Below are 288,358 nucleotides of genomic sequence, written 5' to 3' on the forward strand. Positions count from 1 at the left end.
TTTCTTTTCTTTTCTTTTCTTTCTTCAAAAGAAAACAAGTTTTTTTGTTTTTTTATATATAGAAACAAGTAGATAGAATAGAAAAAAAAGAAAGATAGTGTTAGTTTTTCAAGAAAACCTAGCCGTTAGAGAATAAATATGCAATTGATAGAGGGTCAAGTGTGTGTGTGTTTTTTTTTGTTTTTGTTTTTTAATAAAAAGAAGAGATAGATAAAATAGAATTAGAATAGAGAGTGCTAGAGTTAGAGGGTCAAATAAAGATGCATATAAGATAACATGCATATATTAAACATACTGTCTTTGTGTTAGTCATTAAATTCATAGTTTTGTTGTTCATGTGTGTTGTATTTGGTTATGTATATATGTAAAAATGAAAAGACATCGTTGTTTTAGTGTCATTGACATTTATATTAATATTTTATATTCCTTTTTATATTTTTTATTTTTTCAAGTTCTCGATTTAATTTTAGTTAACATTTTAGTATTTTTTTTTTTTCATTTTTCTTGGTATTTTTGTATGTCTATATATATATATATATATATATATATTATTATTATTCGTTTTTATTGCAGTTTTAGTTTTAATTTATTAATTTACTTATTATTTGATCAAGAAATAAGACGAGAAATCTCACCAAAATGCTGAAAACTTCTTATTTTTATATGTAGGCTATGTATTTGCTCTATATTTCAACCAAAAGCCAGTGCACAAAAGTAAATTTTATGTGCTGCGAATATATTTTTACACCGAAGTCGCTTTTAGCGATGGCGAAACGACTCGAATCTTTTAAGTGAATTCCGAACCGATTCAATTGAAATTTGAAGTCATTCGCGGAAATGAATCAAAGTTACCAACTCAAACGCTTTCGCTACTCAAATTAAGTTTAAATCAGAGATGCTGATACAACTCCTTGAAAGGGAAGAATTGCTCGGAAGAAACGTTCTACGAAGCGATGTTTTGGAAACTTTATTAAACAAAAACAGCAATGCACTTATACGATGTTGCTTTACGCATCATAAATATGCAGTGGATATTTCGACATATCGCCCAGCCCTAGTTGAGTGTGTAGAGTTCAGTCAGTGATGGGTTAAATGAGCTCGAGCTGAAGGGCTCATCATATCTGAGGCAGCAGAAGGAAACGCGCTCAACATTTGCGCTCCGATCCTCCTGCGCGACGCGTCTATTTCCAACTCGCAGGAATAGGCACATCACTCTGATCGCTTCAGCTCTGTGTGGATGTGTCTTTAACACCGAGCGCCTCCACACGGTCCCGCTGATTCAGATTCGCAGAGAGCCGCTGGTCTCCGGCGGGTCCATTTGGATGCTGGACCCCGGAGCCGCGTCCTTCCCAACAGGCTGAGCACGATGCCCGGCCATCACTGGATATAAATGACAGATCCAAGTGTGTGTGACTTCAGTGCACCGAAGCAGAGGCTGCATGGGAGATGAACGCAGCCGCCAAACATCAGCCTGATCTGCTAGAGAGACCCGCCAGCCTCCTGGTACCAACATGGGTAAGACAAGCAGATCCAACTCAACTTCATGTGCTGACGGATCACAACAGGCGCACAACACTTTTTGGCTATAGTGCATATGCAGGAGAAATATCATATAAATGGGATGTCACAGATGGGTTTAGATTACTAGAGGAACTTGCTTAACTAACTTTGCTATGGATGAGATCACTCGGGTGCTGTGAGATACACGTTTTGGAGGACTGATGACTAATCGGTATGAATTATATAGATAAGATTATACTCAGTATTTTTATTTTTAAGGCTCCTAGTTAAAAGACTGTTATTGCATTTATTGAATATTAGTTCTGTTTTATTGTCTTTTGAGTGCACTTTTTTGTATGATTTATGCATTTGAAAAGATGGTTATAGTTACAGATATTTTTATATTATTATACTCAGTTGCATTGCACATAAAATGTGATTAATTATTGACATGATTTGAAAGGATAACTAGCTTCTTGCAGCTTTAAGGGTTTATTTTAGGTTATTTTTAGGCAGCTAGGTTTTATTATCTTTTGAGTTCACCTTTTTTGACATATACTGTGTGCATTTTAAAAAGGTGCTCTGCAGATGTGAAGTCAGCCAGTTATTTTGTATGTGGATGACACGGTCAACATTTCTGAGCACTTGGGTTTACAGTATATTTGGGCTTTTAGACATTTTTTGGTTTATACATTACAGTTAATATATTGACATTTTTGCACTTAAAATAAGGTGCAAAGTCAGTCCATGCCAGAGTATGATGATTAGGTTTTTAATGTAAAAAAAAGAGAGTCATATAATGAGCTATTAATGTGAAATAAATGGGAAATAGTGCAAAAAAAAAAAAAAAAATATATATATATATATATATATATATATATATATATATATATATATATGTATATGTATATATATTATTTACTTATTTTGCAACAGCATTGGTGATTAAGAAAACAACAATAAAACCATGCAGGAAATGACAGAACAAATCCTAGTAGATTTGAGGTGGCAGTGTAATCTCAAGGCAAAATGAGTTTTTGTGCTATTGTTCCCATTTGCTGTATTCCTCTTTGTGGAGATAATGATGTGTGACAGCGTGGAGTAGCTTCATTCGCACTATTCTTGAGGTGTTCGGAGATGTCCTCTCAAAGGATTTCTCGGCGAATGCACTGAAACAGCTATTAGAGATTACTGCTTGCTTGCTTTATTTGTTTTAACACGTTCTGTCCTATTTCTGGTGCCCATTTGTGGTTTTTCTTAATTGGTAAATGGAGTCTTGCCAGTTGCACTGCGGTATGCCTTTATCAGATTGGAGGGGTTTGAAGGGTTTCCTGAGGTATCGATAAATGCTGGCTCATTGCTTTTGGATTCGAAAAGAACTTGCAGTTTTTGCCCAAAAACAGAACCTCTGGGAAACCTTCAAGAGATTGGATGTCTGTAAGAACAGAAATCAATAATAATTTTTCATTTTTCCCCATGAATTTGTTCCTGAGCTGCATCCAGTTACTGAAATCGTTCCATTGATACCTGCTCAGAGAAAATACAGTTATTAAGAGATCAGAGTATTGTCATTTCATTGAGAAACACAGCATATAGCAGTCATTCTCGTCTCGTTTTTGTATCCCAGAGGAGTGCAAATGTGATTTGTAGGCTTCACCTTTGATCTGATTTTCTGCTGATCTTTCAGATGAACTGAGGACGTGTGATCGTCATGAATGCAGTTGAGTGAATGATGAGGGTTGCCAGGTCTGCATGACAAAGACTCGCTCAAAACTCAAACTATACCACTTAGAGTCTGTTTTATGCATTTCAGCTTTCTTTCTTCTGCAGAGCTAGATAGCAATATTAAATATGTAAAGATCAAAAACCTTCAAGTTCATTGTGAGAAAACAAAACCCAACAGCATCATCATTGCTGGATGTCTTGTAATATTTAGGGACCTTTAGACGGTTGCTTAGTAAATGATGTAAATGCATACAGTACTGTGCTGTTTTCATTTTCCTGCAGATTCACTCCTATAGAATAGAAATGATGTAAGTGTAATTATTTCAAACAAACATTTTATACTGAATATTGAAAAATTCTCAGGTATGCATATTTTTCTGCAAAGTTTGTTTTACCTATAATATGTGGTATAGTCTAACCACCAAACCTTGCAAAATATATGCAATTGTTTATATTTACTTACATCATATACAATATAATGTTGAACCATCAAACCTTGCAATATGTATGCATATTAGGCTAATATACAAACTTATATTTGTTATTTGTTAAAATTGTCAGTGCAACAAACCTTGCAATTTCACTGTAAAAAGTGATAAGTTGACTTACCCGTTGCCTTAAAATTATTAAGTAAATAATAAATTTAAAACATAAGTTAAGTGAATTGCCAAGTTCACTTAACTTTAAAAAAAAAAAAAAATTATTTACTTAATAATTTTAAGGCAACGGGTTTCTTCAATTTTTTTTAAGTTAAGTCAACTTAGCACTTTTTACAGTGTGAGGAAACCCGTTGCCTTAAAATTATTAAGTATATAATAATTAAAAAAGAATAAGTTAAGTGAATTGTCAAGTTCACTTAACATTTTTTAAAATTATTATTTACTTAATAATTTTAAGGCAACGGGTTTCTTCAATTTTGTTAAGTTAAGTCAACTTATCACTTTTTGCAGTGAAATGCATATTACTTATATTTACTTAAGAAACATGCAATATAATGTCAAGTCATCAAACCTTGCAAAGTGCATGCATATTTTTACTTATATAATATGCAACATAATTAATACTATTCATTGTTAAACCATCAAACTTTGCAAAATGTACACACATTTCTACTAATATTACATATTATATAATATACTTTAAGTAATAGTATATGCTTTGTCAAACATTGCCATACAGAATGCAAATTATATTTACTTACATAATATGCAATATAAGTAGTAGCATTGTTTGTCAAAACATAATTATGTATGCATATGTTTAAGGTTATTTATGTATGTAATATGCAATTTAATAATAGTATGCTTTGTCAAAATCGTCAAATTGTGCTCTAAAAACAATTTAAAATGAGTGCAAATCCATGGAAAAGCTGCAGATCTGGCAGCTCTGCAAGCAATGTTGTTTATAAACTGTGTATTGATTTATTTATTTCATCTCTGTGTCAGAATGAATGAAGATCATTTACATTATGTTATTAGTCTTGCAGCAGATGTACATTTCAGATTAACTTGCATAACCGCCACCAGAACAAATGATGTGTCTTACATGTGTACTTTTGCAGATTGGCTTTGTAAATCTGCCATGGAATCTAACCAGCTCTTATTTATATTTGTGAGATTTGATTCAGATCCAGCTCACACGCGTGTGTCTCTGGAAACACTGCTGGAAAGTTATTGTGTGCATGTCTTTGGGATTTGGAGACTCTGCTAAATGCGCCCTACGGAGACTGTGATTGGCACATGAATGTTATAACCTTAAAAGTCACGAATCTTTTATTCATGTTCTGCAGGACAGGACTGAAGGTTTTTAGCTCTATTTGTTGGAGCTGTATTTCTAACAGGTTTAGTGGTGGGAAAGCAATGGTTTACAGTCAACCAGCAGGCCTTTATTCATAAACCTGGGAAGAAAAATTTTACTTTTTTTTTTTTTTAAAGAAAATAAGAGTGATGTTTGTCTGTGCGAAACTTGCTGCCATGCACTAATGTGTTGTGGGAGTATTGCAACAGTAAGGGTTGTTAGCAAGGGTAGTTAGTTGCTATGTGGTTGCTAGGGTGTTTTGTGTTGTTACTGACTGACTCTCCTGTGATCTTCTGGTTTCCAGATATGATTTGGGAGAAATCACTTAGTAAAGCAACAACACATGATTTGAGGAATCAGTAGGATGAATTAGGCATGAAAGTTTAACCCTATAAAGTCTACTGTATCATATTTGATATGCAAGGCCTCTAAATTATCAACATGATCTTAACTTTGCTGAAAAACCTGTTGCACACAGGTTTTTCAGCATGCCTTCTGTTGACTGATTGACTTATCCGGTAAAAGCTTTTTTAGTCTAATTGTACAAACATCCACCTTTAGCTGGTGCTTTGTGTGTCTTTTTGCTGTCACATCTTTACTGATTTTTATCAAGTAAACATCAGAATAACTGTAGTAATATTTCCAGATGAACACAGCAGCTCAGCTTTACTTGATTCTCCATCAATCATTTTTTAGAAAAATCAGTGCGTCTCAAATCTGATCCTCAGGATCTTTTGAGGAACGTTTGTTTCCAGAAGCTTTACTTTCACTGTTCCTCAGCGGAGGAATGATCTTCATCTCACATCTTCTGAGGAGCGTTTATTTCTTCATCTCTCAATCATCATTGGATTTCATTGCATTATATATTTTGCTTTTCAATATCATTTTATACTTTCAAAAAACAGATTTCTTACTATTTTTGTCTTGTTTACGTTGTCACGTTTACTTAAAACAAAATGACTTAAGATATGAAAATTGTCTGAAAAATGTATTACAAATTAGTTTGTTTTTGCTTAAAACAAAGCAAAAGAAGTCTGTCAATGAGGCAAGAAAAAATAAACTTAATTCAAAAGGAAAACAATATATTTTTCTGACGTCATTGGCAGATTATTAATATATTTTTTTTTTTAACGTTTTAAGCAAAAACTTAATTTCACTTAATTTTGATGCCTTTTTTTCTTTAGAAAACAAGACTTTTTAATGACATTTTGCTTAAGTATGTTCCTTGATTTAAGCATGTTTAGACATTTGTAATGGAAAACAACACAAAAATACTAAGAAACTTTTTTTTGCACTATAAGGCATATTATTATTACGAGATATTGGGAGTAATGACTGATATTTATATCATTTTATGCAAGTATCTGCTATACTGTCATAAAGATCTCATTGACTTACATTACAAACATCAGAATTTCATAATTGTATGTCCATATAAATATCAGCATCTGCACCAAATTGCATTTTTTGTTTGAGTCTCTGAATAAAATTGAGCTGTTTTTCATCCATATTTTCACTATATCATATTATATGAGCCATAAAACCGATGTATCAAATATGGTTCTCAACAAAAAACAATGTAAACTTCTGAATAGTTCAATAGAAAAATATATTTCTGACCATTATTTCATATGTCAGGCTTTACACGGTTAGAGGTTTCATCACATCAGTGCTTTCACAAGCACCACTAATAATTGCATTATGAACATAATGAATCTGATGCACAGCGTTTGGCCATTTTCAGCTCCGCTGCAGCACAAATCTATTGTGATTCGTCCCCAGGGCCGCGGTGATTTACTTCCAGTGTGACGTGACAGATTGTAATGGAGTCACAGCCGGGCAATTAGTCAACCTTAATATAAAACTGCTTGTGACCTGTTGGGTGTCGTCTTTATCTGTGAATCGCCACTGCAGCGTTTAATATCCCTCTCTCTCGTCGTAATACACGCTCAGCTCTTAAACGACCGTCTATTATTCTGCAAACACTCTATTAATACTGTCCCGATATGTTTACTCAGCCTGTAAAAAGACGGCTCTTTTCCTCCGCGTCTTTGTCACCGAGCCCGGCCTTGCCTTTTCATTTCCATTTTGATTCACGACAGGTATGAATTTTAATGAGCTCCATTTCGCATTTGGAAACTTACCTCGCCTAAATTTTACTTCCTAATGCAGAGTTTGATGATTGCAATGTTTTTAGAGAAAATGAGGGTGCCGGGAGCGCTGAGTGTGAGATAATCAAGGATGCGTGTTTTATTAATAGGATTTCATTAGTTGGTTATTGATGCAGAATTGGTCAAATGAAATATTGTAATGCAATATTGAGTTTGCATGCTGGAAGCGGCTTTGACCTTTCCTGATAAGACTTGGCGTGCTGAAGCATCGGGTGAACAGAGTGATGTTTTTCCTCACTGTGTGGGCAGTGACGATTTCCATATGAACACAAAGGGTTCGAGTTCAAAGACAAAGCCTTTATTCCCAGGGGTGGAAAAAGTACGGAGATTTTACGTTTGAGTTTAAGTGGATGCTGTCGATTTTGCTTCATTAAAAGTCAAACTGTGTGGCCACATACTTGAGTTCAAAAGTTTGGGTCAGTGAGATTTCCCATCTTATTTCTTTATTTTTAAATGAATTTGTTTTATTCAGCAATGATGCATTAAAGACTTTTACATTGTCCCCCCACCCCAAATGTATTTCAGATAATCGCTGTTCTTTTCTGAACAACATTATGAATTATGAAAAATAAAAATGAGCTTTCAATAATAATAATAAGAAATGCTGCAAATCATATTAGAATGATGTGGTTTGGTTTAGTAATATATTCTTATTTATATATATATATTATTTTTTTTTATTTGTATTATTATTATTTTTTTAATCACTACTGAAATAAAATAAACATTAACAGAAATAAAATAAAATATAATAACAAACTTTAAACATAAACTTTATTTTAGATAGTTTAAGTCAGCATTTCTCATTTTTCTACTAAAATAACTAAAACTAAATAAATTAGTAACTAAAAATGAATAATTACCTAATTAATAACTAAAACTAAAACTTTAAATAAAATAATATATAAATTATATATGTGTGTATATACAGTATATATATATATATATATATATATATATATTGCTTCTGTCTGTTCTTGTCTGTCGTGCTGCTGAGACGTTTGGGATCTTACTTTCACTCTCTGTTGTTTAAAGTGATAATATATAACTTAATTCCCACCATATTTCTGGTATTATTTATCAAACTAATTTGATCATTCGCTTTTTAAAACCACGCGTGCAGCTAGTATTCATTAGCCGGTTAGCTTGTCACTAGTGGTTCCATTCCCGTTTCTATTCGCGCCTCTATTCACTCCTATTATTGTTTTCTTTTTTCTCGCTCCGTTTTCATTTCTCTCTCGCTCCGTTTTTCACGAGTTCATCAGACAACAGTGGTAAGTGAATCATTCTTCAATCACGGTGAGTAATGGCTTCTTCTTCTGCTATTGTTGTTTGCACTGTTTGCCACATGTACAGTATATCTGTCTCTGTCGGCGACGAGGGATTCACATGTGATAAATGTAGGGAAATAGTTAGGCTGACAGAGAAGATTTCAGAATTAGAGACACACATTCAAACTTTAGTTGAGGGTAGTAAGAATGTGAGGGCTGTAGATACTGCTTTGGATGCTAGCTCAGGGAGTCCTGTACATTGGCAGGGCAACTGGATGACTGTGAGGTGGCCTAGTCGTGGGTCAAAACACTGCTCTTCCGTTCCGATCAGAACATCAAACAGGTTCCCCCACTCAGTGACGCACCCACTGAGAAACCTGTTGAAAGTGCTCTAGTAATTGACCTATCGGTAAGCCCCGCCCCCCTTATTTACTGTTGCTCCCTCGGACTAACAAACGGAGTTGCTCACTGTCTTTCAATGACAGCTGCAGTGTGAAAACCTTGTCCCACGATGTTTTTGCACAATTTTGGACACAGAAGGCCACAAAATGGGAATTAAATATTCCATGGAGGGATTTATAAAATATTTAAAAATAAATACGGTGGGTAATTCGAAGCGAGGGTTTACAGATCACAATGCAAGCGGGAGAATTCTCATATTACGGTCGGTCATCACAATCGCGGATGACAACATGCAGGATCAACACTGTTCATGTATCGCAGGGTAAGATTAAATTAATGTACATTTAACCAGTTTAATATGGATAGGCACTGAAATGTAGACCTACGTTTGTGTGTTTTTGACCTACACTGTACAAGACGCGAGAACAGTCCGCTATTTAAGTTTGTATGTTAGCATGGATTCACTAACTTTAATGTTAGCTAGTTTTAGCCAGAGATATCTTGCTAAAGCACAAGATAACATTAACGTTCTGCTTGAGCAGATGAAAACGGTAACTTAATGAGTGTATGACAACCAGAAAATGAAAGTTTTTGTCTTCATTTGTATTGGGGTGAATACTTAGGGACATTTTGCTCTGTTTTGTTTGAATTCAGCAAATGTAATAAAATAAATGATATTGCCCATCCTCTCAGGATACCTGGAGTCAGTGTTACAAGTACCCCAGGCACATCGTTTTTCCATTTTTGAAGCATAAACCCCATAAAATCGATGCGAGCTTTGGATCTTCCAATGTTTCTCTATGGCGCTGAAACCTAAAGATTTCTGCCCGTGCAACTGATACTCGACTGCCATTGGCTAGTCTGCGTTCGAGGGGAGGGGAGATTCTTACCGATAGGTCAATTGGCGATTCTATTGTACGGAACGTGAAAATAGAGACACCAGCCACCATACTCCAATGTTTACTGGGAGCCAGAACGCCTGACATCTTGGCAAATTTAAAAGTGCTGACTAATGCTAAACGTAAATTCAGTAAGATTGTTATCCACGTCGGCGCTAATGATGTTCGACTTCGCCAGTCGGAGATCACCAAAAATAATGTTAAAGAGGTGTGTGAACTTGCAAGTACGATGTCAGACACTGTAATATGCTCTGGTCCCCTCCCTGCTTAACAGGGCGATGAGATTCATAGCAGACTGTCGTCACTCAATGGCTGGATGTCTAAGTGGTGCCTGCAGAATAACAGGTTTTTATAGACAATTGGAATAATTTTTGGGGCAGACCTAACCTGTTGAAAAGAGATGGTCTTCATCCCTCCTGGGGTGGTGCCTCTCTTCTCTCTAGAAATATGGCACATAGTCTTAGAGTTCGTACTTGACTAACTGGGGCCCAGGTCAGAAAGCAGACAGACTGGCTAAACCAACCGTCTGCTAGCCGCCTCACGTCACAGAAGTCAGTTAATTCTCAGCACATTGAGACTCCTGATATCCCTAGATATCCAAACCAAAGTAAGAGTAACAGTTTAATTGATGTTCAACAAATAAAAAAACAGATATAATACAGATAAACAAATGATAAAGCTTGGCTTATTGAATATTAGATCCCTTTCTACAAAAGCACTTTTTGTAAGTGATATGAGAGAGAGAGAGAGAGAGAGAGAGAGAGAGAAGAGAGAATGAGCTTTATTGGCCTTGTATGTGTAAACATACCTGGCCAATAAAGCTCATTCTCTCCTCTCTCTCTCTCTCTCTCTCATATCACTTACAAAAAGTGCTTTTGTAGAAAGGGATCTAATATTCAGTAATGTATAACAGTGTTATACTGTGTGTTCCACGTTTAATGTCAAGAGTTCATGAGATGGATTGCTTGGGGGAAGAAACTGTTTCTGTGTCTGGTCATTCTGGTGCTCAGAGCTCTGTAGCGTCGACCAGACGGTAACAGTTCAAAGAGGGAGTGTGCTGGATATGAGGGGTCCAGAGTGATTTTGCCAGCCCAGTTCTTGTAGCGTGGGGAGGGTTGTACCAATGATTCGCTCAGCAGTCCGGACTACCCTCTGTAGTCTTCTGAGGTCAGATTTGGTAGCTGAGCTGAACCAGACAGTTATTGATGTGCAGAGGACGGATTCAATGATGGCGGAGGGTAGAACTGTTTCAGCAGCTCCTGTGGCAGGTTGAACATCCTCAGCTGGCGAAGGAAGTACAACCTCTGTTGGGCCTTTTTCACAATGGACTCAATGTGATTGTCCCACTTCATGTCCCTAGAAATTGTGGTGCCCAGGAATCGGAATGACTCCACTGCAGTCACAGTGCTGTTCATGATGGTGAGTGGGGGGAGAGCAGGGTCTGTTTCTCCTGAAGTCCACGATCATCTCCACTGTTTTGAGCGTGTTGAGCTCCAGGTTGTTAAGACTGCACCAGACAGCCAGCTCCTTAACCTCCTGTCTGTAAGCAGACACTGAGGAGCTCCAGTGCTGATCGTACAGGTGCTGGATGTGTATTTTCCCAGCCTCACTAGCTGCTGCCTGTCTGTCAGGAAGCTGGTGATCCACTGACAGACGGAGGTGGGCACAGAGAGCTGTGTCAGTTTATTCTGGAGGGTGTCCGGGATGATGGTGTTAAAAGCAGAGCTGAAGTCTACAAACAGGATCCTCACATAAGTCCCTGGTCTGTCCAGATGCTGCAGGATGAAGTGCAGTCCCATGTTGATTGCATCATCCACAGACCTGTTTGCTCTGTAGGCAAACTGCAGGGGGTCCAGTAAGGGTCCAGTGATGTCCTTCAGATAAGCCAAAACCAGTCTTTCCAATGAGTTCATGGCCACAGACTTTAGAGCCATGAGTCTGTAGTCATTAAGTCCAGTACATTTGGGTTTCTTTGGGACAGGGATGATGGTGGAGCATTTGAAGCATGAGGGGACTTCTCACAGCTCCAGTGATCTGTTGGAAATCTGTGTGAAGACGGGGGCCAGCTGGTCAGCACAGGATTTTAGGCAGGCTGGTGACACACCATCTGGGCCTGGTGCTTTCCTTTTTTTGTTCTTCCTGAAGACCTGGCACACGTCACCTTCGCTGATCTGAATTGCAGGTGTGGGGGAGAGGGGGGTTGCTGGAAGTGTTAATGGTTGTGTGAAGAGGTGTTCAGGGAGGGTGTGGGCTGTTTTTTCAAACCTGCAGTAGAACTCATTCAGATCGTCTGCCAGTTGTTGATTCTCCAGAGTGCTGGGGGATGGTGTCTTGTAACTGGTGATATCTTTCATACCTTTCCACACTGAAGCAGAATCACTGGAAGAGAATTTGTTCCTTAGCTTGCCAGAATAAATCCTCTTTGCCACTCTTATCTCCTTTTCCAGTGTGTATTTGGCCTGTTTATACAATACTTTATCCCCCTTTCTGTAATCATCTTCTTTGGACTGACGGAGCTGTCTGAGTTTTACAGTGAACCATGGTTTGTCGTTGTTGTAAGTTAAATGAGTCTTGGTAGGAATGCACACATCCTCACAGAAACTGATATAAGATGTTACAGTCTCTGTGAGCTCGTAGAGGTCATTTGCAGCAGCTTCGAAAACAGTCCAATCAGTGAGAGAGAAACAGGCTTGTAAAACACGCTCTGTTTCATTAGTCCATCTTTTAACAGTTCTTATTACAGGTTTAGCAGATTTAAGTTTCTGCTTGTAGGTCCAACCTAATCTCACAGAATTCCGTGTAATGTTCACGGACTTAATTAACCCCGAATCTGTGGTGGCATCACGGAATCGCCGAAAATTCCGTGATGGGCTCACAGAAGGCATCAGCCGTGGTCCATGCACGGATTCACTGGTTCAACACCAGCGCTGCATCGGACCACGTAAAAAGAGTGACTCCGATGCAGTTATACTTTCACTGGAGTACCTGACCCTAAACCTAAACCTACCCAGTTCTGAACAATAATGATGACGATAAATTTCCCAGTATCGCGTCGGCATATTGATGCTAAGGGTTTCCGTGCGTGGAGCACGGCTGATGCCTGTCACTGACTTACATTGGTATCACTTCTGTGAGCCCATCACAGAATTTTTTCTGTGAGCCCATCACAGAATTTTTTCTGTGAGCCCATCACGGAATTTTCGGCGATTCCGTGATGCCACCACAGATTCGGAGGTTAATTAAGTCCGTGAACATTACACGGAATTCTGTGAGATCATGTTGGTAGGTCTGTATGAGATGAACTAAACAGTGATCAGAGACTCCTAAAGCTGCCCGCGGGATAGAGTGATATGCATCCTTTATCGCTGTGTAACAGTGATCCAATATATTATTGTCTCTGGTGGGACATGTGATGTGCTGTCTGTATTTTGGCAGTTTGCGGGAGAGATTTGCTTTATTAAAGTCCCCGAGAATGATTAAAACAGAGTCCGGGTGTTGCTCAGTCTCTGTGATCTGATCAGCGAGTTTCTGTAAAGCTGAGCTCACGTGCGCTTGCGGTGGAATGTAGACACTCATGAGAATGAGCGAACAAATCTCCCACAGCGAATTGAACGGCTTGCAGTTAATGAAGAGTGTTTCTAGATCTGAACATCACATCTTCTTTAACATAGTCACATCTGTACACCACCTCTCATTGATGTAAAAGCACGTCCTGCCGCCCCCCACGATTTTCTCATTGATTCTGCGTCGCGATCTGCTCTGATCAGCTGGAAGTTAGGCAGATGTAGCACGCTTTCCGGTATGGCGTCATTCGGCCAGATTTCTGTGAAATACAGAGCAGCAGAGTTTGAAAAATCCTTGTTTGTCCAGGAGAGCAGAAGGAGTTTGTCCATTTTGTTTTGCTAGATGGATGCTAGGCAACGCCGTTCTAAATCTGCGCTGTCTGAGCTTCACGAGCGCGCCCGGCTCGCTTCACCCGTCTGCGCGTCCTGAAGCATTTGACCAGAGCTACAGCTCCGCCAACTACAATGTCCAGCAAAACGTCCCGAATAATCAAAATCCGGTAAAATATTTTGTGGTGTGTTCTGCCGAATGTTCAGCAGGTCATCCCTGGTAAAACTGATCGTATTTGACAAACAAAAAACAGGAAAAACAAACAAAAACAGTACAAACACTGAAGAGCAGAGCACTGTAGCTGCCATCTGCGGCACCATCTTAGTTCTAATCAATATGATCACTGACCATAAACTAGATGTGCTTTGTTTCACAGAAACCTGGCTAAAACCAGGGCCCGGTTTTTCAAAAGTAATCCACTAGGATTTTGGATAACGGATTGGATCAAATCTTGAAAATGTGTTTTTCAAAAGAAAAATCGGATTACATAATCGGATTAGATCACGTAATCCAATCTTGGTTTTGATCCAGATCAAACCTTTAGTTTGGGTTTTTTTTTTACTTTTTTGTAGGATTTGGATCACTTTGATCCCAAAAATCTGGATTAAACTGATCCCATCAGAAGGGTGGATTCAGCGTGGATTTCATGGCCAAAATGTAATGAAAACTTTAAAAATGTATCAAATAATACTATATTTGGATCATGCAGTATCTTACAAGATATCCTATTTATTCATAAGTTTTTAATTTTATTTGTTCATCCGTCAGGCTACAGTGATTAGGTAGGTGTGTGTTTTCATTTCAAATAAAAATAAACTTATATTGACCCCACACTGGCTATTCTACTTGTTGCTCTTTACATATCTATAGTTCTACATTGTGATTTCCTATCCTGTTTGAGCACTGGTTATCCAGATTTGGTGATCCTGAAAAGTTCCTATCCGGATCAGATTGATCCAATCCGATGTTACTTTAAAAAACTGGCTCCAAAAGTAAACTGGATTACGTGATCACGGATCGCAAAAAAAGGATTACTAAATCCGGATCAATTTTATCTGGATTAAACCTTTTGAAAAACCGGGCCCAGATGATTACATTACTTTAAACGAGTCTACCCCCCAAGATTACAGTTACAAACATGAACCGCGTCCAAAAGGTAAAGGGGGAGGTGTTGCTACAATTTATAGCAATATTTTCAATATTTCTCAGAGGTCGGGTTTCAAGTATAATTAGTTCAAAGTAATGGTGCTTCATATAACTTTATCCAAAGAAACAAGTGTTAATGATAATTTCCCTGTGTTTGTACTGGCTACTGTATACAGGCCACCAGGGCACCATACAGACTTTATTAAAGAATTTGCAGATTTTTTATCTGAGTTAGTGCTGGCTGCAGATAAAGTCCTAATTGCTGGTGATTTTAATATCCATGTTGATAATGAAAAAGATTTGTTGGTATCAGAAATTATAGACATTCTAAACTCTATTGGTGTTAAACAACATGTGTCAGGACCTACTCATTGTTGAAATCATACTCTAGATTTAATACTGTCATATGGAATTGATGTCAGTGGCATTGAAATTTTGCAGTAGAGCGATGATATCTCAGATCATTATCTAGTTTTGTGTATATTCCATATAGCTAAAGCTGTAAAGCCAACTCCTTGTTACAAATAAGGTAGAACCATCACTTCTACCACAAAAGACTGCTTTATAAATAATCTTCCTGACTTATCTCAGTTCCTCAGCATATCCAGTAACTCAGAACAACTTGATGATGTAACAGAAACTATGGACTCTCTCTTTTCTAGCACTTTAGATATGGTTTCTCCTTTACACTTAAGGAAGTTTAAGGAAAACAGTCCAACACCGTGGTATAATGAGCACACTCGTGCACTAAAGAGAGCAGTCCGGAAAATGGAGCGCAGCTGGAGAAAAACAAAATTAGAGGTATTTCGCATTGCTTGGCGGGAAAATACTCTCTCCTACAGGAAAGCCTTAAATACTGCTAGATCTGCTTACTTTACATCTATTTTAGAAGAAAACAAACACAACTCCAAGTATTTATTCAATACAGTGGCTAAATTAACGAAAAATATAACATCAGCAGGTGCAGACATTACCCAGCAGCACAGTAGTAATGACTTTATGAACTACTTTACTTCCAATATCAAAACTATTAGAGATAAAATTGTAACCATGCAGCTGTCAGTCACAGTATCACATTAGATGTGCACTATAGATCCCCCGAGGAACAATTCCACTCATTCTCTTCTATTGGAAATCAAGAATTGTATAAACTTGTTAAATCATCTAAAACAACAACCTGTATGTTAGACCCTATTCCATCTAAGCTCCTAAAAGAAGTGCTTCCAGAAATAATAGATCCTCTTCTGAATATTATTAACTCATCATTGTCATTAGGATATGTCCCAAAAACCTTCAAACTGGCTGTTATTAAGCCTCTCATTAAAAAAACACAACTTGACCAAAAATAATTAATTAATTACAGACCGATCTCGAATCTCCCTTTTCTGTCAAAGATATTAGAAAAGGTAGTAGTATCATCACATCTATGTTCATTCTTAGAGAAAAATTATATATGTGAGGATTTCCAGTCAGGTTTTAGACCATATCATAGTACTGAGACTGCTCTCATTAGAGTTACAAACAACCTGCTTTTATCATCTGATCGTGGTTGTATCTCTCTATTAGTGTTACTGGATCTTAGTGCCGCGTTTGACACTATCGACCACAACATTCTTTTAAATAGACTAGAAAATTGTTGGCATTAGAGGAAGTGCACTGGCATGGTTCAAATTGTACTTATCTGACCGCCATCAATTTGTGGCAGTAAATGAAGAGGTATCATACCAATCACAATTGCAGTATGGTGTACCTCAAGACTCAGTACTTCAACCCTTACTTTTCACGCTTTACATGTTACCCTTGGGAGATATCATTAGGAAACATGGTGTTATCTTTCACTGTTATGCTGATGATACCCAGCTCTATATTTCTTCACGTCTTGATGAAACTTACCGATTTGCAAAACTAACGGAATGTATAGTTGATATCAAAAACTGGATGACTAGCAATTTCTTACCGCTAAATTCTGAAAAAAACTCTGAGGTGTTAATTATTGGACCAACAACTTTTGCATGTAATAACCTAGATCACTGTCTAATACTTGATGGCTGCTCTGTAAATTCTTCATCATCAGCAAGGAACCTATGCATACTTTTTGATAGCAATCTTTCCTTCGAAAAACATGTTTCTAGCATTTGTAAAACTGCATTTTTCCATCTTAAAAATATATCTAAATTACAATCTATGCTCTCAATGTCAAATGCAGAAACATTAATTCATGCGTTCATGACCTCGAGGCTAGATTATTGTAATGCTTTATTGGGTGGTTGCTCTGCACGTTTAATAAACAAACTCCAGCCGGTTCAAAATGCAGCAGCTAGAGTTCTTACTAGAACCAGGAAGTATGACCACATTAGCCCGGTTCTGTCAACACTGCACTGGCTCCCTATTAAACATTGTATACATTTTAAGATCTTGCTAATTACCTATAAGGCCCTGAATGGTTTGGCACCTCAGTATTTGAGTGAGCTCTTATCACACTATAGTCCTTCACGTCTGCTGCAATCTCAAAACTCTGGCCATTTGATAATACCTAGAATATCAAAATCAACTGCGGGCGGGAGATTGTTTTCCTATTTAGCGCCCAAACTCTGGAACAATCTACCTAACACTGTTCGGGAGGCAGACACACTCTGTCAGTTTAAATCTAGATTAAAGACCCATCTCTTTAACCTGGCTTACACATAATACACTATCGCATTTCTATAATTCAAATCTGTTAAAGGATTGTTAGGCTGCATAAATTAGGTCAACCGGAACCGGGAACACTTCCCAAAACACTGATGTACTTGTTACATCGTTAGAAGAATGGCATCTACGCTAATATTAGTCTGTTTCTTTCTTATTCCGAGGTCATTGCAGCCACCCGGATCCTAGTCTCAGCCTCAGACGTCACGCCCATGGAATGTTGGCTAAATGTTTGATGCATATGGCACACAAAAGTGGAAACATTTCAGGAGTTTCGAAGTCGTTGTCGGATTGGTTGAATTATACAGGATTTCCGGGAGACGTGTGTGTCGCGTTCTTTAACGTTCGGCCTGGAAACAAAGATGCCGTGACGCCAAACCCCCTCACGAAAGAAGAAAGCTGTCGTGTTTACAACTGTGACCATGAGCGCTTATTAGGATCAAATAAACGCGGATCAAGCACCTAGAGATGACCTCCATAACCCTGAACGTCATTGAAGATGAGGACAACTAGATGAGCCCCAGAGACTGATCCCCAGTGAAGACCGTGTCTCCTAGACGGTCATCGGGACAAGACCACAGGAACCAGATGAATTCTTTGCACAATCTGACTCTGCTTTAGCCTAGATTTAAACTGCTGATTTTTGAGAATGACACTATTCTCAAAAACTATTCGACACTATTCGACAAACTATTTCCCCATCTAAATACTCAAGCTGATGTAAAGCTGCTTTGACACAATTTGCATTGTTAAAAGCGCTATACAAATAATAGTGACTTGACTTATATATATATATATATATATATATATATACATACACACACATACACATAATATATAATAAAATATTATATAAAAATAAAACTAATTATATAAGTAAATATAAAATTAAAAAATATATAAAATGATGCATATAATTATATAATTCTGTATTTCTACTTAATATTTAAATTCTATAATTATATTTAACTTGATAAAATTATAGACAAATAATAAATAATTACAATAACACAACAAAACATACTAAAACTTGATTAATAAATTAACAATTACAAAAACTACAGTCTATAGTTAAAAACAAATCTAAAATATAGAGTGCATTGTATATCAATGATACTAAAATAATAATTTTCAACATTGATAATAATAAGAATTATCAGCATATTAGAAAGATTTCTGAAGGATCATGTGACTCTGAAGACTTGAGTAATGATGCTGAAAATTCAGTTTCACATCACAGGGATAAATGACATTTTACAATATATTCACATAGAACACACAGCTACTTTAAATGGTGAAAATATTTTAAAATATTACATTTACATTTAGTCATTTAGCAGACACTTTTATCCAAAGCGACTTACAAATGAGGACAATGGAAGGAATCAAAATCAACAAAAGAGCAATGATATGCAAGAGCTATAAGAAGTCTCAGTTAGCTTAACACAGTATACGTAGGAAGTTTTTTTTTTTTTTTTTAATTATATAATAAATAAAAAGAAAACAGAATAGGAAAAAAATAATAATAGAGCAAGCTAGTGTTAGAAGCCTTTTTTGCTTTTGTTAATTGTATAATAAATAAAAAGAAAACAAATAGATAGTATACAAAAAGATTAGAACAGCTAGTATTACAGTATTTACTGAATTTAAATTCAATAAAAGCAGCCTTGGTGAGCATAAAACACTTCTAGCATATATTTTAAAGTAAATGTTTTGCATCTTTTTGAAATGGATAGACTAGACTCAAACATTAAACTCAAACATGTTACTTGAAATTGTTAAACTTGAGATTCACCCTCAGTTCATTTTATAGCTGTTGCACTCGAGTCCATCGTCATCCGCATCTTTTAATTAAAGCCTTTTGCTTTAGGTCAGTGACTGTGTTGTGCTGACTGATGAGACGTCTCTTCACAAGGACGAGTGACCATAGTTGTGTCTAAATGCGCTGAAATGGATGTCATTGGCTGTATGAGTTCAGTCGGGAGTGTAATTTGATGGGCTTTGTAAGCTCAGTTTAATGGACAAAAAGATGAAAGAAATCATGATGACCTGCAAAAACTGTGCTTTGTACTTTGGAGGCCTAAATGGATTTGTAGGGAATAAAAAGCATAATTTTTGACTTAGAAATGTAGCCAAGTAAAAGTACAGGGATTCAGTTTCAATAGTACTTGAGTAAAGTAAAATATCCTCTGAATAATTTATATAGTCTACATATGATTTTATATTAAGTGACTTTTTACACACAGTACATGTGTTTCCTGCAGGTTTGAGCCACGGCCTTGCCGTTGCTGCAACTAGAAATGTAGAAAAAGCAAGTCTGTCCAACTTTTCGACTAGTAAAGCATGCATGATTTTGATTGCATTTAGTTTAGTGATCATTATGCAAAAGTGTTAACCATTATGCAATAGTTAACCTTGTAAAGTCTGACATATGACATCTTTTTAAAACAGAACGGTTTATTGAACCTTTAGGTAAAATGTAAATGAATCTAAAAAAACAACAACTTTGCATATATGCCTTTGTTGAGTATCATATTTGATACATAAGGCTTTTATGGCTCATATAGACATAAAATGATCTAAATATCAGTGGTAACTCTATATCTCCAATAATAAATACGTATGTCTTAGTAAAATGAGATTGAAATGATCCAAACATATAACGTAATGCAATCCAATGCTGATTGAGAGATGAAGAAATAAACACTCCTTAGAAGATGTGAGATGAAGATCATTCCTCCGCTGAGGAACAGTAAAAGTAAAGCTTCTGGAAACAAACGTTCCTCAAAAGATCCTGATGATCAGATTTGAGACACACTGATTTTTCTAACAAAAAAAAAAAAGATTTATGGAGAATCAAGTAAAGCCGAGCTGCTTCAATCCAGTTAGTGTTCATCTGGAAATATTACTACAGTTTACTTGATAAAAGTCAGTCAAGATTTGACAGCAAAAAGCTTGAGCTGAAGGCGGACGTTTGTACAATTAGACTAAAAGGCATTTTACTTGATAACTATCAATCAGACAAAAGAAGGCATGGAGCAGATTGTGTGTGATGGGTTTAACAATAAAATTTTGATAATCTTGATGATTTAGAGGCCTTGCATATCAAATATGATACAGCAGGCTTATTGGGTTAAACCCAGTTAACAAAAATGTTTTTTCGGGAAACATTCAAAAGTAACGTTCACATAATGTTTGCAAAATAATAAAATGTAAGATTCCACTTAATGTTGTATGTAACAATCACATTTTTAAAACATTTAAAAAACGGAATGTTTTGAACAGTCAGAAACATTCAGAAATAATGTTCTCAGAACGTTAGAACATATTTTTGTTAGCGAATGTGTTTCAGATGCTGTATCAAACTGCATCGTCCCGCTGCTTTGCTGTAGTTCATGTTTAGAGGAGTAAATAATGAATATGGATCGCTCGGCTTTACTCTTCTGCTCAGATTCCACCTGCTTGAACGATTTCTGGCTGAGATGCGGTAACTACTGTCTACAGCGATGTGTGTGAGCTTCCCTGCCGAGAGCGTCCGGTGAGAATGCATTGAATTTATTACAGCCCGCGGCTTCACGGTGGCCATCAGGGTAATTTGATTGATCCGTGCATCGTCCTCTCTGCCACTTTCTACGCTGATTATCAGATTGGCTGCACACTTGAACTCTGTGATTGGCACGTCTTTGATATCTGAACACTCGGGACACACACGGCCCATTCAATTGTTCCAACGTTTTCCCTTTCAAATGCTTTTACGATTGCATAAGGTACAGACTTTAAATCCTCATGCAAAAGCATCTATATTGACTATTACTGCTGTCCTCAATTAGAAAGACTATCCGTGGTGTTGCAGCCCCGCAGCGGTGCGACATTATCGGCTGTGATCTGATCTCCAGACAGCAGTTGACCTTCATTCTTCTTCTAATTATTATCTTGATTGAAGCCGTCCAGTGGCGCTCTCTCGCCTGCCTTTGAAGTGAATTCAAATTAGAGGCAATATTTCACAATTACAATGGCAAACACTTAAAAGTAATCATCGTTTGAAGCAGATAATTGACCTTAAAGGCGTTTAAAATCACAGACCTAACAAATCTAAGTTTTTGTCACTTGATAAGGTCATTTTCAGACAGCAGTAGATAGGGGTGGGCGGCATGACTAAAGCCTTATGTCATTCTGTGAGTAATTCTGGATCCAAGTGATGGTGTGCATCACAATATAAGAGTTATTTTTGCTTGAAGTTCTATGAAAAGTGATTTATATAAAGAGGATGTGTGGAAATTGATCGTTTTCTCTTGCAAAAACCAAAGAAAGAAAAACTCATTTCAGTTTTTTTTTTAATTATTTTTTTGAAAGAAGTTTCTTATGGTCACCAAGGCTGCATTTATTTGAACAAAAATGCAGTAAAAACAATAAAATATTATTTCAATTTAAAATAACTGTTTTCTATGTGAATATATTTCAAAATATAATTTATTGCTGTGATTAAAGCTGAATTTTCAGCATCATTACTCCAGTCTTCAGCGTCACATGATCCTTCAGAAATCATTCTAAAATGCTGACATTTCTGATTATTATCAATGTTGAAAACAGTTATTTTAGTGTAAACTGTGATACATATTTTGTTTTGATGATTCTACGTTGAATAGAAAGTTGAAATATAATTTTTATGTAACAGTGAAAAAAGTCTTTACTGTCAATGCATCTTTGCTGAATAAAAACATTAATTTCTTTAAAAGAAATGATCTTACTGACCCCAAACGTTTGAATGACACTATAAATTTCTCATAAAGTGATACATATTGACTTTTAGTGTCTTTTTGGCAGCAGGTGAATAATGCTGTGACTAACTTGTGAACTAATTTGTTACATTGAAAAATCTTTAGTTATATTATTTACAGTAAGATTTGTTTCTGATAATTGTTTACAATGCATTTAAATGCAAAACATTTGTGTCTTTTGTTATGTTTTATGAAACCTTTTTTTAACACTGTAAAGTCTACTGTATCATATTTAATACGCAAGGCCTCTAAATGATCAACATGATAAACTTTGCCGTTACCTGTTGCACACAATCTACTCCACGTCTTCTGTCGTCTGATTGATAGTTTCGAGTTTTTTATCCAGTAAAAGCTCTTTTAGTCTAATTGTACAAACATCCACCTTTTAGCTGGTGCATTGTGTCTTTTTGCTCTAAAATCTGTACTGATTTTTCTCAAGTAAACGTCAGAATAACTGTAGTCATATTTCCAGATGAACATTTACTGGACTGAAGCAGCTCAGCTTTATTTGATTCTCCATCAATCATTTTTTAGAAAAATTAAAATTTTATCATCAGGATCTTTTGAGGAACGTTTGTTTCCCGAAGCTTTACTTTCACTGTTCCTCAGCGGAGGAATGATCTTCACAAGCCTCCAAAACATCTTCTGAGGAGCGTTTTTTCTTCATCTCTCAATCAGCATTAAGCATTGCATTACATGTTTGGATCATTTCAATCTCATTTTACTAAGACATATTATTGGAGATATAGAGTGACAACTCATATTTATATAATTTTATGTAAGTATACTGTTATAAAGATATCATTGATATGATTGATTCATCTTTTTGTCCATATAAATATCAGCATCTGCTTCAAATTGCATATTTTTGCTCAGTTTGAGTCTATGAATAAAACTGAGCTGTTTTTCCTCCATATTCTCACTATATCAGACTATATGAGCCATAAAATCTGGATGTATCAAATATGATACTCAACAAAAACACATGCAAACTTTCAAATGGTTCAATAAACTCCATTTAAAAAAAAAAAATGTTTTTTTTTTTTTCTGACTTGTTTCATATGTCAGGCTTTACCAGGTTAAGGTAGAATATCCACTGTAACAAGAGGCATCTCTTTCATGCTTTCATGCATTCATTGCTTTCTTCTTAAATGCTCCACTGGATGTGCAGAACATCTTCAGATGTCTGGATGCAGTTTGTGGAGTTTTTTACTCGGAGTTGTTTCTTTTAAAAATCTGACAGAATCTGCACTGCTTTAAAGTTCTTCCTCATCTTGTTTGGGATGCGTCCCATTCTGATTTTTTTTTTTTTTCACATTTCACACATGCTGCTTGAATATATATCCAGTATATTTTACCACATAATCTCATTTCTACTCTTGCATGCTACATACTCAGTCCCAAGAGTAGCTTTCTATGGCATTTATTCTAGAATGCACAAAAGCATGATTTGACACAGTGATGCATTTCTACTGGGTTATTCCTAGTTCCAGACGGCCTTCAGAAGAAGACATGAAAACCAATATGGACAATATATGCCATACGTCTGTTTCCCTAGAGGATCTGCTCTCATTGTGGTCAAACGCAGGCAAGATATTCGGATGCATCTTCAGTATAGACATCTTGTGGATGTCACATTTATTCATATATCATGCACGGTGTAAGTTTTTCATTGTCATAGTCTTTTCTGGAAACAAACTGCATTGTGAAAAGTATTACAGTGCCGTGAAATGTTTTTTGCCCCCTTCCTGTTTTTTTTTATTTTATTTTTTTATATATTTGTCACACTTAAAAGATTCAGACCATCAAACTAATTTTAATATTACACAAAGATAATGCAAGTAAATACAAAATGCAGTTTTTAAATGATGATTTCATTTATTAAGGGAAAAAAGCTGTCTAAACCTACCTGGCCCTACGTGAAAAATTAATTGCCCCCTCCTATTAAATCATGAAAGAACTGTGATTAACCACATTATTTTAGAAAGCTGAGTTAAATTTCACTAGCCAAACCCAGGCCTGATTACTGCCAGACCTGTTGAATCAAGAAATCACTTAAATAGAACCTGTCTGACAAAGTGAAGCATGCTTAAAGAGCAACACATCATGCCGTGATCTAAAGCAATTCAAGAACAGATGAGAAACAAAATAGTTGACATGTATCAGTCTGGAAAGGGTTATAAAGCCATTTCTAAGGCTTTGGGACTCCAGCAAACCACGGTCAGAGCCATTATCCACAAATGGAGAAAACTTGGAACAGTGGTGAACCTTCCCAGGCTGGCCTACCAAAATTACTCCAAGAGCGCAATGACGACTCATCCAGGAGGTCATAAAAGAACCCAGAACAACATCTAAAGAACTGCAGGCCTCACTTGCCTCGATGAAGGTCAGTGTTCATGATTCAACAATAAGAAGACTGGGCAAAAAACGGTATCCATGGGAGAGTTCCAAGGCAAAAGCCATTGCTGACCAAAACGAACACAAAGGCTCGTCTCACATTTGCCAAAAAAATATCTTGATTATCCCCAAGACTTTTGGGCAAATATTCTGTGGGCTGATGAGACAAAAGTTGAACTTTTTGGAAGGTGCGTGTCCCGTTATATCTGGCATAAAACCAACACAGCATTTCATAAAAAGAACATCATACCAGCAGTCAAACATGGTGGTGGTAGTGTGATGGTCTGAGGCTGCTTTGCAGCTTCAGAACCTGGATGACTTGCCATAATTGATAAAACCATGAATTCTGCACTCTGTCAGAAAATCCTGAAGGAGAATGTCCGGCCATCAGTTTGTGACCTCAAGCTCAAGCGCACTTGGGTTATGCAGCAGGACAATGATCCCAAGCACACCAGCAAGTCCACCTCTGAATGGCTCAAAAAAAAAAAATTAAGGTTTTGGAGTGGCCAAGTCACAGTCCGGACTTAAATCCGATTGAGATGCTGTGGCATGACCTTAAACAGTCCATTCATGCTCGAAAACCCTCCAATGTGGCTGAATTAAAACAATTCTGCAAAGAAGAGTGGGACAAAATTCCTCCACAGCGATGTTAGACTCATTGCCAGTTATCGCAAACGCTTGATTGCAGTTGTTGCTGCAAAGGGTGGCACAACCAGTTACTATTTTCACATAGTAGGTGTCAGGCAGGTTTGGGCAGCTTTTTTCCCTCAATAAATGAAATCATTATTTCAAAACTGCATTTTGGATTTACTTGAGTTATCTTTGTGTAATATTAAAATTTGTTTGATGATCTGACTCTTTTAAGTGTGACAAATATGCAAAAGATAAAAAAAAAAACAGGAAGGGGGCAAAAACCTTTTCACGGCACTGTATATAAACTAGCCGGTTTGCATTTGCTGGAGGAAATATGATGCTGCTTTCCTGTCTGTGGTGATACTGTTGGACATTTCATGAGATCTCACCTTAGAAATTGTCAATTTTTTACAGTTTTATTTATAACTTCTATTATTTATTTAGTATATGCATATTACTTTTTAAAATGAGTGTTACTATGCTGTACTAATATCAAGTGTTGTTTTTAGTATTTGTGATTTTTAATACTATAATATACACATATTTAATATGAGTTTTATTTTTGTTATACTATTATGGTTTTCATGATTTTGTAAAAATATTTTGTTTTTCATTTTAAAAAGTTTTGGTTATTTTGTTTTTTGTCATTTTAAATTGTCTATACAGTTTTTTTTCTTTTATGACAGTTTAGTTTAGTAGTTTTAGTACTTAAACTTTTCATACATTTTTATGTGTTATATTTTAATAAATATTTTTCTAAGTAATATATACAAGTAATAAATATATAAGTAACTTATATTTTATAAGTAATAAATGTTTTTATGGTTTTAGTTTTAGTTATAAATAATATTCATAAATGGGAGTTTTCACTGTCATAGTCTTCTTCTCTAGCCACTATTCCTTAACAAAATGCATAGTGATGAGTACTATAGAAACTAGCCATCTGCATTTGCTGAAGGAAATGTGAAGCTGCTTTCCTGTCTGAGGTGATACTCTTGGACATTTCATGAGGTCTGGCTGTAGAAACTGTATTTTTATTTTTTTATTTTTTGCTCAGAGTTGGCGCCCGAGGGCCGTCATGCAGAGGTGACCCTTAGCCAGATCCTTCGGCCAAATCTGGATTTCAGTCCCAACCAAACCATCAGGCCGTGACAGCCACAGTTGTGGCCTTGAGCGAAGCTTCTAAGCCCAGATTTCTCCAGAGACTCTGCCGTAGAATGAAGGCTTTCCTGGCTATCTTTGCAAACGCTGTATAAATATAGCAAGAGCTCACCTTTCCTGCATGTTGAGAGTGTGCGCGCTCTCTAACTCCGAACTTTGATTAATTATCTTCTCCCTAACGGGAGACTCACTTGACCTACATCCCGGTGTCTCCGGGGAGAATGGGTTTAGGTGCCAGAGAGAGAACTAGGCCAGAACAGAGAGACTGTGGGTCTGTCAGAACCAGGCTCATCATCAGCAGCAGCGGCAGCACAGGATGGACAAACACATGCACTGCGCAAAATACATGACGCTTCTGCAGCTCACACACTTATAGATACAAGATTAATAGCACAAAATCAAAAGGAAAAAATTATTATTATTAATAATAATACAACCCGAATTCCAGAAATGTTGGGACGTTTTTAAAATTTGAATAAAATGAAAACTAAAGGAATTTCAAATCACATGAGCCAATATTTTATTCACAATAGAACATAGATAACATAACAAATGTTTAAACTGAGAAATTGTACAATTTTATGCACAAAATGAGCTCATTTCAAATTTGACACCTGCTACAGGTCTCAAAATAGTTGGGACGGGTGTTGCATGTTTTTCATGGTGTAGCATCTCCTCTTCTTTTCAAAACAGTTTGAAGACGTCTGGGCATCGAGGTTATGAGTTTCTGAAGTTTTGGTGTTGGAATTTGGTCCCATTCTTGCCTGATATAGGTTTCCAGCTGCTGGAGAGTTTGTGGTCGTCTTTGACGTATTTTTCGTTTAATGATGCTCCAAATGTTCTCTATAGGTGAAAGATCTGGACTGCAGGGAGGCCTGTTCACCACCGGGACTCTTCTACTACAAAGCCATGCTGTTGTAACATCTGCAACAGGGCTGGACTGTTAATCGGGCATACCGGGCATTTTCCTGGTGGGCCAATGGGTTTTTATTATTTATTTTTTTGCCAAGGACCATCACGCAGGGACAACGAGCAGCCAGTGGTCCATTGGTTTGTCTCCTGTATTGACAGCGTAAACCACCTAATTCCAACAAGCTACAGACGGAGCAATGAAGTATTTTGCTCTGCCTAAAGAATGCTTCACCGCAACTTCTTCCTCGTCGGTTTTTCCCACGTTTTCACAGCAGCTTTATCAAGAACAGGCCTGCTCTGTGGTGAGTGATGCGGCGTAAAGAGCCAGGCAGGAGGAGGAGAGGAGAGCAGTTGAATCGGTAAAGTGCTTGATAGGGACTCGCAACGGAGGCAGGCATCTAAACTATCCTAATGTATGCGCGCGCCATGAGTGTATAGAATACGCAAACACGTTTCGAAAAGACACGATATTGATGGACCTGATGTTTTAGTCTTATCCAAAACAACTAGATGCAATGATACATATCTACACTGTCAAGAGTTTTTGAACAGTAAGATTTTGAATGTTTTTTAAAGAATTATCTTCTGCTCACCAAGCCTGCATTTATTTGATCACAAATACAGCAAAAGCAGTAATATTGTGAAATATTTTTACTATTTAAAATAACTGCTTTCTATTTGAATATATTTTAAAGTGTAATTTATTTCTGTGATGCGCAGCTGAATTTTCAGCATCATTACTCCAGTCTTCAGTGTCCCATGATGCTTCAGAAATAATTCTGATATGCTAATTTGCTGCTCGAGAAACATTTATTATTATTATTATTATTATTATCAATATTTAAAACAGTTGAGTACATTTTTTCTTTTTCTAGATTCTTTGATGAATAGAAAGATCCAAAGATCAGTGTTTATCTGAAATAAAAAAGCTTTTGTAACATTATACAATTCAAAAGCTTGGAGTCAGTATAATTTTTTTGTTTAGTTTTTTGGGAAAGAAATATAGAAATTAATACTTTTATTTAGCAAGGATGCTTTAAATTGATCAAAAATGATGATAAAGACATTTATAATGTTACAAAAGATTTCTATTTCAGATAAATGCTGTTCTTCTGAACTTTCTATTCATCAAAGAAACCTGAAAAATAAATATATATATTCAGCTGTTTTCAACATAATAATAACAATAAATGTTTTTTGAGCAGCAAATCAGAATATTTGAATGATTTCTGAACAATCATGTGACTGGAGTAATGATGCTGAAAATTGCTTTTAAATAACCGGAATAAATTAGGCTACATTTTAAAATATATTCAAATAGAAAGCGGTTATTTTAAATAGTACAAATATTTCACAATATTACTGCTTTTGCTGTATTTTGGATCAAATAAATGCAGGCTTGGTGAGCAAAAGAGACATCTTTAAAAAAATTAAAAAAATAAATAAAAAATCTTACTGTTCAAAAACTTTTGACTGGTAATGTATATCATATATATATACAGGTTAATCTCAATAAATTAGAATGTCATGGAAAAGTTCATTTATTTCAGTAATTCAACTCAAATTGTGAAACTCGTGTATTAAATAAATTCAGTGCACACAGACTGAAGTAGTTTAAGTCTTTGGTTATTTTAATTGTGATGATTTTGGCTCACATTTAACAAAAACCCACCAATTCGCTATCTCAACAAATTAGAATATGGTGACATGCCAATCAGCTAATCAGCTCAAAACACCTGCAAAGGTTTCCTGAGCCTTCAAAATGGTCTCTCAGTTTGGTTCACTAGGCTACACAATCATGGGGAAGACTGCTGATCTGACAGTTGTCCAGAAGACAATCATTGACACCCTTCACAAGGAGGGTAAGCCACAAACATTCATTGCCAAAGAAGCTGGCTGTTCACAGAGTGCTGTATCCAAGCATATTAACAGAAAGTTGAGTGGAAGGAAAAGTGTGGAAGAAAAAGATGCACAACCAATCGAGAGAACTGCAGCCTTATGAGGATTGTCAAGCAAAATCGATTCAAGAATTTGGGTGAACTTCACAAGGAATGGACTGAGGCTGGGGTCAAAGCATCAAGAGCCACCACACACAGACGTGTCGAGGAATTTGGCTACAGTTGTCGTATTCCTCTTGTTAAGCCACTCCTGAACCACAGACAACGTCAGAGGCGTCTTACCTGGGCTAAGGAGAAGAAGAACTGGACTGTTGCCCAGTGGTCCAAGAGCAAGTTTTGTATTTAATTTGGAAACCAAGGTCCTAGAGTCTGGAGGAAGGGTTGAGAAGCTCATAGCCCAAGTTGCTTGAAATCCAGTGTTAAGTTTCCACAGACTGTGATGATTTGGGGTGCAATGTCATCTGCTGGTGTTGGTCCATTGTGTTTTTTGAAAACCAAAGTCACTGCACCCGTTTACCATTTCCAACAAGAATGTCAAATTTGGACTCATCTGACCACTTTTCCACTTTGAAACAGTCCATTTTAAATGAGCCCTGGCCCCCAGGACACGACAGCGCTTCTGGACCATGTTCACACATGGCTTCCTTTTTGCATGATAGAGCTTTAGATGGCATCTGCAGATGGCACGGCGGATTGAGTTTTTGGAAATTTAGCACCATAAAACAGTATGTATGTATATATATATACGCACACAGTATTGCATTTTTGCTTTGCGACATTTCGATAATAATTCTATAATATATTTGATAATATATATATATATATATATATATATAGAGAGAGAGAGAGAGAGAGAGAGGCTCTGGTAATATCAGTATTAATTTATTATTATTTTCATCTTGAATTATTATGTTTCATTTCATTCAAAGTTTTAGTAATTATGTTGTGTTCTTTTTAAATTTTAATTATGTCTATTGTTACGGGTTCGTGGTTGTAGTTTGACTTGAATGAAGGGCAGGAGAACGAAGTAGCGTCAACACACATTTATTAACGTTTGCTCAGACCAAGAAAAAGGGGAAAACTGAGGACTTATAACATGACGGGAACAAAAGAGCAAACAAGATAATACAAATCAGGTGGGGACAATGAATGATGATTAACTAATAAGAACCAGAACTAAACCAAATAAGGGAAAACAGGAACTTAGAAGGGCAGACATGTGACATATCGTCTCACGCCGTAGAGTTCTACCGGGGAGGGGGGCGGGCGCCCTGGAGTCCAGTGTAGGACCAGGACAAGGGAGGCCTCCAGGGCGGGTCCGGGGACTCGGGAGGCCATGGCGGAGCAGGGAGCTTGGGCGCCCAAGGCGGAGCAGGATTCTCGGGGGTATAGCCCCCCCCCCAAGATTTCTTTGGTGAAGTTTAAAACTTGAATCCTCTGGAAAGACTCTTGGGGACGCTCTGGCAGCGCGGAGCTGGACGGAACCAGCGGAGACTCTTGAGGGCGCTCTGGAGGCGCGGACTCTTGGGGGCGCTTTGGAGGCGCGGACTCTTGGGGGCGCTCTGGAGGTGCGGAGCTGGACGGAACCAGCGGGGACGAAGGAGAGCTGGACGGGACCAGCGGGGACGAAGGAGGGCTGGACGGGACCAGCAGGGACGGAGGAGGGCTGGACGGGACCAGCAGGGACGGAGGAGGGCTGGACGGGACCAGCGGGGACGAAGGAGGGCTCTTGCGAGGAGCTGGCACTGGCGGGCACTTGCGAGGAGCAGGCACTGGCGGACACTTGAGATTCTCTGGCGGGCTTGCCATTCTCTCTGACGGTGGGCTTGCCATACTCTCTGACGGCGGGCTTGCCATACTCTCTGAAGGAAGGCTTGCGAGGGCTGTGAACGGCGGCGGGAACTTCTTCGCGGAAGGCGGGTTAGGGAGAGCTGCGGACGGCGGCTGGTTTTCGTGAGCCGAGGATGGCCCGGACACTTCCCGACACCGTTTGACACCGGTAAACAGCTTCTCTCCAACACAATCCCGTGGTGTCTGGGAGGTCCATTGGACGGTGGAGATTGGCTCCGAGCCGGAACAGTTCGGTAAGGGTGGCGTCATCCCAAGCCGTTGCCGAGGCGAGTTTACAGAATTCCAAGGCATAATCATAAAAGGGGAGTCCTTGAAGGGCTAGGGCTGCGAAACGGTCCGCAAACTCCATACTTCGTTTTGGGTCTGAGCTTCTGTTAGGGGTGCGTGGTTGAAGTTTGACTTGAATGAAGGGCAGGAGAACGAAGTAGCATCAACACACGTATACATTTATTAACGTTTGCTCAGACCAAGAAATAGGGGAAAACTGAGGATTTATAACATGACGGGAACAAAAGAGCAAACAAGATAATACAAATCAGGTGGGGACAATGAACGATGATTAAATAATAAGAACCGGAACTAAACCAAATAAGGGAAAATAGGAACTTAGAAGGGCAGACACGTGACATCTATATATAGTAGTTTCTTTCTTAAGTTTTAGTCATTTTTGTATTTTTTCAACTGTTTTCAATGTTATTTCAGTTTATGATTATTTTATTTCAGGCAATGAATATGTACAGTTTTATTTCACAATAATAACCCTGGGTAATATATGTTTAATTGCACTTCAGTATTTGATTTTAATTAAAAAATGTCTAGAACGTATGATTTATATTTCATTTTTTTACATTAATATTACATATTTCAGTGTAAAATAAATAGAAATGATGATTCTGTACAAAAAATTGAAGTAAATCTATAAATATATCAATATTTCTTCAAATATGCACACTATTGGACTGAAAGCTCTACTGGACGTTCTTCATTGCATCGTGAACACAAATAAACCACAGCAGATGTGACTGAATGCGTGTTGTTATTCTATAGAGAACTGATTTTATATGTTGATTTTGCACTCCGGACATAAGTTAAGAAATTACTGTCACTGCAGCTGGGTTTTATCAAAAACAGTGGTCAAATATCGAAGCTGGAGTCTGAAATCTTTCTTATGATGTTTATTTTGTCCAGAAGAGTGTGGTGTTTTAGCAGGCAGTGAATGTTAAACAACAGCATTCTGGGCCCACCAGCCCTAACACTCTTCATTTTATTGATGCAAAATATAATTTCTCTCTTCTTGCAATATCACCCAGTCATTTCATCAGTTTCATCTGCTGTATTTCTATGATAACTTGACTTGCAGTCAATTATTCTGAAGCAAATATGAGGATGTTCTTCTCGTCTCTGTCTCATGAGGGAGGTTTTGCTGTGCTGCTGTTCATCTGTGCGTGACCAAACATCACGCTGTTTGTTTTTTGTCTTTGGAGATTCCTGTCAGCGATCTTCGGCTGTTCTGAATGACACAGAAGCTGCTGTTTGATGTTTTCAGTGATGTTTGCACAGATAAATGCCGCTAGAGTGATGTTTCCTTATGAGAGTGTGTTGATCTAGCTGAAGCACATCCTGCAAAGTTTATGAAGTTGCATTGAAATATGAGAGTCAGTCCCTCAAAATGTATAATTCTGTGTACAAAATGCAAGAGTCACTCTTGAACCGGTGATTGTTCAAATTACTAATGCTTTAAACCAGTCTTACTTTAATATAATTGAGATATTGTTATAGTTTTATTAATATTTTGAATTACCGTATTGTCCCGAATATAAGACGACCCCCCTTTTTCCAGATGTACCTGTTGGAAAAAAGCTTTTTGAAAACCAAATCTTTTTTTTTTTTCTCTCTCTCTGTAAAACACATTTATTCTTAAATTATTTTCATATTGCATATTTTTCCAATTCTAATTTTTGTTTTGAAAGTATGGTAAATACTGGTAAAATGTACCAACAATGACATTGGAAAATTTTGATATACCATTGAAATAACAGGTAGCCCATCTGAATTATACAACAATTAGGCTATCCAACTCATAGTAGCCTACCAAAATGTTATTATCAGTAGACGTGAAATCTTATTGTAGTCTTCAAATCTGGGTACTGTCTTATGTTTTAAAATCACTTACAGAGGAAGTTTGGTCCCATCAGACTAACATGACAGTCACGATCATGCTGCTGTAAGCTTTTCTTTTTCATTTGTTTTAATTCGCGATCTTTACAACACACATTACATTACATATTTCATGGCACAATCGTTTTATGCGTTTTTGGCGCCACCTATTGCTGTGGGTGTATTATTGACATGTCAAAGTCTAGACCCCGAATATAAGACGACCGCGTTTTTTCAGATGTATTTCCAAGAAAAAAACATCGTCTTATATTCGGGACAATACGGTAGTTTGTATTTTGACATCCTGTTTTTATTTTGGTACATTGTTTTATTTTAGTCAGTGTAATTTTAGTATAATTGAAATGCTATTAGGGTATTTAATTAGTTTTTCATTTTGATATTTTCCATTATTATTATATTCAATTTATTTAAAGTTATATAATAACTTAATTTTATATGTTTTTAAAATATGGATATATAGTTTTAATTAATGCAATTTGTTTATTTCAGGTTCAGTTTTATAGTAGATCAAGTTAAACTAAATGTGAATGAGAAATTGTCAGGGTTTCTATGAGAGAGGACTCAAAAGCAGGATAAGAGTTGAGTTTATTAACAAAAGATATGGTGAGGAGGGGAGAGAACAGTCCAGACAATAGGCAGGGAACGAATGACGACAGGCGGCCTAGGTGAGTGGTCACAGAGTCCAGTCCAGGATGGCAGACCGCCAGAGAGCAGTGAAGGCAGCAAAGCTGGAGGTCAGAGTTTAGCAGCGGTGGCCAGACACTCCACCCTAGTGATGTCACCGGCTCGGCACAGGCCTAGCAGCGTGGCAGACCCAGGGAGGGGACCGGTAGCCCAATCTGCTGGACAGGACAAGACAAGGGACTGACGAGAGGCTAAACCTACAAACAACTAGGAAGGGAATAAGCAGCATCACCGGACTGATAAGACAGAGCAAGCAAACACTGACATAGCACAATGAACTAGCAAAACAAGAGGGAAAGGGAGAACAATATAAAAGGAACAGGTGACAACACTCAGACCAACAAAGAGAACGAGGGACAGGTGACAGAACTCAGACAAACGAGGACTAAACAAGGAGGCAGAACATGGCAGACAACAAAGACAGAGCCATGTGCTCAAAACAAAACATACAAACATGGAACAAAGACAGACAAGACTGTCAGGGGAGATCTGCTCCTTCTGGAGAGGGCTCTGGGACTGCTCTCTCTGGAGCAGATTTAGAAGCAGCCTCTTCTATAGCGGACTCTGGAGGTTCACTTTCAGGAATCTCATACAAGGTGGCCACAGCAAGGGTGGCGAGAAGCTCCCTATTGGACTTGATAAGGTTGGCAAGAGACTCAGAAGAGGCCTCAGCGGCTGTGACAACAGGCTGCTTGGGAACGGCCTCCATGGTTGTGAATGGGAGAGCGGGGTGCTCAGCGATGGCCTCTGTGGCCATAACAGGCTGAATGGGAGCCCCCGGGATGGCCTCCATGGCCAAAACGTTAAGAGCAGGCTGCTCAGGAACAGCCTCTGGGGGCACAACAGGAAATTCAGAGATGGCCTCCTTGACCATAATTGGCTGAATGAGAGCCCCTGGAATGGCCGGTGAGGCAGTGATCCTGGTCGTCTCAGCGGAGACAGGAATAGGCCCAGCAGATTGTGACAAGTCAGGAGCAGACCTGATAGACTGAGGGACAACACTTGACTGATTCTTGAGTAACAGGAGTGCACTCAGTTGACTCTGGGAAGACAGAGGTTGACTTGATAGACTCAGAGGTGTCTGGTGCAAACTTAATTGACTGAGTGATGACTGTGGTTGACAACTTGTTCCTGGATAACGGTAGTGAAGGTGACCGATTCAGGGAAGACAGAAGTAGACTCTGGCTTAGAATCGAGTGGAAGTGACTGGATAGCTGCCAACTCGGCCCTCTCGGAAATGACTGGGGCAAGGTTGATTGGTTCGGGAATGACGGGATCGGGAATGACTGGAACGGGTATGACGGGATCTGGAGTGACTGGAACAGGCTTGATGGGATCTGGAGTGACTGGAGAGGGTTTGACTGGCCCTCGAGCGATTGAAACAGGCTTGATGGGATCTGGAGTGACTGGAACAGGCTTGATGGGATCTGGAGTGACTGGAGAGGGTTTGACTGGATCTGAAATGACTGGAGCGGTTTTGACTGCATCTGGAGTGGGCTTGGCTGGTATGGAAATGTCAGCAGCAGTCTTGGCCATCTCTGGGAAAGCGGAGGTTGATTCAACATTCTGAGAAAAAAAAAAAGGGACTGACATATGGTCTGGGAGATGACATCAGTTGACTTGACAAGCTCAGGGGAGACTGGGGAGGTGTCAGAGTCATAAATGGATGCAGCCGACTGGAGAGCCCTCTTCCTTCTTGCCCTTCGCTTCCGAGTAGGAGTCAGAAGAGGATCTTGGTCTACACTTGACAAGGGAAGTGGGGCAGAGTGGTTGCTGCATGCTGGCTCGGGAGGTGGAGGAGACATTACCCACTGGATGCGATGACCCAGATACCTTGAAGTCCCAGAAATTCAAAATATTAAGGTTCTCCAACTCCCACTTAAGCACAGGATCATCCAAGCAGGCATTGAAAATGTCTTTGAGAGTGGTGTCATCATAATCAAGCCCCCTTGACATAGTCCAGAAAAACTGGGTAAAAGCACCTATATCCCAGCCCTGTTGGCGAAGGTTAGCCAGACCTCGTTGGCGAGCTAGTCTCTCCTGGGCATTAGCAGGTGGCAGGATCTTGATACTCATTCTGCTGAGTCCAGTGCTGGCCAGTTCGTTCTGTCAGGGTTTCTATGAGAGGACTCTCAAGCAGGATAAGAGTTGACAGTTTATTAACAAAACAGACAGGACAAGATATGGTGAGGAGGGGAGAGAACACGGTCCAGACAATAGTCAGGGAACGAATGACGACAGGTGGCCTAAGTGAGTGGCCACAGAGTCCAGTCCAGGATGGCAGACCGCCAGAGAGCAGTGAAGGCAGCAAAGCTGGAGGTCAGAGTTTAGCAGCGGTGGCCAGACACTCCACACTAGTGATGTAACAGGCCTAGCAGCGTGGCAGACCCAGGGAGGGGACCGGTAGCCCAATCTGCTGTACAGGACAAGACTAGACTGGGGACTGACAAGAGACTATACCTACAAACAACTAGGAAGGGAATAAGCAGTATCACAGGACTGGTAAGACACAGCAAGCAAGCAAACACTGATGTAGCACAGCGAACTGGCAACACAAGAGGGAAAGGGAGAACAATATAAAGGACAGAAGAACATGAGGAACAGGTGACAACACTCAGACCAACAAAGAAAAAACGAGAGGGACAGGTGACAGAACTCAGACAAACGAGATCAGAGACATGAGGGGCAGGTGACAATAATCAGACAAACGAGGACTAAACAAGGGGGCGTGGTAACAAGTAACAAGGAGGCAGGACAGGAGGAGCACATGGCAGACAACAACAACAAATGTGCTCAAACACACAATAAACATAGAAACATGGAAAAAAGACAAGACAGACAAGACTGTCAGGAGATTCCTGACAGAAATAGTCCTATTTCTTTTATATATATATATATTTTATTTATTTATTTATTTTTTTCAATTCACTTTTCTTTTTTTTCTTTTCCATCAGTGTTATTTTAGTAGGCTATCATTGAAATGCTTTCATGGTTTCTATTAATATTTTTTTAATTAGCTTTTATTTTGATATTTTAAGTTGTTATTTTTATTTTTAGTTATTTTTTTGTTTTGTTTTTCGAAAACTCTGAATCAGTTAAACCATTGCGTTGCAAAACAATTCACTGTTAAGCGCTACAAATGGATCACGTATTGCGAATAATTTTATTTAGATCAGGATTTCACGTATCATGAATCATTTGATTCAGATCGGAACTTCAGAGGTGGATAGCGAATCATTTGACGAATTGAATGATTCGCAGTCCGAATCCATCGAAGTCACGATATGAAATGATTGTTTGCGAATTATTATTCAGATCGGGATTTTGGAGCGTGGATTGTGAATCATTTGGTGTGGGTTCACGAATCATTTGATTCAGATCAGGTTTTCGGAGCGTGTGTATAAAATATATTAAACAGAACAAAACATCAAACCATTAAGGCAGTACAGTTATAAAAACAAAGAAAGGAAAGAAAGAATACACAAATACAGATCCCTTATAAGAAAATGAACCATGGTTTTATTATAGTAAAAGTGTAGTAACTAGGGGTGTCCCCGAATAGTCGACGATTCGATGATTCGATTCGAGGAGCCTGATTCGACTCCCAATCTCACAGTCGAATATTCACGGGGTGTTATGATCATGCCATTTTGGCTATACAGGGGTGCTCGGTGTCTGATTTCACATCGAACTACCGGTTTTCTCCCAATAAGTTAATATACAGCCTATTATGATAATGCTGTAAATAAGAATCTTAAAAGAAAGAAGCTTTAAATAAATATTAACGTGCGTGAATGAATCCAACCTCCCCTATAGATTAAAGTTTCGCTTTCTAATCTGTCACCGACAGAGGAGCATGGCGGCAGGGATTTAAATCTTTAACAAAGACTCAAATTGATACAGGCAGAGTGGAAGACTTCTCTTTTTTCGATCAGGTAGGGTACAACAAGTGATTTCAAACCGTTTCAGTCAGTTTATTTATATCGTGTATATTATTTATATCGTATAAGATGCATTAGGGTTGAGTTACGCTACAGTAAAGCGCTTCATTGTAGTACTATACTTATGTCTTCAGCGCGCGCAGCTCCAAACAGAATACGTTTCTCATATACATAACATTATAATAAGCACTATTGTAAAAAAAAAATAATAATAATAATATTGTGAATTCTTAAGGGTTTCGCTGACGTTTAATGTTAACTATCTTTTAATCAAAACATAAAACATTATTCACCCCATTTGTATCTACGAGGCGTCCGTTACACATTTTCCCTGTGTATTTATGACTGTCAAATGTTTGATTTGACTCTTGGTAATGTATTTTGCCCCGCCCCCAAATATATGAATCGACTATCAGTCGACTATTGGCATGATTCGAAAATTCCTATTCGACTATGAAAATCCTTAGTCGGGGACACCCCTAGTAGTAACCATGAATTTTTTTTTTTTTTTTTTTTGTATAACCACAGTACTATAAATAGCATGGTTAAACTATTAAAAACTCTTACTGGCATGACAAAAAGTAATGGAGTTGAAGCTCTTTCCGCTGTTATCGGGATCATTATCGAGTGCAGTAGTCCACTTGTTGCACTCTATACAAGTTGTTCAGCTTCAATTGTTTATAAAAGCAAATGAAAACATACCTGTGATGTTTTTCGTAAATATTTCATTGTTTTGCATTTATTTTAAGTAACCTTTTTTATGGCTTTAGTGACTTTAGTAGTCATGGTTTTAATTTCTGATGGCTTTGAGCCATAGTCCTGTTGATAGAAGCATCATGGGTTTTTATTTCATGAAGCTGCTGTTCTCTCTGCTCTGTAATGGATGTGTTAGTGTGGTATAGTAAATGGGAGAAAGTGTGTTGAGAAGAGACAGACTGCTGTCAGAATGACTGAAGATGTTGTTCCTCCATCGCTGTGATTTTTCGAGCTGCTCAGTTCAGTCCTGCTCAGGTTGTAGGTTTGAAAGCATCAGGAGCCCTTCAGGAAGAAAGCGATCCTCACCGCAGATGTGAAGCCACAGAAAGCCTGATAAATAAAGATTGTAATTGATTGCATTGTGAGGAGTATTCTTCAGCCACGGGAATCTCCTCCGGGACGCTTTTGTGGGTTAACTGAATTAACACTGCTCTCTCGACTCAGAGAAAGTAATTGAAAGATCCACAGGCAACTTTTCTGTTGCATTTATTCAGTTTATCTTCCAGAGGAGACAGAGACAACTTCACAAAGTGAAGCCAAATACTGCGAGAATAAGGAAAAGCCTGGTGCTTTTACATTAATCTCAGTCTTGTGTGCTTTTCAGGAATAGTTCATCTGAAAAGAGAAAGATTTTTCTGTGTTTCCTGAACAAAGCTCTCATATGACTTACATTTTTACAGTTACATTACCGCATTTTAGCAGATGCTTTTATCCAAAGCAACTTACACAAGAGAAATAAAGAAATTCAAGAGCCAACAATATTTATTTATATCTTGCTTGAGTCAAATCTAGTACTTTTATGATATATTTATTAATGTTTTATATGCCTTGTTGCAGGGATTCCCAATCTTTTTTGTCCATATGAGATTTTAAGTTAATATTTCAATAATTTAACAACGTTTGCATGTTCACTGGGTTTAGGTGACATGTAGGTAAACAAATAAAATATTTTCAATATATATTTTTTGTAAGTGTATTATTTTGACTTATTCATATTTGAAAATAATTTATTCTAAATTTAAATTTAAAACCGGTGTGCTTCACATGCAAGGATCAGCGCCCCTCGTTGGACGCTAGTGGCCTGGTTTCCTTCAGCACGTCTGAGGAGGAGATAGCCGTCAACGAGGCCGGCCCAACGTAGACTCGGAGCTGATCCGCGTTCTCACGCGTGCTGTGGAGGAACTAGGCCTGGAGTGGTCGGCCCCGGAAGAGGCCGCCCCTGGCCTACTCAACGAGTGGTTCCTCATGAGTCATCATAAGCCTTCCTCATGACAGCGACCTGCTCCGTTCATGCCAGAGGTCCACGAGGAGCTCACTAAAACCTGGCGAGCTCCTTACTCGGCACGTGTGAACCCCTCTACTGCAGCAGCTCTGTTGACGGCTTCCAGCTCAGGCTGGGGTGCTTAGGCTATCATCCTAGCCTATGCCTCAGCGGGTGTACAGTGTCCTATAGGTGTGAGGGCCCACTCCACAAGAGGAATTGTCTCCTCCTGGGCCTGGTCCAGCAGAATCTCTATTGGGGAGATCTGTGCGGCCGCCGGCTGGTCGTCGCCGTCTACCTTTATTAGATTCTACGGTTTAGAAGTCCCTGCCTGCCCTGCCTACTATCTACTTAATGCTAATATGTTATTTTGGTCATGAAAAATGAACATTAATAAAAGACATAAAGCCACAATGTCTGATTTTTTTTTTTTTTACATATAAAGATTTTTATTTAAAAATATGGATTTTCTAAACAGTGTCTCAACACTTTGTGATCTGAATTAGATTTCATACAATTCATACCTTGCTTAGATGGCCCAGCAGTGTCAATAGCAGGCCTAGGTACAGGGACAATGTTACCATCCTCTGCACCCCCCAAAAGGGCAGGATGAGTGCTCCTCAAATGGTGCATCATGGATTATGTATTTTTACAGTAGGCTAGCTGCCTATCACAATACATACATCTCACTTTATTTTGTGTTTCCAAATGGAAATGCTCCCACACCACAGATGTATGGCATCTCTTGCATGGAGCTTTTTTATGTAATCTATCAATATGAAATAATCTATGTATCAACTAGCCTATGATATCCTATCTCTAACTTATATGAATGTATGCCTATATGAATGTATCAGTATATTTATCCTAATTATCTGTCAATGTCTATAGCCTATCTATCAATATCTTAATAATAACTTTTAATCTAGCCTAAATATAACCAAATTACACTATAAATATCACTATATCGCAAAATCTTTCTCCTCTCACAAAAACCCACGAAGTGAAGATGCGTTAACTCCACTTTTATACTTTGTGGGAGTTAGGTTGAGACAGATGTGGATTGTGTGGATTGTGTGATTTGTTCCCGACCTTGTCAATCAAACGCAGATTTGGCAGGTATGTCACGTGACGTCTCGAAACACTTGTGACGTTTCGAAACATCTGCGCTTCGGAATCTTGACACCGTGTCAAAACGCCAGCCATCGCTATTCGTTTGTATGTTTGGATTTTATATATATATATATATATACATATATATATTAAAATATATATATATAAAAATAAATATATATATATATATATATATATATATATATATATATATATATATATTCTTTTTCTTTTCTTTTTATGTATGAATCAGGTCCGATTTCTGCATTTCAATAAATAAATAGTTTATTAATTATGTGCAAAAATGCATTTCTTCAAATTGCTTAGCATCAGCATAAGTCCATTAATTATGAAGCCAATTCATTTAATTCAGTTAAAAAGTATGAACAAAATATGACTAGCTGCAGAACACATTATTTTGAGTGCATGATGAAGTGTTTATTTTGGCGAAACTGTTCCTTTAAGACAAACAACATTGAATGTTGGGTTATGCATGAATTATGTTTTTGAGTTGTTTTTTAACAACAATTAACTGTCAATTTGAAATCCCTTCAGTTCTCTATTAGACAGAATTTCCTAAATATTATTATATATTTTTCCCTCTATTAATCAATCTAAATCTTATATATTATAATGTCTTCTAACATGTTTGTTTTTTGCTTTTTCAACAGACGAAAACCGGACTTGCCCTTTTGTATGACGAACACACAAGTAACACATACGACGTTCGTTTAAAGTTAATGAAAGAGCTGTTAATCATACAGAAGCAGGATGTGGTTTGTGTGAGCGGCGGTGACTCGCATCTAAATGTAAGTACTGAGTCTTTACCTTCGATTCGATCACCACTCAAACACGCTCATCACTGCAAATGTTTCACTCACACTGTGAGTGTTTTGTTGACAGATTACAGAACAAGATGCATTAGACAAGTTTTCATTACATTTGACATTGTTGTCATGAAGCACACTCCACTTCATTGTTTCATGAGATGCATCATCATCATCATCATCATCATCGTCCTTAAATGACGTCAGTGGCTTCACGCTCCGGCCCCTGATGCTGTCAAAACACAATGACAGTCATTAAATGTGTACAATGCACGCTGGAGAACACAATATAGTCATAATCAACATCATTAGTGAGGTTTAGAGCATCATTATAATCTGTTTTATAACTATAAGTGACCTGATCCATCATTTAGAGTCACTTTGACCCAGAAACACATTTTGAGTTTTGTGCAATTAAAGGAAAGTAAAAAGGAAAGTATCGGCTTTCTAATGGTGTAACTAATTATGTTTCCACTCTAAAGTGAGATCATTTACGTTTTGACCGTCATAAACCTTTGTTACTGAGAAATTGTTTGCAATCCTTTGGATGCTACTTGATAGAGTTTTATGAAGTCTTCCCATTTGAATTGATCAACTCATCCCCATAAATATTACTAAATCATTACCGTGATTTGTCACACTACTTAAGGTGAACATTGTTTGAATATCTTAAAAAAAAAAAAAAAGTATAAAATTGGAAAGTATGTATTTTTTTAATGTTATTAAAAAAATTAGACTCATAAACAGTAAACAGTTTTTGTTTATTTTTCCCCTAATATTATTTGAATGTTTTTTTAATGTCTTTGTTAAATAGCCACGTGAACAGTAAAATAAGTGTATAAATTTGTATGTATTTATTGTCTTCCTATTTACTTATTTATTTATTTGTTGCCTGATATTACCTGTTTTTGAAATTTGAGACTTTAATTAATATATAATTTTTTTTTTTTGATGCATGAACAATAATAAAAAAAAAAGTATTGATTTTATTTTATTTTATTGCTCAATATTACCTACAAGTTATAGCTTTTTGTCTTTTTAAAATATTATTTAAAAAAAACACTAGACATAGACAACATCAGAGAGTTCAGTTCAGAGAGTTAAAGTGAATAAAACATTGTCATCTGCTATTATAACAAATGTTGGAGTACCCCAGGGATGTGTCAGTTCTGCTATACTTTTTACTTTATATACAGACGATTGTTGAGCTGACATGACAAATCAATATATTTTAAAGTATTCTGACGACACTGTTTTAATATCCCTGTTGAATGCTTCAGATAGTCCTGTCAGGGTGTGACAAAATTGGTAGAATGGTGTGAGAATAATGATCATCAATACGAGTAAAACTGAAGAAATCATATTTGGGTCTAGACTTGATGGTTGTACATCACCTGTTGTTATTCATAATGAAAAAAATCAGACAGGTCAAAATGTGCAAGTATTTAGGAGTGATGGTGGATGATATGCTGTCTTGGAAGGATCATATTGATACTCTCTGTAAAAGAGTAAAGCAGAGAGTTTACTTCCTTTGTCGTCTTATGTCTTTTGGAGTGAGTAGGAAGATACTTTTGCTCTTCTTTATGTCTATGATTATGAGTATACTGCAATATTGTAACAACTTGTTAAGGCTAGCTAATAATATAGTAGCTGATTCTAATCATGTCCTGCACAATGAGTTTGTCTTATTGCCGTCAAATCGGAGGTACAGGGTCACAAGTTTCAACATAGTGAGGCTGAAGCATTCATTTGTGCATCAGGCTATCCTTGAGTTGAATAAGACACTCAATAATAAATCATGAGTATAAGAGGTGAATGTGATGTAAAGTGTAGGGTGTAGTGTAATGAAGGATGTCTTAGCTTCAAACAGTATATGTAATGTATAATATACTATGTAGATTAAATGTATTTGTTGGTGTTGAATGTTGTAAACATCGATACTGTTATGCGAGAAAACTTTCAATAAAGTATTATCATCATCATCATCATCAACATAATTCATTTATTTATTTATTTATTTATTTTTGCTTGATATTACCTGTATTTTAAATGTTGAGATCTTTTTTTAATGGAATTAAAAAATAAATAAATAAATAAAAATCCATTAAACATATCGATAGTAATATTATTTATTTATATATTTTTCTTTATTTAGCCTGATATTATCTGTATAAAGCATTTCTGTGTATAGGCTTTAACTCAAATGTTGCCTTATGACCACTTCTTTTTTTATTTATGTGTTATGTGGTTGATGCTACTGTATGAATATTTTACCAACTAAATTCCCATTTTTTAAAGCACAGAACTGTTGTACTTCGGAGACAGCTGACTGGAGGTCTCGGTCTGAGTATCAAAGTAGGTCTTTTGCTTCTTTTAATATCGTTCATTTACTTTAAAGAGCTTAATTAAACACGCTCAGGTAGTGCACGCATATCTCCACAGGCCAGATAATTATTGCACAATAGTAGTCTTTTAAAGATCAAAGAGGATCTTGATATAAGGATCAAGTCTCATTAGTTTTATTCACAATAATCTTTGAAGTGGCAATAGATTTGTATTTCTGAACAGTGCTGGATGTAAGATGTAGAAGTGAATTTCCTTGACGGCTCTTCATACATTTCAGGGGGGAGCAGAACATAAAGTGCCTGTGGTCATCTCAAAGATTTTCAAAGATCAAGTAGGTAAGATGACAAGCGTTCCTCCCATCCACTGTAAAGCAAAGCACATCGCTAGCAATAACTGTTAAAGGAGTAGTTCACCCAAAAATAAATTTGCTGAAAATGTGCTCACCATCAGATTTGGAGAAATGTATCATTGTCTCAGCAATGGATGCTCTGCAGTGAATGGGTGCCGTTAGAATGAGAGTCCAAACAGATGATAAAAACATCACAATAATCCACACCACTCCAGTCCATCAGTTAACATCTTGTGAAGCCAAAAGAAACAAATCCATCATTAAGACATTTTTAACATAAAACTGTTATCCATAATAACGCTTTCTCCAGTGAAAAAGTGAAAAAGTCTGGTCTGAATCAGGAAAGAAATCTGCACAGATCAAACACTGTTTACAAGCCAAAACAGCTCTAAACAAATATGTGGCTGGATTTTGATGTGAGAGATAACAGGAGATAGACTTTTTCACTGAACGAAGCATTATTATGGATTATGGACTCATATTTTAGCTGGAAGCAGCAGTTTGAAGTTAATGTCATTGCCCTTTTTTAGCTTTATTTTTATTTTACATGTTTCCTGAGGTACACTTATAATAATAATACAATGAAAACATTTCATCCAATAATACATTTCTACCCTGAATTATGCTCTGTTGAAAGGGGTGTGCCTTCTGCGAGACTTCAATGGAAACGCCCACTCCTGTGATTGGCTAATATATTTGCATATGAAATGAGCATCACATGTGGAACTCTCTCAAAACCTTTGACTGCATTTTTTTTTTTTTTTTTGATGATGATATTATCATGAAAAGTGTATAATTAGAGCGACTTCCATTGCGTCAAGTTTGCAGCCGAACACAGTCATGTTTACTAACACAATGTTTGTCACATATTTGTTTCTTACAAACACTCAGCTTTTGTCTTTGCAAGACATTAACTGATGGAGTGGTGTTCATTACATGTGGATTATTGTGATGTTTTTATCAGCTTTTTGGACTCTTAATCTGACGGCACCCATTCACTGCAGAGCATCCATTAGTGAGCAAGTGATGCAATGCTACATTTATCCAAATTTGATGAAGAAACAAACTCATCTACATCTTGGATGGCCTGTGGGTGAACTATTCCTGTAATATACGTTGTAAGATCTTGTAGAGTACAGTTCTTTCTACTTTTGTTTTTCATTTAAAATAAATGCACTGCACAGCCGAAATGTAGTCTGTTTGATATCCGTATAATTAGCACTTGCTCGCATTATAGTTTATTCATTGCAAGTGTCTGACAGCAGCTGCTAACGTGTGATTAGAATCAGTATTTGAGAACAGTTTATCTTTGTTGCATGCTATAGAGTTCAAATGTATTTTAATCACGGCTAATTCAAGACTCTGTGCATGCCGGCCTGCATTGCATTTGCAGTTTTATTGCTTTTTATTAGCTTGCCGCTGTCCTTTCTTACTTCTGAGACGCTTAGCGTAGAAATATATCCGCCCTTGATACCAGAAAGCTTATGAAGTTTCATCATATTTGTCAGAAGGCATTGAACTAAAACCCAGATTTGTGTGAAATTCGTCCCAAAGCGCTTCGCTAGATCGAAAGGCTCATCAAACTCAAATCCTGATTGCCATGTCATCGCATTAAAGCACTATTAAATGAGTAATTATGTCTCAATCTTTCCATTAACCTCTGGCCGGACCGTCCGGGGCCGCAGCCGATCAGACGGGGATGCTGTTTATCGGCGACGCCGTGTTGCAGGTCAGTGTTTCGGGTTTTTGCACACTCTCGCTCCTGACACGGCCCTCAGGGGCCAAGGGTGCATGTTAGAGCGCCATTCCCTCTGCATTTTAATGACGCTTCCCTCTGATTCATTTTCTCTGGCTTGACTGGAGGTTTAACCTTTATCTCCTTGTATGAATCAGAGGAACAGCAACAGAGAGAAGAGAGCAAGAAATAGAGTAATAGTTCCCGTGGTGCGACTGAAACAAATGGTTTTATTACATTTTGAATGTCATTGAAGACATCTTTATATATATATATATATATATATATATATATATAGGCCCTTTAAATACACATACAGTACAAGTGTGAGGCCACGAGGTGAAGTAAAAATCAAACTCTCTCATCTTGAGGATCAGCAAGTCTGATCCATTTCGGTTAATTTTAATTAATTTAATTTAATCAATCAAAAAACTTGCAGCGTTTTAGTTTCATAGCAGAGGATGCAGGTAAATGCTGCTGTGCTGTACTAGGTTTTCAACTCAGAGGTGTATTTACTATACATTTATTTCTAACTGAGTGTAATGGGTCTTATTAAATTATATAATTTATATAATTTCTTAAAAAATATATTTTTCTTACAAACCTCGAACTTTTAAACGGCTGTGTGTATATAATAACTAATATATTTGTATGCAGTTTTGACAACATTTTTTAAAATGATCAAAATTAAAATTAAAATTAAAACAAAATATAAAATTGTATATTTTATAATTAACTAAAATTATGGCTCTTATGAAATTATATAATGGAATAAACGTATCACACACACACACACACCTATATGTGTGTATATATACAGTATATATAAGAAATAACGCTTTTATTCATTCATATATATATTTATATATACATAATTAACTTGATAAAAAATATATTTATATATAATGAAATTAATAAGAAATTAATGCTTAATGGAGCAAGAATGGATTTAAGTTTTCACATTTTAAATTTAAAAGTGAAAGTGACAATAAAGACATTTAGATATAAAGATATAAAGACAGCTGTTTTTCAAAGAATCCTGAAAAATAAAAAGTATCACCGTTTACAAATATATTGTGCAGCATAACTGTTTTCAACATTGATAATAATCAGAAATGTTTCTTGAGCAGCAAATCAGCATATTAGAATGATTTCTGAAGATCATGTGACACTGAAGACTGGAGTAATGATGCTGAAAATACAGCTGCGCATCACAGAAATAAATTACATTTGAACAGATATTCACATAGAAAAAGCTATTTGAAAAGTAATACTATTTCACAATTTTACTGTTTTTACTGTAAAATTTTTCTGATCAAATTAATGCAATCTTGGTGAGCAGAAGACTTATGATACAAGTTTTAGGGTGATTTGTGATCTCAATATGTTCAGTTTAATATTTTCTTTTGTTTTCTCTACGCAGGTCAATGGCATTAACGTGGAGAAGTGTACACACGAGGAAGTCGTGAGTATCTGAGTCTCTTTCATCCGTGTTCTTGAGATGACATTGATGCAGAATCAATCAGATTCCACTGAAGTGCTCGATCCTTTTATATCAGCGATTCGCTTCTCCCTGTACGGCCTCAGCTGTTCCTGATCGATAGCGAGCAGATTCATCTCGAGAGAGAAAGGATGAAATGCTCGCTCACTCCGGCAGGTTCTTCACTGTGATCCTGACAGCTGTTCCTCACATCTTCATCCAGACGTTATTAGTGATTTCACCGAACAACCGCAGACTAACTAAGACCAGTGATACACGAGAGAAGATGACAGAAATCATCCTGTAGGACAGAAACATCACAAATCAGATCTGATGTTTCTGAGTTTATTCTGATCCCAATGTCTCTAATTAAAAGATCTCAATATGAGCTCAAACGTTTCAAGTTCCTCCAAGATCAATGCTCTGAGCTGCTATTCACATTCATTTTATAGCTCTATACTCGTTTTTGGTAACACTTTACAGTAAGGTCTCTTTTGTTAACATTAGAAAATGCATTTTTCTAGCATTTGTTTAGAACAGATATATTTGTAGCTAGATGTATTTGTTATATATTTATCTAGCATTCTTTGTTAATATTCGTTTATAAAAAATACAATCATTTATTGCTTGTTCATGTCAGTGTTTTAGTATCATTGAGATACTTTTATAGTTTTTTGTAAATATTTTGAATTAATTTATATTTTATGTTTATAATTTTTTATCAAATATAATATATCATTTTACATTTACTTATTTTCATTTAATTTTTTAGTTAAAGTTTTAAGAATTTAGTTGTGTATTATTATTATTATTATTGCATTTTTAGGGCCAGTTTTAGTAAACAGGGCAAATTAGCGCGAGAGCACAATTCCAAAACAGCCCCGGTGGGAAATTTCTGTGGGCGATTTACTAACAATGCGCAAATTAAAGAACACAGACAAAAGAACATCTCATTTACACATCGACCAACGCAATATACCAAGTGCAGTGCAAATTAGCATAGTTGCAAATAAAGAATAAAGAAATAAAGAAGCCACAATATGTTGAAAAGAACCGGAGGCTAAAAATGAAGGTTTGCTATAAGTTTTGATAGACCTGGTATTCCAAATTGTCTTTTATTTTCTGAAGCAAAATAAAAATAGCATGGCTTGGCAAATGATATGTTCGGATAATGTGTTCTTCTGGTAATCCAAATAAATTAATACATATGGAAAAAATCCTTTCCCTTCTACCACGTGCTCTCTGTTCTCTGTGGTGCCTCCTCTAGCAATAATAATTGCAGCCATTTCAAGCGCAAAACAGTTTAAGACATGATTTTTGGGGCGTTAAATAATTGCGCAAATACCAGTAATTTGACGAGCGCAAACGTTAGTAAAGCGTGTTGCGCAATTCATTTGAATACTCTCCTCCCATAACTTTTGCATCTGAAAGGGAAACTCCTACAAATGCATATTCAATAAGGTCAGGCGCAAAATAACTGTGTCCACGCCTTTTCAGCGCTAATTCGTCACTGCGTGTCTTTAGTCAAATCTGACAGTATAGTTTTAATGTTAAAAGATGGTTTGCGCTGGCACAAGCTATTAGTAAAACTGGCCCTTAGTTTAGTTAAATGTAGTTAGCTAATGTTAATGAATACCCTGTTGTAAAGTGTTACCTCATTTTATTTGTCTTTTTTACTTTTCCTCCACAAAGAAGTTTTAGGAGACACACCTGAGACAAAGTTGATGCTTCATTGAAGCGTATCTAAAAGTATCCTGGGCAATAAAAAAGCAATAATAGAAATGTTTCATCTGGGATTTTACATAGTGTAGTTGTCTTATGTTTGAGATGCAAGACCAACCTCAAGAGATCATTCGGAAAAATGTGAATGTTTCTTAAGATGGTCTTTTAAATATGATTAATCGATCAGAACCAGATTATAACAGTGGATATTCACTCGCTGCATGGTCAAATTCATTGACAGGTTACACAACGCTCATGATTCTACATTTTATAATCTAATTTAAAAATCAAAATATCTCTATATGAGCTCAAACATGTCTAGTTTTAAAATAAAATAGCTTATTTGCAGGAATGTCCCGGGTTCGACCTCCAGTGATGAATGTCTGTGAGTGTATAAACAGTCTTTAGATTGAAGGCATCTTGAGTTTTGGAACACAACCACACATGAGGGTTTCTTGGCAGATACGTGGTTTCTTTTAGCATCAGCTCTCTGTGGAAATGTTGTACAAGTGTGTCCTGTTTTCATCAGAGAGGAAAGCTCAGATTTGTCAGATTTGTGGTTATGATCAAATGAAGTCTAATATTCAACATGTAATCAGAACTGATCCTGTTTCTAGTGGTCCGTTTCTAGTACTGCATTCAGATTTGACTTCTGATATTAAACACACTTTGCAACATCACATCAGTTCCTGCATGGTGGATAATGTCAGTTTCACTGCTTTTTTGTTTTTGTTTTTTTAAATATGTGTTAATACATTTTAATGCTGATTTTAAGTTCTCGTCATGTGCTGAAAGTGAAAAATCTACCTATTTTCAAAACAATTGATATGAAACAGGAATAAAGTAAAATATAAATAGGATGGAAAATTGGAATTGTTGCCTTAGCAACTAACTGAAATTAATGGAATTACTAAAACTAACTGAATTACTAAAATGTCAAACATAAATAAAAAATGTATGTGTGACCAAACAACATTCCCATCATTCTCTGTAGCAGCACAATAATGATCAACTATGCAAATACAGCATCAATTACCTGTACCAATGTTATTTTTGTTATCATTTATCTACCATTATAGTATATAAATATTTTAAATTGGCTTTTGTTTTCAAATTTTCAGTTTTCATTTTAATTTTAGTTTTAGTAATTTTGTTAGTTAATTTTATTAGTTTTGGTCTTTTTAAAATATTTATATTTGGCTTTCATTTATTTGTATTTCAGTTTTACTAATTTTAGCACATTGCTAATTTTCATTTAAGATTTTCAGATTTATGTTTTTACATTTATTTTAAATTTAATGCATCCTTGCAAAGTTGAATTGCTAATTTGTAAAGAAAAAAATTGTACACAATGTTGTTACATCACAATATTATGTTACATCATGTTACAATTATATATATATATATATATATATATATTATTATTATTATTATTATTATTTATTTATTTATTTATTTATTTATTTTTGCATGTCATGTGACCAATAGAGGATCATGAAATATTAAATTATTAAAATATTACCTTAAATACTAGTAAATTCAAGTAAATATTTTAGGTCAGAGAGGTTCAGCTGGCAAAGAAGTTGTGAATCCCTGTGTGAGATGATGAAATCTGAAGATACGAGACATGGACTGAGTAATTGCTTGTCTAGGGAGCGGTTAGTGAACCTGAACCCAACACTTGATAGTCCAGCGCTCCAGCGGAGAGAGATCACATGATGTGTGCTGTAATACTCATTTATGAGAAATCTCTGAGAGATTACATGCTGATTGCATAGAGATGATTTAATCCAAATGTCACGTGTGAAAGAGTCATTTAAATGCAGCTCAAATGCATCTTCTCATTCTGATGTCAGGAGGATGTTTTATCTCTTTTATATTTCTGCGCAGGTTCATCTTTTGCGGACGGCAGGGGATGACGTCACCATCACTGTACGCTACCTCAGGGAAGCGCCGGCCTTCTTAAAACTCCCGTTAGGTGGGTTTGCTTCACATCTGACCTCTGCTACTAAAGCTCACTGTCTGAATAGGCAGCTGCCTTCCGAGGAAGCATCCTAAATGAAATGCAACCTAAATAGTGAGTGAATGGGGTGCTCTGCATGATCAGAAATTTGCATTTAACACAAATTGCACGGCAAACAGATGGGAGATTGTTGCAATGCATTCTGGGACTGCCTTCTCTGCAAAGTTTACATATGAGGCAGCCTTTGTAAAGTAAAGATTATGGCAGAAGCAAGTTGCATTTGTCATAATTAAGTTTTAATTGTGATTGTTGCTTATATACTTTGCATTTTGAGCATTTTTGATGAAGAACAGCAATAAATCGGAAAATGCCACTAATTTAACTGGTTTATTAGGCGACCAAACAACAATCTTCTCATTCTCTGTAGCAACACACTAATGAAAAAATATGCAAATACAACATTAAGTACCAGTGTTATTTTAGTATTATTTATATACTGTCATAATTTTTTTTCTTTTTTTATATTGAATTAGCCTTTTTATACAGTGGTGTGAAAAAGTGTTGGCCTCCTTCCTGATTTTGTATTTTTTTTGCATGTTTGTCACACTTTAATGTTTCAGATCATCAAACAAATTTAAATATTAATCAAAGATAACACAAGTAAACACAAAATTCAGTTTTTAAATGAAGTTTTTTATTATGAAGGGAAAACAAAATCCAAACCCACATGGCCCTGTGTGAAAAAGTGCTTGCCCCCTAAACCTAGTAACTGGTTGTGCCACCCTTTGCAGCAAAACTGCAATCAAGCGTTTGCGATAACTGCCAATGAGTCTTTCTCATCGCTGTGGAGGAATTTTGGCCCACTCTTCTTTGCAGAATTGTTGTAATTCAGCCACATTGGAGGGTTTTCAAGCATGAACCGCCTTTTTAAGGTCATGCCACAGCAATCTCAATGGCTTTATAACTCTTTCCAGACTGATACATGTCAACTATTTTGTTTCTCATCTATTTATGAATTTCTTAAGATCGCAGAATGATGTGTTGCTCTTTAAACATGCTTCACTTTGTCAGACAGGTTCTATTTAAGTGATTTCTTGATTCAACAGGTCTGGCAGTAATCAGGTCTGGGTTTGGCTAGTGAAATTTAACTCAGCTTTCTAAAATAATGTGGTTAATCACAGTTCTTTCATGATTTAATAGGAGGGGGCAATTAATTTTTCACGTTGGGCCAGGTAGGTTTGGACAGCTTTTTTTCCCTTAATAAATGAAATCATCATTTAAAAACTGCATTTTGTATTTACTTGCATTATCTTTGTGTAATATTAAAATTTGTGTGACAAATATGAAAATAAATCAAAAATCAAATCCTAAAAATCAGGAAGGGGGCCAACACTTTTTCACACCACTGTATATTTTCAGTTTTCATTTATTTTATTTTATTTTTTTAGTTTTAGTAAATTTGATATGTGCTTTTGGCATTTTTAAGATTTCAATATAGCTTTCTTTTTATCAGTTTTAGTTTTAGTAATTTTTGTACTTTTTTTAAGACATTTTATTTTAGTAGTTAAACATTTTAAATGTAAACTTTGTTTTTTCATGTATTTGCCAAAGCAACATTTCTAATTTTCTTTTAATGTTTAGGTTTTCCCTCTAATATTAATATTTTTATATAAATGTATTTGTATGTATGTATGTACAGTATATATGTATGTATGTATGTAAATATATATATATATATATATATATAACCATTTAAAAAGCATTATGCATTACAATATATATATATATATATATATATATATATTTTACTTGTTTTATTTTCAGTTAACAATAACATCACTGTCAGTTATACACCTATGTGTGTGTGTGTGTGTGTGTGTGTGTGTGTGTGTATACAGTATGTATATATATATATATATATATATATATATATAATACCATTTACCAATTACTGTTTTTTTTAATGGATATAAAGGTTTTATTTTATTTTTAGTTAACAGTTATACACATTATGCACAACCTTTGCTCTCCGTTTTGTTATGCCATCGCTTGAAAGCATCCTGGGTATTTGCCATGAAGTGAAAAATAGAGAAAAAATATGAATTTTTCCAAGTCATCCATTTTTTTTAAACTAAAATTACTTGAATGCACGTCACATTTCAACTAGTAAGTAGGAACTTCACAGACGAATCTGAAGGCAGCATCGACTCTGCAGGTAGGCGAATCTCTCGGGACTGAAGCGAGCAGCTGTGTGCTGCATGAGACAGAAAGACAACTTTCAGAGCAGTGTCGTAGATTTCTCTGCATGAAATCTACTTTTCTCGCTCTGCATTTTCCAGTGACGGCCGTGTCAGAACTCATGCGTCTCGTGCATTTCACACTCACCTTATACCCATAATCTCCTGTGACTTTGGTGTCCGTGGCATCGTGACAACCCAGAAAGCAGCTTGCCAAGCTAATGCGCGTCATATCGCACGGATTTAGAAGTGCAGAGTCACTAGAGTAGATTTGCACACAGTATGAGCTCTGCTGTATATAGAATGTGTAATAATCTGCCTTATTCCCTCAGGTTCACCCGGACCGTCCAGCGATCAGAGTAGCAGGGCGTCCTCGCCGCTGTTTGACAGTGGTTTGCATTTAAATGGGAACTCGAGCAACACGGTAAGTCACCTTTTGTATCGTTGTGAGCATCACTTCTGTTAAGGAGCTTATTCATAAGCCTCGAAAGTGAGAAGAATGACAGAATCAGGTTGAAAATGCCTCTGTGTCAGATAGAGAGCTGGAACTGACTTCTTGAGCGCTGTGGTTTTAGGCGAGCATCACTATTTTTGCTCATAATTGGGGTAGTAGTTTTGAACAAACCTCTAATAATTAGTATTTAACTTATTAACGAATTTATGTCCCACAATTGCAAGTTATAAACTTGCAAATAAATTTACTTCTTGCAATTCAGATTTTTTTTCTCAGAATTTTTAGTTTATATCTAGCATTTAATAACATGCAATAGCAGGATATAAGCTTCATTCAGAAAAAAAACCCCTCATAATTGCAAGATGAAAATTTGCAAATGTAAGTTATAAACTCAGAATTTTTTTTTTGTTTTGCTCAGACTTGCAAGTTATTAATTGATGTAAAGTCATACTTCTGAGAAAAAAAATCTGAATTGCTAGATGTTAACTAAGTAAAAAAGTTTATGTTTGTCAACTCATTATTGCAAGATATAGACTCACAATTGCAAGTTTACATCTTGCAAATTCTGATATTTCTCTTAGAATCTTTAGTATAAATCTCGCAAGTAAATGCACAGTTCTGAGAATAAAAAGTCAGAGCTATGAGATAAAAATAATTGCAATAACTTAATATTTTTTATTCTGTGACGGAAATAATACTGAGGTGCACTGTTTAGGTCAGGTTTGCATTGAAGAGCCGCTAACAAAAATTTAAACGTCAACATTATCATATACTGTGTAATTAAATGTGCAATAGGTGACGCTTTCAGTGCTATCAGGCTAAAGTTAGCATTTTACAAGATGTCCTACTGCACCTTTAAACTATTAAAGTCTGTCAGGTAAAGCAAAAGCATACTGATGTATTTCATTCAACATGCTTCTGTAAATATTTAGTTTATTCATAGAATTAGGTTTGAACTAAGTTTAATAGTGCAAAGCAAAAATAATTAGTAGTGTTCAGATGTAACTTACATCAAAACTAGGCTAAATTGTAACTAATGTGCAGATGGTACAAACCCTAGATTATCATTGAGACGTTTTTAAATACTGTTTTTAAATACTGTTAGTTACCACCCATAACATCACTGTCCTAAAAAGAGTCCTCAAGTACACCGATGGCCCATTCAAGCAGGATATAGAGGTGATGTGTTTCATCTGACCTTGAAATATCATTGCCAGGGCTCCTCGCTGCCAGTTAATAGAGTGCGGCAGCCGCACAACCTGACAGACTGAGAATATCCTGCCGTCATCTGAACGAACATGCTGTGTCTCGTTAAGTCACCGGTCACTTTCTTATTCAAATCAGCGAGCAGAGGTAAGGCAGACATCTGACTCGATCTGCTCGCAGACCACATGAACACGCAGAGATTTACATGTAGCACATTAATGTGATGACACGCGTGACACTGAGACTCTGGGGAAGCGGCAGCTGCGTATCAGCAGGTGAAGCTCTGAGATCTGAGATCTGCATAGTGCCTCTGAAAATCCATTCACGCCTGAGAGAGAGAGAGAGAGAGATGAAAATGAGAAACGCAATCTCAGAGCGCCGACAAATCAAGATTTAAGATGCCACCCTAAAGTCAGTCTATAAATAGAACAGAGCTCAGAAACAGTGCTGATGACAGTTAGTAGATAGAGTTTTTGTTGCTGTGATGATGCTGGGCTGTTCTGGGTGTTTGTAGGGTGTTGCTATGGTGTTACTGGAATGTTCTGGGTGTTTGTAGGGTGTTGCTATGGTGTTGCTAGAATGTTCTGGGTGTTTGCAGGGTGTTGCTATGGTGTTGCTAGAATGTTCTGAGTGTTTGTAGGGTGTTGCTATGGTGTTACTGGAATGTTCTGGGTGTTTGTAGGGTGTTGCTATGGTGTTGCTAGAATGTTCTGGGTGTTTACAGGGTGTTGCTATGGTGTTGCTAGAATGTTCTGGGTGTTTGCAGGGTGTTGCTATGGTGTTGCTAGAATGTTCTGAGTGTTTGCAGAGTGTTGCTAGGGTGTTTTGGGTGTTTACAGAGTGTTGCTATGGAGTTGCTAGGGTGTTCTGGGTGTTTGCCAGAGTGTTGCTATGCTGTTGCTAGAATGTTCTGGGTGTTTGAAGGGCATTGCTATGGTGTTGGTAGAATGTTCTGGATGTTTGTAGGGCATTTATATGATGTTGCTAGAATGTTCTGGGTGTTTTTGCAGGTTGTCACTATGGTGTTGCTAGAATGTTCTGGGTGTTTTTGCAAGGTGTTACTATGGTTTTGCACTAATGTTCTGGGTGTTTGCAGGGTGTTGCTAGGGTGTTTTGGGTGTTTGCCAGAGTGTTGCTATACTGTTGGTAGAATGTTCTGGGTGTTTAAAGGGCATTGCTATGGTGTTGCTAGAATGTTCTGGGTGTTTGCCAGAGTGTTGCTATACTGTTGGTAGAATGTTCTGGGTGTTTAAAGGGCATTGCTATGGTGTTGCTAGAATGTTCTGGGTGTTTGCAGGGCATTACTATGGTGTTGCTAGAATGTTCTGGGTGTTTTTGCAGGGTGTTACTATGGTGTTGCAGGAATGTTCTGGGCGTTTGCAGGGATTTGCTATGGTGTTGCTAGAATGTTCTGGGTGTTTGCAAGATGTTGCTATGGGGTTACTGGGGTGTTCTGGGTGTTTGCTAGGGTGTTACTATGGTGTTGCTAGAATGTTCTGGGTGTTTTTGCCAGGGTGTTACTATGGTGTTGCAGGAATTTTCTGGCTGTTTGCAATGACGTTGCTATGGTGTTGCAAGAATGTTCTGGGTGTTAGCTAGGGCATTACTATGGTGTTTCAAGAATGCTCTGGGTGTTTACTAGGGCGTTACTATGGTGTTGCAAGAATGTTCTGGGTGTTTACCCAGTGAGTTTCTATGGGATTGCTAGGGTGTTCTGGGTGTTTTTTCCAGGGCCTTGCTATGGATTGCTGGGATGCTCTGAATGTTTGCCAAGGCATTGCTATGGGGTTGCTAGGGTGCTGTAGGTGTTTTTGGCAGGTTGTTGCTATGGGGGTTGCTGGGGTGCTGAAGGTGTTTTGGCAGGTGTTGCTTTGGGGTTGCTGGGGTGCTGTAGGTGTTTTGGCAGGGCGCTGCTAGGCTGTTCTAGATGTTTGCCAGGGTTTTGCTATAAGATTTCTGGAATGTTCTAAATGTTTGTCAATGCAATGCTATGGGGTTGCTGGGGTGTTCTGTGTGGTTTCTTACTAAGAGTCCCTCCCCATCTCTCTGTGATATTCTGATCTCTAGATATAGCTTGGTTTCCTCCTTTAATGTAAGATTATACAGTATTTCTTCCATATTTTAAACACACCTCTATCCCTGAGTTTAAGCAACACTAATAGTGATGTTCGCTTTAACACATAATATGTGACATAATAGTCTCTATGGTGTGTTCATATCAGCTCATTTGTCAGTTCTGTGTAAATGAGAGCATCTCCAGAAGCAGAACTGTTTCTTTTAATGAAGTTCCTCTAGACGCATCGTATTCCCACAAAAAAAAAAAAAAAAAAGAAAATGGGAAGAATGTTGGAGCTTGTAAGGTGTCTTTCCAGCACAAGTGTACATAGATACTTCATTATTAAAAATTGAATGGCAGCCACTGTGTCCAATTAGTGGAAACAGATGAATTATTTTCTTCTATTGACTCTCTCTGCCTTTGCCAGGCATGGAAATGTGCAAAAACACACGCAGCACTCTCCTGACTGCTGAGTCGACAATATTTGTGCTTTTTCTTGTGTTCCTCAAATGAGTTTTTTTCTAATCCTCTTGTAGTGTTTGAGCTCGTCGGCCGCAGGTGATTATAATTCTCGGAGCTTGTCGTCCCCTCCAGGCTGCTCTGACATTGAGCTGACTGACAGCGTTTTGCTTTCATTGGCCGACGGGCTGGTGCTTTAGCATTTATTCATTTACATACTTTCCAATAATTAGCATAGCAGCTCTTTTTGCCAAATCTTGAGGTAGGGATGCCAAATAAAATTGGTATTTCGGTGCATACTTAATACTGAAATCATTAAAAAATACACCAGTTTCACTGGTAGTTTGGTTGTACCGACTCTAAATACTGAGAACGGTCAAAATACTGTCTTGATATTCATGTATTCATCTAATTCATACCGGATTTGTGTCCAAATGTTGGATCTGTGCTTTAAGCATTGCAGTGCAGACTAATAGACCTGCCTTCAGCTATTATGTTATTAATATTAATCCAACAACAAAATTAACAAAAACAAAGAGAAAACCACGTTGCCCTGCTGAAAATATACAGCTAAACCAGCTGAAACCAACCTCTTTAGACTGTTTACTTAAAAAGTTTATTTATTTAATTGCAAGATACTCTTTATTTATTTACTTAAATAATTATTTGAACCATTTGAAGAAATATTTATTTAAATTAAATTTACCTGAAGTCTAAGTGGCATTATTTTTAAATATCAATATGTTATTATTATTCAACCTTGACATGGAATGTGTTTACTAAGTATATTATATATATATATATATATATATATATATATATATATATATATATATATATATATATATATATATTAGTGCTGGGCAACGATTAAATATTTTAATCGCGATTAATCGCATGATTGTCTGCGATTAACCGCAATTAATCGCAGCATGCGCAAAATTCAATAATGAAATCAAAAGTAGTGTATTGCATAATTTTATTCTTTCAAAGTACTGCTGTATGAACAAAAGTTCGTACTGGCATTTGTTAGCTTGTCTTTCTTTTGTTTATCTATAGTTCTCCCACATGCTGCATCCAATGTAGTCTGCCGAAGCCTTCCTCCACTGTTTGTTTGGGTGGGTGATTTGCTGGCATCAACGGTGTGCATTGCATTTAAGTGATACTTCAGACTCGAAGTACTCCGATGATAAGACAATTCAGCTTTGCAGTGGTTACAAATAGCTTTAGTTCTATCAACTCCACCGTGTGGAAGAGGTTTAAAATAAAAATGTCCATTTAAGATTGCGGTACCTTTTTCCATTTTTCTATCCGCACCAGATATTTTCTGTTTCGCACTGTAGCTCTCTTAGGCACACAACAAATGCTTTCATTGGTTGAGACGCGTGATGACGCTCATCACAAGCAGCCAGTAGCCTACTGATAAACATCCCACCCCTCCTGTGACCCATGGTTTGTGTTGTATTCGGTTGTATTATTACAGTCTATCTATGTGTATTCAAACGCAGTGAGCAACGGACTTTCAAAATAAAAGTACGTTAACGCGATAAACTAATTGTCGGCGTTAATTAATTAATGCGTTAACGCGATAAAAGCAGCGTTAACTTGCTCCAGCCTAATATATATATATATATATATATATATATATATATTAGTGCTGTCAAACGATTGATCACTATTAACCGTGATTAATCGCATCCAAAATAAAGGTTTTTGTTTATGTAATATATGTGTCTATACTGTGTATATTTATTATGTATATATAAATACACACACATGCAAGTATATATTTAAGAAAAATATTTGAAGTTTATATATTTATATATGATATAATTTATATGAATATAAATATATACATGTAAATACATGTAAATATTTTCAAAATATATAATGTATGTGTGTGTCTTTATATATACATAATGAATATACACAGTACGCACACATATTATGTAAACAAAAACTTTTATTTTGGATGCAATTAATCGTGATTAATCGTTTGATAGTACTAATATATATATATATATATATATATATATATATACACACACACACACACACACACACACATATATACAGGTGCATCTCAATAAATTAGAATGTCGTGGAAAAGTTCATTTATTTCAGTAATTCAACTCAAATTGTGAAACTTGTGTATTAAATAAATTCAATGCACACAGACTGAAGTAGTTTAAGTCTTTGGTTCTTTTAATTGTGATGATTTTGGCTCACTTTAACAAAAACCCACCAATTCATTATCTCAACAAATTAGAATATGGTGATATGCCAATCAGCTAATCAACTCAAAACACCTGCAAAGGTTTCCTGAGCCTTCAAAATGGTCTCTCAGTCTGGTTCACTAGGCTACACAATCATGGGGAAGACTGCTGATCTGACAGTTGTCCAGAAGACAATCATTGACACCCTTCACAAGGAGGGTAAGCCACAAACATTCATTGCCAAAGAAGCTGGCTGTTCACAGAGTGCTGTATCCAAGCATGTTAACAGAAAGTTGAGTGGAAGGAAAAAGTGTGGAAGAAAAAGATGCACAAGAATTTGGGTGAACTTCACAAGGAATGGACTGAGGAATGGACTGAGGCTGGGGTCAAGGCATCAAGAGCCACCACACACAGACGTGTCAAGGAATTTGGCTACAGTTGTCGTATTCCTCTTGTTAAGCCACTCCTGGACCACAGACAATGTCAGAGGCGTCTTACCTGTGCTAAGGAGAAGAAGAACTGGACTGTTGCCCAGTGGTCCAAAGTCCTCTTTTCAGATGAGAGCAAATTTTGTATTTCATTTGGAAACCAAGGTCCTAGAGTCTGGAGGAAGGGTGGAGAAGCTCATAGCCCAAGTTGCTTGAAGTCCAGTATTAAGTTTCCACAGTTTGTGATGATTTGGGGTGCAATGTCATCTGCTGGTGTTGGTCCATTGTGTTCTTTGAAAACCAAAGTCACTGCACCCGTTTACCAAGAAATTTTAGAGCACTTCATGCTTCCTTCTGCTGACCAGCTTTTTAAAGATGCTGATTTCATTTTCCAGCAGGATTTGGCACCTGCCCACACTGCCAAACGCACCAAAAGTTGGTTAAATGACCATGGCGTTGGTGTGCTTGACTGGCCAGCAAACTCACCAGACCTGAACCCCACAGATAATCTATGGGGTATTGTCAAGAGGAAAATGAGAAACAAGAGACCAAAAAATGCAGATGAGCTGAAGGCCACTGTCAAAGAAACCTGGGCTTCCATACCACCTCAGCAGTGCCACAAACTGGGAAACTTCAAAAGAAGCCCCTACCAAGTATTGAGTATATATACAGTAAATAAACATACTTTCCAGAAGGCCAACAATTCACTAAAAATTTTTTTATTATTGGTCTTATGAAGTATTCTAATTTGTTGAGATAATGAATTGGTGGGTTTTTGTTAAATGTGAGCCAAAATCATCACAATTAAAAGAACCAAAGACTTAAACTACTTCAGACTGTGTGCATTGAATTTATTTAATACACGAGTTTCACAATTTGAATTGAACTACTGAAATAAATGAACTTTTCCACGACATTCTATTCATTGAGATGCACCTGTATAAAGAAAATACTGTATATGAGCTCACTTCAGGGCTAAATGGCATCTATTAATATAAATATATTAATATAAATTCAATATTAATTTATATGACTACTTAACATATATATAGTCTTCTAAAATATATTTCATATAAGTAAATACTCTTACTGTATGACAACTATTGGCTCATCTTAGGCTGTTTTTATTAGAGAAATAGTGAAATGTCACTGGTGTATGGTGATGAACCTCTCTGGACATATGGAAGAGAAACCGTAATGAAGAGCTAGTGTTTGGCTCCTCTTGAGAGACGCTCTGTCAGTCTGATCCGTCTTGACATCCCGGGCGATATTTCATTCAGTGTCATCTCTGGGCTCTTGCTAGAGCAGCTCAACATGAAAGGCAAATCAAGTTTAATTATCCAGCCTCGGTCCGAGTAAACAGCAGAGTGGAGAATATGACTGGAGGAAGTCTTCACATGTAATTGGAGATGGCTTGAAAAGCCAGCCACAAGTGAAAGAATCCAGTCAGAGATGAAATACGGAGGTAATTATGCTAAAAAGTTTCTTATACAGGTAAAAGGAAACTCTGAATCTCAGAATCTTTTTTTTCCCCATCTGTCATGTGAATTATGTTGTCTCCCTGCTATAGTGTAGTTATTAATATTCTGAATTTATTTTAATATATAGTATTATTTGTTATAATTTTCATTTTCATTTTAGGTAGTTTTAGTAATTCTGTTATGTTTTTGTCATCTTTATTATTATTTGTAATATATTTGTACATAGATTTATTTGTCACAGATCAGGTGCTGGCCGACCATCGCCATCACGTTGCGGAGGTCCTTCAGAAACTCCGTCAATTCCAACTATATCTCAAAGCTGAAAAATGCACCTTCCACCAACCCTCTGTACATTTCCTCGGGTATATCATAGACCGCCGTGGCGTCCGCATGGACAAGGGGAAGGTGGAAGCAGTCACCTCCTGGCCAGTCCCCACCAATATCAAGGAACTTCACAGATTTTCTAATTTCTATCGTCGATTCATCCCCAACTACAGTACCACCACCAGTCCACTCACAGACCTGCTGAAAGGAAAGACCAAGACTCTCACCTGGAACCCGAAAGCCCAAAATGCGTTTGAAGATCTCAAACTCGCCTTCACGAACGCACCACTCCTTACTCACCCAGACCCCGAAGTACCTTTTGTTGTGGAAGTGGAAGCATCCACCACGGGCGTAGGAGCCGTCCTATCTCAGCAGCAGGAGAAGCCTCCCAAACTCCATCCATGCGCCTACTTCTCCAAAAAGCTCAGCCCGGTGGAAAGGAATTATGATATCGGGAATTATTGGCTGTCAAGCTAGCCCTTGAGGAGTGGAGGCACTGGCTGGAGGGGGCAAAACATCCCTTCCTAGTCCTTACAGACCACAAAAACCTACAGTACATTCGTGAAGCCAAACGACTCAACCCAAGGCAGGCCAGATGGGCTTTATTCTTTACTCGTTTCCACTTCAAGATCTCCTACCGACCCGGAACCAAGAATATCAAGGCAGACGCCTTATCTAGGATCCACACTCCCGAGAACGACAATCTAGAACCTGAAAATATCCTACCTCCTCATCACCAGCCCTATACAGTGGACCTCTCCACCAGTCGCCTCCTCCACACCTCCCGCAAATCCGCCGGGCTGTCCGCCACGCCTCCAGTATGTACCTAGGACCCAACGGACTCCACTAATCCACTCCACCCACACATCACTTGGTACTGGCCACGCAGGGGCCAACGCAACTCTCTCGCTGCTGAGAAATCGCTTCTGGTGGCCCAACATGGCCAGGGACATCAGAAGGTTTGTGCGAGGCTGCCCGGACTGTGCCATCTCCAAGAGCTCCCGTCATCTACCAGCAGGCAAACTTCACCCATTACCCATACCTCAACGTCCGTGGTCACACCTAGGAGTCGACTTCATAACTGATCTACTGTACCAGCATCCAACGGAAACACATGCATATTTGTCATCATCGACCGATTCTCCAAATCCTGACGTCTCATTCCTCTCACCGGCCTTCCAACTGCTCTCCAAACAGCCGAACTCCTGTTCAACCACGTATTTCGATATTATGGCATCCCCGAAGACATTGTATCCGATAGAGGACCCCAATTCATCTCCCGAGTCTGGAAGGCCTTCTTCTCCCTCCTAGGTGTGACCGTCAGTCTCTCATCCGGATATCACCCACAGTCCAATGGGCAGACCGAGCGCAAAATCCAGGAGATAGGGCGCTTCCTGAGAACCTTCTGCCATAGTCGCCAGAACTCCTGGAACCAGTACCTAGGCTGGGCCGAGTACGCCCAAAACTCACTACGACAACAATCCACTGGACTTACCCCCTTCCAGTGCGTACTCGGTTTCCAGCCTCCCCTGTTTCCCTGGTCAGGTGAACCATCAAACGTCCCCGCCATCGATCACTGGTTCCGGGAGAGCGAGAGAGTCTGGGACGCAGCACACCATCAGCTCCAACAGGCAGTGCGCAGACAAAGAGTGACAGCCGACGCCCGAAGATCAGAGAGCCCAAACTACCAACCAGGGGAAAAGGTCTGGCTGTCAACCAGGGACATCAGGCTGCGCCTGCCTTGTAAGAAACTCAGTACCAGATTCGTTGGCCCCTTCACCATATTGGAACCTATCAACCCTGTCACCTACAAACTCCAACTACCACCTCACTACAAAATTCACCCTACGTTCCATGTCTCACTACTTAAACCCTTCTCTCCACCTCTCTCCACAGGGCCTGACTTGGATGAAGAGACCCCTCTCCCACAAATCCTAGACGAAGGTGCAGTCTATCAGGTAAAGGAAATCCTGGAATCCCGGCGTCGTGGTGGAAAGCTAGAATACCTTGTTGACTGGGAGGGCTACGGCCCTGAGGAACGCTCGTGGGTAGCCAGAGATGACATCTTAGACCCAACTCTACTCAAGGAGTTCCATGCAGCACACCCAGATCGCCCAGCACCCCGAGGCAGGGGCAGACCACCACGACGCCGAGGTCGGCCCTCAGGAGCAGGCCGTGGAGAGGGGGGGGTACTGTCACAGATCAGTCAGGCCCTTCACTCCACCAATCACAGCGTTCCACATCTCCAGAGTTCTAATCACGCACACCTGCACCTGATCACAGCCTCATTAACACTCACTACAAAGGATCCTCACCCACTCACTTCACTGTCCGATCTCGTTTTACAATGTGGACTCAGACATCGCAGTATCCCGAAACCAAAGACCTTATCCTTCCAAGAAACTGATTACTTACCTTGTTTGACTTACCTCCTGTATTCTTCCTCCTTGTGTCGTCCTCTCTTTGTAGAGCTCCAAAGTTCGAAGTGTGTGTGTGTCTACCTGGATCCCCACGTCTCGTCTTCCAGCATCCCTGGGGAAAAAGAGAAGCGATCACCATTGTGCCACTACTACTAGTATTGCTCACCTCAAGATATCTACTCACCTCTCAAGACTGCTATACTCACCTGTGTGCTCCACCTGTATCAATAAACCACTTGTTATTCACCTCTCATTTATTTATTTATTATTTTTTAATTTATTCAAGTTATCCTTTATTTATTTTTAAATTAATTTAATTTTTTTTTAATGTTTTTTTTTAATTGTTTTTAAAAATTTTTATGTTTTGTTTATTTCACTTTTAGTTATTTTATTACATCAAGTTAAAGGGTTAGTTCACCCAAAATATGAAATTTAGCTCATGTTTTACTCACCCTCAAGGCGTCCTAGGTGTATATGACTTTCTTCTTTCAGACGAATCCAATCAGAGTTCTATTAAAAATTGTCCTTGCTCTTCCAAGCTTTATAATGGCATGGGCGGGTGTTTTTTGTTCAACAGTCCAAATGTAGTCAAATAAAGTGCATCCATCCATATTAAAACGTGCCTCACACGGCTCCGGGGGGTGAATAAAGGCCTCCTATAGCGAATCGATGCGTTTTTGTAAGAAAAATATCCATATTTAAGCACATAAGCACAAAACGAGGATTTGTAAAGAAAAATTTGGGAGGATTTCGATATAAGCCAAGAGAAAATTTGCTTCCTTTGCTCCTGTAAACAAACGATGGTTTTCACGAGGCTCACACACGCATGCGCTGCGCCTACCTCCTACATCATCCGCCGGAAGGCAGTCTCTCATGAACACATGTACAACAGTTAGCAGAAGTTACACAAAACTGTTTATATCATTTTAAATATGGATATTTTTCTTACAAAAATGCATCGATTCGCCTTTATTCACCCCCCGGGGCCGTGTAAGGCACGTTTTAATATGGATGGATGCGCTTTATTTGATTTGGACTGTTAAACAAAAAACACCCGCCCATGCCATTATAAAGTGTGGAAGAGCAAGGACAATGTTTAATATAACTCTGATTGGAATTGTCTGAAAGAAGAAAGTCATATACACCTCGGATGCCTTGAGGATGAGTAAAACATGGACTAATTTTCATTTTTGGGTGAACTAACCCTTTAAGCTAAATGAAAATCAAACATGTTGCCTTGGAAACTAGCTGAAATAAAATGTTCATTTTATTTTATTTTATGTCCATTTTAAGTAACAAAAATTTGTTTTTGTTTTTAATATAGTTTTAGTTAACTATAATAACTCTGTCAATGTGTTGCTGTGGTTGGATGCAAACTGTCTTAAATTAAATAAACTGGGTTTTAAGAAAATACTTCAAGTTGCATTTTTACCTCTTCAAGTTTAGTTTCTAACTTTTTAAAATAAACCAAAATGCCCTGTACATTACATCTAGAAGCAAGGTCAGAAACGGCTCTAAAAAAATCTATATCCCCATCTTAAGCATCCCGCAGCTACTGTGAAGCACCTGTACTGATGTGTTTTGCAGAAAAAATATGATTTTGATTTGATACGAGGAGATTTATAAGCTTACCGACTTTGCACTGACTATTTGCATCCGAGAGATTCACGCATGTCATGCATAATATTACGTTAATACTGATATGACTGATGGGATTTTGAAGTTGAAGTGAGTAGAGCACAAATGTGACGTACACTAGGGGCTGCACAGTTTGAAGTCTATAAACTGTAGAATTGACGAGCTGAATTTTATGTGTTCCCAGCAGCGTTTGCAGCAGTCTGTGGAAGCCTGTCTCTGTCAGGGCCGTAACCATTGTAGACACTGAGGGGGAAGTTTCCCACAATCATTAGAAAAGGCCAAACTGTCCCTCCAATGTTACAAAATCTTGCACTGATTTGCTGCACTTTGTTATGCAGTGTTCTGTTTGTTATAGGATGACAAAAAGATTTAAAAGTCACATTTTTAGGCTGATCTGCCTCAGCAGTCTAACAGCACTCACCACTGTCAGAATGACTGAGACAGCCAATCAAATCAAAGTAGGCAGATATCAAAAGTTGGAATTGTCACATTTATTCCATGGCAGAAACAAAACAAAACAAAAATAATAAATTGAATTGCAAGATGTATACTTCAGAATTCTAAGCAAAAAAGTCAGAATTCTGAGTTTATATCTCGTAGTTGTTTATCTTGAAATTTGGAATTATATTTTTTATTTCTCAGAATTACGAGAAACTAAAATCAAAGTGTTAAATAAGAAGTTGCTTTTTATTATTGTTTTTATTTCATGGTAGGGAAAAAAATGAATTAGATATAAAAAAAAAAGAGTCAAAATTCTGAGTTTGTCTTGCAATTCTGTTAATATCTCACAGTTCAGAATTGTGAGATATAAACTATGAACTCAGAGAAAAAAAATCTGAATTGTGAGATGTAAAGTCAAAATTCTGAGAAAAGCGAGAATTGTGAGAAAATCATTTCTGTGTTTACGTCTTGCAATTCTGTTTTTCTTTCTTTGTTTCTGCTGGAATAATAAAAAAAAAAAAAAAAGTTAATTGCAAGTTTTTATTTCACAATTTGGACTTAGTTTCTCACAATTCTGAGAAAAACTGAATTTGCGATATATAAATTCAGAATTATGAGATGTAAACTCAAAATTGTGAGGAAAAGGTCAGATTTCTGAGATAAAAATTTGCAATTACCTTATTTATTTATTTATTTATAAATCTGTGTCCAAAATGTCCTTCCATAGCTTTTGAAATCTAACTATGCATTTACAGTGTTCAAACGTTCATCTGCTTTCATCATCTTTCTCCTACTGTGAATATGCATGGAAAATGTCATGCATTTATGTAAGGCAACTGTAATCCTCATTGATTTGTAAAATACAGCTGGATCAGTTCGAGCCGGAGTTATTATCAGTCGGAAGCTTTTGAATCACAGGCCGTGGTTGTTAAGGGGCCGCTGGCGCCGTGATCAAAGGCCAGAGGATGGCACTAAAACTAGATGTTTCTGCTCTGGCCTCACACTCTCTCCCTCTCATTTATTCTATCCAGGCCCCGTCGTCGCCCTCCTCACCTTCGGCTAATGAACCAAAGTATGAGAAACGCTGGCTGGATGCCGTCAGCCTCCCTCTGTTCATGGCTCGAATCTCTCGACGCAAAGCTGGAACCGACAAATTAAGGTACGGTAATCCGCCGTGATGCCGCACGAGCGGCAAGGTTTGCCCAGTGTTGGTTTTGCAAGCGTTTTTCATTTAGGTGAGAGGATGTTAAATCCAATATGTATGCAGCGGCATGCCTTGTCTGGAAAGGTCAGCGATGCTGCAGCCTCGGGTCGAGAAGAAGTGGCTCTAACTTTAGTCGTCTGCCGTTGAAAGCAGAATGATATCGCATCACATCGATGGAGAAGAGAGCTCTATAAATATCCACTTTAAATCTCAAAGCTTGTGATTGCAGCAGGTGGAAAGCAGATTCTTAATTAGGCAGAATGCATAATCTGAATATATTTCTATGTGCTTCGGGCTCGACTCCAGTTGGAGTTTCAGGTCTGACAACTTTGATTTTAACCCTACTGTACATGCCTTCTGTCATCTGAGTTTTTTAGTCTAATTGTACAAATGTCCACCTTCAGCTGATGCTTCACGTGTCTTGTTGCTTATCAAGTAAACGACAGAATAACTGTAGTCATATTTCCAGATGAATTTGATTCTCCATCAATCATTTTTTTGAAAAATCAGTGCGTCTCTAATCTGATCCTCAGGATCTTTTGAGGAACGTTTGTTTCCAGAAGCTTTACGTTCACTGTTCCTCAGCGGAGGAATGATCTTCATCTCATCTTCATCGCGTTTATTTCTTCATCTCTTTGCATTGCATTATATGTTTGGATCATTTCAACCTTATCTTACTAAGACATATTATTGAAGATCTAGAGGGACCACTGATATACTGTTATAAAGATATCATTGATTTGCATTACAAGCATCAGAATTTCATCACTTTTTGTCTTATAAATATCAGCATCCGCACCAAATTGCATTTTTGAGTCTTTGAATAAAATTGAGCTGTTTTTCCTTCATATTCTCCCTATATCAGACTATATGAGCCATAAAAGCCTGATGGATCAAATATGATACAGAACATAAATACTTATGCAAACTTTTTTAAATATATTTAAACATTTTCCATAATACGAGAAGAGAATAAATGGGGAAAACATCCCACTGATGCATATCTTCCATTCTAAATTATATTTTTATTTTAACATTTTTGTTGTTTTGCTTTTGCATCGAAATATAAAAATTAAAAAAAACAATAGTATTGATTTTTATTATTTTTTTAATGCATTTTAATATAACATAATTTGATTTAATGCAATATTTATTGACTTTTGGCCAACATCCCTTGTTTAAGTTTGATATACAGTGTCTTCTAATTTAAGGTTTAGTTTTATTTATTTATTTATTTATTTATGTTTGCGTTGAAATGTAAAAAAAAAAAAATAAATATTTGCTTAAATTTTAAATAAATTTTAAAACAAATATATATATACTGTATATATATATATATATAATAATTTTAATCTAAACTTTAATCTAGTGTATTAAAATGTTTGAGCTCTTCTGGTCTGAAATGTTCAATAAACTGTTCCATTTAGAAAAAAATAAATGCATTTCTGATTATAATTTCATATGTCAGGCTTTACCGAGTTAAATATGTTTTACTTTTTCTCTCTTAAGTATTTATTGATTTGCTTTTCCATCCATCAACTTTACTTTCTCTAACAAGTAGAACTTTTCACCAAATACGACTCCTCAATTGATATCTTCTGAGCAACTGAATGCATTTTTAAACATTTAACATCTAAGAGTTTCATGAAGGATTGTCAGCTTTTCATCATTTTATTGCTCAGATTTCACATGCCAGTACCATTCCCACCGAATGTAAGACGCTCCCAAAAGCCGAAAGCATCTTCTCAGTCTTCGTTATGAGCGTCTCTCTCTATGTATGCGATGGCCGATGAAGATGCTCTCTCCAGACTAATAGATTTTTTATTGTGTTCTGTCAGTCAGATGCGCGGCTTCTTGGTTTCAAAGCGCTGGGCTACAGTCTGCTGCTAGTTCAAGCAGAACATTACATTCTCCAGGCAATTTCTATCTGAAAAAGGCCAAGCGCTGAATGGACGCATCTCACACATGGTTGGCATTAATTGAAATCATGCCATTTATTGAATTGCTTTATTGGAAAAGTTGGAAGCTGCTAAAGATGTCGTGTTTTGAGAGCAATGCTTCTGTAATCTCACTTCAGTAATAGAGTTAGTCTTGCTCTCACTTGATTTAATGCATTAGAAATGTTCATCTCACAGCCTTTTGCCCTCAGTAGCCCTTCATAAGCATAATAACCTGGGCCACAATGGAAAGGAATGCTCGAGCGTCACGCAGAATATGTTTTGACGTGACGGTCGTTCTGACAGCTATCATTAAATAGTCAGTCCGGCAAATCAGAGTGTAATTCATCTGCGGCACGCTCCAAACACACACTGAAATTAAATGTCAAAGCCGCCCATTATAGACAATTGATGGTGGAGTGAGTGTGACAACCCTGTCTATCAACTCACGCATCTCATCCCTCACATTTGTATTGACAGCTTTGCACATTTAAAACAAACGTAAATAAGCAGGTAATAAAATCTGAACTGACAGACATGTCTGAAGTCAGTCTTCTGATAGCTCTTGGAGATGCAGTCTGATTTTATGCCTGGATTATTTATTTATCTATTTGAATCATCATTTGCGAATTTCTAATGGGAACACAAAAAAAAACCTAAAAAAACTTTATTACAATTGTACACTTCACAGATATAGAGGTACACAGATGTACTTTACCATTTAAAAACAAATTAACAAATGTATGTGTATATATATATATATATATATATATATATATAGTTATTACCTAGTTATTGTAATAACATTAATAAGTACATAGTAAGTACACGAGGAACAGGACTGTAAAATAAAGTGCTACCGAAAAAAAAAAACCTCATTACTATAAAATAGTAATAAAAAATAAACCACTTCATTTTTAAATGAAATTGAAAATTAATGTATACTTACAATTGTACACTTCACAGATGTGCTTTACAATAAATAAAAAATAAATAAATAAAAATAATTAGTATTATTGTTAGTGGTAGTGTCTATTTTATATTTTACTATTAGTAGACGATGATTATTTATTTATTTATTTATTTAAGTGTAAATTTGATTATTTGTAATGAGAAAAAAATGCAGATTTTTTATTATTATTATTTTTATTTTCTTTAATTTTCTTTATGCAAACTTTATTTCGATGTTCCTGTGAGATTTATATACAGTCTGGTTTTGTGGTATTATTATATATTTATTTAGAATTATCGTCATCTGGAAATACATTAATGTAATGACAATCCAATCATGACAAAACAACAACAACAACAAAAAACATCCATCATCTTGCCTATTTTTTTTAGAATTCATGTGAATTCATCTGTGAATTTGTACTGTAAGACACCTGTGACAGAAAGCGATGATTCGATACTGTGTAAATTATGACCACACTTATCGATTTGTCTCTGTTCTTGCAATGTACAATGTCTCTGATGTCTTATTCATTTCTTCATCAATAATAGAATAAATTTCTGTGGCCTTGAAGATTTGATCAGGAATCGTTTCGTTCCTGACACGTATCTTGCATCATGAACTACTTACTGCCAGAGTTTATTTTATCACAGCGAGTCACTCTAATAACAATGGCTCCGTTCACAATAGAAGAGCGCTAGTGTACGAGTGTGCTCATACTGGGAAATATGCTGCATGCTGTTTTTAGAAATAATTTGTGAAACAGTACACAATATACAACAATAAGTGTTTCAACTAGAAGTGTGCTATTGTTGTCAGATTCATGACGGCAACGATGATGATTAGTATTAATGCCTTTATTTTTATTTATAATGTTTAATGTATTATTATTATTAGTCATACTTTATTATTAAAACTTGTATATTTAATACTTTTCTAAAAACACTTTTATTCATTTATTATTTTAATATATTATTTTTGTGTGTATATTAATTTAATAATAATAATAATAATAATAATAATTAATGTTTATATATATATATATAATTAATTAATTAATAAATAATGCATTACTTTTATTTAATTAATTAATTATTATATTTATTATAGTATTATTTGTATATTGTATAATGATGATAATATTAATAATAATAATAACAACAATTATTATTGCAATTGTATTTAATGTATTACTATAAATGTACTATTATTATTATTATTATTATTATTAATGTATCATATTATTATTATTAATAATAATAATAATAATAATGTAAGTATTTTATATATATTATTGTTGTTATTATTATTATTATTTATGTATTTAATTAATATTACTGTTAAAATAATGTTTTTATTAACGTATTCATTTTATATATATCATTATTACTATTAATTATTATTATTATAAGCGTATAGTCATTTTATGAATAATTATTATAATGCTTTTATTTAATTAATTATTTGTAATGTTTCATTATTATTATTTTTGTCTTCAATTAATTTAATAATAATAATAATAATAATAATAATTTTAAAATCCAAGTGTTTTATACATACAGAAAATCTGCATACTTTAAGAAACAGTGTGATTTGTTTGGTAGTTTGGTATTCTAGAGTTGTGCTGTTATCAGTGAATTTAATATTTCATATTCCTGTTTTTTCTTCATCCAGATCGAACAGTTTTGAAGTCATTGCCTTAGATGGAGTTTGCACGCACGTTCTTCAATTTTGCACTGCAGCTGAAAGCACAGACTGGCTTCAAGCAATATCAACCAATATCAACGATTTGACCCAGGAGAGCGTAAGTAACATGCATTATCTGCTGCAGCCATTAGTGTAAGTGAAACCATGAGAGATCAGAGCAGATACCGGCTATAGAGGACAGTAATGCACTGATGTACAGTACTGCAGCACATGCACTGGACTGAAGTTTTATGGCTGCTTTCAGGCTGAAATATAAATATGCAACTGAAATTTTGCTGTGTTCAGACCTTCTGCAGTATTGCTTGATATACAGTTCACCATATTTTTATGCAGTTACTCTTGGTGACGCATCCAGGTTGTATTTCACATTAAAATCTCGATAGAGAGAAATTAGAAATTATATTTTGCATAAAGTGACATAGATGCAGATATATCCGATAGTCTGAGTCAGGTCACAAATCTACTTTTGGTGATACTTTTCTGTAAACTGCTGGTTAGTTTGTCAAAGAACAAGATAATTATCTAACATATTTTGCTCTTCAAAAATTAGTTTTAGAGTCATCTCAAGTCAAACTTAAGTGTCCATCTTGACTGAAAACCACCCTGTCTTGACAATTTTTCATTATTAAACATTGATGTATGCTTGATATATTTATTTTATTTATTATTTATTTTAGAAATAAAAAATTTAAATTATTAAAATACACTTTTGTACACTTCAAAATTATAAAAAATTAAATACAATTATTTATTTATTTATTCATTTTTACTTAAAATTGTACATTTATTATACAATGATTATTATTAACATATTTATTTATTTATGTATTTATTATAATTTTACTTGAAATTGTACACATATGCACTTCACAGATGTACTTGAATTTTAAAACACTTAATATTAACAAATTGTATTATTTATTTTAATTTAATTTTACACTTTTGTACACTTCACAGATGTAGTTTACAATTTAAAACACAATTAAAAATAATAATTTTTAGATTATTACTTTGGAGCTATAGTAATATTTCTGTGTTGGTTTATATTATATTTTTATTATAATTCATATTATTATTATTAAACTATTATTGTATTAATATATATGACATTTAGTTCTATAAATTAATAATAATAATAATAATAATAAATTATTTTTACGTTTGTGTTCAGAAAAAGTCTCCATATGTTTGTTTTTTTGTTGTTGTTGTTTTTTCTTAATAATATGAATTCACATCATATTACTGATATAACCTTCTGGCAGCATTTTTATATATAAAGCAGTATAAAAGTATTATATTGTGAATATGATCTTATAATCAATTGCATGTTCTTATGACTAATTCTGATGCACATGCATAACACTCTTTAAAGGTGAAACCATGAATAGGCATGCATTACTATGAATTGAAATCAGTAATCATTAATGAAAAGATACAGTGCATTGAAACATATATGAATCATTAGCACTTTACAATGCAGACCTGTAACATGAAATGCATGAACACAAACTCGACTTGTCAGCCGATAAAGCGGGTCAGAGCGTGTCAAACGACACTCAATCCCATCATCCTTGCTGCTCGAGCATGTGTCAGTCGCTCTATTTATAGGTTATAGGTCAGCACAGTAACAGATCCGCTTCCACTCGCACACACAATCAGCTGTTAATTGGACATTTAGCAATCAGCGTCCGTCTCCATCATTAGGTGACGTCAGCGCAGTAATTGCACGTAAAACAGGCAGCTGTGTGACAGCCTCAGAAAAAGCCCATTGGATCATCAGCGCATGCACTAATTAAAACAACGCACAGGAAATGAGATCGTTAAGCAATATTCTTGGCAAGCGCTGGGCTCGAGCGCAGAAGACTTATGAATCGAGTCCAAAGAGCACGAATCTGGAGAAACTCAATAGACCTTCATGCTGCAGTTTTACAGAAAGAGGTGCATTATTAGTAAGAGTTTTCAGAGTGAAACTATCCCTCATAAGGGGGAACCGCATGAAAAATATCTGGACATGTCCTGCTAATAGTTAACAACTAAATGAAACGAATAAGCGATTAAATAGTTTGTACTGAGAATATAAAGCATTTTTAATAATTTGTGTTATTACATTCATGACAATGAAGCAAATTTAAACCTTCCCTCTAATGCTTAATAGCATAATGTAAAATAAATAAATAAATCTGTTAATAATAATAATTGTTGTTGTTAAAATCATAATAATCATATTATAATATTTGCACAGTTAATTTAAATTTTTAAGTAAAAAAAATAAAAAAATGTTTATAATAATCATGTTATAATATAATATTTGTATTGCCCTAGGAATATTTAACAACTAAATAACATAAATAAATATGTAGTTTGCATTAAATAAGTAGTTTGCATCATATTATAATAACTTATAATAACGTCTTATAATAATAATTTGCATTTTCCTGGCAATATTTAACAACAAAATAAAATGAATGAGTGAATAAAAACACATTTTTAATACTTTGTCTTATTACTTTCACAACATGAAACCTTAAGCCTTCTCTCTAATTCTTAATGATAAGTAAATCAATAAACATTTATGTTATTATTATTAAAGTGTATAAAAGTGAACACATTTAAAAATAATAATTAATAAATAATATTAATATTAATCATATTATAATAAAGTTGTTTTAATTGTAAAGTGTACAATTTTATGCTAAAATAATAAATAAATATGTTAATAATAATCATATTATTATTATTATAATCATTGTTTTTAATTATAAAGTACATCTGTGAAGTGTACAAAAGTGTACAATTAAGTTTAAAATAAATAAATAAACAAATATTGATACTGTTATTTGTTTGTAAATGTTTACTTATATATTTGTTATTGATTTGTAAATGTTTTTTGTTCGTTTCAGATAAAAACGGCAAATAAATACTGTTCTCATGATGATCAGGTGGGTTATTTGTACAGTGACATATTCATCTAAATCATGAGACAGAAAGTAATTATCCCTATTGTACTGCCTCCTCATATTTTACCATTACAGTATGAGAGCGATGTCGTAATCAGGAAAATAACACATCTCAGAGTGATCGTGTCACGGCCTCTGGCTCTCTGTTGCATTATGATTAATTATTCAGAGAGTAATTCAATCATATTTACTTGGGAGAAATGGAAACCGGCAGAGAAGAGTCTGAGCATGCACAGATGGGTTTCTTGTGTTAATGTTTTCTCCTCAGATTGTCCACATGGGTTGGGTGTGTGAACACCTGCAGGGCGGCGACGTCGAGCCCCTTCACAGCTGCAGGTTCCTGGCGCTGAGAGGATCTTCTCTCCTCGTCTTCAGGAGTCCTCCTGTAAGCTCATGCATGTGTTACAAACACACACACTACTGAGAGACCTGACGTGATGTTATTCAATATTACAATGTTACTGTATTGTATTATATGGTAAATCACGGTACATATCAATAGCGTAGGTTTGATTTTGGCATTGGTGGGGACGTAACGACAGACAACAGACATTTAATTGTTTGATCAAAAGATTTGTTAGGGACAACAAATCTTTTGCAATTACATTGTAATTATTATTATAATTTTCATTATAATAAAGTATATAATAATGCAATGCCTTTATCAGTGTTTAGAATACTATGAAATATGTTGCGTGCCTTATTCTGTGTAAGAAGCCACATCATCTCACAGAAGGATTTATTTCAAATGCTCGACTGACATTATGAAGTGAGTTTGGAGAAAATAAATGTTATTAAATATGGTATTTTCACATGCTTTCTGATGGAGCAGCATTTGTTACTACACAGAGCCGTAGTTCACTGAGAAGGAACGCAAACAGCTGTCATTATCGCAGAACGATTTATTCGATTTCATAATCGCGCGATTATGAACGCAATATTGCATAGCTTGTCAGTGAACTATGGCTTTGTGTATTAAATGCTGCTCCGTCTGAAAGCACGTGATGGAGATTTACTACTGATTACAGAATCGGCTTTACTGACGAGATGTGCATGACAATCGCAACCCTATAGGTTACATAAGCAAAAATCTGGCTCTGAATCTCTTTTCTTTATTCAAAGTTGATCTAGACGAGTGCATGGAAACTATCCAAAGTTCGGTTCATCCTAAAGCAGTCAAAACTGTATCTCTATATTCATTCAATGATTCGTGAACCATCATTTCAGATCTCTCGGTTTAAATCAAATGATTCGCAATCCGTGCTCTGAAATCCCGATCTGAATAATGAATCGTGAACCATCATTTCAAATCAGGACTTGGAGTATGAATCACAAATCATTTAATTTGTGAAATGATTCTCAAACCCGCTCCGAAGTTCCAATCTAAATCCAATTATTTAGTGATTTGTGATCTGATTGGAGTTCTTTGAAACAGTGACGCAATGATTTAACTGATTCAGAGTTTCGAAAAGCTCTGTTTTACCATAACTGCATGCTTTTTAAAATCATTACAAGTGATGAATGGCTCTTTTGATCTGTTTTTTTGCTAGTGAATCGCTTGGACTGAATGATCGAAGTCACGAGTTAATGACTAATCTAAATGACTCACTCAACTGAATCGGTTTGTCTGTTCCTCTTTTCGTGTTTACACGTCACTGTCAGTACTGCTACTGGCTTAGCTTGCTAGTTTTATGACATTAACTAAAATAAGCAAAAAAAAGGATGATGTTTACAAATAAAATATCCATATTACCATTTCAAAAATAACATCCTACACAAATCTACGAACATATTCAGGTGAGGTAACCGGTTTACTGCTTACTAGTGAAAGACATGATGAGCTGCTCTTCAAAATACATGTTAGATTGTAGAGCTGTTTGTATTAGTCTATATTGAGTGATAGTGAATGTAAAAAGAGCAAATGGGAGAAGCAGATGAACACAAAACAGCAGAACAACATAAAGATAAAGAAGGTAAACTTTATCATTCAGCTGAACTGTGTTCGTATATTTTAAACACTTTGGCTCCTTATATGTTCACTTCTCAGCTAATATCAATGATATGACCTATTTCAGATGCGGCCGAAATTACAACAACAGTGTTTACACACACATATATTGAATTGTTTGATCAAAATTATTACTAGAAACAATTTAGTAGTCACAGGATATTGGTAGGGACATGCCATAGCGACTGTACTAAATTCTACACCCTTGGTACACACATGTATATATATATAATTTTTCTTGATTAAATATATATATATATTAAATAAATATACATATGAAATTATACTAATTATAATAAATAATTAATTTCATTAATAATTTCACCTGAAATATATATATAATATTATATATATATATATATATATATATATATTATTATTATTTATTTTTTTTTTTATCTGTGAGCTTGTTTCCATCATGGAATTAAAAAAAAAAGTTAATTGTAACTTTTACCTCACGATTCTGACTTTTACTTCAGAATTGCGAATTGTACAGTTTTTTTTCTCACAATTGTGATTTTATATCTCACAACTGGACTGTTCGGAAAAAAAGGTAATTGCCACTTTTTATCACACAGTTCTGATTTTCTTTTTTCTGCAAATTCTTTCATCAATATGGGAACCCTAAATAGCATGTGAAACACATTTCAAACACGAGTGCACTACATTACACTGGAACTATAGTACATACTGCAGAAAAAGTGCATATTCTGAACACAGCCAATGTCTTCTCTCCTAAAATGTTGTGGACTGTGACAAACCTCACCTGTCCTCCGCTGCTCTGAGACTCAGGACATCCATTCTAATTATATATAATCAATCTATTACTTTCTAATGGACTGTGGCGAGGAAAAGCCATTACCGTGGTGGCCTCGCACACATACGTTATTGGTGACAAATGTTTTATCTTTGCCATTAAGCCTGAAGACACAGGTTTCATCAGTTATGAAATACAGCCCTGCACTTTGTGTTGGCACTGTTTTGTGTGCTATTTCAGCGTCTGCACTTCCTAATGCAATGCGATAGTTAGGTTCACTCCAGTGTCGTCCTCTACGTGACTCAGTTATGGCTGTATTAATGTTATTGTAAGTGGTTTTGATAAATTTTGTGACCGAAATAATGCTGTGCTTATATTTCTTGCCATTTCATTAAATGCGCATTACTGAATTAATAAAGGGAGAAATCTAAGGTAACATAGCATTTAACATGCCTTAAAGCCTAGAGAGACATTCAGCAAATTCATTAGCATCTCATTATGTTTCAGATTTAAGTCTGTGCTGCTTTAGAGAGAACAGACTGTTAAATAAGCCTTATGTCTCTGTAGGTCATGAAGAGGTAATTACTGCAAACTTTTACATACGCATGAATTTTAATGGAAATGGCAGCATTGAAATCTATTTCTGAGGGCAGAAAATAAAACAAATGACTAGTTTTCCAAAACAGAGGAGTGAAATAATGAATCAGTAGAATCTCTGCAATACGTTGTGTTGAACGATTGGAGGGTTGATCCACAAACCTCACCATTGTGCACTTGTTTTCTTAAAGGAGTAGTTCACCCTCAGGCCATCCTAGATGAGTGTGTTTCTTCATCAGATTTGTGGAAATGCATCATTCCATCACTTGCTCAGCAATGGATCCTCTGCAGTGAATGGGTGCCATCAGAATGAGAGCCCAAACAGCTAATAAAAACATCACAATAATCCACAAACAATCGATATCACTCGGGCATACCGGGCATTTTCCCGGTGGGCCGACGCGCTGAAGGGGCCGACAGAATTTTATTTTTTTTAATTTATTTTTTTTGCCAAGGACCATCACGAGCAGCCAGTGGCCCATTGGTTTGTCTCCTGTATTAACAGCGTAAACCACCCAATCACAATGCGCTATAGACGGAGCCATGAAGTGTTTTGCTCCGCCTATATAAAGAACGCTTCACCCCAACTTCTTCCTCGTCGGCTTTTCCCACGTTTTCACAGCAGCTTTATCAAGAACAGGCTTGCTCTGTGGTGAGTGATGCGGCGTAAAGAGCCAGGCAGGAGGAGGAGAGGAGAGCAGTTGAATCGGTAAAGTGCTTGATTCGGACTCGCAGCGGAGTCAGGCATCTACCCTGTGTGCACGCGACATTAGTGCATACGCAAACACTTCTTAATAAAACGTAAATTCGTCCACCGCGATTTTTTGGCCAAGTCATGTCAAGTGTGTTCATAGAGGTTTCCATGGGCCAATGCCAATAAATCTAGATTTAAATTCGAAAAGACAATGTTGTCAGACCTGACGTTTTTTTTATTATCCAAAACAACTCGATGCAATGATACATCTCTACACTACCAGTCAAAAGTTATTGAACAGTAATATTTTTTATGTTTTTTTTTAAAGAATTCTCTTCTTCTCACCAAGCCTGCATTTATTTTATCCAAAATACAGCAAAAGCAGTAATATTGTGAAATATTTTTACTATTTAAAATAACTGCTTTCTATTTGAATATATATTTAAAACATAATTTATTCCTGTGACCAAAGATGCATTTTCAGCATCATTACTCCAGTCTTCAGTGTCACATGATCCTTCAGAAATTATTCTAATATGCTGATTTGCTGCTCAAGAAATATTTATTATTGTTTATGGATTATTTGATGAATAGAATGATCCAAAGATCAGCATTTATCTGAAATAAAAAAGCTTTTCAAAAGATTGGAGTTAGTATAATTTTTGTTTTGTTTTTTGGGAAAGAAATTATGGAAATTAATACTTTTATTTAACAAGGATGCTTTAAATTGATCAAATATGATGATAAAGACATTTATAATGTTACAAAAGATTTCTATTTCAGATAAATGCCGTCCTTCCGAACTTTCTATTCATCAAAGAAACCTGAAAAAAAATCATACTCAGCTGTTTTCAGCATAATAATAATAATAATAATAATAATAAATGTATTTTGAGCAGCAAATCAGAATAGAATGATTTGTGAAGGATCATGTGACTGGAGTAATGATGCTGAAAATTCATCTTTGATCACAGGAATAAATTACATTTTAAAATATATTCAAATAGAAAACACTTATTTTAAATAGTAAAAATATTTCACAATATTACTGTTTTTGCTGTATTTTGGATCAAAGAAATGCAGACTTGGTTAGCAGAAGAAAAAAATTATTAAAAATCTTACTGTCCAAAAACTTTTGAATGGTAGTGTATATATATACATGGTGGTGGGCCACCAGGACCAAAAAATGCCAGGGCCGATTTTTTGTCCCAGTCCAGCCCTGCTCCAGTCCATCAGTTTTTAACTAAAGTTTTAAAGCCAAAACAGTCCAAGACAGCTCTAAACAAATATGTGTCTGGATTTTGATGTGAGAGACAACAGGAGATTGACTATTTCCCTGCAGAGTATATTATGGATTATGGACAGGAAGCAACGGTTTGCAGTTAAAAAAGTTTTAAAGATTCATTTGTTTCTCATAAACGTATACCTTTTGGCTACTCAAGATATTAACTGATGGACTGGAGTGTTGTGGATTACTTGTGGATTATTGTGATGTTTTTATCAGCTGTTTGGACTCTCATTCTGACGGCACCCATTCACTGCAGAGCATCCATTACTGAGCAAGTGATGCAATGCTACATTTCTTCAAATCTGATGAAGAAACATACTCATCTACATCTTGGATGGCCTGAGGGGGAGCACATTTTCAGCAAATGTTCTTTTTCGGGTGAACTACTCCTTTAACCTACTGCAAGGGGACTGCAGTAAGCAACTGTATCCTCACTAATCATGGATGTGTAACATTGAGATTTCTTTCTGTATTTTTATATCAGATCTTGGCATCAGACTGGGCTCAAGCAGAGGCTAGTTTTCACCTCTGTGAGGTTCTCTTTAAGGTTCATAAGGTACGAACACACATGTATGGCTTTTATCAGTAGATGCTGAGTGCTCTATATTTGTTTGTTTTTTTCATTTAAAGTCAACATGAAATCAAAACATATGTTCCTAAACCATATTCCTGCTCTTATTGTACATGATTCATCAGTGCACATTATTCTAAAGAAATAAAATATTTGTTTTCACATTTTGTTGTTAAAAATAAATACATATTAAAATAAAAACTGCTTGCTAGGCACTTCCTATCGGCACGTTGAGCTCGCAGCTCGGGTGCTTCCAAAAGAGTCACCGCGGCTGCTTGCTGTTCTGGTCCTTCTACCTCTGGGTATGAGGCCACAGCGATGTGCACTGCGGGAGAGCATGGGGAGGATGGGATAGTTTCGCCAAGTCAGTCCCTGCGGGCTTCTCATTCTTCCCTAGCTTCGTGTTTACCGGTCGAGGTTCCGGATGAGTTTGAGAGCCAGTCTGTGTGCAGGCTCAATTTCTCGTTTGGGACTCGTGAGCAGGACGAGCAGTCGATCGCAGCATCGGAGGGCGGGCTTGAGCCAGTGAATGACTCGGCTGAGCAGGCCCCTATGGGTGCTGATCCTCAGTCCAAGGCTGACGCTGAGATGGCAGCCATGCTTGCCCGGGCAGCCAAGAGCATCGGGCTGGAGTGGTCTCCATCGCGTTCGGCCCCGGTGCCTTTCTTCCCAGAAGTGCACGAGGAACTGACGAAATCATGGAAGGCCCCTTTTTCGGCCAGAACAGGGTACACCGGCTCCTCTGCCCTTACCGCCCTCAATGGGAGTCCAGCGAGGAGGTATACGGAGTTGCATACATCAACCACCAGGGTGGTGTTCGCTCCTATCGCATGTCACAACTCGCCCGCCATCTCTTACTTTGGATCCAGCACAGACTCAATTCTCTGCATGCCCCTCATATCCCAGGTGACCTCAATCGTGGAGCGGATCTCCTCTCACGACAGGTCTCGTTCAGGGGCGAGTGGAGGCTTCACCCCCAGACGGTTCAGCTAATTTGGAGTCAGTTTGGCCAGGCACAGGTGGACCTGTTTGCCTCGTCGGAATCGACCCATTGCCAGTTGTGGTACTCCCTGTCCGAGGCTCCTCTCGGCACAGACGCACTTGCACACAGCTGGCCCAGGGGCTTACTCAAGTATGTGTTTCCCCCAGTGAGCCTCATTGCACAGACACTGTGCAAAGTCAGGGAGGATGGAGAGCAGCTCCTGCTTGTGGCCCCTCATTGGCCCAACCGGACCTGGTTCTTGGAGCTCGTTCTCATGGCATTAGTTCCTCCCTGGCGAATCCCCCTGAGGAGGGACCTTCTTTCTCAGGGGAGGAGCACGATTTGGCATCCGCACCCGGATCTCTGGAACCTTCATTCTTGGTCCCTGGACACGACCAGGAGGAACTCAGAGACCTTTCACCAGCAGTGGTGAATACAATTACTCAGGCCAGAGCCCCCTTGACGAGGCGGTTGTATGACCTGAAGTGGCGCATTTTCGTAAATTGGTGTTCTTCCCAGGGGAAGGACCCTCGGAGATGTGGTATTGGGTCCCTCCGAGGCCACGCCTCGTTCCCTCTTGGGATCTCACTATCGCCTTACAGGCCTTACAGGAAGATCCGTTTGAGCCCCTTCAGTCAGTTGAGTTCAGTGCCCTCTCTATGAAGACGGCCCTCCTGACTGCGCACACTTCCGTCAAGAGGGTGGGGGATCTCCAAGCCCTCTCCGTTAACAAATCATGCCTGGAGTTCGGGCCGGCAGACTCTCACGTTGTTCTGAGACCTCGGCCTGGATATGTGCCCAAGGTTCCCACCACTCCTTTCAGGGACCAGTTGGTAACATTGCAAGCTATTCCCTTTCAAGAAGGGGACCCCGACCTGTCTTTGTTGTGCCCAGTGCGAGCCTTACGCACATACTTAGATCACACTCAGAGTTTCAGACGTTCTGAACAGCTCTTTATCTGTTTGGAGGACAGCAGAAGGGGAAGGCTGTCTCCAGACAAAGGTTCTCCCACTGGATTGTGGATGCAATCCTGACGGCCTATCGGGTCTCTCATATTGGGTTAGTGCTCCACAGGTAGCGGCTCCTCAGGCCCTTGTGTGTATTCTCCACTGACTTGCCCGTGAGAATCAGTGTAACCCCTAGACAGATGTTCTACCTGTCAACAGGTTCTGGGTTCTTGGTAGTGCTCCCCTTACGCGGAGCCCACCTCAGAATCTTCCCTATGTGGTACTTCCTCTGTAAGTCCATAGGTGAATATTCACATATTACCTTCCCATCGGGTAGGATGTGATCTCCGTAGTGCCTTGCCCCCATGAGGGAATAGTCACTGTCCCAACGTTCACCACCAAGACTTTTCAGCTGAAATATTATGGTGAGTATTACTATAGGGAAAAGACTAACCAGCTGAGGGAACCTTTGCCTTTATGGCAGCTCTCCCGTATGTTGGAGAGTGAGGTCTTAAGTCTTGGGCGCTGGAAGGTTACGAGGAGGAGAGGTGCATTTGGTCATGACATGCTGGCTTGTCAACATCTGCGCCCCCGTGGACTCGTGATCGCAGTTCGGCGGTTGTGGCGTTTAATATAGGGACCCCTAGTGTCGTACACTCAACACAACATCAAAGTGAACGACAGAAGGAGAACATCTTGGTTACGAACGTCTTTTTCTCAAAGATGTCAGAGGTATTTGGGCTCCCAAGTGTGACCCCTAGTGTCGTACACTCGACACAACATCTCCATTCCCTCCATCAGGGAACGAGGGTTACCATACGTAACCAATACGATTTTTCTCTCTTTTTTTTGTCATGACCAAGGATTTGTATTTACTCTGCCCCAACACAAAACAGCAATTAAAAAAAAAAAAAAAATATATATATATATATATATATATATATATGCATATTTTTTTATGTAAAAAATTCACAACAATTCAGACATTTGGACTTGAATTTCTTTTTGAAGACTTTTATTGAGCAAAGATTAATTTGATCAAAAGTGACAGGAAAGACATTTATAATGTTACAAAAGTTGATTTCTATTTCAAATAAATGCTGTTTTTAAATTTCTATTCATCAAAGCATCCTGAAAAATAAAATGCATCACAGTTTACACAAAAATATTCAGCAGAACAATTGTTTTCAACATAATAATGGTCTGATAATTATCAGAAATGTTTCTTGAGCATCAAATCTGCATATTAGCATGATTTCTGAAGGATCATGTGACACTAAAGACTGAAGTAATGATGCTGAAAATTTAGCTTTGATCACAAAAATGACATTTTACAATATATTCACATAGAAAACTGTTATTCTAAATTGTAATAATATTTCACAATATTATAGTTTTTACTGTATTTTTGATCAAATAAATGCAGCCTTGGTGAGCAGAAAAGTCATTCAAAAACATAACAAAAATCTTACTGACCCCGAACCTTACCTATACCACAGTAGTGTATATATTTATATTTATAGAAACCAAACAAGCTTAGAACAGTCACTATGTCTCTTTTGCTGCTGTCTAGCTGTGGATAGCCGAAGACTGCTGGATACAGACCAAGTTTTATATGGGGCTCCAGCAGGACGGTGAGCTGCGGGACAGTGAACCCTTCTGCTTCAGCGTGCTGGTTGGTCACGGCCAGAGCTTCTGCTACAGCGTCGAGCTGGGCTCAGAACTGGTGCTGTGGGAGAAAGCCTTTCAGAGAGCTGTCTTCATGGAGGTGCAGAGAGTCCGGGTGAGTGCAAACCTACAAAACATGACGGAAACTGGGAACAGATCATTGGTCATGCATTTTGAAGGGGGTTTATTGCTTTGTTCTTATTACTGTATGTATACAGAGTATTTGATAATATTCTCAGCTTAACAATTTTGTTGTTGCGCTGCCAGTATTTCTTGTGTCAAAATATTTCCAAATGGCATTTTCGTGTCCTTGAAGGGCATATTGTGAATGAAATGGTCTGTGATGGATTTCATTGTGTGCAATGCTCACTACACTTTTTTTTTTTTTTTTAATTTTGGCATCTTATATTTTGGACTTTTTTCATCAGAACTGAGAATTTATGTTTTAAACTAAATAAATATGCAATATTTATATCTTTTTTTCAGTTTATACCTTATAAGTTTATATCTTATAATTTAGACTTTTTTTCCTCAGAATTGCACGGTTATATCTCACATTTTTGGACTTTTTTTCTCAGAATTTCGAGTTTGTCTCTTATATTTTGAACTTTTTTCTCAGAATTGCATTTATATCTTGCATTTTGGACTTTTTTCTCAGAATTGTGAGTTTCTATCTCACATTTTTGGACTTTTTCTCAGAATTACAAGCTTATATCTTACATTTTAGACTTTTTTTTTCGGATAATTCTGAAAGTCTCATATTTTGGCATTGCATGTTTATATCTCACAATTCTAAGTTCCTATCATACAATTCTGAGTTTTTAATGAGTTGTGAGATGTAAAATCGCAATTGCATGAATAGAAAAGTCAGAATTTTGAGAAAATGTCTCCATTTCCTTTTTAATTATTTTTTCCTTGGCAGAAAAAAGCTTCCACAGAAATCAATCCAAATGCCATTTAAGGAAGTTTTATTGCATTATTCTTATTACTATAATACAATAGTGAAAACCATCCTGTTTAGGCACAGTATCAAATAGCAGCATTTGTTGTATTTAATAGAATTATCATCTGTTTTTCAGTAATGCATTACAGTAATAATATTAAAGCAATGCTGTGCACTTTTTGCATTACGGTAACAAGAAGAGGCCTTTAATTTAAAATATATATCCTGTCCATCAGGCTTTAAAAAGAGATGAAACACACAGAAAGCGGTATATGACAAGTGAAGCACTGATTTCTGCATCTGTCAGCACTGCGGTGCGATGCATGCGAGAGCAGGAACGCGTCTGTGTCTGATTCGTGCGTTTCAAATGTTATTACTGCTTTAATTAAATTCCTCTGAAGAGTCTTTTCTGTGAGACCTCTCCTCGCTGAGCCGTTAAATTACCTCGACCGCACAAAGGTCTAGCGCATCTCCGGTGTCCCTGTGAACTCCTGCAGGGCGTCTATTATGAAGTATATGCTAACATAAGTTCACGGGATGAAGGGGATTTAAGTCTGAGCAGCTCCGGAGACTCGCGTTACTCACGTTTAAGTCGTCTTAAATACCACCCGGGGTCAAATGGAGAGTTTCACATTGCTCGATTCGCTGATATCCCGACGTGCAAGTGTGCATTACTACGGCATATTTATTTATGGCTCATGAGCATTATGTAGGTTTAGCGCTCTGCCGGCGGCTGTTCGGCGTTGATTCGCTCATACTTTAGCTTAGAGGAGCAGATTAATGGCACTCTGGATAAACTGCATATCATATTCCATGCAAGAAATCAAAATCCTCATCTAACACAGCGCTAACGTTTTATTTGAGGCTAATTGAGGGAGTAAAGGCCACAAAAAGGCCTAATAGACCATCGGGACATGCTGCCAAGTCATGACAGCGAAATTTACTCCATGTGTCCGTTTGGTCTTTATTCTAAGGGCGATTTCCAAATGGCTTTTTTGTTTCCTTGAAGGACATGTCGTGAATGAATCGGTGATGGATTTCATTGTGTGAAATGTTCACTTTTATAGGCTAGTGAGTAGATGAACATGACGCCCGTTTTCAAATGAAATTCACCTCAGAATTACAGCTCCTGATGGGATGTGATGAATTTGACCTTTGGAGGATGGTTGTACAATATTGGAAAAACTGGCATTGTGGCATTGTTTCTGCATTATACAGTGTATTGAATGAATCATTCTAGAATGATTGAGGTTTTGATGGAGAGTGCAGCTGCATAGAAATTAAAAATAGTTTAAAAAAAAAGCAGGAAAAAATGACTTTTTACTTTTTGAGTCTGAACCATTCTGAACGATTTGTAAAAAAAAAAAAAAAAAAAAAACTTGAAAAGGTAAACCAAAAAAAACTTTCAACTTGTTATTACTGTTTTTGACCAATTTAATATGATAATATAATTATTATATAAAATAATAATAAGATAATTTTAAATTTACATTTTAATTTTGAAGTTTTTGTTGTTTTTGATATATATTTTCTTTCTTGGTATTTGTGGTTTACAGGGGCACAAATGTGATTAATGACATGGGTATGACAGAGGTATTACAATTTGAAGGTTGTTTATGAGGACACTTCCTGTGTCCCCGTAATTCAAAAGGCTTGCTAAAAACATACTAAATGGTGTTTTTTTGAAAATCTAAAAATGCAGAAAGTTTCCTTCTGTAATGGAGCCAATGAGACGAGAGGCGAGCGGATCCAAGTGCAAGCTTTTATTATTAAACACAGTCAAATCATAGGCAGGGTCAAACAACGGCAAACAGGTATGGCAGGGACAAGACAAAGAGTAATCCTAGGGCAAGCATGGGTCTTCGATCGGCGAACAATATCCAATGGGGCAAGGCAGAGAGATAATCCAGGTACACAAGCTGTAAACCAAGAGAGGTGCAAACAGAGTCCGAACGGCAAGGCAAGGGTTAATCCAGGAAACACAGGCTAGAATCAAAACATGGGAAAAACAGGCAAGGCAAGACTATGGCAACTAAGTGGGCTCCGTAGAGTAGCTATCGCTAAGAGAGAGAGATAAGTGCATACAATACTCAGCAATGACAAAGAGGAAGTCCATGGCTTAAGTAAGGCGTGTAATCAGTGCAATCAGCTGTGTGTGTGTCGTCAGTGCAATGGATGATGGGAATTGTAGTTTGAGGTGGCGTGCAACAGTTTGTGTAGTGGGACCTCTGATGATGAATGAACACATGAACAATGAAGTGCATGGACAGGATTCGTGACACCTGTAAGGGGTAGGTTTAGGTGTAGGGTTGGTGTAGGGCGATAGAAAATACAGTTTGTACGGTATAAAAATCATTACGCCTATGGAGAGTCCCCATAAACCACAAATAGATTTAGTTGACTGCTATAACCCTGAATTGAGCTTTTATTTTGTTAGTATGCTTGCAAATATGTGCTGCGGGTTTCAGAGTGAAGTGTTATATCATTTATATCATATATTTATCTAATTAAATCACAGCCTTTGCGATTTGAAAATCACAGTAAGCCATATTGCGATATCGATTTACCTAGATATATTGTGCAACCCTATTTTTTAGTTATTTTGGGAGCACTGATTCCTCTAATAAAAACTGCTGGAAACTTGTAAAAGATTGATATCAAATGGCTTAACTAGCCACTTTCACACATTGAACCTGTTATAGTTATATAAAATATATATTTAAAAATAAAACATGCACACACAAGCAAGAGATTTCTGTGTTATGTGTGCATTGCTGCCATTAAAGCTCTCTGATGTCACGTGCCAAAATGTCTTGACTCTCAGCATTTATGTTTACGTTTGTGCATTTAGTAGATCCACTGACCATTTTCAGTTCAAGCAACTACATGTCCTCTGTAGGTCTTCATGTATTTATTTCCACCACATAACTAGCTAACACGTTTTCTTGTGGAGCGATTGCGTCAGTGCCTTCAGAAGTTGAATGACTGGTTCAGACTCTTTAACAGCAGATTTTTAAGAATGTTTTCATGTCAACCTGCCCAGCATTTTTATTTCCTGATTCAATACCATTTCATTAAGTGTTGTGAATATTTTTCATATTACACATATTCAAGCAAATTGCACAGAATGACTCTTACTTATGAAACACATGCTGAATACAGTTCTGTGTAATTCCTTCAGCTCTTTCACTGAATTGAATGCAACAGTTTATGAACTGGTTTTAAAAGAAGAGTTTTTATTCCATTTTTTATAGCTAATAATTTTAATGGAGGCTCATTAAGGCCATTTGAAACATTCTCCACTAAATCTTCACAACATGTTAACTGGATTTTCTCTCAGCGCTGTAGCAAATGTCTATTCAAGGATTTTGGTGCATTTTCCCCCATTTGCCCAAAAGCAGAGGGTCAGAAAGCAGCCCTGAGCCCACGAGCTGTATTACTGCCTACCCTTAACCAGACATTTATAAATAATACAAAGGAACGAAGCTGTCAGAGGCGATTTAAATCACTGCAATGCTCCGACACAGAAAGGGCAACATGCAAAGCTCCAGATTCAGTCTGATTATCTGCCACCGTCCGTCCAGAGCGCTCCCCGCACGCCTCAGACGCCCGAGCTCCGCGTGCTGCGGGACACTTTTATGAGGAGCGTGAAGGATTGTGTAATGGTTTTATGTGAGGAAGTCAGCGGGAGTTCAGGATCACAGCTTCTCTGGGTTCAGTGCGCTGAGATCTGGTTTAGATGAGCGGTGATGCTCCTGAGGTAGATCTGAACCAGACCAGTCCCCTGCGAATAGCCACCTCTGATATGAATGAAGAGCATAGATAGATAGATAGGTAGATAGATAGATAGATAGATAGATAGATAGATAGATAGATAGATAGATAGATAGATAGATAGATAGATAGATAGATAGATAGATAGATAATAGATAATATTTATACATAATGCATATTTTTGCAATGCTAAATATTTTTATTTATTTATATAGATTTATTTGTATTAAATATATACATATGCACACATAAATACATGAACATAATTTATCATTTATATTTATACATTTCATATATACAGACATACATTCAGTACACACAGACATATATATTTATGATGTAAAGCTTTGTATATTAGCTATGTATAAGTAAATATGAAAGAAATGCACTACTTAATGTTGTGTGTTTGTTCAGATATTTGACCCTAGTGCTGCTTCTCTGAACAAACACCACTAATTAAGATGAAAGTGACTTTGAGTAATTCACTAACGATAGTTGCAGACTCAGTGATTTGTGCTCCGCGTCACTCCGCTGATGATGTTATTGTCCTTCATCAGTTAGTCTTGATTGTCCAGCTCTCGTGATTGACGGCTCGGAGAGATGCAGGAGTGTGTACAGAGCAGCGTTACGCTTCAGATGCACTCCAGAAAGACATGAGTTCATTCTGCGTTTGTCAGCATCATCAGCATCACCATGAATGCTGGACCACATCGAGAACGAACACATATCTCTGTCCTTAGGGATGCTACTAAAGGTGACAGAGAATTTCAATTAGCGCTTGATTAGTGGTTTGTTCTCAAGACAGCTCGATTTGTTTTATTGTCTTGGGACAAAAACATCCTTTAGACAAGTATACAATCAGACAATTGGCCAGTGCATTGCAACACACAATTCTGTTGTACAATACATACTTAACATGCATTATATGGTAGAAAAACACCAGATGTGCGTATTTCACTGTTGGACAGATGCAGTTGGCCAGTGCACAGCACACAAGATTCTCTTCATGACAGTAGCTGCAGAGAGAAAACTGTGGATAGAAGCAATTTACTTGCATTGCATGTTAATTACAGTCTGCATTGCATGCATTGTCACATTCATCTGAAATGCATGTGCAGTGCGTCGATTACATGCATGTTTGCATTCACGTGTATAGAATATGTACATATTCATGAGATGCAGTAAAACAAAAAACAGCAGCCCATACAAATGAAAGAGCATTTGTTTGTCCAAATGTTATAGTGCATGCATCCGTTGCAATCCATTAAGATCAGCAAACACAACACAGGCTTAACATGCTTGTATTTACAGTATTTACAGAGTTGATTCTGTAGTTCATATTCAATTCAGTGATAAGCAGCTCTACTGGAATACCTGTGCCATTAAACCAGATGTGTTGGTATCAGGGTTATTATAGTTAACTAAAACTGAAACCATTAAAGAACTTGAAATAAAATACATTGAACTAAAATAAAATATATATAAAAAAATAAATAAAATACATTTAGTTTAACTTGATACTAAAATGGTACTAAAATAACTAAAACTGCATAAAATCGAACAGCGTAGATAGTGTTTGGGTTCAAATACTTGCATAGAGTATATTTATATCTCTGTAAGATACAGCATAACTTAAACATGACATAAACCCCCCTCCGAAATGATTATTTTTTAATGTTTGTCCAAATGTTTTTGTAGATGCATCTGTTACAATGAAATAAAAATCATGTCTGATGTGTGTATGTGTGTATGTATGCAAGGTTTTATTAATTAATTAATTTTATTATTATTATTATTATTAATAGTTTAAATTTTAGTATATTTTTATTTATTTTTTCATTTATATTTAATTTTTAAAACGATTTTGTCTGATTTTATTTATAATCGACTTCATATTCATATGTATGTAAGGTATGTATGTATGTATTTATTTATTTATTTATTTATAATTGTTTATGTTTTAGTAAATATAATTTTTATTTACTTATTTTGTTTGTTTTATTTATTTATTTTTAAATAAAAGACAGAAATATATATATATATATATATATATACTGTATATATATATTTTAGGTTTTTTTAGTTTTATTAAAAGAACGTAATAAAAAAGCAGTTCTTTTTTTGTGAGAAATAGCCTTGTGTTTGTAGTTTTGGATTAGAGGGTTGGTTTTGGTGTTTGGCTGTTGATGAAGCATCCGTGTTTGCTCTCACAGACTGCAGAGCAGAAATGTGGCACATTTGCAGCATGCTGGGACTTTCTCTCTGCTCAGCTTGACAAGGAAATCCTCGACAAACCTCACTCTGTGTTTTTCCCATCCCTCAGGAGAAGCTCTCCAATTAGCGGCGTGTATTCTGTGCTTTACATGTGACAGGCGCCGCTTACACGAGCAGACAGTGAGAGCCGCAAATCCACTTCGCTAGCGTTTGCTTCCTCTGGCTGCTGGAGTTCATGCGTCTCTTATAACGCCACGGCACGTCTGTGCTTTCTGTGAGTGTGAGACCTTCATGACTCCAGACGATGCTAGGCATCTCAACTGAGAAGAGACTTTAAAATATCTTGAAGACATTTTGGAAAGTTTGAGTTCATGCAATTTAGAGTCCCTAATTAATTAGAGTGATTATAGTAAGCTAAAACTGTAACTAACATTAAAACCTTATAAAAATAAAAATAAATATTAACTGAAATAAAATATTTAGTTATTTTTTCAGCTAATGGCCTGTGCAAAATTTTTCATTTTAATTTAGCTTTAACTTGTCGTACCAAAATAATAAAATTGATAAACTGATAAAAACTATATATAAACTACTAAGAATGAAAAACACACACAACAAAATTACTAAAACTTTACAATGAATGAACTGTTTAAATGTTAGTAAATTGTATTTTTGTTTTAATTTTATTTTAATTTTATTTATTTTTTATTTCATTATTATTTTTATACTTTAAACTTGGTACTGAAATTGTACTAAAATGACTACTACTGAAATAAGACATTAATAAAAACTATATAGACATAAATAGGAAACAAAACTATTAAAAATAATTTAAAAATTAATTAATTGTATATTTTATTTTTGTTTAATTTAAATTTTTCATTTTATATTTTATTTTATCATTTTAACTAGATATTAATATAACTAAAACTAAAAAGCTACTAAAATGATAAAAACAACAAAATTACTAAAACTTTAACAAAAATTAATTGTTTAAAATTTACTTATTTTTAATGTTTTAGTTTTTTAAATGTTATATTTTATTTTTTATTTGATTACTATTTTTATTTATTTTTTATTTAATACTAAAATTGGGCTAAAATCAGTAAAACTGAGAAGAAAAAATATTTAGACATAAATAAAAATCTTATTTATTTATTGTTTTATAAATATATATATATATATATATATATATATGTGTGTGTGTGTGTGTGTGTGTGTGTGTGTGTATTTATATATATATTAATGTGTATATAATTATTGTTTATGTATATTTTTGTAGCCTACAGTATGTTAACAAAAACTACAAAATTTAGAAAAACTGTAAAAAAAAAAAAAAAAAAAAATTTTTAAACTTTAAAAACTACAAAAAAAAAAGAAAAAAAAAACTTTAACAAAAATTAAAATGGAAAATATAAAAAATATAAACTGATAATGTAAATAAAGTAAATAAAAACTATAATAGTATCGTCTCTGATTCTAAAGTAACTGGTCCCTACTTCTGTGAGCTGTATGGGAGTTTAATGCAGAAAATAATAAGGACCCCAGAGAAATGCCGGCAGGACGTAATTCCCCTGCTCCATCCATATTAGTCAGAGCTGTGATGACGAACTTTAATGGCTTCTTCTCTGGCTCGACAGATTGCTTGATGATGTTGCAGAATCCAAATGTCACCGGCGGGCGTTTGCGAAAACTCGCTCTCCTCCTCGTGCCTAATTGATTTCAAGAGCCACAAACTGTAATACTGTGAATATTACTGTTACATTTCATGCATATTTAGCTACAAATGTTTCCTCTTTTGAGGATTTGATTTGGAAATGCAAAGCAGACGGCTGAGTTTCTGAGATCCGGTCATGCTTTTAACTTTTTTTGCATTTTAATTTTGGGTATGGATTATTATTTGTTAGTATTAATTTGTTGTAAATAAGCCTGTCAGTCATCAGTCAGGTTCAGCATAAAGGTGTTTTGTAATCATAATCAGTAATAATCAATGTTAAGGATTGTGCGCACACTTTACAATAATAGCTTACAGTTAATTTCATTAATAAAAATATTTTAAATATTTTATGATCCTAATAATAGTTATATTTGTGTGCATGCATCTATATGTATGTAAGGTTTTATGCATTTTCATTTTTGTATTTATTTTTTTTAATGTTTTGAATTTTTATTTATTTATTGTTATTGTTTTAATGTAAATATTTAAGCAATTAAATTGATTATTACATTTATTTATTTTTAATTATTTTATTTATTATTATTTTTATTATTATTTTTGTTTGTTTGTTTGTTTTTGTGTTTATTTATTTATTTTATTTTTTATTAATTTTTTTTATTAATTTGTTTAAAAAATAGGCATGGCTATTTTAGATGTGTTTTGAATGTAAACAGTTTAATCAGTTAATAGATCATTTACAATTTGAATTTACATTTATGCATTTGGCAGACACTTCATCCAAAGCTTTTATTTTGTTTTGTTTTGTTTTTTATTATTTTATTTCATTTTGTTTCATTTTATTTTATTTTGAGCAGTTTTATCTTCTTTCCAGCTGCTCAGTGTTCAGTCCGATGCTCTTCAGGGACTGTGCATCGGTTCAGGCCACTGTAATGTGATTGTGAGGGTCAGTGCGTTGTGAGTAGCGATGCAACTCTATAATCACATTGACCAGAAACACAAACTTCCAGGAATCTAATTATAATGAACAAAACAGATGATCAGACACAATTACACAAACCCTTCCGCTGCTGCTGAGATCTGTGATCCTCTCACTCCGTCCACTGAAGATTTCTGTTCAGTGGCACCTGAATAAAAAAAAAAAACATAAATAAATAATGATCAACTAATTGATTGGTAAAACCTTTTTTTAAGGACCAGTTCTCACTATTAACTAGCATATATATTACTAGCATATTGGCTGTTTATTAGTACATGCCATGGTCTGTCTGAATACTCGATTCTGATTGGCTGGCAGGTGTTGATTAAATTGTTGAACCGCACAGGTAGTTCCTGGTCAGTTTAATCACGTTCTATATTAATGCGCTTCCTATAAACATTGGTAACCATAGTAACATACAGTTAGAGTTGAATAGTAATACAGACGAAAATAACCGTCATTTTTATCATTCCCGTCAAATATTGCAGTGCAAATATTATTAACATCTTTAATATGTGAATGCTGGGAAATGACCATGGCATAAACGGGATAATCAACGGCTAGCTGTGCATTAAACGATTTGAATGCACTTCGTGGAGGCTCCGCTGTGCGTCGGGCGGTTCTTCGCCTCCACTTCATGCATTCAAATCGTTTAATGCACAGCTAGCCGTTGATTATCCGTTACTTATAAAGCACATGTCAATGCCTTATTCTACATGAGCATATTTTAGATCCTTTAATCCGACTCCATACCTAAACTACCTTACTATTAATAAACAGCAAATTAGGAGGCAAAAGTCATAGTTAATAGTAAAAACTGGACCTTAAAATAAAGTGTGACCAATTGATTAAATATTTACATTAAAGTACCATGGTAGAACCATCTGGTAGTACTGCATATCAAGAATTAATTAATTAATTAAATAAATAAAAACATGCATAAAATAAAATATAAAATAAAACAGGAAGATTTCTTAATAAACTGCCAGTTACTAGGCCTATATACTATGGTACTACCACAGTATATAGTAACTGGCAGTTTATTAAGAAATCTTCCTGTTTTATTTTATATTTTATTTTATGCATGTTTTTATTTAATTAATTAATTAATTAATTCTTGATATGCAGTACAGCCAGTTTATTGAGAAATCTTCCCATTTTATTTTATTTTATTTTTTGTTTTAATTTGTTATCGATCCATCCATGTTTGTTTGTTTGTTTGTTTGTTTCATTCATTCATTCATTCCTGCTATGCAGTGCTGTCACTTTATTAAGAATTAAATCTCATTTTATTTTATTTTATTTTATTTTATCCATCTACCAATCCATGTTTTTTTTTTTTTTTTGTTGTTGTTGTTTTTTTTTTTTGCTTGTTTCTATTTATTTGTAAAAAATAAATAAATAAAACCATACAGTACATACAAATATAACGTAGAGAGATGCATGCATAAATAATACTGTGGTAGTATACCGTAGTAACAGATGGTTCTACCATGGTACTGGAGGTTTACTGGACTGGATATTGATTTTCTTCAGAAAGTGGATGGTTAGTCATAGTTTCTCTGTGTAAGCTGTTTCCATGGCGACCGTGCCATACCTGTCCTGTTCCCGGGAATATAAAGCATGCGAGATCAGGAGGGTTGAATGTTCAGTGATTTAAATATGAATGTGGTCTGTTGTTTTAAAGTATTTACAGCAAACAATGGGCCTGTGAGCTCTCTGTGTAAATCACGCTGTTGTTGTTTCTCTGCAGTCGAAAAGCTACATGTGCAGCAGTCAAGGGAAGATCCTGTGCTTCACACTCGACTTCGAGTCGGGCTTCTCCTGCTCCGACAGCATCTCAAAGGTTAGAAAATCAAACTGCGCCTCTGGTTTCTGCTGCTTATTGGCTTTCTGAGCAGAAACTCGCAGCTGAGTCCTGACAGCACTGAACTCAGAATAAACCGCCTTTATATTGCGCTCAGTATTTCAGCTGATTACTCTTCTGCTCGTTCCTAAGCTGATTTACTCTTATTAGCAAAACACTGTCAGGTCAGGCCTGCTAGCAGTGCTGCCAGTTTATTAAGAAAGTCTTCCCGTTTTGTTTTGTTTTGTTTTTCTTTATTATTTGTTTGTTTTATGTTTTGTTTGATTTTATTTACCCATCCATCCACTTTTGTTTATTTATTTTCTATCAAAATATCCAGTTTATTAAGAAGTGTTCAAATTTGGTTTTGTTTCATGTTTTGTTTTATGTTTTAGATTTTTGTTTGGTTTTATTTATCTATCCATCCATGTTTACTTTTTATTTATCTTCATGTATATTTATTTATTTACTTTCATTTTCATTTTTAGTTTTATTTATTTTATTTTATATCAAAATATCCAGTTTATTACGAAGTCTTACCGTTTTATTTATTTGTTTGTTTTATGTTTTGGCTTTGTTTATCCATACATCCATGTTTATTTTATCTTTATTTTATTTATTTTATTTTTTTATTTTTTTATCAAAATATGTAGTTTGTTAAGAAGTCTTCCCATTTTGCTTCAGTTTATTTATTTATTTATTTTTTTGTTTGTTTTATTTACTCATCCACCCATGTTTATTTTGGTTTTTATTTATTTATTTTCTATTGAAATATCAAAATGTTATCAATATCAAGATGCTTCAAATAAAACATGTTTTCTTGTGAATATTGTTCTAATTGGTGGTCAGTTAAAGTTTTTCTATCCATGTTTATGTTTGTTTTTATTTATTTTTTAATTAATTTATTTTAATTTTTCTTTATTTTATTTTCTATCAAAATATTATCAATATCAAAATGTTTAAACAAAACATGTTTGCTTGTGAATATTAATTTTGGTTTGTGATGCAATAATAGGTTTTTCTAGTGTTTTGAAAATCCCTTTCCATCCTTTTAGTCTGAAAAAAAAACCTTTAAATAGCAAAAGCCAGTTCCTCAATGACATTATCATCATCATCATTATCATCTAGGAAGTGACATCATTCTGGAGGCAAAACAGCAAATATGACATTTTGTTTAGTTATTTACAGTGTATTATCAGTGAATCTGATGAATTCTGGGATGTTTGTGACACTCTAAAACATTTATCCTGTTGGATCAAATGACACAAATCAGTTTGATCAGACGATCATTTCAGAAAGCGGTTAAAAGCACACAGATGACGTCCTCGTGTGCGCTGTAACTGTTGAACCCTTTAATAGAACTAGTTTCCTTAATTACAGCTTAATCAAATTGTATTTTTGAAATGAAGAGTTCAGCAGGTGCTGGTTAATGACGTGATTTGTGATTCATGCCGAAGCTTTGGGATCTGCAATCGTGAGACAGCGTGAATAGACTAACACGGGCTGATTACGAGGCTGACAGGCCAATTCAATTGTGCCGTCTAAATCTGGCATGTATTGTTCTTGGTTCGAATAGCAGGTGGTGATTTGCACATCAGTGAAAAGTGTGTTACACGTGATTGTCTTCAGTCATGATGCGCTGATCACGTCTGTGCGTTTAACCCAAACCAGCTCAAATACCCGTAATGAAAGAGCTTTATTACAGTCCTCATGAAATTAAAGTACTTAATGGGCTAACTTAAAGCTATAGTTGTTTAGCCAAAAATGAAAACGGGCTCCCCCTCAGGCCACCCGAGATGTAGATGAGTTTGTTTCTTCATTAGATTTGGAGAAATGTAGCATTGCATCACAATGGATGCTCTGCAGTGAATGGGTGCCGTCAGAATGAGAGTCCAAACAGCTGATAAATACATCACAATAATCCACAGCACTCCAGTCCATCAGTGAACATCTGGAGAAGACAAAAGCTAAAACACATCCAGCATTAAGAGTCCCTGATCCATAATAACGCTTCCTCCAGTGAAAAAGTGTTCTGGTGTGAATCAGGAGAGAAATCTGCAGATCAAGCACCGTTTACAAGACAAAACAGTCCAAAACAGATCTAAACAAATATGTGGCTGGATTTTGATGTGAGAGACAACAGGAGATGGACTTTGTTTTATTGTAGCTTTGTTGTTGTGCCAAGGATGAAGAAAGAACAGAGAAACAGTGAGCCTTATCAAACAGAGAAGTAAATAGATATATTTCTGCTTTCTGGCATAATATCAGCAAAAAGACAACATTGCTCTTTCAGCATTAAAGGGATAGTTCACCCAAAAATGAAAATTATGTCATTAATTACTCACCCTCATGTCGTTCTAAACCCGTAAGACCTCCGTTCCTCTCCGGAACACAAATTAAGATATTTTTGATGAAATCTGAGAGCTTTCTGACCCTCTCACAGACAGCAAGGATCCTTACACGACCAAGGCTCAGAAACGTAGCAAACAGATCGTTAAAATAATCCACACTGTAAAAATGCAACTGCACATTTTCCAGTTTACGAAACCTTTTGAGTCACATATACTAAAAAATGCTATTTTCTTGAAACTACATAAAACCCTCGTCAGACCAACAAAATTTACCCAAACTATAGTCAAACACAGTCTGAACAATCATATTTCATATTGTTGAAATGTTAAGGCTTTGTGAGTTCCCAGCATGCATTGCAGCATGAATAAATTATGCAGTTACTGTTATGGGATTATTTTTTTGCTGTTTGCTGATTTCATTTAAACTTTTTTGTTGTTGTTTTATCATTATTGTTAGTTATTTGTTGTACTATGATGTAAAGGGCTCATCTTTTTAACATCTGTTGATTGCCACCGTTCTTGAGGTTAGTGTCTAGTTTTGAGGCCTAGAGTATGTTCAACCACTTTTGTCTGTTTTCTGGATATCTTAGTCTTGTAAGTTGTCTTACAAACAAAGACAATATTGTCTACTTATTAGACTGACTTATCCATTAATGTTTGTCATTAATGCCCCACATTGGAAAAGCATTACAAGTCTTTTTAACTAACAAAACTATATTAACTGAACAAAAAGAGACATGTGACTTTAATCAGTATGTGGCTATATTGTTTACATTCAGATCAAAGCGGAAACAATGTAAACAGCATATCTGTGTACATACGTTGCATAATTGTTTGCATATGCGATACTCTCCAAAATGGAGCTAGAGGGTGACACGGAGGAGACAAATTGTTAAATAAAGTCATTATTTTTGTTTTCTTTGCACAAAAAGTATTCTCGTAGCTTTGTAAAATTACGGTTGGACCACGGTTGTAACAGAGATAAACATCTACTTTATATTTAAAAAAGCTTGAGGTTGGTGAAATGTTTTGAACGAAATGGTGAAATGAAAGATGTCTCTTCTCACCAAGGCTGCATTTATTTGATCAGAAATACAGTAAAAACAGTAAAATATCATGATTTAAAATATGTGAATGTTAAAATATAATTTATTTCTATGATCAAAGTTGGATTTTCAGCATCATTACTCCAGTTTTCGGTGTCACATGATCTTTCAGAAATCATTCTAATATGCTGATTTTCTGCTCAAGAAACGTTTCTGAATATCAATGTTGAAAACAGTTGTGCTGCTTAATTTCATTCCCTGATACATTATATTTTTAGCTTTTGCATGCCTGTCTGCTCTGTTTATTTTATATTATTTTTTATTTTTATTTATTTATTTATTTTCACTTGCTTTCCACAGAAAACCATCTGGAAATATAAGTTCTCCCAGCTGAAGGGTTCATCAGATGACGGCAAGACACGAGTGAAGCTCCTGTTCCAGAATTCAGAGAATAAACAGATCGAAATGAAGGTCAGAATGTGTTTACATGAGAATATTAAGATGAAATATCAAGTCAACATGTATGCTGTATAAACATAGAATATTTTTCAGGTTTACAATATTAGTTTGACTGTTTTGATATCAGATTTATCATTCATTTGATAAAATTAAAATGAATTAAAATATTTCCTCCTGGTGGAATGACCTGCAGCTGAGTCCTTAGCCATCTTCAGAATCGGCTAAAACACATCTCTTCCATCTTTATTTGACCCTCTAACTCAAGCACTCTCTATTCAAATTCTATTCTTATATATATATATATATATATATATATATATATATATATATATATATATATATATATATATATATATATATATATATATATTTTTTTTTTTTTTTTTTTTTTAAACACTAGCTTCGCAATTCTTTTTGTATTCTATTTATTTATTTTCTTTTTATTTATTATACAATTAACAAAAGCAAAAAGGCCTCTAACACTAGCTTGCTCTATTCTTTTTCTATTCTGTTTTCTTTTTAGATATTATATAATTTAAAAAAAAAAACCTTGCTATTTTTATTTATTTTTTTTTTTTTTTTTTGTCTGTTGAGTGTATTTGATCCATCAGGCTTTCATGAAGGAAAATGAAGGAAAAACAGCTCAGTTTTTATGCAGAGGCTGATATTTATATAAACAAAAATGACAATTCAGTGAGATTTTTCTAACAATATAGCGGCTACTTGCATAAAATGATGTAAATATCAGTCGAGCACTCTATATCTCCAATAATATGTCTTAGTAAGATGAGATTGAAATGATCCGAACATATAATGCAATGCAATCCAATGCTGATTGAGAGATGAAGAAATAAACGCTCCTCAGAAGATGTGAGATGAAGATCATTCCTCCGCTGAGGAACAGTGAACGTAAAGCTTCTGGAAACAAATGTTCCTCAAAAGATCCTGATGATCAGATTTGAGACGCACTGATTTTTCTAAAAAAATGATTGTTGGAGAATCAAGTAAAGCTGAGCTGCTTCAGTCCAGTAAGTGTTCATCTGGATATATTACTACAGTTATTCTGATGTTTACTTGATAAAAATCAGTTTAGATCAGGTTAGAGCCAGTTTAATTTTCAAATGTAAGCGAGAAACATCTTTCTGGTTGTTTTTTTTCTTCCAGGAGCTGGAGTTTGCTAATCTGACGGCTGTGCTTCATTGCATTCACTCGTTCATCGCTGCTAAAGTGGCCACGGTGGATCCCGTCTTTGTCAACAATCAAAGTCTCACGCAGAAGTACATGTGCAGCAGCTAGAAACATCCGTGTGTGACGAACATGTACAATCTCGTCTGGTTCTCTGATTTTATGCACAATATATCTAGTTCTTGTTATTTTTGTACGAATCTTCTAAATTCAGAGCGACGTTTAAGGAGCACTTTGAGTAGATGATATTTTGACATGCTTTGAGTTATGATTTCTTTCTTACCTACTAACATGATCAATCATATGCTTAAACTGATTATGTAGCAAAGCAGATGTTGACATACAGCATTATGAGTTGATGCATGAACAGCATTTGACAATTTACAGGGCAAAACGGGTGAAACTCTGAGACTTCCAGCTGTAAAATCAACCAAACTAGATGAATTTGTGTTCTTTTGCCCTTTTGTTTTCTATTCAATGCCTCAAACCTCTTCATTTAGCACAAAGAGTAATAACAGCAAGTCATATGGTTTTCTCCATTTGAATTAAAGTGCTACCTATGTTACACTGATTTGATACGTGTTATTATGAAGTAGTGGTTTCATTAACAGTAAATCGACAGTCTTGCCAGCTACTGTCCTTGAAAACTGACATTTTCTAAAAATCAAGGTCCCTGATCTACTCTTCTATTTAGTTTGATGTTATTCCAGTTCTTTTCCAAATAAAGGAATGATTAGTTCACTGCTGACGGAATACGCTATGATTCTTGTGTGGGTTCAGATGCAAGAGAAAATATTCACATGTAAAAATGTGTATATACCTGTTAATGGTTATGTAAGCCTAAATAGGTAAATATATTTCAGTGTACATTTGATTATTTATGTATATATATATATATTAAACAACTAATTTTAAATAGTCTCTCAAATACATACTTTTTTTTTTTTTTTTGCTAGGGTCAAGTCAATCTCAAAGAGTAACACATTAAAATTATATATATATATATATATATATATATATATATATTAGTGCTGTCAAATGATTCATCGCGATTAATCGCATCCAAAATAAAAGTTTTTGTTTACATAATACATGTATGTGTGCTGTGTATATTTATTATGTATATATAAATACACACGCATGCATCTACACCGTAAAAAATGACCGTGATTTTAACGGTAAAAAACTGCAAAAAAGCTACGGTAAAAACCTGTTGAATGGTTAACGGTAAGTTCCCCTAATATATACGGTGAAAAACTGTAATAGACATTTCAGACAATTTTACTGAAATTTAATTTACGGTGAAATACCGCTTTTGGAAGTGAAAAAGAATGTAAAATTTACAGGGAAAAACTGTAAATTGACGTTCCCAGAATTCCCTGTGTTGCATTTCAAATTTTGTTTGAATTTGATGTTTTTTCTTTGAAATAACTAGGTTTCTTCTTAGTTTTTTTCTTATCAGTTATGTTTATTAGGGTTGTATGTTACATGTAATATTGTTAAATTAATGTTTATTGCATATTTCAGTTTAATGAGTCTCACCATGATGCTGTTTAGTGCTTGTGCGAATGACACTGTGCACCTTTCATATATGTTATTATTTAAAAGCTGCTTGTGATGGGCTTTGGTTCATCATGTGACTTTCTCATCACCTTCTGCATTTGGTGGTTATTAGTGTATTTCAAAGGTACAAAACAGATTTCGGTACTTCAATAGGTTCGTATATTAACATTATATCAGTTAATGAAATTACGGTATTTAACTGTAAATTTAAGTTAAAACCGTGAAGCCTAAAACGTTGCCACCGTATATTTTACGGTAGAATTCTGGCAACCACAGCTGCCGGTTTTTTACCGTACATTTTACGGCATTTTTTTACAGTGTATATATTTAAGAAAAATAGGTTATTTTTATATATTAATTATATTTATTTATAATATAAATTATTTTAATATCAATATAGACATGTAAATACATGTAAATATTTTCAAAATATATACTGTATGTGTGTGTATTTATATATGCATAATAAATATACACAGAACACACACATCAATTATGCAAACAAAAACTTTATTTTGGATGCGATTAATCGTTTGACAGCACTAATATATATATATATATATATGTGTGTGTGTGTGTGTGTGTGTGTGTGAATATATGTGAATTTTATTTAGTACCCCAATTATTTATTTATTCATTTGTCTGTTTGTTAAAATAATTTAAAGGGAAGATAATATTAATTTACTCTAAATTGTAAAATAAATCTGAATGTTTTATATTCCAAGTGTTATATAGTCCCTCAATTACATAATTTATTCATTTATTTCAGAGTGTTTTTTTGCCAGTGTCAAATTGATCCCAAACAGAGTAACATAAAATAATTTGAAGGCAAAATAACAGGCTAATTTCAAAATGACTATTATTATTTTTTACACATGTAATCAATCTTCACAGAACATAAGGCATAATTACAATTATACCAGAAAACACACTGTGATGAAGTATTGATTGTCATCTTAATTTAATTTGCAGTTTAAAATCTGTGAATCATGAAATTAGTTCTCCTTATTGTATATGTAGTGAATGCAGCCAGTATCACAACATAGTGGCCTTGAAAAGTGTTTAAATGCTTTAAAATGTGTGAATGTCTTTAGATGCAAATTATAAAGCAAGTGTCTGTAAACAAATGATGATGCCTCAGAAATCAAAACCTCAAAAATCTGAAAGCTTGAAACTGGTTATGTAATGCACTCATATTGTGACGTCCAGGCCCATCTGAAGCGCTGGACTCGAGTGAATACTAACGCAGTGTCTCCGCGGTCTGCTGGGCTTCGGAGAGGCGGATCAACACTGAATTAAACTCCAGAGGAAGAAACATTTGGAGTGAAAGTCTGGATTGATTCAGCCAGCAGTGCTGTATTGAGAGAGAAACACGTCACTGCTCGATCACTGCCACATCCAGGGCACTTGAGTCTCTTGTGAAGAGCTCAGGAGCCGCAGCCTTGCGTCACACGAGCAGGTGCTTTTGTTTCTGTCAAGTATCATTGATGCCAGTCGCTCACAGTGTGGCTGTGAAGTGCAGGAACATCAGACCTGTGAGATGGCAATATTTACACATCATTAAGATGTTTGCTGGCCACTAATTAGTGCTGTTTACTAAGACAAGCATAGTGTTGATGTTGCTCTCAAGATGCGGTCACATTGAGTCATTTCAATAGGAATCTGGAGCTACCCCAATTTGTTCGATCAAAATGATTGCTAGGGGAAATTTAGTAGTGGCTGATATTGGTAGTGACATGTCAGAGCATCTCTACTAAATTCTACACCCTTGAAAATCATAACAAGCGATGTCTGACTTTGGAAACTATACAGCAGTTCTCTCCTTAAATATGAAGAGGTCAAACAACAGATTAATTAATTAATCCAAATTTCACAAAAAAGCTTATGGGCATAATTATAATGTAAGTCAGACACAAGTGAGTTGCTGTTTTTGTCTCTTCTGAGGAAGATTGTGTTGTTTGGCAATGTCAGATTTTATTAATGCTAATCTAATTTTGTAAGCGACTTTTCTTTCTGTTTTAAAGATGTTTTCTTTGGATTGTTTGAATACTCAAAAGAGAATATTGGAAAATGTCACATACATAAACACAAACCCGGCCTCTAAACCTCTCTTTTCTTTATTCAGAGTTGATCTAGACGAGTACACATGGAAACTATCCACAGTTCTGTTAATCCAGTGAAAACTGCATCTCTATATTCATCCAATGTGTCCTCTTAAAATGTAAATATATAGGATAGGCCTATATAATCTGGCAACAGAAAAAAAAAAAAACATTTACTATAGTTAACCCATGGTAACCACAAATTAACCATGGCTAACCATGGTAGCCTATTTGTAGTAAAACTGTGATAATAAAAAAATAAATAAAACTAACACAGCATTCTTGTAATCTAAACAGCAAAAGCACTTGCTCTTGGTGAACAAACACCACATAAATTACTCACTCAATTGAATCAGTTTATCTGTTCCTCCGCTTTCCGTCCCTTTAGCCATGTTTACACAACACTGTCAGTAATGAGTTAGCTCGCTGGTTTTATGACATTAACTGAAATAAGTGAAAAAGTATGATGTAAATATCTATATTTCCATTCCAACACCAACACAAATCTACAAACTTATTCATGTGAGGAAACTGATTTACTGCTATCTAGTGAAACACTCCATTAATATGACGAGTCTCATGTCAAAATGCATTTTAGATGGAAACATTGTGCATTATGATTGAGTTTGTAGCTTAATATAATAGTTTGGGGAGTTTGATATGAGATCAGTTGAAAAACCACCTAGCAACCACTCAAAACACCCTAGCAACTCATGGCAACACCCTGGAATCGTGTAGAGTGCCGTAGCACTTCCTCAGACAATGTAATGTAAATGTAATTTAGTCACAGTGTTTTATATTTATGATATTTTTATAGGGCATTTGTGATGTGAAGTCTTATAAATGAATGATTTAAACTCTCTTTACATGCTTTTAGATGATTACTTGTACAAAGACATCAGATCAAGTGCAATTAATTCCAATGAAGCCATAACATGCTTTGTTATTAAGCTAGATTAATGACTTGATTTACTTTAATTATGGATCATTGTCCAGCCAAAGATTATTCAGATGAGTTATGCCAAAAGCATCAGGTCATTCCTCATCTACCACAGACATACAGCTAAAATAATTAGTTGAGTGAATTCACAGACGGACCGTTCTCTGAAAATGAGATGATGTCAAGAAATAAAAGGGTGTCGTTTATAGAAATATTCCAGGCAAAAATGAAAATGGGTCTGTTTTAGGTGAACTATTCCAATAAGTTTGTGTGAATGATCATGTTTGAAATCTGCTACGAGCAGATAATCATGATTTCAGAGGTCTGACAGATGCTTGACACGAGCTTGTGTTGTGTTTAAAGAGGGCCACTCGAATGCCACGCTTCATGAAGCTGCAGCCTTGAAAATCAAGGGTTTCGGTGGAATCAGCAGAGTTTGACTGTTCACAGTCAGTGAGCAAAACCCAGCAGAGACCAGAACACAGGGGAGAGTGAACACAGCCGACTGGAAAAACACAGACAAACGCCTCACGACACAACACCACCGAGACTAGAGGTATGAAATATAGCAGCAATATTGTGAAATGTGTTTACAGTGTTTTCTATGTGAAGCTAATGTAAATGTAATTTATTCAGCATCATTACTCCAGTCTTCAGTGTCTCATGATCCTTCAGAAATCATTCTAATATGCTGATTCAAGCAACATTTCTGATTATTATCAGTGTTGAAAACAGTTGTGCAGCTTCATATTTTTGTAGAAACAGCCATGCAGTTTATTTTTCATGATTATTTAATGAATATAAAGTTCAAAACAGCAGCATTTATTTGAAACAGGAACCTTTATAAAAACTCTTTACTTCACTTTTGAACAATTTAATGTGTCCTTGATGAATAAAAGTATTAATTAAAGAGAACCGTTCTCAACCCAAACTGTTGTATGATAGTGTTTGCATGTGTATAAGTTATGTATTAATATTTTATTTAATAATGGTTTTAGATTAAATTTACTAGCTGTCAAGAATTTTCTGAATCATAGTTCACCCCGAAATCAACAGAATATATTTTGCTTAAATATAATTAAGTAAAGCCAAATTAACATTATCCAACCGTTACACAAATAAAGATCTTATTTCTGTGATTTACAATTGTAAATGTAGATGGTAATATTTGTTAAGCTAAATTTAATTGGTGTTTAAAAATCAGCTGATATCAATGCTGTAAATAACATACAATGGCTTATTAGATGTGCAGAATATTACTGAAATGTGGATGAGATATGAGAGATGTCTTCTCTGAAATCATAGTTGTTAAATACACGATTATAAATCATAGTTTATCACAGTATGTTCATTCCATAATGTGTGCAGTGGATCACATTAGTTCCATAAAGTACAGAATAAATAGTGTTTAATTATCCTGCAGTGAAAGTAAGTATCACGTCTGTGCTGAGAGTTTATTTTTCTGTCATTTTACATTTATTGCACTTATTTTTAGTCAATTAAAAGCATTTCTCTTTCATTCCAGGTCAGTGAGGACATGGCTGGCGTTCTGATGCATTTAACCTCTGTCATGATGTTTTGTGGTCTGAGTGCAGATTCATTTAATTCATCTCAGCGTATGTGGCGTCTTTCACATGCATTTCAGCTTATATGTGATACTAATGCGTTAAATATCGCGTTACTCTCTAAAAAAGTGACTGTTACTTAGTTACTTTTTATGGAAAGTAATGCATTACATTACTTTTGTGTTACTTTTACTCATCTAGCATTGGGGTTGCTTGTTTGTTTTTAATATAAAAAAGTTATATTTTTGGCAAATGTAAAAGCACTTTCACACCAAACATGAAATGAATAAGCCTCAGGCTGAATGAAATGCAAATTCAGAAAGCTCAGCCAAACCTTTCATGGATTGCATGAAGAATAGGACACAGGAGAAGAAAGTTGAACACTTTCTTCTCAATCGAATGTTATGTTTATCTAAAGTTTTTTTTTTTTTATCATACTCATTAGTATGGTTGAACTGGATCATTGAAAGTCAGCAGCAAAGCCTGGCTAATAAAATGGGATTAAATACATAAAAGATATTTGTGTTATTTAAATGCAGGCTTGCATCATATTCTGAGTTTGCATTCAATAGTTTTTATTAATTTTGAGGAATACTGAATCTGTTTTTGTTCCAAGTGAGATGAGTAAATGTACGTTGACATTATGTTTACTCAGTAACTCTTCTTGTAAATTAAAAAGTAATGCATTACTTTACTAGTTACTTTAAAAAAGTAATCTGATTACTCGCGTTACTTGTGATGTGTTTCCCCCAAAACATGGGTCTAGACAAAATAAGATGTTCTTTTGTGGTTAATTGCTACTCCTTGTACCAACTAAGCAAAGACCTCCGAGTGGGATTGTGCAGCAATTACCAGAACTCGACACGATGACTGATTCGTACAGCCAGCTGGTGATGGATTCATCACGGGTTATTTTGTACCTGCTGACATTTAGTTTGAATGTTGCCAGACCCAATGTTCCAAACACATCTGGTACCTGACATCTGGTGCCAAATTTCAGTAATGACATCTCCTGCGGAGGCCCTTGGGATGTTTCCAGAGAAATTGCAGGTCTCGGCACGTAATAGGAAGGTCAGATGGTGAGCGAGATGGCATTGTTAAGCTGCTGTCTTCATGTAAAGAGTAGATGGGCTGTTGGTTTGTATTAGGATGCATGTTATGTAACGACAGAAGATTCCCAGTGGGAATGTCGTCATTCGCGGTCCAGAGTTTGGGCTGTGGTTTGTTTGTGCTGTCGGCCCCACAGGAAGATCACGCTGGCTTTGATGCCGCATAATCAGAGGTGAAGTGGGGACGTTTCTCACAAACCCCATGTTTTTTAACTAGGCACGAATGGCAAGACGTCAAATTATAGTCTGTATTCATAAGCCCACCCTAGGGACATTATATTAATGTAAAACCTGAGTGAATCGGAATATTTTACATTTGATATCACATCACTAAAGGACATGAGCAGTTTAATTAAATTTTCAACACCAACACTTTTTTGCAATGATAATGTGGATTTCTGGAAGGATTTTTCTTGACGTCACAGCCTTAAGTTGCTTATTGCTTCTATAAATTGAAAGCTACAACAGTATAATAACAAACACAAGTGTTATATAGTAGTAGTAATGTATATGTAATAATAATCAAAATGTTTAAATATTAATAATAATTATTATTATTATACTATTAATAATATTTATAACAATTAATGTGTACATATATTAATTAATTCATGTGTACAATATTCATTAATTCATTAATGATATATGTGTGTTTAAATATATATTAATTTACTATTACTAATGATAATAATAATTGTTATTATTATTACTATTATTATATTAATAATTATTATATTATTTGTTATTATGTATACTGACATATGTATATAATAATGATAATAATAATTAGTAGTAGTCGTAGTAGAATTAGTAGTATTTTATAATAAACATAAAATATTAATATTTAGTAGAATTAGTAGTATTTTATAACAAATATAACATATCAGTATTAATATTTAATATTAACTATTATTATTTAATGATAATAATAGTAATAAAAAAATAGTAAAAAAATATTATTATAATTATTATCATTAATGTTAATATTATTATTAATAATAATATTTTTATATATATTATAACCAATTAGATTTTATTATTGGAACTCTTGGAACTTTTATTATTGTTTTCATATTTTATCTAATTTTCACAATTGATTTTCTCTGGAAAACTAGTTGTTCCTGAGAGCTTGATTATATCCTCCTTCCAAGAGAGTCTTCAGATGGTCAATACTGCACTGAATCAAACTTCACAAGGGTAAAAAAACTGTCTATAATATATATATATATATATATTTTATCATCTATAATCATTTTATCTCCTAATACAGTAGGGACAGTATATCCCTCTTTTTCATTGAGTTGCAGGTTTGATCCTCAGCTATTACACATGTATACGCTCTCCAGACGGCCGGCATCAGAAACACAGCACATCTCCAAATCAGCAGAGATCTTTCACATGACTTTAGGGATTTTAAAGGAGAAGGCGAGCAGGAGACATAAAAGATCACTGGCTGTGTCAGGTGAGGCTCTTATACGTACCTTGAGTTGACCCCAAAGGTAAGTGTCTGAATGTTATTGCATCAGATTATCGCAGTGAAGTTAAAGGGACAGTTCACCCAAAAATTTTAATTTGTTCTTAGTTTTCTCAACTTTAGGCCATACAAGATGGAAGTGACTTTCTTTCTAGAGTTGAACAGTAAAGAAGATTTTTGCTTGAAACCATGGTTCTTGGTGATTCATAAAATTCAAGCCAGCAGGTGCATGATTAATACCTGTGGCTCCTGACAATATATTGAGGTCTTATGAAGTGAAACAATCAGTCTGTGCAAAAACCTGAAAATTATTTACAACATTACCTGTAATCCAGAGCCTCAGACAAATGGAGAAATCTGATTATTTTCCACAAACTGATTCTTTCGGACAGTTTGTTTCTATGAACTGCTTTAATATACTAGTTCATTTCACATATTCAAGCAATGATGTAATGTATACGTGATTTTATTGTTAAAGCACCCAATAACACATTCAAATGTGGATGAATTACATGTCTAAAGCATATAGAGTGAATAAACTAGTCTTCATTAGCTCATCTTTTTACATAAACAATGAGAAACCATAAAAACTTTAATTTCTCCCCTCTATTCAATGCTGAGATCATGCATGCTCATATCAGCGGCTCATCGGTCTTCGGTCCGAGTCGAACTGTTTGCTCAGTTCAGTGACTGTCGGAGGAACTGGAGCGCTGAATGATTTATTCATCACAGGATCAGATACATCAGTTTATTTTTGATTTAAGACTGTAAGGCGTCTGAAAGTGAGTTTTGATTGAGTGACTTATAGATCTGTGCTGCTCAAGCTGAAAAATATTTTAGACGCTTACTTCAGAATGAATCGTTCACAAACTGAACCGTTTGCCTATCGCTCTGGATTACAGGTAATAATATTTTAAAATAATGTTCAGTTTCTTGCACAGACCGATCGTTTCGCTTCATAAGACCTCAATATATTGTCAGAAGTCACGGGTATTTGTTCAGTGTTGCCTGATATGCTTTATTTGACTCTCAAAGTGCCGGAAGCTGCCGATTTGCATTTTATGAATCACCAAGGACCACGGTTTGAGCTAAAAATCTTCTTTACTGTTCCACTGAGAAAAAATAAATCACCTACATCCGACCTGAAGGTGAGTAAATTAACAGCAAATTTAAATTTTTGCATGAACTATCCGTTTAATAAAAGCTCCTGAGCACCGATGACACTTGATCTAATGCAATGGCATTTTTTAAGTGCCTAAACACTTCATGTGGCCGCTGCGGGGTATTAGCGTGTTATTTTGCACGGCATGCACTAGAGATTCAGCTCTATAACTGTGGAATAATGCAGAAGCATCATCTCGGAAGTGCTTTAAATGTCAGATTTAATCAATGGTGCTGCATCCACGCGAACCTCAGCGGACTGTTTACCCTTCAGTGTTTGAGTTGCATTCGTAAACACATTAACTCCTTTTCAAGAGCTCCTTTCCGTGAAAGCAGTGGAGCGGATAGCAAACCTGTCTGGATGCCCTCGCACTCTCCATCCCACCACCTGCGCCAAAGACGGAAAATACCGCAGCATCTCTGGAGTCTGCAATAACAGGTATCTGACTCACATCTTAATAATTCATCCATAATGCAGCGGGAGGCACATCTCGCAGTTTGAGAGCGCAGAAATCAGAACCTCAGTTAACAGCTCCGCGTGGAGATTGATATGATAAGATGACCTGCGGGTCAGAGCTTCAACCAGATATCACTAAACAGCATAAAAATAACGTCTAAACCTTAAATATTCATGTCTGCTCACAGGGGTCATGAAAGACGTCATCGAACCTGTGCAAGTAATGCATTACTTTACTAGTTACTTTAAAAAAATAATCTGATTACATAAAACAAGACTTAATATTTTATATAATTTTGCTTGTATATTGATTTAAGAATGTTTAGATATTTTTACTGGAAAACAAGACAAAAGATTATTATTTTTTCTTTGCATTTTCAATATTTTTGTTTTGTTTTCCAGTATTAAATCTTGTTTTCTGAAAATAATTTATAGATACAAATAAAAAACAATAAAAAATAAATAAAATAAAAAAATATCTGCCTGTGGGGTCAGAAAAATAATATTGTTTTCTCTTTAAATTAAGTTTTTGATAAATATTTTTCCTTATTTAAGCTAAGTTCATTTAATTTTATATATTTTTAGAAAAAAAGACTTAATACCTCGTGTAATTTTGCTTGAAAAAAATACTAAAACAAGACAAAAATACTAAATAAGAAAATCATTAAGTTTAAGAAAAACTATTCAAAAATACTACATAAGAAAAGTGTCCACTGCAAAAAAAAAATTTTTTCCTCCGCTGTATTTTTGTCTTGTCTGCCAGTACAAATAATATCTAAATGTTATGAACTCAAGACACATTTACTTGAGAAGCAAAATGACGTTTTCATGTTTTCCGAAAAACTTTATGCTTGCTTCTCACACTGTCAGTCCTCTGTCGTGTTTCCCGCTCTCTTGTGTCCTTATATGGTTTTTCCTGTCCATGTTAAGTTTGATTATGATTTCGTACAGCTGTGTGTGTTAATTATCTTGTTTATTGTTTATTTAGTTCCTGCCTGTTCAGTTCCTTTTCGTCTGGTCTACTCGTTACTCCCGGTGTTCCCGTGTGTCTGCCTTGCCTTGTCTTGTCTTGTCTTGTGTTGCCTTTGTTGGATTTTCATTAAAGACTGTTATTTTGAGTTATCCTCATCTCCTCGTTCCTCCCTGCTGTGTGCACCGTGACACACTGTGAAAAATGATTTTCTAACCGATTTTTGTCTTGTTTTTCAGTAAAATATCCAAACATTCTTAAATCAAGATACATTTACTTCAGAAACAAATTCCACACAATAAACAGTAAAAACAGTTTTTTTCGGAAAAACTTTTCCTTTTGAATTGTTTATTTTTCGGACCCCATTGGCAGATGTTTTTCTTGTTTTACGCACAAATGCACTTCATTTTGATAAATTTTTTAAGAATGTTTGGATATTTGTACTGCAAAACAAGACAAAAATACCAAGTAAGGTCATAAGTTGTTTTGGGTTTTTTTTTTTCTTCTTTCTGCAGTGTGGATTCATTTGCATTGAGCTGACAGAGCTGTCTGCAATCATATAAACAGATTTAAATCAGAATAAACTCAAGATATGTATTTTCCTTATCTTTTATGATGCATATGATTGATTTGGTGGAAATTAATCTCGGTTCTCCACACTGGCTCGGCAAGCAAGATTTATAGCATTAATTTTACATTTGCAGGAGGAAATGTACCATGTCCGTCCAGTTCTGATGCATCAAATTATATATTTTAATGCAAAAACATCATTAGTTCTGATTTAAATCTATCTTTTATGAGTAGTTGAGTGTGGTGTGACATGCATCTAATACTATTTTAAACATTTCTCCAAATTATTATTGGAGCTCGACAAACACTATCACTGCTGTTCATACGCTAGTGTTTGTTCTCATCAATCCCAAATATGATTAAAATATCACATAGACATGATGGACTTTTCTTTTCTTTTTTTTTTTTTTATTTGAGATCATAAGAAAACACCCAAATAATCCTTAGTGGGTTTTTTTTTTTTCTTCCAATTTTACATACAATTTTAATAAGGGTTACATTTTGAAAGTTTTTATTTTAATTAATAGTATTAATTTTTAGTGTCTTGCTTTTATTTGGAATTTTTTTGTTTTTTTATTTAGAAATATTTATTATAATTTTGCTTTTTTTTTAAGATTTAATACATTTTAGTAAGTGCTTTATTTCAATTTGCTTTTATTTTGCTAATTATTTATTTACATTTTTCAATCTTATGATTTTAATCATTTTTAGAAAGTTGTTGTGTGATGTGTGATGTTATGATTTGCCAAGTAGGGCAACTAAGCAGTTCCCTTTCAGTCGGTCACTCCGAGTCACGTCGGATGACCGACGAATTGGGATCTCGCCAGAGAGACCAATCCACTTCGAGTGTAACTAAACGAGCCAATGGACATTGGCATGCGATCATTGCATCCAGCTGCCGCTGATCACAGCGTGAGTATAAGAGGCAGCGGGTGCAACGCATTAATTCACCCTTTCGCTTCGGAGCCGAGCGGCGGTGAATCACTGCTGCTCTCCTATCCTGCAAGTGAGACGAGCGAGCGAGCGAGTGAGTGAGTGCGGGCGTTACAGCGCAGCAGCGGTGGTCGCGGTCTCACGGGAGAAGAGATCGATTCCCGTGAAGACAGTCACACTCGGAGTTTGTGGTGGCCAGCTCCCCTGCGTGCTTCAGCACTTAATAAAGAGCAAATTTCTCTAAAAGAGCAACACGGGTGATCACGTCTTTTTAAAGATGTCTTATCACCCGTGTGTTTCTGGGTGTGGTCGTTTCCTGGCGCCTCAGGACGGTCACGATTGCTGCCTCACGTGTCTGGGCATTCAGCACGCTGAGGAAGCTTTCGTGGATGGTTCATGTTCTTCTTGTGGGGACATGACCATCTCGGAGTTGCATAATAGACTCCGCTATGTCAAACATGGCGGAGTCCTCTGCCTCTGCCGCGATCCAGCGTTCGTTCCCGGGCGGCGCTGTATCCGTGGAGTCAGAGGTGATCTGAGGGTGACAGTGAGGGCTTCCCAAGAGGAGTTCCTCACCCCTCAGGCGCTCCGCAGCCGGTGGGGTTGCCGTTGGAGCGGGCTGGGACCTCTGCAGAGCGGGGTATACCGCCTGTTTCCTTTGGTGCTCCCCCTCCCACCAGATGTCGGTCGCTGCATTGGAGAGCGAGTCGCCCTCTGGGGATGACGACTCGGCTGCGTTGCCCCCTTCGGGTGTGGTAGTGTTGTCCGAGCCAGACCCAGAGATGACGGCTATGCTTTCCCGGGCCGCCGAGAATGTCGGGCTCGTGTGGAATCCTCCACCGCGTCCCGATCCTTCGAGGCTGGACGAGTGGTTTCTCGATGGGGGTCGCGCTGGTTCTCAGCGCCCCCCTCCAGTGCCATTCTTTCCGGAAGTGCATGAGGAGCTTACAAGATCGTGGAAGGCACCTTTTACTGCCCGAAACAAACCTTGTGGCTCCTCCGCTCTCACCACCCTCGATGGTGGGGCCGCTTTGGGGTATGCGGGCATCCCCTCAGTGGAGCGGTCTGTGGCCATGCAACTATGTCCAACAGCCGCTACCACTCTGCGGGTGACCCGTGTCTCCTCGCGGGCCTGTAAGTATTCGTCAGGTCTAACTGGCAGTGCTTATAGAGCCTGTGGGGAGGCGGCTTCTGCCCTTCACGCCATGGCGTTACTGCAGGTCCACCAGGCCAAAGCCCTGAAAGACCTGCACGAGGGTGGTCACGACCTGGCGGTTCTACATGAGCTGCGTGCTGCGACGGACCTCGCGCGACGAAGGTGACCGCACAGTCTCTGGGTCGTGCGATGTCCACGCTAGTGGTCCAGGAGCGCCATCTCTGGCTGTGTCTTGCTGACATGAAGGAGCAGGAGAAGGTACAGTTCCTGAATGCTCCCGTGTCGCAGACCGGCCTTTTCGGCGACGCTGTCGAGAGCTTTGCCCAGAAGCAGACTGAGGCGATCAAACACATCATGCGCCGGAGGAAACCTGCTGCTTCCACTCCGGCTGCAGCTCCTCAGCCTGCTCGTCGCCGTGGGCGCCCCCCTGCGGCTGCCCCCGCTCCCGCGCAGCTGCAGCAGCCTTCCACCAGGCAGCGTCGTGGAGCCGGTCGCAGGCAGGACGCCCAGCCCGTCCAGGCCCCCGCCAAACCTGGCGGCAAGCGCAAGTGCAAGAGGCCCTGAGACGGGCGACCCGGAGATGGTGGAGACTGCTTGTCGGGAGATGGTGACCGCACCACTCCCTCCCCCGGAGGAGGGCCGGGCGGAGAATCTTTTGTTTCGTTTTGTTTTTGTTCCGCCGCTGGCCCAGCAGCCAGCGGTACCCAAAACATCAGTAAAAGAGCACTTTTCTCAATCTCTGGGTCTCAGGAGGAGGAGAGTGGTGAACCGTGCATCACGGGAACACTTCCCTTCTTCTCTCTCGCCAGCAGGCAGCAGTGGGTTGCCCAAGAGCACCCCTCCTGCCCATTTGTGGAACCAGGTAAGGGCGGTAGCACTCGAGTCCCCGCTTCAAGTCGTCACACGCCAGGCTGTCACAAGCCTCAAGCCGGGTTCCTGTGTTTCCTCCCTCACGAGGAGGAATCAGGTGAGTGTTACACTGCACACCCAGACCCCGCCCCTGCCATCACAGGCCAAGCCGTCCACAGGCTCTGGGCCGGGTCCCTGTGTTCCACCTCGCTGCCCCACCGCTGGTATGTCGGTGGCCTCGTTGGTTCCGCTGGCACGGTCTCTCGAGCCTGGATAGCGCTCCCAGTCCGTCTCGGTGGCTCCTGCGACCATCAGACTCGGCTACGCGATTCAGTTCGCCCGGCGTCCCCCCAGGTTCGGGGGCGTCCGGTTCACTTCAGTCAAGGCCGTCGATGCCCCTGTCTTGCGTGTGGAAATTGCAGTCCTGCTGGCGAAGGACGCGATAGAGCCGGTCCCTTCAGCCGATATGAGGTCGGGGTTTTACAGTCCTTACTTCATTGTGTCCAAGAAAAGCGGTGGGTTACGACCGATCTTGGATCTGCGAGTTTTGAACCGTGCACTTCACAAGATGCCGTTCAAGATGTTGACGCAGAAACGCATCTTTGGGTGCGTCCGTCCCCTAGATTGGTTTGCAGCGATCGACCTGAAGGACGTGTACTTTCATGTCTCGATTCTCCCGCGACACAGGCCATTCCTGCGATTTGCGTTCGAGGGTCGGGCATATCAGTACAAGGTCCTGCCCTTCGGGCTGTCCCTTTCGCCTCGCGTCTTCACCAAGGTCGCAGAGGCGGCCCTTGTTCCCCTGAGAGAACGGGGTGTGCGCATCCTCAACTACCTCGACGACTGGCTCATACTTGCACAGTCTCGAGAGCAGTTGTGTGCACACAGGGACCTGGTGCTCAGGCACCTCAGCCAGTTGGGTCTTCGGGTCAACTGGGAAAAGAGCAAACTCGTGCCAACGCAGAGTATCTCTTTTCTCGGCATGGAGTTGGATTCGGTCAACCAGACAGCACGCCTCACCCAGGAACGTGCTCAGTCGGTGCTGAACTGCCTCAAGACTTTATCAGGCAGGACGGCGGTCCCACTGAAACTCTTTCAGAGGCTCCTGGGGCATATGGCTGCAGCTGTGGCGATAGTTCCGCTCGGTCTGCTCCATATGAGAGCGCTTCAGCACTGGCTCCATGGCCGAGTGGGCGTGGAAACGCGGTACTCACCGGGTTCAGATTACACCGGCCTGCCGCAGAACCTTCAGCCCGTGGACAGATCCCTCGTTCCTTCGGGCAGGAGTGCCCCTGGAGCAGGTATCCAGGCATGCTGCGGTATTCACGGATGCCTCGGCCACCGGCTGGGGAGCCACGTACAACGGGCACGCAGTGTCAGGGGTGTGGACGGGTCCCCAACTGCGTTGGCATATCAATTGCCTCGAGTTGCTGGCAGTACGCCTTGCCTTGAGCCGCCTCAGAGGGCGCCTTCGGGGCAAGGACGTTCTGGTCCGTATGGACAACACTGCGACCGTTGCGTATATCAACCGGCAAGGCGGTTTACGTTCCGTCGCGTATGTCGCAACTCGCCCGCCACCTCCTCCTCTGGAGTCAGAAGCTTCTGAGGTCCCTTCGTGCCATCCACATCCCAGGAGTGTTCAATCAGGCGGCCGACGAGCTGTCTCGAGCGGCACTTCCTGGGAGTGGAGACTCCATCCCAGGCGGTCCAGCTGATTTGGAGTCGGTTTGGAGTTGCTCAGGTAGACCTGTTCGTCTCCAGAAACCACCCACTGCCAGTGGTTCTATTCCCTGTCCGAGGCAACGCCGCACGGATGCACTGGCACACAGCTGGCCCCTGGGCCTGCGCAAATATGCTCCCCAGTGAGCCTGCTAGCACAGACACTGTGCAAGATCAGGAGGACAAGGAGCAGGTCTTGTTAGTGGCTCCATATTGGCCCAACAGGACCTGGTTCCCGGAACTCATGCTCCTCGCGACAGCCCCTCCCTGGCCGATTCCTCTGAGGAAGGATCTGCTTTCTCAGAGACGGGGCACCCTCTGGCACCCGCGTCCAGACTTGTGGAAACTCCATGTGTGGTCCCTGGACGGGACGCGGAGGTTCTAGGTGATCTGCCCCAGGAGGTAGCTCTCACTATTGCTTCAGCACGAGCACCGTCCACAAGACGGGCCTATGCGCTGAAGTGGAACCTGTTCGTCGAATGGTGTTCCTCTCACCGTGAGGGCCCCCGGAGATGTTCGATCAGAGCCGTGCTTTCCTTTTTGCAACAAGGGTTGGAGCGTAGGTTGTCCCCTCCACCCTTAAGGTTTATGTTGCTGCTATTTCCGCTCACCACGACCCGTGGGGGAGGTCGGTGGGGAAGCACGATCTGGTTATCAGGTTTCTTAGGGGGCCAGGAGGTTAAACCCGCCTAGGCCTCCCTCCCTACCCTCTTGGGATTTGGCATTGGTGCTAAGAGCCCTACAAACTGCCCCTTCGAGCCTTTGCAGTCAGTTGAGTTGAAGTTTCTCTCTATGAAGACCCTGCTCCTGACTGCGTTGGCCTCGATCAAGAGGGTGGGGACCTGCAGGCATTTTCGGCCCACGAATCGTGCCTTGAGTTTGGGCCGGCTGACTCCAGTGCAACACTGAGGCCCCGGCCCGGCTATGTGCCCAAGGTTCCTACCACTCCTTCAGGGACCAGGTAGTGAACCTGCAAGCGCTGCCCCTGGAGGAGGCAGACCCAGCCCTAGCTTTGCTCTGTCCTGTACGCGCACTGCGACAGTACGTGGATAGAACTCAGAGCTTCAGGACCTCAGAACAGCTCTTTGTCTGTTACGGAGGACAGCAGAAGGGAAGGCTGTCTCCAAGCAGAGGATGGCCCACTGGATAGTGGATGCCATCACCTTGGCCTATGAAGCACAAGGTGTGCCCTACCCGCTCAGGTTGCGTGCTCACTCCACTAGGGGTGTCGCATCGTCCTGGGCGCTGGCTCGTGGTGCCTCGCTAGCAGACATCTGTAGAGCTGCGGGTTGGGCGACTCTAACACGTTCGCTAGGTTTTATAGCCTGCGTGTCGAACCGGTTTCCTCCTGTGTTCTCACCTCAAACGGGTAGTGGCATTGAGAGGCCCGGCTCAGAGTCGGCTTGCGGCGTTCTTTCGCCTAATTCTCCAGAGAGTTCCTTAACCAGGCAAACCCTGTCGAGTCCTCCAGCACTCCGGCGTCCGGACGTGGCGGAGCGTCCGGCGCCAGGCCTTTCAGCCAATGAATTCTTGAAATCTGATGTGAGGCTAGTGCCCATATGAGAGACCCTGCCGGGATCCCATATGTGTATTCCACGGTATGCTTATTAGAGCCGTGTTTCCCCTGGCAGACCACGTTCTGCCATCTCTAGTGATGCAGCCTGTGCCATCTCAGAGACTTCCATGTGCAATAGGGCCCTACGGGGTTACTTCACATGTCTAAATGCCACTTAACCCCCTCTGGGAGGAGGTGACTCGCAGTGTGCCTCTTCCAAACGGAAGGGCATGCTTCCCAGTGTTTCCAAGTCCTACTGTCTGGGTTGTCCAAGGAACAACAGTAGTTGACCTTCTCTGTGTAGAGCCCGGTCCTATCGCCTGCCTTATAGGAAGGATCAAGAGGTCTACACAGGGCACTCGAAGGGCAGCTCCTGTGGCGTTTTGGTAGATCCCAATTCGTCGGTCATCCGGCGTGACTCGAGTGACCGACTGAAAGGGAACGCCTCGGTTACGTATGTAACCCTCGTTACCTGAAGAAGGGAACGGAGACGCCACGTCCGTCGCCACAGTTTGCTGTACCACCGCTGAGCGGCCGGGTCACCGGCTCGGCTCCTCAGCGAAAGCATGAATTAATGCGGTGCACCCGCTGCCTCTTATACTCACGCTGTGATCAGCGGCAGCTGGATGCAATGATCGCATGCCAATGTCCATTGGCTCGTTTAGTTACACTCGAAGTGGATTGGTCTCTCTGGCGAGATCCCAATTCGTCGGTCATCCGACGTGACGTCTCCGTTCCCTTCTTCAGGGAACGAGGGTTACATACGTAACCGAGACGTTCTTAGACCGAAAGTGTTTGTTATTCTAGGTCAAAACCAAAATGCATGGACAAAAACATTTAAAGAATGAGAATATTTGTTAATGTTCGGTTAGTGAGAGATTTTATGCATTGCAAATGAAATATACAGTATGCAATGCCATTATTAGTCAGGTCCTGTAATTTTTGAGACCATTCAGTGTAGAATTACAGGCCAATGAAGGACAATGCATTGTTGAAAATAATGTGAGAATATTAATTGCAGTAATGCATCACCTGTAAGCTCTTATCACAGCAGTTGTTCCTTTATATTCTTTAAAAATGCAATGTCATGAGATATTTTCGGTCACATGCATTCATACTGTGTTTTTAGGAAGAACCCGCTTTGGGGAGCAGCCAACACCGGCTTGGCCAGATGGCTTCCGGCGGAGTACGAGGATGGAGAAAACCAACCCAAAGGCTGGAACGCCGGACGCCAATACAGCGGCTTCCAACTTCCTCTGGTGAGCTGCACAAAAATATCCTCACAATTCATGAAAGACAGACTGACAGACTGAACTGATGCGCAAAATAAAACGATTCACTGTGGGGAGGAGTTACTCCATGCAACTGGAATGAAATGATATGCAAATGACTGTGCTCATATGCTAATGAGCTCATGTCATAATCAGTCTTAAAAAGTCTTGTTTCACCTCTTCAACAAATTAATTCCTAAAAAGTCATGGCATTGAATGTTGCATGCAGTGCTAAAAATGAATATATTCTCAATATTTCTGTTCTGTTTTCCAGTACAAATCTCTAAACAGCCTTAAATCAAGATACATTTACTTGAGATGCAAAATGAAGATATGAAGTCTTGTTTTCTGAGAAATTAAACAAAATGAAGTGAGTTCATGCTTAAAATAAGAACAAACTTCTGTCATTGGGGTCAGAGATCAACTTGATTTCTGTTTGAACTTATTGAATTTATGAGTTTATTGGCAGAGATTTGTTCTTGATTTAATCATAAAATCACTTAATTTTCATCAGTTTCTCTTAAAATAAGGCTTCTTATTTAATGTAATTTTGGTTGTCAAATAAATGTATCTTGATTTAAGACTCTTTAGACATTTGCACTGGAAAACAAGAACTTTTTTTAATATTATTATTATTTGTGATCAGAAGGTACAGTAAAATTATTTCCATATTCTAGTGTTTTGGAGCAGAGCTATTCAAGCCATTTTTTTAGTCTTAAAAACGTCTTAATTTGCCCTTCCACAAATCAGGGCCTAAAAAGACCTTAAATTGAAGCAGAAAGTCTTAAATTCATAAAGTTTTGTTTGCCAGTACAAATATCTAAACATCGTTAAACCAAGATACATTTATTTGTAATGCAAACTGAACATATGAAGTCTTGTTTTCTGAGAAACTGAACAAAATGAAGTGAGTTTATGCCTAAAACAAGAACGAACATCTGTCTGTGGGGTTTGAAAAATCAGCTTGTTTTCACTTTGAATTACTGAATTTATGAGTTTATTAGCAGATATTTGTTTTTGTTTTAATCATAAACTCACTTTATTCAGTTTCTCATAAAATAGGACTTCTTATTTGAGGTCAGTTTGCTTCTCAAATAAATGTGTATTGATTTAAGAATACTGAGGGAGAACAATTTTCTATGATCAGAAGGTACAGTAAATGTTATTTTCTTTACTAGGTCTTAAAAAGGTCTTTAAAAGTCTTATTTCACCCTGTCAAAAAAATTAAGGTCTAAAAAAAGGTCTAAAATTGAAGCAGAAAGTCTTAAATTTGTAAAGTCATGGCATTAAATGTTGTATGCATTGCAAAAAATAAATATCTTCCTAAGTATTTTTTTTTGTTTTCCGATATAAACATCTAAACATCCTTAAATTGAGATACAGTTACTTGAGATGCAAATTATGAAGTCTTGTATTATAAATAAATCAAGTTACGCTTAAAACCAGAACAAATATCTGTCAATGGGGTCAGAAAAATCAACTTGTTTTCTCTTTGAATAAAATTGATTTTTCTCACCCCCCTGGCAGATATTTGTTCTTGTTTTAATCATAAACTCACTTTGTTTTGATCAATTTCACCATAAACAAGACTTCTCAAGTCATTTTTCTTCTTAAGTGAATATATTTAATTTAATAATCTTTTGACATTTGCACTGGAAAACAAGAAAAAATAGTTATTGGGAGCAAAGTAAAATGAATTATAAAGTAATGGAGGTCTATTGAAGTTGTATTTTCAAACTTTGAAGTGTTAATACAAGGCATTTACATTTAGAGAGAATATTGACATATTTTGTTTCTTTCAGTTTATTCCTTAAATTATCTTTGCTTTCAGGTCTTCAAAAGTCTTAAATGCATCTTCATAAAACCTGCAGAAACCGTGTTGAAATGGTCTGAATGGACTGATTTTGAGTGAGAGAGAATATGTTTACGTAGTCCATCAAATCCAGAAAATGGTATACTTGTTTGCATTGCATGATTATTATTATTTTAATCCTGCATATATAAGCAGAAGATTTACATTAAAAACTCTGTGAACATCTGCCAAATAAGCTTGAGAAACGTTGCATATTAAACACCTCACAAGAGCTCGATCTCACATCTACCTGTGACACATTGGCCTTTCCCTGCTCTATTATCGCATTAAAAATGCAACGCTGTGCGTTGTTTTAAATATGCACGACCTCTTCATCCCAAACGCAGAGAAACACGAGCGTTGCTGCCATCGCGCCTCACTGAAACTATTTTTTTAATGAGGCAAAGGCTGCAGCACTTCAGTGCAAGAAGCGCCATGACAAATGTTCACATTGTCACATCTCACATTGTGCAAGAGTGCAAAAACACTTCTGTCTAATTTCGGCGCATAGCGCTTTAATTGCTAGTGGTTTTAATGACATTTTAACAGGTAAACAAACACTGGCGGAGGGGTTTAATGAGGTTTCCCTGACTGCCCACACACACAAAACAACAACATATCAGGGCTCGGTTTCATGCATTCATTTTATTCACCACAGCAAATCCTCCTGTTTTATTTGCTTAAGCACAACTGCATCAAATTATTAAGATATGAGGCTCTTTAAAGGTTTAAAGGTATTTTTACTATAGTTAGGGTTAAGGTAGGTTTTTTTAAACCCTGTAAAACCTATCATATTTGATGCATGAAACTTTGCTGTAAAACCTTTTGCACACAATCTACTCCATGCCTTCTGTCATCTGATTGACTTTTTTTAATTTTGGCTGTAAAAGCGCTTTTAGTATAATATTTTCAGATGAACACTTACTGTGTATATATATATATATATATATATATATATATATATATATATATATATATACGTGTGTGTGTGTGTGTGTGTGTGTGTACAGTATGTATGTGTATATGTATATATATATATATACACACATATACAGTGCCCTCCTCTAATATTGGCACCCTTGATAAATATGAGCAAAGGCGGCTGTGAAAATAAATCTGCATTGTTTATCCTTTTGATCTTTCACTCAAAAAATTCACAAAATTCTAACCTATCATTGAAGCAAAACAATTGAAAGTGGGAGGGAAAACTCATGATGAAATAAATACTGTAAATATATACTGTAGTTCTGATGTGCAGAACAAGATTGTTGAGTTTCAAAAAATAGAAAGTGGCTGTAAGAAAAGAGTTAAAGCATTGAAAATCCACATTTACACCATCAGGGTAATAATTAAGAATTTCTAATCAAAGAAAGATGTAAAAAATCTGCCTGGAAGAGGACGTGTGTCTATATCAGGCATCCTCAAATCTGGCCCACTCCTGCAGAGTTTAGCTCTAACCCTAATCAAACACACCTGAGCATGCTAATCAGAGTCTTCAAGATCATTAGAAAATCACAGGTATGTGAGTTTGATCAGGGTTGGAGCTAACCTCTGCAGCAGATTGGCCCTCCAGGGAAAGATTTGAGGAACCCTGGTCTATATCATCCTAATGCACGGTGAGGAGGAGAGTTTGAGTGGCTAAAGACTCTCCAAGGATCACAGCTGGAGAATTGTAGAGATTAGTTGAGTCTTGGGGTCAGAAACCTAAAAAAAAAAATTTTTTTTTAAATCTAACAGCACCTACATCAGCACATGTTGTTCGGGAGGGTTTCAAGGAAAATTCTCCTCGCTCATCCAAAAACAAACTCCAGCAAATTCAGTTATCAGACACGACTGGAACTTGGCTTCTATGGTCAAATGAAACTGAAAAAAAAAAAGTGCTTTTTGGCAGCAAACCCACCAGATGAGTTTAGTACAAACAGGGATAAAAAGTACCCCTTGTCCACGGTTAAATATACTGCTGGATCTTAATATTGTGGGCCTGTTTTTCTGCCAGAGGTCCTGAACACCTTGTTCAGATGCATGGCATCATGGATTCTCTCAAATATCAACAGATAAAAAATCAAAACCTGACTGCCTCTGTAAGAAATCTTATAATGTGCCGTGTTTGGATCTTCCACCAGGACAACAATCCAAAACAAACATCAAAATCAACACAAAAATGGGTCCCTGAGCACAAAATGAATCTTTTACCATGGCTGTCCCAATCCTCTGACGTGATGTAGAAGATGAGTGGTGAACTGAAGAGGAGAAGAACTAACATGGATCTGGGAATCTAAAGGGTCTGGAGAGATTCTGGATGAAGGAATGGTCTCTGATCTCTTGTCAGGTTTTCTCCAAACTCTTCAGACATTACAGGAGAAAACTCAGAGCTGTTATCTCGGAAAAAGGACGTTGCAATAATTGGGTGCCAATAATTGTGGCCAACATGAACTAGAGAAAGCATTTATTTCACAATGAGTTTTCCCTCCCACTTTCAATTGTTTTACTTCAATGATAGGTTGGAATTCTGTGAATTTTTTGAGTGAAAGATCAAAAGGATAAACAATGCAGATTTATTTTTACACCATTTATCAAGGGTGCCAATATTAGTGGAGGGCACTGTATACACACACACACACACACACACACACACACATATACATATATACATGTTTTTTAGATTCTCATTTGTCTAAAGGTTTAATAAACTGTTTTATTAAATGAAAAAAATTCAGACTATTATTTCTGTCAGGCTTTTCAAACCCCTAAACACGACAGTATCTGAAGTCCCTCTCCTTTGCTTTCTATGTTTTGAGGTTCGAGAACTGAGTAATAAAATCATGCGGGGCTCCAGCATGGCCGTCCTGGAGGACAGCGCTTATTCCCAGATGCTGGTGGACTGGGGCCAGTATATTGACCACGACATCTCCTTCACTCCTCAGAGCTCCAGCCAAAGCGACTGTCTGCACACCTGCAGCAACGCCGAGCCCTGCTTCCCAATGCAGGTAACCTCGCAACAGTGCTTTAAAGTCACTTTTAGTCATGCCAGACAGCGTTGAGAAAGCTGTAGCTTCCCGAAATACAGGACGAGACACGCGACAAACGATCCATATCAATTCACAAATACAATTTATTGTAGATTTTGCTTCTGTAGCTCAAATCATGCTGGATGACAGTATTTTTCAAGTTAGTGACAGAGTTATTTTATCATTTCTATTCTGTTATAGTATTAATATTTGAATTAGCATTTATTTTTATATTTTCAGTTTTCATTTTAGGTTTAGTTTTAGTAATTTTGTTACACCTTAAGAGGACACATAGGATGAATGTAGAGATGAAAATCTGAGTAAAGAAAATAGCGGTTTAAAGCCAGATTCTTGTTCATGTGAAATTTAGCAGGAAACAAATTAAGTTATATTTCTGATATTCTCAAAGAAAACATCTTTAAATCTTTAAAAAGTCACTTACAAAATGAGATTGGATGAACTTGAAAAAATTTAAAAAAAAATAAATAAATAAATAAATTTGTCCTATTGCTTTTATTTTTATGAACTATTTTAGTACATTTTTATTTCAGTTAGTTGGCAAGTTTTTCATCTAATATTCTTATTTCATTTTATTATTTTATTTAATTTTATTTCGCTAAATGTCAGCTTTATTTCTACATTATAATAACTTCTTTAGTCTATAAATAACTGAATATTTCATGCTAATACTTGAATTTATTGATGCTTGAAGAAATGTTTTGGCATGAAAACAGAACTTAAATCAATACAGATGATGTGTAACTAACAGGACCTTATGAGGTTCTAAATGGAACCAAATGTAAAGTGAGCACAGTGATTGGCTCTTTTGATTTTGAGGGTGGGGCTTCCATTCTTACCGCTGCCATATTGAGCGTCTCATTCATTATTCTCCATAGGCTCCGTCTCTTCTGTTGTGTATTATTAATCACGAGCAGCATCTATTTTCATACGCGAGTCACCGGCAGCTAGTTTTCTGCTATTGACTGGATAAGACATTCCCCCAGACATTTCATTAGAATTATCTCAGGCTTTGACACCCCGTGTCAAGGAGCAGGTTACAGAGCTCATTTTTTCGACTTCATTGACAGAAGTTCATTTAGTTGAAACAGATAAAATGCCACGCGTTTCCTCTGAGGCGAGCTCATTGTCTCGCGCTCTCTTTGTCTGATCCTGACGGCCCGCGATGAGTCAGACGTGGGAATATATTCGAGTCGGAGGACAGTTCAGGACTGCTGGTTCGGAACAACGAAGATGAATCCGGGAACGTGGCTGAGCCCTATAATTAAAAAGAAAATATATCGCATTGATTACTTCTTTATCTCCGGCGAACCTCAAACGCTGTTGAAAATGGGGGTCACAGCAGCACCTTTTTGTTGGTGGTTCTGGATCCTTCGGGGCTGGAAATGCTCATAAAACTGTTCTGGTTTGTAAGTAATCTCACTGTCCCCAGCCAGAGGCGACGAGGCCACTTCCATAGATATACAAAATAGCATTTTATTCTTGCCCACCCTGAGCCGCATACTGCATACTGCACACTGCATACTAATACACACAGCTTCATGATGGACCTCTCAGTGAATGACAGGCTGGAAATAAACAAAAACATCTGTGATCACTCTTGCGGGTTTTTGCTCAGAAGCCGTTCTTTCAAAACTCAGGAGACTTGATGGAGTTTCATTGAAAGTCTACATGAAATAGCAGAACTTGCGTTCATACATTGGGATTAATTGGATGGGGAAGTTGAATCAAGATTATTATTATAGATAACTAAATCTGGAACTGAAATTAAAACCATGCAAAAAACACATTCGTTACTTGATGCTAAAATAACACTGATATGAATACATATACTGTTCAAAAGTTTGGGTTAGTAAGATTTTTGGAAAGAAATTAATCATTTTAATCAGCAAGGATGCATTAAATTTATTAAAATTCAAAACAAAGACATTTTAATGTTACAAAATTACAATGTTACAAAGTTACAAATAAAAAAATATATTTCAATAAATGCTGCTTTTGAGCTGTCTATTCATCAAAGAATCACAAAAAAAAAAAAAAAAAATGTCATGTTTCCACAAAAATATTCAACAGCACAACTGTTTTCAACATTGATAATAATCAGAAATGTTTCTTGAGCAGCAAATCAGCATATTAAATTGATTTCTGAAGGATCATGTGGCACTGAAGACTGGAGTAATGATGCTGAAAATTCTGCTTTGAATCACAGGAATACATTTTATTTTATAATATTTTCATATAGAAAACAGTTATTCTGAATTGCAATAATATTTTGCATTTTTACTGTATTTTTTATCAAATAAATGCAGCTTTGGTGAGCAGAAGAAACTTCTTTTGAAAGCATTGCAGCGTATTTCAGCACTTATTTCAGAGCCGCTGCAGCTGTGATGCATCTTGATGCACTAAGCAAACAATCTAGAATGGATGTTGTGTTCATGTGCACTTTATAGGGAGCAAATTAGCAACACATCCAAGACGGCAAGGCATATAACATGGAAATGTAAATGAAGCTCACAGTCTATGTGCAAATATGCTTTATAATTTCAGCTCAATATTGATCTTTAACACATCAAACTTATGCATATGCAGAAGCATCCTGCATCGATTTAGTTTTTTATTGATAATTTGCACATGAATAGATTCATAGGAGGAATGGTTCAGCCACAAATTAATATTTGTGTACCTGCATATCATTTGCAACCCGTATGAGTTTTTCTTCTTCCATTGCACACAGAAACTGCAGAAAAGTCCTAGCTGCTGTTCTCTATTCAGTATGTGAATGAGGATGGAAACATTAAATGAGGACAGAAAATTAAAGCACCATGAATACATGGCTGTCATCACTTTGACCTAAAATAATTACTTGAAGCTCTCCTCAATTTTTTGAGTTTTTGTTATTCAATAATTTATTTATTTATTCTCTATATCCATTTTACCTCAAATATTTATTTCAAATAAATATCTCAAATAAAATTTCAAAAATATAATGTCTCTATATTTTATACTCTAAAATGGTTTAAAATATTTTTCAGTCAGAGGAGCATCACTTTAACCTTATTGTACTGTAAACATTATTTTTTATAATGTCATAAATGAAACAAATATTACTAGTATGTTTTACAAGAAAATATGATTTCAGTCTTTCTCCTTTCTAATTTTCTACCTTAAAAATTCAAACTACAAAATTCAACATTTCTACTTCAAATTTCAAAATTTCATGTTAAATTAAGTTTTACTTGTCATTTCTTTGTAATTATTTGTGAAATTTACTGGCAATTTCTGAGTGAAGATATTTTCAGAGTAAATCCTAGCCATTTTTTCAGTTTGTTTATTATGCTATTTATCTATACTTGCATATCTCTATATTCACGGATTTTACTTAAAAATGTTTTTCAATCAGATGAACATCATTTCAATCATACTACACTGTAAAAAAAAAAAAAATTAATAAAAATAAATAAATAAATATATATATATACAGGTGTATCTCAATAAATTAGAATGTTGTGAAAAAGTTCATTTTTTCTTGTAAGTTATTTCAAAAAGTGAAACTTTCATATATTTTAGATTCATTGCATGTAAAGTAAAACATTTCAAAAGTTTTTTTTGTTTTAATGATTAGAGCTTACAGCTCATGAAAGTCAAAAATCAGTATCTCAAAATATTAGAATATTTACATTTGAGTTTCAAAAATTCCGGGTATCAAAGAGGCCAACAATTCACGAAAAATGTTTTTTTTTACTTATGAAGTATTCTAATTTGTTGAGATAGTGAATTGGTGGGTTTTTGTTAAATGTGAGCCAAAATCATCACAATTAAAATAACCAAAGACTTAAACTACTTCAGTCTGTGTGCATTGAATTTATTTAATACACGAGTTTCACAATTTGAGTTGCATTACTGAAATAAATGAACTTTTCCACGACATTCTAATTTATTGAGATGCACCTGTGTGTATGTGTATATATATATATATATATATATATATATATATATTTTTTTTTTTTTTACAGTGTAGTATGGTTGAAATGATGTTCATCTGATTGAAAAACATTTTTAAGTAAAATCCATGAATATAGAGATATGCAAGTATAGATAAATAGCATAATAAACAAACTGAAAAAATGGCTAGGATTTACTCTGAAAATATCTTCACTCAGAAATTGCCAGTAAATTTCACAAATAATTACAAAGAAATGACAAGTAAAACTTAATTTAACATGAAATTTTGAAATTTGAAGTAGAAATGTTTTTCAAAGTTGTAAAGATTGTAAACGATTATTGTAATATGTTTTCCTAGTCTTCCTACTTCAAAATTGCATTTTCTACTTTAAAATTAAAACTTAAATGACAAATTTCTACACCAAATTTCATGTTTAAATAAATGTTATTTTTAATTTCTTTGTAATTATTTGAGAAATTTACTAGCAATTTCTGAGTGAAAGATATTTCACTTGTAAGTGAACCCATTTTTAAGTGTATGTTTGTAATGCTATTTATCTATATAATATCTCTATATTTATGTATTTTCCTCTAAGATGGCTTAAAAATATTTTTTTAATCAGATGAACATCATTTCAGCCATACTGCACTGTAAAAATAAATAAACTGATAAATAAATAAAAAAGATTATTTGATTATGTTTTACGGGACAATACTGTTTTAGTCTTTCTACTTGAACATTTCACATTCAATATGTTATTTGGCATTTCTTTGTAACTATTTGTGAAATTTACTAGCAGAGTGAAAATTGTTTCTGCACCAGTTTATTTATTTATTTTTCCAGTGTCATATTAATATAAAAACCAGCTTTAAAGCACCTCTCCAAAAATTGGCAGACTAGAAAGCACTTTAAAATCATGCAATATTCAGGATTTGTTTCTTTGTTTTGTACCACCATCATGAATATTCAATATATTCCAAATAACACTCCATATGACTTGTGCATTATGATCAGTGAGGATGAATGACATTTATTTTTAGGTGAGCTATTTCTATAAATGAGTATTTTGATGATTTGGCTGATATTGTTTGGCCTTCACACTTACATTTTCATGAATTTATCATAATGCTTTTAGGTTTAACAGAATCTGAGCAAACAATATACAGTACATATACAGTAATTTATTTTTCTCTTTCACAGATTCCCAAGGATGATAAACTGTCCAGCAATAAAAGCTGTCTTCCGTTTTTCCGTTCTTCCCCCGCCTGCATTCACATTGAGACAGACGCACATCCCGCTCTCCAGCGACAGCAGATGAATTCAGTCACGTCCTTCATCGACGCGTCCACTGTCTACGGCCCTTCAGCAGATCTGGAGAAAAGCCTGCGAAACCTATCCAGCGCTGAAGGTCTGCTGGCTGTGAACGGTGAGTACAGCGATGGCGGTCGGCCGTATTTGCCCTTCGTGTCCGTGCGGCCGTCGGCGTGTCTCCAGGAGCCCGGCTCGGAGCCGGCGGCGCGGGTCGAGTGCTTCACGGCCGGTGACAGCCGGGTGAACGAGATCCTGCCCCTGTCTGTCCTGCACACGCTCTGGGTGAGAGAACACAACCGGCTGGCCAAACGCCTGACACGACTCAACCCTCACTGGGGGTCAGAGGTCATCTATCAGGAGACGCGCAAGATCATCGGGGCGCTACATCAGGTAACACACACACACACGCTACAATGTGAGAAAACTTTTAACAACCAGCTCAAAAAAATTTAAAAAAAATAATAATTTTAAATTAAAAAAATGTATTGTTCATTTGCAATAAACAAATAAATGAAAAAATAAATATATAAATATAAATAAACTACAAAAAATTATAATTTATATTAATTTATAATTAAATTCAAATATAATATTAAAAATAGTAAAATATTATTAAATTAATTAAAATGTATATAATTTTTTATTTAAAATAAAATATTTGTTTATTAATTTGCAATAAATAAACAAAAATGTATAAATGTAAGTAAAATAAAAACAAATAAAAATGTATATTTATTTGTCTTTAATATTTATATTAATTACAAATTTCATATATATATATATATATACACACACACATTAATACTGTGGTATTTTAATTTATGATATATGATATCATATATTGCAATGTATATTTCATATATTAATTATACTTATTAAATAGTGAATTTGTTATGTAATATTGAATTTATTATATAATATTATATATAATAATTCATATAAATGCAATTTCAATTCATCAGTAAAACAAATAGATGTGCAGTATATATACTATGGTATTATCATAGTTTTGGACATTTGTTGTTGTTGTTATGATATCATATAATATGTTTTTTTGTGAATATGGTAGATGCACAATGGTAATACTAATGTATTTTTGGGCTGTCATGTAAATAGCATGGTGTGTGAATGTGCTGGTCCTTCAAAACAGTGCAATATACAACACTGATCAAAAGTTACTCAAGAAATTAATATAATAAATATTATATGTATTACATAAATTTATTAGACTTATCATATAAATATTATTTATTATATTATAAACATTTTCTAAATTATTTTCATGTAAATATGCAAATATAATAAATGATTACTTTTATTCAGCATTTTATTCAACATTTATAATGTTACAAAAGATTTATTTAAATAAATGCTGTTCTTTTGAACTTTCTTTTTACAAAGAATCCTGAAAAATAAAATGCATCACTGCTTCCTCAAAAATATTCAACAGCACAACTGTTTTCAACATTGATAATAATCAGAAATGTTTCTTGAGCAGCAAATCTGCATATTAGACTGATTTCTGAAGATCATGTGACACTGAAGACTGGAGTAATGATGCTGAAAATTCAACTTTGATCACAGAAATAAATTACATTTTAACAGATATTCACATAGAAAAGTTATTTTAAATTGTAATAAAATTTCACAATATTACTGTTTTTACTGTGATCAAATAAATGCAGCCTTGGTGAGAATAAGAGACCTTTCAGAAACATAAAAAATGTTTCAGACTCTAAACCATAGTTTGTCTTTTTGGTTGGAATTTACAGGATTTTTTTTTTTTTTTCTCTCAAATCATATTATCAAAACATATAAAGCATAGTAACTTTATTTTTTTTAACAAAAAATAATTTTAACAAAACTAATTTCTTTGGCAATGAAACTTTGCCTTCATGAGAAAATGTATGCAAAACATATTCCATAAATTACTTCTGCCTGACAAACGTGACCTCTGATGAGCAATTACTGATTCTGAACGTCCGCAGTCGAGGGTCTCATTGTCTCTGCTGACCAAAAATCACACATCAGCAGAAAAAAAAAATCAAAAATCACAAGAGCAGAAGAGAAAAACCCGTCAGTTCTGTTACCTACAGTACTGTCAGATCTGGACGTGTGTTTTCATCTGTGCTAAACGCTGAAGAGCTAATTATGTCGGCTTGACAGAGCCAGGATACTGATCTACTGTTTAACTGGCTGCTTCTTCTGAGACAACGTTTTTTTAATAATATCTCCTCCTACAGTTTTGAAGATAACCACTGAGCTTGACGCAAAGCTGACTTTGTATGCTGTTTCTTTTCTCATAGGACAACATGCTAAAGCATCTTAGAATCATGCTATCGATGTAGCCTACTAAATTATGTTAGCAATGTGTTAAATCATGCTAGAAATATGTTAGAAACATGCTAAATCATATAATCAACATGTTAAAACATGCTAGCAACATACTAGCAATGTGCTAAATCATACTAGCGACATGTTAAATCATGCTTTACATGAAGTTTTTGATGCATCACAGACTCTTTTGGGTGAATCGATATTCAGAAATAGTATTTTAACATGCAAAAAACTGCATCTTTGAACATGCGATAAATGTGTTTATGTGCTTGAGGCAGCAACCGTTCAGGATGAACAGAATGAAGCTGAGCAGATTGATAATGTCCTTTTCAAAGCGGATCGTCTCATAGTCTCAGTGATCAGATCTGAGCGTGTTTATTGTTTATACCCGGTTAGCGATAGACTAGTTAAAGCGGTTAGTCCCTCAGCGGCGCTGCTCACACTGAGCTTTTCTCTTTTCTGAAAGCGTCCAATTAAAGCTTATCTGCAGTTTGAGAAACACTGTGTGCTTCAGGCGTTGAAACTCCTCTCTGTTTGTACTGCAGTGACGGCGGGTTCAACCACAGATCCGCGTCTGATTCAGAGCAGTGCTACTGTACTTTAGTGTTACTGAGATATAGTTTTTATTCATGTTTTAAATTAACTGTAAAAAGTTGAGAAAACTTAAAAGTTTAAGGCAACCAGCTTCAGCAGATTTTTGAGTTTTCTCAACTTTTTGTTGTATAAACTGAAAACAACAAGTAGAGAAAACCCAAAAATCTACTGAAACTGGTTGCCTTAAGTTTTCTCACCTTTTTATTTTTTACAGTGTTCGTTTTTATTTTTACTGAATATTTTCTTTTTTAATTTTAAAGTTTTAGTTATTTTGTTGTGTTTTTTTTATATTATTTTAGTTATTTTAGTACAGTTGTTAGTAAAGTTGTTGCACAGTACATCAAATGTTGTCTTGGCAACTATTTTCTTTAAATATTCTTTGTTACATTTTTTTTCATAAAATAAGAATACATTTTTATTCTTATGTCTTTATATAGTTTGACATTCCTTTTTATTTCAGTTTTAATTTAATTCTTATTTTATTTATAGTTTTTATTTTATTTTCATTGAAACTTATATTAATAAAAACTTTCATCACTTAGAGTCTTTTTTCACAAAAGAACATTTTTTTATTTAAAAAAAAAAATATTCTTAGGTTTTAATGGGATTTATTTTTAAGCTCAAGCACTAAAATTGTTAAAGCTAAAACTGAAATAAAAATAAACTAAAATGATTTATTTGTTTATTTATTTTTATTTATGTTTTTAAAAGCTACAAATGCACACATTTTATATGTAAAATGGGCACTGTTTTTGGAATCAGCACCCAAAAATTAGTAAGAAACTTGAATTTCATTCAGCAAATATGATGAAGGACGGTATTTGAATGAGTTTTTGAATGCACTTAAATGATGAACCTGATGAATGTGGCAGCAGAATCAGATCCTTTCTGTGTCAAACAGACAGAGAAGCAGATGCGCCACACTGGGCAGAGAAGAGATTGAGGGATTAAAGGCCTCGAGGCGTGGAAGTAAAGCCCTGGTCCTCGCCGAATCAAAGACACATTTGATGGCTCGCACAGGCGTCTCTGAGGCTGAATGCTGCCCGGCTCCGTGAATTAAAGGGACTCTAAAGCAGTACAGAAGCCATGGAAATGGCTCACATCAAACGGAGCGCAGTGTTTTAACAACGTCCCGCAGGGGCCGACTTCACATGGCCAGTTAAAACAGTTTCCAGTGCTGCTCTTTTACGGACAGCGGGTTTGATTTATACGTCCCCTCCGTCAGTCAGACACGCTTCTGAAACATCTCTGTGCAGGACGCCGCGCTTCTCGACATGAAACGCTGGACTATTTTCATAAACAGCGATAAGACGAGATGAATTCTTGAGGCGTAGGTATCACAGCGAGAAAGAGCCGTACGATCTCATCTTATCTGCAGGCACAGGACGTCCCAAACCGCCATCTCACAGAAGAGAGCTACAATTAAAATAAATAAAAATAAAACTTTCCTAAAAAAAAGCATGTTCGTTACTTCCAATAAAGCTGAAAATAAAAACAGAAAAAAGTCTAAATGTTGGCTCGGCAACTAACTGAAATACGTTAAAGCTGAAGTACTAAAATTATTAAAACTTAAATATAAATAAATGATAGCTTTTGTGTTGTTCTTTCTTTCCTCAATCTGTGTAAAATTCATTACAAAATAATGTTGTATTTAAGTCATATTATGTTACGATGTTATGAAATAAGATTACATTAAATAAAACATAGCTAAAAAAATGTGTATTTGTTAACTGAAATAAAGCTTACACAAAATAAAATAAATATTACATAAAAAATTTAAAATAAAAAACTTTGAAAAAGTTGGCTTTAACTGAAATACGTTAAAGCTGAAGTACTAAAATTTCTAAAACTGAAATGAATACGAATTCGAATTGTTGTTGTTGTTGTTTATTTAGGGTTTTTTTTCTCTTTCCTTAACCTGTATAAAATTAATTACTAAATAATATCATATATAAGTCATGTTGTTATTGTTAGGATGCAATAAAATAAATTGTTTTGTTAATTGAAATGAAATAAATATGACATGAAATATAAATATTAAATGAAAAACTGAAATATGTCATATATATATATATATATATATATATATATATATATATATATATATATATATATATATATATATATATATATATATATATATATATTATTATAATTATTATTATGATTTTTTTTACATTTTTAATTTTTTACATTTTCTTAACCTGTGTAAAATTCATCACTAAATAAAATTATATGTAAATTATGTCATGATTCAATAAAATTAATTGTTAATTGTTAAAAAAGTTAATTGGAATAAAAGTGACATAGATATTAAATAACATCAATAACATAAGTTTAAGATGAAGTACTAAAATTACTAAAACTGAAATAAAAGTAAATGAATGCTTTTTTTAAATTAGCTTTTTTTATTCATTCTTTCCTTAACCTGTGTAAATGAATCAACTCAGCAGTAACATCTCTGTGTAGGATGCCGCACCTCTCAAGGTGAAACGCTGGACTATTTTCATAAACAGCGATAAGACGAGATGAATTTTTGAGGCGTATCACAGCGAGAAAGAGTTGTACGATCTCATCTTATCTGCAGGCACAGGACGTCCCAAACCACCATCTCACACAGAATATACAAAATCCCAGATAGACGAGTGTCATTCCCATTAGTCGAGCAGATGAAGTGTGCTTTTCTCAGAGTTGCGTCTATAGATTTCAGAATCACACTATCATTATGGGGGCTGATAGAAGTGTGTTCAGATTTACCATTTTGTCATTATGTCTTGCAAATGTCTGTTTGATGCAGTGATGTAAAGATGCTCAATTGTTCATGCAAAACCTAGTGATCTAGACGGCATCTTTCAGCATCACAGCACACCTCTTAGGCAGCATGCAAAAAAGATGATCCCAGAAAGCATTGCAACCATTAAAAAAGGAATCATCTACAATGCAGTGTTGTTATTAACTAAAAATCTTTTTTATCCCTTTCCCCACTTTATCCCCTCCTTAACCTGTGTAAAATCAATTACCAAATTATATGTAAGTCATCTTATGTTGTGTTGTGATGCAATAACATATAACTATAATAAAATACCTAGAAAGAAATAATTTTACTTGAAATGCCATAAAATAAAATATAAATATTAAATGATGGCTTGGCAGCTAACTGAAGTTTAAATACTAAAATAAATTAAGTTTTTTTCCTTTCATTCTTTCTTTCTTTCTTTCTTTCTTTAACCTGTGTAAAATTCATCCACAAATATTACATGTATGTTATGTTATTATGGAAAGAACTATTATGAAGAAAATAAACATACCTAAAAAAAAATTGTTAATAGAAATAAATGACAAAATAAAATATAAATATTAAAAATAAAAACATGCCTAAATTAAAGGGTTTTTTCTTTTGCTTTTTATTCTTTTTATTCTTGTTGCTTTTTAATGTGTAAAATGCATCACCAAATAAGTGTCATGTTATGTTATGATGCAATGAAATAAATAAAACGTACTTATAAAATAGTTTTTGTTCATCGAAACAAAAATGATATGAAATCAAATATAAATATTAAATGAAAATTTTAAATGTAAAAACTTGTCTTGCCAACTAAATGAAATATTAAATTACTTTAGTTAAAAACTAAAACTGAAATCTGCTAAATAGAAAAACTTGAAAAATGAATAAAATGACCAAATTACTCAAACTAAAATTGAAATAAAAATTATTCAAAATATTAATATAAAAAATATTATACACTATACTGTATAAATACTATAGTAGTTTATAATGCTAAAATAACTGCCAAACTGCCAAAATGCAATGTTGATCATAAATACACATTCATGTTATTCACAACTTAACTAAAAATAGTTCAGTCTGATTAAAATATTTTATTTAATATTTGTGTGTGCTCTGTATTTATGTATGTTTTTAGAGTATTGTGTCATACTAGAGTATGACAGGAGTCTTTCAACTTCAAAATGTCATGTTTAATTTACTGCGCTACTTATTTGTGACATTTACTAGCAATGTCTGAGTGAATATTGTTTCACCGCCTAATTATTTTCACATGACTACAAGGCAGCTCAGCTCACCAGGTTTTGTAAAGGAGATACTGATTCACTCTTTATATTGTTGTTCTTGCAGATCATAACCATGAGGGACTACGTTCCCAAGATCATGGGACGGGAAGCGTTTGATGAGTATATCGGGCCGTACGTGGGCTATGACGACTCTGTGAACCCGTCGGTGTCAAACGTGTTCGCCACGGCTGCGTTTCGCTTCGGTCACGTGACCATCTCACCACGGCTCAGGAGACTCAACGAGAGCTTCCAGGAACACCAGCGCTTCTCCTCCCTGAACCTCCAGCAGACCTTCTTCAGCCCCTGGAGACTCGTTAGAGAAGGTGAACATCAAACCAGACATGCAGATCTAGTTAACCAGACTTTTTTGATCCTCTCTCCAGTTTATCATCATCAAGAACTGTCCGTTTACACTGCAAAAGATCCTACTCTTCACTGATTTTCTTGCTTTTAAAGTATAAAAGTATTATATATACATACTAAATATGTATTATACATATTATAAAAAAAATATTAAATATAGATTGTATCTAATATAAAGTAGTTATTATGAGTGTATTTTGTCTTAATGTAAGACCTAACGCAGTGTTGCTTCTCAAGTAAATTCACCATGTTTGAAGAATATTTAGATATTTTAACTGGAAAACGAGGTGAAGAGACTAAGTAGAAACGTATTAAAAGTGTATATATATATATATATATATATATATATATATATATATATATATATATATATATATATATGAAAATAAATGAAGCTAAATATAAACACTTAAACTAATTTACCAGTAAAATTTAAGTAAAAAAAAGTAAATTAAAAAGCTAAAAATAAAAGTTAATTGAAAATATTAATTGATACAATAGTAGATAAATAAAAGTAAAATAATAACACACACACATATATATATATATATATATATATATATATATATATATACACACACACCTCTCTCTCTCTCTCTATATATATATATATATATATATATATATACAGGTGCATTAGAATGTCGTGGAAAAGTTCATTTATTTCAGTAATTCAGCTCAATTGTGAAACATGTATTAAATAAATTCAATGCACACAGACTGAAGTAGTTTAAGTCTTTGGTTCTTTTAATTGTGATGATTTTGGCTCACATTTATCAAAAACCCACCAATTCACTATCTCAACAAATTAGAATACTTCATAAGATCAAAAAAAAAAACATTTTTAGTGAATTGTTGGCCTTCTGGAAAGTATGTTCATTTACTGTATATGTACTCAATACTTGGTAGGGGCTCCTTTTGCTTTAATTACCGCCTCAATTCGGCGTGGAATGGAGGTGATCAGTTTGTGGCACTGCTGAGGTGGTATGGAAGCCCAGGTTTCTTTGACAGTGGCCTTCAGCTCATCTGCATTGTTTGGTCTCTTGTTTCTCATTTTCCTCTTGACAATACACCATAGATTATCTATGGGGTTCAGGTCTGGTGAGTTTGCTGGCCAGTCAAGCACACCAACACCACGGTCATTTAACCAACTTTTGGTGCTTTTGGCAGTGTGGGCAGGTACCAAATCCTGCTGGAAAATGAAATCAGCATCTTTAAAAAGCTGGTCAGCAGAAGGAAGCATGAAGAGCTCCAAAATTTCTTGGTAAACGTGTGCAGTGACTTTGGTTTTCAAAAAACACAATGGACCAACACCAGCAGATGACATTGCACCCCAAATCATCACAGACTGTGGAAACTTAACACTGGACTTCAAGCAACTTCTCCACCATTCCTCCAGACTCTAGGACCTTGGTTTCCAAATGAAATACAAAACTTGCTCTCATCTGAAAAGAGGACTTTGGACTAGTTCTTCTTCTCCTTAGCCCAGGGAAGAGGCGTCGCTGACGTTGTCTGTGGTTCAGGAGTGGCTTAACAAGAGGAATACGACAACTGTAGCCAAATTCCTTGAATTCCATACGTCTGTGTGTGGTGGCTCTTGATGCCTTGACCCCAGCCTCAGTCCATTCCTTGTGAAGTTCACCCAAATTCTTGAATGGATTTTGCTTGACAATCCTCATAATCTGCGGTTCTCTCGGTTGGTTGTGCATCTTTTTCTTCCGCACTTTTTCCTTCCACTCAACTTTCTGTTAACATGCTTGGATACAGCACTCTGTGAACAGCCAGCTTATTTGGCAATGAATGTTTGTGGCTTACCCTCCTTGTGAAGGGTGTCAATGATTGTCTTCTGGACAACTGTCAGATCAGCAGTCTTCCCCATGATTGTGTAGCCTAGTGAACCAAACTGAGAGACCATTTTGAAGGCTCAGGAAACCTTTGCAGGTGTTTTGAGTTGATTAGCTGATTGGCATGTCACCATATTCTAATTTGTTGAGATAATGAATTGGTGGGTTTTTGTTAAATGTGAGCCAAAATCATCACAATTAAAAGAACCAAAGACTTAAACTACTTCAGTCTGTGTGCATTGAATTTATTTAATACACGAGTTTCACAATTTGAGTTGAATTACTGAAATAAATTAACTTATGAATGAACTTCCACGACATTCTAATTTATTGAGATGCACATGTGTATATATATATATATATATATAGCGAGATATTATGTAGTGAAGATACTAAGATGTTTTAAAAATGAACATTACTATTTTCTGTACAGCTGCTCTGAAACCATTTTTATTGTGATATAAATAAATTTGACTTGACCAATTAACACAACTTAATTTTTGATGAAAACTCTTCTTCAGCCAGATGTTGTTCTTATGCAAAATACTGAAACGCATCCCGTGTTGATAAGAAAGCCTTTGAGGGCAGGCTGACTCCATTATACAGCTGATTGATGCTGACATGTCCAGGCAAGGGACAGAAATATTGAACATGTCAATATTAAATTATTACTGCAGCTACTGGCAGACTCATTAATGAAGCACTGAATAATCTTTCTCATTTGGCTGGTAACTGAATGATTTATAGTTTGAAGTTCAGATCAGGTGTCCATCTAGAAGATATTTTACATACATTCTGACTGATATAAAACATTGGTGTTCCTGTTTACTTGGGAAATGAAGTTAGTAGCTTTGAGTTAGACTGTGTTTGTGGGCTGGTTGATGTGTGAGAGCATGTTTTGTGCTCCTCAGGCGGGCTGGATCCGGTCCTGCGGGGTCTTCTGGGTCGACCGGCTGCCCTGCAGAACCAGGAGCATCTCATGACTGAAGAACTGACCCAAAGACTGGTGGTTCTCAACATCCCAGACACTCTGGATCTGGCTGCTCTGAACCTGCAGCGTGGACGAGATCACGGCCTACCAGGTACATTAGGGTTATTATTGTTAAACTGTAAAAAAAAAAAAAAAAGAGAGAGAGAAAAAATAAATAAATAAAAATATATATATGACTTGAAATCAATTAACCTTTAACTGACATGAAATAAAATAAAAATAAAACATAAATTAAAAAAACTTTTATTTCAGCTAGTTTCCAAAGCAACATTTTTCATTTTCATTTAATAACTTGATATTAAAAAACAAACAAAATTAAAATAAAAATGTATTAAAAAATAAATAAAAACAAAATTACTAAAACATTAACTAAAATTAAACTAAATAAAATATAAAAATTAAAATTCATTCAAAACAGTGATACTAAAATAACACAGGTCTGATTTCCTCAACATTTTTCATTTTTATTTAATAACTGTATACTACTGTATACTGACATTACTTGAAATAAAATACACTTTAACTGAAATAAAATACATTTAAAATATAATATTTAACATTTTAAATGTAATATATTGCAGCTACTTTTCAATGCAACATTTCTTATTTTCATTTAGTTTAACTTGATGTACTAAAATAACTAAAACTAAAACAATGAAATAAAATGAATAAAAACTATATAGACGTAATAAAACAGAAAATATAAAATATAAAAACTGAGTAAATGTATTAATAAAAATTCTAATAGTATTTCAATGATACTTCACTGGTCTGATTTCCTCAACAAAAAACCCAGGTGATCTTAAAACCTGACTCTGACTGGCTTGTCTGTTCCAGGTTACAATGACTGGAGGGCTTTCTGTGGGTTTGACAGAGTTGAAACCCGATCGGATCTCATCGAGGTGGTCGGCAGTGGTGATTTGGTGGAGACAATAATGGATGTGTACGGCCATCCGGACAACATAGACGTGTGGCTGGGAGGCCTGCTGGAGCGTCCGGCGTCCGGCTCCAGAACCGGCCCGCTGTTCGCATGCTTGATCGGGAAACAGATGAAGACGCTAAGAGAAGGTGACAGGTGCGCTGCAGTGACAGCAGAAACGCTGCTCAGATACAGTCACACAGTCCTGCACACATCATACTGTTACACCTGGAAAACAAGCTTTAGCTTCGGCTAAAACTGTCATGTCCCTCCTGATCCGTACACGGCAAAAAAAATTACTTTCTTACTCAATATTTTGTTTTGTTTTCCAAATGTCTGAACATTCTTAAATCAAGAACCATTTCCTTGAGATGCAAAATGACATACGATTTTAAGTCTTGTTTGTGTGACTCTCATGAACTGGATCTTTTGAATGAATCAGTCAAAAAGACTCACAAGTCAATTTCAAACAAAAGAGTTATTGGTTTGCCTTGGGCTCGTTCGGATCAGAGTTTTGTTATCAGAAATGGTTCTTTAATTTAAAAAAAAATTGTTACTTTTTTTGTTTATTTAGTAAAATTACCAGAAGTCTTTTTGACTGATTTTCTCAAAAGAACCAGTTTGTAAGAGTTGCAGTTGTAGTTCAATTAGTTCAACTCTCATGAACTGATTCTTTTGAGCGAATTGGTCAAAAACATTTGTGAATCAATTTCAAACTCAGAGTTTTATCATAAATGGTTATTTAATAAAAAATATTAAACATTGTTACAAAAAAGTATTTTTGCTTAGTAAAATTACAATAAAGTCTTTTTGACTGATTTTCTCAAAAGAACCAGTTCATAAGAGTTGCAGTTGTAGTACAATTAGTGCGACTCTCATGAACTGATTATTTTTAATGATTCGGTCAAAAACACTAACTTTCAAACTAATGATTAATTAGTTTACATAAGGCTCATTCAGATCAGAGTTTATCATAAATGGTTCTTTAATGAAAAATATTCAACTTTAAGATGAATTAAAACTACAAATTACTATGTCTTTTTAACTGATTGTCTCAAAAGAACCAGTTCATAAGAGTTGCAGTTGTAGTACAATTAGTGCGACTCTCATGAACTGATTCTTTTGAGTGAATCGGTCAAAAAGACTCATGAATCAATTTCAAACTTAATTTTTCAGAAAACAAGACTCAATATTTTATAATTTTGCTTTGAATGTTTAGATATTTGCACTGGGAAACAAGGCAAAAATACTGAATAAGAACATGATTTGACTTCTGTTGAGATCTTTTTTTGTTTAGTCTGAGTTTGTCAAACTGATAAGAATAAGACATCACATCAGTCAAGCTGTTGATATTTCTGGTGCGTTTCAGATTCTGGTGGGAACATCCCGGTGTGTTTTCCCCAAAACAAAGACAGGAACTACAAACACACTCTCTGTCTCGTGTGATCTGTGACAACAGCGGTGTGACGGAGGTTCCTCTCGATGCCTTCAGACTGGCATCTTACCCAGAGGACTTTCTCTCCTGCGGGAACGTCCCATCAATGGATCTGGAGGCGTGGAGGGAGCGACCTGCTGGTACATATGTGACATGATGCTTGTGTTTGTGTATTAGAGATGGGTTTAACACATTTTTTGTTTTGTCTGCTCATTTATTTGATTAAAAATACAGTAAAAACAGAAAAAAAATGTGAAATATTATTGCAATTAAAATTATTGCAGTTAAAATGTAATTTATTTCTGTGATCAAATCTGAATTTTCAGCATCATTACTCCAGTCTTCAGTGTCACATGATCCTAAAATGCTGATTTGCGGCTCAAGAAACATTTCTGATTATTATCAGTGTTGAAAACAGTTCATATTTTTGTGGAAACCATGATATGCTTTAATTTTCAGGATTCTTTAATGAATAGCAAGTTCAAAAGAACAGCATTTATTTTAAATAGAAATCTTTTGTAACATTATAAATGTCAGCATAGCTGACTTCACTGTCACTTTTGATCAATTTAATGTGTCCTTGCTGAATAAAAGTATTCATTTCCTCAGAAGAAAAATCTTCCTGACCCCAAACTTTTGAACAGTTGTGTATTTGCAAAGAAAAGTGTATATTTTAGGTCACGTAACTTGTTATTTTTCATCATTTCAATGAACTTTCTTTTCCTTCACATGTTTGCTTTAAATAGTCCTGAGGTGTAAAATGAATTTTTAAAACTACAAATATTCGATGTAGCCTCTCAGTTAATTTTAACTCACAAACACGGCATGCATAATAATTATCCAGCAATTAGAAATAGTTTTGCAGTTTTAAATGAAGCAAAGCATGTAAAGCATGTGCGCTTGCCTTCTAAACGCAGCTACACTCTGCTGTGGAAATTCATGAATAGCAAAGAGGCTCTAATTTGAAGAATTACACAGTCTCTATGAGGGAAAAACACATGCAAATTCACTCAGTAGGTGAATGAGTGAAATGGCTTGTGTTTAAACTGCGGCGCTCAAACCTCATCCGGGGCCAGGTGAGATGTGGAGAAGCGATTTTATCCCCAGTGTGGCAAATTGATGGTGTAAAATGTTCTGTTTCTATGGTTAGTGTTTGCGTCATCCAAACTCGTCAAACACACACAGACACAAATCACTGCTTGAAGCTTCATGAGAAATGTTGTTTTTGCTAACCTATACAACAACAACAACAAAAAAAACCTTTAATAAAATGAAAAAAAGGCCAAAAAATTTACTTAAATATATTTTGTCACAATATATTTGCTGTATATATATATATATATATATATATATATATATAATTTTTTTTTTTTTTTTTTTTTTTGAACTACAGGACGCTGTACAGGTCTGATGAATCATGACCAGCTCATTATACCAAATATACACTACCGCAGGCCCTAATTAGTGATGGATTAGTTGTTTGATGTTTTGCATTACATATGTTTTGTTCTAATCATGAACTTTTCTTCAGATCTACTTTAAAATACAAAATACTGTTCAAAAGTTTGAGGAGAGTTATACATACATAGATACAGTATATACAGTAGTGGTCAGAATTATCAGCACCCTTGGTAAATATGATCAAAGGAGGCTGTGACAATTAATCTGCATTGTTAATCCTTTTGATCTTTTATTTAAAAAATCACAAAAATCTAACCTTTCATTGGATAATAAGAATTTAAAATGGGGGGAAATATCATTATGAAATAAATGTTTTTCTCAAATACACGTTGGACACAATTATTGGTACCCCTAGAAATTCTTATGAGTAAAATATCTCTGAAGTATATTCCCATTCACATTCACAATTTTGAGCACTCCAGGGTGATTATGAACATGAAATTATCCAGCCATGGCTTCCTGTTTCACAGAAATATAAATAGGAGGGAAAACAAAGCCCAAATTCCCTTAATCATCAATCGCAATGAACAAAACCAAAGAATATATTTCTGATGTGCAGCAAAAGACAATTGAGCTTCACAAATTAGTGAAGTGGTGTTAAGAAAAGAGCTAGAGCAGTGAAAATTCCCATTTCCACAATCAGGGCAATAATTAAGAATTTCCGATCAACATAAAATGTTAAGAAACTGCCTGGAAGAGGACGCATGTCTATATCGTCCTAATGCATGGTGAGAAGGAGAGTTTGAGTGGCTAAAGACTCTCCAAGGACCACAGCTGGAGAATTGCAGAAAATAGTTGTCTCGGGGTCAGAAAACCTTTAAAAAAAATAAATGTCAAACAGCACCTACATCACCACATGTTGTTTGGGAGGGTTTCAAGAAAAATTCTCCTCGCTCATCCAAAAACAAACTCCAGCAAATTCAGTTATCAGACACGACTGGAACTTCAAATGGGACTGGCTTCTGTGGTCAGATGAAACTAAAAAAATGAGCTTTTTAGCAGCAAACACTCAAGATGGGTTTGGTGAACACAGGGATAAAAAGTACCCCATGTGTACAATGAAATATACTGCTGTATTTTTGATGTTGTGGGCCTATATTTCTGATGGAGGTCCTGGACATCTTGTTAAGACACATGGCATCATGGATTCTATCAAATACCAACAGATAAAAAATCAATAAGTGACTGACTCTGTTAGAAATCTTATAATGGGCCATGTTTGGATCTTCCAACCGTACAATAATCCAAACACAAACCTCAAAAACAACACAAAAATGGGTCCCTGAGCACAAAACCAAGCTTCTGCTGGCCATTCCAGTCCTCTGACCTGAACCCTGTAGAAAATGAGTGAACTGAAGAGAAGAAGCACCAACATGGAGCTGTGAATCTAAAGGGTCTGGAGTGATTCTGGATGAAGGAATGGTCTCTGATCTCTTGTTAGGTGTCTCTAACCTCATCAGGCATTATAGGAGAACATTTAGAGCTGTTAAACTGGCAAATGGAGGTTTCAAAAAGTATTGAATAAAAGGGTACCGTTAATTGTGGCCAATGTGTATTAGAGAAAAACATTTATTTCATAATGATATTTCCCCCCATTTTAAATTCTTATTATCCAATGAAAGGTTAGATTTTTGTGAATTATTTAAATAAAAGATCAAAAGGATTAACAGTGCAGATTAATTTTCACAGCCTTCTTTGATCATATTTACCAAGGGTGCCAATAATTCTGACCACTACTGTACATATATACAGTGTAAAGAGATTTCTGTAAATTTTACAGTAACTTACTGGCAGCTGGATGCCAGTAAGTCACTGTAAAAATGGTTACAGTATGATTACAATATTTTCATTTACAGTACTATAATGTCCTTACTGTATTTTCATTTACAGTATAATTACCGTATTGTCATTTACAGTATCAATACTGTAGAGTTTATTTTCATTTAGTTTAAACATTTTATACCTGTAAAAAAACAATCCAATTGCCTTACAGCACTGTAATCCATGAGTTTTACCACCCCAACCCCATGAAAATCACAATAACTCATGAGAATTAGTTCTGATAATATTCTTTAATTGTTGAACATTTTTAAAAAACTTTTTAAAAATACAAATTACAAATCTTGACCTCTAGAATGCACTAGCTGAGAAAAGGGCATCCCCTGGTCAAAACATACACATACTGAAAAGCACAACAGGCCTTACAAAAAATAAAGTAAATAAAATAAAACAATACAGTAAAAATGAGTTTGTGTTGTGTTAAAGTTCAGTAATTCTGCCAGTCAAAGTTGAAAAGCACTCTGATGAGAAACAGCAGGAGGGAATTCAGGCTGATGTTTTTTTCTTTGCACCCTCTTTCCAGAATTCCATCTGATCTGTGACTTTCAGTGCATTTGGTGCCACAAAGGTTGATTGTGTGATTCTGCAAGCACAAGAAAAATAAAAAGCATGTTTACAGAATTTGCCTCAACTGTCAAACCTGGTGCTGTATGCACTTTGACGTTAATAAAAATGTTACATACTACATCTGAACGCACCTACAAGGAAGGCACATTGATAATCCATCACATTCAAATTATTAAAGCTCCAGTTTTTACAATGTATTCTCAATCAGTAGAGCAAAGTGCTAGAATACCAAACTAATGGGTTTGATTCCAGGGGCAGTGCTAGAGTGAGTGGATATCTGGGGTTTAGCCCAGAGATACACAGGATACACTTCAAATAAAATAGGCTATGCTGAAAAATGGCTTAATTTTTTTTCTTTAAGAGACAAGTATAATTAATTATAATTCGTACTTACAAATTTCATAAATAATATTATGAAATTAATGTTTTAAATATAACATTTAGAACACAGAAATATAAATAATAAAAAATAATTTTAAAAAAATTAATAAAAAAATAGAATAGAATAGAATGATACTTTTAAAAATGACACTAAAATTACCAGTAGGTGGCAACAAACCACTATCTTAATGACTGAGTCTTCATTTATTCAGTCAATTCTTTCAAAACTGCTGATTCATTCATTCAGGAAGGAAGAAACTGTTTTTATAGTCAGTGAATCGCTGATTCAAGGTGTTCAAAAAAGGTAAATTCATTCAGTAATGAAATACTGCTGAGTGCAGAGATGCACAACATGGCTTTGTTTAGAACTATTTTCACGGAATAGAGCAAAAAGAAAATATTTTCTCTACGATTTAAATCACTTAATATTAACTTCTTGTTTATTGAATTTTGTTGCCCTGACACTAAGTAAAGCTTGCCACAGACCATGCTAAATGCTAACCAATCTGTTCATATATTCGTTCTAAATGCATATGTGTGTCCTAGAAAGTCTGCTCAAATAATAGGCCTACCATGATAAAAAAAAAAAATCTATATTTGTTGCTATACAGCAACAATAATCTAATTTTGACAGATGGTGAGATCGGTATTATGAATTTATAGGCTACAGTAAGTTTAAGATATCTGAAGCAGCTTCATTTTGCTGTTTAAAGGGGTTAGTTCACCCAAAAATGAAATTCTGTGATTAATTACTCACCCTCATGTTGTTCCAAACCCGCAAGACCTTCATTCATCTTTGGAACACAAATTTAGATATTTTTAGTGAAATCCGAGAACTTTCTGGCCCTGCATTGTTGAATAAAATTATTTCTGTTTTCTTTGCACACAAAAAGTATTCTCGTAGCTTCATATCAGTATGATTGAACCACTGTATCACATGGACTATTTTGTTGATGTCCCTGCTACGTTTCTGGGCCTGGGAACATTTCAGTTGTGCTGCTGTCTATGCAGGGTCAGAAAGCTCTCGGATTTCATAAAAATACCTTTTGAGTGAACTATCCCTTTAAGTGCTGGATTAATAGAAATAATTTTAATGCGCATGAAAACTCAATCCTGATGCGCACAAGACAAGGTAATAAAAACATTTGGGGCTTTAGCCCCCTTGTGGGGCGTTCACACCAGACGTGACTTGCGCGAATAAATCGCTTGAACATTTTGAGTTTACTCGCTTCATTCGCGCGTGAAATTTGCTTCACAACAGACGTAAATTCGCGTCATGGCTTCTGCCAGGCGGCTCCAGTCTCGTTGCGAAATGGCTGACATGGATTTTGTTGAGAGGGTAGCTGCGCTTTATATTATAAACACATCAACTCAATATGTATATATATATATAGCTCAAATTGAGTAAAGAGCGTTTTTTACAATTTACCAGATTGTCCGACCTCCTCACTCTTCTTCCAAGCAAGATCCTTTTTATTAAGTTCAGATTTTTCATTCTACCTAATTCTACATTTCTGTAAAATGGACAGCTGGCTGTATGATGATTATGCCCCTCATAGTCAGCATACTGTTTTTGATTGGAGAAATCTCTTGTAACAGACAGTCTTTTTGTGTTATTACAGATAATGGTCAGAAAAAACTACCGTAAATAATACAGTACAATACAAATTTTATTTCTATATCACATTTAAAACAACTGCTGCTGACCAAAGTGCTTTCCAGCATCATTACATTAAATTTAAAACCTGATCACTCTAAATCAATAGAATAATAGAATTTACATTTTTAATAAACGCATGTTTGTTATTTTCAAGTTTCTAGTCTTGATGTTGTCTGCAACGTCGGAGGTGTATTTTTTTGATCCTCTTCTTGTGAAAGCCATTGTAATGATGATAACATCAACTGGTAAGTTAATGTCAGTTAGCCATGGTTAACTAACTTAGTTGAACACAGGGAAGCATAATATATAATATAATATAATATAATATAATATAATATAATATAATATAATATAATATAATATAATATAATATAATATAATATAATATATACATATAATAACGTTTCTACACTGCCTCTTTATTGCAAGTAAGGTAATTCTCTTCAAATGCTATTTAAGTTAGAAATGTGTACGCAATGTCATATGTAACTTTAGAGACGGTCCCTAAATTCTCTGACAGACATAACATAAACCAGCGAGCTAACATGAAATACTGAGTGAAGAACACCACTGTTAAGAACATCTTTTGTATTTTATTTTCAAGTTTGTGGTCTTGTGGTCATGTCGTATGTATTGGAGGTGTTTTGTAGTCTTTTCTTGTGATTGCCGTCGTAGCGGTGCTAACAGCAGGTGAGCTTCCATCAACTTAACTAATGTTACTAAATTAGCCAAATTAGCTTCACTAACTCACAGAACGGATTGCCTTTTAAAGAGAGGAACGGGCTAGCAATATATTAATATAGCAAGTTTTGCTAAAGAAGTACTTGAAAATACTGTTTAAAATCTCCACTGAAACAGTGGTGTTGCCTAACGAACAATTTACCTCAGTATTTCAGGATAGTTCGCTGTTAAGGTTAAGACTCGCCAGATTAGTTAACCTGCATTAAAGGGCAGTAGAATGTACAAACGTTTCTCAGTTTAACTAAGGTTTGTTCCGACTAGTATAGGTCACCTTAACTTACTCACCAGTCGATGTTGTCACCGTTACGACATTGTTAATCTGGCCGTCAGTCAGAAAAAAAGGCTCCAACTCCAGACATGAAAAACGACACAATGAATAATGTTAGTTAACTATTAACAAGTGAAAACATCTTAAAATATCTCAGTTTTGCATAAAACAGAAATAATATACTAACCTTTTTATTGAGTTAACGGAACAACATTTCTCATATGTCCTTTTACGGCCACGTCCACTAAACAGTGAAGAAAACAGTGGTCAGTTTTCCGCGGGCAAGTTCACTACTGTAACTTTACATTAGTTTACTGTAAATGGATTTAGAAATACAGTAGTGACTGTATATTTTCCATAATCCTTTGCAGTTTATAGTAAAATACTGTATACACATTTTACAGTATCTTACTGTACATATTACAGTAAAATACTGTTAAAATTACAAAAATCGTTTACAGTATATATATATATATTAGTGCTGTCAAATGATTAATTGCGATTAATCGCATACAAAATAAAAGTTTTTGTTTACATAATATGTATGTGTGCTGTGTATATTTATTATGTATATATAAATGCACACAGATTCATGTATATATTTCAGAAAATATGTTATGTTTATGATTACTTTAAAAAATACTAACACTAGCTTTTCTAATCTTTTTGTATTCTATAAAAAAAAATATTATACAATTAACAAAAGCAAAAAAGGCCTCTAACACTAGCTTGCTGTATTCTTTTTCTATTCTATCGGTTTTCTTTTTATTATATAATTAAAAAAAAACAACAACCTTGCTACGTGTAGGCTACTGCGTTAAGCTAACTGAGACTTGTTATATCTTGCATATCACTGCCCTTTTGTTGATTTTGATTGCTTCCATTGTCCTCATTTTTGTAAGTCGCTTTGGATAAAAACGTCTGCTAAATAACTAAATGTAAATGTATATATTAAATATGTTTATTTATAATAGAAATTATATAAATATAAATGCATTTAAATATTTTCTAAATATATACTGTATGTGTGTGTATTTATATATATACACAGAATAAATATACATAGAACACACACATAAACCTTTTATTTACTTGTCAGCACAAACAAAAACTTATTTTGAATGTGATTAATCATTTGATATATACAGGTGCATCTCAAAAAATTTGAATATTGTGAAAAAGTTCATTGTTTTGTAACATTTCAAAAAGTGAAACTTAAATATATTCTAGATTCATTACATGTAAAGTAAAACATTTCAAAAGTGTTTTTTTATTTTATTTTATTTTTATTTTGATGATTAGAGCTTACAGCTCATGAAAGTAAAAAAATCCAGTATCTTGGAATATTAGATCATGAAATATTAGATCATAATATCATGGTCAGCAAACCACTTGGAAGTGGTTTTGGCACTGTGGGCAGGTGCTAAAGTCCTGCTGGAAAAGGAAATCAGCATCTCCATAAAGCTTGTCAGCAGATGGAAGCATAAAGTGCTCCAAAATCTCCTGGTAGACGCCTGCATTGACTTTAGACTTGACAAAACACAATGGACCAACAGCAGCAGACGTCACGGCCCCAAATCATCTCTGACTTCAGAAACTTTACACTGGTCTTCAAGCAGCTTGTTCTGTGCCTCTCCAGTCTTCCTCCAGGCCTTGATTTCCAAATGAAATGCAATATTTACTTTTATCTGAAAAGAGGACTTTGGACCACTGAGCAATAGTTCAGTTCTTTTTCTCCTGAGACCAGGTAAGATGCTTCTGACGTTGTTTCTGTTTCAGAAGTGGCTTGGTAGCCCTTTTCCTGAAGACGTCTGAGCGTGGTGACTCTTGATGCACTGACTCCAGCTTCAGTTCACTCCTTGTGAAGCTCTCCAAGTGTTTGAATCGGCTTTGCTTGACAGTATTATCAAGATTGCGGTCATCCCTGTTGCTTGTGCACCTTTTCCTACCCAATTTCTTCCTTCCAGTCAACTTTGCATTTAATATGCTTTGATACAGCACTCTGTGAACAGCCACACCTTTCAGTAATGACCTTCTGTGACTTACCCTCTTTGTGGAGGGTGTCAATGATTGTCTTCTGGACCATTGCCAAGTCAGCAGTCCTCCTCATTATTGTGGTTTCAGAGAACAAGAGATACCCCGCATTTATACTGTAGGGATGGTCATTTAATGAAGCTCAAATGTAAATATTCTAATATTTTGAGATACTGGATTTTTCATGAGCTGTAAACTCTAATCATCAAAATAAAAAAAAAATTAAAAAAACGAATGAAATGCTTTACTTTACATGTAATGAATCTAGAATATATGAAAGTTTCACTTTTCGAAATTGAACTTTTTCACGATATTCAAATTTTTTGAGATGCACCTGTATATATGTGTGTGTGTGTGTGTGTGTGTGTGTGTGTGTGTTTATTCAGCAAGGATGCATTAAATTAAAGTGACAGTAGTGACAGGATTTATAATATGACAAACGATTTCTACTTCAAATAAATGCTGATAAAAAAACAACTTTGATCAAGGGCATGAATTTCATTTTAACATACATTCACATAGAAAACTGATTTTTTTTAATATTAAAAATATTTAATATTTTTTTAGTTTTTGTAGTATTTTTGGTCAAATAAATGCAGCCTTGGTGAGCAGAAGAGACCTTTTTCAAAAAATGTGAAAAATTTTACATACCCCAACCTTCAGAACGGTAATGTAGATCCAATAATAGTGTTTTTTTTGTTGTTGTTTTTTTACATATATCTTGATATCTAGAGAGTTAGTGGCCAATATAACGCTATATAATGCATAAAATACCAAACCCTATCTAGAGACCAGGATTGTTTTTTTACAGTAAAAAAGCGCCTATAGACCATCAGAACGTCTCCATGACGGCTCTGGCGACTGGCAGCACTGCGGCGGATGTTTGTTCTCATTCAGTAATTGGGGTTTGCTCACACAGACATCACTGGGCCACAGGCTGTTGGACAGCAGCCGCTCGTGCAGCGTATTAACAATCATTCTCCATGTGCTGGTGGCTCCTCAGAGCCTGTAATTCTCCCAGTGCAGGAGCTTGTAATCTCAGCGCTGGAATCCGGCCAAATGACAAATATTGATCCATTATGAGGCTGCGACGCTGCCAAAACAATTAACGTTAGCAATAGCACCTGTTACTTGCAGGGAAATTAATCTTTCTAATGAATATTAGGCGAATCCCACGATACGAGCGTGAGTTTCCACAGCGTGCCAGATATAGAAAGCGTGCAGGTTTACATTAGCTTGGCCTCCCGACCCATTCTCAAGCCATCTATGGTGTTTATTCAATCCTGAAGCTGGAGCTGCCTATGAAATCGACTGCTGTCGGCTCAGATAATGTCCTCTGGAGGAGATGGAGTGTGTAAATGGATGTCACACGATGCTGGTCCTCAGGGCATCGACGGCACACGAGTCCCACATCACAACAACAACAACAATGCCTTTCACCAACAGGATCAGGCTGACGTTCTCCACGAGACGGGTTACTTTAGTACACCTGAGAAGGCCTTAACCATGTCTTGAACACTGGGGAGGACCACTTATTTAATTCTTATTTAGAAGACACCAGTTTTAATGGTCTTTTCATTTAAATTTAAAAGGATTTAATGGAAGCTTGACTTTTTTCCTCTGAGTTTTGAGGAAAAATAACTCATAATTGCATGATATAAACAGAATTGCGAGATATAAACAGAATTGCAAGATATATAAATGCAGAATTGTAAGATATAGTGGCATGCAAAAGTTTGGGAACCCCTTGCAGAATCTGTGAAAATGTGAATAATGTTACCAAAATAAGAGAGATCATACAAAATGCATGTTATTAAGATACTTTACATAAAATATGTTTACATATAGTCCACAAGACAAAAAAATAGCTGAAATTATTCAAAAGTTTGGGAACCCTTGGTTCTTAATACTGTGTGTGGTTACCTGGATGATCTACGACGGTGTTATTTTTTTGTGATGGTTCATGAGTCCCTTGTTTGTTCTGAACAGTTAAATTGAGCACTGTTCTTCAGAAAAATCCTCCAGGTCCTGCAGATTCTTCAGTTTTGTAAGCATCTTTTACATATTTGAACCCTTTCCAGCAGTGACTGTATGATTTTGAGTTCCATCTTTTCACACTGAGGACAATTGAGGGACTCAAACACAACTATTAAAAAAGGTTCAAACATTCACTGATGCTCCAGAAGGAAACATGATGCATTAAGAGCCGGGGGGGGTGAAAACTTTTGAACAGGATGAAGATGTCCAAATGTTTCTTATTTTGTTAAATATCTTTTTTTTTTTTTTTTTTATTTAGTACTGCCCTTTGGAAGCAACCGGAGATACTTGCATGTTTCCCAGAAAACAAATTAAGTACAATTTACCTTGATCTTCAAATTCAAAAAGTTTTCACCCCACGGCTCTTAATGCATCATGTTTCCTTCTGGAGCATCAGTGAATGTTTGAATCTAGCAGGCTTACGACAGCGTCAACATTTTCTCATCCTTTGATTGGATGCTCAGAGGGCGTACTAGTCAAAGCTAGCTAACAGCATCACTGTAAATCATTTTTGTTTTCACAGTATTATTGTTGTTTCTCAGGTTTCTTAAGGTATATTCTGTGTACAGTGCGCTACTGTAGATTGTCAGTGCATTCTGAAAAATATTCACCTTCTGTAAGTCTAAATACTAAAGTACTAAATGACCGCGAAAAACAACCACACCACATCCTCGGTAACTGATCTGTGAAAGACTCATCGTGAAGATGAAAAACCAGTAACATTAGAGTATGGTAGGTTAAATTTTATTTTTGACTTTTTAAAAAATTGCTTCATGCGTTGTATTCTGATGTTATTTTCAAGATATAAAGCCACGTTTAAATTTCTGTAAGAATATCTCAGTTTCCGAGTCGAGCTGTGTTAACTGGACTTTTCCTCCGGCTTCTGGAGGCAGACTGGCGGGGAGACTCGTCCTGAAGAGAGTCATAGGGGTGCGTTAAAACACATGTATATGCTTTTCTTCATCGTCTTGTATGAATTATTTTAATGTTACTCGCTCACTGTCCCGGTAAAGCTGTGCTAACTATTATTTCATGGGCAGAGCAGCGGGGAGACTCGTGAAGACGGAAAGCAGAGTTCGTTAAATTGTTAGATCAACGTTTATACCAATGTTATCTGTAAGGTATAAATAGGTTTGAGTTAATAAATGTCTCTCAGAACATCGGTTGGACAGTTTTTGTGTTATTTTGTCAGGTTAATGCTTCAGCTAGAGATGATGTGCGATGCGCAGGTGTGGAAACATGTTGAATTGTGTTCATTGGGTTTCTAGCTTTAGTAATAGCATTCATTCTCCCTACATGAGATACCTGTCTGTGATGCAGTGCCCTGTTATACTGCATTTCTGTGTAATATTTATGGTTTCTATAGCTGTGGCATAATTAAGACGGTATTAAGAGGTGGGTTAATTCATGTACGACACCACTGAAGGCCTAGGTGTGAAATGCACAGACCGCCACTGCACTCTACAATCCCCTATACATCTTGAGAATAGATTTAAAGCATTAATGAATGTGGGTGAGGAATCCCCAAATGTGACTAAACATGGATCAAATCAGCCAGCAGCTAACATCGCTACTAACAGGCGCTCGAGGTCAAGCAGACAGCGGCACTCAGCTCAGAGCGCAGCCGAGACCAGGACTCTGATAGTGGGCGACTCTATTATCAGAAACATCAGTAGCAGGACTACAACTACATGCAGCTTTCCTCAAGTAACCGTCTCTGATGTGAACAAGGAACTTCGGAACATTCTGATGAAGCACAAGACTGCAAATCGAATCATCATCCATGTGGGGAAGAATGATATTCGGAAAGAGCAGTCAGAACTGCTTAAGAAGGATTTCAGTGAACTCTTTGAAACACTTCAAAGACTTGAAGTTCAATCGTTCATCAGTGGACCACTCCCAGCAAGAGGAACTAACATGTTTTCACGGCTGCTTGGGCTGAATGCATGGCTACAAAGAACCTGCAGTATTAAAGGAGTCAACTTCATGGACAACTTCAATCTTTTCTGGGGCCATAGACAACTGTTTAAACTGGATGGCCTCCACCCAAACAAACTTGGTGCAAGAGTGCTAAAGGACAATATCTATTTCTCCTCCGTCATCCTTCAGTGGTGTATGCCAATCCACTCGGCCTGGATGGCACACACACACCTGGACAGAATATGAGCAACCACAGGACTTCAGATCAGCTCCCGAGTCATCATGTGGTTGACATATCCCACAAGGACACTGATAACACCACGCAGCCAAAACAACCACTGCTCATGGACATCCCAGCTCAGCCCTGCCCACAGAGCTCTTCACAGACAGACTGTGACGTACTACAACAGCTCCAAGACTCAGCACCCAAGGACGACTTTCTGGAAAACAGCCAGGGAAGCCAGGACAACATTTCACAGCCACCGAAAACACCAGAGCCAGAACCCATCTCACCAGACACACTATCCTTCTCTCCAGCATCTCTACTTCTAAGCTTCTCACAGAAAATGGAGGAACTGGTGTATGCTGGGACCAAACTCTCCCACTCGTTCGCTGCAAGCCCCCAGATATCAACTAAAAAATGGAGGGCCCCCCAACCATCAAAGACTGCAGGTCCAGCTCTCCCTCCTCCTCCTGTGAGAGCTCTCCGACCGCTATATTAGCAGCAACATTCACAAATGTTTACAGAACAAGTGGGAACCCAGTGTGCCTGTAGCTTTCTCTATCTCTGTTTTATCACGTGATAGAAAGTCTAAGGCCTTCTCAAGCCGTATGGCTGACCCATCTAATCTGCGGCCTGTAATACATCAATCGGTCCCACTTTATATTAGGTGGCCTTAACTAATATGTACTTACATTTAAATTAATCATTTGATACAATGCACTTATTGTGTATATACATGTTTTTTCATTGTACTTATATTTTTAAAAATACCTATATATAATTACATCTGTAATTAATTTCTGTAATTACATTTATAATTACACTGTTGACCCATCACTTACACCTTAACCCACCCTTAAACCTACCCATACCACCAAACCTGTCCCTCACCTTACACGTATCCCACCTCAATAGCAGCAGAAGTGTTTTGCAATACAATATATACACAATAAGTACACTATAATGGTGTTCTAACTGTAATCAGTCTAGTCTTTACACATCTTAGAAAAGGTTCATGAAAGAACCTTAACTATGCTGGGTTCTAATATGAACCTTTTACCACAACAAAGGTTCAAAAAATAACTGCTAAATAACCAGTGGATCATTATAGAACCTTTAAGTTCAACTTTGAACCTTTTTGATAGCTAGCAGTTCATATTTGCACTTTAAAGTTCTTTTTTGAACTCTGAAGGTTCAATCTCTTCTAAGAGTGTAGTTATGGCCACCTAATATAAAGTGTTACCCATCAATCTAAGATTGCTGTAGAGACAAAATGTAATTCCATCAAGTTAGCATTTTTAAACATTCGCTCACTAAAAAATAAATAATTTCTGATCAGTGATTTAATAACCACAAACAACCTGGATTTTATGTTTCTAAATGAAACATGGCTAGAAGACAGCTGCAGTGCAACAGTCCTCAATGAAACAGCCCCTCCTAACTTTACTTTCATGAGTGTCTGCAGGACTGTTAGGAGAGGTGGAGGTGTAGCTGCTCTATTTAAAGATGTTTATCAATGCAAGCAAGTGTCATTTGGTCAGTATTTGTCTTTTGAATACCTAGGTATTGTGCTGAAAGGTGCTCCACGCATTCTGTTTATCATTATTTACAGGCCTCCAAAATACTCTCCAGCCTTTGTTGAAGAGTTCACAGAACTGTTATCAATGATTTCCTCAGAGTTTGACTGTTTTACTATTGCAGGGGATTTTAATATTCACATAGATAATGCAGAAATCAAAACTACAAAAGAAATTATAACTGTTTTAAACACTTTTGACCTGATTCAGCATGTGCATGAACCCACACACAATCAACATTGTTGGATGTGCCAGAACTTTCTTCAGTTAAACAAGGAGAAAACTGAAGTCATTGCATTTGGAAACAAAGATGAAGTTCTCAAGGTGAATGCATACCTTGACTCTAGGGGTCAAACAACTAAAAATCAAGTCAAGAATCTTGGTGAGATTCTGGAGACAGACCTTAGTTTTAAAAGTCATGTCAAAGAAGTAACAAAATCAGCATACTATCATCTCAAAAACATTGCAAGAATTAGATGTTTTGTTTCCAGTCAAGACTTGGAGAAACTTCATGCCTTTATCACCAGCAGGTGGATTATTGTAATGGTCTCCTTCCAAAGAAGACCATTAGACAGCTGCAGCTCATCCAGAACGCTGCTGCCAGGATTCTGACTAGAACCAGAAAATCTGAGCATATCACACCAGTCCTCAGGTCCTTACACTGGCTTCCAGTAACATTTAGGATTGATTTTAAAGTACTTGTACTCGTTTATAAATCACTCAATGGCCTAGGACCTAAATACATTGCAGATATGCTCACTGAATATAAACCTAACAGACCACTCAGATCATTAGGATCGAGTCAGTTAGAAATACCAAGGGTTCACACAAAACAAGGGGAGTCCGCTTTTAGCTATTATTCCAGAAGAGATCAGATGTGCTGAAACATTAGCCACATTTAAATCCAGACTCAAAACTCATCTGTTTAGCTGTTCATTTGTTGAATGAGCACTGTGCTACGTCCGAACTGATTGCACTATGTATAATCATTTTCTGTTCTTAACTGTTTAAAATTCTTTTAAAATCAATTTTTATATAATTTTTTTTCTTTCTTTTTTATTCCTTGTATTTATTGTTGTGATTCTTATTATTTTTAATGACTATTTCACATCCTTTTATGTAAAGCACTTTGAATTACCACTGTGTATGAAATGTGATATATAAATTAACTTGCCTTGCCTTGCCTTACTCGGGACAGTACTAAATAAAAAATAACATGCATTTTGTATGATCTCTCATTTTGTTAAAATTATTCACATTGTCACAGATTCTGCAAGGGGTTCCTAAACTTTCGCATGCCACTGTATAAGTGGATTTATGCGATATAAATGCAGAATTGTGAGATATGAACACAGAATTGTAAGATATAAATGCAGGATTGTAAGATTTGTAACAGATTGTAAGGAATGTAACAGATTTGTGAAACATAAATGCAGAAGAGTGAGATATATAAGCAGATTTGTGAGATATAAATGGAGAATCGGGATATATAAATGCAGAATTGTGAGATATAAACAGATCTGTGAGATATAAAAATGCAGAACTGTGGGATATAAACGCAGAATTGCAAGATACATAAACTCAGAATTGCAAGATATAAATGCAGAATTGTGCAATAAAAAGTCACATTTACCTTTTCTATTTTGTGACCAAAAAAAACAAAAACAAAACACAGAATTGTGTGTTCCAAATGCAGAATTGCAAGCCATAAACTGCAAGAAAAAAGTTGAATTTACCATTTTGATGTTGTGATTTAAAAAAAACAGAATTGCGAGATATAAATGCAGAATAGTGATTTATATAAACGCAGAATTGAGAGGTAGGCATTAAATGCAGAATTGTGAGATAAAAAGTCATATTTACTGTTTCTATTTTTTGACCAAAAAAAAAAAAAACAGAATTGCGAGACATAAACACAGAATTGCAAGATAAAAAGTTGCATTTAGTTTTATTTCATGGTGGAAAAAAAAAATAATTGTGTGATATAAACCCAGAATTGCAAGACAAAGGTCAGAATTGTGATGAAAATAATTTGCCTTTGCATCACATGAATAAATTACATTTAACATACATTAAATGTAAAAAAACCCCCAAAAAAACAGTTCTTTAAATTGTAATTTTTTTTTTTACAGTATTTATGTTTTACTCTATTTTTGATTAAATACATATAGCCTTAAGCAGAGCAGAAGAGACTTCAAAAACTGGTAAAAAAAAAAAAAAACAATCCAAACTTTTGGACAGTGGTAATAATGTTCTTTCAGTCTTATTCATATGCCTAATATGTTGAAAACGCACAATGGAAAAATGCCCTTGTCTTGTCACATTAAATTACATGAATCATGAAAATGACTATACAGTATTTTCAATTTCAAGCAACGCAATTTGACCAAAAAGTCAAGTATGCGAAACTTTTTCTTTTTGGATTTTTGTAGATTTTGTCTAAAGTTTCAAACAACTGTTCCGTTTTAAAAATGATTTTTTTCTGACTATGATTTCATATGTCAGTTCTGATCTTAGCACAGTATTTGGGTTTGATTAATTGACTTTTTCTCTCTGCAGACGTGAGACGGTGTTTTAGCGCTGTTAGAGAATAAAGAGCTGCTGAACAATGTGCAGGAACTACAGGACACTGTGCAGGTCTGATGAATCATGACCGGCTCATTATACCAAATATAATACACTACCGCAGGCCCTAATTAGTGATGGATTAATATTCTTTACGCAGACATGCCTCATTGTCTGCACAAAAGCAATGATCGGTGTACTGTACCATCTGAAAGCAAATAGTTATGAATATGTGCTCATAGCCGAAGCAAAGTGCAGTTTTGCTGCTTGTGGATCCATGTTAAATGCATTTATTGATCAAAGTGTAATAATTTACTGTATGTCAAGTAATGCAGGTTCACATATCTGGTTTAAAAAAATGAAATATAAATGCAATAAATGTTCATTTACCATTTTTTGTTTTAAATCTCCTGATTATGTTTACAGTAAATATACTGAACTCATTCATATACTTATTGCATTACACACTCATTGCATGTCCCATATGTGATTATTTTTTATTTTTGTTTTTATTTTTTTATTTTAGTACATCACCCTAAACTAAATTAAAATGATAAATGTTGCCTTGGAAACTATATTACATTCTATTCCAGTTAACTTAGTTAACTATAATAACCCTGATAATATAATAAACCTGACCTACAAAAGGTAAAATACAATTTTTATAAAAAACAAAACAAAAAAACAACAACATTTAAATAAAATAATACCAACCGGATTTTTACATTTTAAAAAAGTTGCTTTAAATACTAGTTAGTAGTTACTAATCCCTAAGCATGAACTTTCCCAGTTTAAACCAAACCACATGAACTGTAGAGGAACCGATCATTTAAACTGAAAGCAAATAAAGCAATGCGGTTTATTCCAGTCTTTTCTGTGCTAATAAATGAACACAAATCTATTCAAACAGATGTAGGCCACATTTACATTTTAAACCTGGAATTAAACTCTTTGACGAGGACGGACTGCTCCGCTTTGACACAAATAGGCGTCACATTTGCATTCAGCCATATCTCGTCCCGGTTTTGTTTTAGATAATGGAATACAAAAGCAATCAGTTCTGGAAAATGAGACGGCCGGAATGAAATAAAACGGAGGCTTTTAGGCGATTTCTGATGTGTTGACCAATTACACGACTCTCCTGTTCAGACTAATTCAAAGCACGAGGCTCAGCGTTCCTTCATTACAGCAGATCTGTTATTCACCAGAATCACTGTAAAAACAGCACAGCGCTTGCCTTCAGAACATGCATTTGTGATGCACTAGAACAATTACATGTGCAGTTACTTCAAGGATGTTTCTACCTGATCTGAGCAGTAAAACGTCAGTGTGACCTATAATGTAGTCCAGTTCATGTAAGCTTCAAACAGAAATGTGAATGCTTCACAAGCATGATTTCACATCGTGTTGCATTCTGAATTGCATTGTGATACAAATACACACAGTCTGGCATGTTTCCAAGAATAGAAATGTGACAGAAACAACAAAAACAGGATATTCAATGTAAAATAATAATAAAAAATGATTGACTTCATTGATTTGATGGTGAACAGTGAAATTGATGGCTTTTCTAAAAAGGAAAGGTTTTTCAGAAGTTGAACAAGTTACAATTATATTTTTTAATTAATTAATAAAGTAAACCTAGTTACTGTACTTTTTTTTAACAGCGTGAGGTAACTATGTAAACTTGGCAATGTAAATATAAAGTAGCCAATTCACATAACTGCATATTAAGCATCAAATATATAATATCATTAATTTTTGTTAATATTTTGAATTAGATTTATATATATATATATATATATATATATATATAATTAATTTAAAACTTTTTTTAAATCTCAAAATAGTTTAGTTTTAGTTTTTTTATGTGTGTCTGTATAGTTTTTATTTATTTTTTAATTTATTAACTGTATTGCTTAACACATTTCTAGATAAGTAGTCACTTCACATAACTGTATATAAAAATCAAATGACAGAAGACCGAACCAACACCAAAACTAATGATGGAAGTCGCTGCTCCGATCCTTGCCCGTCAGGATCTCCCCTTCTACGAGTTCGCGGGGGAGTTCTGCAAACTGGCCTGCCCCTCGCAAGTGCCCGCCAGTGCCTGCGCCACGAAGGCGCCTCCCAATCTCCGTGCTTCCAGAGCACCCCCAAGAGTCCGCGCTGCCAGAACGCCCCCAAGAGTCTCTGCTGGTTCCGTCCAGCTCCGCGCCGCCAGAGTCCCCAGATCCGCCATGGCCTCCCGAGTCCCCTGATCCGCCCTGGAGGCCGTCAATCCCCGTACTCTGTCCCTTGAGGCCTCCAGAGCGCCCCGGGAGGGGGGAGTAGTGTCAGACTGTGTCTCAGAATCTTGTGTTTCCCCTCCTCTTGTGTCCTTATTTGGAGTTCCTGTCCTTGTTAAGTGTTCATTAGTTAATCAGTCCCCAGCCCTGTGTTATTAATTATCTAGTCTCCCCAGTGTTCTTAAGCCCTGTGTTTCCTTGTCTCAGTGTTCGGTCTCGATTGTCATGCATGTCTGTAATGTTAGTAGATTGTTGTAATAAAGACCGTTGTTTCTCGTCTCCACGACTCCTCGTGTCCCTGGCTCCAACGACTACGTGACATATACATTGTTGTTTTAGTATTATTGATAAAATATTATTTGTATTAATATTTTGAATTAGACTTTATTTTCTGTTTTCACTCTAATTTTGTTATTTTGTCTGTTTTTTGCATGTCTATAATTTTTATTAATTATGGAACTCACATACTGTAACATACAATAGATACAAAATTCACATAACTGCATATTAAACATCAAATAGTAACATCTATTATATACTTTTATAGTTTTGTTAATATTTTGTATTAGGCTTTAATATATATTTTGTTTTCACTTTAATGTTAGTTATTTTTCTAATTTTAGATATTTTAATATTTTTGTTGTGTTTGTCATGCTTTGTTTTTTATTATTATGTCTATATAGTTTTTATTAATTTGTATTTATTAGTTTGTTTAACTTTTTTTTTTTTACTAAATAAAAATGAGAACGTTTGCCTTGACAACTAGCTGAAATAAAAGAAGTTAACAAATATCATTAAATGCAAAATGATAAAATATTGAGTAATTATATTGATTAGCCGGTGAAAAGTGAGCGATGCAATTGATAACTTTCCTGAAAACAAAAGTAGTTTCAGAAGTTGAGAAAGTTACATTTTGATTTGATTTTTTTTAACATGCACTGATGAATCATTCACATCAAGACCAAGAAGATGAATTTAAAAACGGTAAAGAGAGTCAAACTCTAAATGAATTCTCCAGTATATGCAGCTCAGAAGATCAATGCATGCAGACCTTCACACACAGATATCAGGGCTGCTTCTGCAGTGAATCCGCCCTCGGGTTCCCACACGCTCCCAAACAATTTCTGTGAGAGGAGCGGAGCGCCTGATGATCGCCGCTGACTCATCGCAACAAACAAACGCATGATGATACAGAAAAGAGCTGTGGCCGCTCCACACTCTGACCCAAACACCCACACGCTTCACGTCACGACTGACCGCAGACTCAAAATATCTAATCATACTCAATATACAGCTCAGCCACAACAAACTCAACTCTGACTACTTCTTCACAAGTGTTCATAATATCAACCCAGTACTGTTTAACCCTATAAAGCCTGCTGTCACACACAAACTACTCCATTCTTCTGTCGTCTGAGTTTTTTAGTCTAACTGTTCAAACGTCCAGCTTCAGCTGCTGCTTCATGTGTCTTGTTGCTGTCAAATTTTGACTGATTTTTAACAAGTAAACATCAAAATAACTTTAGTAATATTTCCAGATGAAACTGGACTGAAGCAGCTCGGCTTTACTTGATTTTCCATCAATCATTTTTTTAGAAAAATCAGTGCGTCTCAAATCTGATCATCAGGATCTTTTGAGGAACTTTACTTTCACTGTTCCTCAGCGGAGGAATGATCTTCACAAGCCTCCAAAACATCTCACATCTTCATAAAAGATAAAAAAAAGAAGATCAATTACTTTTTTAATGGAGTAATATTTAATTAGGGTATGTGTATGTGTTCCATTTAAAAAGAAATATATAAATAAATAAAAAATCTTTCTGCTATATATGTCAGGTTTTACAGGGTTAAAGATGATTTTATTTCCCAGTGGACTGATTCAGATCTTGACTCTCAGAGTCTGCGCTGCAGTCGATCTGTTATTAAATCAAGTGCTTAATAGTTCTGGATGCAGAATTCATCATCAGGTGGTCAGTGAGTGGACTGAGGGACTGCGGGGGTCCGTTCAACAGATCTGTTGTTAAAAGCGTGTGCAAATTAAAACTGACAACATCCCACAGATCTGAGTCTGGACGGTCTAGAGCTCAGCATCATGTCAGGACAGATCACATAGGCCTACAGATAACACTATTTAATTCCAGTATAAGTACTCGGTTACAATTTTACTTGAGTAAAAGTACAAAAGTACTTGATTTTTTAATGTACTTAAGTATTAAAAGTAAAATGTACTGATGAATCATTTATTTTAGCTAGCCTATATATTTTTAAAAACTATAGACAGAAAAAAAAAAAAAATTGTCAAAAACGCATAGCAATTACTAAAACTTTACCTAAAATTAAGATGAAAACAACAAACACAAAAATAAAATAAAAATATTTTAAAAATTATTTCAATAATAATTCTCAATAATACTAAAATAACACTGCTGAAAATATTTAATTGACAAAACATATACACTATCAAAACATTCAACTTAACTGTACTAAAATATAAATAATTAAAGTGTGCAACAAGTAAAAATAAAATAAAATAAAAATACCTTATAGGCTAGTATTTTTAAAAAAGAGGTCAAACTAAATGTGTGTAAATATGTGGCGGCAGTAAAATTACACTATATAGATGTCACGTGGGACAAAATATGTAAACAGAAATATTAATTCTATATTATTTGAAACTGGCAGTGGGAAAGATGCACGGACATTAATAATTTGTGTTATTTTACCTAAAATCGCAGACGTGACACGCAAATGCAAAATGATTTCAACGGGTTTAAACAGCTCTTTCCAGCAGATTTACATAGTTCACAAATAACAGACAGTCATGACCTAAATATGATTTCATTTAAAATAAACAATACTGAAATTAGTCATAAATAACTTGGGCTACTTTTCGCGCTACCAGTCTTGCGCACGCGCTCAAGCTCCTATATCCGGTTCTTGGTCAGTGTTGCCAGATAGGATGGACGATTTTCAGCCCAAAAGCTCACAAAAACCCACCCAAAAACCGCCCAACACTTTAACGGTCAAAATAATGTGATAGAATGTAAATCAAGGTTGATAAGAAACATTTTTAACTCCTTATAACGAAATAATGACGACAAAATAATATAAATATAATGCTAGATAAATTTACCATGGATCAAATCGGGGCAAATATACATTAAAGAGAACTACCAAATATGATTAAAATATGCAAGCAGACACTGACAAAATGGCAATCAAGAAATTAACCGATACCCTCGAAAAACATGCATCATTTTCAATGTCAACAGTCAGAATTTAAATGCAAAAAAGTGCCCAATGTAAGTGATCAGAATAAGCAACGTAATTATAGGTATTTCACACTCGTTCATGCACATACCATGACAGTCAAAACTGTGTCATTCTGTAGGCTATGATAATCCGACTTCCGACAATAATAAAATAATAATAATTAACAACAACAATGATGCTCTTACCTCCGTGTCACTCTATAATTTCACACAGAACTAATCTTTCGTGAAGTTCATACTGAACATAATATAACTTTGCACAGTCAAAACTAACAAGTCCAGTATCTTTAAAGGATATCCTACCAATCTGGACCGTTTAAAAGATAAAAGACAGGATTGTATAGAATAGATTTTGATTAAATCATCTCCCTCAACAGGTGTAATTCACGTTTTGAGAGTTAAAACACCCTCCACTCTTTACCATCGAACTTATATTTAGGCATTATGATCACTTACAGTTCAAAATCAGATCTGTTATCGCGCTAAAAACCAGTCAGGAATCATGACGTCTGTCTGCTGATCAACTAGTGATTGGCTGAAAGTGCGGCCGCGATATTGTGCGCGTGTGTTTAGTAACGTTGTGATGACTGATTGGATGCATGCAGTATCTATATGCAAACTTGGGCTTGTTTGTTAACCAATTAGCCTATACAATTTATATGTTTTGAAAACCGCCAACCTGACCAAAAACAAGCCCAAATTTTGTCCACCCGCCCAAGCCAATATTTACCCGCACGACCAAATTCAAAACCGCCCAATCTGGCAACACTGTTCTTGGTTTAATTTGAATCATTCTAATTGAATCACTGAATCAGTGAGTTGTTGACTCTGCAAGCAAACAGCTGCAAGCGGATCAGTCTAGTTCACGAACCGATTCAGCGGGTTAGAATCAACTCGTTCGCGAATCGGACACCGAGCTTCAGTTCAAAATAACAGAAGCGATATGATTGTATGAGACATAGTGAAGTAAAATGTACAATATTATGCTTTCAAATGTAGTGCAATTTATTTATTTGCACCATTGAAAGTGAATGGGGAAGAATGAAAGTAAGAGAAACAACTAGTATTCAGGAGCATGTTGTGCTTGGAAACATAAAGGCCTTGGACCTGTGCGTGTGTGGATGCATGTATACTCACACTAACACACACACACACACACATCTATCCATGCATACAAACTATTGTGAGTATCACACCCATTTCATCCTACCCTGAATTGCATGCAATATGCTTTTATGAATCTGATATTATAACTTTCTCTCTCACACACACACATGCTCAAACTGCCTTGTCTTTGGCCTGCACTGACTTCAAAATATTTTTTTTTCTCTCCATCCTTCGACCAGAATGTTACATCAACTTCAGCTGGGTCCTCAAAATCAGAAGATTGCTGCTCTTCAGTTGTTGCAAGGTTTTCAGCTTGTTCAGTGATGTTTTCCTCTTCCAATATATCTTGAAATGCATCTTCACTGTAAGATTAATCTTCAGTTGTCCCTTCCTCGTGTGAATGACAAGCAAGGCACTGTGAGGCATTTGTATGCTCTAGCGTTTATTTGTAAACTTTCGTCTACTCTATGAGAAGACGAAAGCCTCAAAACCTGTTGTCATAATGTTTTGTCTAGAATATGTGGTGAAAGAAAAGATTCTTTTGAAGTCAATGCAGGCTAAAGACAAGGCAGTTTTACCGTGTGTGTGGGTGTGTGTGAGAGAGAGAGAGATAAAGAGAGAAAGTTATATCAGATTCATAAAAGCATATTGCATGCAGTTCAGGGTAGGATGAAATAGGTGTGATACTCACAAGTTTGTATGCATAGATAGATGTGTGTGTGTGTGTGTGTGTGTGTGTGTGAGAGAGAGAGAGAGAGATAGAGAGAGAAAGTTATATCAGATTCATAAAAGCATATTGCATGCAGTTCAGGGTAGGATGAAATAGGTGTGATACTCACAAGTTTGTATGCATAGATAGATGTGTGTGTGTGTTAGCGTGAGTATACATGCATCCACACACGCACAGGTCCAAGGCCTTTATGTTTGCGAGCACAACATGCTCCTGAATACTAGTTGTTTCTCTTACTTTCATTCTTCCCCATTCACTTTCAATGGCCGGCCATTTTTGACAAGTGTGACTTTGTGCAATTTTGTAAAAAAATAAAAGCATTTAAAAGAAAACTTCCTGATTAAACATTAAAGCACACTAGTGTGAGAATCAGTGCAAATTTTTATAATTTTTTATCTCATATTGTGAAAAGTATTCATAAAAAATGCTTTTTTCACTCAAAAAATGAGGTGCCTACCTTCGGATAAATGAGGCTTACGATTAATCAGATGCAAAAAGAAACACAAAACCAGTCCTAAATGTAAGAAAATAAGTTGACAAAAAGAATGAATCCAATATTTAGTGATAATATAGCATAATGAAAGATTTATAAGCAACTGATCGGAGTCCGGTCCAATGCGATAACGTTAACTAGTATTTTCAGGAAAAATAAATCTTTTCCGGGTCAATTTGACCCGAACACAACCAGAGGGTTAAATGTTTACCACTGCGGACTGTATGAAGTGAATCTGGTAATTGAACAATAGACTGCAGCTGAATTGAAGCACCGGGGCAATCCATCTCATGAAGAAGGTAAAAGCGACTCCTGAGTGTATGTTTGATGAGTCTGAGGCTGTTTAACATTCTCCACCAGTGTTACTGATATTCACTCGTGTACCGCTGTGAGAAATGCAAATATTGGATTAATCTTCATTGCTGCAGGTCTGCTCGAGCTTGTTAAGTTCAGTCTTCCGTACAGGATCGCGCTGAAACACAAACACATCTGCTACTTCTCTACTCCTGCGCCTGCCGAGCCACAAATCTGACTACTTGTTTGAGTTGGGGATCGACCTGAGCAACACTGATTCCCATGCAGTTTACCAAGAATCGACTAGGCCTTAAAAATAGTAATAATATATAAAGATGTGTAAGCAGAAAACCTCTATTGACAAAACAGATGTAATCATTTTCATCAATTTATTTCTATTGTGTTTGACCCATGCTTGATGTCTAAAATTAACTGCACAGACACTGTATATAGCTATTCTCACATGGTTTTTCTTAGTTTTATTATTTTATTTTATAGCTAAGTATAACTTGTAACTAAGTCCATAGTATTTGTACCTGGTGTCTTTTATTCTAATAATAAACCCAACCAAAATATTATTTCACAGATTTTTGACCAGGATTATTATACCTAACTAAAACTAAAGCAAGTGTTTATTTTGTTATTTTATTTTATTTCAGGTAGTTTTTTACAATTTCATTTAGTTTAACTTGATGTACTAAAATAGCTAAAGCTAAAATAAAATATGAAAAGGAAAAAAAAATACATTCAACTAAAATGAAAATAAAAACTAAACATAAAAATGAAAACAAATTAAAATAAAAACTGCAAGTGTCCTAATGATACTAACGTTTTTTTTGTTTGTTTTTTTTGATGGTGAAACTCAAATAGGTGAAGAAATGTTCTCTTATGTTCTCGAGTATTTCATACTTTAAAGGTGCAGTAGGAGATCTCGGAAAATGCTAACTTTAGCCTGATAGCACTGAAAGCGAACGTCCCACCCTCCCAGCAATCGCCGTCCAAAGCCTGAACGCACATACGCTCAAAAAAGCAGAATACCACAGACAACATTAAATTACTACAATAGGCTACATCAACAGTTTCCAATTACAGTCCTCGTGCCCTCCCTGCTCTGCACTTTTCATATACATTTTATCACGTCTGACGGGTGTTCTGTTCAACCGTAATAAGTGCCCTGCGAAGTGGACATCACCAGATATTCCGCCATGATTCCAGTTCAAAGCGAGCGTTTATGTTCCATACAAAGGGCATTAAAGTGTGCGAGACGTGAATTTAAATAGTATTTATTTACAGAGGTATATTATGTCGCACTTAACACTTCTCTAGTAAGTTTCGTCTGTGTGTGAAGACGCTGCGCAGCGCAAATCCGTGAGTGAATGTTCTGAAGTGAAATAAACTTCAAAGGAATTTCCTGTTCAGGGAGTAGAGAGCAATGAACACTGTGTAGGGAACATGTCAGTCGGAACACAGTTCATGCACGGAGCTCACTTCTAACGAGCTGGTTATCTGAACCGAGTGTGTTAACTAAGAGAGACATGTAAAATATGCAGAGCGGGGGGCGCGAGGACTGGAATTGGGAACTGCTGGGCTACTTCATGTATCATTCACCGGTGAGAAAACTTTATAGCACAGTTAGTAAAAGTACTACAATACCAGGAAGGAAGATCGGGTTGTTGATGTTTGTCTGCACAGCGTGTGTGAACCTGTCTGCGTGAACAGGGTGCACAGAGGTATGCAAATACATACATTGACAGGCAGGTAGGAAAGCCAATTAAAACGCTCGGACCGAGCGTTGTGATAGGACGAACATTTCTTGGTCCTACACCTTCCACAGAATATATAAATACAGATAAATACATTTAGACCACTTAACTTAATGATTGCTATCAGGATGTGAAGAGACTTTCAACCAGAATAACAAAAAAATATTGCTGAAGACAATCACCTATGGCACCTTTAATGTCTGACAAGCTACAATATCTGTTTATTCTCTTTGCTGGTTTTCGAAGTGTTGATTTTTGGTGAATTGCACTGAAACTTTCCAAAACACATCTACGTGTTGAAACATGCACATTTATAACCCTAAATGAGAAATAGTCCCCAAATTTAAAGAAGAAATAAACAGTGCATCAAGCTGTTTGAAACCCAATGGTGGTCAAAGTGACTCTAGCACAAACAATAGACGAGGTTTTTCTATGTTACAGTGCTGATTTATTAATCATGCTGTGCATTGATATTCTGTGTGATTGTGAGCGTAGAGGCTGTAATAAGGCACTACAAAAAAGCTGCTTTTGATGCTTCCTTGTTCATATCAAAAAGCACATTTTCTCCATTTTGTGCTACAGAAATATCTGTTATATTATACATCCATCACATCTCAGGAAACAGACGATGTTTTGAACACATTTGATGCAGTCAGCAGTATCACTAAATAAAATAAATATTCCCAGTTATTTGCAATTTAAAATGCAGCATGCATAATAACTACTGCACGACCATTGAGTTTTATCCTTCAGCTTGTATAAACAAATGGGGAATATTTACACTATACACTTATATTGGAGGCATGGCAAGAATGTAGTGCAAATAAATGTTTAAAATGCAAAACTATTGTACAGTTTTTAATCATATAGACATGAATTTTCCCCTAAGTGTTACACATTATAGAATTACTCTGTATGGGCAAAGTTTTATGTAATTTTCACCAAATGAGCTGCTAAAATATTTAAACTAATTACTTTTCAGCAATGTGATGTAAGTACTGTATATGTAAATTCGGTAATGTAAACATACTGTAAGGCATCTATTGCTTATCCAGTTTCCAAGTAGCAGCTTCACAAAACGGCATATTAAACATCACATATGATCTGATTGGCTTTGATTGTCACATTTACGTTCAGCCAAATTACCAAAATCACCCCTGGTTGGGTCACAAGCAGCGTTATATATTGTGACGGATCGGTGGCCCTCCCCCTCATCATCATCACCACCCCGTCCCTTATTCGCCGCCCTTCACCAGGCTCCCGACTGGAGTGGGTGGATGAGAGGAGGGGCGTGGGATCAACGCGGGCTGGCGGCGTGTGATGAGGCACAGCTGGACTGAATGAAGCCTCATCACCGCCGCTGTTAAATGCCCAGCGCGCCTCTCCTCGAGAGACCGGTCTCTTCCCCCGTGCATGCACGCTGGTGTCCTCGTGGGTCCAGGAAGGGTGCGTAGAGGGACATCGCGCCACCGAAGACGTGAGCTGCCGAACCCGCGGTCCGGACGAAAGCCGCACCCGTATTACGGCCGTCGGGCCAGGATGTCGGGCCGTACAAGTCCTGCCAAAGGCCGTGGACGACGTGTAAGAGCCGCCGCTGTGATGAAGCCGCCGCCCTCGCGCCCCGGACCCGAGTGGGAGCGCGTGCGGCCGCCGGACTCCGCCCCTTCGCTGGACCCTTCCCCTTTTGGAACACTGCCCTCCTGCACAAGCCCCGCAGCACGACGAGGACACCAGACCCCCTGTTTATTTTGGACACTTCTTCCCCTGGGCACTTTATTTTGTTAATAAAAGCCTCTCCGAGGCCTGACGCCACACCCACTGTGTCTGTCGTTGGCTCCTCCCGTCACAATATATATAACTGAAATCAAATGAAATATTAAAAAACTTAAACTTATTTTATTTCAGATAGTTGCCAGTCCAATATTTCTCATTTTTGTTTAGCTTAATTTCATGTATAAAAAAAAAAAAATATATATATATATATATAGTTTTTTTTTTTTTTTAAAGACAAAAATTTGAAGTGAAAACAAAATATAAAAAATACAATTTGGAAAAAGTATTCATGAAAAGTATAATAGTATATCAATGACACTGATATAGCACTAGTATATATTTAGTAATATTTTTTCAGTTTTAGTTTTAGTTAACTACATATCATGATATAATGGCTGATAGATGGCTGCCATGTTATGACAAATCTTGCAAGGGAAAAAAATCAGATGACTAACTTTTAAGACTAAGCAGTTTATGCAACCTGCCAGCTAATAAACATTTTTGAACTTGAATTAATAAAATAATTTATAAAAATATATTAAGACTAAAATAATAATAATATTAATGATGCCAATGATAAAAACACAGCAAAATTACTATAAAATTAACTAAAATTACAGTAAAAAAAAATCTAAAAATAAAATTTAATTCAAAATATCAACAAAAACTATAAGAGTATTGTATACAGAAATAGCACTAGTCACAAACAAAAGTACACAAATAAGTGCTTTTCTGCTTTTTAACACATTAATCTTAAGTGTGGTTTGTTTTTACAAACTGACGGAGAAACATGATCATCCGTGATAATCGGCATTATATTATTATAAATCATGTACGTTGAACATTATATCACAAAGCAAAGCTCCCTATAGCGTCTATCTGACCCATTACAGCTGAGATTCACTCCGCTCGTCTTCAGTGAGAGAGTGTGTACAGTACACACACACAGTCTTATCAGCGGCGGTTCACCTCCATGGCCAGCAGTGTGTCAGACATTAAACTCCTGTTATCAGGAGAACGGACATCCAGAGCCGTTCAAAGCCAGTCTGACCTAATGGAGAAGCAGCGAAATTATCCTTAAAACAAGCTTTGAGTAAACCGCCTTTCATCCCCTTAAAAAACTGTTTTATGACACGCTCTGTGTTTTACAGTCCTCCTCTCTCGGGCGATGCTGTTTGGTTTGGGGGCGTATCGTTTCTGACCCGCTCTCATCAAAAGTGTGCCAATCTATCAAAGAAAAGGTTCAATGATCGACAGCTTGAAGTGATAATTGCACGATTGCCTTCTTCCTCTCGCCGAGAAAGTGGCAGAATATATATCAGCATGTTTGCATGTGTTAAAATGTCAGATGGTAATCATCAGTCGAGTGGAATAATGATGAAGTGCTCGTGTCTTAATTGAAGTTTCACCTCGTGAGTGGCATGCGGCTGTATTTTTAGGCACGCGTCGGCCCCCTCACTGCCCTGGCTGCTTTTCTCCAAATTCATCCCTAGAGTACGAGAGAGAGAGAGAGAGAGAGAGAGAGAAGAGCTAGTGCTTCAGCAGGATGAATACTGTGTTTAGTATGCATGCATGCATCAAATACTTGCACTTTTACTGCATTTGCTAAAATGTGCACAAAGCATGAAATACTGGTGCCCAAAATGCAATGCAATGCACTCGACTTGACCTGCTGCTTACAATGTTGCAAATGAACAAATGTTCCAAAAATCATTTTTACCCTAGCAACGCATAGCATCACCATAGCAACCATTCAGAACCAGCCAGAACACAGTTGCATCTATCTGTCTGAGAAACTTCAAACCTTCAAACTAAAAATGGCATAAAATGGCAAACTTTAAACTACTTCACATTTTGAGGCTATCAATTAAATTTGTTAAAGAAAAGATGTTAAATCTAGAGGTTGATTTTACTTCCCGGTAATTCATGATCCTGCAATAGAAAGGTCAAGTCAATCAGATTGCATCGTGGGATACAGTATTTCACATGTGCTTTATTAAAAAATATGAAACGCTCTACACTGGCAGCAACTCTGCAATAGAACAAAGAAAGAAAATTCCAAGAGTTTGACAATAGCTTGCTAAAGTAATGATGAAATATTACAATGCCTTAAAATAAATAATAACACAAATATTTTAATATTGGATAAAATGGTATATTTGACTGAATAATTTTAATAAATATTTTTAGTATTGGATGAAACATGCATATATTAGTACAATGTTTTTTGTTTTTTTATATCTATAATATTTTAATGTTTTTTATATCTATAACAACTCTGGCCAGCATGTATAGAACTGTAGAAAAAAAATGCAGAATAAAAAATCCAAAATGGAAGAAGTTGAGAAAAATATTATGATATAATAGCTGTTAATTAATAATAATAATAATAATAATAATAAATGAATGTTGAGAAAATATTATGATAATGGCTGTTAAAAACAAGTAAAAAAACAAAACAAAACAAAAAACAATAAAAAATACATTTAGCATGGAAAAAATTGAGAAAATATTAAGATATAATGGTTGTTAATATATATATATATATATATATATATATATATATATATATTAAAAAACGGTAAAATTACATACAAAAGAGAAGAACTTGAGGAAATAGTATAATATAGTAGATGTTCAAAATAATCAAATAAATAAATACAAGATGGAAGATGTCGAAAAAATATTATGATATAATGGCTGTAAAAAAATAAGAATACTTTAATGATAGAATAAGTTCTATCATAGTGGGAGGCACATATGCAAACTGTTGTAATTCCTACACCGTTCACCTGATTTGGATGTAAATATTCAAATTAAATAAGATCAAAATTAAAGCTGACAGTCTGCAGTTAAAGCACATCTTGTTCGTTTAATGAAATCCATTGTGGTGGTGTATAGAGCCAAAAATGTTAGAATTGTGTCGATGTCCCAATATTTATGGACCTGACTGTATATATATATATATATATATATATATATATATATATATATATATAAGATAAATACATGTAAAAAGCCATTATGTCATGATATTTTTACCAGCTTCTTCCATAACAAAACTGTAACAGTATCTCTGATACTAAAATAACACTGATGTGGCCAGATGAAGGTGTCTTATTAATGGCAGGATAATTATGCTTTTTACCTTTTGGAAGTGCTTTAAAACGCTTTAAACGCTGAGTGCCTGAACATGACGGGGTCACGCAGTCTCTCCTCTCTTTATTACGGCCTGTGATTATGTTTCAGACTTATCAAATATTCCCCGCAGTCGGAGGGATGTTTAACCTCCGGCGCTGCTCGACAGGCGCACTTAATTCTCCATATTTAACCCAAATTGTTGAATATTCTGAAGAGAAACGTCTGGAGAAATCCTGGGAAAATAATCAGCGTTTCATCAGCGCGAGGGGTCAGGCTGCCAAACAATCCTCGTCTCCTCTATTATTTATTACACGTTAGAATTGCAGCATGACCGGGGGCTAAAACCTGCATTATGAAACCTAAGCGAGCTGGATGTGAAACAGAAAACAGCGTTTGTGAGAATCGCAATCAAAACAGGACGCTCTCTCGCTGTGAAGCTCCAGCAAGACTCGACGGCACGTGTAACGTGATTACAACGAGCAAACAAGAGACGTGACGAACAACGCACTGGGCCTGATGCCAGACCGCTCGCGCAAACGCAGCAAAGCAATTAGAAAAAGATTCCAGGTTATGTTCAGCTGAATGCATGTGGAGCGCGGCACTGATTAACAAAGACAACACCGTCAGCTTTCAGAGTGTTTAAAAGCAGGCATTTGGAGCTTGTGTTTCTGGTAAAGACATAACGATGTCTAAATGATCTTTTAGGATAGGGCTAGTCTGCCATGGTACAAAAACGTTTTCCAAACATTTCATTTTGGTTGTTTTGATGTTTCCAAAACGTTAAAATGTCCTGTTTTCTTGTGATCATGATGTTAAATATTACAAAAACATTTCTTACGATGCTCTAATAACTTGTTTGAGCATTCTTTTTAATATTCTAAGATATAGCGTTAAAAAGTCCAGTTTTTCTATCATGATTAGGACGTTATTTAAAGGTCACAAAATTTTTTCTTATGTTCTGCTAAATTCTTTTTTTTTTTTTTTAAATTGAAAATACATTCTTTCATTGTTTATTTTTTACTGTTCTAAGAACGTTAAAACGTCCACTTCTTGTGATTATAACGTTATATAAAAATGACAAAAACGTTTTTCAACATTCTCCTAACTTTTTCACAGAAAACCCTTTTGAACATTTATTATTAATATTCTAAGAAAGTTAAAATGTCCAGTTTTTCCATTGTGATTATAATGTTATTTAAAAGGCAGCAAAAACATTTCTTACGTTCTACTAACGTTATTTTCACCCACCATACAACATTCTAAGAACCTTAAAAAATGTCCCGTTTTTCTATTGTGATTAAAGCAATATAATTTAAAGGTTACAAAAACACTTCTCATAATGTATTACTGTTTATTTTGACCCGACATACAACATGCTTTTTGAACATTTCTAGAATATTAAAAGGTCCAGTATTTCTTTTCATTATAGCATTATTCTAACTTCATTTTCACAAAAATACATTCTTAAATGTTACAAAAATGTTCTACTAACTCTATTTCCACAGAAAATACATCTTTTGAACGGTTATTAACATTGTTAAAATGTATTTTCTGTCATGACTACAATGTTACTTAAAGATTACAAAAAATGTCTCTTGCAACATTCTCCTAACTTTCTCACCCAACAGACAATGTTTTTTGAACCTTTATTTTAAATCTATGAATGTTAAAATGTCACTTCTTTCTAGCATGATTAGACATACAGTATAGACAACATTCTCATAACTTTACTTTCACAGAAAATACATTCTTTAAACATTTTTTTCTTCTTCTCCGTATTCTAAGAACATTAACATGACCAGGTGGATATGTTTATGCATCACCAATGCAATTAATGTATAGATGGAGTATGCATCATATACTGTAGCCAATGTTTAAATAACATATTAATCTTCTGCACTATGTATATTACTGGAGTATCAAAGCTTGCTTTTCCCCCAACTCCAATCTCCCTGTCAACAATTTTTTTCTTTTTTAATGTGCAATTCTGAGTGTGCTACACCAACCACCTGCAGTAACACACTCTTTCTCTGCATGTGCACTAGACACTTTTATAAACACTCCTTGCTACAAAGACTCGAGATCATACGTTTGCTTGTGCATTGCACTGCAAATCATCTTGCACTCTGTGCTGCCTCCCCTAAAATCTCTCTTTTGCACAATCTCATGTACAGTCTCTCTCAGATTATGTGCATGTAGAGTCAACTATTTATAGCATTGGTCTCAAACTTAATTCCTGGAGGGCCACAGCTCTGCACAGTTTAACTCCAACTCTAATCAAACCTGATCCAGCTAATCAAGGTCTTCAGGATCAGAAACTTCCAAGCAGATGTGATTTGGAGCTAAACTCTGCAGAGCTGTGGCCCTCCAGGAATTGAGTTTGAGACCACTGTTTTATAGTATAGATAGTCAGATGGTTAACTGTCAATGTGTATAGGTTCATTATTGTTTTTCTTATACTTCTATTGTTGTATGTTTCCATTTATGTTTAGTTAATATGTAGCACCCTGGTCCTGCCAGATGTGACATTTCGTTCCACTATATCAAACGTCTGTTTGATTACATGCAATTTGTAACTAACTGCATGATTTTTACTGTACATTTCTGTCATAGTCAATAATGTCACTAATAACCTACTCCTAACTATGAACTTAACATTTTCTGTAAAGCTGCTTTGCAATGATTTGTATCGTGAAAAGCACTATATAAATATTGTGACCCTGGACCACAAAACCAGTCTTAAGTGTCAATTTTTTCTAAATTGAATTGTATAGTTTTATACATCATCTGAAAGCTGAATAAATAATCTTTCCATTGATGTATGGTTTGTTAGGATCAGACAATATTTGGCCGAGATACAACTATTTGAAAATCTGGAATCTGAGGGTGCAAAAAAATCTAAATATTGAGAAAATCGCCTTTAAAGTTGTCCAAATTAATTCTTAACAATGCATATTACTAATCAAAAACAACGTTTTGATATATTTACAGTAGTAAATTTATAAAATATCTTCATGGAATATGATCTTTATTTAATATACTAATGATTTTTGGCATAAAATAATATTTGGCTATTGCTACAAATATACCCCAGCGACTTAAGACTGTTTTTGTGGTCCAGGGTCATGTATGTCCACACATGTAGCAGAATGGCAATAAAGTGTGACGGTAACACTTTATTTTAGGGTCTCTTAACTAGTTGCTTATTAGCATGCATATTTCTAGAATATTAGCCATTTATTAGTAGTAATTAAGCACACATTAATGCCTTATTCTACATGACTTTATTCTACATCCCTAATCCTACCCAATACCTAAACTTAACAACTACCTTACTGACTATTAATAAGCAGCAAATCGGGAATTTATTGAGGGAAAAGTCATAGTTAATAGTGAATAAGTGTTCCCTATTCTAAAGTGTTACCAGTGTGACTTGACTTGATAACGCACGGTAAACAGGAAAGTTGGATGAAATGACAACACACACAGGTTTTACACTGACATTAGATTGTTAATAACCAGGAATATCGCTTCCAGCACAGTACAGCTGTAATTCCTTCAGCTGCGTGTGTTCATGCTCATTTCAGTGGGAGGGAAAAACACACATTTAAATCATAAAAGCAGCTGTTCAAACACTAAGATATCATAAACACTCGTAGCATTTTCACTCAATTAACTCATAATCTGCTTCAGCGATTGTACGACTAATTCAGAGACTGAAAACACATGAGCCAGTAAGTGTATATTACAGCATGTTGACTGCTCAAGCAGAAGCCTGCATTTGTTATGGCATCCAAAAACAATCAGCACTAATTGAGACTGAGAGTGAAAAAAACTTGATCATCTATACGGACAATTTGAGCAAAACAAAACGTTGCATGGTCACTTCATCCAGCTAACAGAGAACGTTCCCACAGCTTTCACTAACATTTTGTAAAAGCTACAGTATGTAAATCTTAGAACAAAAATCTACCTGTTCTAATTAAGACAAAATGTTCTTAGAACATCCTTATGATGTTATTAATATAATGTTATTGTAACCTTTAAACAACACTCTAATAATGATAAGACAACTGTACTGTTTTTAAGATATTACAAATAAACACTCACATAAGGTTATTTCTGAGTACAAATAAGGTTAAGAGAATATTGTCTGAACATTATTGTAACAATTAAAGTTCTAATAACGGCAGGAAAACTGGACATTTTAAAATGTTTAGACTGTTACAAATAAACATTCAGAGAATGCTATATTGAGAGTAAATATAAGGTTAGGAGAACGATGAACTTTAAACAGGACTTTTTAACATTTTTAGAATATTACAAATGCCTTCAGAGAACATTAGAGTACAAATAAGTTTAGGAGAATGTTGAACTAAGCTTATTGCAACCTTTAAATAATGTTCTAAACGCAACAAGAAAACAGGACATTTTAACATTATATAAACATTTCAAATGAATGTTTCCATAACGTTTTAAGAACTTTTTTGTTATCTGTGTACATGCATGTTATTCAGATGATCGATCTCTTCCCAGCTAACTGAGAATGTTCTCAGAACGTTCTGGCAAGGTTCTCTCAAAGTTACGAACAAACGTTCCAGTAATGTTAATAGAACGTTCGTTCAAAATGATCATAATGTTCTCAAAACTTTACCACAAAAACATTATTTATAGATTGTTTTTCAGAAACATTTCAAGTTGGATGTTCAGGTAACATTTTTTTTTTTAAATGTTACAACTTGTTTTAGAATGTTCAGAGTACATTTAAAAATAACATTCTCATAATGTTTGCACAATGATGGAATGTTCACATAACCAATGAAAAATGACATCATAAACATCTTCATAACTTAATGGCAACATTGTGAAGCAGACAGAAAGCTGGTTTGAGTGTCAGATTGATGAAACTCTTACAGCACTGCATGCTTCCACTGTTCATCACAGCGCAAGTGTGATTTCCTTTGTGGAGAGACGTTTCATTGTTTCATTCGGATCATTTGGCTCAGTGTGTTTTATGTGAAGAGGTCGGCAGACATTTGAACCCGGGTGAATGATGAAACCGCCCGCAATCAGACGCTTTTAAAGAAGCAATAGTCCCAATCATGATCAGATGGTCATTGCTGTAGTCAGAGCGGTTGAGAATGAAACACGTCGCTCCGTGCCAGCGATGCTCATGACTGTTCATTTCCTGCAGTGCTGTCTGTAATTGAATTCAGAATGTTGAATACAAAAGATATAAACAAACGACGATGATACGGTTCATAATTACCAACAGCTTGTGATTTTGAATCAGAAAGTGTTTGCACAATAAAATTAAAGCATAATGTTCTGGCTTGACATGCTGTTGATGATTCCCACAGATAATCATTTAAAATCATCTCACGGTCTGAGAAATAAACCAAAATCATGTTTGCAGTAATGTACTTACAAAAATAGACTGGAGAATATGAGGAAAGACACTGCAATTTGATAAAACAAACACACAAAATAAACATTATATCATGGAATAGTTCACCCGAAAATGAAAATTTGCTGAAGATATGCTCACCCTCAAGCCATCCAAGATGTAGATGAGTTTGTTTCTTCATCAGATTTGGAGAAATGTAGCATTGCATCACTGTCTCACCAGTGGATCCTCTGCAGTGAATGGGTGCCGTCAGAATGAGAGCCAAACAGCTGATAAAAACATCACAATAATCCACACCACTCCAGTCCATCAGTTAACATCTTGAGAAGACAAAAGCTGAAACAAATCCATCGTTTTTAACTTTAAACTGTTAAGTCAAGTCAAGTCATCTTTATTTATATAGTGCTTTTAACAATACAGATTGTGTCACTTAACAGTATCAAATTGGAGGATAGTGTCAGTAATGTATAATGATAAGATTAAACACTCAATTTTCAGTTAATGGCATTTCATTATTGAATTCAGAGATGTCATTGTCTAGCTCAGTTTAGTTTAAATATTATCTGTGCGATCAAATCGGCGATAATCGCTAGAAATTAAGTGTCCCCAACTGAGCAAGCCAGAGGCGACAGCGGCAAGAAACAAAACTCCCTCTGAGAAAGAATGGAGAAAAAAAAACCTTGGGAGAAACCAGGCTCAGTCGGGGGCCAGTTCTCCTCTGACCAGACGAAACCCACGGTTCAATTCCAAACGCAGGAATTAACCTGACAAAGTGTGTCTGCCTCCCGAACAGTGTTAGGTAGATTGTTCCAGAGTTTGGGTGCTAAATAGGAAAAGGATCTGCCGCCCACAGTCGATTTTGATATTCTTGGTATTATTCAAACGGCCAGAGTTTTGAGAACGCAGCGGACGTAGAGGACTATAATGCGATATATTATTCAGCCATTCAGGGCTTTATAAGTAATTAACAAGATTTTTAAATCTATCCGATGTTTGATAGGGAGCCAGTGCAGTGTTGACAGAACCGGGCTAATATAGTCATACTTCCTGATTCTAGTAAGGACTCTAGCTGCTGCATTTTAGACCAACTGTAGTTTTTTGATCAAACGTGCAGAACAACCACCCAATAAAGCATTACAATAATCTAACCTTGAGGTCATAAACGCATGAATTAGCATTTCTGCATTTGACGTTGAGAACATAGGTCGCAATTTAGATATGTTTTTGAGATGGAAAAACGCAGTTTTACAGATGCTAGAAACATGGCTTTCAAATGAAAGATTGCTATCGAACAGCACACCTAGGTTCCTGACTGATGAAGAAGAATTGACAGAGCAGCCGTCAAGTGTTAGATAGTGTTCTAGGTTATTACATGTGGGGTTTTTAGGTCACCTAAGTTAACACCTCTGTTTTTTCATAATTTAGCAGTAAGAAGTTACTTGTCATCCAGTTTTTTATGTCGACTATGCATTCTGTTAGTTTCTCAATTTGGTGTATTTCACCAGGCCGCAAAGAAATATAGAGCTGAGTATCATCAGCATAACAGTGAAAGCTAACACCATGTCTCCTGATAATATCTCCCAAGGGTAACATGTAAAGCGTGAAAATTAACGGCCCTAGTACTGAGCCTTGAGGTGCTCCATACTGCACTTGTGATCGATATGATACCTCTTCATTCACTGCTACGAACTGATGGCGGTCAGATAAGTATGATTTGAACCATGCTAAGGCGCTTCCACTAATGCCAACAAAGTTTTGTAGTCTATTCAAAAGAATGTTGTGGTCGATAGTGTCGAACGCAGCGCTAAGATCCAATAGAACTAATAAAGAGATACAACCACGATCAGATGATAGAAGCATGACCCCCAGAGATATATCCCCAGATATATCAACCAAAAATAACAAAATAACTAAAATATAATAAAATACCTAACTACATAATACTACTATTGTTAGAAATTGCAACAAAATTAAAATGGAAATATAAACTTTTGAACTGCGGGTTTCGTCTGGTCAGAGGAGAACTGGCCCCCCGACTGAGCCTGGTTTCTCCCAAGGTTTTTCTCCATTCTGTCTCAGAGGAGTTTTGGTTCCTTGCCGCTGTCGCCTCTGGCTTGCTCAGTTGGGGACACTTAATTTCTAGCGATTATCGCCGATTTGATTGCACAGATACTATTTAAACTAAACTGAGCTAGACAATGACATCTCTGAATTCAATAATGAAATGCCTTTAACTGAAAATTGAGTGTTTAATCTTATCATTATACATTACTGACACTCTATCCTCCAATTTGATACTGTTAAGTGCTTTGACACAATCTGTATTGTAAAAGCGCTATATAAATAAAGGTGACTTGACTTGACTAGAAGCAGGTCATTTGTAACTCTAATGAGAGCAGTCTCAGTACTATGATACGGTCTAAAACCTGACTGGAATTCCTCACAGATACCATTTTTCTCTAAGAAGGAATATAATTGTGAGGATACTACCTTTTCTATTATCTTTGACAGAAAAGGGAGATTTGAGATCGGTGTGTAATTAACTAGATCTTTGGGGTCAAGTTGTGTTTTTTTTTAATGAGAGGCTTAATAACATCCAATTTGAAGGTTTTGGGGACATATCCTAATGACAATGATGAATTAATAATAGCCAAAAGAGGATCTATGACTTCTGGAAGCACCTCTTTTAGTAGTTTAGATGGAATAGGGTCTAACATACATGTTGTTGGTTTAGATGATTTAACAAGTTTATACAATTCTTCCTCTCCCACAGTAGAGAATGAATGGAATTGTTCCTCAGGGGATCTATAGTGCACATCTAATGCGTTACTGTAGCTGAAAACTGCATGGTTACAATTTTATCTCTGATAGTATCGATCTTGGAAGTAAAGTAGTTCATAAATTCATTATTGCTGTGCTCTTGGGAAATGCCAACACCTGTTGATGCTTTATTTTTCGTTAATTTAGCCACTGTATTGAATAAATACCGGGGGTTATGTTTGTTTTCTTCTAGAAGAAACGAAAAGTAATCAGATCTAGTGGTTATTAATGCTTTTCTGTAGGATAGGGTACTTTCCCACCAAGCTATACGAAATACCTCTAGTTTTGTTTTCCTCCAGCTGCGCTCCATTTTCCGGGCTGCTCTCTTTAGAGTGCGAGTGTGCTCATTATACCACGGTGTCAGTCTGTTTTCTTTGATCTTCTTTAAGCATAAAGGAGCAACTGGATCTAAAGTGCTCGAAAAGAGAGAGTCCATAGTTTCTGTTACATCATCAAGTTTCTCTGCGCTGTTGGATATGCTGAGCAATTGAGACAAATCAGGAAGATTACTTACAAAGCAGTCTTTTGTGGTAGAAGTGATGGTTCTACCATACTTGTAACAAGGAGTAGATTTTACAGTTTTAGCTATATGGAGTTTACACAAGACTAGATAATGATCTGAGATATCATCACTTTGCTGCAGAATTTCAACACCACTAACATCAATTCCATGTGACAGTATTACATCTAGACTATGATTTCGACAATGAGTAGGTCCTGAAACGTGTTGTATAACCCCAATAGAGTTCAGAATGTCTATGAATGCTGATCCTAATGCACCTTTTTCATTATCGACATGGATATTAAAATCGCCAACAATTAAGACTTCATCTGCAGCCAGTACTAACTCAGATAGAAAATCAGCAAATTCTTTAATAAAGTCTGTATGGTGCCCTGGTGGCCTGTATACAGTAGCCAGTACAAACATCACGGGATTTATCACTAACACGTGTTTCTCTAGATAATGTTATACGCAGCACCACAACTTCAAACGAGTTATACTTAAAGCCTGCCCTTTGAGAAATACTGAGAATATTGCTATAAATTGTAGCAACACCTCCCCCTTTATCTTTTGGACGTGGCTCATTTTTATAGCAGTAATCTTGGGGGGTAGACTCATTTAAAGTTATGTATTCATCTGGTTTTAGCCATGTTTCTGTCAAACAGAGCAAATCTAGGTTATGATCATTGATCAAATCGTTCACAAAAAGTGCTTTCATAGAAAGGGACCTGATATTCAGTAAGCCAAGTTTTATCAATTGTTTCTCTGTATTGTAAACATTTTTTATTTGTTGAACATCAATTAAATTGTTACTCTTAATTTGGTTTGGACGTTTTCTGTATTTTCTAGTTTGGGGAACAGACACAGTCTCTATAGTGTGATATCTAGGTGAAGGGGTCTCTATGTGCTGAGAATTAACTGACTTCTGTGACGTGAGGTGACTAGCAGATGGTTGGTTTAGCCAGTCTGTCTGCTTCCTGACCTGGGCCCCAATTAGTCAAGTACAAACTCTAAGACTATGTGCCATATTTCTAGAGAGAAGAGCGGCACCATCCCAGGAGGGATGAAGACCATCTCTTTTCAACAGGTCAGGTCTGCCCCAAAAACTTGTCCAATTGTCTATGAAACCTATGTTATTCTGCGGGCACCACTTAGACATCCAGCCATTGAGTGACAGCAGTCTGCTATGAATCTCGTCACCTCGGTAAGCAGAGAGCGGACCAGAGCATATTACAGTGTCTGATATCGTACTTGCAAGTTCACACACCTCTTTAACATTATTTTTAGTGATCTCCGACTGGCGAAGACGAACATTATTAGCGCGGACGTTTAACATTAGCCAGCACTTTTAAATTTGCCAAGATGTCAGGCGCTCTGGCTCCGGGTAAACAATGGACTATGGTGGCTGGTGTCTCTATTTTCACGTTCCGTACAATAGAATCGCCAATAACTAGAGCACTTTCATCAGGTTTCTCAGTGGGTGCATCACCGAGTGGGGAGAACCTGTTTAATGTTTTGATCAGAATGGAAGAGTGGTGTTTTGACCCACGACTATGCCGCCTCACAGTCACCCAGTTGCCCTGCTGCACGGGCTCAACCAGAACCGAACAAATGTACATAACTTGCTGAACTAGTCGCATCCAAAACCGTATCTACAGCCCTCACATTCTTACTGTCCTCAGTTAAAGTTTGGATGCATGTCTCTAGTTCTAAAATCTTCTCTGTCAGCCTAACTATTTCCCTGCATTTATCACATGTGAATTCCTCGTCGCCGACAGAGAGAGATAAACTGTACGTGTGACATGAAGTGCAAATAACAAGAGAAGGAGAAGCCATTACTCACCGTGATTGATGAATGATTCACTTACCACTGTTGTTTGATGAACTCGTGAGTTCAAACGGAGCGAGAAAAAAGAGAACAATAATAGGTGCGAATAGAAACGCAAGTGGAAACGCGAATGACAAGCTATAACCGGCTAATAAATGCTAACGCATGGTGCACGCGTTGCACTCGTGGTTTTAGATTAAAAGCGTACAATCAAATTAGTCAGATTAGTTTGATAGATAATATCAGAAATATGAAGGGAATTAAGTTACATTTTATCACTTTAAACAACAGTGAGTGATAGGAGGATAGAGTTTCAGCAGAAAAGTGAAGCTACATGGAGCTACAATCACAAATCTCTCAGCAGAACGGCAGACAAGAGCAATCGAGCAGAAATCTCAACGTGTCATCAAGAGCTAAACTGTGGAAGACCTCTGTTGCTAAAATGCCAGCCCATAATCCATAATAACGATTCCTCAAGGACAAAAAAAGTCCATCTCCTGTTGTCTCTCACATTAAAATCCACCAGCATATTTGTTTAGAGCTGTTTTGGCTTGTAAACGGTGCTTGATTTGTGCAGATTTCTCTCCTGATTCAGACTAGATTACTTTGCATTATTATGGATTATGGACTCAACATTTTGATGGTTTTGTTTCTTTTGTCTTCTCAGGATGTTAACTGATGGACTGGAGTGGTGTGGATTATTGTGATGTTTTTATCAGCTGTTTAGACTCTCATTCTGACGGCACCCATTCACTGCAGAGGACCCATTGCTGAGCAAGTCATGCTACATTTCTCCAAATCTGATGAAGAAAGAAACCTACATCTTGGATGGCCTGAAGTGGAGCACATTTTCAGCATATTTTATTTTGGGTGAACTATTCCTTTAAAATAAGGCATGTGAGATAATATTGTGCACTAACCTTGTTTGTGCAAGTTTTATCTGTCTTTCTGAAGTGGTTTTTGTTTCTGTGGTCATCAGCAGTGTGTCTCTGTTTCATCTGTAATGAACCCTGAACAGTCCTTTCATTTACATATAGTCATTGAGCAGATGGATTTCATCCAAAGCTATTTAAAAATAAGAAGCATCACAAGCATTTCCACAATGTTTATGCTCTGAACGGAGGAAGACAGAACACTTGGATGAAAACAAAATGACACTATACTAAAATGGATTTTATATAATTTCAACACATTTACATGCTTTTTTGCTTGGTCTTCTTTATAAAATGTCAGTATTAAAACAGTGTTATTTCAAGACTCTCAGATACATCATTTAGATTTTGCTGTTTATATTTTACTGTTATATTCAAAGGCAACATAAAATGACATTTACAATCCATTTTACAAAATATCTTTCCATATCGAAGCAAATATACAAAAAAAATAAAAATACAATTTGATTAGATAGTTAAAAGATGGCGTTTCACACCAGAATAGCAATTATTGTTTATCATAAGTACTGATGAATCATTCACACTAAGATCAGATACATGTTTTAAAAAACATTAAACAGTTCATTTTAATTTCATGTGGACTTAAAAGTAGCTTATTGTAAAATAAGAATAGGTTTCTCTCTTTGCTGACAAATCATAAAATATCTGTGCGCTCATATACAATATTTATAAAACTTTCAATATTCATAAAACAGAAATAAATACCCAGCAGATTTCACTAAAAACAAGTTGTATGTATATAGCGCATATACAGAGATACATTAGTGTGTGTGAAAGTATGTTCTCACTGCAGCGGGCCGTGGGTTTGATCGCTCAGTGCTCTGTTCTGTCCTCCCTGCTGTCTTCATGCTCGGAGTCTCTCTGGCCTGTAATGACAGTGAAGCACATTAGCACAGAATCACATCACCGGCCTCCAGAGGTAATGCTATCCAGAGAGCTGCGTTAAAATAAGCCCTGGATTTCAAAAATCCTATTTATTGAATAACATCTCAACATGAGAACCAACTTTTTTGCAGGGAGGATATTGCAGGCTCACAAACTACATTTTGAAGTCAGTCACGTCGTGTTTTTTAGCCGCTGTACTACGCGAGAGCCGTCAGTGGTAATGTGATGTGGCGTTCAGCGTTTCCTCTGCTGATTGTAGCAGATGAAGTAGCTGGAAAATCAGCTAATTTATGAAACAATCCTCCAGCGGACAAAAACAGTTAGGATTCACAACGTCAGTCTTGAGTTGTGAACATTTGCCATAAGCTCAGATGTGAAACATATTGCAAATATTACAGTTTATGTCATCATTTACAAGAGTGTAAATGATGACATAAACTGTAATATTTGCAATATTGCAGTCCCTGCAGTTTTTTGTTATTACTGTAAGTGATTGTGGAAGCTTGTTTATGCCACAGGATAAAAAATAAAAATAAAAAGTTAACTGCAACTTTTTAATCTTACAATTCTGAGTTTATATCTCATGATTCAGACTTTTTTCTTCACAATTCTGAGAAATTGTGAGATATAAACTCAATTGTGAGAAAAGAAAAAAAGAAAAAAAACTTTTACAAAAAAACAAAACAAGGAAAAACAGAAAAAAAACTAAGAAAGTCAGAATTCTGAATGTATATCTCAATTCTGAAAAAATTCTAAATCTGTAAAATAAGTCACATCGTCATTTTTTTGTATTTTTATTACATGGTAAAAACAGGCTTCCATATGGAACACAAGACAAACTGTTTTTTTTTGTTTGTTTTTTGCAATCCTGCATAATTCACCATTTAAGCGGAAAAGTGCAGTGCAACTTAAAGTTCAACACTCAATTAAAAAGACATGCATGTCAAAATTTCACCATCTTGGCAACTGGTTATTGTTTATCAGTGTATTGGATCTGTGAGTTAGGTCTTAAAGTGACAGAAGACAACAAAAAGAGAAAATCACTCACTGCTCCTGACCGAGCAACTTTAGTAGCTCAGTATATATAATTTATACAGTGCAGTGTTGTGTTGTGGAAGCCCATTTCTGACAATAATAAAAAATAAATTAATTAAAACAGGTAATTTAAAAATTTTATCTTAAAAAAATAAAAACTGAACTGAGAGCTATAAGCTCTATAAGAAGTCAGAATTATGAGATAAAACACTGTAATTACCTGTATTTTTGTACAAAGCAAACTCAGAATTGAGAGAAAGTCTAAATTATGAATTTATATATATCGCAATTCAATTTTTTTACATCACATTTTTTTCTCAGAATTTACTTAGAATTTCAAGAAAAGCAGTCATAATTGTGAAATTAAAAGTTAACTTCATTTTGTGTTTTATTTTACATTTGATTATTCCATCTCTGTAGTGTTTTATACCTGACTACGAAACCTACCTTAAAAAAAAAAAAACTCTCTTTATTTCATTTGTATCTTTGCCCTGTTGTTTGAAATTTGCTTACTTGTTCTTATTTTAACAACAAAAAAGTCTTGTTTAAAAGTTGTGTCAGAATTTAATAAGACACAAATACAAGCTTTCTGCCATTTTTCCCCATATGTGACTATTGTATATTTGATGTTGTACATAATATGGTAAATGTCGTCCTATTTATAAAAATACATTCTGGAAATTACGGCCACAATATCAGTCATTCGGATGAATGACAAATAAAATTGTGAAGTCCTGCTGGGGCTGCCTGTTGTGCCAAACCTTTGGGGCTTTCTTCCGTGAACTCCAAAGAGAGAAGTATTTTAGATTATTTTGCCATTTTCTGGATCTTGACAGAATTGAGAGAACACTCTTAAACAATTCTCACAAAAGAAAAGAAAGAAAGTCAAATGGGTTAGGAATGACATGCCAGTGAGTAACTGAGGAGAAAAGTTTCACTTTTGTTCTACAAGAAGCAAAAAATCAGTATTCAATCCATTTTTTACACAGTTGTTTATAGTATGTACACGCATTGACATCTCCAGGTGATTGCAAGCTTCCTGACGGGCAAAATAAACAGAGAACCCACGAGGAAGGACTCGGCTTCCTCGGCTCGCGTCTGTCTGATCAGTAGTCTGTGAAGGTGTGAAGGAGGAGCAATAATTCACAGCCATGATGGACTGGACTTCCATACAGGGAGGAATCAAAGAATCATGGGAAAGGGGAGGCGTTGTAAAATTGATTTGTGAGAAGAAAGTCCTACCTTGGCATTGTGATTTTGCATAGCACGAGTTCAACAGCTGAATAAAAGAGCAAAATAAAATCCATGCTGAGTGATGATCAAATCCACATGACAGGTTCATGCATCATCAAACGGGTCATTTCTGCTGTGCACTATATTTTCATGCCACACCATCATATATCTTTACAAATATTTTAAAAACAGTACTGTATTAGTAATTTATTAGAATGTAATTCACTCAGAAATGTTCTTGATCTTTGTATTTATTTCCTTCCAAAAATGTCATATTGTTTTAAATTATAATCAATTTATATGGTTTTCTTGTGTCCCGGTGTTACTTTTGTATCATTGATATGCTATTACAGTTTTTGTAAATATTTTGAATTCAATTTTAATTCTATATTTTCTGTTGTCACTTTAATTTTAGTTAAAGTTTTAGTAATTTTGTAATTTGTATTTTTTGGATGTAATTTGTATGTGTGTTTTTTTTTTTAATACAGGTTTTGTTTTTATTTATTTAGTTTTAGTTATTTTAGTACTTCAAGTTAACCTTAATGAAAATGAGAAATGTAGCTGAAATAAGTCTGTTTGTTATATTTAATTTCAGTTAACCTTTATTTAATTTTATTTATTTTGGTTTTAGTTTTAGTTAACTATAATAATTTAGGCTGATTACAAAAAGACAATTTTACACAATATTTTAGTGTTAAAACACTTTTATATTATTATTTTATGCTATAGTATTTCATAATTACTTCAATGGCTTTTTATGGTCTTAGTTTTAGTTAATAACCCTGCGGTGTCCTCAAAAAAATTTCAGTAGATTCAAATATGGAAAATCACTTCAAGTAGCCATCCTCATGTTAGCTAAATGTCAATCTAAATGAGCACTGACTAACTTCAGCTCTTTATGAACATCTTATGTCTGGCCAGAGCATATTTCTGAACATACTTCTATACCTTTTTATAGAAACACATCCTTGATTGCATTCATCATGTTGAGGTTACAGAGTTCACAGCAGAAAGGACCCAGACATTAAGGTACTGGTGGTGAAATACCTCCTCATTGTGTTTCTCCAGCCTCTCCAGTTGTTCCCGCAGAGCCGCCTGGAGTTGCTCGCTCTCCTCGGACTGTTTCATGGCGAGCTGTCAATCAACGCCCATGTTAATTTACATAATTAGAAACATGCATTTGAAAAAAAACAAACAGGATTAGAATCATTACCCTTTTTCTTTCTGTAAGAAACTTCCTTGTGTTTGTGCTGTTAAGCTCTCGAACTCTCCTGCAGAAACACAGAAAGAGTATTTGTAGAGTCAGATTATTGCTTATAACTTTTGACCAGTAGGTGACGCTGACTTAAAATTTTGTGCACATCGTAAGGGAATGATGACAATGAAATCTGCTAGGTTACTTCATCTGCTAGGTACTTCATCTTTGGCGTTGCTAATTTATTGGTGTGGTAAAATCAAATTATGTTTGTGAGGGTTTGTCGGATGATGAATGATATAAGGCAATTTATAGGTGAAATAATTTTATTTTTTTTAAAAAGGTCCATGAAGAGGTTCAAAATAGTGGAAAGGCATTTGGTTAGCCTAGAAAATCAGTCTTCTACAAATACCCATTAATACATAGAAGAATTATGAGTTAAATCCATGGTAATAATCATGTGTGTGAGGTTTTGACCAGTAGGTGGCACTGGCTTGAAATTGTGTGCACATCATAAGTGGATGATGACAGTGATAATTCTTAAGTTTCAGGACAATATACCAAAGCTTTCCCAAAACACAATAATGCACTGGTTTATTAAATCAAGTAGTTATGAAAATAAAAATGGAAATGTAAAGGTCGCTGGATGATGGATTATATGAGGCAATTTATAGGAGAATTAATGAAAGAATGGTCGATGAAGAGGTTCAAAATAGAAAAGCATCTGGTTAACTTAGCAAATCAGTTTTCTACAAACACCGATTAATACAGAGACAAAAGAAGCTTGAATAAAATTTAAGTGGCGCTGGCTTGAAATTTTGTGCACATCATAAGTGGATGATGACAGTGATAATTCCTAAATTTTATTACAATATACCAAAGCGTTTCCAAAACACACCCTTAGTTCTGCTTTGGTGCCCTCAACACTGTATTGCTGCGTCCCAATGTGCCTACTTATATTACGCCCTTAAAGTATGTGCTCTTTTGGTGAAGAAAAAGTACACACTTTTAAGTGTGTAGTAGAAGAGTAGGCAAGCTTTGGGACATACTATCACGTCACACAACTGTGTGTTTAACGGACCGTTCTGTCGCATCTGTTACATGCACCCTGTCACTGTAAACTGGCCTGTCAATCATCTTGTCACAGTTAACATCCTCCACATTTAATTTAATTTACCTTCCTACCGGATTGGAGAGAAAAGTAGCAGCTCGCTGATCTGCCAGTTGCGGGTCTTTCATGCAGAGAACTCTGCTCATATTTTCTGCATAATGATGAATTTAAAAGTTAACGACCAAATGGATGGTTATAAAAGTTCACATTGCTGTTGCAGATGAAATATAACACGGATAACAATAAATAAATATTTTTTACCAGGTTCAATGTTGATTATTAGCAACTCAAACCTCTTTTTGTAAACCTCTCTACCTAACCATCGATCGTGCGCATCTGCCACGTTTGTAGTTTTTTTTAATGCATTTTATTCGAGTTTGTAGTTCTGGACCGAATCCTTCGCCAAAGCGCAATGGATTGTGGGCAATTTTAGCCATTAGAGTGTGCACAAATCCACACTTCAAAAATCGACCTGAAATAGTAGACCATCTTTTGGCATACTCTTTTCAACATACTATGCTTTGGGACACACTTACTGTAATTTCACATACTATTTAGGATGGATAGTATGAACATGATAGTATGATAGTATGGATTAATTTTAAAAACAACTCGTCTCAATGATTCAGAGTCGGCTCTTTCATTTGAGAGACAATAACTTTACACATGGTGCACTTTCAGATTTAAAACTTTGCAGGATGTTTTCATTCACTTAGAGCTGTGTAACACACTGCATAAAAGGTCATTTTCTAAAATCCATAATAGGGGCACTTTAATACACAAAAGAATCATGAGTTAAATCCAAGGTAAAAATAATTTGTGTGAGGTTTTGACCAGTAGGTGGCGCTGGCTTGAAATTTTGTGCACATCATAAGGGGATGATGACGATGATAATTCCTAAGTTCCATTACTATATACCAAAGCATTCCCAAAACACAACCTCAGTTCTGCTTTGACGTTCTCAACAATTTATTGTTCTGTTAAAATCAAAGAGTTATGAAAATCAAAATATGTTTGTGAAGGTTGGTCTGATGATGGATAATATGGGGCAATTTATTGTACAAGTAATGAAAAAATGGTCTGTGTAAAGATTAGAGATGACAAACAGAAGTTAAATCTCAAGTAATTATATTTGTATGTTTTTTTTTTTTTAACCAAAGTGCACTCTTTATTGTGGCCCTACTGCATATGTTTAACATCAAAATATGCAATCATTTTGGAGATAATAACAAAAATAACTTTTTCAGCAAGGTCTAAAAAAATATTTCACCTAAATTTGGGGTGAATTATATAAGAGGAGTTATAAAAAAATTGTAAATGGTGGTAACTCCAGTGCATTGAGTTCACCCATACAATCAGAGAAAAACAGATAAATGGATCTAGATGGAGCCTGGCCCTAAAAAAGCACAACTTATATGGATGAAATTGCACAAGATGGTTCTGTTTGGGCATTCAATTTCAATAGTTATGCCTCAAAATACAAGCAAAGCACAGAGGAAAGTGGAACTACAAAGTAACGCTGGCTGTATGAGCTTTAAAGTGAATTGCTACCGAGCTTTTATTATTACCGTTCCCTCTCAGCCTTGTTCTTTATGCTTTTGTCTTGACTGATGGCTTTGCTGCTCTCCATCGAGGTCTTCGCTTGGTTGGATCGCATCTCTTTATTCTGTCTGTAAGAGGAGGAAATAGTTCAATTTGGTTTTTATAATAAACACTGATTTACTCTATCATTTTTAATAAAGTAGGTCTGTATTTATATGTATACTCTGCGTTCTCTGTGCAACCGTAGAAATGTCTAGAGATGTAACTACTAGAGATGTTATATATATATATATATATATACACACATACAAACATACATATATATATGTATGTGTGTGTATATGTGCATATATATATAACATCTCTAGTAGTTATGTATGTGTGTGTGTATGTGTATATATATATATATATATATATATATATATATAACATCTCTAGTAGTTACATCTCTAGACATTTCTACGGTATATAAATATATATATAAAATAGTTTGACTGTTTTAAGCATTTTGTTATGAACTGAAGATACTGAAAAAAACATGTCAGGGCATGTCAATACTTCTCCAGGGAGCTAATACCAGGGTTATTATTATTATTATTATTATTAACAAAACAAAACAAACATTAACTAAATTAAAATAAAATACAATATAAAAATGTAACTTATTTAGCTTGTTTCCAAGTTGAAGTACTGAAATAACAAAGTAAATAAACTAAAACATAATAAAAATTATAGACACATTTAAAAATACAAAAGTAATAAAAATGTCAAAAACACGAACAACAAAATGACTAAAACTTTAAAAACTAAAATGAAAACAGAATTATTATTTTTTTTTTTTAAATATGAACAAAACTATAATAGGATATCAATTATACTAAAATCAGGTCCATTAAATATTAACAAATACAACTTTTGATTTTAATTATGTATTAGTAAAACAATTTTTTAATTGATTTTAATTATATTATTTTTATTAATATAGTATGACTCATACAGTGAGATGTAATATCTTGGTTGTACTGCGCAACAAGAGCAGACAGTATATGTGCTGCTTAAAGTGTAATTGCAATAATAAATGCTTGATAGAGTTGATGTAAAATATGCAATAAGAACAGAGAACAACACACACATACACACGCGCACGCTTCAAAAACCCATGTAAAACACACAAGGGAGAATTCAGTCAGAATGAATAGCGCTGTTTAGCATTGCATTGTTTCAGGACCTGATTCACTAAAGCAATTATGCAAATCAGGCAATGCCACAAACAGGCCCACAAAATCAGCGCTGATCACGATTGACATGGAGCGATTCTCCAGAGAACAGGCCGGATCTGAGCGGAGAACTACTGCCATCTGACCACGCGTCACTAGGACTGTAAATGTGCGCTTCACTACACATCTGGAAATGTGCCCGGATACATCCGTCATGTGATGAATCACTGCTGACATGATCAATAGGAAATGTACACAGACGTTAATTGTAATTATCAGGCACACAGTGATGCCTCTGTCAATCCAGCACTCACTATTTACATTGAAAGGAGGCGCGTTTGCCAGGAAAATAACGACACTGATTTCATTTAAATGCACATGACACAATCCTATAGCAGTGTATGTAATGCCTAGTTAAATTATATTGCAAGTGGCTTTTGAAGACGCAGGGCTTTGTGCTTAAAGCTGCAGTCTGGAAGTTTTGCCTCTGTGTCGCCATCTCTGTTTGAAACCTGCAATTGCAGTTATTTGAGGCTTTATTTTCCTAACAGCTTGCGGATGAATCTAATGTTTTGAGGAGTAACTTATGTGTGGTTGTCAGTCATCGCACCGGTGTGGATATTCAATGTACTTCAGAATCACAGATTTTACGTCTTGGAAGTATGACCCAAATAAGAATTTTCACCGGATACTGTCATCTGACCGAGTAAGTAATAAGTCTGCCACTTTTGTTCTGACCAACTGAGGAAAAAAGCATTACAATAAATCGTGCTACAATGGTGATCAAATCTAACGATCGGTTTGCTCATATCACATCAAACCATGCAAAATATTATTATTGTTATATTTTGTTCTCAAATTGTTAAAGTTAATATCAGCATTGCGTGACTATGTGTATGTTGTGTGTATTAGCATTAGACTACATGTAGATTTCAATTTCTGTATAGTCTAATCTCTAATTGTCATACCATTCGAATTTTATACAAAGAAATTCTTTTAACCCAAAAAGCAAATTATTCTTCCTTAGAACTGGTTCTCTTTAAAATACAAATCTTGTGTTATCCCACGTAGGCTATCTGCAATCAGATGCACATTTAAAGCTGGAATATAATCTAATTTCAGTCACTTGTGTTTCATAAACACAAACATTTTTGGATTACAATCTGCCATCAAAATGACAAGTTTAATTATTCCAGCTTCTGAGAGAAAAGGCTATAAATGATCCGCCACCTGCAGATATAGCCTATTAGCTGGGACAACTTCTTTATGTTTACAGACGTGACGTAATGACGCAGTGCCATGCTCGAATTTCCCATGAATTCCTACCAGTAACACTCAAATTAGAAAAGATTATTACATGCTTACCGTTGTGAATCGGGCTAAAGTAAGGAACACTGGCTGGTTATGTACTTGCTCAAAAATTGATTTTGTATAATTTTGAACCAAAAAAATTTACAGAGTGCAGCTTTAAAATTGCCACTTAATTATATTATATAATATTACATTGAATACATGCTGTCAAGTTAGGTATGTTACATAGCTGCATGACACAAAATTCTCCAAGACAACAGAAACCGCAGGATTCATTAAAGTACAAAGTTTTAAAAACATGGAGAGATGTCCAAGTTCTCAGTGCTACAGGTCACTGTCCTGAGGCCAGCGATGAAGAGGAACACACTCGGCTGTAAACCTTCTAGGACGCTATATGAGCTTTCATCTAAATTCAGTTGAAGTTCAACGTTCAGTCGTTTCTTCTCTCACCTCTCATGGAGGAGCGAGAGCTGCTGTGTTTGCTGCTCGTGCTCCATCAGCAGGAGTTTCCGGAGCGTCTCACACTGCTGAATCACATGCTGCTCTCTCACAGTCTGCTCTTCAGCCGAGTGCCATTTGATCATTTCTGCCCATTCGAGCGCGTGACCGGCCACCATGTCCTTCACCTGCGTACAGCGACAAAATACAGTGTCTCTTTCAATACTCAGATCCTCCTGGAGTAAAACAAGTAGCTAGAAGTGAATGAAAACCTCAGTACCTTTGATTTGTGATTGCTCGTTAAAGTCTTGATCTGCCTTTCGATGTCTCTGCTCAGTTCAAGGCTGTAACTGTCACTGAGGGTGAACAGATAATGAGAGTTTGTCCTATTTTACACTCAAAAGAAACTGTTTATGCTTCATTTATAATATCTTTTGGTTTTCACAAGGCTCATAGCATGTGGATCTACAGTGATTCAGACGTAATGGGTTTAGTTGACCTTGCCAATGCTCTAATTATAAATGTATATTTTAAAGAACATTCTTTTTTAGTATAATTAATGTCATATAGTATGTCAGTTACAGCCTTTCATTAATTGAGAGACTGACTGAATCATTTAAAGTGAACCTGAAATCAAATTTGACCTTCATTTACTTTTTAAAAGTAGCGTTTGTGAGCTCAGTGCTGCTTTGTGTTCAGCGTTACTGGAGAAAGCGGTATTTTTGCTGCTCCAAAAGCGGCACCTAGTGGCAAAGAATGAATTTGCATTTTCATTCAGACCAACTCAAAAAGACCAACAAGTGGGCGGGCAATATGCTAATGTCTCGTGTTGACATCAACATGAAACGGCTTGGGATTCATTTTGAAAACAACTCTTGCAAAATTGCATAAAAATAATGAAACTGTAATTTAAATATAATAACTCCTGATGTATAAATGAATGTGAAATTATTGCAATATAAAAGTATGTTTAAAAACTTTAATGTTAGGTGGGATTAATCTTGATTCATTTCAGAAAAATGTGCGATTAATTAGTTTTTTTTTTTTTTTAATTGATTGACCGCACTAGAAAATAACTATAAATATAACTATAAGGCCTCTAACACTAGCTTGCTCTATTCTATCTGTTTTCTTTTTATTTATTATATAGTATAAAAAATAATTAATAAAAAAACAAAAAACCTTGCTACGTGTACTGTGTTAAGCTAACTGAGACTTATTATAGCACTGGCATATCATTGCTCTTTTGTTGATTTTGATTGCTTCCATTGTCCTCATTTGTAAGTCGCTTTGGATAAAAGCATCTGCTAAATGACTATATGTAAATGAAAATAAATAAATAAACTCTATATATCAATGGTGGAATATATCAATTTTTTCAGAAAGATGCAGTAGTAACCTTACGCCCCCTACGGAATTAAAACTCCTTACCAAATGGCCATTAGGACCAGGGGGAGCCCCTGCACGTGCTATTACTGTTTACTCTATCATACACCAAACGTGTCCTTCTGTACTTGCATTCTCAGTTTAAATGAATCTAATCACCATTCAGGCAAAACTTTCCTTCAAGAATGAGCCACACTGCTGACATGATCTAATCACTAGTACACCCTGAGCACATGTGAGTTAATGTATTCCTCTTATCGGCAAGACATATCGGCATAATTTTTCATACCAGGCCGATGCCGATATGTACATTTAAAATATCGATTCCGATATCGGTCCGATAATATCGTGTATCCCTATATCTCATTAAATGCAAACGCAGGAGTTATTAAGCGAAATCGAAATGCATGTGTCTTGCGAAATGCAAATCTCCGGTTCTTGGAAATTTGGAAGCAGTTCTAAAATGGAACCGATCCTCGATACTGAAGCCTGTATCATAGGGGCCTAAAAAAGCTCACAGAGAAGTTATCCGTCACCTACACGACTACAAGAAAAGCACATGTGAGTGTAATGAAAACCTAATATCACATTCACCTCACTTTCCTGATGCTTTTCTCGAGCTGCTTCTCCAGCGCTTGTTTCTCTTTATCATGTTGAGCAACAGTCCTGTCCACTTGAGCGCAGTGGGAGCTCTGCAGTGCGACGTGGGCCTGAAATAGGAAGCAGGATTGTTTTCTCCTCTGTCTTTGTATCCGTGCCGTCAGTTTTCCTGCCCTACAGGCTTCAGTGTCTGCGACACACACAGAGTGTTCATAATCAATTCAATGAAGTCAAGCAAACAAAAGCCTTCGGTCACCTTCGCCTGCTTTTTCTTCAAAGCGCTCACGTCTTTCTGCTGCTTCTTGACGAGCTTCAAGTAGGTCTGGGGAGAGGTTAGAAAAACATGTCATATTTCATATGCAAATCAGATGTTTTATCCTGGTTAATTTGTTACCTTTGTTTGCTTTAGGTCATCGATGGTCAGCTGAGGGGCGAGGACTGATGTATCTACAGATTCACAAAGCAAAATGTATAACTTAATATGTGAATAAATCAACAAGCTGGCTGATTCAGATGTGTGCTTTGTGTTTAACACAGTCTTAGAAAGAGACGGATGCATAATATATGATTTTTTCCACGATTTTGCCTTTGGGAATTTCAGGGCTTGTGAAAGATGTCTTTTTCGCCGTAGGACAGGCTTGGATTGCTTTTTGATGTCAGTGTCAAAGTCTTTAGTCTGCCTGAGCTTTTTACCCACGATCCCACTGGTGTCATATCACAATCTGACAAGCAACAATAGTAAAAGACAGAAAACATAATCATCACAGTCTACACGCTGAACACGCCAGTTTGTAGTTAATTTAAAAATGTATTTTTTTTATTCATTCATTTATGTATTAGAATAATAATTATTAATATTTTAAAATAATGATTTAATTATTTTATAAAAATTATAAAATTAATAATTTTTTACACACAATTCTTAATCAACATCAAGGGTGTAGACTTTAGTAGAGTCGCTATGACATGTCCCTACCAAAATCCAGGGACTAAATTGTCCCTAGCGATAATTTTGATCAAACAATTCAATATATGTGTGTGTAAACACTGTTGTTGTAATTTCGGCTGCATCTGAAATAGGTCATATCATTGATATTAGCTGAGAAGTGAACATATAAGGAGCCAAAGTGTTTAAAATATACGAGCACAGTTCAGCTGAATGATAAAGTTTACCTTCTTTATCTTTATGTTGTTCTGCTGTTTTGTGTTCATCTGCTTCTCCCATTTGCTTTTTTTACATTGACTATCACTCCATATAGACTAATACAATCAGATACAACAATAATTTCTCAAATATTTATTACAATACATACTGATAAACTGAACATTCACTTCAATGGTATGTGATGACTGGATGCTTTCAACTGATTTTGTTTGAACTCACCAAACTATCTGGTTCAGAAATATAGAGATACAGTTTTGACTGCTTTAGGATGAACAGACTTTTGGATAGTTTTCATATACTAATCTAGATCAACTTTGAATAAAGAAAAGAGAGATTTAGAGTCAGATTTTTGTTTATGTATGTGAAATTTAGCAGGAAGCAAATTGTTGAATATTTTCCTTTATTCTTGTTTGAGTATTCAAACAACCCAAAGAAAACATCTTTAAAACAGAAAGAAAAGTCACTTATAAAATGAGATTAGATGAACATTAAAAAAATCTGACACTGCCAAACAAGTGAATAAATCTTCCTCAGAAGAGACAAAAACAGCAGAGATCTCAGTATGAACTCAAACATTTCTCATCAATGATCTGAGCCACTCCACATTCACTTTATGACTCTATACTCTCACTGACTCTTTTGTGTATTTTTATTCCTCATTTGCAGCCTGGGTTTATGCTCATGCTGCTCTCGACTCTGTTTTTCTCATATATTTACCCTCTTTGCAACAGATGAGTGGGTTCTGTCCCGGCGCTGCTCTCAGTCTCTCTGAGTCTTTCTGCTGCAGCATCGCTGCCGGATTCCCCTTCCGCTTCCTGTTTCCCATCCAGCCGTCATTCGGCACATCGGCGATATCTGACTGAAAACCACACCATCACAGCACAGAGAGAGAACACATGACTGGGCTTTGCACTGAAGAAAACTCTTTTGTCTATATATTTGTGCATGTAATTAAATTGCATACTAAATTAGACCTTCATACACTTTTATTGTGCAAGATTCAGCACTGTAAATTATTCCAACTTTTATAACTCCTATCATCTATCCATCCATCCATCCATCATCTACCTGTCTATTCATCCAACCATTCACCATCCATCCATCCAGCCAGCCATCATCTATCTATCCATCTGTCCATCTATCCATCCATCATCTATCTATTCATCCAACCATCTATCCATCATCTATCTATTCATCCTGCCATCCATCCATCATTTACCCAGCCAACCAACCATCCATATATCCATCCATCCATCCATCCATCCATCCATCATCTATCTATCCATTCATTCATCAGCTATCTATCCATTCATCCAACCATCCATTTATCCCTCCGTCCATCCGTCAATCCATCCATCAGTTTATCCAACCAACCAACCATCCATCATCTATCTATTCATCCATCTGCTGTCCATCCATCCATCATATATCCAATCAACCATCTATTTATCCATCATCCACCATCTGCCCATCCATCCATTTACCCATCCATCATCTCTCTATTCATTCAACCATCCATCCGTCCATCAATCCATCCATCCATCCATCCATCCAACCATCCATCCATCCATCCATCCATCCATCCATCCATCCAACCATCCATCCATCATCTATCCATCCATCCAACCAACCAACCATGTATCCATCCAGCCATGCATCAATCCAACCAACCAACCATCCATCCATCCATCCATTATCTATCTATTCATCCATCCATCCATCATCTACCTATTCATCCAACCACCCATCCATCCATCCATCCATCTCAGTCAATCTGTCTATCAATCTATCCATCCATCCATCCATCCATATGACTGGGTTTTGCAATATCTGAAGAAACTGAAGAAAACTCTTTAACACTTTGTCTGAACATTTGTCCAAGTAATACTAAGCAGCCAAAACATGTGTGTGGAATAAATGCACAAGACAGAGAAACCTGAGCTTTAGTGAACAGCCTGAAAAGATCAAAACTCAGAAGCTACAGGAACATCTCTGTACTGCTGCAACACTCTTCCAACGAATCGCTTCAATGCTGAAAGTTTAATGAAAGCAGTCGATTCATGCAGTTCAACGAGTGCATGAAGAAGTGATTAAAGTAAATGGAGAGCTCTCAAGGTTGTGTGCATTAATGATACAGATGCTCACCATCTCAATGCCCATGGCTCTCATTTGGTCCGTTCTTTTCTCACAGACCGATAAGAACTTCTTGGGATCAGATAGGGCATCTGCAATCGCTGAAACGAGAAGTCCTCACAGTGTGAAAACACAGAGACTTAAGACCAAACTCAGTGATGCTTGTTTTTACACAAAGGCCTCCTGATGTCGATGTGCTCTCACCTCCGAAGCCGTCGGGCACGTATGTCTTGAGGATGATGCTGCAGAAGACGGTGGCCAGAGACAGAGGTTTGTTGTACTCGTTTCGTAGGGAGATGTGCCTGTAACCCGACTGCAGTCCATCCAGCGGGAGAATGCGCTGTCCTATCAGCTTATTGTTGTCGTCGTACACAGCCACGCGCAGCACAGCCAGGTCTGGGAGGATCACCTGCGGGATCGAGGCACTGCTGTGTTATTTATTCTGCTTGTGTTTAAAGTTTCAAAGGCAAAAACAAGAGAGACAGAAACCTACACTGAAAATAAGGTGTACAAACAATTTTCATTGTGCAGGAAATTCAGAAGAATCGGCAAGTAACACTGAATTATATGTGAAATGTTGAAGTAGAATACCTTTTTTTTTTGTAAAAAGTACTCCAATAGACTTTGTTTTATTTACAACTTAAATAATAAACTAAAAAACTGAATTATTAGTGACATTTCCACCCAAAAAGGATTCAGTATATTTTCTCTAATAAAGTATAACTGCACAACTCAAATTCTTAGACTTGCTTATTTATTGATGTATTTTCTTAAAGTGCCCCTATTATGGATTTTTGAAAATGACCTTTTATGCAGTGTGTAACAGCTGTAAGTTAATGAAAACATCCTGCAAAGTTTTAAATCTGAAAGTGCACCGTGTATATAATTATTGTCTCTCAACAAAGGAGTCGACTCTGAATCATTGAAACGAGTCGTTTTTAAAACGAATCCCAAGCTGTTGACGTCAACATGAAAGATTAGCATATTGCCGCCCACTTGTTGCGTGCGCAGACCTGGGAAAACTTGGATTTTCGCGTTGGTCTGAATGAAAATGCAAATTCACTCTTTGCCACTAGGTGCAGCTTTTTGAGCGTTAAAAGCTCACAAACACTGCTTTAAATGAAATCAACCAATCACCGCAGATTAGCGTCACGCAAAGGAGGGGTTTGGAAAAATGAATCGTTGAATGAATTGTTTGGGAGTTGTTGGGCAAATAAGGTAAAAATAAATGCATATTATAAAACAATGAAAGTGTTTTTTGACCTTGCTTGCATGTCAACCTGTTGTTGGGGACTCCCAAAACCAAAATATGAACCTTTCATTACCCATAATAGGGGCACTTTAAACATCAACTGAAATTTTTAATAAATAAATAACAATCCTTTTTATATAAAATGTATTAATAATACTAATATTTTTAAAATTGTTTTTATGCATAAATATGCATTTTTTTCAAAGCTTGTACCTTGACTTGTGTGTGCATTTTTTTAATTTAGGTTTGCTTTATTGATTATAAAACCACAATTAATTACAAAATATGTTAATCCAAATGTAAATAAATGAATAAACTGTCTGATTCAGAAACAAGACATGGGCTTCATAATTAACGCATCAGATTTCATTCGTTTGTTTATTTAAACATCAGTCACAATTTTGATTTAATAATTAAATAAGTCTCCTTTTTTGATACAATTTTTTTCAGAACTTGCACCTCAATCAATCAATCAATCTCTTTGCACAAAAGAGATTTTTTTCCCCAAGAATTGTTCTTTAAAAAATACATGAAATCTTAGTCATGTTCAGATTTAAAAAAAATTGTGGATCTGATGCAGCAAAAATGTACTGGTTCTCACATGGCATAACTGAATATGATATATTTATGTATATGATACAATAAACAAACAAACAAAAACACAACACAAACTATACACAATTGCCAAAGCCTTGGAGAAACAAATGAAAAAAAAAAAAAAAAAAAAAAAAAAAAATACACAATGAACAATGAAATAATAATAATAAAATTAGATTAAGATAAAAATAAATAAATAAGCTTTAATAATCACAAAAGCAGAGTGTGAAGGCCTGTTTGTTAGGTCATTTGCTAAATCTCTACAAAAACAAACTGCTTGGATCACAGCTAAAGATCTCTCTAAAGACTTTAACAGCAGTTAAAACTGCAAATATCATTTTCAGGGTCAAGGTCAAATTACTATTAATACTTCACTTAAACTGGGTCTGTTTCTCACACAAAACTATTTTATGACTTCAGAAGACTTAAAATTTGACGTGCAAGTCATTGTCCTATAATTGAAAATGTCATTTTAAAATGATTTGAGTCTCTCCAAGATGCTCAGACTTACACTGTACTGTACTTCACTGCAAAACCACTGAACTTTTATTGTAAAGCTTGTGCGGATAATTAGACGTTCAGCAGCTTTCATAATGCAGATCTCTATAGTAACTACTCCATTTAGCTCATGTAGATATAATTAAAGTGCACTATACAATTTCATGTCTTATACTTTCTAGATAATGACGTGAAATCATTATGTCACTGTTATTCTGAGCTACAATTTAAGAATCATTAGGAAAGAGAACATGGGCTCTTCAGGGTAAAAACAGCATAACGTGCCCGAACCAAGACTAAGACGTCACCTTCCTGAAGACAAACGCTTCTCCGCTGTAGACGGGATTCAGGCCGTTGTTCATCACCATCCTCGTGCGAAACTCTTTACGTATGGTGTCCGTGGGCAGGCCATACATGTCCACCTCCACGTACGTACCAATCTTCTTATCCGACAGAAACTGGCCTGAAATCACCTGAGAGACAAACACTGGACTCACTTTCAGAGCATCTCCTGAAACAGCAGAGTGACTTCTTACAGTCACAGTTTACATAATTAACATGCTTTATTGTCCTACTGTGGTGCTAACGGACCTCAGTGCTCAGAGATTCATTTAAATTTAGATTCCCTACACATTATAACCAATTAATGTATAGGATTTTTCCACGAGCTTTCCAATCGTTTCTGACTACTGGATAGTTGATTGATTGATTCAAAAAACAATCAATAGATACATATAAACAAATAATTTAAATGAATACATGTATATACTGTAGATTCAAATAAATACATGTAAACAAGTAATTTTAAATAAATGCATTCAAATAGATTTACATAAAAAGATTTAAAGAAATAAATTTAAAGAAATACATTTGAATAGAGTTTTAACTAAATAAATACTAAAAATGTAAAAAAAAATAGATATAAAGAAATACATTTAAATACTTTTAAATAGACGTAAATAAATATTTTAAATACATTTACAAAAATTAAGAAATAATAAAAATAAATAATTTAAAGAAACAGACTTACAGAAATGCATTCAAATATATTTAAATAAATAAATAAAATAATAAACATACAAACATTCAGACAGATTCACTAATGAATCATTTAAACCCACTGACTGATTTATTAAAAAAACAAAAACAAATTGCAAGTAGGTTTTACTTAAAAAAACAACAACAACAACAACAAAAAAAGTATGCTCACTGTAGAAATTTCTGAGAAATTTTGTGAGCCCGGAAACCAGGATTTGTTTTTTGACCGCAGGAACCTGTGAAAGTCTGCAGGTTTGGATCTGAATGAACACACACCTGGACGCTGCAGGTGGCGGCGATCACTCCGTCCACCGGCGTCTCTGAGAACGGGTCGAACATGCGATCGGGCCGCCGCATGAAATCAGGCTTCAGCAGAAACCTGTGAGAGTCCAGAGCTGTTATCAGCAGTCACCTTAAAGCAATGATCCATTTAATGAAGTCTCTCCTGTCCCATATTCAGTTCACACCGCTAAACATAATGCTAATGGATGTAGCGCTGCTTTGCCGTGATTAATGTGTTGATTAATATGTTTGGAGTTTTTTCACAGTGTCACGGCTCGACTCACAGCGTGGATCACACATCAGCACTTGATGAGAGCAAATTAACACTGACAACTGCTGCCGCTTTAAAGAAGAAACCAGTCGAAACGGCAAAAAAAAAAAAAAACAAAACAAAACGCCCGGCTTTCCTGTAGTTCAAATAGTAGAGCATGGCGCTAGCAACGCCAAGATCATGGGTTCGATTCCCAGGGAAAGCAAGAGCTGATAAAATGTAAAAACTGTAACTTGAATGCAATGTAAGACGCTTTGGATAAAAGCGTCTGCTAAATGCATAAATGTAAAAAAAAAAAAAAAACAGCAGGACAATGAGCGACTTTGACGGCATCAACAGCATCAATAACCTGATTTCCTCAAATCATCTGCAGTGTACAGGTGATAAATATCATGTATAATCTATTTTATGTGGGCATAAAATAGACAAGTTATTTTAAACAAATGTGTTTATTTATATTTACATATACTTATTTAAAAAGATTGTATTTATTTAAAATTAATGTATTTGCATACATAATTTATTTTTATTTAATTTTTCATATTAATACAAACCCGATTCCAAAAAAGTTGGGACACTGTACAAATTGTGAATAAAAACAGAATGCAATGATGTGGAAGTTTCAAATTTCAATATTTTATTCAGAATACAACATAGATGACATATCAAATGTTTAAACTGAGAAAATGTATCATTTTAAGGGAAAAATAAGTTGATTTTAAATTTCATGGCATCAACACATCTCAAAAAAGTTGGGACAAGGCCATGTTTACCACTGTGTGGCATCCCCTCTTCTTTTTAATAACAGTCTGCAAACGTCTGGGGACTGAGGAGACAAGTTGCTCAAGTTTAGGAATAGGAATCTTGTCTAATACAGGCTTCTAGTTGCTCAACTGTCTTAGGTCTTCTTTGTCGCATCTTCCTCTTTATGATGTGCCAAATGTTTTCTATGGGTGAAAGATCTGGACTGCAGGCTGGCCATTTCAGTCCCCGGATCCTTCTTCTACGCAGCCATGATGTTGTAATTGATGCAGTATGTGGTCTGGCATTGTCATGTTGGAAAATGCAAGGCCTTCCCTGAAAGAGACGACGTCTGGATGGGAGCATATGTTGTTCTAGAACTTGGACATACCTTTCAGCATTGATGGTGCCTTTCCAGATGTGTAAGCTGCCCATGCCACACGCACTCATGCAACCCCATACCATCAGAGATGCAGGCTTCTGAACCGAGCGCTGATAACAACTTGGGTTGTCCTTGTCCTCTTTAGTCCGGATGACATGGCGTCCCAGCTTTCCAAAAAGAACTTCAAATTTTGATTCGTCTGACCACAGAACAGTTTTCCACTTTGCCACAGTCCATTTTAAATGAGCCTTGGCCCAGAGAAAACGCCTGCGCTTCTGGATCATATTTAGATATGGCTTCTTTTTTGACCTATAGAGTTTTAGCCGGCAACGGCGAATGGCACGGTGGATTGTGTTCACCGACAATGTTTTCTGGAAGTATTCCTGAGCCCATGTTGTGATTTCCATTACAGTAGCATTCCTGTATGTGATGCAGTGCCGTCTAAGGGCCCGAAGATCACGGGCATCCAGTATGGTTTTCCGGCCTTGACCCTTACGCACAGAGATTGTTCCAGATGTGATGTTTTATTAACAAGTTTCGGGAGGAGCACGCGCAGATAATTAACGCAGCCACTTCATCATCAGCAATCACACCATCTATCCAATCAGCTCAAGAGAGAACCCCTATAAATAATCAAAGCAGTCTTACCTCCATCAGTTCTAGTCTTTCAGCATCCCTCCACCACCCCGACTCCTCACCTTCAGCCTGTTCCTACCCCAGCATGGGGGAACGCTCTGGGTCCGGGCTAAATGCAGAGCTCGGACCCCTCTCTCCGTACAGGGGGAGTACCCTGGGCTCGGGGGTAAGTACCGAGCTCGGAGCCCTCTCCCTGGACAGCACACCAAATACGCATAAACCTTTACCCAGTTTATTATATGTAAGTGTGAACTCGTGAATCTCTGAATCTTTGGATGATATTATGCACTGTAGATGATGATAGCTTCAAACTCTTTGCAATATCCTTTCTGATATTGCTCCACTATTTTTCGCCGCAGCATTGGGGGAATTGATGATCCTCTTCCCATCTTGACTTCTGAGAGACACTGCCACTCTGAGAGGCTCTTTTTATACCCAATCATGCTGCCAATTGACCTAATAAGTTGCAAATTGGTCCTCCAGCTGTTCCTTATATGTACATTTAACTTTTCCGGCCTCTTATTGCTACCTGTCCCAACTTTTTTGGAATGTGTAGCTCTCATGAAATCCAAAATGAGCCAATGTTTGGCATGACATTTCAAAATGTCTCACTTTCAACATTTGATATGTTATCTATATTCTATTGTGAATAAAATATAAGTTTATGAGATTTGTAAATTATTGCATTCCTTTTTTATTCACAATTTGTACAGTGTCCCAACTTTTTTGGAATCGGGTTTGTATTTTAAAAACATTTATTTATCCAGTAATCACAAACCGTTGAAAAAAGGTCAAGGAAAAATCATTGAGATTCTTGGGAAATGCACCTTGCATATTAAATGAGTAACATGTTTTTCACAGAACAAGTTTCTGCAGGTGAAATATGGACGGTCGGTCAGATGCTGATGTGTTTTTGCAGTTTAGTTGCAGAGAAGAAGTAGTTTTGAAGAGAAGTTTTCCAGAAGCTCTGAAGTTCTGAAAGTATGTTTTGATGAAGGAAACTCTGATATCAGCTCTTAGAGGCTTTATGGAGCGATGATTTCTCTGTAAGTGAAACTCATGACGTATTGTCAAGTGATAATTGTGTCAAGAGTTTCTATTTCCTTTCTGAGCCGATGATGGTTCATTAGTGCAATAGCTGTCAAAACCCTGAGTGATAATGAATGGAACTCAGCTCAGCTCAGTATCCAGCTTGTCTAATGCACTCTATTTTTAATTTGATGTAAAACATTTTAAATTCCCCACAAATTTTTTCCCAGCACAGAAACTCTAATACTTCAAACACGATTAACAGCAAGCAAAAGTCATCATTTTCAGGCAAAACTCGAAGTTAGTTGAGTTTTTGTGATTTATAGCATAATTAGATGATTTAAACTTACCCGCATGAGCCGTTATATTCAAATTTCCCTTGGTTGAGCTGCATCGCCAAATCTACAGAAAACAACAGACTTAGTACAGTTTCAAACTAAATACACAGGACTAATTTTAGTATAAAGAAACTTGATTATAATTTATTAATTTGATACTTAGGGTTCAGTATTAAATGTCTGAAATTTTATTTGGTAATAAAATAATACAATATAATAAAATAATTCACTAATAAAAAATGAATCAATAAATTCAATAAAATAAACTTGGAAAATGAATGGAATAAATTAAAAATAAATCCACTTATAAAAAATAAATAAATAAATTCTGAAATTATTATACCGCATGCTTTTTTAATATTTGAATTAATTAATTTCTAGGATTTTTACATTTTTCATTTCAATTAGATTTCATTTAATAATAAATAGAACGATTAAATGTAATAAAATAAATGTAACAATCAATCCATAAACAAAAAATGAAATGAAAATCTAATCAAATAAATTGAAAATAAATCTATTATATTACCATGCTTTTAAAATAAATTTTAATAAATGAATTTCTATGATTTTGACATTTTAGTTTCATTTGCTGTAATAAAATAAATTTAATAAATTAAATTCACTAATAAAAAAAAAAAAAATGAAACTGCATTTTTGTAACATGGTAATATTATAGTAGTACCCTAAAGAACCATAGTAATACCATGGTAATCATTCCGTTCTGTACCACAGTACTGCCACAGCACACACAGGACTATTATGATTAAAGCTATAGGTCAGTGACGTCACACTGCTCAGGAATCTCCTCTGTGTCTGTTTTCTGATTTGTTCCTCTTTCAGACTCGTGTCGTCCTGACTGACACATCAAACTCTCTCCAGCAGACAGAGAGAGCAAAGCAAAGACAAACACAGCCTGTCAGAGTCTCCACATCATTCACAGCACACACAGCTCTTCAAAGTATGATTCTTCCTGTTCAATGTTTGAGCAGAATCACAGCAACAGGTGAATCAGATCGGCTGAGGAACAGACTTTACCACAAAATCAAGACAGAAATAACTATTATTGTCCATTTTGCTTAAAGACACAGCTCCCAAACCAAACCACTGGCCAATCAATTTCCATTACTGTGACCTCTTACATTTTAATGCTCTCACAGAGATAGTTAACATCATATTTATTATATACACTAACGTTCAAAAGAGATACTTCTTTTACTTAAGATTTTAATTTTGAATAAATGCTGTTCCACCTAAAAGACAAATAAACTAATAAAATGTAGTAAAATAAACGTAATAAAATAAATGCAATAATAAAGAAATGAAATGATGAAAATATATTAAACTAAAAATAAATTCACTAATAATAAAAAATAAAATAAAATAAAATAAAACTATATTTCATTACATTTTACATATACATTTTAATTAATGAATTTATGAAAATTTGACTATGATTTTGATATTTTTAGAGAGATTTGATAATATATAAAATCATGAAAAATAATTTAATAAATAAAATGATTTAATATATATATATATATATATATATATATATATATATACATATATATATATATATATATATATATATAACCATGCATTTTTAATTACATTTTAAAACATATTAAAATAAAAGTTATATTAAATGGCAATAATATTTCACAATATTACAGTTTTACCACATTTTTGATCAAATAAATGCAGGCAGGCTAAAGAACATTAAACATCTTACTGATCCCAAACTTTTGAATTGCAGTGTATATTTATTTATATTTGTTGTTTTTTTTGTTTGTTTTTTTGTTTTTCCATTTTCACAATACACAAAAATCCCTGACATTTCTAGGTTTTTCAAGGTCACCAACCCACTCCCAATTTTTAGACATGAATGCAAAAAAAAAATAAAATAAAATAATAATAATAACAATAAATGTCAATGAAACTTAATACATCATGGTATGTTTTTTGTACTGACATTAATGTATTCTTTAGTTTATAATAAAAAAAATAATAATTAAAAAATGACTGCATTACAGTACTGAGAATCACCAATGAGATTTAATTTGCTAATAAATAAAATAATTACATTGAATTAAAATTAAATTTAAAAAATATGAAATGTTACATGGTAATATCACACCATAGCATAATGCTACAAGATTAACAGTAAATATATTTTATTACAATAACGACAATTTGAGAGGAAACTGAATTTAATAGAAAATGCAATTATTATGAAAATGTGCAAATTGCAACATATTCTTGTGAGATCCCCCTATTAAACATGTTGTACAGTGTGTCAAAAATGTTCAGTAGGAAACTCAAGAAGTTGAACTGACTGATGCACAGATGGAGTCCAGTGATGCAGCGTGTGTGTGTGTGTGTGTGAGAGAGAGTGTGTGAGTGTGTACGTGTGTGTGTGTGTGTGTGTGTGTCGTTTGCATCACCTGGGGTCTGGAAGTTCAGCGCTACCATCTGGCAGCCGGCGTTCCAGAAGATCTGTGGCATGTAATTACTGGAGTCCACTCGGCCTCCTTTGGGGTAGATGCGACTCATCTGCCGTTTGTTGTAGCTGCGCATCTCATTCAAGGAAGCTAAAACGGAAAGGTTTCAGGGAGATCTGCACGCTTTAAACTCAGCTTTATCCTGGAAGGCATCCTCACGCTGCAGGTCTGCTGCTTCACACTACAAACGCACTTTGAAAGAGAGCAGAGATGTGACGGATCTCTCATTAGAAACTCCAGACCTCAGTCAGGCAGGCTTTTCTTCTCATGTGCCTCAGAAGATTTCATCTTAGTTAGAAGGAACCGGCACACACACACACACACGTTCGTTTTTGTGAAAAGTGGGGACATTCCATAGGCGTAATGGTTTTTATACTGTACTTACTGTATGTGCTATTGCCCTACACCTAAACCTACCCCTTACAGGAGACTGTGCATTTCAACTTTTCCCCCAAAAAAACTCATTCTGTGTGATTTATAAGCGTTTTGAAAAGTGGGGACATGGGTCAATGTCCTGAGAAGTCACCTTCACCTTGTAATACCGGTCATACCTTTGTCATTATACAAATCTATGTCCTGACTTTTCCCAAAAACGCGCACACACATACGCACACACTGTGACTTCATGCATCTGCTGGAAATCACTGAAACACCAGCTGATTAAAAGACACTGAGATCAAAAACAGCATTTCATCAAAAATTATTAACAAAGTAAGTTGGTGAGGATAAAAGATCCTGCAGCATTTGAACACTGAACACACAAGATTTATTCTTGTGCTCTTAAATGCAGTGAGAGTCAGTTTGATTCAAAGACATTTTGGGCCACTGTATTTACTCTAAAAATTCCATTAAAACATTAGATTTCAGTATATAAAAAGAAATAAAATAAATATGTGCATAGATTTTTCTATTTACTAATAAAAATAAATGATAAAAACTCAATAAATGTAATAAAGCATACATTCACAAATAAAAAATAAAATAAGAATAATTTAAAAAACATTAAAACATTAGGTTTCAGTATTAAATCAGTATTTGCTAATAAATATAAAATCTAAATAAGATAAAAACATTTTTTATTCACCAATAAAAATAAAATGTTATAAATTCTATAAATTTATAAGTAAAACTAAAAAGTACAAATCATTTTAAAAACATTAGGTTTTAGTATACAATGTCTGACATTTAATTTGCTAATAAATACAAATCTAACTTAAATAAAATAATTGTAATAAATATATGCATATAATTTTATATTCACTAATAAACAATTAAATTATAAAAATACATTTAAATTAGAAAATAAATCCACAAATAAAAAATAAAACAAAAATGATTTACAAAACATTAAAACACTATGTTTCATTATTAAATATCTGACATTTAATTTGCTAATAAATAAAAATCAAAACAGAATAAAATAAATGTAATATATATATGCATATATTTTTATAATCACTGATAAAACATTAAATCATAAAAAATAATGAATTTAATATAAAAATAAATAAATTCACAAATAAAATAAAACATAAAACATTAGTTTTCAGTATTAAATGTCTGGCATTTAATTTGCAAATAAAATAAAATGGAATGAAATAATAGTAAATATATGAATATATTCTTATATTTACTAATAAAAATAATTATGAACATTCAATACATTTAATAAATAAAAAATAAAGTTAAAAAAAAATAATGCTTTGCCACGTATTTTTTATTTTTTTTATTCCAAAGATGATATTTAATTTTCTAATAAATAAAAATTAATGTAATAAAGTAAATAAATTCACTAATTAAAAAAAAAAAAAAAAAAAAACTATGATATTACCTCTAGAGTTTATTCATATATTTTGTATACAGCAAAGAATAGAAGGCATTAAACTGTACTTGCAAAAAATAAATAAATACTGCAAACTGTATCCAACTATCCGTCTTATTTTTTGCACTCACACGCCCCCTGGGAACAGAGACGTAAACTACAGCTTTAACAGCAAAAAGTTAATAAAATATAACTAAAATTAAAGGTGCATCAAGTAACTTTTTCCAATTTAAATGGCTTTACATCTAAATAAATGTGTTTTAAATGACCATGCATGAGATGCTCACATGAGAAATTGTTTTATGCTACAAGGCATAACCGGTCACAAGGTCAGCTAAATACATTATCGCTGTTATATGGGACACTTTTAGTGCAGAATACATTATTAATAAGCCCCAGGCAGGCATTTCTACAATAGTTACCAAACAATTTTGCACGATGTTGCATTCTTATAGTCCAGGACCACTTTTATAAGATAAATACTTACATTTAAATAAGAACCATAAATTCAACATTTAGCTTTCGAGGGGCAGAAAGTGTGTGAGACATGAGTCAGCATGCAAAACAAAGGATACTTCACAAATTCAATGGCGTTTGTCCTTAAATATCCCAAACCGACAGACTCGTTGAAGGAAGACATGTTGTGATGGATATTTTTTTCTGTGGACAAACAGACAAGATGTGGACATCAGTCCTGAAACAGAGACGCGTTTGACTATGATATAAACCAGATTTGGTCTTGTAGAAGTATCTGTGTTCACCAGGGTTATTATTGTTCACTTAAAGTAAAACTATTAAAAACGGTTTTGTTGGCTGAAATAAAAAAAAAAAAAATAAATAAAAATGAAAAACTTATGTTATGAAAATATAGCACTAAAATTACTAACCCAAAATGAATAAAAACTAAAGGTGAAATAAAATATTTAAATAATAATAATAATAAACAACAACAAAAAAAACTTTACAAAAAAAATCTACTAAAATTATAACATTTTAAATATTAAAGACAAAAGCCCATAAGATTACTAAAAAATAAACTAAAATTAAAATCTAAAATAGTACTATTTTTTAAAAGACAAAAGTTCATATAATTACAAAAACTAAAATGAAAACTGAAAATAGTAAATAAAAAATTAAATGTTCAAAATCACATAATAAAAATGACAAAGATTAACAAAAAATTTTAATTAAACCAAAAAAAAAAAAAAACTAATTAAGACAAAAAGCACAAAACAAAATTAAAAAAGAAACAAAAATTCAAATAAAAACAGGAACTAGTAATATTAAAAAAGAAGAATATAATACAACGTCAAATCCATAAAAAATACTAAAATTACAACTAAATAAAACTAAAACTAATAAAAAGGACAGAAGTACATAATAAAATGACTAAAAAACTAAAATTAAAATTATAGTAATATAAAAAACAAATAGTGACAAAAGCACATAACAAAATTACTAAAAATGTAATTAAAATTAAAAATTAAAAAAATACACTAAATATAAATATATATATACAGGGTTTTTCCTGCATATAGAGAATTATGAGGCGGCCTCAAAACTCAGGCAGGCAGTCACGTGCAAGCATCACTGAATAGCGTCCATTAGAGCTTTTAGTTCATATTTGGAAAAATACTGATATTTTTATACAAGTTTACCTGATATTTCTTTACACAGAATCATAATTTCTATTAATTTCCCACTGATTTACGCGATCTGATGAGCATTAACTCAAATTACGCGAATATCTCTGCATGAATGAATGGTTTCGTTTACTACACACACACACACACACACTGAAGCACGCAAAGCTCGCGGTGATTTCAGCACCTACCGTTTCACTAAATGAGGACATAAATGCATGAACATCGCACTGCTCTGAGAGTCACTTCATGAGTATTATAACAAAAGTTATACACACACACACACACACACACACACATATATATATATATATATATATATATATATATATATATATATATATATATATATATATATATATAAACCAACTCAATTTTGCAAATATTCATAATTGAAAAGAATAATAAAAACTATAATACTACAGAAATAATACTGGTGTTCACATACGTTTGTTTCAGCATGTTTCAGGCATAAATATTGTCTTTTTAGTGCAAAATGTACCTTCGGCTTCATCAAAGCTGGTGAACTTGACGGCCTGGGCGTAGTTGACGATATTGGACAGATACGGGTGGATGTTAGTAGTGGCCGCCACATATGTGTACGACTGAATCAGTGCTTGTTCATCAGCCACATTCGTTTCACCAGTCTGTGAAAAAAAATAGCAGTGAAACCATTACAATAATACAAATATTAAGGAACTGTGCTGTGATTGCCCAAGCAGATCTCACCAGCTCAAAAGTGTTTGTTCAAATCTCTAACCCCGAGTTTGCTTTGCTAACAAGCTCCAGTTCTCAACACAGTTACAGCACTACAGCGTTTCTTTATGCACGGCGATGACAGCGAGTGTCTGCGAGATTCCCGTCATCAGAAGGAAAAAGACAGTAATGGGTAAATCTGGCAGAAATATAAAAGCTTCTTCAGCCCATTATCATGATAAAAGGCTTCGAGTGAAGTCTGAGTTAATTCATGACACTCCTCAACAAATAACAAAAACTCATCATTGTCTCCATTTCTCCTCTGCTCTTTGAAGAAGAAAAAAACTGTCAGAAGTTACTTCAATAAAGCAAAGCGGGGCCCGTTTTAAAAATGCATTTCAAATATAGAAATGATAACTTCTTTAAAAGATAAAAGTGTGCTTTAAAAGCACACAACTTAATTTCTTTTTTTTTTTAAACTAAAACCATAAAAATATTTTTGTAACCTAAAAATAAAATAAAATATATAAAAATATACAGAAAATATAAAATGAGAGTCGACAACAATTCTAAATTTCATTTAGATTAATATAAAAAAATGACTAAAAATAACATTTCTAAAAACTATATAAACATAACTAATAAAAATGACAGAATGCAAGAAAATGACTAACTCTTTAAACTTACAATTAAAAATGTAAAAATAAAAATATTCAACATTGTAATACAAATTTTAATTATTTATAAAAAGTGAATGTATGTAAAAAAAAAAAAAAATTCAAAATATTAATTAACTATAATGGTATAAAAGGTGATGATATAATAACATGGATAAATCAGCATAAAAGCAAATATATGCAGTGGAAGCCACTTTTAAGATACTTTTATTGTTGTCTTTGTAACTAAAAATATTTAATCTCAAAAGAAATATTAATAAAGGTTATATAAAATACTTATAAAAAAGGTTATACTAAAAAAGTATATCAATCATAGTAAAATACCACTGATAAAAGCACCATAAATGCTTCAATATAGACTATAGCGTACGGTATGTGCTTTTATTATAATATAAACTGTCACAGCATGTAGAAGTGCTGCATTAATAATCTTCTTTTTCCACAGAAACAAACAGCAGACTTGTCTGGAGCGACATGAGTCTAAGTTGTAAGTGAATTTTGATTTCTGGCTGTAATGGAGATTATGTAAGGATGCTGTAAGGACCTTTCTGGGTCGGAGCGTCTCTTCCTCACGATTCTCTTCCTCAGTGATCAGACATCCGTGAATCCGCTCGGGATGAGCTTCGTTCAGAAGCTCTGCTACAGATTAAAACATACATCTCATTACTGGGAAAAAAAAAAAGACTGAATGTGAAACTAATGCAATACTTTAAAATACAGTATAGAAACAATACACAAGACGATATATGATTAAAAACAGGATTTCTCTCGGCCATTATGCAAAGGTTAGCTAATCATCTTGGAAATCATTTGCATACAGCAGCACTCAGCAGCAAAATGATCCTGTTCAACTGAGACTGTTATTTTAATATTATACATACTATTGCAATTATATATTTTTTTTAGATTTTTAGTTATCATTTTAGGTGAATTTATTTTTAATTTTAGTAATTATTTTGCTGTGTTTTTGTATTTTGTATTTTTTTTCTGTATTTTATTTCAGTTATAGTATTTTTTTTTTTTTTTTCTGTTATTTTAATTTTAGTTTACGTTTGGCCATTTTTATGTGCTTTTGTTTTTATTAATATTTCTATTTAGCTTTATTTCAGTTTTGGTTTGAGTAATTTTAGTACTCAAACTTATTTGAATTCAGTTAGGTAAATTTTTTAATTTTAAAGAAAGTTTTTTTAAAATGAGTTTTTAATGTAATGTGTTTTATTTCCGCTTTATTTCAATTAACAGAAATTATTATTATTATTTTTTTTTAAATAGTTTCAGTTAATGACAACAACACAGGTTTGTGAGAGACTGGAAAATGACCATGAATATATAGATTATGATAAATGTGTAGAATATGGTGCTTTTACAGCCTGTAACTGGAAGCATTTTAATAGTTTCATGCATAAAGCATTAATGTAAACAGATTATGGGAATGCATTAATTGAAAAATGAATAGCCTGAATGCAATGTACGACGCTTTGGATAAAGCCATCTTTTGTTCTTAGTATGCAAGGAAACAGATTAGACCTCTAGTTTTAAATACGGTGCAAAAATGTATTGCAACCAAGCAAATAATTAACAAATGTGCTTTGCATCTAAACGACTCTTGCTCACCGGTGGACGTCTCCTCCTCATTCTCATCTTCAGACATGTTCGTGGAAATGCTCGGCTCTCCGGCCTCCATGTGCTTCCTGAAGTGCTCCAGCTGTTCTGTTTAATATACATTACTTTCAGTGAGTTTTAGGACCTTGAGAATTACGCATCTTGACATACTAACAATGAAACTACTTCCCAAACAAAAATATTTACCATAGTTAATTCCAAAATACCACAGTGACCAGAATATCATACATATCAGACCAGAACATGAGGATGTGATATTAATTAATTAATTATTTTTTTTGCATCTGGTAGAAATGACTGTGATAAAGATTTGAAAGGGGTTTATTTCACTACTTTTTTCAACTTCAGGTTTTAATCTTCTGTTCTTGATGAGGATTTTTCCTTTGAGGTCATTTGGAGACGGCAGCGGAGATCCGGCCTCCATCTGAGACAGAAAGAAAGAAAAACTTTAGCTAATAATCATGTTATGGGGTTCTGAATAAACACACAATATAAATACAGGTTTAATGTGTAATTAAACACACCGGGAAATCATCTAACGGCTGTTTCAGGAGCAAATCTCCAAAAATGTCCTCACAGTAGCGTGCCAGTTTATACTGCTGATGTTTCCTGAGAGAAACACAACACAGGTGAAATCATATTGTTCATTTCTTTCATAATTATTACAGGATTAGATCACACAAACATGAAAATTAGCTGAAAATGTGTTCACAATCAGGCCATCCAAGATGTAGTTGAGTTTGTTTCTTCATCAGATTTGGGGCAATGTAGCATTGCATCACTTGCTCACCAATGGATGCTTTGCAGTGAATGGGTGCCGTCAGAATAAAAGTCCAAACAGCTGATAAAAACATCACAATAATCCACACCACTCCAGTCCATCAGTTAACATCTTGAAAAGACAAAAGCTGAAACAAATCCATCATTAAGACGTTAAAATATGAGTCCATAATCCATATAAATTCCCATATAATTCCTCCAGTAAAAAGTGGTCTGGTCTGAATCAGGAGAGAAATCTGCACAGATCAAGCACTGTTTACAAGACAAAACAGTCCAAAACAGATCTAAACAAATATGTGTGGATTTTGATGTGAGAGACAACAGGAGATGGACTTTTTCACTGGAGGAAGCGTTATTATGGATTATGGGCTCAGATTTTAGCAACAGTTTGAAGTTAAAAGCATTTTAATGATGGATTTGTTTCAGCTTTTGTCTTCTCAAGATGTTAACTGATGGACTGGAGTGGTGTGGATTATTGTGATGTTTTTATCAGCTGTTTGGACTTTCATTCTGACGGCACCCATTCACTGCAGAGGATCCACTGCTGAGACACTGATGCAATTCTACATTTCTCCAAATCTGATGAAGAAACAAACTCATCTACATCCCGGATGGCCTGAGGATGAGTAAATTTTAATCATTTAAATTATTAAAATTATTTATTCATCTAGTTTGTGACATATTAACAAGGATAACTAAGCACATACGTACGTGCAGTGGTTTTCGAAGGACAGAATCACTGGATACACTGATGTTAGGAAGGCCGTTTCTTTAATTCCCTGAATGACGTCCTGCATATAACATACTGTAAATGTTTTTCAGGCTAGGGTATTAATACAAATACATTTAATTGACTAGTTAAAGCTCCAGAGAAAATCGCAGAAGATTCTTTTGCAGCATTTACTGAAAATTTTTTTTTTTGAAAAAAAAAAAAATATTGATTCTGAATGCACACACTGAAGGTTTCTGTGTTTGTGTTCACCTTGAAGAGGACGTCTGTGCACATGGCCTTGCCGTGGGTGATTATGGGTTCCTGATCTTCGCCTTTTCCATCCCAGCAGTCCAACTCAACACACCTGCAAGTAAAACCATACGCCATGTCCTGACACTTTCAACAAAACAAACTCAAAATGGCAGATGCTGAAAAAAACAAAACAAAACAAAAACACTCTTTATACATTACACAACAACAGCCTACAGTAAGATGCAAAATTGCAAAGCTTTTTTTCATTTCTTTTTTCAAGATATCTTTATTTCAAGTGCATTGGCAGCACAGTATTCTTTTTAGTTAGAATTTTTAGCAGATGGCAACATTTAATAATATTGGTAACACTTTACGATAGCGGCAACTGATAAGGCATTCACATATTTTTTTGCTGATTAATAGACATATAATCACATTTGACAATTGAATCAAAGTTGATGTATTTCTCATGATTTAAAAAGTGCATCAACAAATGATGTCAATGCAATAATGCTTGTTTTAAAGAATTATATGAAATTTAAGTGTTACTCATTTAAAAATACCCCCAAATAAATAAATATGGTAACACTTTATAGTATCTGCAGGTTAACTGATAAAGTATTTTAAAATAATATATACTGTTTTCCATATTAATAGATGTACAATCACATTTGAAAATCAAATACTAGAATCATTCATATTAACACCAAAAACATGAATTAAAGGAACGGTTCACCCAAAAATTAAAATCTGCTGAAAATGTTCTCACCCTCAGGCCATCCAAGATGTAGATGTCTTTTAATTTTATAGTATATATTTACTTGTTTTTCATGAATGCATTTTACAACAATACAAAGAGCAATGTGTAACATTTTACCAGATTTAGTCCTACACATTCACTTTCATTTATTCCCCGCTAAATAATGTTGTTTCACTAAATGATTAGATTTTATAAAATTATTGAGTGAACCATGATTTTTCTAGAGTAACTTTTGCTGCTGAATTATCCACTAACCTAGTTTATAATAGTATTTTTGTCATAGATTATGATTGTATATTTTTCATTTGTTATTTTTCATTAAAATGAAGTTGTCTATATTTAGTAGATTGTGTTTAACACACAAAAGAGTGACGATCAGATCAACACAGAGAAGTATAGAAATTCTACATTGATTTAAAAAAAAAAAAACTGTGCTGGTATCGGATCGGATCGGTATCGGCAGATACTCAGAATTTTCGGGATCAGATTAGTTCTGAAAAAACGGTATCGTTGCATCCCTAGCTATCAGGCTGATATTCTGCATCTGCTCGTACCTGCAGCCGGTCAGAAGCACCTGTCTGTACATCTCCACTGACGACTTCCCTCCAAACTGTCTGCCGGTCAGGTAGGTGTTGTGAGACGAGTTGATGAAGTAGTGAGACAGCGGATGATCCATCTCCTGATAAACCTCCAGCCGGTCCAGAAACACAGGAGCGTTTTCATCAGACATCAGATACCGGCAGAACCCGTCACACGACATCAGACCTGCACAAAGCAGTCCATCCATTCATTACTCACGCATTTATTAATGAGATGTTCAAGACAGTCCTTTAATTCATCTAAATCTGTCAGTTGAAATGAACAATAGTTACTGTACTTCTACACTAGGTGGCATTCCAAGATTACAAAACTGTATTTACATTATAAGATATGAATGTGACTAAGGCATGAACAATGCAAACAAACTATGAATAAGCATTTAAATCAAAACAGTAAAACTAGACAACATAAGAGAATAAAATAAACCCAACAGGTTGGTCTGCATATAATTAAACAACTGCTTGTCATATAAATAAATAATTAAATAAATGAAGATTATATTTTGATTTGAGACCAAGTTATTTTACTATGTGAAAAGATGCTGTAGGAAAATGTTTGAACGTGGAACAACGGTCAATTATACAGCATATTACATATTTCCTTTTGCTTATATATATATATATATATATAATTTTGTGTATATATATAAAATCCCAAATTCACACACACACACACACACACACACACACACACACACACACACATACATATATATATATATATATATAAAATCCCAAATTCACACACACACACATACATATATATATATATATATATATGTGTGTGTGTGTGTGTGTGTGAATTTGGGATTTTATATATATATATATATATACACAAAATTATATATATATATATATATATATATATATATATATATATATATAAGCAAAAGGAAATATGTAATATGCTGTATAATTGACCGTTGTTCCAATGCTCAAACATTTTCCTACAGCATCTTATATATATATATATATATATATATATATATATATATATATATATATATATATATATATATATATATATATATATAAATATTAATTTTCTATTTTTATAGGCAAAAAATATGAAAATGTATGTATTTTATATGTTTTTTATACAGAAATTTAGTTGACTGCAAAATCCTGGCACTGACCAATCACAATCAAGTATTGAGAGGTGGGTAATAATGGGTAATAAATAAGAGAAATAAAAGACAAAAAGACATTAGACACCATTCAAAGAATAACTAGTCACATATAACCACAGTAACGTGTCACACACCTTTCCTCTTCAGTTTGTCATCAGGTTCATATCGCTGGATGATTTGGAAAGCACATTTAGAGTCGAAGAATGGGAAGAGTATTTCATTCAGACGCGGATCTCTCTGATTCTGCGCAAGAGAACAAAACCTGCAGGTTACGTTAACTAGGTCAAGGAATCTGAGTAATTTGTTAAAAGCATCTTTGTTTAATAAACACACGCAGAAAGTTAAACAAAAGGAACGGCTTGCTTTAAATTAAGCTGCTTCTTTGAAGAAGAAGAAGAAGAGAAGAGAAATGTTAATTAAAACAATAGACAGTGAAGACTGAAGACTTCAAAGAAGAAACAGACACAAAAGTCTTAATAACACTTGATCTAAAAAAAAAACTGAGGTATTTTGTCATAACATAACATTTTCATCGCATGCAGACGTGAAGGAATATTACAGACACTTCTGCTAAATAAACACGCTGTCCAGGAGTAAGAAATGTGCAAAAAATCAGCTCACATGCAGGATGTCGAAAGTTATTAAAGGAAAGAATTGCTTACTTCATTCAAAAAGTGGACTAACTGGTCTACGCTTAAATAATCACTTTTGTCTCCCCTGCTGAAAAGAAAAGCAGCACATGAAAGGCGACACAAGAAAACCGAATGTTTCTGAATTTGCTATTTACTTTCTTAAAGGAATAGTTCGCCTAAAAATGAAGATGTATTCATCCTCAGGCTATCCAAGATGTAGATGAGTTTGTTTCTTCATCGGATTTGGAGAAATGTAGCATTGCATCAGTGTCTCAGCAATGGATGCTTTGCAGTGAATGGGTGCCGTCAGAATGAGAGTCCAAACAGCTGATAAAAACATCACAATAATCCACACCACTCCAGTCCATCAGTTAACATCTGAGAAGACAAAAGCTGAAACAAATCCATCGTTAAGATGTGTTTAATGTAAAACCATTGTCCATAATACATAATAAAGCTTCGTAGTGAAAAGGTGGTCTGGTCTGAATCTGCACAGATCAAGCACCATTTATACAAGCCAAAACAGTCCAAAACAGCTCTAAACAAATATGTGGCTGGATTTTGATGTGAGAGGCAACAGGAGATGGACTTTTTCACTGGAGGTAGCGTTATTATGGATTATCATTATGGATTCTGATTTTGGCTGGAAGCAGCGGTTTGAAGTTAAAATGTCTTAATGATGGATTTATTTCTTACAAACATGCAGCTTTTGTCTTCTCAAGATGTTAACTGATGGACTGGAGTGGTGTGGATTGTGGATTATTGTGATTTTTTATCAGCTGTTTGGACTCTCATTCTGACGGCACCCATTCACTGCAGAGCATCCATTGCTGAGACACTGATGCAGTGAAACATTTCTCCAAATCTGATGAAGAAACAAACTCATCTACATCTTGGATGGCCTGAGGGTGAGAACATTTTCAGCAGATTTTAATTTTTGGGTGAACCGTTCCTTTAATTCATGTTTTTGGTGTTAATATGAATGATTCATCAGTGATATTATTCATGTTTCATATTGAATGTAATTTACACAGCTCATTTTACTGCATGTTTCTCACCGAGTCCAGTTAGATTAACGGTTTAATATTCAAGCTCCTCAGGCAATGCATGATTAAATATAACACTGTTTAGTTTAGTGTTGTGTAACTCCAGGGAAAAACTCTTCTAAAACAATATTCATTCATGCAGTGGGCCAAACATAACTGTAAACTACTATAGTTCATTGATGGGAAGGTGTTTGCAAATCTATTTCTTAAAGTCAGCATGAAACTGCATTCAAAAGCCATTTTAATTACATAATGTGGCCTATTTTATGAAGATGGACGTTATTATTACATTTCAATGAAAGATTATAACGATATTTTAATATATTCAAAACTATCATTTAATTCAAATATTTTTAGGAATAACATGCACTGACGAATCTTTCATATTAAGACCAAGAACATGTATTAATAAAAACAGGGTTCATTTGACTTTATAATGAATATAATAGACAATAATAGATCAAATCCACCATTAACAAACTATTTATAAAATTACTAAAACAGCAATCATTAAAGAATATCTTGCTGAATTCACACATTTAAAATAGTAAAGCTTAATATTTGTTGCTTAATTCATTTAATATACTGTATTTTAAAAGCAAATAATAAAAGTTCAGGTTGCATGCTTACAGTTTCTTGAACAGTGCTTCAATATCAGTTCTGGGACAAATCTTCTGCGTAAGACTGTAGAAATTGTCAAATGTGAAGATCTCATGCTCGATTTCATCGTTCTGTTAATGACATGAAAACAAACCATACATAAAATATAAACATTAAAATATTTTTTTAACTTTTTATATAAATAATATATATTTTATACAAGTATAAATAACATTATATAAATAAATAATCTGATTTTTATTTATATATAAAATAAACTGTGCATTTTAAATAATATTCAGGCATGTGGTTCGCAACTATATGCCTATGTGTGGAGTAGAATTACAATTATATCATTATTAATCTCTCCATCCTAGATCTCCATGTATTTGATGATATCTGAGAGAAAGTTAAGTGCTGTTAAAAATGACCTTTCCACTGGGTAAACCGAGATCCTTCAGCGCCTGGAAAATGCCCTTCTCCGTTTTGCCCGAGGCAAAGGTTCGTGTGATACTGCAGAAAATCAGACACATTCACTGGTTATAAAAATGGACATCACGCTTTTAAACAAGTGAATGTCCTTCATTAGATCAAGTGTCTGTATCTGTGCATCTCAAACACTGCAGCATCATTTCTTTTCATTAGATCTATTGTTTTACCAATTCAAAGACTACTTTATATCAAACATGTTTGCTTGTATTTCTTTATACAATCTTATAAATGCACTGACATACACTGCTGGTCCAAGGTTTGGAATAATTCAAATATTTTTATCTTTTTGAAACAAGACTCTTCTGCTCACCAAGGCTGCATTCATTTGATCAAAAATGCAGTAAAACAGGAGTACTGTGAAATATGATTACAATTTAAAAAATGTCTGTTTTCTATGTGAATATATAGTAAAATGTCATTTATTTCTGTGATCAAAGCAGAATTTTCAGCATCATTACTCCAGTCTTCAGTGTCACATGATCCTTCAGAAATCATTCTAATATGCTGATTTTTATCATGGTTTTACTGTATTTCTGATCAAACAAATGCAGTCTAGTTGAGCATTAAATATCTTAATTCCAAACTTTTGACTGGCACTGTATAAGTGATACACTTTTTTTATCTAATGCAGTGACATACAAACATTTTAAATAACTTTAACATGAGTGTCCAAATACTATTTGCTCACTATATGAATAATAATTGCCATAAAATATATCAGGATGTGATCTAGTAATGACATTTATCAAATATCAAAACTAGGGTTCGTTAATGAGAATGCTGAAAGTACCTCCTGACAGGTATTTTTCCATTCACATTGGTCAAAAATGATAACCGCATCCAACTGCAGAAAATAAATCAAAACACAAGCAAAGGAGAAACACTGAATATGTAAGCAAAAATACATTGCATTATTAAACATTCTAGCTTAAGGTTAATAAACAAGTTCTTCCACCTTCAAAAAAAAAAAAAAAACATTTTACAGCTTTCCTGAGGATTTAATGTAAGTGCATTGAAATCATTTGTAATGTCTTGCCTCATAGACTTTCATTAGATGTGCATTACTATAAACAAGAATTTTACTTGTTTTTACAAACTGAGGGATGATAGAAAAGTATTCATCTGTGGTAACTGACAGCACATCATCAACGTTGCTGATTGAGCTTAGTAACTTGTTTCGAATATTAATTTAAAGAAAATGTGTTTTTCTAGGTGATTAGCTTGTATAAGTAATGCTGCTGGCCGAATCATTTCTTATGAAATCTTAAAAGTGATTCAGTGACTCGACACACAGCACATTAGCGGACTGAAATGGCTCCAGTGATTTACAGCTGTATTGTATTCGCTGGTGGCGCTCACTGTTTTCTCAGGCAGGACATCGGACACACGTTATTCGCTCGAGAGTTCCGAATCAATGACCGCAAGCTGTCCGTCCATTGCTGCAAAAACACACAAGCAAATATGAGGATAAAACTTCAAATGTCAGTGAGTTTCCAGTCTCTTTGTGGCCAACATGACTGATGAAACCAAAAAAAAATGTACAATTCTAGTCAGCTAATATGCTGATAGATTTTTCTCAGAAAGACAAATCAATAGTACTTCTCAGTTCATGCATTTCCTGGGAATCGAACCCATAAGCATGGAGTTGCATACTCATTCACATGCTTTATTGAAAAGTTCATCCAAAAATGAAAATTTGCAGAAAATACTCAACCTCAGGCCTTCCAAGATGTAGATGAGTTTGTTTCTTCTTCAGATTTGGAGAAATGTAGCATTCCATCAGGAAGCGTTATTATGGATTATGGAAGCAACGGTTTGAAGTTAAAAACGCACAAATAAGCAGCTTTTGGTTTCACAAGACGTTAATAACTGATGGACTGGAGTGGTGTGGATTACTTGTGGATTATTGTTTGGACTCTTATTCTGACGGCACCCATTCACTGCAGAGGATCCATTGCTGAGCAAGTGATTGAATGCTAAATTTTTCCAAATCTGTTCCCATGAAGAAACAAAATCATCTACATGGCCTGCGGGTGAGTACAATTTCAGCAAATGTTCATTTTTGGTTGAACTCTTCCTCCAACCTTTTAAAATGAAGCACTGGAAATGAACCCATTAAATGATTGAGACTGAAGGGCGGCAAGATTGAACGAGTGGACGATGTGCTGTAAACATATTGCCATTCTGTAAACATGTTTTTCTCTCTTAGCGTTTTATGAGTGCACTATTTTTTACAGAAGATTCCAGGACATAAAGGATGCCACATCTAATGCTCTCCTAATGCAAACACTCTTTCTTCCCTCCCGGAAATCTAATAATGAATCAAGCACATGTTTCAGACAAAACACGGGGGCGAGACCAACACAGGGTCCCGAAGCAGCAGCTGCTTGCTAGTTCAACACAAGTGCACGCATCCCAGGGGTCACGACGGACCCTCGAGACGAGCCGATAACATCAGCAGTGCTTTAAGACACGACAGCGGTGACGGCACAGTGACAGGCGGATGTCAGGAGCTGGAATTAGATGTGAGTTTGATGACCTTCCTTCAGTTGAAATCCTTCAGGGAAAGGATGAATCTGCGGTCAGTTTTTCTATATATAATCTGACAGATTTTTATTTTATTTACATATTTATATGTTTATGTTTTATTAAAAAACGTAGAACATTTACAAATAACATCTAAAAGATTCAAATCTGACCTGACAGAAGATTCAACTATTATATATTTGTATATGTATATGAATATATAACAGATTTTTATTATACAGGTGCATCTCAATAAATTAGAATGTTGTGGAAAAGTTCATTTATTTCAGTAATTCAATTCAAATTGTGAAACTCGTGTATTAAATAAATTCAATGCACACAGACTGAAGTAGTTTAAGTCTTTGGTTCTTTTAATTGTGATGATTTTGGCTCACATTTAACAAAACCCACCAATTCACTATCTCAACAAATTAGAATATGGTGACATGCCAATCAGCTAATCAACTCAAAACACCTGCAAAGGTTTCCTGAGCCTTCAAAATGGTCTCTCAGTTTGGTTCACTAGGCTACACAATCATGGGGAACACTGCTGATCTGACAGTTGTCCAGAAGACAATCATTGACACCCTTCACAAGGAGGGTAAGCCACAAACATTCATTGCCAAAGAAGCTGGCTGTTCACAGAGTGCTGTATCCAAGCATGTTAACAGAAAGTTGAGTGGAAGGAAAAAGTGTGGAAGAAAAAGATGCACAACCAACCGAGAGAACCGCAGCCTTATGAGGATTGTCAAGCAAAATCCATTCAAGAATTTGGGTGAACTTCACAAGGAATGGACTGAGGCTGGGGTCAAGGCATCAAGAGCCACCACACACAGACGTGTCGAGGAATTTGGCTACAGTTGTCATATTCCTCTTGTTAAGCCACTCCTGAACCACAGACAACGTCAGAGGCGTCTTACCTGTGCTAAGGAGAAGAAGAACTGGACTGTTGCCCAGTGGTCCAAAGTCCTCTTTTCAGATGAGAGCAAGTTTTGTATTTCATTTGGAAACTCATAGAAGCTCATAGCCCAAGTTGCTTGAAGTCCAGTGTCAAGTTTCCACAGTCTGTGATGATTTGGGGTGCAATGTCATCTGCTGGTGTTGGTCCATTGTGTTTTTTGAAAACCAAAGTCACTGCACCCGTTTACCAAGAAATTTTGGAGCACTTCATGCTTCCTTCTGCTGACCAGCTTTTTAAAGATGCTGATTTCATTTTCCAGCAGGATTTGGCACCTGCCCACACTGCCAAAAGCACCAAAAGTTGGTTAAACGACCATGGTGTTGGTGTGCTTGACTGGCCAGCAAACTCACCAGACCTGAACCCCATAGAGAATCTATGGGTATTGTCAAGAGGAAAATGAGAAACAAGAGACCAAAAAATGTAGATGAGCTGAAGGCCACTGTCAAAGAAACCTGGGCTTCCATACCACCTCAGCAGTGCCACAAACTGATCACCTCCATGCCACGCCGAATTGAGGCAGTAATTAAAGCAAAGGAGCCCCTACCAAGTATTGAGTACATATACAGTAAATGAACATACTTTCCAGAAGGCCAACAATTCACTTATGAAGTATTCTAATTTGTTGAGATATTCATATATATGAAATGTTAGATTGATATTTTGTTATATTTTATGTGTATATAAATAAATAAATTACAGATTTTTGTAATATATAAACATAAAAATGTAATATTACATCTAATAAAATCTGTTAAAAACTAGAAAAAAATCCAAAAAAGATTTTTATTTTATTTTTATACATTTTATATAAAATATTTTATATTTTAGAAATATATTTTACATATTTAATACATACGTATGTATGTATGTCTGTACTGTATGTATTTAGACAGTTTGCAACCATCTTGTATCTCAAAGTCGCTTAGTTAATGCTAGATTTGCCAGGATTTCTAATAAATATATTACACATTATTTTTTATATCAGATAGTGTTATAACGTGATAGTCAAGGAAAAACATGCTTTTTGTAATTAAATGTAAAAATCAGGGCCCAAATGTGGCTGAAGACATTTGAACATGTTTAACAGACCAATCCAAAACAATTACTCAATCCATAATCTTTTATTTCTGCTCATAATGTATGTATTAATCACAGCTAGAGAGCGCAGGCGTTACCTTGGCAGTGCTGCTGTTTTGCATGACCATGTACATGAAGCTCAGGTTAACGAGGTCTGTGCCGCTGCATATGCAGACGATTCTGTCCTCCAGGTTACTCTCACATTTTCCCGCGGCCTCCAACACCGACAGGATCTTTGGGTCCTACAGAAAGTTCATGAACACAAAATGAACAAATCACCATTAGTTCTCAAATCACAACACAACCTCATCAAAATATACATTTATAAAAGTGCTGTCAGTCTTGTCGAAAAGTAAATAAATGAAAAACTTTCAAAAACAAATGAAATATTTAATGCAAAAAAAGCACAGTGGCACTTCATTTTATTCATGTCAAATTAAATCAATTTCAGGGCTGTTATTAAGATGCTGACATTTTTTTCTTTAGAATAACGTGCAGTGATGAATAATTTACAATAAAACAAGGAAAATTAATTAAGAAAGTAAATAGAGTTTGATATTGAATTGAATTTAGTAGTTTCACCTTTGGCACACTGGTGTCTCGTATGCTGTTGATCAGGGAAAACTCTAATACTTGACCCTCCTAATAAAAAGATATGAGACAAATCACAATTACATGAGCAAGATTTTACCACAATCCCTCGCACTACAGAAGAAGAGAAATGCATGAGCTTCAAAAATATAGGAATTTTAATACAATGAATGCAATGTAATAAATAAAACAAATTATTATTCAAAATAAATCATTAAATTTTTATTTTATTTTATTTCAGCTAGCATAATTTCTTTCATTTTTATTTAGTAACTTAAGTGCTAAAATAACTATAACAAAAATAAAAAGACCCCAAATAAAATGAATAAAAATGTCAAAACACAACAAAATTATTAAAACTTTAGCTAAAATTAAAATGAACACAGAATGTATAAAAATGAAAACCAATTCAAAACATTAAAAACTATATTAGTATCTCAGTGATATAAAAATGGCAGGTGTTTTACAATATTTCTAAATGTAATAATAAAATGAGACTTATAGTGTTTATGTTTTTAAACATGTTGTTTTATGTACTGGTACTTCATTGTGGTTAACTAAAACCATAAAAACTTGTGTTCCTTGAAATTAAATAAACTTTAACTGAAATAAAATAAAATAATTTAAAAAAAAAATTAAATGAAACAAAAAACTTTTTTTCAAGGCAACAAATATGGTGACAAATAACAAAATTGATAACAAAATAAAGTAATAATAATAATAAATTAAAATGTAAAAAATACCTCAAATTAATATAACTACAGAAACTAAAAAAATAAAAAGCAACATTATTTCTGAATGTAATAAAAAAACGTGATTTATACACCAGTGCAACTAATGTTTTCTCTCTCTCTCTTTCTCAACAATGCAATTTTTGAGTTATTTTTCATAAAATACATTTCTTTCACATCGCCAGTTAAGTACACACTTTAATGCATAGAATCTGAATTGAGATGCTTTACATTCTCACAGTCTCATACCTTTCCATCACTTTTCCACGTCAGGAAGAATCCAAAAGCATCCACTTTGAAAAAACAATTAGACTCAAAGACAAACGGATCCTGCAAACAGAAATAAACACTGAGCATCATCTGAAAACATGTTTGTCAGTACATCACAGCTTTATTAGACCGTGATGTGCGTGTAACTCTAACATTCACAGCACTTGTTCTATAAAGGGTTTCATTACACTATTAAGGTTCACTGACAGAGCGGCTATGAGAAACTCTGCATTTCTGTCAATTAGGAAAGCAGAAATTAATTTTATATTTATCTTCTGCTGAATTAACGCTCCCTGTTGCATCTTGGGAAAAAATAAACAAAGTAAAATAAACCACCTTCGTAAAGTCAACACAATCAGCATTCCTTCCCCATCCATTTAAGCATTCAAGAGATAATGCCAAAGATATAATGATAACAAACAAATAAAGCTGAATTTCATTTCATATCGACAGAGAGAGGGACCTCCGAGTGCTCTCAGAGCCTCATGGGAAATCTGTACGCCGCTTTGACAGCTCAGATCCAGTCTCTGACACGTCGTTCATGAGAATACATCCTTCCAGAAAACTTTTATTCCAAGATAAACTTCTCCAGGCTGAGCGAATGCTCCCATGGGACGAGTGTCCTTGAGAACACAGATGTTCACAGTATCCTCTGCGATTAAAGCAGCCGGCATCCAGTCCACGTTACTTCAAACATATCATAAACCATAGTATATGTACAGAAGCTAAGCTATAAATTTTGTTTTATTTAGTCTAGCTTGAATGAATCATAAAAATACACTCAGGTCCCAGGAAAAAACAACAACAAAAACAACAGCGCAGTGTAATTATGCACCTTTTACCCCATATACTACTTTGTACGCTTTATATATTATGCATTTCATTACTGAAATGCATCCAGAACATTAAATTTAGTAGTTTTTGGACTGTTTGTTTTAAAAATGACAAAGCTTTGTGTGAATTATTTTATTATTATTATAAAAACAAAAATAAACTATTTAACATAATGACTTTTTTTTATTTAAATCAGCAAAAATAAAACCAGTACAATATATACTACCACGATGATTACTTTTATATTTTAAATTAAACAAATTTCCCATTAAAGTGTGAGAATATGAGAATAAAACAATTTTTTTGCATTTAATTTTCCTAAAATATAATTTAAAATGCAAATAATATAATATAAAGAATTATATAAATTATATAAATAGACCATGATTACTTTTTTATTTCAAATAACATTTCCTATGAGAATAAAAGTTAATTTAATATATGTATAAAAAATAATATATATATCTGAAATATTATAAATACAAAATAAATTACATACAATATAATATAAATTAAAATATATACAACTACTAATATATATATATTAATTAAAATATATTTGTATGTATATTTAATTTTATTTAGTGTATTTGGTGATACCAAATAATATTATATTCTCTTAGATATACACTATGAAAATACTTTATATATAAAAACATATAAAATTATATAATTAGTGTACATATTGTATAAAAACTGTACTTTTTAAATTAAATTTTAAATAAATTAAATGATTTATATGTACCATGGTAAACCATGTGCACTATGTACTATGTGTGTTTATGATTTACCATAGTACACATAAACACATGTTTTTCAGTAAACACCAAAGTCAATGAATCAGAGAAATATTCATACCTCATCAAATCTGTCAAAATATGCTCCTTCCTGCATGAAATGAGGAACAGGCCGCTGCCAGTTGAACTCGTATGGTTTCGCCATTTGACCTACAGGACGGAAAATAAAACACAAGCATTCAGAGCGAGAGAATGAGTGTGTGAATCTGAGATCAGGCTCAGTGTTTTAATCATCTCAGTCCTGTATGGGAGGTCCATCGAAATCAGAAGGCCTAAATCCCAAACGTCCAGCCCAAAACATGCCTGCACCAACACAGGCCATGCATTTAGTTTTTACAGTATTTCAGCATTACTATTATTATTGCTTGTTGCAGCAAATCGATTTCATTTTGCAATGACACACTTCACCTTTAAGGAGATTAAATATTTTATCTGTAGATGTTCCTCAATCTAAAAACAGCCTAACAAATGATCCATGACATGCAAAACCAACAGTACGCTCTGAAAACACCTCTGACATTCACTCACGCTGCTTCTCGGTTAATGAATCACACGTTAAACACAAACACATCCAAGTGCCGCCCATGTCTGCTTGAAATCTGCTAAATAACCTATAGCCACACAAGTCTGCAAAAACAAAAAAAAAGTCATTTCATGAAAGATATTCATGGAAATACATACAGCAGGTAAGATGTAAAACATGTTTACTGTGGCTCATTACCTAAATGCAATGTTCAAACAGCACAAAAAAAATCTCAAACAACAAGAAAGATGACGAATATACACTGTAAAATATGATTTTTTTAAGTTAAAAACAAAGAGTACTAGAGTATGTTTTACAAGAGTCTTTCTTCTTCAAAATTTCATGTTCAATTCATTATTATTTGCCATTTCTTCGAAATTATTTGTGAAATGTACAAGCAATTTCTGAGTGAAAACTGTTTCTACACCATTTTTATTTTTTTTGCAGTGTATTATTTAAAAACCATACCGCAAATTATGTAAAACACATGGACAAAATGACATGAGTACCTTCACTCATATTCATATGTTTATGCCCTTAAAATGCAGGATTTTATACTTTTCTGAGTTTCTGAGCTCATTAAATGACTGAACTGCAAATAAATTAATAAACAAAACCACACTCACAAATTCAGACTAGAGTTACTTATGAAGGCAAATTTCAACTGCAAGGCTATTATCTAGACAAGAGCATTTTTTACATACATGTGACGGTGGGGCAAGTCGTCACATACATTTTAAATGCTGTGCATTTATGAAAACTACAATAATTTGTGCATATAAAGAGAGGGGTGAAAAAAGGCATTTATGAGGAATACTCATTGAAGTAAAAAGTGTGACAACTAACCCCGGTTTCTCCTACAGTATGTGGAATGGGAACATCTTTTTACATTGACTATCACTCCATATAGACTAATACAATCAGATACAACAATAATTTCTCAAATATTCATTACAATATATACTGATAAATTCAACTTTCACTTCAATGGTGTGAGATGACTGGATGCTTTCAACTGATTTCTTCCTAAACTGTCAGCAACTGAACTGCAGCTCAAACTATTTCAAATACAGTGAATTATCAACAAACTGACAGAAAATCACTTACAAAATGAGATTAGATAACATTGACCAAAATGTGCCAAAACAAGTGAATGACATCTTCAGAAGAGTGACAAAAACAGCAACTCATTAAAGTGTCTGACTCATAATTACGTCCATAAGCTTTTTGTGAAATTTGGATTAATTAAGCTGTTGTTTTGTCCTCTTCATATTTAAGGAGAAAGTCGGACATCGCTTGTTATGATTTTCATTTCATGTCCTTCCCTACCAATATCCAGCGACTGTCCCTAGCAATAAATGTCAAAAACCAATCACTGATACGTTCATTTTTACTTATTATGTTCTAAATGGAACAGTTTACCATAAAAAAGTCAGAAGAGTGCAAATCCAAAACACTCATGCAGTGACTGAATCAGTTTGTGATTGACAGACGGATGTAGTTGTTGTTTTTGAGTTGATTTAGTCTTAATAATCCGCATTAATATAAACACACGAGAAAGAAATCAAGCGGGTATTAACTAATAATGCCTCGGCTCGTTGTCAAAGTTTACTTCATTTTATTTGGTAAAAGTTGAGCTTCTGTGTTGACTTACCGCAGATCTGCTGCTCCAGTCAGAATGACTTTCTCTGTAATGCCTGATGATGGTGGGACCGTTAAAACATTACAGACGATTAAACAGCGACACCCGCAGGCCACCGTCGGCATTACAGCAAGAAAACTGACCGAACAAATTTTACATAATAATGATTTTCTCTTTATATTCCTAAAATATCAATGTTAACACTTTATAATAACTAAAAAATATGTATAAAATAAAAATTAGCCATCATGTTCTGCACGGGCAAAACATACCGAATGCTAAGTGCTAATGCTAAACGCATAACTGTAAATATCGTTTACATGGGCTACTTTTTCACACTGCTGACCTTCCTAATCATATGAGAAATTAGTTTAAACAAGATTTCTGCTTGATTTTTCACTTGTCCTCCATAACATTTACTGTATAAGAGACAGTATGTTAAATAAATGCTCTGATACTATGCACACAAACATCCATCTGAGGTATATTGTTATTTGTTTTGCTGTAGTGTGTTTTTTGTTTTGTTTTTAGGTCAACTGAACTCAAACAGAAGCAATGGATAAATATACCTATTTTTTATGCTTACCTACTTTGTCATATAACAAATGCATTTTCATCAATAATAGCCTATCTGTCTGATGTGTTTGGTTTGAGGAATATATTAAAATACTTCAAAGGGAAAATAATAGAAACCTTATGAAGTAAATCTCAATAGAACATTTAAATAATTAAATTTAGAAGTTGGAAATGCCATAAAAGTTTAATATTCTTGATTTATTAAGTATTAATATGTCAAGGGTTATATTAGGCTATGCACCACAAACAGTATCTACTGTAAAATACATCCAAAAGCTCATATACTTTTAATTTCACATTGTGAAAGTTACAGGAAAAGGAGCAATTGATTAATATTGGTCAAAGCCCAAATTTCACAAGAACAATTTTATTAAAACCAATGCACAACACGAGCACAACTTACATTCAACAATATTTGTCTTCCAAAGATCTTGATATTTGTGATACTATTAACAGAAGTGGACCAAATCAGATGTCTTTAAATGTCGAATCGGGATCTTTTCTGTCAACAGAAACAAATAAAAGTCGAAAATCATAAAGTGGCATTCAGTAGCATACATATTCTGACACGTCATATCTATCTAATTCAGTAGTAGTATAAATATCTTAAAAGTGCGCTTACGGTTTATACAAAAATGAGCTCTATTCATCAACACTTTTTACATTCCACATCTAACAGAGATTCAACATTCAAAGGCACAGGACTTCACTTCAAAACGATCAAAAATAATCGGAGTCAGAAAAGGAATTCAAGTAATCTTACATTGCAAAAAGATTTTGGGGAAAGGAAACGATGGCACAGAATCGTGTTGTAAAAATTCAATACAATACTTCTAGAAGTGAATATACAGGATTCATTTTTCATGTAAACTAGTAATTATGGGGAAAATAAGAGCAAATGATCAACTCTCTGCAGCTGCTTCTCAACGATCCAGCAAATTATAAAACCAATAGTTTAGTCGGTGAACTGACTAAACAGATATTATGCAAGGTTTCAACATTTGTGGGTTATGATGGTTTTTCTGGACCAATCTGTCACATGCGTTGAAAGAAAGTTCAAAGAAACCTATTTTGGCACGTTTTAGTAGTTGTCAAAGATCAGATATTGAGCATAAATATCAAAACCTTGCAAATATACAGAAAATCAATGTCAAACTTAATTTCATTTCTTACTAGGTGTAACTTTTAATACATCACTAACCCAACCGGAGTAGATTAAAAAGGTTAAAAAAGTAAAAATTGTTAAATTAAAATCTAGCAGTAGCAAGTAGAAATAACAGCTAATCAAAGTGCTGAATGAAATCACTAAGTATAGATGTATGGCATAAAGTAGAAAAGAATTAACAATTAAATTCCACTTGGCATAAAAATCCTTAAACATACCCCACATCCAAAACTGAACAAAATAAAGTTGTAAAAAGGAAATATTACATGCTTTCTGACTTATGTAGAAAGATTGCATAATGATGATAATACCTCGGGACATCCAAAGTGCATATCCTTTTTGTTTTTTGTTTTTTCTCATTTTTTATTTATTTATTTTTTTTGCCTTCGTCTGCATTACTAATTTTATTTATAACTGAGGTGAATCTCACAAATATGAAAGTCCATTTCCGCCATGGGATAAACAATAAAAAAAAAGGTAACTGCGACTTTTTATCTCAAAATTCATACTTTTTTCCTCACAATTCTGAGAAAAATCTCAGAATTCCGAGATAAAAATTCTACATTTTGAGATATAACCTTGGAACTGCAAGAATTCTGAGGGGAAAAAAACATGCAATTCTGAAGGAAAAAAAAATAAATAGAATTGCAAGATAAAAATTCACAATTATTTTTTAATACATGGTGAATAAAAATAAATAAATAAAAAACAATTGCAAAATGTAAACTCACAATTCAGAGAAAAAAGGTCAGATTTGCAAGAAAAAAAGTCAGATTCTAATTTTATATATAATTCCCCCCCCCCCCCAAAAAAAATCTGTTTCTATATGGCAATTCCGAGTTCATATCTCACAATTCTTTCAGAAGCTTTCAGAATTCTGCAAAAGTTTTCAGATTTGTGAGAAAAAAAAATTGCAATTATCTTTCTTGTTCCATGGCAGAAACAAACAAAATCTCATAAAGACATGTCTGGGTCATATTTTCCCCAAAAACAGAAATAAATAAGTTGCATATTGCAAATAAATAAATAAATAAAAATAAAGCATATTTTAAGATTTTTTGTAACATTTTAATGACACATTGTCATTACTGCAATGCAAATAATAATAAATAATATATGCATCATGTTGTTGTACTGCCTCTTAGTTTATTCTGATAAAACACTGTATTACAGTAAAGTGCAATGCCTGTCAACTGGGATGTGATGGAAAACTGTCACACTGTCTGATTTTGGGGTGAAATGTGAGCTGGACATGTTTTCATGAGATTCACTCAGTCATTAAAGTGACCTATTGATGCTAATTGGAAAAGTCTGACTGTTATAACAAAAGAAAGAATTAAACAAGTTTCATAAAACCTCCTTAACAGAAACCGGGAGGAATTGAAATGGTCCCTCAATACAGCAAATAAAACACTATGTGTAAATTTTTTTTTTTTTTTAATTACCTTAAGGTGTCTCTTATGGGTTTGAAAATAAAGCTTAGAAACTTGAAACACATCTTCACAAATCGATAATAGTTCATCACATTACAACACAAGCTATATTGCTGACATTTACAAATGTGTAGAAGCACAAACGGCCGGCTGACTGTAAGCATGCATCCCTGAAACTGCTCCAGGTCAGTGTGGGACAGGGCTTGAGCACCTCCAGACCAGTCTGTTTCTAATGTACATCAGGACAGTCGTTTACACGGCACCATCCAACCAAACCAACAGCAGCAAGAAGAAGATGAATCAAAGAATCATCATCCGTTTCAGTGCAAATAAACCAGCAACCGTTCACAAACTCTGACGCCCGGAAGAGTGAATCTCACAAAGCCTGTCGAGAAATCAAGCCAAGAATCAAAAGAAAAAAGCACAAATTGAAATACATCATAAAAAAAAAAAAAAAAAAAAATGTAGGGGTGAAACATGGTTAATTACAATTTAAAAATGTCATTTAAAAATAATTTTATAATAATAAAAAAAAATAATAATAATTTTGAGGTGAAATATTGATGCATGAAACTTGGCTAACATTATTAGAGGACTTCATGTAAATAAAAATGAAAAGTCTATAAAAGAAGCAAATGAACTGGTTAACTGTAAGCATCAGAGAGAGGATGAAAAATGGTCCTGAAAATTTGATAAATGTAAATATCAAAAATATATATTGTGGTGAAATATGACCCAGATTGCAAAAAAAAAAAAAAAGAAAGAAAGAAAGGAAAAAGAGAGGACTTCAAGTAATTAAAAAAAAAAAATTAAACAAATAATAAATATAATGTGAAATAAATAATGTTGTGAGATGCCTCGTCTAACATACAAGAATTAATATTTTGCTTAACAAATGACCTATTTTAGGGGATATAATTTTGAGGTAAAATATGAAAGAAAAAAAAACAGCAAATATTATTAGAGGTCTTCATATAAATAAAAATGAAACATAAATAAATAATAAATGTGGAAAAGTATAGAAAAAAAAGGAATTTATATTTTGCTTTAAATAAATAAATTAATTAATTTTAAGGTTTACAATTTAAAAATCTTAATGGCCCTAAAACAGACAGATATATAAAACAACAATCTGGGGCTTATTAATTATAAAATATATTTTGCTTAGGAAAAATAAAAATAATAATAATAATATATATATATATATATATATATATATATATATTTTTTTTTTTTCCCTATAAGCAAAATATATTTGATAATTAATAAGCCCCAGATTGTTGTTTTGGGTTGACTTGGCCAGGGTGTTTTTGTGAGATTCATCCATTAAAGATAATTGATGGTTACAGTATCTCTGTGCAGTTTCATGACCTGCGTTCTCTTCCATTAAAACACCGTTTACTCATTATAATGAGAAGCACATCAACAGAACACTAGAAATAATTCAGATTTAAATCTTAGTGTGTATCCAGTCAAGCAGAAAACAAACGCGTAACTCCCAGCGTGACATGAAGCCATGTTTCTGATGCGACGCAAACTCTCCTTCGTCTGCTGGAGTCAACGCAAGCCTTAAAAATGTCTAGTTTGGAAATGAAGGAACGCAAACGTGAAGTGGGAAGAGATCCTGAAGGTTTCCGACATCAGTCTTTCTTCTCCTCCTCTGTGTCGTCTTCAGACTGTGCGAGTTTCTCCAGCGTGGAGGAGGAAGAGGGAAGAACCTCCTGCTCTCCATCATCAGTCTTTCTCTTGGTGCTTTCCTGCACAAACTCCTGGATCTCCAGCGGAAGCCGCCGGAATTTGTCCTGGTATTCCTGATCCAGGTCGTTCTGGAGCTGCGGACACAGGCCAGAATATTCAAGTTACTGTCTACAGGAAAACAAAAGTGACCATCAGTGCATGTTATTCTTTAAAAGTCAAAATCAAAATCCTTCTTTTTCGGCTGGCATCAGTACTTTTGTGTACTATGAAAACAAAACTTCTTCTACGTCCAAAATGAGCATTTATTGAAACAACTGCAAGCTTTATTTCAAACTCTCATCCAACAGATATCACTTTAACGGCCACATTTACACATCAATGAAACCTATTATATGTTTAGAAACTTTATCTGTCCTGTCACAGTGAAGTAATAAGGAGGTTAACTAACAATAACACGTTTATTAACGATAAAATGTAGAAAAGTCTATGAAAAAAGCAAACAGTCTGAGAGAGGGAGGAAAATCATTCTGAAAAAAAAATGATTTGACTGTTTTTGGTGCAAAAAAAACATTGTTAGAAGACTTCCAAGGAAAGAAAAATTAAACATAAATAATAAATGGAAAAGTCTTTAAAAAAAAAAGCAAATAGTAGCATTCTGAACTGTATGAGTCAGAGAGAGAGAGAAGAGTGGGAAACGGTCCTGAAAAAATGATAAATTAAATATAAAGAAATAATACATTTAAATGTATTATAGATTTAAAATAAATTTGATGCAAAAAATAAAAAATAAAAAAATAAAAAAAACTTGACTAACATTATGAGAGGACTTCAAGAAAAATAATAAAAGTGCTAAAAAAAATGTAAAAAAAATAAATAACAATCTGTTATCTAATTGTAATGATTGAGTCACAGAGAGTGGGTGGAAAATGGTCCCAAAAAATAAATGAATAAATTTGATAAATTTAAATGTAATTTAATAATAAACCTAAATACATCATAAATACATTTATCATAATTTTCTAAATAAATTCACTAACATCATTAAGGGACTTCTAGAAAAAAAAAGAAAAAAAAGAAACATGAATAATAATAAAAGTTGGAAATGTCAATGAAAAATGCAAATAATAGCCTGCTTAATTGTATGAATCAGAGGGTGAGAGAGGGTGGAAAAAATGAATTTGCTAAATATAGGTATAATTTCATAATAAATCTAAAAGTAGCATACTTTTACAAGAAATGTAATGATATATTAAAAATAAATTTGGTGCAAAAAAACAAAACAAAACAAAAAAACATAGACTAACATTATTAGAGGACTTCAAGGGAAAAAAAAATGAGATTGAAAGAACAAAACACTACTGCTAATAATAAGACCCCTGTAAACATCATCATTGTGAAAGTGCACTAATGCTCATGCAGCATTTCTATCATAAAGTGCAAACGTGGTGCTGTTCAGTGTGTGAATGTGTGTCTGTCTGACCGCAGGAGAACCTCAGAGTCGATGGCATGAACGCTAATGTGACACGGGACAGTATTGACAGATACGGATCGATATCCACTAATGCTGCGGCAGCGCTCAGGAATCACAAATCAACACATCAGTGCAGAGATTTCACCATGTCATTCCTCTTATCCACATAAAACACTCAATTTGGAGAGCTATATGCATAAAAACACAAAAGCACATCATTTACAAGATTAGGGCTTATAGGAAGGGAGTCTTGACTTCATGCAATATGATTGGTCAGTTCTGATGAGTGAAAGTTCACAGGCCAATCAAAACGCAGCAATTAAGAGATTGAGTCATATCTTTACTGCCACTGAAAAGCACGTTCTCTCTGTTTCTGCAGTAGGATCCTCACTAAAAATGTGCCAGATGATCACAGTGAAATTCTACAGGAGAACAGCAGATTCAAATTTAAATACTCCTGAGCAGCTTATGAAATATGTCAAGCGTTAAGTATTTAATATTTAAAGGGTCGGCCCTGAATGAAAAGTCTGTCATCGTTCCCTCGTGCTGTTATAAACCTGCAGAAGGTCTTTAACAGGTCTTTCACTGATGACTGAATTGTCATTAACTCTATAATTTTCATTATGAACACTTACTGGACTGAAGCAGCTCAGCTTTATTTGATTCTCCATCAATAATTTTTTAGAAAAATCAGTGTGTCATAAGATTGCCAGAGACAATTTTAATAATATTTTAGTTAAGGTCAAAAATGGCATTCAAAGATGGAAGAATCTTAAAGTCTCTCTTCAAGGAAGAATCTCCACAGTTAAAATGAATTTGTTACCTCGATTTAATTTATTTTTCTCTATGCTACCACTTTCTCCCCCTCCAGGTTACTTTAAGGAGATCAACTCCATAATTTCTAAATTTATCTGGAATGATAAATGCCCCAGAATTAAGTGTGGTTAGTCCTCTAGCTCTCAGTTTAGCATCTAAAAATCTGGCTCATCGTCTTATTCACTTCAAAGTCATTCATAGAGCATACATAACTCCTTACAAAAGATTTAAAATGAAACTACAACCAAATCTCAACTGCCATATACAGGTGCTGGTCATATAATTAGAATATCAACAAAAAGTTGATTTATTTCAATAATTCCATTCAAAAAGTGAAACTTGTATATTATATTCATTCATTACACACAGACTGATATATTTCAAATGTTTATTTCTTCTAATTTTGATGATTATAATTGACAACTAAGGAAAATCCCAAATTCAGTATCTCAGAAAATTAGAATATTTACATTCAAGTTTCAATTAATGACCATCCCTACAGTATAAATTCCGGGAACATTGAAACCCTCCACAAAGAGGGTAAGTCACAGAAGGTCATTACTGAAAGGTGTGGCTGTTTACAGAGTGCTGTATCAAAGCATATTAAATGCAAAGTTTACTGGAAGGAAGAATTTGGGTAGGAAAAGGTGCACAAGCAACAGGGATGACCGCAAGCTTGAGAATACAGTCAAGCAAAGCCGATTCAAACACTTGGGAGAGCTTCACAAGGAGAGAACTGAAGCTGGAGTCAGTGCATCAAGAGTCACCACGCTCAGACGTCTTCAGGAAAAGGGCTACCAAGCCACTTCTGAACCAGAGACAACATCAGAAGCATCTTAACTGGGCTGTGGAGAAAAAGAACTGGACTATTGTCCAGTGGTCCAAAGTCCTCTTTTCAGATGAAAGTAAATTTTGCATTTCATTTGGAAATCAAGGTCCCAGAGTCTGAAGGAAGAGTGGAGAGGCACAGAATCCATGTTGCTTGAAGTCCAGTGTGAAGTTTCCACAGTCAGTGATGATTTGGGGTGCCATGTCATCTGCTGGTGTTGGTTCACTGTGTTTTCTGAAGTCCACAGTCAACGCAGCCATCTACCAGGGAATTTTAGAGCACTTCATGCTTCCTGCTGCTGACCAACTTTATGGAGATGCAGATTTAATTTTCCAACAGGACTTGGCACCTGCACACAGTGCCAAAGCAACCAGTATCTGGTTTAAGGACCATGGTCTCCCTGTTCTTAATTGGCCAGCGAACTCGCCTGACCTGAACCCCACAGAGAATCTATGGGGTATTGTCAAGAGGAAGATGAGAGACACCAGACCCAACAATGCAGAAGAGCTGAAGGCCACTATCAGAGCAACCTGGGCTCTCATAACACCTGAGCAGTGCCACAGACTGATCGACTCCATGCCACACCGCATTGCTGCAGTAATTCAGGCAAAAGGAGCCCCAACTAAGTATTGAGTGCTGTACATGCTCATACTTTTCATGTTCATACTTTTCAGTTGGCCAAGATTTCTAAAAATCCTTTCTTTGTATTGGTCTTAAGTAATATTCTAATTTTCTGAGATACTGAATTTGGGATTTTCCTTAGTTGTCAGTTATAATCATCAAAATTAAAAGAAATTAACATTTGAAATATATCAGTCTGTGTGTAATGAATGAATATAATATACAAGTTTCACTTTTTGAATGGAATTGTGAAATAAATAAACTTTTTGATGATATTCTAATTATATGACCAGCACCTGTATGTAATACTACATTATCAGGTACTTTTCTGCATATGTTTTGGGAATGTCCTGTCGTCGTTAGTCTATGGACACATGTAAACCTGGTTTTGTCATCCTTACTGCAAATTGATTGGTCTGTTAATCCAAGTTTGTGTCTTCTTAATGATGATTCTGGTCTCTGTATAAGTTCAATGCAAAAGAGAATGTTGTTTGCTGGTTTTACGGCTGCGAAGAAGACAATAATACAAAACTGGTTTACACCGCACATGTGTGGAAAAACATATTGGATCCGTAGCCTCCTGCAAATAGTGACTTGTAAATGTACAACAGCACGAATCAATGGGGCCAAGCCTTCTACCATTGATGCTTGGCAGTGCTTTCTCTTAGATATACGTGACTGTATAAAGGAGTGACTTTTGTGTTTTTCTTGTCCTTCCCTCTCTCCCTCCCTTTGACTGGACTTTGAGATACCGAGTATGTGTCTGTTGTGTTTTTTATTTATTTATTTTTATTTTGGATGTTATGTATGAAAAATAAAAAAATGTTGATAACGAAAGAAAAATCAGTGCGTCTCAAATCTGATCATCAGGATCTTTTGAGGAACGTTTGTTTCCAGAAGCTTTACTTTCACTGTTCCTCGGAGGAGGAATGATCTTCATCTCACATCTTCTGAGGAGCGTTTATTTCTTCATCTCTCAATCATCATTGGATTGCATTGCATTATATCTCATATATCTCAATCTCATCTTACTAAGACATATTATTGCAGATATAGAGTGACCACTCTTATTTATATATTGTTATGTATCTGATATACTGTTATAAAGATCTCATTGATTTGCATTACAACCATCAGAATTTCATCATATAAATATAAGCATTCGCACCAATTTGCATATTTTTGCTCAGTTTGAGTCTCTGAATAAAATTGAGCTGTTTTTTCCTCCATATTCTCATTATATCAGACTATATGAACCATAAAAGCCTTATTTTTTAAATATGATACTCAACATATTGCAGGATCTGCATTTTTCGGACTATTATTTCCTATGCCAGGCTTTACAGGGTTAAAATCCCAAAGCATGCTGGTGAATGACAGCTGCAGAAAATCGATGATGACGGTTGTGAAATATGTATTGATCTACAGTGTCAGGATGCAACAAACTCCAAATCTCATCGGTCAGACTTCCAAGAAAGCATCATCACTCGCTTTCACTAGATGAGTTCTGCTCCTGTAACAATAACAGTGATAATAATAATCTGTGTGACATTAAACTCCAGCTAAGGCGACAGACAGAGATCTGATCATTTTGCCACTTTTTTATTAGCTATTGCAGTAAAACACAGTAAACTCTGACCTTGGGTTTCTCGTCTAATATCTGTTGCAGGATGCTCTTATGGGTTTCTACCAGCTTCTCGTGTCTTTTAATCTGAGCGTCTTCCAGCTAGTGACAGAAAACACAAGCGGTGAGAAGTGTGAAGAGTCATATTTGCTCTGGTTTTGATGATGAGAAATGGAGAAAGTGTTTTACCCTCTTGATGTGCTGCACCACCTCGTTCACGTACGACCTGTTGATCTCCAGCTTCTCCCTGAAACCAGACAGAGACTCTCACGGTGTCATGTGAGGCCTTAAACACTCTTTTATTGCCATCTAGAGGACAGTTTTATATAGAATAATAAAAATCTCTCTATTCCGTTCCTTTAATTGCTTCCCAGAACATTAATAAAAAATAACTTGAAAATAATCTTTTTTCCTCTCTAAAGATAATTATTTTATATCAGTATATCATATAATATAAAGTTTTGTCATTTATTAATGTTTTTGTAATATCCATACACATACACAAATAATATATGATCATTATTTAAAATATATTACATCATTTGTATTAGTTCATTTGTTACATAATATATATTAAGCATATACTGTATATATATATATATATATATATATATATATATATATATATATACATATATATATATATATATATATATATATATGTATATGTATATAAGATTATTAGTTATTAGAACATTTAGTTAGATGATTATTTTATACTAATAAATTATATAGCATACATTTTGTGTAATGTATTAATGCTTTTGTAATATTACACAAAGTATAGAGAAAATAAATATAATATATAATACATTTATATTTATGTACACATTTACAGAACATGATACAATAGATAATTATAAAACCATGACAGGTAATTTCAAATAAAATGTAAATATATTACAATATAAAATAATGCAAAAATATATATATACATACACACACACACACACACACAAACACACATGTAAAATTCTTTATAAATCTTTATATTTATATTATTTGTATTACCAATTAATATTATTATCAAATGTAGTTTACCAGTGATATATTTTTTTGTATTTACCATAAGTATTTTAATATGATTTAGAGGCCAAATATGCTTCAATATGCTCATCTAAAACCAAAACATAATTTGGTACACAAATTAAGCATGATGAAGTCTTACTCTTCTGTCAGGTGTTTCTCCTTTGATTTGGCTTCATTGATCTTCTCTTGTCTCTTCTTGTCCATTTTCTTTTTCAGCTCTTTCTTTTCTCTGTAAACACAGACGGGACAGCGAGGGTGACTCGACATGACCTTATGAATTATTAAAGAAGCTGGTGATATTCATAACAGACTCACTTCTCGCACAGCTCCTTGATTTTCTTCATTTGGTTGCTCTGACTATCCTCAGCGATGGCCGTCAGCTTCTCGATCACCTACAGACACAGCATTTCACTTGTAGACCAATTCATCTGTCTTTCTGACTGATTCATTAAAAAGAACGATGAAAAGGTTTTCTAAAGCTGGACATCAGAAATGCTTAAATAATTTAGATCTGATTTATCACGTAAGATAAGTAAAATACAGCTTCTCTCTACACACATCTTAAATATTGCACACTTTAATTTGCACATATTATTTTTATTTTTATTATGTTTCTGTATTGTTTGATATTTTTATATTTTAATATTTAAATTTTATTCGAAATAATTAGTTCATTGCATTACTGTATGTGTGTAATATAACATCAATCAAGTTATGAATAATATTATATATATATAAAATGTATTAATTAATTAATTATATATCACATACTGTATATTACATTATTATTATTATTAAATATATACATATATATATGTGCGTGTGTATATTCCCCCCCACTCACTACACACATATACAGTGGGGCAAAAAAGTATTTAGTCAGCCACCAATTGTGCAAGTTCTCCCACTTAAAAAGATGAGAGAGGCCTGTAATTTTCATCATAGGTATACCTCAACTATGAGAGACAAAATGAGAAAAAATCCAGAAAATCACATTGTAGGATTTTTAAAGAATTTATTTGCAAATTATGGTGGAAAATAAGTATTTGGTCAATAACAAAATTTCGTCTCAATACTTTGTTATATACCCTTTGTTGGCAATGACAGAGGTCAAACGTTTTCTGTAAGTCTTCACACACTGTTGCTGGTATTTTGGCCCATTCTTCCATGCAGATCTCCTCTAGAGCAGTAATGTTTTGGGGCTGTCGCTGGGCAACACGGACTTTCAACTCCTCCAAAGATTTTCGATGGGGTTGAGATCTGAGACTGGCTAGGCCACTCCAGGACCTTGAAATGCTTCTTACGAAGCCACTCCTTCGTTGCCCGTGTTTGGGATCATTGTCATGCTGAAAGACCCAGCCACGTTTCATCTTCAATGCCCTTGCTGATGGAAGGAGGTTTTCACTCAAAATCTCACGATACATGGCCCCATTCATTCTTTCGTTTACACGGATCAGTCGTCCTGGTCCCTTTGCAGAAAATCAGCCCCAAAGCATGATGTTTCCACCCCCATGCTTCACAGTAGGTATGGTGTTCTTTGGATGCAGCTCCGCATTCTTTCTCCTCCAAACACGACAAGTTTTTACCAAAAAGTTCTATTTTGGTTTCATCTGACCATATGACATTCTCCCAATCCTCTTCTGGATCATCCAAATGCTCTCTAGCAAACTTCAGATGGGTCGGACATGTACTGGCTTAAGCAGGGGGACACGTCTGGCACTGCAGGATTTGAGTCCCTGGCGGCGCAGTGTGTTACTGATGGTAGCCTTTGTTACTTTGGTCCCAGCTCTCTGCAGGTCATTCACTAGGTCCCCCCGTGTGGTTCTGGGATTTTGCTCACAGTTCTTGTGATCATTTTGACCCCACGGGGTGAGATCTTGCGTGGAGCCCCAGATCGAGGGAGATTATCAATGGTCTTGTATGTCTTCCATTTTCTAATAATTGCTCCCACAGTTGATTTCTTCACACCAAGCTGCTTACCTATTGCAGATTCAGTCTTCCCAGCCTGGTGCAGGTCTACAATTTTGTTTCTGGTGTCCTTTGACAGCTCTTTGGTCTTGGCCATGGTGGAGTTTGGAGTTGGACTGTTTGAGGTTGTGGACAGGTGTCTTTTATACTGATAACGAGTTCAAACAGATGCCATTAATACAGGTAACGAGTGGAGGACAGAGGAGCCTCTTAAAGAAGAAGTTACAGGTCTGTGAGAGCCAGAAATCTTGCTTGTTTGTAGGTGACCAAATACTTATTTTACCGAGGAATTTACCAATTAATTCTTTAAAAATCCTACAATGTGATTTTCTGGATTTTTTTTTTTCTCATTTTGTCTCTCATAGTTGAGGTATACCTATGATGAAAATTACAGGCCTCTCTCATCTTTTTAAGTGGGAGAACTTGCACAATTGGTAGCTGACTAAATACTTTTTGCCCCACTGTATACAGTATACATTTTATATATTAATATTATTTTGTATTATTAATGTTATTAATATTATTATATACATGTTTACAATTAATCATATTATATTATTATCATTATTTAGATATTTTTTCACACACTACACACAGATACACAATTAATATATGGATATCCAAATATTAATATTATTTGTATTATTAATTAATATTATTATCAATTAATACTCTCTCTCTCTCTCTCTCTCTCTATATATATATACATATATATAAACGATAGTATTAATATTAAAATTACATGTTAATATTTATTGTTTATTGTTACTATGTATTTATTTAGTACCAGCTCTAAAAACTCATGAGCAAATTAATAAATTAATCAATTTTTTCTCAATAAGAAACACTTTCTGAATTATTTTTATTCATTACACTTCTGTATTGTTTTACATTTTAAAATTCTAATATTTAAATTAGATTTTAAAATCATTGCCATGGTTTGATTATTTTCTGTATATTTGTTATATTACAGAAACATGAATTAATAAAATATTAATAAAATATTAACTACATATACTATATAAATTTTTTTAATGAATATATATATATATATATATATATATATATATATATATATTTTTTTTTTTTTTTTTTAATTAATTTATTTATTTTTTCTCCACATTAATATGTTTTTTTGATGTGCGTCTGTAATCTGACCTGTTTGATGTGCTCTTTCTTCAGATATTTCTCGCTGTAATACTGCTCCTGACGCAGATTGAGGAGCTGCTGCTGCTGCTGTTCTTTGAGTTCGGACAGTTTCTGTCCACTGTCCTGATCCAGATTGGCCAGTTCCTGCTCGAAGAACGAGGGTCCGTGTTCAGGACTGGACGACAAACACCTGACGAGACACACATAAAACAATGAAACGATATTTATACAGTTAAAGTTAAACAAAAAGCATGAGTTATTACAAAGGATTCACTACACCCCTTGCACTGCCAGTTTCAACCTCAAGCAATTAAAAATGTTTAATATGTATGCAGATATATGTACATGTGGGAATCTGTATGTATATGTGCATGCTAAGGGAAATGTTGAGTCTATTGTATTGTTTTTTTAAGTGCTGTCAAACAATCGTGATTAATCGCATCCAAAATAAAAGTTTTTATTTACATATGTGTGTGTATACTGTGTATATTTATTATGTATATATAAATACACATACATGCATGTATATATTTCAGAAAAATATGTTGTTTATTTATTAAATATTAGTGCTGTCAAACGATTAATCGCGATTAATTGCATCCAAAATAAGTTTTTGTTTATATAATATATATGTGTGTACTGTGTATATTTATGATGTATATATATAAATACACACACACATACAGTATATATTTAAAAATATTTACATGTATATACATTTATATATTTATATTCTTATATTTTATATTATATATAAATATATTTTATATAAAAACAACATATTTTTCTTAAATATATACATGCATGCGTTTGTATTTATATATACATAATAAATATACACAGTATACACATATTATGTACAGAAAAACGTTTATTTTGGATGCAATTAATTGCGATTAATGAATCGCTTGACAGCACTATAATATATTTATATTTATATATATATATATATATATATATATATATATATATATATATATATATATATATATATATATATATATATATATAATATAAATTATATGAATATAAATATATACATGTAAATATTTTCTAAATATATACTGTAAGTGTGTGTATTTATATATACATAATAAATATAGACAGCACACACACATATATTATGTAAACAAAAAAACTTTTATTTGCGATGCGATTAATTGTTTGACAGTACTAATTTTTTTTAAGTACTTTTAGTATATTGGTCTTGTTATAATGTGTTGTGAATCCAAAGACAGATTTCCACTTGTGGACAATAAAGGAAAGTAACAGTAACAGTGCGTGAGACGCTGGTTCTCCTGATGTTCCTCCTCTCAATCCCAACAGTGATCGGATCAGCGGGCGTCTACCTACCTCTTCTTACCGTCTCGTTTGGCAGACTTCAGCAGGACGGCTCGTTTGCGCAGGTAGTCGTGCTGGAACTCGTTGTATTTGGCCGTGTGCTCCTTGATCATCTCGGTGGTCTTCTTGTGGTGTTTCTTCACCAGGTCCTTCATTTCTTTATAGTGTCGTCTCTGCTCTCGGACGAAGCCCTTCTGCTGTTTGAGCTCCTCCACGGTTTGCGCCTCCATTTCTGAAACAGAGGTTTCATGGACTGTAAAATTTGTTTTTATAATATCACCACCTCCATATTTTATGAACCTTTTCTGAAGCTCATGCCGATGGATTTTCTGAAGCTGTACATCAGCAATGTTTCAGCAATTTATAGTGCATTAAAAATGATTGAAACTTAACGGCTACCTAATAAAACATAACTTCACCTGTGGCTGTTTGTGTTTTTTAATTGTTTTATTTCTCACATAAAATAAGCAAAATGCAGCTTCTCTCAAGATACAAACATCATTTATATTGCACACTTGACTGGATTATAACATTTTTTATTTGTTTCTGTATATTTAGTATTTTAATATATTTAGATTTTATTTAAAATAACCTGCCATGGTTTGTTTATTCGATTCTTTTATGTATGTCTCCAGAAACATACATTTATTATATACAGTATAGACATACAAACTTAATGTAGAAATGTTATTTTTATATAACCTGCAATGGTGTTGTATTCTCTTTTCTTCTGTATATGTGCATACAAACACAAATTCATTTTATATATATATATATATACAGGTGCTGGTCATATAATTAGAATATCATCAAAAAGTTGATTTATTTCACTAATTCCATTCAAAAAGTGAAACTTGTATATTATATTCATTCATTACACACAGACTGATATATTTCAAATGTTTATTTCTTTTAATTTTGATGATTAGAGCTTACAGCTCATGAAAGTCAAAAATCAGTATCTCAAAATATTAGAATATTTACATTTGAGTTTGAATAAATGACCATCCCTACAGTATAAATTCTGGGTATCTCTTGTTCTTTGAAACCACAATAATGGAGAAGACTGCTGACTTGGCAATGATCCAGAAGACGAACATTGACGCCCTCCACAAAGAGGGTAAGTCACAGAAGGTCATTACTGAAAGGTGTGGCTGTTTACAGAGTGCTGTATCAAAGCATATTAAATGCAAAGTTTACTGGAAGGAAGAATTTGGGTAGGAAAAGGTGCACAAGCAACAGGGATGACCGCAAGCTTGAGAATACAGTCAAGCAAAGCCGATTCAAACACTTGGGAGAGCTTCACAAGGAGAGAACTGAAGCTGGAGTCAGTGCATCAAGAGTCACCACGCTCAGACGTCTTCAGGAAAAGGGCTACCAAGCCACTTCTGAACCAGAGACAACGTCAGAAGCATCTTAACCTGGGCTGTGGAGAAAAGAACTGGACTGTTGCTCAGTGGTCCAAAGTCCTCTTTTCAGATGAAAGTAAATTTTACATTTCATTTGGAAATCAAGGTCCCAGAGTCTGGAGGAAGAGTGGAGAGGCACAGAATCCATGTTGCTTGAAGTCCAGTGTGAAGTTTACACAGTCAGTGATTTGGGCTGCCATGTCATCTGCTGGTGTTGGTCCACTGTGTTTTCTGAAGTCCACAGTCAACGCAGCCATCTACCAGGAAATTTTAGAGCACTTCATGCTTCCTTCTGTTGACAAGCTTTATGGAGATGCTGATTTCATTTTCCAGCAGGACTTGGCACCTGCCCACACTGCCAAAGGTACCAAAAGCTGGTTCAATGACCATAGTGTTACTGTGCTTGATTGGCCAGCAAACTCGCCTGACCGCCTATTGTCAAGAGGAAGATGAGAGACACCAGACCCAACAATGCAGAAGAGCTGAAGGCCACTATCAGAGCAACCTGGGCTCTCATAACACCTGAGCAGTGCCACAGACTGATCGACTCCATGCCACGCCGCATTGCTGCAGTAATTCAGGCAAAAGGAGCCCCAACTAAGTATTGAGTGCTGTACATGCTCATACTTTTCATGTTCATACTTTTCAGTTGGCCAAGATTTCTAAAAATCTTTTCTTTTTATTGGTCTTAAGTAATATTCTAATATTTTGAGATACTGATTTTTGACTTTCATGAGCTATAAGCTCTAATCATCAAAATTAAAAGAAATAAACATTTGAAATATATCAGTCTGTGTGTAATGAATGAATATAATATACAAGTTTCACTTTTGAATGGAATTAGTGAAATAAATCAACTTTTGATGATATTCTAATTATATGACCAGCACCTGTATATATATATATATATATATATATATACACACACACACACACACACATATATATATATATATATATATATATATATATATACACACACACACACTCCTAACATATTAACATAAATATCAATAATTTGATATAAACAATGTAATATAATATAATATAATGTTATTTTTAAATAACCTGCCATGGTTTGTTTTAGCCTCTATAAGAAAATTCATTATAGTTCTTATAGTTCTGTATTCTTTTGTACTTTAATTAATTTTTATTTTATTTGAAATAACTTTGTTGTCATGGTTTGTTTATTCTATTATTTGTCTGTGTATTATTACAAAATTAATCAATATAAAAAAGTAAAAAATAATAGTGATACAATGTAATTTAATTAATAATATAAATGAAAATGATATATTACTACATATTAAAATAAAATGATAGAATAAACAAACCATGGCAAGTTATTTCAAATTTTGATGTCACTGCATCAAAACTCTTTGAAAGTTTGGACTACATCTCTTAAGTAGGAGATAAAAAGGCATTCGGTCTGTTTAACAGTCGGTTACTGACCGGTGAGGACGCTCTGAATCAGATCTTCAGTCTTCGCCGCTGGTTTGGTTGAGCCTGAATCATAATGGGATAAAATCAGATGTCCAGTAATACTCATCAGTTTTGTGGACAGTAGATTTGGATTAGCAGTGGATGGTATGGGTTTATAGCTCAGTATCAGCTATCAGCGGAGAAGATGTTGTGTAAGCTGTGTGAAGCTCTGACCTGTGGACTGCGGCTGTGTGCTGATCTGGGACGCGGGCTTCGGAGCGGCGCTGGGCGTGTGAGTCAGACCGTTCTCAACCGGGGCGGGTTTGGGTTCGCTTTTAACCTCCGAAGGGTTTTCAACACCAGGATCCGCCTGGAGAACAACACACTTCATCATCAAAACCTCCAAATCTGTTCAAACACGATAAGTTTCACAGATGCTCCACAAAATGAAAAAAAATTAAATTAGAAATTCAATACATTTACATTTAGTCACTTAGCAGATGCTTTTATCCAAAGCGACTAACAAATGAGGATAATAGAAGCAATCAAAACCAACAAAAGAGCAATAATAAGCAAGTGCTATGACAATTCTCGATTAACCTAATGCAGTACACATAGCAAGGGTTTATATATATATATATATATATATATACAGTATACACACACACACATAGAGAGTGCAAGTCTTAGAGGGTCAAGTGTTTTTTTTTTTTTATATAAAGCAAAAAAATTAATTAGAATTAGAATAGAGAGTGCTAGAGTTAGAGGATCAAATAAAGACTTATTATAAAGCCTTCATTCATTAGCAAAGGAATTCATTAGTAATGAGTGATGTGATTAGGGTTCAGATGGAGTAATTAGTGAAGTAATCTGATCTGCTATCTGATGGTCATATGTGTGGAGATCTGGAGACGTCTCTACCTCTTTGGTGTCTTTCTCCTCTTCTCCCTCCTCTAGAGTGAGCGCCGCCAGCTGTTTGGATCTCTGCTCCATCAGGTTGACGTATCTGATGGGGTTGGACAGCGCTTCGATGACATCTGATCAGCACAGAAACACACACCATCAGTCCCAAACTCACAACACACTCCAGTCCTGCAGCTTTCAATCAGTTTGGACTTTTTCACTATTATTTTGCAACTTCAAAAACATCAAGAAGTTCAAAAATGTTATGTTATTTACGAAATAGGACATCAGTTTAGTTAACAATTAACAGCATATGGTTAACAATTATAATGTTTTCCACAATATTTTGCAACTTCAAACCTTTCAAAAAAACATCCAAAATAACAGAAAAAGAAATTCAGAAATATTATATTTGATTTTATATGACATTTGCATTTTTGTTAACTTTTTCACAATTCAAAAAAACATCCAAAATAATAGTAAACGAAAATATATTATTTTAATTTCATATATGATTTCAGCATTTAATTTAGTTAACAATTAACAGTTTCTAGTTAACAATAACTTTTTCACAATATTTTGCGACTTTAAATGTTTCAAAAACATCCAAAATAATAGCCAAAGAAATGAAAAGATGTTATATTTGATTTTATATATGACTTTAGCATTTTAGTTCATTCTAATTTTTCACAGTATTTTGCAACTTTGAAACTATTCAAAAAACATTCGAAATAACATAATAGATATTATATTTGATTTGATATATGACACAGGATTTTAGTTTAGTTATCATTTAATAATTAACAGTTTTTACATAACAATTATAACTTCTTCCACAATATTTTGCAACTTCAAAATAACTTTTATACGACATTAGCATTGGTTTGCCTCTTTTAATCTTTTAATATCTGAAGCTTCAGAACAGGTGGAAACCCTTAATTAAGAGACATTTTGGAAAAATAGTTATTTCTTGGCATTTTATAGGTCATTTCATCTTTTAAAAAGGCCAAAAATCACCGTCATTTACATAAACAAAGAGTTATACTCTCTAATGAATTCTCTAATGAAAAACTAAGAGCCTGACTATTATAAACAATTATTTGATCTAATTTACATAAAATAAAGCATCTGACATCTTCTGTTGGATCTATCACTTTTGATATAATATTCAAATACATATTTGCATATTGAATGGATGATGCCTCATTTGTAACTTTAACAGTTTTCATAAATGAAGTCACTTTGTTTTTTTTTATTAAAGAAAATGACAAATTTGGCCTATTCTTTGACTTCCTCATGATTTGCTTTGCTGAAGTGCAGACGTGATTGTGCTGGGAATACAGTAAGATCAAACAAACGTGTGAAACACTGCTGAGGAGGTCAGTGCTATCGTTCCTCTGTGGCTTAACACCTCTTAACTAAAGCACAACACCAACAGGTGCATTCTGGGTACTGGAGACGTCGATCTGTCCCACAATCCCTCGTCTCATAGATTCGAGATACAAATGAGGACCAATGAGAGCTGATGGGATACAGATGGAAATGCACCTCACAGAAATCTCTGTGGCACAGGGAAGGTATCAGACGGTAATACCATGGCACTTTCATATATACCATAGTGCTGAATGATTTTCAGTCATAATTCACATAAAAATATATTTTTATTTTCTTTATGCAAAATGTGATTGCTTAATTTTGATTCAGACAACTTGTGAGATTCACTCATATTTACTGTAGAATTCATATGGTATTTCACGGGACTCCACAGTAATACTATGGTACTTCTTGTCAGTGGCAGATCATAAACAAGCAAATGAAGCTGTTTCATGTGGCAGATGATTATAGTAATTAATTTCTTACCAGCGAATGTATCGGGAACGTAGTCCTTCACCTCGATATTCACAAATATAGCAGGAAGTGTCAGCGCTTGATTCTTTTCATTTCTCAAACCGATGTAACGATAACCTGTGAGAACATGACAAAATCATGTTTTAGCAAATATAAGAAAAATGTTTTAACTACTTACAAAATATCTTGTAATAATACAATACAATAAAATACAATACAATGCAATTTTTATTTATTATTTTATGTTGCATGTTAATAATAATAATTTCTTATTAATTATTATGAATCTACTAAAATGATCTACAGTAATTCTAATCTAAATTAAAATGCTAAAAAACACATAAAATCTAAATAAAAACTGAAATCATATTTTATTTATCCTCACGATACAAAATAATAAAATGAAAAGTACAACCATATTAATATTATCAGCTTGTATTATTATTAGTATTAGTATTAGTAGCAGTAATAGTATTAATATATTAATAATGATTTTAAAATGATTAATAAAATATTAAAATAACCCAACTTTAATTTAAATGCTAAAAAACACATAAAATCAAAACATAAACTGAAATAATATTTTATATCTCCCTCATAATACAATACATTTAAATAAAAATAAAGTACACCCATATTTACATTTTCGTGTTGCAAAATGTATTATTATTACTATTATCCAAATATCAAATGATAAAAACATAGAATAAAAACGAGGTACAACTATATCTGCATTTTAGCACATAAAATCAAAATTGAAACTGTATAATTAACTTCAATAACTTTTTTTTTAATTAAAGAACCATTTTTGAATCACAATAGATCACAGTTAATCAATTTTATATATCAATACCCCCAGTTTCTGTTAATAAATGAAGCTTGAAAACAAGCAGCTTTGTCATCTTTTAGCCTACGGAGAGGCTTTTCAAGTCAAAAAGGTTTAAAACCCCTGTTTTAGTCGGTATTAATGAAATGCTGGCTTGTTTCCATCATGACTCTTAATGCAACACTACCTTTGCAAAGTAAAAGTTAAATAAAGATGCAAGACAGAAAAGACCAATCATATGTCAGTAAGCAAATATTGTAAACATAAATAACAGCACATTTCAGGTTGATTCTCACCCGGACGAATGGCTGAGACGGGGATGATACGATGGCCGATGAACTTGCCGCCCTCTTCATACACGGCTATCCTGAGGGACGCCAGCGTGGGCAAAACCACCTGACCCATAAACAACAGCGTTATTGATTTCACGCTCTCCGAGCGACCGAAGAACACTTACAGAAACAGCCCTACTTTTTTAAAGACGATGGGCTCCTCGTCCCACACAGGGTTGATGGCGTTGCTCTGGGACGTCTTTGTCTTGAAAGCTTTTCGTCTCGTGTCGACGGGGAGTCCAAACATGTCAAGCTCCACATAAACGCCCACCTTCTTGTCAGTCAGAAACTGTCCTGATATGATCTGAAGAGACATCGAGATATAAATGGCATACTGTCTAAACACATAGCGCTCAGAAAACCAGTCTGACAATATATCAAGAGCGTAGGTTTGATTTTGGCATTGGTGATGACAAAACCGCACACAACAGACATTTAATTGTTTGATCAAAATGATTGCAATAAAAACAATGTACACTGTAAAAAAAAAAAAAAAAAAAAGTTGAGCCAACTTAAAATTTTAAGGCAACCAGCTTCAGCAGATTTTTGAGTTTGCTCAACTTATTTTTGTGGGAGATTGTCAAATTTTTGTTGCATAAACTTAAAACGACAAGTTGAGAAAACTCAAAAATCTGCTGAGGCTGGTTGCCTTAAAATTTTAAGTTGGCTCAACTTTTTTTTTTTTTTTACAGTGTAGTGGCTGATATTGGTAGGATCGTGTCAGAGCATCTCTACAAAATACTACACCCTTGAAAATCATAACAAGCGATGTCTGACTTTGGAAACTATACAGCAGTTCTCTCCTTAAATATTAAGAGCTCAAACAACAGATTCATTAATTAATCCAAATTTCACAAAATGCTTATGGACGTAATTATAATATAAGTCGTTATATTCACTGACGTGAGTTGCTGTTTTTGGCTCTTCTGATGAAGATTCATTCATTTGTTTGGCAGTGTCAGATTTTTTAATGTTCATCTCATTTTGTAAGTGACTTTTCTTTCTGTTGTTGTTTGACTACTCAAAAGAGGATATACTGTAGGAAAATATAATTCAGTGTTTCCTGCTAAATTTCACATACATAAACAAAAATCTGTCTCTAAACCTCTCTTTTCTTTATTCAGAGTTGATCTAGATGAGTATATGGAAACTATCCAAAGCTCTGTTAAAAGCAGTCAAAACTGCATCTTTATATTCATATCTCTATATTCATTCTATCTGTCCTCTCAGATGTACATTGATTACTTTTTTTTAACCTGGTAACACATTCCTTACAAAAACACATGGTTACTACACTTATACTATAGCAGAACCATGGTTAAATGTAAATTTGAATTATAAATTATAACTTACAATATTTTTCAGGAACAAAAACAAAAATTGGCATCAAAACTGAAGATATAAATTCAAATAATAAATTACATCATTTTTTAGACATCAAATGTGAACATATACTGTCAATTCCAATTATAAATTATATAATTTTATGGCATTTTTCCAGAAAAAAACAAAACAAAACAAAAAAAAAACTAATTTGGCAATCAAAACTGAACATAAATTCAAATAAAAAAGTATATAATTTTATAGTATTTTTCTGGAACAAAAGCTAATTTGGGCGTATAATTGAACAAAGTAATATGTTATGGCATTAAAACTTATTACTTATTTAAAAATTATAATTATAATAAAAAATATTAATTATAATTGGGTATCAAAATTGAACATATAAATTTAAATTATACATAATATAGTTTTTATGGTATTTGTTTGGAACAAAAGCTAATCTGGCAATACAGAATTTTATTGTATTTTTCTAGAACAAAAACACATTTGGGCATCAAAACTGAAAAAGAAAAAAAACTATAATATTTTTATAGTATTTTTCTGGAACAAAAACTAATTTGGGCGTATAATTGAACAAGGTAATATTTTATGGCATTAAAACTTATTACTTATTTAAAAATTATAATTATAATAAAAAAATATTAATTATAATAAAAATGATACATTTTTATAGTATTTTTCTGGAACAAAAAGTAATTTGGGAATCAAAATTGAACATATAAATTTAAATTATAAATAATATAGTTTTTATGGTATTTGTTTAGAACAAAAGCTAATCTGGCAATCAAAATTCAACCTAAATTTAGAACAAAAATACATTTGGGCATCAAAACTGGAAAAAAATATATATATATATTTTTATAGTATTTTTCTGGAACAAAAACTAATTTGGGCATCACAATTGAACATAAATCTACACTAAATACAAGAAATAAAACAAAAAAGCATGCGGAAATACATCAGATCACTGATTGCACTGCAATAATGCATTGCAAATGAGTTTCCTGGTGCTAAAGGTTTTGCCAACAGTCTCATCTGTCAGTTAAAAGCTATTAATGCTTTGAAAGCTGCTTTTGAAGAAATCGAGCTGTAAAACGTCTAACCTTCACTGATAAGGTGTTGGCTACGATGCCGTCCACAGTGCTTTCTGTGAAGGGGTCGAAGTGCTTGTCCGGTCGTCTCATGAACTCTGGTTTGAGTCTGTAGCCGCTCTTGCCATTGTACTCGTACATGCCGAGGTTCAGCTGCATGGACAGATCTGAGAGAGAAAAACAACAGCTATGAAGTCTGATTACAGTGGACATTTCATATCACAGTCATATTTTCATAAGCCTCTCCCAGAGCGTCTTCTTTATTCATGGTCTCACCGATGGTCTGAAAGTTGAGTGCGACGAGCTGACAGCCGGCGTTCCAGAAGACCTGCGGCATGTAGTTGGAGGAATCCACGCGTGTTCCTTTAGGATAAATCCTGCTCAGCTGGAACTTGTTGTATCTACATGCACACGGTTAAGGGAGCGCCATAACGAATTATACCGATAAATCAATAAATTATTCACCTCCGTCACAACCAGGACAGACATGTGTGATCATCACCTGACAAAACATTAAAGAGATTATATTATTCATGAAGCAAATTTGTTTTTCTTTATTTTATAATTGTAAATTCAAATTTAAACTAAATTTAAAAGTTTGTTGACAAATGCCTATCCAGAAAGTCTGAAAAAGTTTTAAAAGCTTCAAGTTTGAAGGTGTTCAGTTTGAAGTAGTTTGAAATTTAAAATAGTTTTAAAGATTAAAGTTTGAATGTTTTGAAGGCAATACAGTCTTTCAGAAAAACAGATGTGGTTGCTAAGGTGTTACTATGTGGTTGCTAGGGTGTTGCTATGCAATTGCTAGAGTACTTGAGGTGGTTTCTAGGGCGGTTGCTAGGATGTTGCTTAGGTACTCTGGGTGGTTGCTAAGTTGTTGCTATGTGGCTGTTAGGGTACTCACAGTGGTTGCTAAGGTGTTGCTATGTGGTTTCTAGGGTACCCAGGGAGGTTGCTATGGTGTTTCTAGAATGACTAGCATGTGGCTAACATGTTTTTAGCATGATTATCATGTTTCTAACATCTTGCTAGTATGATTAGCAAGTTTAGCAAGTTACTACCATGTTGCTAGCATGTTTAGCATGTTACTAACTTTTTCTATTCTATTTGATTTCTTTTTATTTATTATATAATTTAAAAAAACCTTGCTACGTGTACTGCGTTAAGCTAACTGAGACTTGTTATAGCAATTGCGTATCATTGCTCTTTTGTTGATTTTGATTGCTTCCATTGTCCTCATTTGTAAGTCGCTTTGGATAAAAGCATCTGCTAAATGATTAAATGTAAATGTATTAAATTTGTAGGGTTTTTTTTTTTCATTTTGTTGAGCATCTGTGAAATTAATCGCGTTTGAACAGTATTGGAGGTTTTGATGATGAAGTGTGTTGTTCTCCAGGCGGATCCTGTTGCTAGCATAATTAGCAAGTTACTAGCATGTTGATAACATGATTAGCATGTTACTAAATTATAATTGATCATATTTTCCGTAAAAGATGGCAAACAAAATTGAACATATACATTTAAAATATAAATTATACCATTTTTATATTATTTTTCTGCAACAAAAACTAATTTGAACATAAATCAAATAAAAAACTACAGCCTTAATTGGCTTCTAAAGACTTGGAAACAGAGCATGAGTCAGATAGACTCCTGTTCTGAAATCTTTCTGACAGATTTGATTATTTAGGTCATAAGTTATGGCATAAATAATAGATGTGCTTATCCTGGTTTGTCTTTTGTGTCTGATTAGATATGTGGGCTGCGTGTGAAGAGTGGCAGAACAAAATAAATAGAGAAAATATATTAAATAATTGTCATTTTCTTTTACAAATTGTAATTTTTGTCATTTTTTTAATTGAAAAATAATTGTCATTTTTATGTGGTCTACTTAATTTGTACATGAATTGAAATTATTTATGTAATTATTTATGTATCATTAAAGCTGCAGTCCTTAAGTGTTGCCTCTTAGTCGCCATCTCTGTTTGAAACCTGCAATTGCAGTAACTTGCGGAATTATTTTTATTGCGTGGGATGTGCTCCGGCACGGCTCCAGCGCGGATGAATCTAATGTTTTGAGGTGAATGTGTAGCTGTCAGTCACCGCACCAGTGTGGATAATGTACTTAGGAATCACAGTCTACGTCTTGGAAGTATGATTAGATTGGAAGATATTGTCATCTGACCGAGTAAGTAACAAGTCTGCCATGTTTGTTCTGACCAACTGAGAAAAAAAAGCATTACAATAAATTGCACTACCAATGGTAATTAAATCTAACGATCGATTAGCTCATATCACGAATCCTGTGTAATCCCAGCTATCTGTAATCAGATGCACATTTAAAACTGGAATAATTTAATTTCAGTCACATGTGTTACATAAACACATAATCCTTTCTGGATTACAATCTGCCATCAAAATGATACATTTAATTATTCTAGCTGCTGTGAGAAAAGGCTATAAACGATCCGTCACCTGCAAGATCCTCACATACGATAGTATACTAGCCGGGATAACTTCTTTATGTTTACAGACGTGACATAATGACACAGAAGCATGCTCGAATTTCCTGCGAAAACCTACCAGTAACACTCAAATTAGAAAACATTATTATAAGCTAACTGTTGTGGATCAGGCTAAAGTAAGGCGATAGTTTTGAACACTGGCTGATGTACTTATGTGCTTATGTACTTGCTCAAAAATTGATTTCGGATTATTTTTGACCAAAAAAAGTTACAGACTGCAGAATAAATATCAATAAATAAATACAATTTTATGTCCTGGTTTGCCGTCAGACATGTGGGCTGTGTTTTACAGGATGCTCGACGAACTCCACCGGTGTCTTGGTGAGATGCTCCAGCGCTTTGGTCTCCACAAACGACGACATCTGATAACTGCGTTTGCTCTCTGAAAACAGACAAATCTGGTTTGAATCAGGGCCCGTATTCACAAAACATCTTAAGGATAAAAGTAGCTCATAACTCGCCGATTTAGGAGAAAATTGTAAAAATAATGGGCGTGTCAGTCCTAAATTTAGGACTTCTACATTTTTGCTCTAAGAGTATTTCACAAAGCGTTTTAGCGCTAAAACTTTCTCCTAAATCTGTTAAACATTAGGAGTAGTGAAGGGCACTCCTAAGTCACTGAAAGACCACAAACTATACTAAAATGGCTTTTGCCGGCAATCTGCCTCTGAACACTTAGCCTGCATTTTAAAATCTTTATTTGAATGTGGCCATATATTTTTTAACTTTATTTGAATATGGAAACATAATATTGCGCTCTACAATATTTCCATGAATAAATCTCTGACAGAGACCCTTCCCCTATCAGCCAATCACTGTGTGCATAGTTAATAAGCATGCTGACATCATCCATAGCAACAAGCTCAACCCCGCCCCCTTACGCTGAGCTTAAGACTTCTCTCTATTCCTTAGTAAAAGTTTGTTTCAGCAGTTTTAAGAGAAAACTCTTAGTTAAAAACTTTTACTGCTATTTAGGAGAACTCTTAGTGGTAAGATAAAATGTTTTGTGAATACGGGCCCTGATCTTCAAATGGGTGAACTCTTCCTCATACGCAGTCAAAACTTACTCTTGGAAATCTCAAACGAGTGGAACTTGGTGGGCTGGATGTAGTTGACCAGCGTGGACATTTCTTCAGTGGCAAAGGCTTCAGATCCTGCTGTACCCTGAACAAAATCATCAAACATCAGTGAGGTTGAGCTCATGAGGCGTATGCACATCATTTTCTGAAGGCTGAGCACCTCATTTCAAAGAGTTTGACAGTTTCACAATAGTTTCACATTTAATAGTTTCAAACATTATTTTGTACTCCATTGGTGAAAACGTACACAAGAGTTAAAATATTTTATTTACAAGCAGAGTAATTCACTTCTGCTGATGACCTCAAAATGATTAATGAATCAGTTTCAGAATGAAACTGACTAAAAGTAAAACTATTAACGATAAATATTAGGGGGAAAACTTAAACTTAAAAAAAAAAAATAAAAATAATAATAATGAATTAGAAATTGAAAAAAAAAACCCTAACCCATAAATAAAAAACAACAACTAGAAATTAGAAACTAAAATGACAAAAACAAAAATAAATATTTAAATATTTAGAAATAGTTAGAAATAGTTGCTAAAATTTCTAATTTTAAGTCGAAGTGCTGAAATTACTAAAACTAAAATAAAATTAAAGGTATATATATATATTGTGACGGGAGGAGCCAACGACAGACACAGTGGGTGTGGCGTCAGGCCTCGGAGAGGCTTTTATTAACAAAATAAAGTGTCCAGGGGAAGAAGTGTCCAAAATAAACAGGGGGTCTGGTGTCCTCGTCGTGCTGCGGGGCTCGTGAAGGAGGGCAGTGTTCCAGGAGGGGAAGGGTCCAGGGAAGGGGCGGAGTCCGGCGGCCGCACGCGCTCCCACTCGGGTCCGGGGCGCGAGGGCGGCGGCTTCATCACAGCGGCGGCTCTTACACGTCGTCCACGGCCTTTGGTAGGACTTGTACGGCCCGACATCCTGGTCCGACGGCCGTAATACGGGTGCGGCTTTCGTCCGGACCGCGGGTTCGGCAGCTCACGTCTTCGGTGGCGCGATGTCCCTCTACGCACCCTTCCTGGACCCACGAGGACACCAGCGTGCATGCACGGGGGAAGAGACCGGTCTCTCGAGGAGAGGCGCGCTGGGCATTTAACAGCGGCGGTGATGAGGCTTCATTCAGTCCAGCTGTGCCTCATCACACGCCGCCAGCCCGCGTTGATCCCACGCCCCTCCTCTCATCCACCCACTCCAGTCGGGAGCCTGCAGGGCGGCGAATAAGGGACGGGGTGGTGATGATAATGAGGGGGAGGGCCACTGATCCGTCACAATATATATATATATATATATATATATACAGGTGCATCTCAATAAATTAGAATGTCGTGGAAAAGTTCATTTATTTCAGTAATTCAACTCAAATTGTGAAACTTGTGTATTAAATAAATTCAATGCACACAGACTGAAGTAGTTTAAGTCTTTGGTTCTTTTAATTGTGATGATTTTGGCTCACTTTTAACAAAAACCCACCAATTCACTATCTCAACAAATTAGAATACTTCATAAGACCAATAAAAAAAAAAAAACATTTTTAGTGAATTGTTGGCCTTCTGGAAGGTATGTTCATTTACTGTATATGTACTCAATACTTGGTAGGGGCTCCTTTTGCTTTAATTACTGCCTCAATTTGGCGTGGCATGGAGGTGATCAGTTTGTGGCACTGCTGAGGTGGTATGGAAGCCCAGGTTTCTTTGACAGTGGCCTTTTTTGGTCTCTTGTTTCTCATTTTCCTCTTGACAATACTCCATAGATTCTCTGTGGGGTTCAGGTCTGGTGAGTTTGCTGGCCAGGAGTGGCTTAACATGAGGAATACGACAACTGTAGCCAAATTCCTCGACACGTCTGTGTGTGGTGGCTCTTGATGCCTTGACCCCAGCCTCAGTCCATTCCTTGTGAAGTTCACCCAAATTCTTGAATGGATTTTGCTTGACAATCCTCATAAGGCTGCGGTTCTCTCGGTTGGTTGTGCATCTTTTTCTTCCACACTTTTTCCTTCCACTCAACTTTCTGTTAACATGCTTGGATACAGCACTCTGTGAACAGCCAGCTTCTTTGGCAATGAATGTTTGTGGCTTACCCTCCTTGTGAAGGGTGTCAATGATTGTCTTCTGGACAACTGTCAGATCAGCAGTGTTCCCCATGATTGTGTAGCCTAGTGAACCAAACTGAGAGACCATTTTGAAGGCTCAGGAAACCTTTGCAAGTGTTTTGAGTTGATTAGCTGATTGGCACGTCACCATATTCTAGTTTGTTGAGATTGAATTGGTGGGTTTTTGTTAAATGTGAGCCAAAATCATCACAATTAAAAGAACCAAAGACTTAAACTACTTCAGTCTGTGTGCACTGAATTTATTTAATACACGAGTTTCACAATTTGAGTTGAATTACTGAAATAAATGAACTTTTCCACGACATTCTAATTCATTGAGATGCACCTGTATGTATATATATATATATATATATATATATATATATATAAACTTATTAAAAATTGGAAATTCAAAATGTTGCCTTGGCAACTAACTGAATTAAAATAGGTTATTTATATTTATTAAAATGTACTAAAATAAAAATAAAGCTATATGGAAATTAAAAATAGAAAAGAAAAACTTAAAATGAAAAAAACACATAAGTTACTCAAATTTCCACTAAAATGAAAACTGAAAATATACAAATAAAAGCTAATTCAAAATATGGATGAATACTATAATATAAAAGCATCAACTCTTCCTGACCTCGTCCATGGACTTTTTACAGTCATCATCGTCATCATCTTCATCCTCATCATCCTCAGCCTCCACCTCTGCAGGCGCTAAAGCACAAAAACAGGATCAAATCAAACTTCAGTCAAATCAAATGCTGAGTTTCTCTTAAACAGTGACTGGTTGCTCTGAAGAAAGGAGCTGGTGTGAGAGTAGAGCCAGAGCTCAGAGATGGACCTGTAAATTATTTTAAAAATGTTTATTTATGGGTGATCTGTTTCATCTGTGCATAAATCTAAATTATTATTATTGTTTTTTTCTATCAATAAATACATTTAATTTCTTTCTTTTTTTTGGGGGGGGGGGGGTGATCTGTGATCTGTTGCACAAATATAAATTCTTTATTTAATTATTTATTTATCCTTAAATAGCAATAAATAAATTAGACAGTTGTCATTTTTGGCTGATCTGTTTCATTTGTACATAAATATAAATCATTTATGTATTTATTTATCATTAAATATCAATAAATAAAGTAAAAATTTGCCATTAATGGGTGATGTATTTATCTATCATTAAATAAATATCAATAAATAAATGACATAGAATTGACATTTTTGGGTGATCTATTTCATTTGTGCATATATATAAATTATTTTTGTGATTATTTATCTTTAAATAAATTTCAATAAACAAATGAAATAATTGTCAGATATGTGTGATCTATTTCATTTGTGCATAAAAAATATATATGTTTTATTTATCATTAAATAATTATCAACAAATTAAATAATTGTCATTTTTAGGCATTCTATTTCATTTGTGCATTAATATAATTGTATAACTATTTATATACTAAATAAACATCAATAAATAAATAATTGCCTTTTTTGTCATTGTCTATTTCATGTTGTGCATTCATATTAATTAATTAATTTATTTATCAATCCATTCATCAAATATCAAATAAAGGATATGTATTTGATTGTGAAAGCCTGCTAGCTGCGCTCTCCTGACTCGTGTGAAACGGCTGTGATGTTTCCGGCTCTCAGTGGTGTTACAGGTGACTCCACACAGTCCTGCTGTTCAACATCTGCTTTCTGCCTCAATGCTGTCTGGACTCAACCTTTCAGAGCCCTAGCATCCATCACAGGCTCCCACACAAACACACGCTCAAATGTCATCCGCTCGACTCCTCGACCGCATGCTGCCACACACAACACCGCCGTCTGCTTTCTTTCTTTCCACTTGCTAAAGATAGACGTGAGCATAGTCCCCATAATAACTGACTTATCACAGATTTTCCTGCCACTTTTGAAAGATTTCAAAGATTTCAATAAACTGTGGAAACCGGCTGCTGCTTGTCGACAAATGTCAGATATCAATGGCAAAAAGTGCACTTGGATCAAAGTTATAATTTAGTTGTCTGTATTTTTACTCCCAAGGCATTTAAGTTCCCTCTCCAGCAAACAACTACCAGAGAGTCACTTTACCAAACAAACTGAGCTCAAATGTATACATTTACACATTAGAAATTTATCAAAATTTAATTTTCATTTATTTTATCACAATATATTGTATATTTACAATTTAAAAAATTTACTTTTTATTAGATTTTTTTGTTTTTTAATTTTAATTTTTTATATAATATAGTGTTTATTTACAATTTAGAAATTTATTTTCAATTTATTATTTTACAATTCAGACATTTTTATCCTACAGGATCAAGGATTTATATTGTATTGTATTATATTATACAATTTACAAATTTAATTTCAATTTATTATATTATATTGAATATTTACAACTTTACAAATTTATACACATATATATGTATATATATATATATATATATATATATATATATATATATATATATATATATATATATAATTAAACAATTGTAATTTTATTATATATTTACAATTTTCAAATTTACACAAATTTAAATTAATTATATTTTCTTTACAATTAATAAATGCTAATAACAGCAGCACTACAGTTTGTATATTTTCAAATTTCACTGTCAGTCATGTAAATTAACATTTAATTGATTTAAAAAAAAATTTCAATAAATATTTAAAATAATAAACACTTAAATGAATTGATTTAAATCTTCTTTAATTGATCACTGTCTAATTTGAGGGTGTAAGACCTGCGGGTCCAGCGCTGGGAGACGACGGCTCAAAGACGCTGGACGAGTCGCTGTTGGTGTTGGACGCCTGCTCGGACAGCTTCTTCTTAGTGCTGCCGTCTGAGGGTTTGGGGTGAGATTTCTTGTTCTTGACGAGGATCTTTCCCATGAGCTCTTGAGGACTTGGCAGAGGAACGCCGGACTCGAGCTGAAACACAGCAGAATCATTCAGGAGGACGCTGGCTCATAACAGAGCACCAATGCATCAGGGACAGAGCCACTTACAGGATATTTCTCCAGAGTCTCAGTCAAAAGAGCATCCCCGAATATCGATCGGCAATATTCTGCCATTTTGGCTTGCTGTTTGGGGCTGCCATTCAACAGAAACACATGAAACAGACGTTATTGCATAAACAACGAGTAACAAATTAGCGCTTTGCAACGTTTTCTGCATCAACAACACTAAATGAAAGTATAAAGTCCGAGACCAAGATGAAATCTGCAGACCTTTTCATAATTTCTTTAATTTAAATATGATAATAAACAAAATGTAGCAAAAAAAAAAAAAAATCATATTGGAACAAAGCAAAACAAAATAAAATAAAATCTTCATTGATTTATGGGTAGATTTCGAATTCTGCAGAATAGATGGCATTAACATGAACTAAACTTATTGGAAGCTGAAAGCATAATACAAAATAAAATAAAGTAATTAAATTAAATTACATAAGAAATAAAATATTGAATAAAAATATAGAACCATAATCTAAAATGAGATTGATATTGATTTAGGGGAAAGTTTTGTAGAATTCTGCAGAATAGATTTAAATATGGTAATAAATAAAGAATAAACATATTTTATTCTAATACTCTAAAATAATAAAAAATAAAATATAGAATAAAATAAAATAAAATAAAGGGCTTAATTTAAATAAATTAAATCTTAATTTAAATATGGCAATAAACAAAATCTACTAAACTCGAATATGAAGCTGAAAGCAAAATGAAAAAAAATAAAACAATAAAATAAAGAATAAAATACAGAATAAAAATGAAATGAAATTGATTTATCTTCTAAATATGGAAAAATATGTAATATGGTAATAAATAAAATATCCTAAACCCTAACTGGAAGGTGAAAGCATAATGAAATAAAATAAAATAGAATATACAATAAAATAATTAATAAAAATTCAAATAAAAAATAATTAATAAAATCAAATCAAATAATAATTAAAATAACATTTCAAAATGACCACCTGGCAACATTCACATGCATGTCATTCTGTGAAACTGTGATGTGTCTGAAGTGAAATTCCCCGACTGCTCGCACATCGTGTCATCTCTGATTTGATGCAGAAACCGAAGCGAGCGCTCAGCCACCAGCGCGTGTGACATCTCATAAGAGAACAGTGATGACTGAAAACAAATTATGCATCTCAGAGACGCTTCTAATCGCTCCACTCCTTGTTGCCATAGTTGCAGTCGGCCCCGAGGAGCTACAGGAAGAAAACCAGCAGCGTCTACACTTACGAGTCCACATGATTCTCAAAGGACAGGATGACGGGGAACGGAGACGTCTTAAAAGCGCACTCTGCTATGGCTTCGATCACTTCCTGGAAAACAAGAACAGATTGAAATGAATTTATTTTGTCTGAGTAATTTATCTAATGGGAGATATTTTGATATGTCAAAGTGTAATAGCTCCATTTATATTGTTTATTTCTCTTTTTTTAATGCAGTTATAATACTAAATGCATAGGCATAGCTGATTTTTATTACTGTATTTTCTATTTAACTTGTTACTGAATACAATGTACTTTAATTGGGCTTTGTTTTATTATATAAATTAAACAAAACAAAAAAATAAAATAAAATAAAATAATATAAAATTTGGTAGAATTCTGCAGAATAGATTTAAATATAGCAATAAATAAAATGTACTGATCTCTTTGTGGAATCTGAAAATAATAAAATAAAATAAAATAGAAAGATGAAAGCATAATGAAAATTAAAATAAAATATTTATTAAAAATTAAAAATATAATTCTGCAGAATAGATTTAAAATAAAATGTAATTTAATTTAATACATTTAAATAAAATTAAATAAATACATAAGAATAATAAAATGAAAAGTAATATAAAATAAAACAAAAATAAAAATGAAAAAGTTAAGATAAAAAAAAAATACAATAAAATAAAATAAAAATAATACCTTTGGTGGTTTAGATTTAAATCTGGTAAGAAATAGAACATACTAAACTCTTTTTAGAATCTGAAAAAAAAAAAAACATAGAATAAAATAAAGAATAAAATCTAAAAATGATAATAAGTGTACAAAAATCTGAAATCTGAAATCATAATATAATCAAATCAAATAATTATTAAAAATGAATTGGCTTTAATAAAATGAAATGAGCACTCACAGGGCTGTAAACAGCAGACAGTTTTTGTATGGGACTGTGTATGAGTCAGTGAGAAATGACTCAGTGCACCTATTTTTTTTATAGAAACGTCTCCAAAAGCAGAAAATAGCTCAAAGTTAAGCACTACTTAACAGTGTGCACTGATGAAAGGCTGCGTGAGAACTCAATGGTAACCTAGCTCTGGTGAGTGTGTGGTGGGTCACCTTGAAGGAGATTTCTGAGGTCATGGTGAAGCCGTGTGTGATGACAGGTTCCTCCTCCGCCGTCCGGCCCTTCCAGCAGTCCAGCTCCACACATCGACAGCCAGACAGCAGCGTCTGCCGGTACATCTCAACTGAGGAGTTCCCCGCAAGCTGCCCCGCTGAAACACACACACACACACACACACGTGCAGACACACACACACGCACAGACACACACACACACACACATGCGCACACACACGCGCAGACACACACACACACGCTGACTGCATGCACAAACTAATATGCACTCACGCAAATACTTTAGGCTACTTGAGTTGAAAGCTTGTTTCCACCATGGGATCAAACTAAATAAAAACTTTTTGACTTTTTATCTCACAATTTTATAAACTCAGAATTGCACAATTTAAATGATATGTAATTCTGAGAAGAAAAGTCTGAATTGTGCGATATAAACAACAACAAAACAAAAACGTTGCAAGATGTAAAGTCAGAATTCCAATTTCTTGATGTAAACTAAGAATTCAGTGAAAACAATTGTGAAAAAATTATGAATTATGAGATGCAAACTTGAATGTATTTGTGACTTTTTATCTCACGATTCAGATTTTATAAACTCGCAGATCTGAGGAAAAAGTCTGAAATGCATGGTATAAAAAATAGGGAAAAAAGTCATAATTAATAAAAATTGTGAGATTTAAACTAGGAATTTAGAGAAAAAAGTAAAATTTGCGAGATTTAAACTCAGAATTCTGAGAAAAAGAAATGTAAAAACTGCGAGAAAAGTCAGCCAAGAAAAAAGTCAGAATTGTGAGATAAAAAGTCACAATCACCTTTTCTATTTTTATTCCATGGCAGAAACAATCTTTGATAATATGGACTGCATTACGATACATTCATGTTTTTTTGTCCTTTTTTCGAGCTTGACAGAATTCTTCTTATGCATATTATATATATATATATATATATAAAAAATTAAAACAGCAACATCATATTGGCTTGAATGTCATAAAGCGGAAAATAATGAAGACAGAAGATTCATTTTTGGGTGTGCTGTTCCTTTAAGAACACCAATTGTTGCATGTAGCGGTTAAGTATGTACTTTAGCAGCTTTGCACTGTGTGTTAGATTGGTATATTAGCAGTACATTGACCATAATTACATTCATTATTCATTTCCTCTTTGTTTTTACGGCTAGCATGTTCTCAGCTCCCTGTCCTGATAATTGGTTCTTACGTGATGTAATGCACTTTATCGTAAGTAGACTTTGATAAGAACACAAATGTAAATGCACTAATGCATATAAAACACTTTCAGATGTGAAATTATTATTATAGAGATTGTAAGGACACACAGATTCCTCTCACACCATATTCTTCTTCTTTTTAGCAGTTTTATGCAAACTGATTAAAATAAAGGCGCCATTCAAACTTTGTTTAGCAGATTATTTGAGCTTTAGGTCTTCAGTCTACTTTGAGATTTTGCAACGTTATGCATATTAAGAAACTTAAAAAGATATTTTAGGGAAATCTAAGGGCTATTTTACCAAAAAAAAAAAAAAAAAATCTATCTACTGTAGGTGGACAACCAAAATGCCTTTTACCGCCACGTGTACCGCCGCCGCAGGGCCACGGCGTTAACTGCACGTCAGTCGCGTGTTAAAGTCGTTCACGAAACTACTGCCAGGTGGCGCAAAGGGACAGATTGCAAACTGACTAATTACGAAATACAAAAAAACAATAACATTATAATATAACATTATCACATCCTCAAATTTACAGTGAGGCTACAGCCTACGCATCAAACATTTAAAAAAAGGCTCTTTGCATTTTATGGTTATTAAACAGTAATTACGAAAACCAATCAATTTACACAATTTCCTTATGTTGTAATATTATTATTAAGGAGCTTTCATTTTAATCTACATGCTAATGAAAGTTTTTGAACGAAAAATCCTGAAGTCGCAATTCACACCAAAAAATAAATAAATAAACTTGAACAAAATAATCTGTGAGAAATCAAGATTAATGGGCTAAAACTGCAACATGAAAAAGGCCTAGAAATACTACAAAAAGTAGGATATTAACTCAGAATGTTTAGATTACGTTTAAGGAGGTGTGCATAAAAAATAAAACGATTGAAAAGGTGGCTTATTGTTGAGTGTTATAGGCTAGCAATACTTATTCGTTATCTGGCCTTTTTTTAACACATTTATTCCAGTATACAGAGCCCATGACATGCCGAAAATTATGGGCATGAATTAAGAAATTGGTCACTTTCTATGATTCATTCCTTTGTATTTAAAACGTGTTTAAATAATAATTAAACCATATTTTAAATAATAATAATAATAATACAGTGAGATTGGGGGTATCCATAAAATGTAAAAATGTAAAAAAAAAAAAATTGAATTAGACAACACAGTACAACTTAAGAATTGTGTTCTATTAATAATTTTATGTGAGATGGTGGATGGTAGCCATGATTTCAGCAACACAGGTTCAAATCCCAGATTTTTTGCAGACGCGGCGGCGACGGTGGCTACGTCGGTAAAAAGCACACTTTGGTTGGCCACCTACTGTATCTGTCTATCTATACTGTAAATAGTTGTTTTCTTCTTTATAAAAGTTTTTACTCTCTGATCAGTGAAACACTTTAAGCAGGTGCTATACAAAATCAAATGCATTATTATAATGAATTATCTAATAAATTGTGTATTTGAGTTCCAGGCAGGAGTGTGTGTGTGTGTGTGCGTGTGTTTGTTTGTGTGTGTGTGTGTGTGTGTGTGTGTGTGTGTGTGTGTGTGTGTTGCGGTACCTGTGAGGTAGGTGTTGTGGGAGGAGTTGATGAAGTACTGAGAGAGAGGGAAAGTCATGTCTTCACTCTGGTCCAGTTTTTCTGGAGGAATGACGCTGTTCTCCTCACTGATCAGATACCTGGCGAAGCCCTCCACTGAGATCTGCCCTGTTACACAAATCAGATAAAAAATTAAAAAGAAACTTCATGCATCACATTTCAGGAGACAAGACCATAGGCATCATTTCAGGACGTTTAAACTGCAAAATTGCATTCACAACCCCGGCAAGATTTTTTTTATGCTTTTGAAAGAAGAGTCTTCTGCTCACTAAAGCTGCATTTATTTGATTAAAAATACAGTAAAAACAGCAAAATTGTGAAATATTAATACAATTTAAAATAACTGTTTTCTGTGTGAATATCTGTTAAACTGTAATTTATTTCTGTGATCAAAGCTGAATTTTCAGCATCATTACTTCAGTGTCACATGATCCTTCAGAAATCATTCTAATATGCTGATTTACTGCTCAAGAAATATTTCTGGTTATTATCAACGTTGAAAACAGTTCATATTTTTGTGTAAACTATCATGCATTTTCCTTTTCAGAATTCTTTGATGAATAGAAAGTTCAAAAGAACAGCATTTATTTGAAATAGAAATATTTTGTAACAACAACACTTTTGATCAATTTAATTTGTCCTTGCTAAATGAAAGCATTCATTTCGCTATGCATGCAACAGAGTTGATTTCTCCCTCAGAATATTATCACTGTCTTTCTCTCTTTTGCACCTCGAGTAACAGCTCGTCTCGCGGAGTAAATTAGCACTGCGACTGCAAACAGACTTCAAATTAAACTCAAGCTGGAGATCAGCACTGGCGGCTGAAGGGAAGACACTCGGGATGAGCGTCCCCTGCGACTCATTCTCACCAGCACTTTACATTAATTAAAGCTGTTCTTTGCAGATCTCCGGAGGTAATTAACCGTGGCCCTTTTTCTGATGGGACGGGGCGGCGCGGTGGGAATCGCCGGCGTCTCTGTCGCTCCAGAGCAAGCAGCCTTTGATTTGCACGCCCCGAAATAACACCAACCACCTTGCTGTCGCGAACGGGGAGGCAAATGGCTTTTAAAGACTACAATTACCACACACTGCTGAAATTCAGCAATTGTCCTGTCGAGTTAAATGGAGAACGAAAGAACAAGACCCCATCTACTGTCACGGTCCTGCATCTTAAGGTGCTTTTCAGGCCAGTTAGATGCTCAGACAGGTCTAGTTTCAAGATTTCACAGGGTTTTGTGCTGGTTTGGCCATTGTTTTAGCCAAAGCTATGGTTTCATATTTGATTTGCAATTTTATAATGGTCAAAACTTTGTGTTGTTCAAGTCTGATTAATATTTTAGACTTTATTATCAAGTAAAAAGTCTTTTAGTCTAATTGTACAAACGTCCACCTTCAGCTGGTGGTTCACATGTCTTTTTGCTGTCAAATATTGACTGATTTTTAGTAAGAAGTAAGAATATTGTTAGTGATATTTCAAGATGAACATTTACTGGACTGTTAACTGTCATTTAAGTACATTTCATATAATATTAGTTTTTGTCAATATTTTGAATTTGTTTTGATTTTAATATTTTTATTTTCATTTTAAAGTTTTAGTAATTTTGTTGTGTTTTGTCATTTTTATTATTATGTCTATATTGTGTTTATTAAGTTTTAGTTTATTTAATATTTTGAGTTAGATTTAATGTTTTATTTTTATTTTAATGTTAATTTATTTATTCTTTATTCATTTTCTATATTGTTTTTATTAAGTTTTTAGCTTTATTTAATATTTTAAATTAGATTTATTTTTATAGTTTCTGTTTTAATTTTAACTATAGCTAACGTTTTAATAACTTTGTTGTGTTTTTGTCATTTTTTAGTTTATTTATTGTCAATATTGTTTTTTTTTATTAAGTTTTAGGTTTAGTTCATTTAGTTAATTTCATTGAACATATCTTATTTCAATTTATGACATTTTTATGATTTTAGTTTTAGTTAGCAAAAATACCACTGACTTCAGTTGAGTGAATCATCATCGTCATCTTTATTCATTTATTTAAAATAATGTTAATTGAATCATGTTCAAATATGATCATCAGTCTTTTGAGGAGCGTTTATTTACTATACTATACTATTATTTATTATTATACTCATCTCCCAATCATCATTGGATTGCATTATATGTTTGGATCATTTCAATCTCATCTTACTAAGACATATTATTGGAGATATAGAGTGACCACTCATATTTATATAATTTTATATCAGTATCTGCTGTACTGTTTTAAAGATATAATTTATTTACATTACAAGCATCAGAATTTCAGCATATAAATATCAGCATCTGCAGCAAATTGTTTATTTCTCCTCAGTTTGAGTCTCTGAATAAAATTGATCTGTACTTTCCTCCTTATTCTCACTATATCAGACTATATGAGCCAGAAAAGCCTGATGTATCAAATATGATACTCAACAAAAAACACATATGAAACCTTTTTGCTTAAGATTTGCTTTTATATTGTGTCTAAACGTTTGATAAACTGTTCCATTAAAAAAAAAAAGTTTATTTCTTATGTCAGGTTTTACAGGGTTAAAGAAACATGCTTTTTTAACAGCCAAATACAAAAAATAAGCATCTCGTCTCCAGTCTTTATTGACTATCTGACAGTGAATGTCCCTCGAACAAAATGTAATCCTGCCAATGTAGACCATTCCCGCTTTATGACCCAATTGTTCCTCCAAATCTACAATCAATACTATGCAAATATGAGCATCTCGTGTGTCTGGCGTGTCGGTGTGGGCGGTGGACTGTCCTCTGCCTGTCTCTGAGATGGCACTGAGAAAACAGAGTTGTAATCTGCGTGACAGTGTGGTGTCTCATTGAACCGGCAGCTAAAGAACCCGATGATCCTCCTCATCTATCGCCATCGCTGGCCCCTCTGGACTCAATGTGCCTAATCAATCACCCGTCACGCATTATCATCTCGTGACCTGATCTCCAGTTCGCCCGTGGAGCCTTGTGCTCTGAGAGATATAAATAAAGCGGCTCCACTGCAGCATCGGACTGCATCTCGTGAGTTATTGTTGCTATGGTAATGAAACGGTGCAGAATTTTATGGAGGTTTGGTTTTCTTTCTGCAGAATAAGAAAACTCAAAGGCCGTGTCCAAAAAGTGCACTTCCTCGCTGTCCGCCTCCTACATAGGCAGCTGCCTTAAAGGAGATGTCCTAACTGAAACAGATACTTACAGCTAGGTCCATATACTGTATATTTGGACACTGACACAATTTTCATAATTTCGGCTCTGTATGCCACCAGAATAGTAATAAAATGAAACAATCGAGATGAAATTGAAGAGCAGACTTTAAGCTTTAAATCAAGGGGTTGAACAAAAATATAACATAAAATGCTTATGAATTACAACCATTTTTAGACACAGTCCTGTCATTTTCAGGGGCTGTAATAAATATAATCATAAATAAAATGTACATTTTTTAAAATGTTAATGTTAATATTTTGTTGAGAATCCTTTGCAGGCAATGACTCATGGACATCAGCAGAGACTGGGTTTCCTTCTTTGCGATGCTTTTCCAGGCCTTTACTGCAGCTGACTTCAGTTGTTGTTTGTTTGTGGGTCTTTCATTCTTCAGTTTTGTCTTCAGCGAGTGAAATGCAGCTCAATCGGGTTGAGATCAGGAGAATGATTCGGCCATTGCAGAATATCCCATTTTTTTACCTTCAAAAACTCCTGGGTTGCTTCTGCTGTATGTTTTGGGTCTGTTTGTACTAAGCGCCGCCCAATAAACTTTACTCCATTTGACTGAATCTGGGCAGAGAGTATATCTCTATACACTTCAGAATTGATCCGGCTGCTTCTGTCTTCTGTCACATCTTCACTGAATAACCCAGAGCCACTGAAGCCATGCAGCTCATGCATCACACTGCTCCACGCTTCACAGATGATGTTGTGTGCTTTGCATCATCAGCTGTTCCAAGACTTCTCCAGGCTTTTTTCTTCCCGTCATTCTGGTGCAGGTTGATCTTAATTTCATCCGTCCAAAGAATTCTTTTCCAGAAGTGCTCTGGCTTTTTTAGATGTTTTTGGCAAAGTCTAATCAGGTCTTGTTTGCAGCTTGTGGTGAAGCCTCTGTATTTGCTCTGGTGAAGTCTTCTCTTGATTGTAGACACGTCTGCCTCCTGGAGAGTGTTCTTCTCTTGGCTGGATGTTGTGAAAGGGTTTTCTTTACCATGGAGAGGATTCTCCGATCATCCACCGCTGTCGTCCTCCGTGGACGTCCAGGACTATTTATGTTTCTGAGCTCACCAGTGCCTTCTTTTTTTCTCAGAATGAACCAAACTGTTGATTTGGCCGCTCCTAATGTCCCAGCTACCTCTCTGATGGATTTGTTTTGTTTTTGAAGCCTGACTATTGTCTGTTTCACTTGTATGGAGAGATTCTTTGACCTCAGGATGTGGTTCACAGCAACAGCTTCCAAATGCAAATGGCACACTTAGAATCAACTCCAGACCTTTTACCTGCTTACTTGATGTAGAAATAACGAAGGAATAGCACACATCACTCCGTGAAACAGCGTTTGAGTCTACTTATGGTCCCTTGAAAAAGGGGGAGGTACATATTAAAGAGTTATTCCTTAATGTGCATATTCCTTAGTGTGCACTTTAAGCCCATATTCATTATATAACTACAAAAATGTTGGGTAAAATAACCACTTTTTAATCTAAATATAATATTTATATCTATACTTTTCAGTTTAGAATGAATTAGTATATTTGTTCGTACATTAAATAACTATTAGTATTTTGTTTTCCCATGATTTGCTCCAACATCATCTTTTCAGCAAATCATTTATGGTGAAAGTCTAATTAATATTCATAACCCTGTGTGCTGATTCGCTGACAGACAGCAAACCTCCTGAGAAAGATGTAAATAAGTCAAAATGACTAAGAATATCTGACAAAAATATGCATGTTTATATTTAGCTGCTGCAACAATGTTTCAGGCCTAATTATTAAACTTTCATGAGGAAAATTCTCAAATGTGACTGATGCTTCTGTAAAGTTTAATATTTTCAAACGGCATCTTAAATGAACGTATCCATGGCAACAGGCCTTTAAATCAGATGGGATGTATAACAGGATCGTTGCTGGTTGAATCCCGAGGTGTTTGTCGTTTGAACATGGAAACGCAGGAATCCATCAGTGTTTTAATGCGGCTGTCAATCAACAAGTTGGGTGGAAAAACTAATGAGGGATTAGATTTCATATTAGCGCGATGGCGGGAACAGACGGAGCTCGATTAGAAAGACCTGACATCTTCAGCTCTTATATAAATGTGTCACCTCATGGGAACGCAAGGAAAAACCCTCCCACGTAATTATCAGGAATGAACAATTACACAGAGCTGTCTATCAGCGATCGATGGAGAAGCGGCCTGCGTCTGCGGTTGCTCTCAGAGAAAACACCATCCGGCCGAGAGCTGCTGCTGGATTCTGACTGGAATTAAAAGCTGCAGCGAATGGGAAGATTTTCAGTGAATGTTTACGTAAATTTGGATCTGTTTCCCACACAAAACATCACATGATTTCAGAGGACTTGCAATATAGTGAATGAGTCATTTGAAACAGTGTTATGGTGTTATCTCAGTCACTATGAACTAGAGCTGAATGATTAATTTAAATAAAATTAATATCACAGATTTGTGATGAGAAGCATTAATAAAGCTGCTGCCGAAAATGAAGCTTTAAGGGTGTCAAGTTGTTTTCTGCCAAAATAAAAGCTTGATGAGTTAAACTTTAGAAATTAAGAAATTAAGACATAAATATTAGAACTGTAATTTTACAGTTACACTATAAATAGTTATTATTATTATTATTGTTGTTGTTGTTTATTTATTAATTATCTTTCCTTATAATTATATTAATAATTTTCTTTACTCATATTTTTATTAGTAGTAGTGCTATTATTTCATAAACATACTGATATATAATCCCAATATGATTTGGGCCATATTTCGCAGCCCTTCATACAATACAATTATGATTAATTATGATTAAAAATGATAATGATGATGATTAATATTAATATATATTAAATGCTTGATTTTTTATTGTGAAAGTATTATAACAACAGTAATATATTTCATTTTGTTTACTATTATTATTATTATTAAATGGATAATTGTATTAGTAGCAGTAGTCCTGTAATTTATAAGTCATACTGATACATAATCCTAATAAGGTTTTTGGGGGCATAAATTAATAAGGTTTTGCAGTGTATGGAAAAGAGTTTCTATTGCGCTCCACAGAAGAAAATGAGAGTGAGTGAGAGCGGATGAATTATGATTAATTACAGACCTTTCTGAATCACCGCTGCGTTGGGCTCGAACTTCTCCATGAGCAGCTGGGTTTGGTCGGGTTTGAGCGGCGGGTACAGGATCTCATTCAGACGCGGGTCCCGCTGCTTGTTGTTGATGAATTCTGTCATCTGATCCACCGTCAGATAGTTTCTGCTCTTCGCGCCGCTGGAGAGAAACAGGAGATCCATAAGAGAGCATATGGTTTACAGTGATAATCATAACACACAGATGAACAACTGCATCATCCCAGCTTGCAAATTACACAATGACTTTCAGCGAGGTGGATTTTTTTCTAAAGGAACGTCTCGGTTATGATCGTTGATCAATTATCTTTTATCAGAATTTTTTAATTGTTACGCCCCCAACTAATTACAACACTGTAATGCACTCGTCTCATAAATATCATTCCAACATGACTTGAAGGCAACATTATGTACAGTAGTAATACATACATAAATAGTTACACTGAAAAATAGATCAAAATGAATGAATGCATAAAAACAGGGGAAAAAATAAATAAATATATAAAGCAATGTATAAATATACAAAAAAAAGATAAATATAAGTAAATAAAAAAACAGATGAAACAATGGATGAATGGATGAAAAAACATTAAAATGAACATAAAAGCATTCATAAAAAAGATACATAGAAAACTATATGAGTAAATAAATACATAAACACAGGAAAAAACAGATAAAAGGATCAAATAAATAAATAGAAAAAGTAGACAAATTAATAGATAAAAAAGAAAAAAAACTAACAGATAAACAGATAAAAACAATGTATAAATAATACAAAAACAAACAAATAAATAAAATATAAATAAAATGGAAAAATTAGACAAATAAATAAATGGATGAAAACAGAAAAAACAGATAAATGTATACAGCAATACATAAATAATTAAATGTATAAATACAAATAAACAAGTAAAAGTATAACAAATAAAATATAAAATTAGAAAAATAAATAAATACATGAAATCATAAAACAATAAACAAACATTATTATTATTTTTTTTTAATTGAAGGCATCATTAGCTACAGCATCCGCTGAAAACTGCTCCATAAAGACTTACAGATCAGCAAATATTTGGTTGATCTCAGATCGTGGGCAGACGTTGTTGATGAACGATTTGTAAACGTCAGACGTCAAATCCTCCAAAGGGATGGAGTCGTTCTGAAGAGACGAACAAGATCAGACCATCAAATCATGAAATACATACAGCCTTTAACAGCCAGAGAGGCTAAACCTGCTTTAAATAACACGTGGTCTCATATGAATAGGAACAAAAATATTTAAGCTGAATTCAAAATGAATTAGCTCATTTCATCCTAAGAAGCATCTAATTCAACGAATCGATTGGTTTGTTACAACAAACTCAGTAACGTCAGTGAGCGAACTTTACTCATGTCGTCCACATGCTGGCAGACGCTCATCTCTGCAGTGAACATTCAAAACATGCAGCTCTCGCCCGCGGCTGATTAATGCTTCACCGCGCAAAATATAAAAGCAGCAAAAAAAGAAGAAAAAACTGATGAAAGGACATGAATGTGAGTGAGTCAGAGGCGGAGGCCAGCCAGAATAACACAGTGAGGATTTCTCATTAGTTACACACTTTTCCCTCCCGAATCTCCTGAGGCCTTTTAGCATTATGGATTTTGAGAATCTCCCCATGTTCAACGTTCAACCTTTAAATTTGCCATAAAATGATAAATCAAACAAACAGACTCCCCTTGATGCTAGGAATTAAAAGGGGGTCAGAAAAATAGGTAAAATAATGAATAAATGAAAAAGTGTATAAATAAAAAGATATATAAATAAACAGATAAATAAAAATAAATAAATAAATAAATAGATTAAAAAACAGTTAAATAGGTAAAAACAATGTATAAACAAATCAATAATGATAAAACAGAAAAACATAAATAAAATAAACAAAATAAACAGATAAAAATATAAAGATATATAAATAAAATGACAAAATAGACAAATAAATAAATAGATAAAAATAAAAAACTGAAAAATAAATAAAACCATGTGTAAATAAAATAAAATGTATAATATAATTACAGATAATAAATAAAATAAAATAATAAAAATAAATATATAAATAAATGGATACATGGATAAAAACGGTTAAATAGATAAAAAACTATAAGACAAATAAATAAACAGATAAATAGATCAAAACAATGTATAAATAAATATAGGCATAAAAACAATAAATAACAAAATAACTAGCAAACTAAAATAAATAAATAAAAAACACATAATTGAAACAAAATAGACAACTAATTAAATAAAATAACTAATTAGTTACACACTTTCTCCATCCTGAGGCCTTTTAAAATGTCCTAAGTGTAGTCTTTAGATTTGCCATAAAACGATAATGCAAGTAAATTCCCCTTGATCCTGGGACAGAAAACGTAAGATGTCATTTGTCAGGTGGTGTGCCTCGATCCGACAGCACACATATTTGGTAAAACCCACAAATTGACTTCCTGTGGAAACACGCGGTCTTCCTGTCTGCCAGCGGGATTCTGGAGCGATTAGCTGAACATATGCTCACCCGGCCGGACGGGAGATTGCAGCTCTCCAGCGCCGTCTCCACACGCTTCCGGTCAGTCGAGAACATGCGGCATATACTGCAGAAACATCAGAGGAGCAAAGTCTGATCACGTTCTCATTTATCATGTGACAGAGGTGAAGACGGATGCTGTCTTACTTTTTCACTGGGATTCGACCCTCTTGATTCGTCTGCAGCTTGAGTCTCGTGAAGCTGGTGAGAAAACAATACCATGGAAAAACTACATCAGTCATTCTCAGGAAAGTGTGTTTACATGACTTGTGTGTTTAGACAAAACACAGACAGATAATAAATAATAGATATACATATAGATATATAAATAATATATAGATATACAAATAAATAAAATAGACAAAAGGATAAATAAGATAAACTTAAAGAATAAATTGATATAAATATACAAATATATATATATATATATATATATATATATATATATATATATAATTACATACAATAACTAACTAACTAACAAACTAAATAAATAAATAATTAGGACACTGACTTTGCATTGGACACAAAACTTTTTTATCATACTAAAATAACCAATAAATAAATAAACAAATAAATAATATCTTCATTTTGCTTTTATTAAAATTGCTTCAGATAAATAGGTAAAAATACACAGATGGAAAAAAAGATAAAAGATTAAAAAGACAAACAAAATTAATAAAAATAGACAAAGGACAAGTAAATAGATCAAAAATGTTTTTTTAAAAATATAAAAATATAACATAATTAGATAAAAAACAAACAAAAAAAACTACAGTACGTTCTATTTTTTATTTTTATTTAAATTAACACTATTGTTCTCCAATTAAATTTAATTAAAGGGTTAGTTCACTTAAAATGTAAATAATAATAATAATAATAATAAATGTATATACAAAATTTAAGTACTAATTATTAATTAATTAATTAAAAAGCATATTCCGTAATTCTTTACTTAAAGCCTTTATATATGTAGTTTTACTGCATTAATTATGCCTTGTAATGTACCTTATAATGCATTGTATGGTCCCATGAATAACTATAACCACAGTTTTAAAACATTATAATACTTTTTTTTTTTTTTTTTTATTGTTACACATTGTTAGAAAGTGTAATGCATTAAAACACACAACAAACATACCTTCAACCATTCTAAAGCATTTTGGTTACAATTATTTATGAAATCATATAATGCATTACAGCATGCATTATGAATACATTTCTAATGCATTACAAACAAAGGCTTTAAGTGTTACCGTATATTCTTTTAAATCCAGTACAGTTTCCTGCCAATGACTCATGAACAGAATCAGGTGACCGAGGTGGTGAGGTACTCACGCTTTCTCCAGACAGGACTCTCGGCCCATGTTCTGAGCGAGCAGGTTAGACGCCAGACTGAACAGCTCATCTGCCCACTCCTTCATCAGCGACAGCGCGCAAACACAAAAGGCATTTCATTAAAACGATCCAGGTCAAGCATCCTGACTGGGATTTATGCTGCACAAATATCTGCTGATCTGATCTAATCACACGCACCTTGGCGACGTCTTCTTGGAAGGCCATGAAGTTCAGGTACTGGATGTTGACCATGTCTGGTCCCGTCACCACCGTCAGCATCCGGTTCTCTATCCGGCCCACCAGATTCCCCACGTCCAGCAGCTCCCGCAGCTTCGCCTCCTGAGGGAGAACCGCAGTAAACACGGCAGAATAAGACCGCTGCCATCTCTGCTCAACACCTAGCTGCTCACGACGATGATGAAGAAACATTCAATACATCAGCCCAATATCATACAAGAGAAACTATTCGTATCTAAATATACTTTTGCTTTTATTGAAATTACTTCAGGACCAACATTTTATACTGAAATTAAATGTATTAATATAATCAAACGATGGACAGATAACAGATAAGTAAGTAAATAAATGAATAAACACTTACAGAAATAAAAAATTACCACTCGACTCTTTTCTTGTGAAGTACAAAGTAATTAATTATTTTAATATCACACAAAAATACGAAAAGTGAAATGCATTCATATAAATAAGTCATTGGATGAATGGATAGAAAGATGAATTTATAAATAAATAAATAAATAACAAATAAAATATATAGATTATTAAAATTACTTTAGAACACTTGCTGCAACACTTTTTATCACACACAAAATAAATAAGTAAATAATGGTAGATGAATATATAAATAAACAAAAATGAAATAAATAAATAGATACATAAATGGATGTAAAAATGAATGAATGAATAAATAATGGATGGATGGATGAATGATTAAACAGTTAGGTAGATGAATATATTAATAAATTAAAATACAATAAACAAATAAATAAATAGATAAAAATAGCTAAATAGCTAAAAAAAAAAAAAACCATACGTAAAAGTATGTATAAATAAATAAATCAGGCAATTCTATCTCATTTTTATTGAAATTAACACTCAGTGATCAGTCAATCAATCTTTTATTGAAATTACTTCAGGACCCAGATTTTACATTACATAACTCTTTTATCATACAAAATAAGCAACAGAAAAAAAAAGAAAAGGAAATGTATTTAAATAAATAAGTAAACAAACAAACAAATACATACATACATTCAATTTTGCTTTTATTATATTTACTTCAGGACCCAGATTTGATATCGGACACAACTTTTTTTTTTACATATACAAAAATAACCCAAAAATGAAATATATTAATATTAACAAGCTTGTTTATGTCCATGCCAATTGTCTCATATAAACCTGGAGCATAAAAATGAAATAAGCTCTGGCTGGTTGTTTGCGCGCCGCTCAGATGCTCTGTTCCTGTCTGAGTGGGCGTTTGTTGGCCAGAATGAGCTGCAATGTGGAGCCCATTTCCAGCCAAAAAAGCCTGTGTGTGTGTGTGTGTGTGTAGCTGAGAGTGTTGGTCAGGTAGAGAGTCTCTCTGCTTCTGGAGAACATCTTTCATCTGTGTGTCGCTCAACAAGTGTTTCTCATGCAGCTGTGCAACAGGTGTGTGTTTGGCTCTCAGCTGTCAGCGACTAATTAAAGGCAGCGCGACGACTCTCCAATCAAGCGCTGATGTGCGAGAGCCATTCATCTGCGCCACAGCAGAACCAATGCTTCAACAAATATAATCAAGCCTGAAAAACACGACCGGAGGATTGACAACGAGCTGAACCCCAGAGAGCACCCGAGCACGTCACCGAGAACAAATCCAAAAAAAAAAAAACGATTTCAACATGATTACAAAAATGACCAAAAATGACATTTTATACATATAAACAGTAAATTCTACATTATAAATATAAACAAATAAATAACTTGATTATTTCTAAATTTTGCCTTTATTGAAATTACTTCAAGACCCAGATTTTACATTAAAACATTAGATGTTTTTTTTTATTACACTTTTTTATCATACAAAAGTAACAGGTAAAATGAGATATATGAATATAAATAAATAAATGAACAAATAAGTAAGTAAATAAACCAAACCAAACCAAACCAAATGCATTTAAATAAATAAATAAATATTCAATAATTCAAGACCCAGATTTTACAACACTTTTTTCACTAAAATCTAACCAAATCTAAATAAAAAAATAACCAAAAATGAAATTTATTAACAATTACAAGAAATGCATATCATGTGAATGCGATCCATGTCAGCAGACAAATAAAATCAGACAAATTGAACAAACATAATCAAGGGTAAAAACACGTCTGGAGGTTTACATGCGGACGAGTGAAATCCCAAAGCACACGTGAGCACGAGAACAAACGGGGGAGAAAAGACACCTGATGGTTTTTCATAAAAAAAAAAAATCTAATGTTTTATCAGTTCCGGCTGTGACTCACAAAAACAATATGCCCACAACACACCCAGAGGAAAAGAGCACTATTACAGAATCCATCAGCGCGCCGGCAGCTTCGCTAATTTCAGTGACGTTCACTGAGTAATATTACAGCTTCAGTTGTCTTCTCACCACTTCGGGGGCCAAATGATTGATCAGCGCCTCCAATGTCTCGCTACAAACTAGTGGTCAGATGCATTGCTGAATGATGCTCATAAATATCTGATAAGATGTGAAAACACTGAATAGACCGTCACACCCAACACAGAGTACATCAATGAATCCAACTGGCCCTTTCATTTCTGTGAATGAATACACACAGCAATAAAGATGGCATCTGCTGAAAATGTGCTCATCCTCAGGCCATCCAAGATGCAGATGGGTTTGTTTCTTCATCAGATTTGGGGAAATGTAGCGTTCCATCACTTGCTCATCAATGGATCCTCTGCAGTGAATGGGTGCCAAACACACAGCTTTTGTCTTCTCCAGATGTTAACTGATGGACTGGAGCGGTGTGGATTATTGTGATGTTTTTATCAGCTGTTTGGACTCTCATTCTGACGGCACCCATTCACTGCAGAGCATCCATTGCTGTGATGGATCGCTACATTTTCCCAAATCTGTCAAATAAAAACAATTGATTATTTAAGTAAAATAATATAATAACAATAATATAAATTATACAAAAATAAATATTTAAAATATTATATTAAAAATATTACACAAAAATAAAATACTAATAAAATAAAAACCAAAAATACAAAAACCAAAAGCGATATTATTATACTAATATTAATATATTAAATTATTCAAAAATAAATGGCAGAAAAATAAAACACTAAAACATAAAAACAAAAACACTAAATAAGAGAAATTACTATTGTAATATTTCACTGTAAAAAAAAAAAAAAAAAAAAAAAAAGTATAATAAAAAATAATATAAACTTTTTATGATTTTAAAAGTTAAACCATCAAACTTTTATTTTGGCAAAAACAAACAAAAAAAACCCAAAAAACACAATTTTTGTCTGTGATCAAGTTCCAGTGAATTTCTACAGTGAGGAGACTCATTCCGATTTTCCCGTATCCCTCATGAGTCATGACTGGGTTTGGCCCTGGGGCCCCTGCAGCCAGACTACTGTTAGACTTTTATTTAAAGCGTTTTCCTCCGACAGCATGACAGACGACACAGGTTCATTAGTG

The 288,358-nt window shown here is 35.2% G+C and overlaps 4 protein-coding genes and 2 long non-coding RNA genes across 22 annotated transcripts in view; 2 read left to right on the plus strand and 4 right to left on the minus strand.

The window, feature by feature from the left end:
• Positions 1 to 1,109: 1,109 nt before the first annotated feature.
• Positions 1,110 to 102,512, plus strand: sntg2 (syntrophin, gamma 2). Its single transcript, XM_058748382.1, has 17 exons — positions 1,110 to 1,515; positions 41,728 to 41,865; positions 44,182 to 44,238; positions 44,507 to 44,564; positions 46,264 to 46,307; positions 47,737 to 47,778; positions 51,406 to 51,493; positions 54,048 to 54,139; positions 67,870 to 67,997; positions 72,606 to 72,735; positions 75,539 to 75,577; positions 75,864 to 75,980; positions 81,424 to 81,495; positions 85,013 to 85,222; positions 96,446 to 96,538; positions 100,296 to 100,406; positions 101,559 to 102,512. The coding sequence occupies exons 1-17, from the start codon at positions 1,447 to 1,449 to the stop codon at positions 101,688 to 101,690; spliced, it is 1,620 nt and encodes a 539-aa protein (XP_058604365.1). The 5' UTR covers positions 1,110 to 1,446; the 3' UTR covers positions 101,691 to 102,512.
• Positions 102,513 to 106,665: 4,153 nt separating this feature from the next.
• On the plus strand, positions 106,666 to 143,860 carry tpo (thyroid peroxidase). 3 transcript variants are annotated; one of them, XM_058749269.1, is made up of 11 exons: positions 106,666 to 106,740; positions 109,974 to 110,055; positions 110,166 to 110,320; positions 111,809 to 111,932; positions 120,832 to 120,961; positions 125,624 to 125,812; positions 130,995 to 131,495; positions 138,172 to 138,430; positions 141,226 to 141,396; positions 142,143 to 142,380; positions 143,594 to 143,860. In XM_058749269.1, the coding sequence occupies exons 2-11, from the start codon at positions 110,021 to 110,023 to the stop codon at positions 143,814 to 143,816; spliced, it is 2,025 nt and encodes a 674-aa protein (XP_058605252.1). In that variant the 5' UTR covers positions 106,666 to 106,740; positions 109,974 to 110,020; the 3' UTR covers positions 143,817 to 143,860. The 3 variants fall into 3 exon arrangements, with proteins under 3 accessions (XP_058605252.1, XP_058605251.1, XP_058605253.1); XM_058749268.1 differs by lacking the exon at positions 106,666 to 106,740 and adding an exon at positions 107,743 to 107,800; XM_058749270.1 differs by lacking the exon at positions 106,666 to 106,740 and adding an exon at positions 107,743 to 107,800 and having other exon boundaries at positions 142,143 to 142,373; positions 143,594 to 143,810.
• A 3,109-nt stretch (positions 143,861 to 146,969) lies between these two features.
• Positions 146,970 to 150,822, minus strand: LOC131523412 (uncharacterized). Its single transcript, XR_009266770.1, has 3 exons — positions 150,764 to 150,822; positions 150,594 to 150,657; positions 146,970 to 147,542 (listed from the first exon to the last, which is right to left on the minus strand). It is a non-coding gene; the product is annotated as an uncharacterized LOC131523412 (long non-coding RNA).
• Positions 150,823 to 173,420: 22,598 nt separating this feature from the next.
• Positions 173,421 to 176,447, minus strand: LOC131522775 (uncharacterized). Its single transcript, XR_009266636.1, has 3 exons — positions 175,801 to 176,447; positions 174,062 to 174,141; positions 173,421 to 173,879 (listed from the first exon to the last, which is right to left on the minus strand). It is a non-coding gene; the product is annotated as an uncharacterized LOC131522775 (long non-coding RNA).
• A 2,400-nt stretch (positions 176,448 to 178,847) lies between these two features.
• On the minus strand, positions 178,848 to 235,605 carry LOC131522772 (1-phosphatidylinositol 4,5-bisphosphate phosphodiesterase beta-4). Of its 13 annotated transcripts, none has more exons than XM_058748472.1 (39): positions 235,551 to 235,567; positions 233,902 to 234,000; positions 233,435 to 233,523; positions 231,722 to 231,802; positions 230,733 to 230,792; positions 230,249 to 230,392; positions 226,946 to 227,025; positions 226,377 to 226,430; positions 225,526 to 225,607; positions 225,125 to 225,225; positions 223,479 to 223,533; positions 222,951 to 223,059; positions 221,642 to 221,852; positions 220,346 to 220,439; positions 220,075 to 220,154; positions 219,108 to 219,192; positions 218,917 to 219,007; positions 218,575 to 218,670; positions 217,505 to 217,599; positions 216,090 to 216,234; positions 214,520 to 214,604; positions 212,066 to 212,190; positions 209,631 to 209,682; positions 206,216 to 206,318; positions 205,210 to 205,374; positions 202,759 to 202,963; positions 202,567 to 202,655; positions 201,139 to 201,280; positions 199,651 to 199,703; positions 199,513 to 199,578; positions 199,251 to 199,366; positions 197,551 to 197,626; positions 197,283 to 197,458; positions 194,331 to 194,432; positions 191,670 to 191,727; positions 191,504 to 191,590; positions 188,092 to 188,169; positions 187,271 to 187,360; positions 180,815 to 181,252 (listed from the first exon to the last, which is right to left on the minus strand). In XM_058748472.1, the coding sequence occupies exons 2-39, from the start codon at positions 233,957 to 233,959 to the stop codon at positions 180,965 to 180,967; spliced, it is 3,966 nt and encodes a 1,321-aa protein (XP_058604455.1). In that variant the 5' UTR covers positions 233,960 to 234,000; positions 235,551 to 235,567; the 3' UTR covers positions 180,815 to 180,964. The 13 variants fall into 13 exon arrangements, with proteins under 13 accessions (XP_058604458.1, XP_058604455.1, XP_058604460.1 ...); XM_058748477.1 differs by lacking the exon at positions 235,551 to 235,567 and having other exon boundaries at positions 180,815 to 180,993; positions 181,222 to 181,252; positions 223,479 to 223,536; XM_058748475.1 differs by lacking the exon at positions 235,551 to 235,567 and having other exon boundaries at positions 178,848 to 180,993; positions 223,479 to 223,536.
• A 4,349-nt stretch (positions 235,606 to 239,954) lies between these two features.
• LOC131522774 (1-phosphatidylinositol 4,5-bisphosphate phosphodiesterase beta-1) overlaps positions 239,955 to 288,358 on the minus strand; it is a 79,344-nt gene continuing 30,940 nt past the window's right edge. The window contains exons 4-33 of one of the 3 annotated variants that reach the window (XR_009266634.1): positions 284,838 to 284,978; positions 284,640 to 284,719; positions 283,449 to 283,502; positions 283,293 to 283,368; positions 281,799 to 281,899; positions 280,716 to 280,882; positions 274,321 to 274,467; positions 271,504 to 271,661; positions 270,407 to 270,489; positions 269,159 to 269,243; positions 268,895 to 269,081; positions 266,773 to 266,849; positions 264,023 to 264,119; positions 263,253 to 263,337; positions 260,710 to 260,834; positions 260,446 to 260,600; positions 258,138 to 258,302; positions 257,963 to 258,062; positions 256,853 to 256,957; positions 255,011 to 255,126; positions 254,324 to 254,459; positions 254,120 to 254,173; positions 251,271 to 251,490; positions 249,927 to 250,107; positions 247,116 to 247,192; positions 246,940 to 247,029; positions 245,961 to 246,018; positions 245,787 to 245,873; positions 244,549 to 245,660; positions 240,423 to 240,544 (exon numbers count right to left, since the gene is read on the minus strand). Coding sequence is in view for 1 of the 3 variants with exons in the window: in XM_058748485.1 (XP_058604468.1) it covers positions 240,353 to 240,544; positions 245,787 to 245,873; positions 245,961 to 246,018; positions 246,940 to 247,029; positions 247,116 to 247,192; positions 249,927 to 250,107; positions 251,271 to 251,490; positions 254,120 to 254,173; positions 254,324 to 254,459; positions 255,011 to 255,126; positions 256,853 to 256,957; positions 257,963 to 258,062; positions 258,138 to 258,302; positions 260,446 to 260,600; positions 260,710 to 260,834; positions 263,253 to 263,337; positions 264,023 to 264,119; positions 266,773 to 266,849; positions 268,895 to 269,081; positions 269,159 to 269,243; positions 270,407 to 270,489; positions 271,504 to 271,661; positions 274,321 to 274,467; positions 280,716 to 280,882; positions 281,799 to 281,899; positions 283,293 to 283,368; positions 283,449 to 283,502; positions 284,640 to 284,719; positions 284,838 to 284,978 (3,399 nt within the window). In the remaining 2 variants the exon portion in view is untranslated. Of the gene's footprint in view, positions 240,545 to 244,548; positions 245,661 to 245,786; positions 245,874 to 245,960; positions 246,019 to 246,939; positions 247,030 to 247,115; positions 247,193 to 249,926; positions 250,108 to 251,270; positions 251,491 to 254,119; positions 254,174 to 254,323; positions 254,460 to 255,010; positions 255,127 to 256,852; positions 256,958 to 257,962; positions 258,063 to 258,137; positions 258,303 to 260,445; positions 260,601 to 260,709; positions 260,835 to 263,252; positions 263,338 to 264,022; positions 264,120 to 266,772; positions 266,850 to 268,894; positions 269,082 to 269,158; positions 269,244 to 270,406; positions 270,490 to 271,503; positions 271,662 to 274,320; positions 274,468 to 280,715; positions 280,883 to 281,798; positions 281,900 to 283,292; positions 283,369 to 283,448; positions 283,503 to 284,639; positions 284,720 to 284,837; positions 284,979 to 288,358 lie in introns of those variants that run through there. The other 2 variants (XM_058748485.1, XR_009266635.1) reach the window with 2 other exon arrangements.

Source organism: Onychostoma macrolepis, chromosome 17 (assembly GCF_012432095.1).
Source record: "Onychostoma macrolepis isolate SWU-2019 chromosome 17, ASM1243209v1, whole genome shotgun sequence".
Classification (NCBI taxonomy): Eukaryota; Metazoa; Chordata; class Actinopteri; order Cypriniformes; family Cyprinidae; genus Onychostoma; species Onychostoma macrolepis.

Bases quoted from the DNA above. Each gene is read 5' to 3' on its own strand.
- sntg2 (XM_058748382.1), top strand. From the start codon at position 1,447: ATGAACGCAGCCGCCAAACATCAGCCTGATCTGCTAGAGAGACCCGCC. The intron at 41,866-44,181 runs GTAAGTACTGAG...CATTTTTTAAAG, and splicing joins GCGGTGACTCGCATCTAAAT to CACAGAACTGTTGTACTTCG. The intron at 46,308-47,736 runs GTCAGTGTTTCG...TTCTCTACGCAG, and splicing joins TCGGCGACGCCGTGTTGCAG to GTCAATGGCATTAACGTGGA.
- tpo (XM_058749268.1), top strand. From the start codon at position 107,755: ATGATGTTTTGTGGTCTGAGTGCAGATTCATTTAATTCATCTCAGC. The intron at 110,321-111,808 runs GTGAGGCTCTTA...CTCCTTTTCAAG, and splicing joins AAGATCACTGGCTGTGTCAG to AGCTCCTTTCCGTGAAAGCA. The intron at 111,933-120,831 runs GTATCTGACTCA...CTGTGTTTTTAG, and splicing joins TCTGGAGTCTGCAATAACAG to GAAGAACCCGCTTTGGGGAG.
- LOC131522772 (XM_058748471.1), bottom strand. From the start codon at position 233,959: ATGGGCGGCACTTGGATGTGTTTGTGTTTAACGTGTGATTCATTAACC. The intron at 227,026-230,248 runs GTAACGCCTGCG...GTGTTTTTGCAG, and splicing joins AAAACAGCAGCACTGCCAAG to CAATGGACGGACAGCTTGCG. The intron at 201,281-202,566 runs GTGAGCATCTGT...TGTGGTTTTCAG, and splicing joins GAGCCATGGGCATTGAGATG to TCAGATATCGCCGATGTGCC.